This window comes from Maylandia zebra, linkage group LG5, assembly GCF_041146795.1.
Source record: "Maylandia zebra isolate NMK-2024a linkage group LG5, Mzebra_GT3a, whole genome shotgun sequence".
NCBI classification, from domain to species: Eukaryota; Metazoa; Chordata; class Actinopteri; order Cichliformes; family Cichlidae; genus Maylandia; species Maylandia zebra.
Window position 1 is genome coordinate 13,185,536 of NC_135171.1, and position 276,371 is coordinate 13,461,906.

At 41.5% G+C, this 276,371-nt stretch overlaps 15 protein-coding genes, 6 long non-coding RNA genes, 1 other non-coding gene and 1 pseudogene across 31 annotated transcripts in view; 8 read left to right on the forward strand and 15 right to left on the reverse strand.

Annotated features, from left to right (window-relative positions):
* LOC101475440 (RNA-binding protein 38) overlaps nt 1–2,647 on the forward strand; it is a 9,473-nt gene extending 6,826 nt beyond the window's left edge. The window contains exon 4 of the mRNA XM_004574135.5: nt 919–2,647. Within this exon, the coding sequence (XP_004574192.1) occupies nt 919–1,261 (343 nt within the window). The 3' untranslated portion in view covers nt 1,262–2,647. The remainder of the gene's footprint in view (nt 1–918) is intronic.
* A 13,732-nt stretch (nt 2,648–16,379) lies between these two features.
* Nucleotides 16,380–20,149, reverse strand: tada3l (transcriptional adaptor 3 (NGG1 homolog, yeast)-like). Of its 2 annotated transcripts, none has more exons than XM_004574132.6 (9): nt 19,944–20,149; nt 19,390–19,633; nt 19,009–19,256; nt 18,748–18,853; nt 18,508–18,643; nt 18,314–18,417; nt 18,086–18,192; nt 17,528–17,719; nt 16,380–17,421 (listed from the first exon to the last, which is right to left on the reverse strand). In XM_004574132.6, the coding sequence occupies exons 2-9, from the start codon at nt 19,597–19,599 to the stop codon at nt 17,229–17,231; spliced, it is 1,296 nt and encodes a 431-aa protein (XP_004574189.1). In that variant the 5' UTR covers nt 19,600–19,633; nt 19,944–20,149; the 3' UTR covers nt 16,380–17,228. The 2 variants fall into 2 exon arrangements, with proteins under 2 accessions (XP_004574189.1, XP_004574188.1); XM_004574131.5 differs by lacking the exon at nt 19,944–20,149 and adding an exon at nt 19,733–19,931.
* Nucleotides 20,150–20,444: 295 nt separating this feature from the next.
* On the forward strand, nt 20,445–23,054 carry arpc4l (actin related protein 2/3 complex, subunit 4, like). Its single transcript, XM_004574134.5, has 6 exons — nt 20,445–20,603; nt 21,191–21,309; nt 21,632–21,743; nt 21,837–21,932; nt 22,287–22,457; nt 22,537–23,054. The coding sequence occupies exons 1-6, from the start codon at nt 20,601–20,603 to the stop codon at nt 22,540–22,542; spliced, it is 507 nt and encodes a 168-aa protein (XP_004574191.1). The 5' UTR covers nt 20,445–20,600; the 3' UTR covers nt 22,543–23,054.
* Nucleotides 23,055–24,390: 1,336 nt separating this feature from the next.
* pfkfb4a (6-phosphofructo-2-kinase/fructose-2,6-biphosphatase 4a) lies at nt 24,391–42,723 on the reverse strand. 4 transcript variants are annotated; one of them, XM_004574129.5, is made up of 14 exons: nt 42,570–42,722; nt 35,163–35,279; nt 34,933–35,029; nt 34,774–34,840; nt 34,598–34,672; nt 34,465–34,521; nt 34,263–34,384; nt 33,946–34,153; nt 33,684–33,830; nt 33,490–33,594; nt 32,778–32,907; nt 28,725–28,787; nt 28,564–28,628; nt 24,391–25,401 (listed from the first exon to the last, which is right to left on the reverse strand). In XM_004574129.5, exons 1-14 carry the CDS (start codon nt 42,622–42,624, stop codon nt 25,342–25,344), a joined length of 1,368 nt encoding a protein of 455 aa, XP_004574186.1. In that variant the 5' UTR covers nt 42,625–42,722; the 3' UTR covers nt 24,391–25,341. The 4 variants fall into 4 exon arrangements, with proteins under 4 accessions (XP_004574186.1, XP_004574184.1, XP_004574187.1 ...); XM_004574127.4 differs by lacking the exon at nt 42,570–42,722 and adding an exon at nt 36,241–36,508; XM_004574130.5 differs by lacking the exon at nt 24,391–25,401 and adding an exon at nt 26,152–26,955 and having other exon boundaries at nt 42,570–42,723.
* A 3,006-nt stretch (nt 42,724–45,729) lies between these two features.
* On the reverse strand, nt 45,730–66,459 carry mapkapk3 (MAPK activated protein kinase 3). The gene is made up of 10 exons (XM_004574126.4): nt 65,697–66,459; nt 56,964–57,103; nt 54,245–54,309; nt 54,006–54,085; nt 53,769–53,895; nt 53,537–53,612; nt 53,255–53,379; nt 49,808–49,893; nt 49,633–49,713; nt 45,730–46,361 (listed from the first exon to the last, which is right to left on the reverse strand). The coding sequence occupies exons 1-10, from the start codon at nt 65,997–65,999 to the stop codon at nt 46,206–46,208; spliced, it is 1,239 nt and encodes a 412-aa protein (XP_004574183.3). The 5' UTR covers nt 66,000–66,459; the 3' UTR covers nt 45,730–46,205.
* Nucleotides 66,460–66,671: 212 nt separating this feature from the next.
* On the reverse strand, nt 66,672–79,193 carry LOC101473026 (dynein axonemal heavy chain 1-like). Its single transcript, XM_076883793.1, has 24 exons — nt 79,041–79,193; nt 78,750–78,917; nt 78,454–78,645; nt 78,096–78,227; nt 77,778–77,903; nt 77,548–77,667; nt 76,781–76,930; nt 76,522–76,682; nt 76,109–76,334; nt 75,761–75,956; nt 75,498–75,649; nt 75,216–75,412; nt 74,957–75,101; nt 74,676–74,834; nt 74,028–74,159; nt 73,722–73,892; nt 73,397–73,576; nt 72,962–73,138; nt 69,078–69,248; nt 68,764–68,894; nt 68,171–68,315; nt 67,694–67,900; nt 67,275–67,509; nt 66,672–66,875 (listed from the first exon to the last, which is right to left on the reverse strand). The coding sequence occupies exons 1-24, from the start codon at nt 79,170–79,172 to the stop codon at nt 66,754–66,756; spliced, it is 3,927 nt and encodes a 1,308-aa protein (XP_076739908.1). The 5' UTR covers nt 79,173–79,193; the 3' UTR covers nt 66,672–66,753.
* A 14,819-nt stretch (nt 79,194–94,012) lies between these two features.
* LOC143418592 (uncharacterized) lies at nt 94,013–97,295 on the forward strand. The gene is made up of 3 exons (XR_013098597.1): nt 94,013–94,301; nt 95,636–95,751; nt 96,750–97,295. It is a non-coding gene; the product is annotated as an uncharacterized LOC143418592 (long non-coding RNA).
* A 4,229-nt stretch (nt 97,296–101,524) lies between these two features.
* LOC112434866 (uncharacterized) lies at nt 101,525–105,332 on the forward strand. 2 transcript variants are annotated; one of them, XR_003024268.2, is made up of 3 exons: nt 101,525–101,815; nt 103,152–103,267; nt 104,265–105,332. It is a non-coding gene; the product is annotated as an uncharacterized LOC112434866 (long non-coding RNA). The 2 variants fall into 2 exon arrangements; XR_013098598.1 differs by lacking the exon at nt 101,525–101,815 and adding an exon at nt 102,151–102,170.
* Nucleotides 105,333–107,302: 1,970 nt separating this feature from the next.
* Nucleotides 107,303–122,173, reverse strand: LOC143418711 (dynein axonemal heavy chain 1-like; annotated as a pseudogene).
* Nucleotides 122,174–126,076: 3,903 nt separating this feature from the next.
* LOC112436392 (uncharacterized) lies at nt 126,077–129,883 on the forward strand. Its single transcript, XR_003025060.2, has 3 exons — nt 126,077–126,365; nt 127,703–127,818; nt 128,816–129,883. It is a non-coding gene; the product is annotated as an uncharacterized LOC112436392 (long non-coding RNA).
* Nucleotides 129,884–134,904: 5,021 nt separating this feature from the next.
* Nucleotides 134,905–137,366, reverse strand: LOC143418593 (uncharacterized). The gene has a single exon (XM_076883800.1). The coding sequence runs from the start codon at nt 137,203–137,205 to the stop codon at nt 135,811–135,813; it is 1,395 nt and encodes a 464-aa protein (XP_076739915.1). The 5' UTR covers nt 137,206–137,366; the 3' UTR covers nt 134,905–135,810.
* A 3,189-nt stretch (nt 137,367–140,555) lies between these two features.
* LOC143418594 (uncharacterized) lies at nt 140,556–142,895 on the reverse strand. The gene has a single exon (XM_076883801.1). It carries the CDS (start codon nt 142,842–142,844, stop codon nt 141,450–141,452), a length of 1,395 nt encoding a protein of 464 aa, XP_076739916.1. The 5' UTR covers nt 142,845–142,895; the 3' UTR covers nt 140,556–141,449.
* Nucleotides 142,896–143,010: 115 nt separating this feature from the next.
* LOC112434795 (uncharacterized) lies at nt 143,011–146,772 on the forward strand. Its single transcript, XR_003024223.2, has 3 exons — nt 143,011–143,299; nt 144,592–144,707; nt 145,705–146,772. It is a non-coding gene; the product is annotated as an uncharacterized LOC112434795 (long non-coding RNA).
* Nucleotides 146,773–148,743: 1,971 nt separating this feature from the next.
* dnah1 (dynein, axonemal, heavy chain 1) lies at nt 148,744–178,233 on the reverse strand. Its single transcript, XM_076883805.1, has 78 exons — nt 178,126–178,233; nt 177,544–177,711; nt 177,387–177,438; nt 177,067–177,250; nt 176,708–176,846; nt 176,451–176,583; nt 175,895–176,059; nt 175,531–175,786; nt 175,287–175,444; nt 174,965–175,176; nt 174,023–174,321; nt 173,730–173,880; nt 171,205–171,401; nt 170,850–171,072; nt 170,560–170,679; nt 170,387–170,469; nt 170,154–170,295; nt 169,604–169,759; nt 169,309–169,507; nt 168,940–169,193; nt 168,488–168,700; nt 168,236–168,400; nt 168,016–168,137; nt 167,681–167,786; nt 167,407–167,586; nt 167,189–167,329; nt 166,904–167,067; nt 166,683–166,796; nt 166,423–166,611; nt 166,226–166,331; nt 165,964–166,077; nt 165,724–165,873; nt 165,193–165,279; nt 164,899–165,085; nt 164,733–164,824; nt 164,503–164,657; nt 164,243–164,420; nt 163,959–164,153; nt 163,741–163,860; nt 163,503–163,661; nt 163,280–163,378; nt 163,054–163,194; nt 162,781–162,941; nt 162,522–162,679; nt 162,126–162,299; nt 161,550–161,728; nt 161,014–161,244; nt 160,637–160,833; nt 160,323–160,458; nt 159,958–160,166; nt 159,708–159,879; nt 158,886–159,077; nt 158,672–158,782; nt 158,336–158,521; nt 158,034–158,225; nt 157,743–157,910; nt 157,447–157,638; nt 157,089–157,220; nt 156,761–156,886; nt 156,531–156,650; nt 155,765–155,914; nt 155,506–155,666; nt 155,093–155,318; nt 154,745–154,940; nt 154,482–154,633; nt 154,200–154,396; nt 153,941–154,085; nt 153,660–153,818; nt 153,012–153,143; nt 152,706–152,876; nt 152,381–152,560; nt 151,946–152,122; nt 151,150–151,320; nt 150,836–150,966; nt 150,243–150,387; nt 149,766–149,972; nt 149,347–149,581; nt 148,744–148,947 (listed from the first exon to the last, which is right to left on the reverse strand). The coding sequence occupies exons 1-78, from the start codon at nt 178,126–178,128 to the stop codon at nt 148,826–148,828; spliced, it is 12,564 nt and encodes a 4,187-aa protein (XP_076739920.1). The 5' UTR covers nt 178,129–178,233; the 3' UTR covers nt 148,744–148,825.
* A 2,301-nt stretch (nt 178,234–180,534) lies between these two features.
* si:dkey-202e22.2 (netrin-4) lies at nt 180,535–192,405 on the forward strand. 2 transcript variants are annotated; one of them, XM_076883798.1, is made up of 10 exons: nt 180,535–180,612; nt 187,596–188,086; nt 188,163–188,483; nt 188,727–188,853; nt 189,328–189,516; nt 189,681–189,897; nt 189,981–190,108; nt 190,195–190,263; nt 190,377–190,547; nt 191,336–192,405. In XM_076883798.1, the coding sequence occupies exons 2-10, from the start codon at nt 187,769–187,771 to the stop codon at nt 191,470–191,472; spliced, it is 1,677 nt and encodes a 558-aa protein (XP_076739913.1). In that variant the 5' UTR covers nt 180,535–180,612; nt 187,596–187,768; the 3' UTR covers nt 191,473–192,405. The 2 variants fall into 2 exon arrangements, with proteins under 2 accessions (XP_076739913.1, XP_012772870.3); XM_012917416.3 differs by lacking the exon at nt 180,535–180,612 and adding an exon at nt 186,567–187,082.
* A 137-nt stretch (nt 192,406–192,542) lies between these two features.
* chchd4a (coiled-coil-helix-coiled-coil-helix domain containing 4a) lies at nt 192,543–195,428 on the reverse strand. Its single transcript, XM_004545342.3, has 3 exons — nt 195,233–195,428; nt 194,622–194,720; nt 192,543–193,641 (listed from the first exon to the last, which is right to left on the reverse strand). The coding sequence occupies exons 1-3, from the start codon at nt 195,252–195,254 to the stop codon at nt 193,310–193,312; spliced, it is 453 nt and encodes a 150-aa protein (XP_004545399.1). The 5' UTR covers nt 195,255–195,428; the 3' UTR covers nt 192,543–193,309.
* Nucleotides 195,429–202,607: 7,179 nt separating this feature from the next.
* Nucleotides 202,608–207,074, reverse strand: LOC101467346 (protein transport protein Sec61 subunit alpha-like 1). Its single transcript, XM_004545341.5, has 12 exons — nt 206,921–207,074; nt 206,024–206,091; nt 205,825–205,890; nt 205,651–205,729; nt 205,339–205,470; nt 205,069–205,178; nt 204,799–204,952; nt 204,543–204,703; nt 204,264–204,461; nt 203,947–204,138; nt 203,778–203,854; nt 202,608–203,686 (listed from the first exon to the last, which is right to left on the reverse strand). Exons 1-12 carry the CDS (start codon nt 206,925–206,927, stop codon nt 203,500–203,502), a joined length of 1,431 nt encoding a protein of 476 aa, XP_004545398.1. The 5' UTR covers nt 206,928–207,074; the 3' UTR covers nt 202,608–203,499.
* A 10,627-nt stretch (nt 207,075–217,701) lies between these two features.
* On the reverse strand, nt 217,702–223,779 carry LOC101467056 (inositol hexakisphosphate kinase 2). The gene is made up of 5 exons (XM_004545340.5): nt 223,029–223,779; nt 221,179–221,401; nt 220,387–220,571; nt 219,748–219,923; nt 217,702–219,171 (listed from the first exon to the last, which is right to left on the reverse strand). Exons 1-5 carry the CDS (start codon nt 223,285–223,287, stop codon nt 218,533–218,535), a joined length of 1,482 nt encoding a protein of 493 aa, XP_004545397.1. The 5' UTR covers nt 223,288–223,779; the 3' UTR covers nt 217,702–218,532.
* Nucleotides 223,780–233,898: 10,119 nt separating this feature from the next.
* LOC143418595 (uncharacterized) lies at nt 233,899–245,358 on the reverse strand. Of its 2 annotated transcripts, none has more exons than XR_013098600.1 (3): nt 245,116–245,358; nt 244,829–244,916; nt 233,899–234,004 (listed from the first exon to the last, which is right to left on the reverse strand). It is a non-coding gene; the product is annotated as an uncharacterized LOC143418595 (long non-coding RNA). The 2 variants fall into 2 exon arrangements; XR_013098599.1 differs by lacking the exon at nt 233,899–234,004 and adding an exon at nt 244,081–244,134.
* Nucleotides 245,359–250,782: 5,424 nt separating this feature from the next.
* trnaf-gaa (transfer RNA phenylalanine (anticodon GAA)) lies at nt 250,783–250,855 on the reverse strand. The gene has a single exon. It is a non-coding gene; the product is annotated as a tRNA-Phe (tRNA).
* Nucleotides 250,856–253,142: 2,287 nt separating this feature from the next.
* Nucleotides 253,143–267,388, reverse strand: LOC101466588 (G-protein coupled receptor 22). 2 transcript variants are annotated; one of them, XM_004545338.2, is made up of 2 exons: nt 267,159–267,388; nt 253,143–256,142 (listed from the first exon to the last, which is right to left on the reverse strand). In XM_004545338.2, exon 2 carries the CDS (start codon nt 256,029–256,031, stop codon nt 254,499–254,501), a length of 1,533 nt encoding a protein of 510 aa, XP_004545395.1. In that variant the 5' UTR covers nt 256,032–256,142; nt 267,159–267,388; the 3' UTR covers nt 253,143–254,498. The 2 variants fall into 2 exon arrangements, with proteins under 2 accessions (XP_004545395.1, XP_004545396.1); XM_004545339.2 differs by lacking the exon at nt 267,159–267,388 and adding an exon at nt 266,428–266,482.
* Nucleotides 267,389–268,471: 1,083 nt separating this feature from the next.
* On the reverse strand, nt 268,472–273,042 carry cidec (cell death inducing DFFA like effector c). Of its 2 annotated transcripts, none has more exons than XM_004545336.5 (6): nt 272,921–273,042; nt 271,568–271,636; nt 271,308–271,461; nt 270,475–270,624; nt 269,694–269,887; nt 268,472–268,965 (listed from the first exon to the last, which is right to left on the reverse strand). In XM_004545336.5, the coding sequence occupies exons 2-6, from the start codon at nt 271,618–271,620 to the stop codon at nt 268,782–268,784; spliced, it is 735 nt and encodes a 244-aa protein (XP_004545393.2). In that variant the 5' UTR covers nt 271,621–271,636; nt 272,921–273,042; the 3' UTR covers nt 268,472–268,781. The 2 variants fall into 2 exon arrangements, with proteins under 2 accessions (XP_004545393.2, XP_004545394.2); XM_004545337.5 differs by lacking the exon at nt 272,921–273,042 and adding an exon at nt 271,906–272,059.
* Nucleotides 273,043–273,090: 48 nt separating this feature from the next.
* Nucleotides 273,091–274,654, forward strand: LOC101466411 (uncharacterized). The gene is made up of 2 exons (XR_191045.4): nt 273,091–273,227; nt 273,444–274,654. It is a non-coding gene; the product is annotated as an uncharacterized LOC101466411 (long non-coding RNA).
* The last annotated feature ends 1,717 nt before the right edge of the window (nt 274,655–276,371 follow it).

The window sequence follows — 276,371 nt, forward strand, 5'->3', positions numbered from 1 at the left end:
ATGTGGTTGAAGAGTGTAAGTCAATGTGACATTTTGTTGTTGCTATCTTGCCTTTGTCTGCGGATCCCCCCCCCCCGCCCGCCCCACCCTGCCCACCACACGACTGCAGGATCCGGGGTCAAGGCTCTCTCAATAGTCAGTTATATCACCATGTATATGAAAGAGGGGGGCTCTTTTGCTTGCTGCCATCACTAATCCCTTTATACAACAAACTCCAAAGATGTACTTCAAATCCTGAGTAAAAATAGACTAATCTAAAACCCTCTCCACTCCCATTTCTTTTGTGGATAAAGTGGCAAAGCAAAGACTGTACAGTCCCCAGACCCCACAGCTCTAATCAGCTACATCTGAGAGTCTGCCCATGTGGCCTGGCAGAGCCTCGCACCCAACCCTGATGAGCTCCCCTGCCACCATAATCCCCCTCCCCTCCCCAGCTAACATGTTCACCTGTTGTAGTGAGATTTTCAAACTAAGCCAGAACAAGAGCAACTGCAACTTCTGCCGTGTGTGTGTGTGTGTGTGTGTGTGTGTCTAGTAAGTGAAGTGCAGCAGCTGTTAAAACACTCTGCTGATGCCTGAGCTTGAAAACCTGCCAGTAACGGCTGACTCTATCATTCACCCCCTCCCTCCCCCGTCCTTCCAGGAGGGCCTATCCAACAGGTTCTGTAGCTTTTACTAACTGACACTGACGGAGGGTTGAGTCTGCCTCCCTCACCTCTTTTGTGTGATTATCCTTAATAACAGTGGATTTCTGTGGGAGTTCTCAAAGTTCTGGACACTAGAGTGTATATTTCTAACATGCTCGCCCTCTGGTCGCAGTGTAAACAATGGAGCCAGGTGTTGGATTTCTCTTGTAGTAGTTGTTTTAGTCCTCTGGTCTAACCCCCCCCCCCCCCCCCCCCTTGTGTCTGTGTGCAGGTTGGCCCAGCCTTACATCTACCCGCAAGCATATGTGCAGCCCAGCCTGGTGCTGCCCACTCAGGTTTCTACTTCTGTCAGCACCAGCCCGTACCTGGACTACAGCGCAGCCTACACCCAGTACGCCCAGGCTGCCTTTGAGCAGCAGTACCCGTACGCCGCCTCCCCGGCTGGCTTCTTGGGCTACAGCTACACCGCCAGCCCCACAGCCACTGTTGGGCCTTCCACCGCCACCACAGCCCCACCTACCGTACATCCCACTCTCCCTTCTGCCACTGGCACTGGTGCAGCGTTCCTGCATTACGCCCCACAGCAGCACATCCAGCCAGACCGTATGCAATGAGCAGGTTGAGGAGCAGAGGAAGGGGTGCAGGAGGAGGAGATGGAGGTGGAGTGGTTGCAAGCCTTTGGACAGAGGATATTGAAAAATGCCCTACGGGGTGATCCTGCTGTTGCCAGAAGTAGCTTTCAGGAAAAAAGGGTGGGACTATTGCACTATATGATCAGGATGAGCTTTTGGCTCATTGGTTAAAGGGTAAAAGTAGTGGGAGGACTAAGGTTCAGGTTGAGAAGCTGAGCAGTATATGTGGCTGCTTCCGAGAGCTTCCAGAAGCTGACACTTCTTCTTTTTTCTTTTTTCTTTTTTTCTTTCTTTTTTAATTATTATTATTATTATTATTTTTTTTTTTTATCCTTCTTTATTAATGTCCTTGTCCATGTTTTATTTCTATGCTATTATTATCAATGTTCGCATGTTTCTCTGCTCAATCAGTGGAAGTTGTATATGTCCATGGTACATGTTGATGTTTTGAGAGCTGTCGGGGACATGTTAAACCCCTGTTACCTCCAGATTCCCGTGGATCTGGGGTGGATATGAAGGGCAATGCTGCTTTAGGACACTGGGGGAACAGTCAGAGATGAGGGTGTACCCGGTGCTATACACAGTAAGGCAGAGCACTGCCCCATGAACAAACCTCCAGTGTTCAGCACCACACAGGAGGGACAACAAGAGAGTTCACCTCAAGAGGTAACAGAAAGTTTCAGTATAAGACTGTCGGAGCTCCATTGTCCCAAGATGATGTCAGGACTACACACTTATTTTATTTGAAGAGGCCTTAATTTAAAAACAATAACAACTCCCTCTTTGAAATTTAAGTGCCCCTCCCACACCAGAGAACCAAGTGCAGAGAGTTCCTTGAAACTGACCTGACTGTTTCCAGCAGTCACATTTATCTGACTTGGGTCTTGATAATTTCAGATGGATGTAGATAATCACAAGCAGTATGTGGCCGTACGGGGACCAGGAGCTTTGTATATCGATGTTTAAAGGTAGCTGACACTGAGCTCAAACACCAGTGTTGTTTCTTCTTTTGTCACTGAGATTGTCAAACTGTTGCTCTCAAAAAGGACATTCATGTACAGCATTTTAATGTTGTCTGTCATTAAGTACATTTACAATATTTATATGTAGGTATTTATAAGAGGTACTAAGTTAAAATAGCTTTTTTTTTTTTTTGTTTCGTTATGACTACAGTTATGGCACTTAAGTCATTTAACTTGCAGAGACACAGCTGCACCCCGTCAGTGGATTTGACAGCTGGCTCATTGATGCCCATTCATATTTTCTGGAAATGTTCTATTATTTTTTTTATTTTTTTCTCCAATAAGAATGTCTTTTACAGTTCCTTCAAAGAAGCCATACCAAAAAATAAAATAATTTGTACTTAAATATGCCTCCTGTTGTCTTCTGTCTTTATTATTAATGTGAAGTGTCAACGATGAAAACCAAAGAGCAAATTTATGTCATTGCATTTGTAACAAAATACACATCCTGGTGTGTGTGTGTGTGTGTGTGTGTGTGTGTGTTGTCAGGTCTTGCATATGAGTGTTGGGGGTGGGGGAGAGCAGGAGGCCCAGACTTTTATCAAGCAACAACAACACCTTCTCAGCAGAGCTGGGTGTTCCCTTGGACCATGCACTTTGCTTTCGTTCCCTTGCTGAGGCTTTAGTATGAAACTTAAATAAAAGGTGTTTGTCAGAAAGTGCTCTGAGGCCCATTATGCTGAGCTGCAAGTAACTTTTTTTTTTTTTTTTTTTTTCCTGTCTCTGCTAAACAAGGCTGCCTAGCACTGTCTCCCAGCAGCATTTTTTTCCCCCTGTTTGTGCTTACATCAGCTTCTTTAGGGGATATGTCACTTCTAAAACCCCGCTAAGCCCGGGAAAACGAAATGCAGGCAGGGTTGTAAGAAACAAAAACACATCATTTTGTTCTCAACCTCAATTTTATCCATGCAACAATGATTTACAATATCATCCTGAGTTCAAGGGATGTTTTTATTTTTTTTTTTAGGTGCTATTGTTTTTCATTGAAATCCATTCACACCTTATTCATGCTAGAGTTACACTTGGACATGTTTACCTTCAAGTTGTTTTGTATGAGTTTTATTGCATGTAATTATTTGCATACTTCTCTCTCGTGCCTAGGCTTTCTTTTCAAAAGCTACACCAAGTTTCTTTTAAATAATGCAGTGTAGTGTCATTCTTCCACCTTCTAGTAGATTAATGAATACAAAACAACTGTAACTGTATTAGGCTGACTGAGGCTGTAAAGAACTGCTAAAATGACTTAACGATGCTAACTCAGCACTGTTAAAATTTAACCCAAGCAAGAATCACAGAGCCACACAAAGTAGTGCAGTCTCTGTACCAAAACGGCCTTCAAGGCCACTCTAACCTAAAAGGGAATTAATCCCTACAGACATCTGTGTTAAAATACCCAACAGCATTAAAATCCATGTTTAACCTGTTATAAAAAAGTGTTGGTCTTTTCATAACACCTGTATAATGGCTCAATGAAGCATGGCTGCTTTGATTGACAGGTGTGCTGATAATGCTGTAGCCGGTCACTGCTAGGCCTCAGCTTTGGTGGTGCAGCCTGTTCAAGAAGCTTCAGTTTTGATTAGTAGGTGTAGTATTTTATTAGCATCGATTAGCAGGTATGGAGTGGGTTGCATGCATACAGTTCATAGATGCAGTTTGCTGAGCACTTACCCTAGCATGTCACCCTCGCATCTAAATATGGTAAATTATTATAAAGCCAAAACTTGAATGAGGAAGGTTTAAAATGCAGAAATCATGGGTAACATTTAAGTGGTTACATCTATCACTTTTTAAAATATGGTTAAAAAGCAGGATTTTTTTCCTATGGTCCCAGCTTATGAGCCAAGCTTGCTAGCATTAGCTGATAACTTAGCACTCCACTGTAGTGTCCAAACATATGGTCACATATGGCTCTAAAACACAACAAAAAAAATCAAAGATGGTAATGGTCACAAAGCGGTGGTGGTGACATCATAATAACCATTTCCATCTTGCTATTCTACACTTTGTGTTTTAACCGTATTCATCACCTTATCTTTGCAAGTTAGCATAATAGCATTTCAGTTAGCACCAGAGGATGAGCATTTTGTTTTTCACAACACTGGAGCAAGGGTGCTGTCAGGGACTAGAACATATTTCCCCCACACTGGCTCCCTGTTATATCCAGAATCAAATTTAAAATCCTTCTCATGCAAAGTCTTGAATAATCAGGACCTATTTTGCCTTAAATACCTCATATTAGCGCTTAGACTGCTGGGGGCTTCCTTATCACTCACCTCTTTTTACTTTCTATGTGTTTATACACCACTTTGCATTTAATCGTTACTTATGATTATTTTCTGGCTATTTTCCACAGTATGTATTTTGTTCCTCCCGTCATCCTCAACGGCAGATGTCCGCCCCTCCCTGAGCCTGGTTCTGCCGGAGGTTTCTTCCTGATAAAAGACAGTTTTTCCTTCCCACTCTCACCAAATGCTTGCTCATGTGGGGTCATCTGATTGTTGGGGTTTTTCTCCCTATTATCCTCGGGTCTTTACCTTATAATATAAAGCATCTTGAAGCAACTGTTAGTGTAATTTGGTGCTTTATGAAAGAATTAAATTGAACTGATGATAGCAAAATAAGTTTGTGTTCAGGAATTGTGTTAAGGATCAAAATGTACCGACAGAGTAAGAAGCCATGCAATGTGTTTAGGACACACTGCAGACGATTCCAACACACAGAACAAGTTGCAGTTTTTATAGCTGCAACATGTCAGAGATTTTTAAACACTTGTGTTGAGCAGAATTATTATATCTGCTGTTGCTGTGTTTACTGGTTGCGACTGTAGTGAGGCAGCTCTGGTCCCACTCGTTTCTCTTTACTTCACTTTGTCACTATTAATCTTTCACTATCTCACCCCAGTCCTTCTGTGTTTGTGAACTCGCTCACACATTTGTTTACTCAACTTTTCTGCTTGTCATTTGTACTCCCCCCCCCCCCCCCCTTTCCTAACACCTCCCCATCTACCTCACTTCAGTGCTAGCAGTTCTGTTTCTCCTCACGTGCCGTTTTCCCCTTTTTTTGTCGCCCCTGTTTTCTCTCTCTGCCTTTCTCCTCGTCTGTTCTCATCCTTGCTTATCTTTTTCTCCTGGTCACATTCTTCTTTTGAATTACATGGCAGAAACAGAGCCTGGTGTCAGCTTGACGAACGAGGTCACGGAGGTCCAGCAGACCTCGTTATGCTGAGTCACCACGAGGCCTCTCTGTCTGTCTCTCGGCCTGTCTCTCTTTCACATGCACATACAAAATAAAAGGTTCAGTCAAATCTCGCTCTCCACTTGCTTCTCACTCTGCTGTGCCACTCTGACGTCAAGTGATTCCTCAGAAGAGTCATGAAAACAGTCCTATCTTATCATACCCCAGCTCAACTTTAATCACAAACTGCTCGCATCACCATGACTCTCAAATTAGACGCCCATATGAAAAAAAAGAACCTTTCTATAATTCAAGTCCTATGTGTGTATAGAATAAAATATCAATGGAAGGTGTAACAGCATGATTACTTGCACCTTATTAAAGAAAGGTAAGTGTTGTATTTTATTTAGAAACTATATGACAAGTGTGAGAATCAGGCAGCCCTGATTTGAAAGTTAATCTTTCATAGAGAGTCATAAATTACCCATTTTATGAGCGTGTTATTTAATATTTGGTGTATACTGTCTATAGAGCCTCCTGTGCCTGTGATGCTCGTCAGGGCGCAGCCCCGATGGGCCCATCTGGGCCTGGGGAGTGTTGGTGCAGTGGCGTCTGATAGGCTTCAGCTACTATATTTACCCTGCCTCTCATAAGAAAATACCAGACCCAAGAAACCCATCACATGTTCTCTCCTGTGGCCTTTTCCCACATCAACAACACATTGAGATAACATGGACAGGTCTGGAGAGAGTCAGGTTTAAATTAGAAGCAGAGACAGTCAGTAGGTCAGTGAGGGGTGGGGGACGAGTGATCGGTATTAAAGCATTAAAAGGCCAATCAACAGAACAGATGACTTAAACGGGAGAAGTGGAAAAACATCTCTGGACACTAACTTGTTTAAACAGGGTGTACTGACATTGTTTGTGTTGCACCCAAAATGAGAGACAGTCTAACTGTAACCAAGGGGAACAGAAGCTCATGACAACAGAATCCGATTGAGTGGATGAAGAATCTCCAGTTGGGACACCCGTGCTGTGCTTTAGCCGTACTTGAAGGTGACATTGTCAGAGCACAGTGCATAAAGGATCGCTTATCTCAGTAATGTGCTGGAGGTTGTTTTGCTTTTTAACCCAGTTTGCAATAGAAGAAGTGTGAAAGAAAACAACATGTATGATGCATGAAAACAAAAGAAACAGAAACCAGGAAATGAGAACTAAAAGCATTTCAACTGATTGAAAACTTGCCAGTAACCTCAAATTGTTCAAATAATTAAGGAAGCATTCAGCCTGCTGAACCTGTAAGACTGCACAGATAGCAGAGGTTTAAAGCAAAAGACTTCTATCTTCTAGATATAACAACGTTTTCTTCGAACTTTAAAAAGAATATTTGGAACTATAGCTGAACAGCAGTCAGTGTTATACATACATATTGTAACTAAATCCCAAGTTGAGAAGAATCAGCGATCTGAGGTTTACATAAGCTTGGAAATAGCGTTCATACTCTATTTCATTGTGCTTAAGTGATGATACCTGGATAGTGTAAGGTGGTGGGAAGTATGGTAATCTTTGAAAGTCAACAGTGTTTCTGGAAAGTGACTTGGAAAGTGTGCACACGGGGGCCGTGGTGTCTGTGGCTGATAAAGGCTGAGACATTTGTGGCTCAGTGTGAGTTTTCAGGGCTCTGGCAGAAAGTAGTGCTTATCCAACTGCAGGCCTGCGTCCTATCAGCTGCTTTTGGACGGCTGTACACGCCACTCTCACACCTGCTGATTCTTCTGGCACTTCCACAGAGGTCGGTGATAACGAGATGAGCCACACGAGATGGCCTTATGCAGGAGTCAAGCTTGTGCTGAAACTTCTTAAAGTCAAACAGGAGTAAATGATGAGGCAGAAAAAAACATACAGCTGGAAACAGCATGGTCCCCCATTGAAGGGAATTGATTACATTCATGTCATAGTGCTGTGCTGTGCAATCGTGAACATGTGGATTGCAGTTTATTACCCTGCATGCATGTGTGTGTGTGTGTGTGTGTGTGTGTCTCCTCCTAGTAGTTGTTGCCCTCACTCGTGCTGTCTTCCCTCAGTTCTCAGGCCTGTAATGTGATCTGAGTGTGTCTTACTCAAGAAAGGGCCAAGGGGATACCCATCACAGCCGATCTGCAATCACAAGCTCAGGCACCCCCCCACTCTGCTCTCCCCCTCAACAACAACCACCCCCTGCCCACCCTCAACACATCTCACAACGCGAAGCAAGGGGCTGAGGCGCCACAGACGCTTCCAGCCTCACATCCCGTGTCCATTTCACACCACGCCAAACCACCAGTCTATAGAAGCGCTGGCATGCACACTCAGGGAAATGTTTTCACTCCCACTGAATGAGGAGCATGCTTTGCAGAGAGTGCCTGTTTGTTCTGTGCCTTTCTGCATGTGAGCACCTAATGTAGCATGGGTAACACCCTTCACGGGGTGAGAGAGAGAGAGAGAGAGAGAGACAGCAGCGGAGCCGAGCGCCAGAAGACAAGAGAGGAGGTGAACGGGCAAGAAATACTTAAAGTGCTGTGATGGTAATGCGGTAACAAGGTCCGGTCATCACGCCGCAAAATAACTACTTGTTTACTGCATATGTGTGTGCATATATGTATGTGTTTGTAACATGTTTAGCCCCCAGACGGGTAGGGCTGGCAGGGGGAGTGGAGGTGTTGGTTGTGTGCCATATTTCCTTATCTCTGGTCAACATGCTTGTGCTAAGGGAGCAGCGCCTCCACCTCGATCTCAAACCCAGCCTGCCACTGTTGGAGGGCAGAAAAGGGAAGGGAGAGTAAGAAAGAGAAGGGGGTTGAGGTACAGCAGGAGCAGCAAATAAAGAGAGAGACAGACAGAGAGAGAGGCCCAGCACCTGACAGCTACTGACAGCTGAGCTTCCTCTCTCAGTGGGGCTTTCGTGACCACAAACTGACACACTCTCTCCCTCTCTCTCGCACACACACACACACACACAAAACACAATGATCGATCCACTTTAGCTTTAGACTGTCAGACTGTGCTTCTGACTGTGTGGCAGAAGCACACACACTATATGTGTGTGTGTGTGTGTGTAGAGGAGGAGCTCTTATATAACAAGTGTGTGACTGTATGAATGCAATGTTTTTGTGTGCTTGCCTTTCTGCGTATCAGCTCAGACGGTCCCTATGTCTGTAGGTTTAAAGTGTGTCCACCAGTGTCTTCCTGTGTGGTAACAGGCCACAAGAGGCAGGAAGCAACAGGTGTAAAAGAGGAATTAAGAAGAAAAGAAAAAAAAAACACGCCACTCCTTCCACCTCCACCCCTCCATCCTGTTTGCCTTTTGACCCTTTGCTGTCACTCCTGGCTTACTGTACCAGGGCAGCTGTGAAAATGACCTCTGCCTTAGCAGCGCACAGCAAAAACAAAACATCATACGTATCTCTCTCCTCGTGTCAAAAGTGAACTGTAAGTGTTCTGTTTCTGTGTCTCCCGTCCGCACGAACCAGCACATGACCTGCATCTCACTTGGGTTGTTATTTAATCAAAGGTGGGGGGTAGGAAGCAGCTGCTGATGTCACACCCAGGACAGGCCATTCCTGATAAGAGCGCTTCAGACAGACAGCAGCAGATATGGCAGTAAATCACATTAGTCACTTGCATCGGTGACACAGCTGTTGAATTTGTTAATTTGTCACAAGGGGAAAGGTCGCGTTTATGTTTGCTGGCTTCATCGTTTGCAAGCGGCGAGGCTTTTTCAAACAGTGGAGAGCTCCAGTTCTATTTTACATTTTTTTAAAAACATCCTACCTTGTGCAACAGGTGTTTCTTGAAGTTCGGATGGATGGAGTCGTCAGTGAAACCGAGAGTTCAAGAAACATTTTAAAGGAATGTTTCTCATTGCCTTATTTTGAATTCTCTGCATTTGCTTCCATGCAGACTGTTAGCAATAAGGCAGGAAACAGGGAGAGGGCTTGGCTCTGCTTTTTCTTTTCTAAAGCCCACTAATTAATATGATTGTAGATGATGTGTGTTGTTCTCCATGGACAGAGCCCCAAAAGGTCAGGCGAGATCTTAGTATAAACTTTATAAAACGCAATGATTCTTAATGAGATCAAAAAATGGGCATCTTTTGATCGGAGGAAGGGAGATTGTGCTAACATAAGATGAAATATACAACCCGCCCTCTGAGATATTTTTAGCCACGAATTCATCTGTGGTTTCTTTCACAATCTCCTGCACGTGAACCGTCCCCCACCAGTTGCTCATTTCTCCCATCATTTCTTTTTGGTGGTTTCCTTAAACCTCTCCTATTTTAGTATGTTCCACCAAACTTGCCCTCTTGTGTAAAGACAAAAAAAATACCCCTCCAAGTTCCCCGTCCTCTGTCTCATAAAACAACATGGTCCTCTGTGTTTGCGCACACGAGTGTGTGTGTGTGTGTTTTCATGCACCGACGGTTATGTTCCCCATCCTGTAGGGAGTGATCTGAGCTCAGTACAGCGAGGAGGATAGCCTGCCTGGATTCACCAGCAGCTCTTTATAAGGACAAGGGGAAAAAGGCCCCGCTGTCTCTAAATTTAGATGGACTTTATTAGGCCTCTTGTCTTGTTTCCCCTGTCCCATCCCCTCCTCCTTTGCTGCTGTTAGAAATCTCTCACCAAAGCTATGTGGGAGGCCGACCCTCCTCTCCATCACAGTGAGGGGAGAGTTTGCCTGATAATGATCTGGGCTGATAATAATCACAGAGCAGAGGAAGCAAAAGAAACATGGGGAGAGGGTGACAAAGCAGCGGTGGGTGGTGACAGAAGCATTTTTCATTGTGTCTCCTTTGCTCCTCAACAACTATCATCGACACTGCCGGTGATGTCCTCTCGCTTAGAGTCTTAGAGGGAGACCCGTAGCAGGAAAGTGGTATGTTTATTTATCCAAGCCCAATAAGGAAGAGTGTGACAATTTTCCAAATCCCACATCTATAAGAGTGGTTTCCGTATTCCAGAAGCAGTTGCATTAAATCTCTGTGAAAATATGTGCATATTTATCAATACATAGCCCTCTACATACCTCTGCTATCAGGCCTTATCTCCACTGCAAAACATACTTCAAGAGCTTTGAATGCTGTTGTCCACATTTACTGCCAAAGATAAATAGCCTCCTAACAACTTGTGATGGCTGCACTTACAGCCACACAGTGGTAATACCCACCATGTTAGTGTAGAGGCTTATAAGTAATATTGCATTCACATTTCTTTCTTTAAATATAGGAATTTATTTACAGAACAATAAATAACTGGTTTTGGTTTAGAATTCATTCACATATCCACATAACGCTGCATTCTAAAATAAGTGCGCACATTTTAGTTTACACTGTTATGTATGATTAATCTTTTGTTTTCTGAGTTACCTTAGTTGCAGCTGTTCCAGTCCCTTGATTAAGGAGCCAAGAGGTGGAAAAGGGGTGGAGCGAGCTTTAAAGGAAGGCTACAAATTGGTTCACGCCATAACTCGGGACCATGGGGGGGAATTGGAGTTCATTATGTTTGGTTTAGTTAGGTTTTGTGTGTTTTACCCCTTTTCCTGTTTTTGTGGGCTGATCAGCCACTATTTAAGTTTCCCCTTTGTCTCATTAAGTTAGGTCAGTTTGTTTGAGTTATCAGTTGTGTTGTTAACTTTGAGTAGAGTTTTGTTAGTTTGACCTCTTTTATGGGCCCAAGATTTTGATTCTTTTTGCATGAGTTAACCAATTATGTTTTTTTTGGGTTAAATAAAAAATCATTTTTTGGACTTTAACCTGTGCCTAAGTTTCCTTCACTGCTCGGTCCATCACACAACTCCACACTCTGTCGTTCTTATCTCACTCATTGCCTAGGTGATTCAAACAAAGAACAGCCAAACACAAATTGTCACAGTGCTTAGGAAAATTCGCTACCAATGCAGAAGGGAATGAGAGAGATCATGGACCTGTAATGGCTTGAGTCTCTCAGAAGAGAGACTCTGTATGCAGAATTTAGCATCAGCACTTTATCGTGATTTATCTTGTAGGTCTTGGATCTAACAGAAGTTAAACCTCAGCTTATGTCATTTATTCTGATCGAAACCAGATATGCATTTTTTTTTTACATTTCCAAAATACCACAAACACAATCTCTCATATACCCAAACTTAGACTACTCTGATAACAATTCTTCTTGTACACCTAAATAATGAGCAACACCCTCACAGTTTAATGTAAAAGCAGCGAGTCTGTGGTGCTCATATTCTACAAAATACACCAGAGGAATTACAACAGGGCTGGAAGAAGTAGCCCAAGAATATTTATTTCTACTTCACCAATGAGCAGACAGCCCAGGAGCCTGGACAGGTGGGGATGATCAGGGCAGAAGAGAGCGATTTGCATTTGAGCTGCCAAACTCCGGAGTCACAGAAGAAAGGCATCAACTGCCACGCAAATGGGAAGCAAATGAGATTCAAATCAGGGCGGGTTAAAGGAGTGGCCAAAAAGATGAGAGCATATGAGAGTTTTGTGTACTGGTATGCAGAACTATTTGCAGTGTGCACCATCCAGTCGCTTTTGCTTCTGGCCTTGTGCTAAAAAGCCTTTCCAGTTTTACCACAACAGCACCAGCAGCAGCAGCAGCAGCAGCAGCAACCCTCTGGGGAAGGACAAACCATGACATCAGAACAGTGGAAGGAGCACTGGAGACAATAGTTCTCTGTGCAGGAGAAGGGCCGAGGCGTGGCCTGGCTGGACAGAGGGTCTTCTCAGTGGACCAGCCAGCCTCAGCAGCTGTCTCAACCTCTGTCTATATCTCTGTCACACACACAATTTCAATTCAGCATGAAAGCTGACATAGCATTAGGACAAAGAATCAACAGATTTATGTTGAAACCCTCCAGCTCTATGTATCTCTCCTTGTGCTTGTGCGTGCTTGTGTTTGTGTGTGTGTGTGTCAGCCTTTTATGCATGCTCAGTTCCAGCTAAGGAACGCAGGCACGGAGGTGGAGTAGGAGAGCCACAGAGAAAGAAATATGGTTGGTACACAGTGGCAAAACAAAGAGGCAATGGAGAGAACGCCCTCCTCTGATCTGGGGTGATAGTAGCATGGGATAACTGTGCGTGTGTGCACATGTAAACACACGTCGCCCTGCACAATGTCTGCTCACATAACAGAAATATATTTATTATAGTCTGTCTGTTGATGTGCAGCAGATGCATATCTCGTGCCAAACTTATTTACCCACACCCTCCAGTGACGGGTCCTCTTCTTCAAACAGCCGTAAAACTTTACGGGCCATGGCAGAGAGGAGTGAAGAAGCTCACCACGTAGCTGAATTTCACACGGGGAGAGGGGACTGGAGATGGAGCCTCGCTGATCCGGTGAGCATCGGGGACACACGCACCACCTGGGTTGTCAAAAGGAGTCTAACTAGCCCTTTTTTCCTCTTTTCTTTCTTTCTTTCTTTCTTTTTTTTTAAAAAAGAGGCTCAATATGTGATGAGCAAACAGAGGACGAGCATCATTGAGCATGTATGAGCAGTGTATTAACACAAAACCCACCTGCCCTTCAGTTTAGGTCTAATGACAACAAATGCAACAAAAGACCTGTGTGATACGCCCGGCCTCGAGGGGCCACCACAGCAATCTATTCAGCCTCTCATTCACCTGTGAGGAGGACTCAATAGGTTTGCATGTTATTAAAAGCTTTCATACACAAGGGCTGATGGCATTATGGATCTGCATAGAGGACACTCGCCTAAACTGAGGAGTTTTTAAAATAATGACTGTTTGCACCATTGTTAGAAACTCCAGCTTTCTGAGCATGAGGGGATTTTTTAAACAACATGCCAGTTCCTGATTTTATCTTCTGGGTTGTATTAATGTAGATTCAGTAAGTTTCCATTAACGGTCTTGCCATTACACACAAACACGGAAACACACGAGCAAAACACTCACACAATGTAATAAACAGGGCATTATTGCCACCCTCCCCCCGACAGGCTGCTGTTAAATTCGTAATGATTCAGCCGAGTTTTAAGGTGTCGCAAGATGTAAGCTGATTTGTTCCTGACAAACCTGCACTGTGGCGCTCAAGGCTATTTAAAATACAAACAAGCGACCTGACTACATGTAGTTCAAAGCCTGAAATCTGTCATGTCAGCAATGCTTGGGGATCTGACGTCAACCTAAACATGTTGAGAGAAGAGGAGATTTTATCTGTGGGGTTTTCACATGCTTTGTAACAGATTTTCAACAGAGAGAGTTTCACTGCCTTGATCGTGACTTGACCGACTGACCAAGTTATAGCAGTTTCATCAGGAAATAGCTCTGTGTCATAAGATTGTACAGGCCTCACAGATTAAAAGAGGTAGCTTTAAATTAACCAACACTGTCTATTTTTTTTAGTAGTTTCATCTTAATGAAGGGAGACAGAATATAATCCAGAAAAAACACATTACCTAAAAGCTAGATTAAAGTTTCGAGTTGATTTGGATGTCATTGAGTGAAATAAGTACTTGATCCCAAAAACATGACTTAATACTTGGTGGAGAAACTCTTGTTGGCAACCACAGCGGTAAGACATTTTTTGTAGTTGTTCATCAGGTTTGTACACATCTCAGGAGGGATTTTTGCTCCCTCCTCTTTACAGAAACTTTCTAAATCCTTTAGGGATTTTTTTATTACTGCTTGGAAACCCAAACCTTCAGCTTCCTCCACAGACTTTCTATAGAGTTGGGGTCTGGAGACTAGCTAAACCACTCAATGACTTTAATGTGCTTCTTCTTTTGCCATGTCTTTGTTGCCTTGGCAGTATGTTTTGGGTCACTTTAATGCTGGAAGACCAAGCCATGACCCATATTTAGTGTTCTGGGTGAGGGAAGGAGGTTCTAGTCCAAGATTTTATGGTATATGGCCCGGTCTTTTGGCCACTCAGTGCTGTGAAGTCGTCCTGCACCCTTAGCAGAAAAACAGCTCCCATATCATAATGCTTCCACCTCCATGGTGACTGTTGGGATGGTGTTCTTTGGGTCATACACAGCATTTCTCTTCTTCCAAACACGACGGGTTAAGTTGATGCCAAAGAGCTTGAGTTTGGTTTTAAAATGACCACAGCATTTTCACTGGTAAACTTCAGACGAGCCTGTACATGTTTCTTCATGAGCAGGTGGAACTTGCAGACGCTGCTAAATTGCAGCGTCTGCAAGTTCTATTATGTGTGTTATAGTGGTGTTTTTGGTCACTGCTCTTCCCATGTTGTTCTGTGCTGCTTCACCGCCTTTCTCATGATCCTCTTCGTATCATCAGGCAAAATCTTGCATGAAGCTCCAGATTGAGGTGGATTGATGGTCATTTTGTATTTGTTCCATTTCTGAATAATTGCACCAGCAGTTGTCATCTTCTCATTAAGCTGATGGTCAATCTTGTCCCTGATGTCCTTTGACAAATCTTAGGTCTGATTCTGATTTGTCAAAGGACTGAAACTGATTCTGTGCGCAGGCGTGCTTTATATAGGTACGAAGTTGAGATTAGGAGAATCTATAATTGACTGACTGATTGTAATCTTGTGTTACATCTTGTCACACAGGCAATCTGTGGGAACCTGAATTTTGGCTGTGTTGTAGGGGATCAAATACTTATTTAATATTTTGCCTCTCTTCATTAAAATGAAACTACCACAAAAAAATTAGAAACAGCAATGATAGGACTTTGTACACATTTCTAATAAAGCGTCCTGAGTTTGAAAGTCACATGGACGAGTCTTTTCTTATCACACACATCAGGAGAAAGAATCACAGAAAAGCTGTTTGAAACTGCTGAGAATGACAAAGAAACATGAGCATGGCTGCGGTCTTTTCAAAAGATACTTTCTGAATCCGTCTGGGTGAACAGCAGTTTGGTGGTTTTTGCTGTGACCATGTGACAGTTTCTTAAGGAAACTGTTTCTTACTGGTGACATTTCTTTGGGTGACTGTTTCTCTGTAGGATGAACTGTGTGACCCACAGCTGCACACTGAGCAACAGTCTCTTACTTTATCCCCAAATCCAGATCGGTGAGGATCATAAAGTGAAAGATGGACATATACAATCACCAACAAAGAGACACACACAGTATTGCAATTATGTCAACCATGGGCTATGTATAGCAAAAGGCACAGACTGCCATCTAGTGGTGCCTCTGGATCCTGTTACTTCCACCTACCCTGCAGGAAATCTGGATTTGCAATGTGCAATGTGGCTTATTAATGAAGACATGTAGCTTTTATGTACAGCAGTTTAAAAAGATTTTAAGAACATCCTCCTAACCAGCAAAAAAACTGGTGACAAACAGAATAACTTCCAGTCTAAGAGTTGAGACTGGAAGAGACTTAATTACTACTGCCATTGCTGGAACAATGTGACTGTATTTTATTCTACAGCCCAAAAGCCTCATGGAGAAAATATCTTGTTTTCCTTTTAAATGAAGACAGTTTTAAGCATTCCTTAGAGACCTACAAAGAATGGTTCTTCACCGTATTAGAAGTACTTAAGTATGTGATCAGGTAAACCTTTTCCACCCGCTGGATTTCAGCATCAGTGACTGAAAACTGAATATCATGCAGTGAATATATCTTTGAGATACAGAGATGATGGACGTTACCACCTCTTTAATCGTAATGCACTGTGTTATGCTGCTGGGAACAGTTTTCTGTAATCAGAAGCTCACGTTGCTAGATTACAGCATCGGGCTCCCCTCTTCTTCTTGGTGTGCGGCCCATTTGACATGTTGATCACATTGTTTCTCTCACGTTTGTGTTTTTATTTGATTTTATTCTAATGTATTGTTAATTATGTGGTCAGCATTTTTTAAACATGTTGCTAATAAATAAACTGACTAAGAACATAAAGAAAGCAAAAGCACAAATATCAACAGATGTAACAGTTTTATTGTTTTAATAAGTAGCAATGGTCTATGTCTTTTTTTTGCTCCTGGTGGACCCACTGTTAGCACTGAAGGGAAGAGATGTTGCTGCACACACTGCAGCATCTTGTCTGTTTTTTTAACATATACAAAACCTGTTCTTAAATTGTACTGATGTATTCTTTTCACAGCATGACAATGGCAGATGAAATTTAAAAAACGTAAAAAAAAATAAAAATGAACCAACAAAAGAAAAACGTTTCAAACAACAGTATAAAAGTCAGTGATGCATGCTGAATGTTACTGATCCGATGATTGCTCTGCTGTACATCACATGGAACAAAAACAACTACAGAAACTTTCCTACCTAAATCATGCAGAGCTGTAATAAACGGTATGTTACATCACTGGCCTCTTTCACATACCTTCCATTTAACTGCTGGAATCTGAACGTGTGGCTTCATACATCAGTGAGGAGCCTGCATTGCAACAGTAATGCCACTAGATCAGGCTGAGCGACACAAGTGAGACTGTTTGCTGCAGAGTTAACATGACTGCATGTGCACAGTGCATATTTGCGAGTTGCTCAGCCCAACCCACTAGAAAATACCATGCAATAACAAGTTATATTAATTTCTATTTACAGTAAGAATAAAGCCATTTTGACCATTTCCAATTCCCAAAAGTCAGCATGGTCTGTGTTCTATCATGAAGCCGGCGTGTCCAGATGCCGGCAGGTCAACGGAGAGAGAAGCCTGAAAGAGGCCTTTGATGCAACTGACAGCTGTTTGAGCTGTGTGTTAGGTTGAAGAGGTTTCTTCCAATATTTTTTTCACCACAGAAACTGTGGTTTCCTCTATCCATCCAGTAATTTGAGAATGCTTTCCCTCTCCTTCAGTGCTTTCCAGGCCTGATCTTTCTCCTTCTTAGTTGGGGTACGTTTCTTCTGCCTGGCTGCCATGATTCGCCGGAACGCCTCCATCACCTCATTGTCAGACACCCTGACTCTCTGCCTTAACTCCTGTTTGCGCATCTCCTCTTTTGCCAACCTGTGAAAAAACAGCAAATCCAGAGTTTCATGTGATCAAAGATCTCTAACACATGTACAGTTTCACTTAGGTGGCAAACAGAACCACTGCTGCTCTCTGTCCTCACCGTAGCAGCTCCTGCTTTCTGGCTCGGTTGTGAGCGGTCAGGGCTTTGAGTTCTGCTTGTCTCTTCAGCAGCTCTGCAAGGACCTCATCCTCAGAGTCTCCTCCCTGGCCAGGTCGCTCCTCGGAGTCCAGCAACCCCTGGGCTACCAGCTCCTCTTTGATTCGAGCCTCCAGGGAGCGCGTATGAGGAACGCTAAAGATGGCAAAGATCATAAGAAATATGCAGATGCAGAGCGGAAAACACCACTAAAACAACCAATGTTACCACCTTAAATCTAGAACCAATTTTTCCCTTTAAATTTAATGGAGAGGAATTAACATCCACGTTTGTGTGTGCAGGCACAGCTGCATGAAAGTAGACAGCAAATTGAGGTACTTTGAAGAGTTAGCTGCTGACCTGCCAAAACATCCTAAAAAAGATTGAATGCGGTTTTTCTTTTGTTTCATGCTGAGGATACCGAGGTCTGTGTGGATGAGGAGATGTGTTTAAAAATGGCTGCTATTTCAGGAGGTTCTCTCATGTAATACATCAAAAATTTATTTGATGCTGACATTATACCTAAAAGCTTTTCCTTGGCTTCGGGGTGAAGTCCCAGCACCATCGTTAGCATCCTTTCCTGAAATGTCCGGTATAGGAGAATCCTCCATGGGGGATATAATGTTCTCCTGGAAGAAACCATGCTCATGTATTTATATGTATATTATTATTTGTATTTTTTACAATGCAATAATGCATTGTTATAAGCGTTATCAGGGCAAAAGCTGGTCACAAAATGATGAGTCTGACCTCTACAAGGGCCTGCAGCAGACGCTGTGTGAGAGGACCAAAGGGACAACCGTCTTCTGGAGATTCGTGTTGGGATTCTGACTTTTTCAGCAGCGAGTCCACATCTACAGCAAGTGAAGATAAATGTTAGTGTTAAGGTGGAGTTACTAGTTCATGCACAGTCACGTGTAGGCACAAGTGAGCCTTCCCCTCACCTTTTGCGTCCAATTCAGAAAGCGGCCCTCCCATGACGCTTTTCTTTTTGTCGTTGGCTCGTGCTCCTTCCCTCTGCTCCTCCAGCAGATCCTCCTGAGCCCACCGCTGAGAGTAGTGTTTTCCCAATGCTGGAATCTACCATTAACACAGATCAGCCCCAAACCTCAAAACACTCTTATTCACTGCATTGCATACAGTTATTTGTAACATAACATTGCGTGCATGGCTCTATGTCATACCTTGAAGTAGTCTGCTTCATCCTCTGGTGGTTTAAGAAGCTCCTCCAACAATCGTACTTCTTCATTTGTAATATCTGCACAGTATGGCTCCACTGAGGCCCAGAATCTTAAAAACAGAAATATTACAAGGTAATATAAGAATAAAGTTCTTTTCTTGCTAAAACACACATCTAAGAATAACTTGAAAATTAGAAGGAAAAAAAAAAGAAACATCAAAGAGAAAATAAACTAAGCAGATATATTTTGTAAGTTGTTGCGGACCTGTTGGGAGCATCATTTTTAGGGTTGCGGGGAATGTCTTGAGGGTCATCTGTAAATTCATACTCTTGTACTTTTGGCTGCAGGTTTTTGGTTTTGGGTCTGCCGGGACCTTGGCCTGGCCCATGACCCCCTTTACCGTCCAATTTCTGCTTCTTTGGTTTGTGGCGAGATGAGGCAGCGGGGTCTGGGTCTTTTCCCAGCTTCAGAAAGCGTTTATCTCCCTTCTTATCTTGCCAGTCTGTAAGGATCTGAGATAAATAGAGAGGAAAAAATTATGGTAGCCTTTAATATACAAGGCTGCATCTAGATGCTTAGAGATGAAAGCCTTATGGTTAAAAGAAAAGTTACATGAAAGAAGAGCGGTCACCAGCTTGTTCCTACCTGTCTCTGCTCTTCCAGTGCTCGGAGGCGGCGGGTAGCTGACGACAGCAGTGTCTCCAGCTCCAGCTGCAGGGTATCCAGCTCTTCGATGCCGATGCCATCATCCTCTGAGCGGCCCAGCACAGCAGTGTAGCGGGGGCATACCTTGACATGCTCCACGGGCTTAAAGTCGTAGTATTTCAGTGGGGGGCAGTCCTTCAGCTCACTCATGATGTATTGCAGCAAAGACCTGACAGTGATTTTACTGGCATAAGACAAAGTACTCATTAGATTATCAGACTGGCATACAATGTGAGTCCAGCTCTGTGCTGTAGCTCTCACACACAAATTCAGAAACACTTACGTACGGCCGCACGTACAGTCGGGACTGCTTTAAAGAGCGCAGGCTCGCTGGGCCCGAAATGCTGGAGAATACGTTTAAATTCTAACAAGGGTTTCTTTTATATTCATGATTTGCGCACAGACGCTTTAAATATGGGCGTTTTAAACCCACACCACACAAATATAGCGCACAAATTATAATGTGTATAATATTTTAGAGCAGCGATAGTTACCTTCACTGAATGGCGTCCATGATGGGTGAAACCATTGTGGTAAGAGGGGGGTGTGTGTGAAAATTATTCACCTAAAATGATGTCCTATTTTATATATAATGACGATTCTGAGGAGAAAAAATAAGATAGTTAAATTTTTACAAAACCTAACCAGGCATTTTAAGTCGTAAAAGCAATTTAAAAAGTGGCAAGTCTGAGAATACAGAGTCTGGAGACTTGGCGCTTCATAGAGCCTGTTGAGTAGTCTATCACAATGGTATCATCGGATGATACCAAATCTAGGCGTATTAAAAATATTTGCTGCCAAGCTTTTAATTTGGAAGTTAGACAGTATAGTTTGTGTACGTTAATCTTGATAATTGACATCTAACTATGAAAACCATATAAGGTAAAAATAAAAACTCGTGAGACAACAGCCGTTGTCCCCTCTTCATAGTGCAGAATGGGAACACCCTAGGGTGTGCTCGTTTTACTAAAAATACACTCCACCTGGGCGGAGAAATAAACGCGAACATTTACGCTGGGTGGGTAAAAACGATTCATTAGACTAACCCTCGCATCAAAACGAACACACCATAGATTTTCTCGACTATGTAGGATTTACGGAAGAGTCGTCCCAGGCGTGGCTGAGGAACTTCCGTCTTTTACAGCTCAAAAATGGTAAGTCTCCAGCACAACACTCAGCTTTATATTTAATTATTTAGCCAATTACCCCAAGTAACTACTGCCATATTTAACTTAAGATTAGCTAGCTAGCTGTGTGTTCCTTGTAGACGTGGTTTCTGGTTGGCTGCAGCAAAATGAGATTACGGGCATCCTTGATACGGTTTGCAGAAACAGATTGACTGAGCTGTCTTTTCCTCTCGTTTCCTTTTCTGCTCGTTTCTGTGACCTGTAGCTTCACCACATTTTGTCCTTAAACCGTGGAAAAGCGACGTATATAGCTGGCATAAATACAGTAAATAATTTGGATGAGCTGCAGTGTCGATCACCTGAAGGCATCACATCCTCTTCTGCATTCATATCGCAGATAGATCTACACGTAGCTACGTAGCATTAGTAGATACTTGTTCATTCTGCCTGTGATAACAGATAGCTGTCAAGTGAGACTTGCACACGGATTATTGTCATGCGTAGCCTTAAACACAAGTCCCTGCTGGGCGATTTACCTTTATTCAACTGGAAGGATCTCATTGCATGTGGCCGAATCCTCCCAGGTATTGACTTTTTATTACTTTTCTCTTCAGACAGCGACTCTGCGCCCCTACTTAAACGCTGTGAGGGCCACCTTGCAGGCAGCCCTATGTCTGGAGAACTTCTCCTCTCAGGTGGTGGAGCGCCACAACAAGCCAGAGGTGGAGGTCAGGTATGTTTAGCAGCACTCAATTGAGTCTCACTGGTTTGTCCCCTGCTGCTTCCCACCCTATGCTTCCTCATGTTTCTCCTGCCCTAAAGATGTGTGTATTATGATCAGCTGCTGGCAGACGAGTTCAGTCATGTGCAAACTTGCATAAGAAAATCAAGGAGGGAAGAAAAATGGCTACAAGCAAGGGCAAGGCTTTAAAGTTGGACTGAAGGGACTTGCCTCAGCTTGTTCGCAGGTGTCCTCCCCGTTCAGTGTTGCGGGGTCTCGAGTATAACGTTGAGTTTTACTGTGTTTAGAAGGACTGTTTTTGCTGTTGTTACAGGAGCAGTAAGGAGCTGCTGCTTCAGCCGGTGGTGATCAGCCGTAATGACAAGGAGAAGGTTCTCATCGAGGGATCCATCAACTCCGTCAGAGTCAGTATTGCTGTCAAGCAGGTCAGTAGAGCTAGAATGGCTTTAACTTTTATTGTGGTTATGACTTTCCAGAATATTCTAACGCTCTTTAAAAACTACTATGATTGACTGCAGGCCGATGAGATCGAGAAGATCCTTTGCCACAAGTTTATGCGCTTCATGATGATGAGAGCAGAGAACTTCTTCATTCTGCGGAGGAAGCCAGTAGAGGTAAGAGACAGCGAGTGACAAAAGAGAAATCAGTACTTATTAACAGTATCAGAGGAAGAATACCACGTACAAAACGAGGAAGTGTGGGAGCTAAATGAGTCATAAAGGTCTTCATGCATGCATGTTTTAGAAACATCATACAGACAGTAAACACCTCAATAAAGAAGATCTAGAAGACGGTTGGTGCAGCAGGGGAGGATGTTAGGGATGGGGGGGTTGGAGGCAGATGATCCGCTGTTGACCCCTAAAGGGAGCAAGCAAAAGAAGGAAACAACATTAAATATCTCAGTATTTACAATAGCTTTAATGCAGTAACACAAATGGTGTCTTTTATTTTTTCCGCTCTTATTTTAGGGATATGATATTAGCTTCTTGATTACCAACTTCCACACGGAGCAGATGTACAAACACAAGTTGGTGGACTTTGTCATCCACTTCATGGAGGAGATCGACAAGGAGATCAGTGAGATGAAACTTTCGGTTAATGCCAGGGCCCGTATCGTTGCCGAAGAATTCCTCAAGAATGTAAGTAACTTGTTCGCTTCCTGCAGCGGCTCCGCTTTTATTATTGCCTCGTGTTAATTTGATTCTCTTGTCTTTACAGTTCTGATGGAAGTGTTAGTGTTTCCCCCGTGCCACCCTGGGAATGTTCCAACTGCCACTCGGCACAAGAGTGGAGAGTTAAAGGAGTAAGCAGCCGACCCGAGAGGAGAGGAACGTGACCAATCTGGCTTTGATGCCCTTTATTTACCCTTTACACCCGAGTGTCTTCCTGTACTCATGGATATCAATGACTGTACATAATGAAATATTTACAGTTTCATTTTCAGCCACTTAGAACAAATCCCCAAACAAAGGCGGGTCCTTAAAGTATTAATCAAGTTGATAACCATGAGTACAGGAGCACTGAGGCTGTGCTGTTCCAAATGAAACTCAGAAGAATTTTGTATTTTTTTTGTGTTCTGTCGCTGTCGTTTTAAATTGTCTCCAAATTTTCTCTGTTCAGGACATACTTGTTTGTGGAAGTGTTAAGTCAAACGTAGAAAGAGCTCACTGTAAAGAAACTGCCATCAGTCATGCAAGAAGATACGGAAATATAATAATAAAACTCAGTTGTTTATACCCGTTTGTGTTTGAAAGCTGACGTTTTTGCTGCACTGTTGCTGTTCCTATAAATGGATTTGCTCTGTTTCAGAGGAAGTTGTTCTGAGCCTGCCCTTTAACCACATTTTGCCTTATGCGTGTGTAACTGCTGTGCGCCGTTTCAGCCGCCAGGAAGGGGAAGTGCAGGCAGGGTGTGAGTCTGACGGTGTTTGTTCACATTCACAAGTTAATCCGAATCGTTCGATCCAAATCAAGACTTGAGTGTGCTGTGAAGAAAGCGCCATTTTCACAATAACCTTAAGTATTTCTTAAAAAAAAAAAAAAAAATCCACTTTAATTTGAGCAGCTGTACTTACTACACGCACACATGCTTCACAAAAGTTGTGACTCGTGGAGGCTGATACTGCCGTCACACGCAGGGAGGAAGAGATTTGTGTTTCTGTCCTGGCTCGAAGAGGACGCAGCCAAATTAACTTTACAATAATGGCAAGATAGCTTTGCAACTTCCTAAGTTTCCATTGTGATACCATGGTTCATGCATTTGACTGTACAGTACTGTGCATAAGTGTTAAATCACCCCATATTTATATTTTGCTAAGAAAGTAGGAAATGCAGCAATTGATTGGAAGGTATAAACGCACATAGAAATACTTTTTTAAAGGCAGAACAGCTTGTAAGTCAACATTTGATTTGATCACCGTTATTCTTAATCACAGCCTGATGTCTTTTAGGTAAGCTCTCTTGTCATTTTTTAAATGAGTCTTCAGAAATAGTTCTGCAGGCTTCTTGAAGGACATCAAAGATGATCCCACACTGCTCAATGTTGATAATCAGATTATCTTCAGATGGTATTTCCTGGTTGATCAAAATCTGATTAATCTGTTTAAAATCCCATCAATTTTAACAAGATCTCTAAAACCACTGGCTGAAATGCAACCCTACACCATGACAGCCCCTCCACAGTGTTTTACAGATGGCTGTAGGCACTCACTGTTGGACCTCTCTCCTAAACACCTCCGTACATATTGACGATTTGACGTTTTTGATTTGGCTCCCTCACTCCTGGAGACCTGTTGCCACTGATTTTCAGTCCAGTTGAAAATCAGTTTCCTTAAAATTTTTAAGCACACACTGCACAGCATGTTGGCCACACAGAAAGGCCCCGTCCAGATGATGGAGTCAACCTTAGGACCTTCTTGCTGTGAGGCAACAGTGCTAACCACCGCGCCGCCCACAAATAATCCCATTATCAAGAAATAACCACAACACGAACAGTACTGCACAAAACCCTCATAAAGAAACCCATCACAAGGTATGCAGTCACAAAAATCTCAAGTGAGAAGACAGATTGGAGTGGTTGGCTTAAAAAAATAACATCTTTATTATTGTGTAGTTGGGATGTACATTTTTTTTAAAATCTTAACCCACAACACCAACTTCAAGCTAATATTGTGTTCTTTGTTTCTGTTTTGCATGTTTAATGCTCTGATGTGTTCTCCACAGAAATGAGTGAAAGCATGTGAGTGTATTTCACTGAAGGCCCGTCGTGTGTGGAATCATCATTTACATAAAACATCAGTTTCAGCTGACACTGTACAAGCAGATACAGTACACCACATAGCTAAGGAAAGCTATTACACCAGCCAGCCCTACAAAATGAAATGGCTACTTGTTTACCATTAAAAATGAACGACCCAGTCCTTTAATCTATTACTGAATCAGCACTTTAAAAATAGTAAGCTGTTGTCCGAGTAGGTTTGCAGCCTACAAAGTGCACATTATCACTGAATACAGCTTCACATCCGATAATGACTGCACGTTACAGTTGCATATCAAAAACATGGAGCGGAAAAAAAAATATATCACAGGGTTAATACTTCAAGACACAAAACAGTAACTTTCAGTGTTAGTGCTACTGCTGCGCAAAATCAACACAATGAAACCACACAGAGTACAGTAACAGGCAGACAGGAATCTGCTGTGAGAGCCAAGCGTTTAACTCCCTGCTGTGCAAGACAATACTTTGATTCATAAATAATTTGGAACAGCGATGCCGAGGGCCCGCTGAACACTGAGGCCCGGACACTCGCAAGTTCCTCAAAAAAATATGCTTAAACAAGGGGTAACAGAGAAATGTGTGCGTGTGTATGGCGCTGGTGGAGGAGGAAGAAGGAGACACATTAACCTGCTGGTCACCAGTGTGAGGAGGTTGTGCACATTTGGAAAGGTGGAAAAAAAAGGAAGAAAAAGGAGGAAGGGGAAAGGTCCAGCTTTCAGCATCACCGGGTTCCAGCCAGCAGAGGTATCAGAGATGAGGAGGGACGGTCTGCAAGGCGTCTTCAGCCGTACGTTGGACGTTCACGTTCTGGAAGAAGGAATGCAGCAGCGTCAGTGTCCTGAGTGAATATACATCAACACAAGCCCACTTTTATCACAAGTCACCAAAACAAGGACTCTTCTTTTACTGGGGTGAAAAAAAACAAGAAAGCCTTTTTTTCTCTCTGTCAGTGGATGTTAATGCTTTTGTCTGCTGCTGCTGCAACTTCTTCCATCAGTTTTCCATCTACGACTTTTTGCATTTCTTTTGCCCAAGGCACCATCTGGAGAGCCCCATCACCATGACAGTCACTGGCGTGAGCAGACTGCCAAGTAATTGGTGTCTGGAAGTTGGTAACTACATGTTTCTCTAAACCTCACAGCAGCACCTGAGACTAACCTAAAATGCTTGTTACTACTTTTTCTTTACTTTAAATGTGATTTTTTAAAATTTCCTCTTATTTTGTTTAATTTTAATCAGAGAGCCTTGTTAAGTCAGTGCAGACAGAAATCTGTGACTGGCACAGTGAGCGTTTTGTTTAGCTGTTTGCTATTCACCCCAGTGGAGTCTTTGCATATGAATGACCAGGAGAAATCTCAATCTCCTGGTTTGCACTGCACTGAACGTTTCATGTGTACACAGAAGAAGATACGAAGGAAATTCCAGCGTTTGTTTGATCTCCCTCTGATATCAGTAAGAAACACCCAAGTCATTTTAAGTCTTTAACAATTCATTAATATCAAACAGTGAAGCAGATTCATGCCATGCTTTCTAAAATGAAGCACAAAAAGAGTGTGATAAAGATACATGATATGGAAGTGTAGTTTATTTAAAAACAGTCAACAGAAATAGCTTCCTCTTAGTTCTGATCAGTAACGTGAAAAACACTGTGAGAGTCTTCACATTGTTTCACAAGAAAAGTGTAATTTCATATTTCCAGCATTTTCATTAGACAGTGTTAGGACATCTTAACAAATTAAACAGGAGCTTATGTGCAAGAGTTTATGTGCAAATATAGAGAAACTGCACCACTTGGCTACGTCACAAAGCGCTAACCTTAAGAGTTTCCTGACTGCTATCTACAAACATATAAAGTGATGGCACACCGTTAAAAGTTAACGTGGTTAAAAATCAGTTCAACAGACAGAATCAAATAAACAACGTATTCACTGACTGCACTTCAGAAGGTGCTGGAGTGTCACTGTTTCACAGTCGGGAGTACAGCATCAGCTCAAAAACACCTTCATTTGATTGTTTTGCTTTTTTATTCATTCTCCAAAAATAGGAGAATGAGCTTGTCACAAGGTCCGTGACAGGATTAATAAATGAAAAATTACAAACTGGATTCCAGTCGATTACCACCATCATCACATCTTATTATTACAAGAGAAGGAAGAACAGAAGACATGAAGAGTGGAAAGAGACTCAGTCAGGGATTTTTTTTCCCTGAAGGTACACTGTGCATCTGAAGGGTTCTGTGTGGGTAATGAAGGACTAAAGGAGGGGGGAGGGTTGGGGGTGTTGGGAGGGGAGGGTACTGCCTCACTGGTGAGATGGCACTGTTAGCAAAGCTTCCTCTGACATCCGCGACACGTCTACGTTCTGTTTGATAAAAAAAAAAAAAACAGACAAAAAGGAGGAGGGATCAAAACACAAGGGAGACATGAAATCCACTGGGCACACACCATGTCAACGACTTGGAATAATGCATCACGTTTAAGGTTTCAAGGATTTATCTGTTTTTCCACTTGTGTGACAGCATCAAGAAGAAATGAAAACCACTGTATGCACATATTTATGGTTTTGCCAATCTAGTTCAAAAGTTAAAAAATAAAATAATGTAAGTGCTCAACCATAAAACACACGCAGAGCATAAAACATTCACTGTTGTAGTAGTTGTTATGCAGAATTCATCGCTGTTCAGTATCAACTCCTGTTAGAAAAAATAATAATAATAAAACAGTTAAAATGGTCCACTTGGAGGACTATTTATCTAAAGGAAATGAGGGAGAATGTGAAGAGCAGTTAGTCAGTGTTTCATTAATCTGTAACCAGAGGTGGGCAGTAACGCATAATCTGATTACTTTTTTCAAGTAACGAGTAAAGGGATTACTATTGCAAAAACGGTAATTAGATTACCGTTACTTTCCCGCAAGCACGCTGCGTTACTAAAACCGTGATTTTTTTGCGAGAATGTCTCATGACAATGACGTAAGCGAGTATGACGTTCGTGGCAACAGCTGTGTGCAGATCAACAATGGATCATATATCGAGTGCGGGAGAGAGTATGAGCGTGCAGCGTTTAAAGCGTGGAAGTACTGACCATTTACCATTTACTTTGAGTTTGATTCCATAAAAAGTGACAAAAACATTAGTGTCCGTGGTACGTGGGAAGAAAACTTCTTTTTACAGCTAAAAAAAAAAAAAAAAAAAAAAAAAAAAAACCCTAAACAAGCACCGAGTACGATGTAATGGGAAATTCACAGAGAAACTCGCGGATTCTTCAACTGACCGCTGCGGCACACCTGCACCAAGGTAAACCTCCGCCTATGCCACTCCTGCTATACAGGTGAAAATAGAGCAACAGGACTGCTAGTCTTTGATTTTATTTGTTTTCTGCTGTGTTTTACTTGCATCTATTTGAAAGAGTGAGTGTAAACACAAAAAATATTTTATTTTATGTGCTGGAATGTGTAGAAAATAGGTTTAAATGTTAAACTAATTTCTTCAAGTCAGAGAATGGTGCATATAATTTAATTTTTGCTTGATGCATAAAGTTAAAAGATTAAAACTAATAAAACAAGTTTTATAAAGAGACTTTTCCATTTGATTACATTTTGTATGATGGATTATGCAGAAAAAGTAGAATTGGGCTGAAAGATATATCGCTTTATCAGCTATTCAGGTTGTAAGTCGTGTTTTTAAAAAGTAACTAAGTAATTAATTACCGTTGAGAATAAGTAATCATTAAAGTAACGGGATTACTTTTTTGGGGAAGTAATGAGTAATTAGTTACTGATTACTTTTTTCATAACTTGACCAACACTGTCTGTAACCAACACAGGATCTGCCAAACGAGCCAGCTCTGCATCGATTACGAAAGCATGGAAATCAGAAAGGAGCACCACAGTGAGCGACCTTACCTGTGAGAAAGCAGGCTCTGCTGTATGTGTCTGTTTAATGTGTGCGTGTGTGTGTCATGCTACCCACCGCTGGCCTCTCTCTGTGCGTGTTCACTGCATCCACGTTTAGGCTGATGGACTCCACTTTACAGCCTAAGCGTGCAGAAAGAAGGTTTGTTTGATTAGTTTATGTGGCAGCAGATGTATATTCAGTTTGTACATTGCACATTGGCACGACAGCGGACCTACCGTAGGCCACCGGTGTCAGCTTCAGCACCGTGTGTAGTGGGCACTTCAGATATGGAAGCTCCTCTGTATGGAAAGATGAGTTCATTAGAGCACCACCGTATAAGTACACACAGTGCTTTTCACATATTTACATTCTTTTCATAGTGGGAGCAGGTACTCGTGCATGTGCATGCTAAAGGAGTCACATGCGCACTTTTTAAAATGAATTAATAAAAGATATGATTCATCAGGTAGTAAACAAGTATTTTGTGATGAATAAAGAATGGGTCCAAATAGGGATGGGTACCGGTGTCCGGTGCCATGATGGCACCGGTTCTGACATAAACGGTAGTAACCAGACCGAAAAGCAGCGCACATTTCGGTGCTTTTTTTTCCTGAGCTGTGATACACTTTAGATTCTAGCCAATCATTTTACGTTTCCGAGGATAGTAGGTGGGGCCAGGTACGTACGTTCTGTTAGAGCAGAGCTACAGATTAAAAATGTCCAAGGCGAAGCAGTCAAAAGTCTGGCTGTACTTCATAGCAAAATATGCAAACTCAGCAGCCTGCAACAAGTGCTTTAAGCTGATACTGTGATACTGTCAAAGGAGGTAACACCTCAAATCCGATGAAACACCTGGCGACGCGTAGCGTTTTTTTAAAAAGCCCAGAAATGCGCCGTATTTGATAGCTTGCTGCGAGACCTCACACCGAGCGCATCTACTGCGGGTGGGTTGCCTGTTATGCAACATCCCCCAAAAACACGAAGAGGAGAGTCCTGGCCCCTAGCCCTGCCAGTGTAGCAGAAATGATGACGGATGATGGTGGCAGCAGCCGTTCTTCTCTGCGTGAGTAGCTAATTTACGTTTCAATCCAATTCAATTCAATTTTATTTATATAGCGCCAAATCACAACAAAAGTCGCCTCAAGGCGCTTCATAGATACAGAGAAAAACCCAACAATCATATGACCCCCTATGAGCAAGCACTTTGGCGACAGTGGGAAGGAAAAACTCCCTTTTAACAGGAAGAAACCTCCGGCAGAACCAGGCTCAGGGAGGGGCGGCCATCTGCTGCGACCGGTTGGGGTGAGAGAAGGAAGACAGGATAAAAGACATGCTGTGGAAGAGAGACAGAGATTAATAACAGATATGATTCAATGCAGAGAGGTCTATTAATACATAGTGAGTGAGAAAGGTGACTGGAAAGGAAAAACTCAATGCATCATGGGAATCCCCCGGCAGCCTAAGTCTATTGCAGCATAACTAAGGGAGGATTCAGGGTCACCTGGTCCAGCCCTAACTATATGCTTTAGCAAAAAGGAAAGTTTTAAGCCTAATCTTGAAAGTAGAGATAGTGTCTGTCTCCCGAATCCAAACTGGAAGCTGGTTCCACAGAAGAGGGGCCTGAAAACTGAAGGCTCTCCCTCCCATTCTACTTTTAAATACTCTAGAAACAACAAGTAGGCCTGCAGAGCGAGAGCGAAGTGCTCTAATAGGGTGATATGGTACTACAAGATCATTAAGATAAGATGGGGCCTGATTATTTAAGACCTTGTATGTGAGGAGCAGGATTTTGAATTCAATTCTGGATTTAACAGGAAGCCAATGAAGGGAAGCCAAAACAGGAGAAATATGCTCTCTCTTTCTAGTCCCTGTCAGGACTCTTGCTGCAGCATTTTGGATTAGTTGAAGGCTTTTCAGCGAGTTTTTTGGACATCCTGATAATAATGAATTACAGTAGTCCAGCCTGGAAGTAATAAATGCATGAACTAGTTTTTCAGCGTCACTCTGAGACAGGATATTTCTAATTTTAGAGATGTTGCGCAAATGGAAGAACGCAGTCTTACATATTTGTTTAATATGTGCGTTGAAGGACATGTCCTGGTCAAAAATGACTCCAAGGTTCCTCACCGCGTTACTGGAGGCCAAGGTAACGGATCCAGAGTAAGAATCTGGTTAGATACCATATTTCTAAGATTTTCAGGGCCGAGTACAATAACCTCAGTTTTATCTGAATTAAGAAGCAGAAAGTTAGCGGCCATCCAGGTCTTTATGTCTTTAAGACATTCCTGCAGTCTAACTAATTGGTGTGTGCTATCTGGCTTCATGGACAGATAGAGCTGGGTGTCATCTGCATAACAGTGAAAATGTATGCTATGTCTTCTAATGATGCTGCCTAAGGGAAGCATGTATAATGTAAACAGAATTGGTCCTAGCACTGAACCCTGTGGAACTCCATAATTAACCTCAGTGTGTGAAGAGGACTCTCCATTTACATGTACAAATTGGAGTCTATTAGATAGATATGATACAAACCACTGCAGTGCAGTACCTGTAATACCTACAGCATGTTCTAATCGCTCTAATAGGATATTATGGTCAACAGTATCGAACGCTGCACTGAGGTCTAGCAGGACAAGCACAGAGATGAGTCCACTGTCAGAGGCCATAAGAAGATCATTTGTAACCTTCACTAAAGCTGTTTCTGTGCTGTGATGAGCTCTGAAACCTGACTGAAACTCTTCAAATAAACCATTCCTCTGCAGATGATCTGTTAGCTGTTTGACAACTACTCTTTCAAGGATTTTTGATATGAAAGGAAGGTTGGAGATTGGCCTATAATTAGCTAAGACTGCTGGGTCTAGAGATGGCTTTTTGAGTAAAGGTTTAACTACAGCCAGCTTGAAGGCCTGTGGTACATAGCCGATTATTAGAGATAGGTTGATCATATTTAAGATCGAAGAATTAATTAATGGCAGGACTTCTTTGAGCAGTTTTGTAGGTATGGGGTCTAAAAGACACGTTGAGTAGGCTAACCACGTTATTACATTAATGCATGTAAGGTGAACTAGCAAACAATCATCATAGCTACATGCGGCTGTCCTCTTGTTTGATGGCAGATACTCCCTTCACCCTGGCTAAAAAGGCTAAAATGACCAAAGAAAAAGTGGAAAACAGTTAAACATGAGAGGTTTAGGACAAAGTTTGTGTTTTTTCCGTTGTTTAAGCACTGCTTCCAGCCAAGAGTTCTCTCTGCTTTCTTTGGGGCCATCGTGGTTCAAAGAGTTGGCAGTTCGTCCTGTAACCGGAAGGTTGCCGGTTCGAGCCCCGGCTCGGACAGCCCCGGTCGTTGTGTCCTTGGGCAAGACACTTCACCTACCACCTACTGGTGATGGCCAGAGGGGCCGATGGCGCGATATGGCAGCCTCGCTTCTGTCAGTCTGCCCCAGGACAGCTGTGGCTACAACTGTAGCTTGCCTCCACCAGTGTGTGAATGTGAGAATGAATGAATAGTGGAATTGTAAAGCACTTTGAGGGCCCCGAAAAGTGCTATATAAATGCAATCCATTATTATTATTATTATTATTTTCTAGCAGATGGACTCCAACTCCATGTTCTTGGACCTGCAGTTTAGTTTGTGCCGCCTCACAACAAAGACTGCTGTCACAGGCTGCACTCATGAGAGGTTGCTAATGATATCGTGAACTATCTGGCTAACAGCAAGGTAACTTTCAAAATAACAGCGTCTGCTAGTAAACTCATCATGGATCGTTATTTTGGAGGGGTGAAAAAACCCCATTAATCGCTAAATACAATATGGCAGTTTTTAATACCCCTCAAGTACAGTGTGAGTGTGAGACAGTGACACAGTGAAGAATTCTGAAGTGGAGGAATTATTGAAATAAAGGAAAAACAGAAATGAGGTCAGTCAGCCACGTACGTCTCCAACTGCTCACTTGAAAAATGAGCTTTATGCAAAACACGTCAGCGCACAAACCTCTCATCCAGCATCTTAGTTAAAAAGACTCTAACCCAACCAAGAAGGTCTGTGAGGTGCACAAAAGTTAGTCTGGCATGTGAAGCTGCGGAAGCAGCCGGGGACCGGACATGCACAATAATTCATCTATCACTCTGCCTTCAATAGATGTGAAAATGAAACTGAGTAGATAGCTCCAGGATCTACGTGATCTACAATAAAAATGTTGTGTGTGTTTTACACTAAAATGTGTTTCCTAAAATTATTTTTCTCTTACACCTCTCAGGTTTCTTGACATTTCAGTTTGAAAACTGACCTGCTGTTTTGTCCAGAAAGTATGCCAACAGGCAGCGCAGGACAGCTTGATGACAGATGACCAGCACGTTCTCCTGCCGCTCCAGCTCCATGATGACGGGCTCCAACCGCTGCACCAGGTCCTCATAGGACTGAGTGGCACAAAACAACGGAAAAGGCAATCGTGCGAATCCCCAAAACAATATAAAAAACTGAATGTGTAAAATAAGACTTCCACTTGACATTGACACATCCTGCAGAGTAATTAATTCACAGGTGAACAGGATGACATCTGAGCAAATGGAAAATCCATACAGGCTGTGTAGACTAACATAGGCTTTAACGACATTTCCGAAAGCATGATGTCACCGCCCGACTGGGCAACCAGCTAATGCCCATATCCATCTTCCTGTTACAGATTAATGGAGAGGTAATGGAATGAACTAAAGGTGAGAAAGGACCAGCAGGCACCTCAAACCACCTGATCAAATATATCTGGCACACACACACACACACACTGATGCTGAAGCCTTTGTTTACTGTGATCTAGTGTTAAGCCGATACTGTCTGAGAAGCTGAAGCTCATTAGCACAGAGTAGGCTGCCAGAAGCCATTAAGATAAAATTAGATCATGTTTGTGGTTATCAGAAAGAAAAAGAGCACTTCATTATGCCCACAAAGGAAAATCCTGTCTGCATTAGCAATGTTCCACATGTTAAAAAATAACCACTGACCTCTCCTTTTGGATAGCGATAGCGATATTTGTCCTGGTCTCTTAGTGCAAACTCCAGAGGGTAGTTTCTTTGGATCTCCTCATACATCAACTCCTCACACACACCCTAAAATGCACATACGGGTTCAACTTCAACACAGAAGCACAAAGAGGTAGTCAACAGTGATGTGCAGAAGCCAAGAGAGCACCACCTACAGCATCAATCTCATTCAGGACCTTCCACTGTTCATAGGGCACATTGAGGGCTTCGGCTGTCTGGATGGTTCTCTTCATCTGACTAGTCCATACCTTGAGGTCGCTAATGTTTTGCTCCTGGATGAAGTGGCTCAGCTTCTTAGCAAACTGGAGAAAGAAAAACAAAACCTTTATTTATTTTCACAATAGCTCATGCAGTCAGGAGGAAGACAGGTAAGGGTTTAGAAGACATTTTTTCTTTGATTGTAAAGTTTCGTTGTACCTCCTTCCCTCTAATCGTCAGACCCGAGTCTCCTCCGATACGACCCTTGACGTTTAGCTCGCTCTCCCCGTGGCGGCACAGGTAGATGGAGCGGGGTGTGATGTGGATGTTCATGAGGTAGTAGACAATCCGGCTCTGGATGTGGTCTAACACTCTATTGACCAAGTACCGCTGACCAACGTCCATGATTTTAATGTAGGACAGATCTCTGAGGGGAGAACACAGATAAAATACAATAAGAAAATGTATTTTTTAAGCCGGTTACTCCCATAGTTTTGCAATGGGGACACACACACCATCACCAGGTTCCACCTCACCTGTCCAGTACCTCATCCAGTGTCTCGTACGAGTTTTCATAGCACTTAATCCGCTTCATGAAATCTTCCACTGCTTCTTCTGTGTTGCAGTTGGTGTAGTCCGGGCTATCCAGTTTCACTTGCTAAAGTAGAGCAACAGCAGAGGAGTGAGCCCTGCATCTTCTAACGAGTCAAAACAGTGCCAACAAACACAGACACTCACCACTATGTTCTCCTGTATGACATCTGGGTCTTCACACACAGACTCCACAAAGAACACCTGAAGGAAGACAGAAGACAGAATCAGTGTGACCGCCAGCAAAACCCGAACCCTCACTTTGAGCCCGCCAGGTTACCTTAAAGCCATTCTGCTCCGCAAACTCCAGGATGGTCTCCCTTCTTTCTCGGGTAGTGTTTGTTGCATCGAACACCTGTAGTAACACACACATTATATGAGCTTTTTTAGCACTGCACCCCGTATCTGAGCTGAAGAAAATATCTCAGCCTGTGTGATAATTAACACATGACCCACCGCAACCTGGCCTCCGTCTTCTGTGAGGTACTCCCGCACATCGTTCAATGCCGCTGAAGCACACTTTCTGTGAAAATCACAGACAATCGGCCATAAAATGTTACATAATTAGTGATTAAATAACTTGTTAAGGTAGCATGATGCCAAAAGCACCCTTACCTTCTGATCTTTAACCCCTCCTCGTTGTCCGGACGGAAGAACTCAAAGGACTTGTAGATCTTTACAAACTCTCTTCTGTACTGTCCAACATTAAACTCTAAAGAGAAAAAAAATGGAGGCAAAAGCTATTTATTATAATTGCACTCAAAACACTCTCACTGGTGCTTCTGCTCTTGTGCATAATTTTACTAAAATCTGATACACTCTGTTCAACTCTATGGCACATGTACCTCTGGTGGGCACTCCGATCCAGTTGAGATAGCGGGTCAGCTTCTTGGAGATGTAGGTCTTCCCTCTGGCAGGTAGGCCCACGGTAACAATGAGTGTGGGACAGTTGGTCATACATACTGAAATGAAAGAGATCAAGGAAGCTTCAGTCCGCAGCTGATCCCTTACAATACGAAAGTCAAATTTAAAAACACACAGTTACTCAATCAAGACTGTCAACAACCAGGTTTGGGGATAGATTAGGAGACTGGCTCCAAAATGCCATCTTTCATATTACACAATTTATAAAGATATAATTTGAACGTTAGATTGGCATTATCAGAATGTGTGCGCCTGCGTGGTGCTGATATCGTTCATCTTGATAAAGTCTCACCACCCTGACAACGTGGAGTGATAGACAGAAGTATAACAGAGGTCACAGTTGCTGCAAGATGTGTCGGGGGTCTTGTGAAACAGCACTTTTACTGCAACAGACATCTGGAGAAAGCCAGCACACTGAGCCACTGCGTACACAGGTGACTGGGCCAGAGAGCAGCCAACCACTGGCCACATGCTCATTATTTTAAACTCCGCTCATTCCAATAATCCTCTCCGAGTCAGGCCACAGTGAGGAGACCCTGACCGTGCTGCGGCGCGCTGGTAAAACTCAGCAGCACAGCCACACGGCGAATGAGCCGCATGACTGCGGGGATACAATTCATGTTTACAACCGGCGGTCGACACAGAGGGTCATCCCTCGGACCAGTCCTTTCTCCTCGATACGAGCAGCCTTCATGTGCGGCGAGCATCATGTGAGTCCTTACATAAGCGTGCGAACCAGATGGCTGCTGCAGCAGAGAGACGTCTGACCTCTGTGAACTGTACTCCCCGCGGTAACGGCAGCTACTGCCACACAGATATTAATGCATACTGACCCAGCGCTCATTATTCACGGCGGACTGGAAGCCTCTACACACGCGCTCACGCGCACGCGGAAGAGAAAAAAGGGTTCCGGAGAAACTGTGAAGCACAACCATTGATACTCATATGACCACAAACGTTATATATTCAAGCTAACTGTTGTCGCCACGTCATACGCACCCTTCCTTTGACAAATGTGTTTTTCAGGAAGGCCGTTTTTATACGGCATCCAAATCTTCTTCAGGGGGTTTTGCGTGAGCTCCCGCGGATTTGTCGCTGCTTTGTCCTCCATTCCGTCTTGCGGTGAGGTGGAGGTTGCCGCGGCGGCAGCAGGAACACGGGGCTTCTTCCCGTGATGCTGCTCTGAAGTCGACCGGTGCTTCATCCGCGTTGGTGTGGCGGGATGGAGACGGCACGAGCGTTCTTTTCTCTCTTTCTCTGTGCCACTTGTCACGTGACCCGATCTGCCGATACCAACAACCGGCAGTTGGACGTAATGATCACAGCACAGGCGCAAAACAATTTTGTGATTAAACGTAAGTTTTATATGTTTTGCGCAACCACAAAACACAATCGTTGCATAATTACACCGATTACCCCATAACAAATAATTACGGGGCCAGTATTGCTGATATCAATATTGTTAACCTATAAAAGCAGCGTATTTAACAGGGAGCAGGGTGTCATGATTTATGACATGCATCACGATCAGTTTGCAAATTATGAACACGCTTTAATGACAATTAAATCACTGTGACGTTTACTCTCCACAATGACACACCTTTCAGCTTCTCGTGTATTTTGAAACTCCAAAACGCTTTGAGTCAACTTCTGTTGTTTCACTGTGCTATAGGCGAGAAATAAAATGGATGTGACAGTGAACACAAAAAGGTTCAGGGACTTTTATAGTGCAGTATTTGAGGTCTATTTTTTCATTTCCACAAAATAAATAAATAAATAGATAAATAAATCAGTGCGCTACATACTGAACCTAGAGGATAGAAACTAGTGTAAATCCTACTGCCCTAGTTTCAATCCAGCACCAATAGCAGCATTGACATTTGCATTGTCCCACCTCTAAATAACAGTTTTAAGCTCAAAAATATTTCTGGCTGGTCTTGATTCTAATGGTCCTCTTATAATGGTCCTCAGCAGCATCTCATTGGCTTAAAGTGCTCACAGTGACATTGGGTCACTGTTGTACCAACCAACCTCTCCTAAGCTTTACATAACGAAGGGCTGCTTTGACATTCTGCCATAAATCATTTTGATACAGTTTTGAATTCATTGTTTTTTCAGTAATTGCAAGGCACAGAGGCACAGAGACAGCAAAGGAGTTTCAAAACACGATTTCCACCACTGTGCTTCACAGTTGGTACTGAAGTTTGGCATCTGCCTTGCTCCACAACTTCAGCTTTCTTGTCATCATTTTTGTTGTCCACAGCATGTCCCAAAAGCAGTGCGTAACATCAGCGGAGGGAAAACTTAGACTTTGTTTCCATTGGTTTCTTTCATAGCATGCTTTCTCCAATACTCATTAATTAATACATTTATTAATAAGTGATAATTATACTTTCAGTAACAGGCCTTGTATGATGCTATGGTTAGTTTATTTTATTAAATTTCCTATATCGCCATCTGGATGAGACCAAAGCGCATGCTCGGCTCCTATTTATTGACTTTTCTTCAGATTTTAATACTATCCAGCCACATCTCTTAGCTTATAAACTTCTTAACCCGTTTAAACTGGATTTTAATCTTGTTGGTGGGATTTTAGACTTTTGGACCTGTTGTAGATGAGTCTGCTTCTTGGTGTGATCAGTCATTCTTAAAGATCAGCAGCTTGAAAAGTAAGGACATGGTAATTGACTTCAGGAAGCCATCCCCCCATCCTGCACCAACAGTAGTACATGGTGCAGCAACTGAACTGGTGGATAGTTTTAAGTAATTAGGGGTTGTTCTTGATAAGGTTCTGTCCTTTGAGTCACATTTTGATGCTACAGTGAAAAAGGTCCAATAACGACCGTACTTTTTAAGGAGATTCTGAAATGATGACCCTTTTTTATAAAAGTTTTATTGGATGTATTTTAATGTTTTGTATCATTGCTTGGCATGGTAATTTGTCTTTGACCAATAAGACCAGATTTAGTAACCTTAGTAACCAAGAGACATAGAGTGCCTTTTATACCTGCTGCTATTGTGATGATTAATAACACTAAACCATAAGCATTGTTGCCATCACTACTGGACATTGGACTTTGTTGATGATAACATTTGGGCTGTTCTCTCTGGGCTGTTTTGAGTGTGTGTGTGTGTGTGTGTGTTGTTTCATGTGTGGACATACTGCAAATCAATTTCCCACTGGGGACAATAAGGTTACCATTGAACACTGTATACTACCTTTTCTCTAAACTATATACTTTGTTGCCTATTTCAGGAGTACATGCGATGCCCCCAGTGTAAACTTTGCAGGACACTCACTCCTCAAGAGTGGATCACCAGCTATCGATCCTACGTGCTGCACAATAATATTCAATACTTAGTATTTACTGTTATATTCACATAGATCATCGCGATGATGTTGTTTATTATGTTGCTCTCTTTTTTTTGCTTGTTTTCTCTTTTTTCTTTCTCAACAGGTGATCCAGGTGATTGATATATGTATTTTTTTTGTCTTTTTGTTTTGTTGGGGGTTTTTTTTGCCCTTTATCACCGTTCCTCTTCCCCGCTGTTTTTCTTTCCCTACCTCTCTTTCTTTCTCCCTTTTCTTTCCCTCAGTCATGTCTGTCCCGTGTGTAGCAAGTGAAAATAAAATAAAATAAACAATAAAAGCAAAGGTGAATCAAATAGACCAATACGGCAAGGCCGGGATGGTCCATTTGGTAAAGTAAATCTACTGGGCATCTTTCTTTGCCTTTAGACAATAATTCTGATGCAAAAGAACCAAACGGGACAGACGGAAGAAAAAAAAATGAGTGGATCACCAGTCTTGAATTTTCTCTAGTTGTATAGTTTGCCTTATTGTGGACTAATCAATGCCCAGGTCTTTAGAAAAGCTTAATAACAATTTGACAAAGATCCTGTAAAAGCTATCACAACAGAAGCATGCTTTACACAACTAGTATTTCTTGAGAAGAGCAGACCTTGTCAGCACAAATTTTGTTTGCTTGTATTTAAATGGAGAGCAGCCTAACTCACATTTCCAGGTTTACATCCTTAACTGGAATGCTTGAAGGTAGCTTTTGGAAAAGTCATACCCCAGAGGTCCGGGTTACATGGTGAGTGCGTTCATAAAGGTCAAGTGATCACGTGTTGTTTATTTACTCTAGTTGGGTTTATAAATGAGATTTAGATGAAGGTCAGAACCCATTTTATAAGCAATTAATGCTGAAAAGACTAATTACAAATGCTTACTTTTAGCTGGAAGGTCATAAACCAATGTATAATGCTTAAAACAAACATAAGAAAAAACGTATGTATGATGATTAGGAGACTCAACAATATGTGTTATCACATAAAACCATATCATGTTTGTATTTCAAATGCACTCAGCGGAGTACTGATAAACAACACATTTCCTAGACATCAGGTATGTAAAAGTCATGCTGTCTTCCTTTCTTTCTTCTTCTTCTTCTTTTAAGGTTTTGAACTTCTACATAAACTCACTAATGAAAACCTAAAAGTTCTACTTTAAATGGACCTCAATAGCCCTTTGTAGCCAAATAGGTGCTTTCACTTTTATCCATTCCTCTCATCACTGTCCAACCTGGCAACCACATTTTCAGCATAGTTCTTTCCACCTTTAACCTTTGACCTGATTCACAGAAGTCTAGTCAGCAGGAAAAACACTTTGTGTGTGTCTTTAGGAAAGACGTTTTCGTTTTAATTGAGTACAGGGGTTTGGTGTTTCCCGATTCAAATGTATGTGTCTGTAAAATGTAATAAAATAACAGTAAATAGTCCTGAAGCAGCAACTAGCCTGGTCATGGCCAAGAGATAGCCATGACTAGTTGCTGCTCCTGACTCCTCCTGACTCTTGAAAGTGTGGAGCAACAAGATGACACTGTGTATTATGTGGGATTATACACCACAGCACTGCTTTGAGTTTCGACTCATTAGTCATAGTCAGAGTCCACTTATTCTACTTTCATACTCACAAACAGACCTGTCCAAAAAGACCAGAAAAAAAGTGTGTAGATAGTTACAGGCAACATTAATAATGTCTATTTCTGTTTCAGGGTTCTGCTGTTATGTTCACTGTCCCAATCTGAGGCTTACTTAGAAACTTGACTCAACCATAGTTTTTGCACTACATCAAACGTAAAGTGAAAAATATCTGCTTTTCTTTCACATTTTATATGGCAAACAACTTTTTTCCCCACATGCTCACACACTTCACTCCACTCCCTGACAATGTCCATGAGATGGCAGTATTGCACTCCATCTGTCCTCATCTGTAAGTCTGCACTCTATGAGTATATTAAACTTTGCTACTGGAATCAAACTCACCAGCCTGAAAACACATCTCACTGGTGACTCATTTTTGCAAGTCCAATTTTGTCATATATGCACAATAATATGTTAGGTCATGTGCTCTTCATCTCAGGTGAACAGAGTAAAGCAGTTGGGGGAGTGCAAAACCCCTGCAGTGGACACAGAACTTAGCACACCACACAGGCACTAAACATAAAAACTAAACACAGAAAGCTTCACAAAGGCAGAACGTATGCAGACCTGATCAGACCTGTATAAAAAGTTTACATCACTGCACTGGTGTACCTAATATGTTTTTCAAAGCTCTTTACACTCTTATGTGTTATAATCAGAGGTGGGTAGTCACTAATTACATTTACTCTTTTAAATATACCTGAGTACTTTGGGAAAAAATTCTTTTAGGAGTAGCTTTACTGCACTGTGCTTTTTAATTTTACTTGAGTAATATTATTATGAAGCTTTGCTACTCTTACTTGAGAAACATTTCTCGCTACTCTACTCAGTGTAACTTCACTGCATGAATAATAAACACATTTTAATCAAAAATGCATGAGACACTGACACAAACCTACAGTTTATGTCAAGTCGTTGTTGTTTTTTGATTTTCAGTCTTTCAAATACCAACATTTGCACTAAACTTTATATTTGTGTCTGTTTGATTATCTCATTTTTAAACATTAAATCAGATGTTATGATCAGTTACACAGTACTAAAGTAGCATTTCTTTTAAACTAAATTCTTTTTTACTGTTACTCGAGTAATTTCTTGAACGGCTACTTTTACTTTTACTTGAGTAAAACTATGTTGAGGTAGTGCTGCTACTATTACTTGAGTACAATTTTTTTTGGCTACCCTACCCACCTCTCGTTATAGTTATACTATTTTGGAGCACAGAGTCGATCGTGATGGGGTAGCAACAGGGCCCTTGACCTAAATATGCTCTGATGGAGGTTTTCTAATTAAATAGGCCCTACACGCTCAAATTCCCTGTCTGCTAGTAGACTATAATATATGTCAGGTTCATCAGGTCCACGAAGAAATGGCACAGTAACTCGTGGTTTATTTTTATATTTTCATCTGTCAAATAAACATGCTGCAGTGCAAAAAGTTTTGACAGAAACCGCAAAACTGCGTAAAAGTCAGCTAGAGAACATCAGATGAAGGATATTTGCATAAAGTTGTACACGGCCTATGAGAAATCAGCCACTGACAATCCTCCACTGACACTCCTGCTTGGCAGGAGGTTCTCGCACATTTTTCAGTGTCGTCTTAAAAAGCTCCACTGGAGAACATGAACAGGAAACGGAGCTGAGCCGGGCTCCTCCTCCTCCTCCCAGCAGCTGTCAGGCTCTGATTGCAGCTAACCGCCTGTAGCCTGTAACATACTGGACAAGTCATTTCCTAACATAGTAGTGGACATTAACATTACACTTGGTAGTAAAGTCGGCATTGGCCGTACAGGGAGTGTGAGGGAGCCCGAAGCTTATTACGATCGAGGATGAAGCAGACACGAGCGACAGGCTGCGGTTACATCGCAGCGGCATCTGATCAGTCACAACAAACAGCCATAAAACGCAAACCATCAGCCTCTCCAGCAGCACCACAGGAATCAGTGTAGGACCATGACAGCAATCACAGCCCGATGATGGCACACACCAATAACCTGGAAGATGTGTCGCACGCACGCGCCCAAATCTTAACATTGTCGTTTTGTTATTTTTTTTTAATCTATTTTATTCTAGCAGCAGCTCTAAAACACCCGCCCGGCAGTAGCTGTGAAGCTGCTGCTGTTCCAAATAAGTCTGCCAACTATTTAAGAGAAAAACCCAGAGACTGTCGCCAGCTGCCGTTATGTAGGGTAAAGGTGAAAGCGCCAGCACACCAACAGGCATCGACTCTTGTTTACGTCTTTAAGGGCTGCCCCTCGCCGTCCTACGCTGTCTGTCTGTTAAAGGAGAACAATTCAAAGTGCTGAACGAACGGATCCGAGGAGCGTGGAAATCGACGCCTCTTACCCGCTCTGTCCTGGTTCTGCGAGAGCTTGGACCTGCTGGAGCAGCCTCTCATCATGAGCGTCCGTCTGATGGAGCGCAGTGCCTGGCGGTGTGTACGTGCGTCCAACAGCAGCCAGCGCCACTGATGCTCACTGTACACACCCCCGATGTGCGCGCGCGCGCGTACGTATGCGGGAACCTGGAGTCAGGAGGACGGCTTTCGACAAAAATGGGTATAATGAAAGAGCGGCCTACCTGCCTTATGACCCTCCTACACCCCACCCACGTTTAGACTGTCCGGAACGTCTTTACCAGCCCAACCCTTACAGGCAGAGCAAAAGAAGAAGGACTGGATTGGCAGCCAACTTTGACAGGGATGTGGTATTTCATTCAAAAACAAACAACACAAAACAAAACAAAAATACCTGCACAGCATAAACTCAAACCTATATATATCATGAACCGGTTTGGGAAATATCCATAAACGCGCAGTACGTTGGTTTTGTTTGCAGGTCTTCAGTGGGATCATGGTTTAAAGCCAGTCTCGCGACCAGGCGATGACCTTTTTTTTTTATTAAGTTCCACAGTCATATATATGAGGGGAAGCCGACTTTCCCAGGTCTGACTTGTGTTGGACTTGCACAGGCCCATGCACTCAGAAATCACTGTACTCTTGAGTCCGATTCTCTAAGCTACAGTTAACTATAATATTACCATGGGCTTGTTGTTACTATAACGTATGGTTATAACCAAACTGTATGGCTTAATTTCACTTACAGTAAAATTTATTTTCTAATTAAAAAAAAATACTATCAGTAAAACTGATTCTCAATCCAGCTCAGGGGGTACAGCGTCTGCACCTCTGGGACCACAACACTGCAGCTTATTGGGGCTTCACCTCATCTACTTTCACGTGACACTTTTGGCTTATAAAATGCACAGTTCAAGAAAGAATCATTCAATTACACAGGCCTCCACAGTTCATACCATAACAATAAAAACTCAAAACTCATCCAGTGTATGCTGAATGTGCTCTAAAATTTCTTTATCCTACTTAGCCATATAGAATATTCTGCTCAAATAATACTAAAAAAAACTGAACCATGTCACTTATTTACTGCTGAATGTGAAAGCCAAATCCTTTTTTAAAAAAAGTTTAAAAGCTTTCCAGGAGCTGTCATACTTGCAGAACTTGCTCTCTGTAGCGCAGGAAGACTGCTCCTCCTTGCCTTGAGGTAACTCAGCCAATACTGGTGAGGCCTGTTGTTTACAGTTCTGCTGCGTTTAATTGGACAATACACACAGGAAGACTCCTGGTATAAAATAGTTTTCGAAGAGTTATTGCACCTGTGACGGAAAGAATGGAAGAAAGACTACAAAATATGATGTGTGCAGTATGATCAGTGCAAGATGAATCACACCAAACGGTGTCCTGTGATCTTGGAGAGATTCTCGTGGTTCCAATGGTACTAACATTTATTTTTGTGCTTCTTTTCATATTTTTCTGTGACAAAACCCAACTTAATTTATTTAAAGTTCTAAGACAACAATTGTGAAAAAAAAAATGAAGTCAAGGCGCATCTAAGTATCAGTTATAGCTGCAGTAAAGAATTCTCCGATCTTCCATACAATGCTATGAAACGAAGCACACATGCACTGAGCTACCAAGCACTGTGACCCTCTGGAGATAATATAAGCATCATGTGACATGCCTGTGAGGACTTGAGGCTATTTTGGTGGCAATGATGATACCCTTAACTATAATAGTGATGGTGAGACTAATTGTCGAGCAGGAGCCTGCAAATGCAGATCTGTGAATAAAGAATAAAGACAGCCTCGCATACAAACACACAGAAAAGATAAGATAGGACGACACCGGGGAAATGACGAGGCATGGGCAGAAAAACACGTGGAAACGGAAACGACCAGGACTCGGGAGGCTTCACGTACAACACAGACTATTCATGACGGGGTGGAATAGAAACAGTGGAAAGTCACGTAACTCTCCACCGACCTTCAGCACATTCCTCCCTAAAGGCTAAAGAGATCAAACCACTCACCCCACTCACCCTATGCTCCTGCTGTTAGCCTCGCACCCAAAACCTCTCACAGTACACCAGGATAACCACATTTTAAAAAACTGTGTTTGATAACAGCAACCAAATGACTCAATGAAAGACATAATTTGTGATCCCCCACTGAGGAAACAGACTTCTAACTTAAGCAGGCATGCTTTAATTTTTTTTATTGTCATCCTTTTGGTTTGAAACCCTTTGCTTTTGAGGAATTACGCAAAAAAAGGGAAGTGTTCAAGACACTGTTATGTCAACATCATGTTAGTAATTGAGACATAGTGGTACATCAGGACTGGACTTGTCTCTGTATTATGGAGCGATTAGCACAAAACATTCCCTCCCCTAATTCGTCACGAGGAAAAAAACATGCTTTGGAATATGCTGTGATATTTCACTCGGGGAAAGCTGAGACTTTATTGTTTTATTCTCAGAACTTCTAAACTTCTTACGTTCACAGAGGCCCGAAGAAGAGCTGTGCAGTCCTGCTGACAGTACGGCAACATCCCAAAGGCAGAAAAGCCAAGTAGCTTTTTATGATCAGCGTCCCCTTAACACTCTTGGCATCACATGATCAAAGTGGGCTAAAGGTTGCAATCATAAACATGAAAATTTTGACCTTTTGCAGTTGAATGACATGTCAGATGGCTGCGTCCCACAGAACTACTTCGCTGCTCCTATTAATAGCAGCCTGACAAAGCCTGAAATACACGATACCAAAAAAAAAGAAAAATGTTGCCACATCCACAGGAAACGTGTCTGTCACACGAAAACTTCTATTTTAAGTTTAGGAGCGTGTTTAGAACCACCACGTGGAAAATCTTAGCATCTATGTGAAGTGGATTCACCCAAGAGGTTTCCTTTCTCCCTGCTAAGGTTGTATTTTAAAGAGAAACTGTAGTCACAATTTACTGGAAGCATTTTATCACCACAGTGACACATAAGAAATTTCTCAGGAAAACTGACACAACTTGCCAATGCAACACAACCAGCCGTTAGCCCACTGCAGCTACAGGAAGCTGACAGTCTGAGTGCTGCTCTGTTAACAGGACACCAGACTGATCTGCAGCAGTGATTCTGTACAAAAAAAGTTTCTCAGATGGAAGCGATTGTGGAGGCTACATTTTATTAACATTTTAGGATTTTGAATCCTAAAAGGAAGGCACCAAACGAAGGACGATATTAAGACAAAAGACAATAATGAGCCTTTTAGTTTCACAGTCTGTCCACAGTTAGTTTCTTTGAGTGTGATCTGCACACAACTGCATAGTTACACCATAGACAGGTAAATCCAGCATTCAAATACACAACGTATACCACTACAAATATCTCTACACACAGGTACTCTTACAAACAGCCCAGCCCCCTCCCCAAAAAAGAAAAGACATTATTACACAAAATAATTAAAAACAGAGATGCCTGCGGTGACAACAGACAGGTGATATCACGTCTCCACGTCCCCGAAATATCCAGGTTTAACTCTGGCGTTCCTAATGTCTCTTATTTTAGAGCACACTTGCTTGAAGTTGAGTCTCTCAGAAGTCTAAAGCACCTCTTGAACCTTCCACCAAAGCTCATCCTTGCCTCACTGACTCTGGCATACCGTGGACCCACTCTTGCCCCCCGCAGCGGCCTTCTTGCGCCTCTTGTTGAGCAGAGGGTTGCTGGAGGTGTCGAGATCTTTGATCTTCACCTGGTCATAGTCCACACGCATGGTCGCTAAAGCGCTGGTCATCTCTTCCTGCGAGAGAAGAGGCAGATGTTGGAGGATTTAGCTGGTGCTTACGGATGTGGAAACCGTTTGCTTTTTTACCAGTGGCACATGTATGTTTCCAAAGAGCAGCCAGTTAGCTTAGCATAACGTCAAGACATAAAATGGAGAAAACAAGCAAGCACGCTAAAGCTAATGAATTAACGCAATATGTCTGCTTTTTATTTTCCAAACAAAAAGTATAAAAAGGAGAAGCTGCGGTTTTAGTGAGGACTGTTTCTCAGCAGGGAACAGTTGCAGGTGTTGGTCAAGAAACTGTGAGGACATAAAACCCAAAGAGCCTGCAACTTTTTTTTGTTTACACATCAGTATAGGTATGAATTTTAAAAAAAAAAGAGACGATATGTTAACCAGAGAAGCTTTAAAAGTGCTGATAAGTGGAATTTATTGCTGTAGGATGGTGTCAGGTTAGCTGTTTCCAGGCTTTACACCACCCCAAAATAATTAGAGCTGACATCTATCCTCTCATTAGTCATTTTTCACACCATCAACTCTTAGAAAGGAAACAAAGGAGGATGTTTCCTATAATGTCAAAATCTTCGCTGCAAAGGCTTCCACGCAGTTCGCTGCTGTTCAAGATCTGTGCAGCAGGAAAAAACTAAGCAAAGGTAGAAAGAAAAAAGGAAACAGGCTGGAAATATTTTTATGATTTTAAAAAAAGGCCTGAACTCAAAATGAGTCAGAACAGACCTCAGAGAAAACTAAACCTTTTCCATTTACTGTGAATAAAGCTCAATATAAAGACTGTACCCTCCTGACTCTTTGCTTTTTGAGAAGTGGCCTTTTATGCAACGCTGTACCCAGTACCCACTGCAGAAACGAACAGTGGTGTATTGTGAGCGTATCATTTTGCTGAATGGTCTTTTCACACCTTATCATGACAAACCTGTTCATTCAGCTGTTGTGAAGGAATGTGCCATTCCACATGTTACAGTGGGGCAAAAAAGTATTTAGTCAGCCACCGATTGTGCAAGTTCCCCCACCTAAAATGATGACAGAGGTCAGTAATTTGCACCAGAGGTACACTTCAACTGTGAGAGACAGAATGTGGAAAAAAAATCCATGAATCCACATGGTAGGATTTGTAAAGAATTTATTCGTAAATCAGGGTGGAAAATAAGTATTTGGTCAATAACAAAAATACAACTCAATACTTTGTAACATAACCTTTGTTGGCAATAACAGAGGTCAAACGTTTACTATAGGTCTTTACCAGGTTTGCACACACAGCAGCTGGTATTTTGGCCCATTCCTCCATGCAGATCTTCTCGAGAGCAATGATGTTTTGGGGCTGTCGCCGAGCAACACGGACTTTCGACTCCCGCCACAGATTTTCTATGGGGTTGAGGTCTGGAGACTGGCTAGGCCACTCCAGGACTTTCAAATGCTTCTTACGGAGCCACTCCTTTGTTGCCCGGGCGGTGTGTTTTGGATCATTGTCATGTTGGAAGACCCAGCCTGGTTTCATCTTTAAAGTTCTCACTGATGGAAGGAGGTTTTGGCTCAAAATCTCACCATACATGGCCTCATTCATTCTGTCCTTAACACGGATCAGTCGTCCTGTCCCCTTGGCAGAAAAACAGCCCCATAGCATGATGTTTCCACCCCCATGCTTCACAGTAGGTATGGTGTTCTTGGGATGCAACTCAGTATTCTTCTTCCTCCAAACACGACGTGTTGAGTTTATACCGAAAAGTTCTACTTTGGTTTCATCTGACCACATGACATTCTCCCAATCCTCTGCTGTATCATCCATGTGCTCTCTGGCAAACTTCAGACGGGCCTGGACATGCACTGGCTTCAGCAGCGGAACACGTCTGGCACTGCGGGATTTGATTCCCTGCCGTTGTAGTGTGTTACTGATGGTGACCTTTGTTACTTTGGTCCCAGCTCTCTGCAGGTCATTCACCAGGTCCCCCCGTGTGGTTCTGGGATCTTTGCTCACCGTTCTCATGATCATTTTGACCCCACGGGATGAGATCTTGCGTGGAGCCCCAGATCGTGGGAGATTATCAGTGGTCTTGTATGTCTTCCATTTTCTGATGATTGCTCCCACAGTTGATTTTTTCACACCAAGCTGCTTGCCTATTGTAGATTCACTCTTCCCAGTCTGGTGCAGGTCTACAATACTTTTCCTGGTGTCCTTCGAAAGCTCTTTGGTCTTGGCCATGGCGGCGTTTGGAGTCTGACTGTTTGAGGCTGTGGACAGGTGTCTTTTATACAGATGATGAGTTCAAACAGGTGCCATTCATACAGGTAACAAGTGGGGGACAGAAAAGCTTCTTACAGAAGACGTTACAGGTCTGTGAGAGCCAGAGATTTTCCATGTTTGAGGTGACCAAATACTTATTTTCCACCCTGATTTACGAATAAATTCTTTACAAATCCTACCATGTGGATTCATGGATTTTTTTTTCACATTCTGTCTCTCACAGTTGAAGTGTACCTCTGGTGCAAATTACTGACCTCTGTCATCATTTTAAGTGGGGGAACTTGCACAATCGGTGGCTGACTAAATACTTTTTTGCCCCACTGTATTTACAGGGATTGAAAATAAGTGATTGCCTAAGTGAGACATTTTGTACATTTCTGCATGGCTGAATGAACTTGATATGAGGAAGTGGTGTTTTCTTTTGTTTAGTAGTTTAAATCAGGAAAAAATGCAGGAATGGCAAAAGGTAAGCTAAGCTTAGGTGTGTTTGGGTTAAATATTAAACTGTAACTCATACAGTTGTACAGACTGCGAACACTTCTTCACCCTGCTGGTTGTCAGGAGATAATAAGAATGTAAACACATGAGGATGGCAGTTTTCCTCACATTTCCATCATTAGAATATTTAAAGGGCCACTTTGCTGTTTTCACACATGAAAATCTGTTTAGAGGTCGTTAGGGTTTTACTCCAACAGCTGAAATTGTTGTATATGTCCTCTGTGGTTCTGAGCTTTTTAATGATGTGATTGTAAGCGGCCTTGATTACATCATATGTATGCCTTTAGGTGCATTTCAGAGCGTACATGGAGGCTTGAGGTTTCAAGAGAAACCAGAGTAAACTGAGACATTCTCATGCATTCTGGAAAGTTACCAGTTCAATATTTTTGGAGTTTTCCCCCATACTGGTCTATAAACCACTGCAACGTTAACTGAAACCCTACCGCAAGCTGAACATTTCAGCAGCCTATCATTAACAAGCTGTAATGTCAAGATGTGACCAGAGGGGGTCGATGTTGTCGTGCTACTGACCTTCACGTCCTCCCACATCTCTCTGTCTTCTGTCAGGACCCGTGTGGTGTGCAGGGGAGTGGAAGGAACCATCATGGACTGCTGCAGAGTCAAAACACAAACACCGATGAGGACGTAAGCAAACAGATGCACAGACGAGCAGGAAACAGTAGATGAGGCGTGTACGGGTGCTTACATTGATCCAGGGGTGGTTCATAAACTGGGTGATGGTCATTCTCTCGTTAGGGTCTGTCTTCAGTAGTTGGTGGATCAAATCTTTTGCTGGGAGACACAAGGCAATGCAAAGTTTACAACTTTTCACATGATGTTTGCCTTGGAGATAAAATGTCCTATTTATAGTGGATTTTGATGTGTTGAATTCAAATGTCACTATTAAAACAGCTGCTTGTCTCATTGTTTTATATATTGGTAGATAAGTTGAAAATATGTGCTGTGATTTGCTGAAACATGGGCAAATGTACAGGGAAATACAGGATATAAGGCAAAAACAGAGTTTTTACAGTTTTAACAACCATCAAAGTGAATATTTTGCATGGCCACCTTTATTCTTTAACAAAGGCTGAACTCTTAGGCATGCTTTCTTGTAATTTCTTCAATTAGTCTCGAGGTTCAGGCTCTGGGGAGAACAGACTGATAGTGTTTTATGTGTCTTTCTATTATCTATTATCAGTGCATTTGGGATCCCTGTCATGCTTTACAGAGAAGCTGTTGCCAGATAGGTGCTTTCCAGATGGTATTTTTAAATATTCTATTTAAAAATCGGACTTTTCTGACATCAATTTTGAAAATATACCCAGTACCACTGTCTGAAATTAGCTCCATGGAAGCGGAATATAAAGAAATCCCATGTGGCTCAAGACTTTTGCACAGTACTGTATATAAATAAGACTTGATATGAAAAAAAAAAGGTTTTCCCCCCAGTTGTTGATGTTTCCACAACCAAACTTATTGAATTAACAAAATATTTCACTGGTGCATTTTCTGTGAGTCAAAGTACTTTCAACAGCACACTGTGAAGGAAAAGGAAAATATTACTCAGGGATATTATGCAAAAAAAAACAAACCCTTGTAACTTTAATTTGCATCATTACAAATTGGTTAAGGTTGAATCAAAGGTCAGAGCAGAGTTTAAATATAATACCAAGAAGAAGAAGGAGTCACTGGAGCAAACGGAGCCACATATTTAACACTGGATGCAATTTAAAGAGACGGTGACAATGGACAGAATATTCAACATTAGAACAAGATTTATTGGGGAAAGAATCCCAAACTACCTGGCTATATCTGAAAAAGTAATCCCCGCCTAAACCTAATAACTGGTTGTGTTACCCTTGGCAGGAAGAATTGCAATCAAGTGTTTGTGTAGGATTTTGGCCCACTCATCTTTGGAGAATTATTTTAAATCAGTCACATTGGAGGGTTTTCGACTACGAACCGCCTGTTTAAGGTCAAAGCACCTCAATCACATTTCAGTCCACTTTGACTAGACCACTTCAAAACCTTCATTTTGGTTTTTTGAGCCATTCACAGGTAGACTTGCTGTTTTTTTTACGGACCTCTGTCCTGCTGTGCACCTGAGCTTCAGGGCATAAACTGATGGCTACAGTTCAGGATTTTGTGGTAGAACAGAATTCACGGTTCCATCAGGTACAGCAAGTCGCCCAGATCACCTTTTGTCTCGTCAGTCCAGACTTATACCCAAGTCAAAGCCTTGGGTATAATCAAGATGAAGATGTGAGATGAGCCCTTGTGAGGTTTTTTTTTTGGTCAGCAGTGGTTTTCTCCTTGGACCTCCCCCATAGATGCTTCGTGAACTCTGACCTTAACTGAGGCACGTGAGGCCTGAAGACTTTTTTTTGAAAATTTCTAACATTTTGAGTTATTTTCCAGTGTTAGAAAATCAGCACTGCTCAGTGTTGGTCATTGTTAATCTTCAAAACTGACTAGGTTACTTTAAAAAAATATAACACTGTCAAAAGTGTTCATTTAACACTCAACAGTGTTATATTTAACACCCATTTTGGTGGACCCATATAGACACTCTCTAGTGTCAATTTAACACTGGAGATTTTGCTGTGTAACCTTTCTAAGCCTGATAGTTGTCAGTGACTTTTTAAATTAGGTCATGGCATGAAATGTTGCTTTTTGAGATCTTTTAGCTTGTTTCACTTTGTCAGGCAGTTTCTCTTTTAGCGACTTCTTGATTCGACAGGTCTGGCAGCAATCGGGCCTGGGTGTGACGGGTGAAATTAAACTCAGCTTTCTAAAGAAATGTGGTTCATCATTTATCATTCACTGTTAATTCAAGATTTAACAAGGGAGGGAATCATTTTTTCACACACAGCCAGGTTGGTTTGGATAGTATTTTTTCCCTTAATAAAAATAATCATCATTTAAAAACTGCATTTTTATTTACGTGGGTTATCTTTCTCTAATATTACATTTTTTATGATCTGAAACATTTAATTGTGAAAATATACACATATACACAAATATACACAAAACTAAGAAACCAAGAAGGGCCAAATACTTTTTAACCACACTGTAAGTAAAGTTTATATAACAGCGAGATGCAAACTGGGGCAAGATTATATCTTGCTGTATATGATTCTCGAAAATGTTTCTGTATGATAATATCTTAACTTGACATACATTGACATTTAGTAAATCTGCAGAATTGGCCTGAGTGCAGCCCCTGCTGTTTAAGGTTTCCTGTTTCTGACAATAGAGAGCAGACAAGCAGGCCATACATGCATGAATGCAGATAAACACTGCTGTGTTACACATGATTGCAAACATTTGTAAAACCTGCAAATGTTTACAATAAAAAGACAAATATATTAAAATTGTTTTTTTTGTAATTCTCTCACAAAAGCTCAGATGTTTAGCCTACAGGAGTTTCTATTCATATGGATTAAACAGAGGGAAGCTACAGACTTTTTTTTTGCTGCCATACAAAATTAAAAGTTGTAGAAAATTTGTACATTTTTGAAGAATGAAACATGTTTATGAATTTTGCATCTCTTAAACAGCACAGTGGCTTTAATTTGACACGTCTAAGGAATTTACAGTAATTTTAGAAAATTTTAGTTTTGTTTTTTATAAACAACCCTCCGTTTGAGATCGGATATTTTTCAATGGCCAAGTCTCAACCTCAACAAGCAGCAACTGAAGGAGGCTGCAGTAAAGGCCTCGCAGAGCATCTTAAGATAGGAAGCACAACATTTGGTCTGTGGTTTCTAGACTTCAAAAAGTATCTGACTGCAGAGGTTTTTTATCCAAGTATAAAAAAAAAATCCTTTTATTTAAAATTATGCTACTTTGTCCAGTTGAACCTCTGAAAATGGCAGACTAAGCAGAAAAAATGGCTTTAAATCTCTAAATAGTTTATACAAAATTTTATATATTATATAATTTTCATCAAACCCCTTGTCAAAGCTGTAAATCTGCACTTAAATCATCTGTTTGATTTAAAATCCACTGTGCTGGTGTAAAGAGGCAACCCTACAAAAACTGTCCTTGTCTAAAAACAAATAGACCTAACGGTAACTATGTGTGCTCGTTGCCTATATGGCTGCAAGCTAATATGCTGTTTGACAGTGTTTTAGTTTGAGTTCCTCACCTTCCTGTGACACCTCCGACCACTCTGGATTAGGAAATTCATACTGGCCCATCCTGATCCTCCTCTTCATCCCAGGAGAAATGGCTTGGCCTGTATTCGAGTAAAACGGAGGGAAGCCGCACAATCTGCAGAGACAAACAAGCCGTAATGATGACGACCATTTAAAAACGTAATAAAATTAAGCAGCGCTTCTTGTAACAATATCCAAATACAAATACATGCGCCGTACAATAACATCTGTGGTGAAATCAGCACTGGCCTCCACACAAAGACAGTACTCACAGGATGTACATGATGACGCCCAGAGACCACATGTCACATGACTTGTCGTACTTCTCTGGACCCAGAACCTCGGGAGCTTATCAACAGGAATACACACGTACAAACAATATAACAGTGGAGATTAGGGCACAGGCAAAAAGTGACTCAGCAGCTTATTACTGTCATTTTGAAACATCTGGCTCATTTGTTAATATGGCCCAAACCCATCCCGGGACAAAGTAAGACATCTTACCCACATAGTACGGAGTATAACAAGGAGTCTGCAAAGGATTGTGCAGCGTGGTCTCCTTTGCAAAGCCAAAGTCTGTCAGTTTGAGGACCGCATTTTTCTCTTTACTTGTGTACAGCAGGTTCTCTGGCTGGAGGTGGAAGCAGCAGAGGAAAACAAGTGAACCAAGCTTTCACCAAACTACCCAGACATGACATCACATGCTTCACGATTTGGGCACTGAACTTCATCTCTGCGTACCTTGATGTCTCTGTGCGCGATATCAATGTTGTGGAGAAAATCGATGGCCGTGCCGATGTCCCTCATAATCTCTGATGCCTCTGGGAGGAAAAACAGGTAAGCAGACTCTCTCAAACCAGAAGCAATTCCAGTGTTAAAACAACAGGAGGCACAGATGAAAGAGAGCTCGCTTTAACTAGTTAACACGTCACCGTTGCTGTGTATCCATCATGTGGAGTCTGCCCTCCATCAGTCCTCACCTTTTTCAGTGAACGCCTGGTCTCCTCTGGCCTGGATTCTGCTGAACAGCTCTCCTCCCTCCATACTGGACACATAGACAAGCAGGGAGAGAACAGGGATCAGTGTATTATAGAATAGTACCCACATTTCTGTTAGTACACGTGTACCACTTTTACAAAGTGCTTCACAGTTGGGATAAAAAGGCTTTAAAAATAAGTGTACATATTTGTACAGAGTCAAGCACACAGCCTTTCATTCAATCCTGCATACAAAAAGCCACAGATAACAGACAAAAGATTCAAACAAACCACAGAGCCAACCATCAGCCAACCTGATAAGGAAGGCTGTTCCAAAGTTAAGGGTCTAAAGTGTGATCACGCCTGGTTTTAAAATAAGTGTGTGGAACAGATGGGTGACCCTGATCAGACGACAGGAGTCTAGAGCTCTGCTACAGGAGCCTGTCCATGTAAGGTTGTCTGTAAATTACACATTAGAGATCATTAAAGACCTGCTTGCCTTTACACCAAAATTTGGGAGCATTTTTTTCCATCAGTAAAGGAAAGGAAGACCAAAAGAAATGTTGGTCTTCCCCCAAAGCAAAAGCACCAGGATTATTTTAAACTACTAGTGTTATTTTTTAAAGGGGGGATTCTTTTACTTAATTATGAACTATTTACTCACACTGCTAAATCTTTTGGAGTTTCTTCTGTGACGAAACGGTAAGTGAAATAATAAAAATACTGAGTGAAAGTGAAACTGAGACAGTTTAAAAACAGGAAGAAGGGAAAAACACCAAAGTCCTACTAAACAAAACTGTGTTTATACTGAATGAGTGTGCCATTATTAATTCATCTTGCAGTGATATAAACACTATTTGTCACTTCTGTAGTGTCATTAATGACTTAGCAGCACAATAAGAGGTTATTTTGCAATAACATAAACGTTTGGTTTCATTTTATATCTGAGAAACGTTCAGAGACTCACTACCAAAAACATCTTGAGCCAGATGCTTCCCACTCTCCACTTTCATTGTGTGATATAGAGAATCACTGATACCTGAAACTCCACCTTGAGTTCTTTGGAAAAATGTCTCCATAATTGCATTAAGTAAGCGCACTTACTCCAGCACGCTTCTTGTGGATCACAAGAGCTGAAGGAGGAACGGGAGCTGCTAAGCTACCCACAGCGAGCCGAGCAACTTCCTTCATACAGGAAGCAGCAGACATTCTCTCGCTGTGTGTGTACCGTCAAGGTCACTACGCACATATAACAAACACCTGCCATGTCAGTCAATGCGGTGATGACAATCACTCTTTAAAATTCCCACATACTGAGCAAAGGTGTCATGCCTATGGAGTTCCTTTTTTTTTCCTCTGAATTATTCACATTTTCTCCCTTAGAGAAATAAAAAGTCCAGAGTTCAAACATGTGTCAAAGCACACACAGTTATGCGTCCTTCACTCATATTCACCTTAACTGTAGCTACTTTCCAAACCTTTAACCTTCTCCTACCTTACAACATGCATTGACTTGGACAGTCACCATATGTAGACAAGTGTTTTTGTCCTTATAAGGAAAACACTTCCCCACAACATGAGTAATATCTGAACCACACACACGCACACACACACACACGCACGCACACACACACACACACACACACTTACACAAACACACAGACTGTTTAGCAATGGCGTTGAATTCATTACAAACAGTTTGTCATGACACATGAAGCCCAGATGAAATTCTGTCTCTATGTCAGCTTCAGAGCAGCAGCTCTTATAACTGACCTTTAACTTGTATAAAGTTAAAGGTCACTATGGCTCAGTGGGGCAGAGCTTATTATGTAACTAAACATGTGTTCTACATATTTAAAAAAAAATAGACCCTTTTCTCCCAGCGGCCATGTGACATGACGTAGCTGGAAAACGCAGGTGTTACTAATCACATAATTAAGGCTCGTAAACAAATCAGACTCCCTGGTTAATGACACCGGTAACACCTGTGTTACTTCGTGTCAACATGGCTGCCGTGACGTCTGCATAACGTTCGTGGGAATGGCTTCAAGGTGATGTAATCTCTGATTTCAAATAAAATCCACAGATGACGTAAGCGTGTGCCCGGCTCTATCCTAACCTAACCTCAGTAAAGAACTAATGTTATTATTTGACAGAAGGAGACCATATACAGGACGGCCTCTTAATTCTGTTTATATTTAGCCCAACTAACACTTTGAGCTTGAGTTGCTGTTATCTGTGCAGTTACAGTGTCACAACAGCGTTGATAGTATCTTGTTGGAAAAACATGTGGGCATGTTGTAAGACCTTAATCACTGCTGAGCTCATTTTCTTTGTTTGTCATGAAGCAAGGTTAAAAAAAAAAGAGAGAGAGAGAAAAAGCAAAAGTGTAAGCTGTAAAAATGATGCAAGGCAACTTTAGCTTGTTATTTTTAATCTTTCACTTTGTTATGTTGTCATTTATTCAAAGGGCGTCATCTTACTCGGAGCTGTGACTTATGGGACTCTGTACCCACTCCGAGCTCTTTTTCACATTAAAATACTGATTCATCATTACGTCCTACAGAATGAAAACTTCTTTAATGTCATGCTTTCAACAAAAAGAGAGCAGACTTGCTCTAAGTTTCAAGACACTGTTGTTTTTTTAAGAAAAGCTTTAAATATGAAAGTACAGAGAAAGTGTTTGATTCAAGGAAGTGCTAACTGACTGGTGAGATCCTACCACTCCATGATGATGAGCAAGCACTTCTTCCCGTGATACATGTTCTCATAGAGGCTCAGGATGCGAACGATGTACGGCCCTCCTGACACTCGCCAGTGGAGCTCCACCTCTCGCCTCGCTTTGGGACTATCATAGAGAATCTGGGAGAGACGCAGAGAGAAGGACAGATCATGTCACGTTATATAATCATTTATGAGGAGTCATTCAACTTTAACATGGATAGTTTTGGTGTAGTGTAACACAGCAGCAGCATCATTTTATAAAAACATTTTAAAAAACAAAACAAAAAAACAAAAGCAGTTTTTGTTTTTTTCTGCATAATGTGATATACATGAGCCAAGCTGATAAGTAGATGAATCAATACTAAATACGTTGATGGTAAAAATAATCAACATCGTCTTAGGTTTTACATGTCAAGACATATGTGGGTCTAAAAATTTGGCAAATACGCTCTTGTATGAAAAAATTACATGATATATTACACTGTGTTGTTATTTTTTTTAACAAAAGGTCAGTCAAAAACTGTAAAAGCAGTGAGCAGTACATCCCTACTGCTTACAAAGGAGTTAAGAGGGTAAGTATGAGCCAGGTGTTGCTAGGCAGATGCATTCAATGCTATAAAAGCAGATGATTTTTGGCAGTTCTCTGGTCTGCACCATTCAGGTGTGTGTTACACAACGTCAAGACATCACGAGTGATCTTGTTGCTCATCAGTTTTGGTTTTAATCTGATTACTCACAACTAGGGATGGGTATTGATAAGATTTTCACGATTCCGATTCCATTTTCGATTCTGTTTAACGATTCGATTCTTTATCGATTCTCTTATCGATTCTTTTTAAAAAAGGAGAACACTAAGTTCGATTAGCTTAGAACTTTGTTTTATATCTTCTCTTTGAACAAGATAGAAATTTAGGAGTAACATGGCCTTACAAACCCAACAGTGAGATCTTAAGAGATCCAGCCTACGGCTCTTCAATGGGTGTCACAGGGTCCCCAGGAAAAAAAATTGTAAATGTAAAATAATAAAATAAATATTCTTCTGTAGCAATAACAAAGCATAACATAAATTATTCAGTAGCAATTACACAAGAATATCCAGTAATGTCCCTGCCTACAATTAAACACATTCACTTACCTAAAATTGGGGGCATCTGCTGTGGCAAATGGGTTCAAGCCAGTGTTTCCAACTTAGCGACTTTGTCGCTATATTTAGCGAGTTTTCAGACCCCTTAGCGACTTTTTTTTAGAAAAAAGGTCGCTAAAAAAAGGACGTGAAAGCGCGTATCGATTTTACTCTCAACAAGCAGTGGGTGCTGTAACGCAGTCAGTTCTTCTTTTACTCGTATGCTGTTTTGTGGATCACAAGGTTTAAAACTACTTATAAACACACACACAAAGTAACTCCACCAGAGTGCCTATTTCAGGTCACTTTTGCCGGTCCAAGCCCGGGTAAAGGAGCAGGGTTGGAATTGTGACATTAAAAAAAACAATAATTGCTAAAATAAATTTAATTTGTAGTTCTAAATAAACTAAATGCATTTAGGAAGTTTTTTACTCACTTTATGTCTCTTCCACGATGTTATTTCTCTCTCCAACAACATAGGTTACAATTAGATTAGCATGACCAATTATGCAAATCAGGCGATGACATCATTTAGCGACTTCTAGCGACTTTTAGGACAGCCAATAGCGATTTTCCTTACTGAGGAGTTGGCAACACTAGTTCAAGCTAGTGATGTGCGATACCACTGATTTCCTTTCCGATCCGATACCAAGTAATATTCAGGGTGGTATCGACGATACTGATCCGATACCGATACTTTGTACAAAACGGATTTTATTTATTGTATCTCAAATTATAGCGTCATAATGATTACAGGACATCAGAATACCTTCTTCTTATCACTTAATAATGCAGAGTTCATCATATAGAAATAAAAAAACTAAAGTTGTGTGCTATTTGAACACCTTGCCTGCCTGGAGGACTAAAGGACTCCGTGAGAGACTCTCACCCTAGCAGCACCTGTCCCTCTCCTCCTCTTCAGTTCGCCTCAACATACGCTCGTCATATTTTGTGATATGATTTACTCTGAGGTGTTTGACAAGGTTAGTGATGTTGCCACAACCATACATGCCAACCCTCCCGATTTTTCCGGGAGAATCCCACCTTTCTCCAGATTTTCCACCCGGACAACAAAGTTGAAAAACCATATCACAGAATTCATAGCGCGGCCCAGCCAATTCCAGTTTCCAACAATGACGGCAGCGACTTAGTTTTAATATCACTCTTATTTCTCTTTCTGGGTCGCAAAAAAACTTTTAACATATTTTCAGGTGAGAATGTAGCTGTGTAAACTTCAAATATCTGAGCCGACCGACACATCGTCTTCAAACCCCCGCGGTCTTTCACCACTCGGGTTAAACATGATGTACAAGTCACTTTGATAACTTAAAAATGTTCTTGTTTGGCTTTTTCAGTGTTTTATTTGTTCGTGAGTAAATCGGTTTGGCTGAGATTAAAGTTATTAGATTAGATTAAATTAAATTAAACTTTATTATTCCCTCGGGAGGGTTCCTCCGGGGTTTTCACACAGCTGAATAAACGTCAAACATAAAACTGATTAAACAGAAGAGTTTACGTCAGTGTCCGGTTATATTTTAGACAGCAAGGAGCAGACGGCAGAGTTTCACTCCACCGAGGGAGCTCGTGACGTACTACCCGGCTTTCTTTAGACCGCGAAGGCCGGTCCTCAGGTGGAAGCAGCCTCTGAATTTGGACACCCCCGCTGTTTCCGGGCCGGCCAATAATAACGGTGACATTTAACGTATTTTATCCGATAAATAAACCCTGTAAAATATATTTATCCGCCCAAACAGCCCTTTTGAATGTCTCCCTAATTCTGAGGTCTCAAGGTTGGCAAGTATGGCCACAACACCTCACTTTTTTTGCCACATTTATTGCAAACCACGGCTCAGCTGTTTGTGGAGGTAAAATACATCCGCACAATTACGCTCAGCCATTGTTGTGAGTGCGCACGTCAAGGGGCTGCGAGACATTTATACAGCCGTATTTCGCACATGACTATGAAAGGCGGAAGAGGAAGTAGTTCCTTTGAATGTAGGCAATCCGAATGTTATAGTTTCTTTCCACTGTGTTCCTGTTAATGATAAACTACAAATTTACTCTAAATTACTAAAATATCGATATTTTAATGTGAGAATCGATTCTAGAACATAAATGATTGGTATCGGAGGAATCGATATTTCAGGATCGATCCGCACATCACTAGTTCAAGCCTTTTACCACAAACTTAGTCACTGCTCGGTGACATTCGTCTATCCTGGCCTGAAAGGAGACGCTACCGGTAGACTGCAGCGAGAACTGCCAGCATCTGAGCCAGCCAGACTCTGTCTGTCTGTCTCATCATGGTCACCTAAATGCACAGTAATAGCAGGTTTTGTAATAAGGCAGATCGCGCTAACATAATATGCACTGTTAGTTGATTATTTACCTGCCGCATTAACGGGAGAGGACGTGCAAACGTTACCGCTGCTGCTGGGTTGAGATTCACGAGTCCGGAGCGGAATTAAAAACATGACATTCATTTAAGGTTATCACGTGTTTTGTGAGCAAATGCTTTTGCATATTCGTAGTGTTTCCTCCCTTAAATGAAGTATCTACTTTGCAAGTATTGCAAGTTGCCCTGTTGTCATCCGTTCTCGTAAACTTTTGAGCGTTTGAGCCGCCGTGTTTCCTGCCAGGTAAATGACGCTCCGCAACGTGGTGACGTCATTCGGGCGACTGGAATCGATAAGGGAATCGTTTGCAAAAATGGCAAACAATTCCAAGGAATTGAAACAGTGGGAACCGGTTCTCAACAAGAACCGGTTTTCGATACCCATCCCTACTCACAACTGGAAAACATTCAAGACATCAAATTGACCCCAAGGTCAGACAATGCAGTTATACCTCAGACTCCACAGGCCTCAGTTGGTATGTTAAATGTTAAAGTTTGTGACAGCACAAATAGAAAAAGACTGAACAAATATGGCTTTTTTGAGAGGTGACTGGGGAAAAAAAGCCTCTTCAATCTAAAAGGAACATTTGCAGCATTTCTTAGCACTGCAAAGTTTCATATGAACAAACCAATGTGGAGATGTTGCGCCATATTTCACAGTGTTACGTTTGGTGAAAACCAAACACAGCACATCGGCACAAACACCCCGCACCAACTGTCGAGCACGGTGGTGGAGGGGGTGATGATTTTGGTTTGCTTTCCAGCCACAGGACCTGGGTACCTTGCACTCATTGAGTCAACCGTGAACTCCTCTGTATACCAAAGTACTTTAAATTCAAAGGTGAGGGCGTCTGTGCAACAACTACAGCTTGGGCTAAACTGGGTCAATGATACTGTTTTAATCCCAAGCACAGCAGCAAATCCACGACAGAATGACTGAAAAAGAAAAGAAGCAAGGTGTTGACCCAGTCAAAGTCCAGATAAACCTGACGCAAAGGCTGTGGCATGACCCTAAGAGAGCTGTGCATAAACAAATACCCATAACATTGCAAAGAAAGTGGGCCAAAATTCATTCACAAAGATGTGAGAGACTGATACTCATACAGAAAACCATTATTTAAGGTTTCTGCAGCTAACGGTGATTCTACAAGCTACTGAATCGTGAGGTGTGCTTAGTCTCTTACACAACTTCCATATTTTAGCTTAGCTATTGTTTAATAAGTAATGATTTATAATCTCATGCTGCGTGCTGTTCCTCCTTTGAGGTGGCATTTAAATAGTTTTAACAACTGGTGAGAATCAGATGATTTTTTTGTTGTTATGTAAAACCAAAGCACGGAAAGAGGGTACTTTCTTTTCAAAACGACTGTAAGTGGATTGGTAGTTCAAGCTCTAATGTCAGTATAAGAACTGATGCCTATAAATACTGGAATACTGGAATAGCCGGGTACTCACACAGTTTGCAATACAGCAGACACACACACATACACACACACATACACACACACACACACACACACAGACGTACAAAGCAGGTGACAGACTTTGACATAGCACACAGTCAAGGGGTATTTTTGGATGTGACAGTGATGGAGCTATCCCCTGTTGTTCACAAGGCCGGTCTGCTTACAGACTGCGCCTGGAATACACAACACACACAGAGTTTGACTCACTGACGTATGACAGACACACATACATAAATCTGTGGTGTGTTGCAGGTGACTTTCGCAAGGCTCTACCCGAGCAAATTGGATTCAGCTGGTGGGTAAACATGAAATTTCTTGGAAACTCCAAAATGCCGGAAAGAAACAGCTAATCTGTGTAGCGCCTTTTTTTCCTCTATCTTTTTTTGCTTGCTAATGTCAAAGAGGAAGCAAAGGGTTCAGAGGACAGCAGTGTGTTAAAAGAAGAAGTTGAGGGTTTCCGGTGTCTGATCTGCTACTACATGTGTCCTATTTTGCTCACCCTCGCCCACTTGCCTTGACTTTAAGCGGAGCAGTGGGCAGGTTTTGCTTTTGCTATGTAATTTATAGCTTTATGACTCCAATCAAGAGCAGATAGTTTATGAGCTGGTTTCCTTAATTTCCTGCAGCGAAACAGAATCGGCTCTAATAAAAAGGGGCCTGTAGCACTGTAGTAAAACATAAAAAGGGTTGCAGAGGAAGGACTAAGAGAACGAGACAGTTAATCTTCAGGAGGATTTTGTTCTTATTTGAAAGGGCACGTAAACCAGTCAACGATGACTCGACACTCAGACGAATCAGATCTGTGTCAGGAGAAGCTTAAGAAACACTGAGACACACACCTTTAGCTGATAACGCCCACTAAATTTAACCACATGCTGCCTCCCACAGAACCTTGGTTAACACACACACACGCGCACACACACAAACACACTTTAATTGCTCGAACATGTTTACACTCTATTAAATATTAGTGAATTTCAAAGTTCTGGTCTGTATATCTTCATAAAAATGTGGTTTATCTTTACAACATCTGCCAATAAAGATCTGCTCATAAAGGCTACAGCAAAGTGGTCTAGAAAGCAGGAGACTGTGTAAGTGCTAAATACTAATGTCAGCAATCCTAACATGTTCATATTCAGAGAACATCAAAGATTTGTTGGGTTGTTTCTTTTGCTTTTGGACCAAAGTGATACACAGACTGATGATACCAATTCTAGAATCACTTTTTTTTTCTTTATAATGATTTAAAAAGCCTGAAAAACTCACTCAAAATTGTAAATGGCCTTTTTCTTCTATAGTGCTTTTCTACTTGAACCTCAGTCATTCACACACTTTGCTTTCTGTCTGACATTCACACTCTGATGAACACATCAAGGGAACTTCAGTTCAGTATCTTGCCCAAGGATGCAGATGACCTGTGCTCACAGCCACCTCTTAGAAGACTTCTACTGCTCAAGTATAAAAATACTCACAATGCATTTTTGCATATAGAAAGTGGAAGTGAAGCAATGAAAACATAAAGTTCCTCTGTGCTGTAAAGGTACAGAGTGATCAGAGTGATCCCAACAAGACACTTCCAGCTCTGTTGGGTTGATGAGGTTTAAAAGCCTAAATCCTTCAATTCATTCAAGAGGACCCCAGAGACTGATTAACTTGTTGGAGGGAGCTTAACCCTAACCTATGAGATCTTACAGAAACTTTCAAAACAAAAGTCTTTTTTGGAGCTGCCTTTAACCAAAACAGTGGGCATTTCCTTTATGGTTTGGATAATTTACACCCTGAAACACACTCATTTGTGCAACAAGTGTGCCAAAGTGATAACCACAGAACCCAAAGCCATTGATAAGATTTTGACTATGAGTAAAACAGGCCTGCAGGCCATTTAGCTTCACTTGAAAAGGCCCAATGTTCTCTTAAGTGGAACAATCATTTGTACTTCTGTCTAAGCAGTTAATGGTGGAGGTCACGAACGCATCCAAACAGCACAGGGCTCTCTCTCCCATCCCCTGCTGTTAAGTAAGAAAAATCCAAGTTAAAAGAACCAAGATAACTTTAACTGCATTACACTGAAAGGATGGCTTTGTTCAAGCACTGCTGCAAAGTAGATTAAAGCCATAGCCATCTATTACATTCAGCGCTCAGAGCAACACTTAATTTAAAAACCCAATGGGCCGGTCATCCGACTCTACATCAGTCTAGCTTCTGTTTACTTTTACTCACTATTTAACTTGACATAACAAAATTAATCAAATTTACATAAACGGCTGTATGAACAAGCACAGTGCAAAAGAAAAACTGCAGCAGCTACAATAGAGAAGACAGACTGAGCCATCAGAAGTGTTTCTTCTGCCGTCTCTTAACACCTTTTAACAGATCTTCAGAGAGAAGAAGATGGTCAGAGGCTTAATGTGATGCGTTCCCTCTCTACTTGGGTCACAGCGATCTATTGCCGGCTTTCCCCTACGGAACAGTGTGGTTGCAGTGACACACACACAGTCTTTTGGCAGAACATTAAAAGACACAAAACTTTCTTTGTGTGTTTCAGTTCTGTCATTACTTCTGACAAAAGACAAAAACTTGCTGGATTCAGATTAGCATTTTGCCTGAAGATTTTTTCCGCATCGGAAGTCTTTTTCATTTTAAGTAATTCTTTCTGCTCATATTTCTAAGCAGAATTGTTTTCTTTACCGGTCCCACCCATGATGCTATCAAGTAAAGTATCCCCTTTCTGATTTTGGCATTCTATCTTTTTTTTGTAATATTCAATTTCCTGCTGCAGTTTATCTCATTTTTAAATCTTTAGCTTTAGTTTCTATCCCAAAGTTTTGGGTATGCTCTCCTTTTGACACTGCTGCCTGGCTGGCAGCTCAGATCCAGATGGATTACTGTAAGCCAGTAAATCTCTCCGGGTCTGTGGACCAGTGGTGACAGGTGAAAACCTGACGACCTGTGCATGTGTGCAGATGAGTGTGAAGGTTTCTACCGCTCCCAGAATAAAGTGTCACCATCACAGTCCGTGTGTCTTTGAAGCAGTGTATCACGTGATATTTTATGGCTAGGTGACCACACACCCATTAACTTGGAACTGATTGCAAAGGGCTGACCTTCCAGGAAACACCACCAGATAAGTGAATGTGAGCTCGGGGAGAAGCATGTACAGTGCATGTCAAACCCAGTATGATCAGTAGGTATATATACATGCAAAACCAGCAGTCTATTCATCTATCTGTCTATGTCAAACACTGGTTTTGTTAGTAACCTTTAACCTTTCATGTTCCTGGAAAAAGAAAATCCTACTTCCATAAAGGTCATAGTTCTTGATTCTTGTCTACACAAGTTTCCACTCTTATATTTTAAACCCACAGTGCAAACAAACACTTTAGGATAGCTTATGGACCCTTATGTGTGTTTCCACACAGTTAGGTATTTAAACCATACTTGCATTAGATTAGGATCAAATTTAGAGGAGCAGTAAGTGATATAAATAAATACCTAGACACACCACCATAATCCAACATAATGGACTGACGCCTGTTTTTCCAAATGGATTGACCAGTCTGGACAGTCGACATCTATGTTATTACATCCAAACAAAGTGAGAGATAAACTTGTATCAGAAACAGGTGTTCTTTCAGCTGGGATGATCTAGAGTTATCGCTTAAAAGCTATAAAGTCTGCAGTTATACTGTGAGAGTGTCAACAGGAGGGCCGGGGACAATTTATGATATACTCATGAGACTTCGATACCTTTAGCGCGCACTTCTCTCCAGTTTTCTTGTTAAAGCACTCGAGGACTTTGCCGTTGATCCCCAAGCCCAGAACCTGATTGGAGACTTTATAATCGTCCGTCACCGCGTTTCGCTTTATCTCCAGTTTAGGGTAAGTGGGCATGGGGAAGTGTGTGGACTCTGCGTCCTTCTTGTCGGCGGCTGGGAGAACTGCCGGCTGCTCTTGCTGCAGTTTCGGGTTGCCATCCGTGGAGTCTGACTCTGTCCCACCAGTATTTGGCGGTTGCGGAGCTTTTTGCTTTCCGTTTCCATTTTGCAGCATGTTTTACACCGGCTTGCTGTCAACAGCGGTGCACAGAGGGACAAACTGTGAGCAACTCTCCGGATTAACGCGATGAGTCCAGCCCTCCTCCGGTAAATGCGTAAAGCTGAGACCTCTAACGCATCCGCCTGTCCCGTGCGGACTCTACCACAGTGACTCCACTCTATCTTCACACAGGCTTACAAGTCAGAGTCCATTTGGGGAAACTACACTATAATTCTATTCTTTAAATGTAGCTCTCTGAACTTTAGCGATCCGGGGTGGCCCGTGAGAGAAAATCTAAAAAAGAATTTGAGCGCAAATGAACCATTTAAGAAAATTCCAGTCAGACGTGTTTGGGGGTAAAAAAAAAAAAAAAAAAAAGAGGCAGTGGTGACGATTATCTGTTGATCTCGGTTTCCCGCTGATAACTCCTTCAGCTGCATTCACATGGCCAGTCGCTGTCACAGTAGTTTAAGCGCCACCCTCCTTCAGTCAAGTCATATTTCTCAACTGACCTACGCGGCCGCCTTAAAGGAGCAGGACGGATATTCAAGCATCAAATGAGCGCTGCGGGGAGGTGAAACTAGTCAGTGGTAATAACGGTTGTATATTTGGCTGTGCAGAAAATACACACAAAAAAGGATCCAATTACCAAGTGATTTTAGTGATGGTAAATAAACACAGAGGATATTGCTTGTGAACAGTTTATTAGATAGATTAAAGTAGATAACCAATAACTAACAGCAATAACTAATAATAACTAATTTCTCGTTCAATAGTCCAGTGCACAGATGAGTGCAACACCCCGTTTGACCCAGTGCCTCTGGGTGTGATGTGTTGGCAACTCCAATGACACCACATAGTTCGTAGAGTGGCCGGTGGTGGACAGAGTCCCTGCAAAAGCACACAGAGCACTTCAGTGACTTAAAGACAAAAGTGTTTTAAACCATTTCTGTTTTTTCATTGCTACACTGAAGGAAGGATTTGTGAGCAGCCTAAGGTGCCAAGACGTTGGCATTGCGAGTGGAAAAAACTGAGCTGCACTTTCAGATGCTTCATGAAATTAGACCCTCACTGGAGTCTATTTTGGGTGAGTAATAAAACCAGCAAACAGGGATACGCACAAACCTATGACGGCACACCTACTGACTACAGATCATAACCTGAGCCAGAGTTTCACAAACATGGACTTTTCTTTTGTTTTTTCCTCACAAATTTACAAAAAACTCAAATTAATCTATATTATTTCTTATAATCTCTATACTAATCTATATCACTCCTCTATATACTGACCAGCTCGTGTGAGTGTCTTGTAGATAGGGCATACATAGATCCCTGAGGCTGGAGGCTTTCGGTTGGGTTTGGGGATCAGCCAGATGACGGCCATTTGGGTGTAGAGCTCCTTGGGTCTGGACTCTGCGAGCTGACCTGCCTTGTTATCCCAGCGAGCCCCCTCCAGGAATAGACCATGAATGTAGCAGCCTGTGTCTGGTGTTTCTGTTATCTCTGACACTGACTTCACTAATACCTGAAGGATAAATCATCACAAAAAAGTAGGTCAAGACCAGTGAAAACCTGGGTTAGGGTTGGGGTGGGGGTTAAAGTCATTATGAATGTAGCACTTTATATACATACAGATATGAAGCAATGTTCTACATCTGTAAGACTGTTCTTTAAAACATTGCTGCTAGTGAGGCAGCCTACAGTCTGACCTCAAAGTCAAATCCAATCGTGTCAATTGAGGTGCCGAAGCGACGGGCATAATTCTGGAGGGTTCCGGTGAGAAAAGCCTGCGGGAAAAAGAAGCCGCTAATCCAGAACGCAGGTGGAATGCCGTTAGAGATCCATCTCTGTAGGAAATTGATCCTCTGAAGCAGGTCTGACACCCAGGAGGCCAGAGGCTTCAGAGACGGGTAGGCCTGAAGAACGAGAACAGCGGAGTCAAACTGTGCATTCTCAGAAAGCACATTATTACATTTTAGGAGGAGAACAGAAATATCTTTATTTGATTTTCTGCCCAGTTAAATGGCACTTCAAATATTCAAGTCACAAGTGTGCACAATCTAGTGATACAAAAATTTGAAGAAAAAAAAGGATAACAACAGAGAGAAAAAAAGAGAATACATTCACATGTGCAGCCCCTGCTACAAAGTGAGTCACATGTAAAGTAACAGCTGTGTGTGCCTTGCCTTGGCTTTCCACATATCAGGCACCGCATTGTTGAATAAGCTGCGGGCCATAAGCTCGAGCGCGGATGACATCACCACTGAACCTTTCAAAGCCTTCACAATATCTCTGAGACTCAGAGAGATGACCTCCAGCAGCTTGTTATATCTGAAAGATAAAAAACAAACAAACACAATTACAAGTTACTAAAGCACTAATAACCACATGCCCACAGTTTGAGTAAAACGCAATTTTCAGGGCATGACTTACCAGAAATCTACTAATATGTGTGAGGTAATGAGACACTCCCAGATCAGGTTGATTAATGTGCAAAAATTTCTTTTTGTGCATAGTTCCACAAAAACAGATAAGCATTCACCTTGCAGAGGAATGATGAAATGACCCCGTATGTTTCATTCCTCCTCAAATTTCTTCGTGATAACAAAAAACCTTCACTTAATGGACAAAATATTTCTACTCTCTATATATACAAAAAAAAAAAAAAGTTTGCTGATCAATACGAATGACTCGGGAGATGCTAAGTCGGATTCTGGGACCTTCAGCCTCCAGACTCACTCTGGACAAATTTCTGACTAATAGTACAGCCTAATGTTACCTGATGACCTCCTGGATGAGCACAGTGTTCATGGACTCCTTGTAGAGCACCGGGTATTTTCCCATCACTTCTTCAATGTCAAAAGGAGGAGGGATCTTTTCAACGATGCCTGCCACTATCTCCTCCACTATCTGTAGCGAAGAAAGAAAAACAGATCATAGACAACACATCACATGCCCCGCACCTCTCAAACTCTATTTAATTACAAAGCAATCAATAACAATTAGTGCTAAATTGAATTATTAAGCAATCAATAACATGATGCTAGTAGTAATAATAAAGACATCTAAAGACAAATGAATCTGTATCGGTACCTCCTCAAGAGTTTTGCCCTCAGCAGATGTAGCTCGGGGCTGGAGACGAACCACAGCTTCTAACAAGCCAAAGGCCTCATTTTGAGCAAAGCTGATGTTAGCGTTGTCATGGAGACCAAAGATCTCAGGTGTGTCATTGATGGGCAAACCACGAATGTATGCCAAATAACCCTAGGGTCACAATTGCCATGACAGCGAGTTAGTCAAGCAGTCAGTGTTTGACATGATCAGAGTTAACATTTTACAGCATTTTTAACAAAATGTCTTGATTGGACTGCATTTCTAGTCTAAGCTTAAATCACAAGCTTTCAGGCTTTTCTGCAATCTGTGTTACTGCAGGCAAATACTCACCGCCTCTCTTGTTATATTTCCTTGTTTGAGAATGGCAGCAAGAAGAGAGAAAACAGTTTCTATTGTTGTGAACTTGTTAAAGAACAAACTCACACAAAGGGAAACACACTGTGGCATTGCAGCACAGTAACTCATGTGATAGTTTAACTTCTCTGAGCTGTGGAAACTTTTGTTCTCTATGACTGATTTGTATTTGATGGCTGTGTGACTCATGGTGTTTTACATAGGGATGGGTATTGATAAGATTTTCACGATTCCGATTCCATTTTCGATTCTGTTTAACGATTCGATTCTTTATCAATTCTCTTATCGATTCTTTTTAAAAAAGGAGAACACTAAGTTCGATTAGCTTAGAACTTTGTTTTATATCTTCTCTTTGAACAAGATAGAAATTTAGGAGTAACATGGCCTTACAAACCCAACAGTGAGATCTTAAGAGATCCAGCCTACGGCTCTTCAATGGGTGTCACAGGGTCCCCAGGAAAAAAAATTGTAAATGTAAAATAATAAAATAAATATTCTTCTGTAGCAATAACAAAGCATAACATAAATTATTCAGTAGCAATTACACAAGAATATCCAGTAATGTCCCTGCCTACAATTAAACACATTCACTTACCTAAAATTGGGGGCATCTGCTGTGGCAAATGGGTTCAAGCTAGTGTTTCCAACTTAGCGACTTTGTCGCTATATTTAGCGAGTTTTCAGACCCCTTAGCGACTTTTTTTTTTAGAAAAAAGGTCGCTAAAAAAAGGACGTGAAAGCGCGTATCGATTTTACTCTCAACAAACAGTGGGTGCTGTAACGCAGTCAGTTCTTCTTTTACTCGTATGCTGTTTTGTGGATCACAAGGTTTAAAACTACTTATAAACACACACACAAAGTAACTCCACCAGAGTGCCTATTTCAGGTCACTTTTGCCGGTCCAAGCCCGGGTAAAGGAGCAGGGTTGGAATTGTGACATTAAAAAAAACAATAATTGCTAAAATAAATTTAATTTGTAGTTCTAAATAAACTAAATGCATTTAGGAAGTTTTTTACTCACTTTATGTCTCTTCCACGATGTTATTTCTCTCTCCAACAACATAGGTTACAATTAGATTAGCATGACCAATTATGCAAATCAGGCGATGACATCATTTAGCGACTTCTAGCGACTTTTAGGACAGCCAATAGCGATTTTCCTTACTGAGGAGTTGGCAACACTAGTTCAAGCCTTTTACCACAAACTTAGTCACTGCTGGGTGCGTATCGGCCCAATCGCTCAACCGATGATGCCATCTCCACTGCACTCCACTCAGCACTCACACACCTGGACAAAAAAGATTCATATGTTCGAATGCTGTTCATAGACTTCAGTTCAGCATTCAACACTATAATCCCCCAACAGCTCACTCAAAAACTGGTCCAGCTGGGGCTCAACACCTCACTGTGCAACTGGCTGTTGGATTTCCTCACCGGAAGACCTCAAGCAGTACGGGTCGGCAGTAATACATCCAGCACCATCATTTTAAACACGGGGGCCCCGCAGGGATGTGTGCTGAGCCCCCTCCTCTTCACTCTGCTGACCCATGACTGCACTCCATCACACAGCTCCAACCTCTTCATCAAGTTTGCGGACGACACAACGGTGGTGGGTCTCATTAGCAACAGGGATGAGACCGACTACAGAAGTGAGGTGAGACGCCTGGCCACGTGGTGTGCTGACAACAATCTCTCTCTGAATGTGGAGAAGACGAAGGAGATTGTTGTGGACTTCAGGAGAATGCACACCCAACATGCTCCTCTGACCATTGACGGAGCGTCTGTGGAGAGAGTGAGCAGCACCAAGTTCTTGGGTGTGCACATCACAGAGGATCTCTCCTGGACGTACAACACCACAGCACTGGCCAAGAAATCACAGCAGCGTCTCTCCTTTCTCCGCAAACTAAGAAGAGCAGGAGCACCAGCCCCCATCATGTACACTTTCTACAGAGGCACCATCGAGAGCATCCTGTCGAGCTGCATCACTGTGTGGTTTGGAGCCTGCAATGCGTCCTGCCATAGAACCCTCCAACGCATAGTGAGAGCTGCAGAGAGGATCATTGGTGTCTCTCTCCCCTCCCTCCAGGACATTTACAGCACCCGTCTCACTAAAAAAGCCCTTTGCATAGCGGCTGATCCCACGCACCCAATGCAAAGCTTCTTCAAGCTGCTGCCGTCAGGGAGGAGACTGCGGAGTCTCCAGGCCAGGACCAGCAGACTGAAGGACAGCTTCATCCATCAGGCTGTCAGGAAGCTAAACTCCCTCCCGATTCTGCCCCCCTCTCCCCTCTTCTCCACCACGGTCTCACTGAACTCTGTCACACACACACACACACTCACTCTCTGACGCTCTCACTGGCCTGCTCCAGTCACTTTGTGGAGCATTGGACTGCTTAAGCATTGGACCTCATAAGCCTTTGTTGTTACACTATCTCTTACCGTACACTACTAAATCCCCATTTGCACTATTTGCCTATTTTGCACCACTATGCCTTCTTACTTGAATATTGTATATTGTATATTGCATAGCTTTTTTTTGTTATACGTAAAATTGTATTGTATTTATTTAAATTTATTTAAATTTTTACTTTTTAATTATTTTATTTGCATTTTTCTAATCACTAGGGTTTGAGAGTAACGCAATTTCTATTCTGTGTATGTCCTGTACATGTGGCAGAATTGACAAATAAAGTTGACTTGACTTGACTTCGTCTATCCTGGCCTGAAAGGAGACGCTACCGGTAGACTGCAGCGAGAACTGCCAGCATCTGAGCCAGCCAGACTCTGTCTGTCTGTCTCATCATGGTCACCTAAATGCACAGTAATAGCAGGTTTTGTAATAAGGCAGATCGCGCTAACATAATATGCACTGTTAGTTGATTATTTACCTGCCGCATTAACGGGAGAGGACGTGCAAACGTTACCGCTGCTGCTGGGTTGAGATTCACGAGTCCGGAGCGGAATTAAAAACATGACATTCATTTAAGGTTATCACGTGTTTTGTGAGCAAATGCTTTTGCATATTCGTAGTGTTTCCTCCCTTAAATGAAGTATCTACTTTGCAAGTATTGCAAGTTGCCCTGTTGTCATCCGTTCTCGTAAACTTTTGAGCGTTTGAGCCGCTTACGCGCCGTGTTTCCTGCCAGGTAAATGACGCTCCGCAACGTGGTGACGTCATTCGGGGCGACTGGAATCGATAAGGGAATCGTTTGCAAAAATGGCAAACAATTCCAAGGAATTGAAACAGTGGGAACCGGTTCTCAACAAGAACCGGTTTTCGATACCCATCCCTAGTTTTACATGACTGATGTTTCCCCCCAGGCTTGGCTAACTTAGCCTTACTTCCAAAAAATGCATATAGCATGACTCTTTTCTGTTTTTTAAAACAAACATATTTAAGTTTGATAAGGCACACACTTGCCTTTTATACTTTGCTTTTCTCACAATCAATAGCCTGTTATAAACTCAAAATTATGTATAGTAAACAGAGAGTTCTGAGTTTATCTAACCTTGATATCCAGTTTTGTGTCTATTTGCCGGTAGACTCCAGATGCACAGTAGACGTGATCACTACTGAGGACAGCAGGACAATAGAAGTCCTCCACCACACTGAGCAGACATCGTCTGTCCCAGTCATCTGTCACACGGCCACCATAATTAATCTCTCCTGCAGTGTATTTTAGAACCTGGACAGGTGGAGGACAGCAATGGGAGACAGACAAATGAACATGCTCAGCACAGGCAGATGCACACACATAATTTCTACCAAAAACCAGAACACAGGCGTCTTTCCTAGATGGCCTGTGTTTCTGCTTATAGCTTATACATCAACTATCTGTAAGAAACATTCTTATAACTGTAAGAAACAGTATGTATAAGTAGGAGCAATTTGAAACATCATCTTCAAATAGGTAATGAAACAGAGACAGAAGTGTTGCCTCCACCTTGTATGGGATGTCCTGGTACTCATCCAGGAACATTTTGAGCTGGCTGATACAAATGTTCAGGTCGCCATCAGTGAACTCATAGGGAATGTTGAAGCCCAAAGGGCCAAACTTTCGTCTCTCCAAAGCAATTCCATGGAACAGGCAGAGAGACAGCAGCAAAGACTTAAAGTCTGCTGTCTAGACAAGAAAGAAGAGTAGAGGAACCATTCATAGCAAATCTACACACTGGTTTGAGAAGACTTTACTATATGTTGTCAAACCAAAGCAGCAGGAGCTAAATATGGGAAACCAATCAGAGACACTAGAAGTACTTGAGACAGACCTTGGTGGAAGAGGAGAGAAAATCATTAGTGAGCCTCATGTAGGTTTTCTGTAGGTTGGCCTTGATGCCTCTTGGAGGTTCAATGGTCATTTTGGAACCATTCTGCAGAACAGACACCGGGAACTTATTGCTGGGAAGACTTGTGAGCCACAGGCGGAAGTTCTCGTGCACCTGTACAGGAAAAGAGACAGATTTTTCCCTTGGAATATAAAGGATGAAAAAGCTCTGTGTCCTTGGCTAGTCTAGCATATACACACTGAGGATCTGTTTTGCTTCTGGTTTATATTTGTGTCCTCTTGTTGTCACCTTTAGTGGGTTGATGTTTTCAATAAGTCTCTCCAGGGTAGGCATCCAGCTGGGTGCCAGATGACAGTTCTGGAAAAAAACCCAGTGACCTCTTTCCATGGCATCGTGCATCATACTCTCAGCCCAGGGGCCCTGAATCACACAAATGACAGCATTTCTGATAGGTTTAATCATTATTGGAGAAGCTGGTCTCATAAATAATATTTTGACTGTGGGCCTCAGTGCATCTGCCTACAGCTGAAAGGTTTTGGACACTCAGTTGAAAGACAGAAATTGAGAAGGGGGATACAAAAAGCCTGACACGAGCCAAGATCACGTAATTGCAAGTAATGTGATGCTAATGTCTATTGAACGTCTAAAGTGTGCTGCTAGAAGAATGTTGCCAGCACGGTTTAAGGTTTTTGGACACTGAGTCTGTATTTATCATTCAAGCTTCTTAAGCTCATTTATGGCCCCTAGAGTACATTGTCCTGGAATGGTCATAAATAGTGAAAACAATTAGCACAGCGGTGCTCTCATTCTCATTCTCACCAAGACAAATGACACTGGCCTGGTTCAGTGAAAATGTGATTTACAGCAGATTCCTGTGAGTCAGAGTGTGTGTGTGAGAGAGAGTGAGAATTCCCAGGCCCCCCTTCTAAAACTGACCTGGCCTTGGCCAAGAGAGATGGCGCTCATTTTCTTGGAGAATTGCATGACATCAGCAAATTTGTAGAGGTCAGCAGCAGGGTCGGTGCCAGGGGACAGAACAAAGATCAGGGGAGTGGAGGAAGATGACTCTGCGAAGACGACAGACAGGTCTGATGTCTGCAGAAAGATGGAAAGAGAAATAAGCCATAATTGATGTTATCACATACTGTGTCATAGTGTCATGTTACTGCACACAACTGAGATTTACTATGCATTTTAAGACGGGAGAAGTACTTTACCTGAGGCTCTATGAAGCGCTGTCCTAACTCAGCAGCAACAAAGTCCTGCAGGCCTTGAATGAGGCAGTCAGCCCTCAGACAGCGCAGGACCAACAGCTTCTGGAAAGAGTCCAGGATGACATCCCACGCTCCTGGGAGGGGCTCCCTTTAGGCAAATATACAGACATAAGCACAGCTTGTTAGACACTCACAGCTTCTGCAACGTACAAATGAAGGTGCAAAGTGTGAATGTGTTAGCACGGTGTTTGGCTTTACATGCCTGTGAGGCTGGCTACTGTCAAAAATTTTCTTGAAGCCCTCCAGATGTTCAGGGAAGCTTTGCGCCAGGTTAGAAAAAATTTTCAGAGTGCTGAGGCCTAAAATGTTCTGCCAGGCACGTTCTGACAGCCAGCTTACTGCTGGGTTGGCCAGCTGTTGGACAGGCATTGCTCCAGACAACAGGTAGCGCCACTCGACCTGTCAAAAGGAGGCGATGCAGCTTCATCACGTGTATTTAGGCTGCTTAAAGAAGATGACAGATCCCCTTCTTGCCGTTACTCACCATGTCAATCTTTTTGTCGTTCATCATGATGCGAGCGCACAGGAGAAAGGCAAACATCAGTTTGTGTTTCTCAAACAAGCTGCGACATATATTACCATAGAGGCTGAAGGTGAAATATTCATTGATGTTCCAGATTCTCTCCTCCACTGTGTCTGTGTGAAACATGTCAAGAAAAAAGGTGCTACCATAACATTGTTCACATCTGGTTCTTGTGATTTTGTTATCTTCACACATGTAGTTCAGTGTATAATCTTGCTGACTACCTGCACTTCTAGAGTTGGCAATACCAGACAAAAAGATTCCCAGGAACCACTCCAGAGAGTACTGGTACATTGGGTCAACATTGGACAGATCTGACACGCAGAAGAAGAGGATCTGTGCACGCACAGCCACAGGGACATACTCCAGACGGGCAGCATCAATGTTCTGCTCTGTCTTTTCTGCTGCCTTCACTTTAGCCTGCCAGAAACCCCAACATCGAAAACAGAGCAAATGTGGCTTAAAAGTTTAATGATGCATCACCAACATTTTATGAACAAGGGTGTAAAGAAAATTATTTAAACACTTCCCCGATATACAATATTGGACACAAAACCTTTCCACTGCCTGACCTTGATCTCTCCAGCTTTGATCTTCGAAGCCTCCAACACTCGGATGAGCTCCTCATTGTCCACAGGATTGCCTTCTGTGGAGCTGAGTCGGAACAGTATCTCATCCTCAATTTCTTTCAGTTCCTGCTTCATCTTGGCATTGCTGGTGATTAGCTGGTTCTTTGCAACCTCCAAGTCTTGCTGCTCTTTAGCCACCACCATCCCCAACAACTGGTCTTGTAGACCACTGAATATAAATAGAATGCACAGTCCCACAAATTCAGACCGTATGAGTAAGTATCACTAACAGAAACAGGTTTGCAGGATTCAGGACAATGTCCAAGCAATTACATTTTAACATCCTGCCAATCTTTTCAGTTATGGACTAAATAAATTATAATCACAGCAAATACTAAAATTAAAATGTGTGTTACCTGGGTGACAGGGTGAAGTTTATGAGTGTGACTTTGGCAGAAAACTCTGGAGAGTAGTGTGGGTTGGGCAGCTTGGTTGTGAGGTACATCTTGAAAGACTCGTGGTAGTCGATGAGTGAATCGCCCAGTTTCAGTAAAGTATGGCCTTGCTGCTTAAAAGTCTTAATAGGTGTGAGATAAACATAGTGGTGTGTTAGAAAGGTGAATAACACTGAAATAAAAAGAACCATTTGTTTGCAGCAGGTGTGTGAGTAATTACCTGTTGTAACAGGACAGGTTCTAGAGCAGGATCTAGTTCTTCCCCCACATTCTCTAAGAGGCAGGGTTTACCGAAGCGGATTGCATTCTCAAGCCTGCGCAGGAAGTCCCGGTCACTGAGTTTCACAACCTCCAACCCACTGTCCTTTTCCTGGGTGACCACAGGAAACATTTATGAGTAAGCAGTAAATCAAAAATCTATTTAAGCATGTATGTGTTAATAATATGTCCAGAGTTTGTTACACATCACTGCAGGTACCTGTGATGTTGTTGTTAACATATTAATTATGTGCACTAGAAACTTTATGATACTGACACTTGATCATATAATTACATATCACATTAAAAAAAATAAATTAAAGGAACACTTTTTAATCAGACTATAGCATCAAGATAGTTAAACTTATGGGATATTGATGTGGTCAGTTAAGTAGCGGTTGGGGTCAGTTTCAGTTTCAGCTGCTTTGGTGTTAATGACACTAACAACAGGTACACTGGAGGGTCAATGAGGCAAAAACAGCAATAATTTTACAGGTAGAGGCCACTGACATCTTCCCCTTCTCATCTTTTCAGCCTTCTGTAGGTCAATCATTTTCATTTCCATCAAACAATGTGGCATCCTGTAATTCCTAACACAATCCCAAGCAAATATCTGTATAGTTAAATGTATGTTAAAGTGTTCCTTTATCTTTTTTGGGCAGTGTATATCCAAATACTGCTCTTTTTCTTCTCTCAAGTTTTGACATAATCAGCACAGTTTGACCTCACCATGTTTTTAATCCATGTGTTTGCTTGTCCCTGAGGATCAATGAAGAGGGCCCAGCGCAGAGAGTACTGAGAAATCACACCATTTTCCACAGAAAGGTTGTCCTTGGGCAAACCTGCTATCTACAGGCACATAGAAATAAAAAATAACATTAACACAATAAAAAGTCAAATTAACCCAGAAAGGGTGAAAAAACAAAATAAGGCACTCCTATGAATAAATTGCCTCCAACCTGCCAGGTGCGGATGTTCACTGGATCTCCCAGAGTGCTGACCAGGTTGGGTACATCAGTGTGTGGAACACCCAGCTCTTTGAAACCTTTCAGCAATTCTTTAGCCATGGCTGCTCGGTACTCTCCCTGCCCCCCCCCCCCCCCCAAAAAAAAACAAACAAACAAAAGAACAAAAACAAAAATAATCAACACACAAATTATGCTTCATTGATAACTGCATATACAGTATATTGTATTGTGGGAGAGGACCAGATGGAGACATGCTAAAATGAGGAATATAGACAGATACAGTGCAACATTTTATTATGATAAACTTACAGTGAAGGGTCCCAAGTATGCAATATATCCTGCAGACAGAAGCATGTCACCGGCTACGTTACTGATCATGTAATCCAAATGTTGTACTGTCTCCTTCCAACGCACTTTTTCATCTGCCAATCCACCAATAAGCTGGGAAATATAAAAACAGACTAACATTTAAGGACACATAGTAACTGGTATCGTAAACCTTTCTGCTTTCTGTTGTTTTATTTTTTCATATTTATGTATATGTTCCAAACAGTTTTAGTATATAGACTGAAACAATTGCATTACTATATAAGTTAATGTGTTGTTTCTAACTGCTTGATTTGGCCATGTGGGTTGTAACTGTAATTTTTACTCCCAGTTGTCTGACCTTGTCTGCTCGGACGAGGCGAGCCTCACATAGTTGATACTTATTGTCCAGCTCGTCCTTCTTAGCTAGGCAGTCCTGGTACTTGGCCTGCAAAGTGGCAATCCCAGCTTCAACTCCTGCCAGTTTCTCTTTGGCTTTATCCAGATTTCGCTGGGTTTCTGCTAAGTCCTCTTGGGCTGCCTGGAGAGCTATCTGCACGCAAATTTACACATTTACTGTTTTGATGACTCTGTTATCTGAAAGACATATTACTATATCAATTGTATGTCACACATAAATAATTAACACAGTTTTACCCTTTTAGGTTCCACAGCCTTCGCCACAAAGTTATATGCATGCATGGCTCGCACCCACTGGCAAATGGAAGTGCAAGCTTTGGAAATCTTGGCAATGGAAGCTGGCTGAAATTCCTCATTATCTATATATGGCTGGATTAAGCTGATCACATTCTCTGGGATGTTATCCTGCAGTATAGGAGGCAGAAAAAGCTGCTTTTAATACACTGCAAACATCAAACACTGAAACTTGAAGCATAAACTCAAATCTGAGAAAGTCAACAATAACGTTCTCGTCAATACATACTACACCTTATCATATTTGAAGAGACTTTCCAGAAACTTTCCAGGGTCCTGGAGCAGACCCTTCCCAGGCTCCCAGTAGTCATCAACCTTGGTGCCAGGTTTCTCCCCGGGTACCTTTTTGGGTTTGATGCCTTTCATAATGCACACTGAAGTAGTGACCCAGCATAGATCAAATGTAAGCACAAAAGTAGCCAAGGTAGTGTTTTTCCTGGAAATTTTAAGTGAAAGGATAAAGTAACTGCTTACCACTTTAGTTTAACAATGATTAATGAAATGTAACCGTGTAACTCATCAGCAGTCTGCACAGTATGGTCACATATTAAAACTGAAGAATATGTTGTACTTGTTGTAGTGTTTCATCATGGGTCCAGTTTTTACCCAGGTGCTTAAAGCCCTTCTTTACCCTCATGTAACACCAACAGTAATTTCCAACCACTATTTCCTGTTCCTGTCAGTCAAACAAACAGACGACAAACATCTTCTATAAACAGGAATAATGTCATTTTATCGGATTAGAAAACATCTAATCTAGCGTTGATATTACACTGCTGTTTAGTGTCTGGCTGATCTCAGTGTCACCAAAATATCTGCCCTACATGTCAAACAATGAGAGAACTTGAAACAGTAACATCACCTAGCAGCTTATTTTAATTAGTGCTAACGTTTTGTTTGCTGGCTAACATTGCTATTATTATAGTCACAGTTAATTGACTTTGAATAGCTTTATTTCAAAAGTAATTTTACAATTTCACAGCCATTTAGCTGTGTTAACTGTACATGCTGTAGGTCATAAGGCGTGCATGGATCATTTTTATAATCAGCCTCTTATCTTTTGTCCACCACAGACTTTGCCATGATAAATTGGTCAGTTGACAACCAGGAGCCGTACACCTTAACCTCAGAGGCCAGGACATCCAGGGGCAGTGTGAACACGCACTTGCTTAAATGGGACGCAAGACGGACTATAGAGGGCCACCCCCTTGCCAGACAACCAAGTGCTGTCCCTGTCCACGGCCAGTGTGAGAAGAACTCTCACTAAAGTCAACCCACACAAAGCTGCTGGACCAGACAATATACCTGGACGCGTGCTCGGAGCCCGTGCTGACCAGCTGACTGATGTCCTAGCGGGCATCTTTAACATCTCCCTGAGTCAAGCTGTTGTGCCACAGTGCTTTAAAACCACCACCATCATACCTGTCCCCAGACCTTCCCAAAGCCTAATTCCACAATGATTGCCTGAGCCTATTCTTGTTAAATGATGAAAAACTCAAAGGCACGTTTGGGCAGTGGATCTGTGTGAAATCAGCAGCTTGCAAAACGAAATCAAAATGTGTGCAATTGATTCTAAAAATAGAAATCACAATAAAGTTCAACATTTACTAAAACCGCCATTCAGTCATCTGAGAGTCTTTACTCATGAAATTATAACGGTTAGATGAATGTATATGCAGTGATTTACTGATCAATGATAAAAGGGGAGATTTATGCAATAACGAAGACTGTCATGAAAAGTATTTGGCATCTGATCTCCTGTAACCTGCGGAGCTAAGCTGTTTTACCAGCTCTGCTCTCTGATTTTTCTTTTTTCTTTTATGAAAAAACACAAGTTGTCAAAGTTATTTGTTTGCAAATGTATTTCAGAAATATCGACATACTTTTTTTAATCAGCAGAAACTTTATGTCAGTAGTGCAAAAACCTGCACTGATCTGACCTCATTTCTTCCTCATCCTGATTCCTGACCTGGGAAGGGAGAGAAATATTTGTTTTTGTTTGTCTTCTTGTTTTATTTAATTCCTTGTGGGATTTGGATCCAACACGTAAAGTATGCATATTATGCACACACACAAACACACATGCAGCTATTACCCATTTCTTGTATTCTTGAATAAAGACATTGATTTGACACATTTAATTAGCGGCCAATTGTTTTTATTGTTCAATTATTAAGAAAAAAGAAAAGGTGGGGGTGGGTGGGATGGAAAGTAAAGGGAGAGAGGAGAGAAAACCCCAACAATCCCCTCTGAGCAAGCACTAGGCGACAGTGGATAGGAAAAACTCCCTTTAAAGGAAGAAACCTATGACAGAACCAGGCTCTAGAGGGGGCAGTCAACTGTCGGGACTGGTTGGGGGGTGATTGTGAAAAGAGGGGAGGGAGATGGGAGAGGTGTTAGTAGTTAAGGGGGGGATTAAGCTGGAACAGAGGTGGGAGAGGAAGAGGCGACATTGGCAGTACTGAAAGAAGGAGTGTTCCTCCTCCAGAAGAAGCAGAAGCGTTTTTTCTTTTTCTTCAGCTGCTCTTCCACGAGCACCTTTTTCTCGAGGATGAGGATTTTCAGCTCCTCGATTGTTTCGGTGTTTTGCTTCTGCAGCTTGTTGCATTTTTTCTCCACTTCTTCTATTACGGCTTGTTTTTCTTCCAACCTTTCTTTCAGCACTTTAGATGTTGCCTCCTGTTTCTCAAACTCCTGGAGAAGAAGTTTTTCTTCTCTCTGCTTACTGACCAGCTGTTCTCTCTCTTGAAGCAGGTCTTGATATTTGTGCAGTGTCTCTTCGAACTTTACCTGCAGCATCCTGTTGTTTCCCTCCATGAGCTGGAGTTGGCACTCCATGTCTCCCTGCTTTCTGTCCAGCTGCTCTTTCTCTTGCAGGATTTCTTTATTTTGTAGCAGAGCTTCATCAAGCTTTCCTTGCAAGCTTTCATTTTGTTGCTTGATGCTCTGCAGATTGGAATCCATTTCTTTTTGTTTGATTTCTTGTTCCCTTTTCTCTTGGAGAAGCTTCTCATTTGCTTGCTCTGTGCGATCAAGCCTTTTTTTGTCAACATTGTACATTAGCTCCATGTCTCGGAGATTGGAGTGCAGCCCTCTCTTCTTCGTGCTGTCTTTCATCTTCTCCTGGAGGAGTTTTCTATTTTGCCGCAGAGCTTGATCAAGCTTTCCTTGCAAGCTTTCGTTGTGTTGCTTGATGCTCTGAAGCTTGGAATGCATTTCTTTTTCTTTTAACTCCTGTTGCCTTTTCTCTTGGAGGAGCTTCTCATTTGCTTGCTCTGTGCGATCAAGCCTTTTTTTGTCTACACTGTACATTAGCTCCATGTCTCTGAGATTGCTGTGCAGCCCTCTCTTCTTCATGCCGTCTTGTTTCTTCTCTTGGACAAGTTTTTTATTTTGTTGCAGGGCTTCATCAAGTTTTCCTTGGAGCTCCTGGTTCTTTTTGTCCATGTCATGGAGATCCTGCTGTTTCCCCTCAATAATAGCTTCCTTTTCTTGAAGCTGGAATGACAACTTTTTTAGTTGAGCGCTCTTTCGCTCATTTTCCTCCATCAAGAACTTAATCTTCTCTGCGTTTCTGAGCGCTTCATCCTCCAGTTCTTCCAAACGCTTTTCCTCTAGTTCCACTTGGTCACACCAGGGAAGAGAGGAAAGGGAAGAGTCTAGTGGCTCATCCCAAGGAAGAGCATAGGGGTCAACTTCTTGTCCCTTTGGATTTTTTTGAGACATGTTTGGTCTGGATACAGTTACAACTGCAAAGGATCCAAATATTTCAAAAGGCTTTTCTGGCGAACGGTTCAATGCTGCACACATCAAGGCTGCGAGAAACGGACTAAAAGTCGTTGCTCTTCACCCCTATTTATAGGTTTTTGGATCAAAGGAAAGAATGGTGGTAAGATTCTACGTGTGTGACGTCATAATTCTGTAAGGCAATGAGGTTGTCACGTGATATTTTTGGAGGAGGGCATTTTTCAACTTGGACAAATTATCAGTAAAGTTTCAATCTCTGTTATTTTCCCCAAAAAACGTGTTGTCGCAATCATGTTTTCTACTGTAATTGGTGCCAACAGATGGCGCAGTTTAAAGTTGGCTGTTACTCTGCCCAGGCTGCTACCATAGAAGAAGAATGTAGACCAATAGTACTTTAACGATGTCCGCTGATCGTTTCCGTGTAAATCTTAGCATTGCTTTAGCCGTCAAGCTAAAGGTTTAGCTTCATACTGCCATATTTTCAGAGTAACAAAATATTTAAACGGTCTCAGATCATGGTGAGTATTTGAAAAAATGTTTATTTAATGTGAAGCCTGTGATGTGGAAAGGTTAGCAAGCGTAATTTTGCCTATTGTGTTATACACGGGTGCTTACATCCGAGTAGTGTTGATCTTTTCTAAGGTCCATGGGTTTATCCAACGAGCAGCTAAGTCACCGTTATATCTGTAATTTTGTGTGCAACGTCTTAATGCAAAAAAAAAAAAAAAATCCCAAATCAACGCAACGAAGCAAAGACTAAACAAAAAACAAAAAAAACCCCACAATGCGTTTTTAAGCTCTCTCTGCGTTCACTGCCTCTGCAAGTGTCAAACTTCCTCGCTTTAGCTGATGCTAACCAACATTAGCGCTTACGGTTCGTATATAAACACAACTGTCAGCCCTTCACTTTTGGTGCCGACAACATTTTGAGCATTTTCTACAGTTTGTGAAATGGTCGCCATTGGCATTACATGCCAGTAGTGTTCGCTAATTGACTTTACCGGGGATTATATTTATTACAACGTTACTGCGTGGGAGTGATCATAGTGTATGCTTATGAACGTGAGTGGTAGGTGTTATTAGTGCGACTTTACCCTTAATTAGTTTTCCCACCGGAAGTAGAGTTGTTTATGCGACGTGATGGCTAGAGCAGTCCCAAACAATCGATTGCGTTTCTTAACAGACCAATTCTCTCCAAACTTTTAGGGTAAGCTAGACTCGAGATATGGTTGCAATAATACGAACAAGAGCGCAACAGCATATTGACAATGGCGAGAACTTTAATATTTACATTGTGTTAGTGCACCCATCGCTCCGCATCCTTAACGCTACATTGATGTCGAGAGTCTCTGACACAGCTGTGCTCTGCAGCACAGACACCCTGCTTATCTGTGATTCGGCCAGACTGGTGTTGAACTCCAAAGACATGCGCGGGGTTAGGTTAGTTGGCTGTTGGTGTGAGTGGTTGTCTGAGTCTCTCTAATAACCCTCCAACAGACTGGCGACCTGTCCAGGGTGTACTTTTGCCCTATGACAGCTGAAATACAACCTGAATAAAATAAGTAGGAGAAAATGAATGATGTTTATGAACTGTAGTTAATGTAGTCAGACAATAAGTTACCGAGCAACAGGCCACAAGTCTTGGTGCAGAATCATACTAAGATTTAAAAAATAAAATGTTGGCACTGGTGTTTGAAACAGTATACTGTCAGTAAGACTGGAGCAACTGCACACATCTGGAAACTAATAACTAGAGTAGTTAGTAACATTTTGTTACTGCATCCATTTAGCCAGGTATAATTAGCATGTCTACATACATGTCATTTCTAATGTGGTCCTATGTGGTATGTTGTAGGACAGTGAAGTGTCTGACACTGACCATGTACCAGTGCCTGAGAACACTGGTATGGAGGGGGAGAACGCACCTCTTTACTGTATTTGTCGGAAACCAGACATCAACTGCTCCATGATGTAAGTATATATCAGTTTTATATTTGCAGTATGCGCAGTAGGGGTGGGCGCTAGCTTCAGCAATGTTATCAGAGGTTTTTTTTTTAAAATGAAGAGCTTCTATTTCGAGAAAACTACCAATAAGGATATATGCACAGATATAGAAAACAATACTGTAACATTTTATTGATGCTTGCAGTTTGGAGGCAGCAGTATTTGCAAGTGTAACTAAATTCCAGGCATTTTCCATCCTTCTTTTCCTATCAGCTTTTTTCTAGTTGTCAGTGTGAACCAAGGTGTCAGCAGCAGCATTATAGTGCAAAAGTAGTGACCCAGCATAGATCAAATGTAAGCACAAAAGTAGCCAAGGTAGTGTTTTTCCTGGAAATTTTAAGTGAAAGGATAAAGTAACTGCTTACCACTTTAGTTTAACAATGATTAATGAAATGTAACCGTGTAACTCATCAGCAGTCTGCACAGTATGGTCACATATTAAAACTGAAGAATATGTTGTACTTGTTGTAGTGTTTCATCATGGGTCCAGTTTTTACCCAGGTGCTTAAAGCCCTTCTTTACCCTCATGTAACACCAACAGTAATTTCCAACCACTATTTCCTGTTCCTGTCAGTCAAACAAACAGACGACAAACATCTTCTATAAACAGGAATAATGTCATTTTATCGGATTAGAAAACATCTAATCTAGCGTTGATATTACACTGCTGTTTAGTGTCTGGCTGATCTCAGTGTCACCAAAATATCTGCCCTACATGTCAAACAATGAGAGAACTTGAAACAGTAACATCACCTAGCAGCTTATTTTAATTAGTGCTAACGTTTTGTTTGCTGGCTAACATTGCTATTATTATAGTCACAGTTAATTGACTTTGAATAGCTTTATTTCAAAAGTAATTTTACAATTTCACAGCCATTTAGCTGTGTTAACTGTACATGCTGTAGGTCATAAGGCGTGCATGGATCATTTTTATAATCAGCCTCTTATCTTTTGTCCACCACAGGCTTTGCCATGATAAATTGGTCAGTTGACAACCAGGAGCCGTACACCTTAACCTCAGAGGCCAGGACATCCAGGGGCAGTGTGAACACGCACTTGCTTAAATGGGACGCAAGACGGACTATAGAGGGCCACCCGCTTGCCAGACAACCAAGTGCTGTCCCTGTCCACGGCCAGTGTGAGAAGGACTCTCACTAAAGTCAACCCACACAAAGCTGCTGGACCAGACAATATACCTGGACGCGTGCTCGGAGCCCGTGCTGACCAGCTGACTGATGTCCTAGCGGGCATCTTTAACATCTCCCTGAGTCAAGCTGTTGTGCCACAGTGCTTTAAAACCACCACCATCATACCTGTCCCCAGACCTTCCCAAAGCCTAATTCCACAATGATTGCCTGAGCCTATTCTTGTTAAATGATGAAAAACTCAAAGGCACGTTTGGGCAGTGGATCTGTGTGAAATCAGCAGCTTGCAAAACGAAATCAAAATGTGTGCTATTGATTCTAAAAATAGAAATCACAATAAAGTTCAACATTTACTAAAACCGCCATTCAGTCATCTGAGAGTCTTTACTCATGAAATTATAACGGTTAGATGAATGTATATGCAGTGATTTACTGATCAATGATAAAAGGGGAGATTTATGCAATAACGAAGACTGTCATGAAAAGTATTTGGCATCTGATCTGTAACCTGCGGAGCTAAGCTGTTTTACCAGCTCTGCTCTCTGATTTTTCTTTTATGAAAAAACACAAGTTGTCAAAGTTATTTGTTTGCAAATGTATTTCAGAAATATCGACATACTTTTTTTAATCAGCAGAAACTTTATGTCAGTAGTGCAAAAACCTGCACTGATCTGACCTCATTTCTTCCTCATCCTGATTCCTGACCTGGGAAGGGAGAGAAATATTTGTTTTTGTTTGTCTTCTTGTTTTATTTAATTCCTTGTGGGATTTGGATCCAACACGTAAAGTATGCATATTATGCACACACACAAACACACATGCAGCTATTACCCATTTCTTGTATTCTTGAATAAAGACATTGATTTGACACATTTAATTAGCGGCCAATTGTTTTTATTGTTCAATTATTAAGAAAAAAGAAAAGGTGGGGGTGGGTGGGATGGAAAGTAAAGGGAGAGAGGAGAGAAAACCCCAACAATCCCCTCTGAGCAAGCACTAGGCGACAGTGGATAGGAAAAACTCCCTTTAAAGGAAGAAACCTATGACAGAACCAGGCTCTAGAGGGGGCAGTCAACTGTCGGGACTGGTTGGGGGGTGATTGTGAAAAGAGGGGAGGGAGATGGGAGAGGTGTTAGTAGTTAAGGGGGGGATTAAGCTGGAACAGAGGTGGGAGAGGAAGAGGCGACATTGGCAGTACTGAAAGAAGGAGTGTTCCTCCTCCAGAAGAAGCAGAAGCGTTTTTTCTTTTTCTTCAGCTGCTCTTCCACGAGCACCTTTTTCTCGAGGATGAGGATTTTCAGCTCCTCGATTGTTTCGGTGTTTTGCTTCTGCAGCTTGTTGCATTTTTTCTCCACTTCTTCTATTACGGCTTGTTTTTCTTCCAACCTTTCTTTCAGCACTTTAGATGTTGCCTCCTGTTTCTCAAACTCCTGGAGAAGAAGTTTTTCTTCTCTCTGCTTACTGACCAGCTGTTCTCTCTCTTGAAGCAGGTCTTGATATTTGTGCAGTGTCTCTTCGAACTTTACCTGCAGCATCCTGTTGTTTCCCTCCATGAGCTGGAGTTGGCACTCCATGTCTCCCTGCTTTCTGTCCAGCTGCTCTTTCTCTTGCAGGATTTCTTTATTTTGTAGCAGAGCTTCATCAAGCTTTCCTTGCAAGCTTTCATTTTGTTGCTTGATGCTCTGCAGATTGGAATCCATTTCTTTTTGTTTGATTTCTTGTTCCCTTTTCTCTTGGAGAAGCTTCTCATTTGCTTGCTCTGTGCGATCAAGCCTTTTTTTGTCAACATTGTACATTAGCTCCATGTCTCGGAGATTGGAGTGCAGCCCTCTCTTCTTCGTGCTGTCTTTCATCTTCTCCTGGAGGAGTTTTCTATTTTGCCGCAGAGCTTGATCAAGCTTTCCTTGCAAGCTTTCGTTGTGTTGCTTGATGCTCTGAAGCTTGGAATGCATTTCTTTTTCTTTTAACTCCTGTTGCCTTTTCTCTTGGAGGAGCTTCTCATTTGCTTGCTCTGTGCGATCAAGCCTTTTTTTGTCTACACTGTACATTAGCTCCATGTCTCTGAGATTGCTGTGCAGCCCTCTCTTCTTCATGCCGTCTTGTTTCTTCTCTTGGACAAGTTTTTTATTTTGTTGCAGGGCTTCATCAAGTTTTCCTTGGAGCTCCTGGTTCTTTTTGTCCATGTCATGGAGATCCTGTTGTTTCCCCTCAATAATAGCTTCCTTTTCTTGAAGCTGGAATGACAACTTTTTTAGTTGAGCGCTCTTTCGCTCATTTTCCTCCATCAAGAACTTAATCTTCTCTGCGTTTCTGAGCGCTTCATCCTCCAGTTCTTCCAAACGCTTTTCCTCTAGTTCCACTTGGTCACACCAGGGAAGAGAGGAAAGGGAAGAGTCTAGTGGCTCATCCCAAGGAAGAGCGTATGGGTCAACTTCTTGTCCCTTTGGATTTTTTTGAGACATGTTTGGTCTGGATACAGTTACAACTGCAAAGGATCCAAATATTTCAAAAGGCTTTTCTGGCGAACGGTTCAATGCTGCACACATCAAGGCTGCGAGAAACGGACTAAAAGTCGTTGCTCTTCACCCCTATTTATAGGTTTTTGGATCAAAGGAAAGAATGGTGGTAAGATTCTACGTGTGTGACGTCATAATTCTGTAAGGCAATGAGGTTGTCACGTGATATTTTTGGAGGAGGGCATTTTTCAACTTGGACAAATTATCAGTAAAGTTTCAATCTCTGTTATTTTCCCCAAAAAACGTGTTGTCGCAATCATGTTTTCTACTGTAATTGGTGCCAACAGATGGCGCAGTTTAAAGTTGGCTGTTACTCTGCCCAGGCTGCTACCATAGAAGAAGAATGTAGACCAATAGTACTTTAACGATGTCCGCTGATCGTTTCCGTGTAAATCTTAGCATTGCTTTAGCCGTCAAGCTAAAGGTTTAGCTTCATACTGCCATATTTTCAGAGTAACAAAATATTTAAACGGTCTCAGATCATGGTGAGTATTTGAAAAAATGTTTATTTAATGTGAAGCCTGTGATGTGGAAAGGTTAGCAAGCGTAATTTTGCCTATTGTGTTATACACGGGTGCTTACATCCGAGTAGTGTTGATCTTTTCTAAGGTCCATGGGTTTATCCAACGAGCAGCTAAGTCACCGTTATATCTGTAATTTTGTGTGCAACGTCTTAATGCAAAAAAACAACAAAAAAAACAACAACCCACAATGCGTTTTTAAGCTCTCTCTGCGTTCACTGTCTCTGCAAGTGTCAAACTTCCTCGCTTTAGCTGATGCTAACCAACATTAGCGCTTACGGTTCGTATATAAACACAACTGTCAGCCCTTCACTTTTGGTGCCGACAACATTTTGAGCATTTTCTACAGTTTGTGAAATGGTCGCCATTGGCATTACATGCCAGTAGTGTTCGCTAATTGACTTTACCGGGGATTATATTTATTACAACGTTACTGCGTGGAAGTGATCATAGTGTATGCTTATGAACGTGAGTGGTAGGTGTTATTAGTGCGACTTTACCCTTAATTAGTTTTCCCACCGGAAGTAGAGTTGTTTATGCGACGTGATGGCTAGAGCAGTCCCAAACAATCGATTGCGTTTCTTAACAGACCAATTCTCTCCAAACTTTTAGGGTAAGCTAGACTCGAGATATGGTTGCAATAATACGAACAAGAGCGCAACAGCATATTGACAATGGCGAGAACTTTAATATTTACATTGTGTTAGTGCACCCATCGCTCCGCATCCTTAACGCTACATTGATGTCGAGAGTCTCTGACACAGCTGTGCTCTGCAGCACAGACACCCTGCTTATCTGTGATTCGGCCAGACTGGTGTTGAACTCCAAAGACATGCGCGGGGTTAGGTTAGTTGGCTGTTGGTGTGAGTGGTTGTCTGAGTCTCTCTAATAACCCTCCAACAGACTGGCGACCTGTCCAGGGTGTACTTTTGCCCTATGACAGCTGAAATACAACCTGAATAAAATAAGTAGGAGAAAATGAATGATGTTTATGAACTGTAGTTAATGTAGTCAGACAATAAGTTACCGAGCAACAGGCCACAAGTCTTGGTGCAGAATCATACTAAGATTTAAAAAATAAAATGTTGGCACTGGTGTTTGAAACAGTATACTGTCAGTAAGACTGGAGCAACTGCACACATCTGGAAACTAATAACTAGAGTAGTTAGTAACATTTTGTTACTGCATCCATTTAGCCAGGTATAATTAGCATGTCTACATACATGTCATTTCTAATGTGGTCCTATGTGGTATGTTGTAGGACAGTGAAGTGTCTGACACTGACCATGTACCAGTGCCTGAGAACACTGGTATGGAGGGGGAGAACGCACCTCTTTACTGTATTTGTCGGAAACCAGACATCAACTGCTCCATGATGTAAGTATATATCAGTTTTATATTTGCAGTATGCGCAGTAGGGGTGGGCGCTAGCTTCAGCAATGTTATCAGAGGTTTTTTTTTTAAAATGAAGAGCTTCTATTTCGAGAAAACTACCAATAAGGATATATGCACAGATATAGAAAACAATACTGTAACATTTTATTGATGCTTGCAGTTTGGAGGCAGCAGTATTTGCAAGTGTAACTAAATTCCAGGCATTTTCCATCCTTCTTTTCCTATCAGCTTTTTTCTAGTTGTCAGTGTGAACCAAGGTGTCAGCAGCAGCATTATAGTGCAAAAGTAGTGACCCAGCATAGATCAAATGTAAGCACAAAAGTAGCCAAGGTAGTGTTTTTCCTGGAAATTTTAAGTGAAAGGATAAAGTAACTGCTTACCACTTTAGTTTAACAATGATTAATGAAATGTAACCGTGTAACTCATCAGCAGTCTGCACAGTATGGTCACATATTAAAACTGAAGAATATGTTGTACTTGTTGTAGTGTTTCATCATGGGTCCAGTTTTTACCCAGGTGCTTAAAGCCCTTCTTTACCCTCATGTAACACCAACAGTAATTTCCAACCACTATTTCCTGTTCCTGTCAGTCAAACAAACAGACGACAAACATCTTCTATAAACAGGAATAATGTCATTTTATCGGATTAGAAAACATCTAATCTAGCGTTGATATTACACTGCTGTTTAGTGTCTGGCTGATCTCAGTGTCACCAAAATATCTGCCCTACATGTCAAACAATGAGAGAACTTGAAACAGTAACATCACCTAGCAGCTTATTTTAATTAGTGCTAACGTTTTGTTTGCTGGCTAACATTGCTATTATTATAGTCACAGTTAATTGACTTTGAATAGCTTTATTTCAAAAGTAATTTTACAATTTCACAGCCATTTAGCTGTGTTAACTGTACATGCTGTAGGTCATAAGGCGTGCATGGATCATTTTTATAATCAGCCTCTTATCTTTTGTCCACCACAGGCTTTGCCATGATAAATTGGTCAGTTGACAACCAGGAGCCGTACACCTTAATCTCAGAGGCCAGGACATCCAGGGGCAGTGTGAACACGCACTTGCTTAAATGGGATGCAAGACGGACTATAGAGGGCCACCCGCTTGCCAGACAACCAAGTGCTGTCCCTGTCCACGGCCAGTGTGAGAAGGACTCTCACTAAAGTCAACCCACACAAAGCTGCTGGACCAGACAATATACCTGGACGCGTGCTCGGAGCCCGTGCTGACCAGCTGACTGATGTCCTAGCGGGCATCTTTAACATCTCCCTGAGTCAAGCTGTTGTGCCACAGTGCTTTAAAACCACCACCATCATACCTGTCCCCAGACCTTCCCAAAGCCTAATTCCACAATGATTGCCTGAGCCTATTCTTGTTAAATGATGAAAAACTCAAAGGCACGTTTGGGCAGTGGATCTGTGTGAAATCAGCAGCTTGCAAAACGAAATCAAAATGTGTGCAATTGATTCTAAAAATAGAAATCACAATAAAGTTCAACATTTACTAAAACCGCCATTCAGTCATCTGAGAGTCTTTACTCATGAAATTATAACGGTTAGATGAATGTATATGCAGTGATTTACTGATCAATGATAAAAGGGGAGATTTATGCAATAACGAAGACTGTCATGAAAAGTATTTGGCATCTGATCTGTAACCTGCGGAGCTAAGCTGTTTTACCAGCTCTGCTCTCTGATTTTTCTTTTTTCTTTTATGAAAAAACACAAGTTGTCAAAGTTATTTGTTTGCAAATGTATTTCAGAAATATCGACATACTTTTTTTAATCAGCAGAAACTTTATGTCAGTAGTGCAAAAACCTGCACTGATCTGACCTCATTTCTTCCTCATCCTGATTCCTGACCTGGGAAGGGAGAGAAATATTTGTTTTTGTTTGTCTTCTTGTTTTATTTAATTCCTTGTGGGATTTGGATCCAACACGTAAAGTATGCATATTATGCACACACACAAACACACATGCAGCTATTACCCATTTCTTGTATTCTTGAATAAAGACATTGATTTGACACATTTAATTAGCGGCCAATTGTTTTTATTGTTCAATTATTAAGAAAAAAGAAAAGGTGGGGGTGGGTGGGATGGAAAGTAAAGGGAGAGAGGAGAGAAAACCCCAACAATGCCCTCTGAGCAAGCACTAGGCGACAGTGGATAGGAAAAACTCCCTTTAAAGGAAGAAACCTATGACAGAACCAGGCTCTAGAGGGGGCAGTCAACTGTCGGGACTGGTTGGGGGGTGATTGTGAAAAGAGGGGAGGGAGATGGGAGAGGTGTTAGTAGTTAAGGGGGGATTAAGCTGGAACAGAGGTGGGAGAGGAAGAGGCGACATTGGCAGTACTGAAAGAAGGAGTGTTCCTCCTCCAGAAGAAGCAGAAGCGTTTTTTCTTTTTCTTCAGCTGCTCTTCCACGAGCACCTTTTTCTCGAGGATGAGGATTTTCAGCTCCTCGATTGTTTCGGTGTTTTGCTTCTGCAGCTTGTTGCATTTTTTCTCCACTTCTTCTATTACGGCTTGTTTTTCTTCCAACCTTTCTTTCAGCACTTTAGATGTTGCCTCCTGTTTCTCAAACTCCTGGAGAAGAAGTTTTTCTTCTCTCTGCTTACTGACCAGCTGTTCTCTCTCTTGAAGCAGGTCTTGATATTTGTGCAGTGTCTCTTCGAACTTTACCTGCAGCATCCTGTTGTTTCCCTCCATGAGCTGGAGTTGGCACTCCATGTCGCCCTGCTTTCTGTCCAGCTGCTCTTTCTCTTGAAGGATTTCTTTATTTTGTCGCAGAGCTTCATCAAGCTTTCCTTGCAAGCTTTCATTTTGTTGCTTGATGCTCTGCAGATTGGAATCCATTTCTTTTTGTTTGATTTCTTGTTCCCTTTTCTCTTGGAGAAGCTTCTCATTTGCTTGCTCTGTGCGATCAAGCCTTTTTTTGTCAACATTGTACATTAGCTCCATGTCTCGGAGATTGGAGTGCAGCCCTCTCTTCTTCGTGCTGTCTTTCATCTTCTCCTGGAGGAGTTTTCTATTTTGCCGCAGAGCTTGATCAAGCTTTCCTTGCAAGCTTTCGTTGTGTTGCTTGATGCTCTGAAGCTTGGAATGCATTTCTTTCTCTTTTAACTCCTGTTGCCTTTTCTCTTGGAGGAGCTTCTCATTTGCTTGCTCTGTGCGATCAAGCCTTTTTTTGTCTACACTGTACATTAGCTCCATGTCTCTGAGATTGCTGTGCAGCCCTCTCTTCTTCATGCCGTCTTGTTTCTTCTCTTGGACAAGTTTTTCATTTTGTTGCAGGGCTTCATCAAGTTTTCCTTGGAGCTCCTGGTTCTTTTTGTCCATGTCATGGAGATCCTGTTGTTTCCCCTCAATAATAGCTTCCTTTTCTTGAAGCTGGAATGACAACTTTTTTAGTTGAGCGCTCTTTCGCTCATTTTCCTCCATCAAGAACTTAATCTTCTCTGCGTTTCTGAGCGCTTCATCCTCCATTTCTTCCAAACGCTTTTCCTCTAGTTCCACTTGGTCACACCAGGGAAGAGAGGAAAGGGAAGAGTCTAGTGGCTCATCCCAAGGAAGAGCATAGGGGTCAACTTCTTGTCCCTTTGGATTTTTTTGAGACATGTTTGGTCTGGATACAGTTACAACTGCAAAGGATCCAAATATTTCAAAAGGCTTTTCTGGCGAACGGTTCAATGCTGCACACATCAAGGCTGCGAGAAACGGACTAAAAGTCGTTGCTCTTCACCCCTATTTATAGGTTTTTGGATCAAAGGAAAGAATGGTGGTAAGATTCTACGTGTGTGACGTCATAATTCTGTAAGGCAATGAGGTTGTCACGTGATATTTTTGGAGGAGGGCATTTTTCAACTTGGACAAATTATCAGTAAAGTTTCAATCTCTGTTATTTTCCCCAAAAAACGTGTTGTCGCAATCATGTTTTCTACTGTAATTGGTGCCAACAGATGGCGCAGTTTAAAGTTGGCTGTTACTCTGCCCAGGCTGCTACCATAGAAGAAGAATGTAGACCAATAGTACTTTAACGATGTCCGCTGATCGTTTCCGTGTAAATCTTAGCATTGCTTTAGCCGTCAAGCTAAAGGTTTAGCTTCATACTGCCATATTTTCAGAGTAACAAAATATTTAAACGGTCTCAGATCATGGTGAGTATTTGAAAAAATGTTTATTTAATGTGAAGCCTGTGATGTGGAAAGGTTAGCAAGCGTAATTTTGCCTATTGTGTTATACACGGGTGCTTACATCCGAGTAGTGTTGATCTTTTCTAAGGTCCATGGGTTTATCCAACGAGCAGCTAAGTCACCGTTATATCTGTAATTTTGTGTGCAACGTCTTAATGCAAAAAAAAAAAAATCCCAAATCAACGCAACGAAGCAAAGACTAAACAAAAAACAAAAAAAACCCCACAATGCGTTTTTAAGCTCTCTCTGCGTTCACTGCCTCTGCAAGTGTCAAACTTCCTCGCTTTAGCTGATGCTAACCAACATTAGCGCTTACGGTTCGTATATAAACACAACTGTCAGCCCTTCACTTTTGGTGCCGACAACATTTTGAGCATTTTCTACAGTTTGTGAAATGGTCGCCATTGGCATTACATGCCAGTAGTGTTCGCTAATTGACTTTACCGGGGATTATATTTATTACAACGTTACTGCGTGGAAGTGATCATAGTGTATGCTTATGAACGTGAGTGGTAGGTGTTATTAGTGCGACTTTACCCTTAATTAGTTTTCCCACCGGAAGTAGAGTTGTTTATGCGACGTGATGGCTAGAGCAGTCCCAAACAATCGATTGCGTTTCTTAACAGACCAATTCTCTCCAAACTTTTAGGGTAAGCTAGACTCGAGATATGGTTGCAATAATACGAACAAGAGCGCAACAGCATATTGACAATGGCGAGAACTTTAATATTTACATTGTGTTAGTGCACCCATCGCTCCGCATCCTTAACGCTACATTGATGTCGAGAGTCTCTGACACAGCTGTGCTCTGCAGCACAGACACCCTGCTTATCTGTGATTCGGCCAGACTGGTGTTGAACTCCAAAGACATGCGCGGGGTTAGGTTAGTTGGCTGTTGGTGTGAGTGGTTGTCTGAGTCTCTCTAATAACCCTCCAACAGACTGGCGACCTGTCCAGGGTGTACTTTTGCCCTATGACAGCTGAAATACAACCTGAATAAAATAAGTAGGAGAAAATGAATGATGTTTATGAACTGTAGTTAATGTAGTCAGACAATAAGTTACCGAGCAACAGGCCACAAGTCTTGGTGCAGAATCATACTAAGATTTAAAAAATAAAATGTTGGCACTGGTGTTTGAAACAGTATACTGTCAGTAAGACTGGAGCAACTGCACACATCTGGAAACTAATAACTAGAGTAGTTAGTAACATTTTGTTACTGCATCCATTTAGCCAGGTATAATTAGCATGTCTACATACATGTCATTTCTAATGTGGTCCTATGTGGTATGTTGTAGGACAGTGAAGTGTCTGACACTGACCATGTACCAGTGCCTGAGAACACTGGTATGGAGGGGGAGAACGCACCTCTTTACTGTATTTGTCGGAAACCAGACATCAACTGCTCCATGATGTAAGTATATATCAGTTTTATATTTGCAGTATGCGCAGTAGGGGTGGGCGCTAGCTTCAGCAATGTTATCAGAGGTTTTTTTTTTTTAAATGAAGAGCTTCTATTTCGAGAAAACTACCAATAAGGATATATGCACAGATATAGAAAACAATACTGTAACATTTTATTGATGCTTGCAGTTTGGAGGCAGCAGTATTTGCAAGTGTAACTAAATTCCAGGCATTTTCCATCCTTCTTTTCCTATCAGCTTTTTTCTAGTTGTCAGTGTGAACCAAGGTGTCAGCAGCAGCATTATAGTGCAAAAGTAGTGACCCAGCATAGATCAAATGTAAGCACAAAAGTAGCCAAGGTAGTGTTTTTCCTGGAAATTTTAAGTGAAAGGATAAAGTAACTGCTTACCACTTTAGTTTAACAATGATTAATGAAATGTAACCGTGTAACTCATCAGCAGTCTGCACAGTATGGTCACATATTAAAACTGAAGAATATGTTGTACTTGTTGTAGTGTTTCATCATGGGTCCAGTTTTTACCCAGGTGCTTAAAGCCCTTCTTTACCCTCATGTAACACCAACAGTAATTTCCAACCACTATTTCCTGTTCCTGTCAGTCAAACAAACAGACGACAAACATCTTCTATAAACAGGAATAATGTCATTTTATCGGATTAGAAAACATCTAATCTAGCGTTGATATTACACTGCTGTTTAGTGTCTGGCTGATCTCAGTGTCACCAAAATATCTGCCCTACATGTCAAACAATGAGAGAACTTGAAACAGTAACATCACCTAGCAGCTTATTTTAATTAGTGCTAACGTTTTGTTTGCTGGCTAACATTGCTATTATTATAGTCACAGTTAATTGACTTTGAATAGCTTTATTTCAAAAGTAATTTTACAATTTCACAGCCATTTAGCTGTGTTAACTGTACATGCTGTAGGTCATAAGGCGTGCATGGATCATTTTTATAATCAGCCTCTTATCTTTTGTCCACCACAGGCTTTGCCATGATAAATTGGTCAGTTGACAACCAGGAGCCGTACACCTTAACCTCAGAGGCCAGGACATCCAGGGGCAGTGTGAACACGCACTTGCTTAAATGGGATGCAAGACGGACTATAGAGGGCCACCCGCTTGCCAGACAACCAAGTGCTGTCCCTGTCCACGGCCAGTGTGAGAAGGACTCTCACTAAAGTCAACCCACACAAAGCTGCTGGACCAGACAATATACCTGGACGCGTGCTCGGAGCCCGTGCTGACCAGCTGACTGATGTCCTAGCGGGCATCTTTAACATCTCCCTGAGTCAAGCTGTTGTGCCACAGTGCTTTAAAACCACCACCATCATACCTGTCCCCAGACCTTCCCAAAGCCTAATTCCACAATGATTGCCTGAGCCTATTCTTGTTAAATGATGAAAAACTCAAAGGCACGTTTGGGCAGTGGATCTGTGTGAAATCAGCAGCTTGCAAAACGAAATCAAAATGTGTGCTATTGATTCTAAAAATAGAAATCACAATAAAGTTCAACATTTACTAAAACCGCCATTCAGTCATCTGAGAGTCTTTACTCATGAAATTATAATGGTTAGATGAATGTATATGCAGTGATTTACTGATCAATGATAAAAGGGGAGATTTATGCAATAACGAAGACTGTCATGAAAAGTATTTGGCATCTGATCTCCTGTAACCTGCGGAGCTAAGCTGTTTTACCAGCTCTTAGTGATGGCCCGCTTGAAGCTGACGCTCCGGAGCGTGTGTCGAAAAAAACAACACACTGGTTCAGAAGCACTGTGTCGAGGCTTGCTTCGTTTGGCAAAAGTCACGTGACCAGTGACGTCCGAAGCTTCATTACGCACGTAACTGCTTCGGTACCTGATTCAAACGGATATAAGGAAGTGAATCATCCACGGGATTCGTGGAGTGTGTTGATGGTGACAGAGAGCGAAGAGGTGATCATTCCACTGACAGATATGGAGCCAGCGAGGAAGAGAGGACGTTATGGCGTGTGGAAATATTTTGAGTTGATTTTGCTCAATTCATTTTATCTGCGGAAGTGAAAAACTTGAAATGTCCAAAATCACGTTTTCATAATGTAAATATCATTACAGCATATGACTTTAGGAACACTTCCATGTGAATTAAAGCTGATGAAGACTACAAAAATGTATTTGGCACTATACGTACATTACATTGCTACAGTTTAGAAAATCATTTTGTTTATTGTTTTTAGGTGATAGTCTGCAGGACCCAGGAATACCTGCATATCTACCAACTTGCAGTGTGGTTCCTGCACTCCACAGCCTCTTCTGTTCCATGCAAGTGGATTTTCTCCAAGGCAGGAGAAACTATTTCTAAGAAAAGAAACAGACTCAGCCAGCGCACAGTAACACTAATCCTCTTTTTAAATGTAAATAACAAAAGGGCTACCTTACATAGATCATGTTTTTACTTTGCAAGTTCTTGATTAGGGGTGGGTTTTGATTATCGCTTTTCTGATTACAATCCATGCTAAATTGAATAAAGTGATATTGATTCATTAAAATCCCGTGTCGATTTGTAAATTAACGTTATTATGCCTGAAACGCCAGCATCTCAGGTTAAACCTCACAACATGTCGTCAAACACCATACAGCTAAAACAGTAACTGGGAGCAGGTTTACGGATTCTGCATACAAACGTGAACACAGAGCGCGGACCCGATGCGTCAGAATCAGATTTTGGTGTGTCGTCGGGTCCGCGCTGTGTTTGCCTCTTTTTTTTTTCCGCTGGCTTCTGCAGCTGCAGGTTTCATAACTCTCTGTTTACATCTCTAATTAAGTCTCACATGTGTCAGCTTTCTTTTAATAGATACGAAATTATGGATATATACTGATACATGACCAGAATTGTAATATTTCTGACTGAGGCAAAACTTTCCAGATTCCAATCAAATTGAATCGGATCCTGTATCGAATCAAAAGGATTCTACAAATCAGTGACGATGCAGCCGTACTCAGCCCCCTAAGCATTTTCCCTTTCCAGTTCACAATCAATCCCACCCCTAGGTCAAAAATATGTATAGGACAATTGGCCTCATCTAATATTTTGTATGAACCTGTCCAGCTGTCCAGTGATTAAACGACAAGTAGATGGAGGCAGGACTTCACAGCAGGGGCATACTCCATAATGTGCTGTGCATTCTCATATGTATATTATATATATTGCTCACTTATTGTATTTACCAACATCAAGGAGTTATGAGCAAAGAAAGGCCACACCATAGTGCATGTTTAAATAGGGAAAGTTTATTGATCAAAATGTATTACGCAGATACGCATTACATTTTTTTCAGCCCCCCAATCGAGAAAACAAAACCAATTACATGTTCAAAGCAACGGAACGGTGGCCCAATATCAGAGAGAACTCCACTCTTGAGTGAGCAGTGATAATTGAGCAGTCCGTTTTATTTTGCAGATTCAAGCTGCTCTTCAAAATTTTCACCACCAGATGTCACCGGAGAGGACTGTGTTGAAAAGCTTCGAGTAATGAACCGTTTTTCAATACAAGCTTCAGTGCTTCGGAAAGCTTCATTTGGCCATCACTACCAGCTCTGCTCTCTGATTTTTCTTTTTTCTTTTATGAAAAAAGACAAGTTGTCAAAGTTATTTGTTTGCAAATGTATTTCAGAAATATCGACATACTTTTTTTAATCAGCAGAAACTTTATGTCAGTAGTGCAAAAACCTGCACTGATCTGACCTCATTTCTTCCTCATCCTGATTCCTGACCTGGGAAGGGAGAGAAATATTTGTTTTTGTTTGTCTTCTTGTTTTATTTAATTCCTTGTGGGATTTGGATCCAACACGTAAAGTATGCATATTATGCACACACACAAACACACATGCAGCTATTACCCATTTCTTGTATTCTTGAATAAAGACATTGATTTGACACATTTAATTAGCGGCCAATTGTTTTTATTGTTCAATTATTAAGAAAAAAGAAAAGGTGGGGGTGGGTGGGATGGAAAGTAAAGGGAGAGAGGAGAGAAAACCCCAACAATCCCCTCTGAGCAAGCACTAGGCGACAGTGGATAGGAAAAACTCCCTTTAAAGGAAGAAACCTATGACAGAACCAGGCTCTAGAGGGGGCAGTCAACTGTCGGGACTGGTTGGGGGGTGATTGTGAAAAGAGGGGAGGGAGATGGGAGAGGTGTTAGTAGTTAAGGGGGGGATTAAGCTGGAACAGAGGTGGGAGAGGAAGAGGCGACATTGGCAGTACTGAAAGAAGGAGTGTTCCTCCTCCAGAAGAAGCAGAAGCGTTTTTTCTTTTTCTTCAGCTGCTCTTCCACGAGCACCTTTTTCTCGAGGATGAGGATTTTCAGCTCCTCGATTGTTTCGGTGTTTTGCTTCTGCAGCTTGTTGCATTTTTTCTCCACTTCTTCTATTACGGCTTGTTTTTCTTCCAACCTTTCTTTCAGCACTTTAGATGTTGCCTCCTGTTTCTCAAACTCCTGGAGAAGAAGTTTTTCTTCTCTCTGCTTACTGACCAGCTGTTCTCTCTCTTGAAGCAGGTCTTGATATTTGTGCAGTGTCTCTTCGAACTTTACCTGCAGCATCCTGTTGTTTCCCTCCATGAGCTGGAGTTGGCACTCCATGTCGCCCTGCTTTCTGTCCAGCTGCTCTTTCTCTTGAAGGATTTCTTTATTTTGTCGCAGAGCTTCATCAAGCTTTCCTTGCAAGCTTTCATTTTGTTGCTTGATGCTCTGCAGATTGGAATCCATTTCTTTTTGTTTGATTTCTTGTTCCCTTTTCTCTTGGAGAAGCTTCTCATTTGCTTGCTCTGTGCGATCAAGCCTTTTTTTGTCAACATTGTACATTAGCTCCATGTCTCGGAGATTGGAGTGCAGCCCTCTCTTCTTCGTGCTGTCTTTCATCTTCTCCTGGAGGAGTTTTCTATTTTGCCGCAGAGCTTGATCAAGCTTTCCTTGCAAGCTTTCGTTGTGTTGCTTGATGCTCTGAAGCTTGGAATGCATTTCTTTTTCTTTTAACTCCTGTTGCCTTTTCTCTTGGAGGAGCTTCTCATTTGCTTGCTCTGTGCGATCAAGCCTTTTTTTGTCTACACTGTACATTAGCTCCATGTCTCTGAGATTGCTGTGCAGCCCTCTCTTCTTCATGCCGTCTTGTTTCTTCTCTTGGACAAGTTTTTCATTTTGTTGCAGGGCTTCATCAAGTTTTCCTTGGAGCTCCTGGTTCTTTTTGTCCATGTCATGGAGATCCTGTTGTTTCCCCTCAATAATAGCTTCCTTTTCTTGAAGCTGGAATGACAACTTTTTTAGTTGAGCGCTCTTTCGCTCATTTTCCTCCATCAAGAACTTAATCTTCTCTGCGTTTCTGAGCGCTTCATCCTCCAGTTCTTCCAAACGCTTTTCCTCTAGTTCCACTTGGTCACACCAGGGAAGAGAGGAAAGGGAAGAGTCTAGTGGCTCATCCCAAGGAAGAGCATAGGGGTCAACTTCTTGTCCCTTTGGATTTTTTTGAGACATGTTTGGTCTGGATACAGTTACAACTGCAAAGGATCCAAATATTTCAAAAGGCTTTTCTGGCGAACGGTTCAATGCTGCACACATCAAGGCTGCGAGAAACGGACTAAAAGTCGTTGCGCTTCACCCCTATTTATAGGTTTTTGGATCAAAGGAAAGAATGGTGGTAAGATTCTACGTGTGTGACGTCATAATTCTGTAAGGCAATGAGGTTGTCACGTGATATTTTTGGAGGAGGGCATTTTTCAACTTGGACAAATTATCAGTAAAGTTTCAATCTCTGTTATTTTCCCCAAAAAACGTGTTGTCGCAATCATGTTTTCTACTGTAATTGGTGCCAACAGATGGCGCAGTTTAAAGTTGGCTGTTACTCTGCCCAGGCTGCTACCATAGAAGAAGAATGTAGACCAATAGTACTTTAACGATGTCCGCTGATCGTTTCCGTGTAAATCTTAGCATTGCTTTAGCCGTCAAGCTAAAGGTTTAGCTTCATACTGCCATATTTTCAGAGTAACAAAATATTTAAACGGTCTCAGATCATAGTGAGTATTTGAAAAAATGTTTATTTAATGTGAAGCCTGTGATGTGGAAAGGTTAGCAAGCGTAATTTTGCCTATTGTGTTATACACGGGTGCTTACATCCGAGTAGTGTTGATCTTTTCTAAGGTCCATGGGTTTATCCAACGAGCAGCTAAGTCACCGTTATATCTGTAATTTTGTGTGCAACGTCTTAATGCAAAAAAAAAAAAAAACCCCAAATCAACGCAACGAAGCAAAGACTAAACAAAAAACAAAAAAAAACCCACAATGCGTTTTTAAGCTCTCTCTGCGTTCACTGCCTCTGCAAGTGTCAAACTTCCTCGCTTTAGCTGATGCTAACCAACATTAGCGCTTACGGTTCGTATATAAACACAACTGTCAGCCCTTCACTTTTGGTGCCGACCACATTTTGAGCATTTTCTACAGTTTGTTAAATGGTCGCCATTGGCATTACATGCCAGTAGTGTTCGCTAATTGACTTTACCGGGGATTATATTTATTACAACGTTACTGCGTGGGAGTGATCATAGTGTATGCTTATGAACGTGAGTGGTAGGTGTTATTAGTGCGACTTTACCCTTAATTAGTTTTCCCACCGGAAGTAGAGTTGTTTATGCGACGTGATGGCTAGAGCAGTCCCAAACAATCGATTGCGTTTCTTAACAGACCAATTCTCTCCAAACTTTTAGGGTAAGCTAGACTCGAGATATGGTTGCAATAATACGAACAAGAGCGCAACAGCATATTGACAATGGCGAGAACTTTAATATTTACATTGTGTTAGTGCACCCATCGCTCCGCATCCTTAACGCTACATTGATGTCGAGAGTCTCTGACACAGCTGTGCTCTGCAGCACAGACACCCTGCTTATCTGTGATTCGGCCAGACTGGTGTTGAACTCCAAAGACATGCGCGGGGTTAGGTTAGTTGGCTGTTGGTGTGAGTGGTTGTCTGAGTCTCTCTAATAACCCTCCAACAGACTGGCGACCTGTCCAGGGTGTACTTTTGCCCTATGACAGCTGGAATACAACCTGAATAAAATAAGTAGGAGAAAATGAATGATGTTTATGAACTGTAGTTAATGTAGTCAGACAATAAGTTACCGAGCAACAGGCCACAAGTCTTGGTGCAGAATCATACTAAGATTTAAAAAATAAAATGTTGGCACTGGTGTTTGAAACAGTATACTGTCAGTAAGACTGGAGCAACTGCACACATCTGGAAACTAATAACTAGAGTAGTTAGTAACATTTTGTTACTGCATCCATTTAGCCAGGTATAATTAGCATGTCTACATACATGTCATTTCTAATGTGGTCCTATGTGGTATGTTGTAGGACAGTGAAGTGTCTGACACTGACCATGTAGCAGTGCCTGAGAACACTGGTATGGAGGGGGAGAACGCACCTCTTTACTGTATTTGTCGGAAACCAGACATCAACTGCTCCATGATGTAAGTATATATCAGTTTTATATTTGCAGTATGCGCAGTAGGGGTGGGCGCTAGCTTCAGCAATGTTATCAGAGGTTTTTTTTTTAAAATGAAGAGCTTCTATTTCGAGAAAACTACCAATAAGGATATATGCACAGATATAGAAAACAATACTGTAACATTTTATTGATGCTTGCAGTTTGGAGGAAGCAGTATTTGCAAGTGTAACTAAATTCCAGGCATTTTCCATCCTTCTTTTCCTATCAGCTTTTTTCTAGTTGTCAGTGTGAACCAAGGTGTCAGCAGCAGCATTATAGTGCAAAAGTAGTGACCCAGCATAGATCAAATGTAAGCACAAAAGTAGCCAAGGTAGTGTTTTTCCTGGAAATTTTAAGTGAAAGGATAAAGTAACTGCTTACCACTTTAGTTTAACAATGATTAATGAAATGTAACCGTGTAACTCATCAGCAGTCTGCACAGTATGGTCACATATTAAAACTGAAGAATATGTTGTACTTGTTGTAGTGTTTCATCATGGGTCCAGTTTTTACCCAGGTGCTTAAAGCCCTTCTTTACCCTCATGTAACACCAACAGTAATTTCCAACCACTATTTCCTGTTCCTGTCAGTCAAACAAACAGACGACAAACATCTTCTATAAACAGGAATAATGTCATTTTATCGGATTAGAAAACATCTAATCTAGCGTTGATATTACACTGCTGTTTAGTGTCTGGCTGATCTCAGTGTCACCAAAATATCTGCCCTACATGTCAAACAATGAGAGAACTTGAAACAGTAACATCACCTAGCAGCTTATTTTAATTAGTGCTAACGTTTTGTTTGCTGGCTAACATTGCTATTATTATAGTCACAGTTAATTGACTTTGAATAGCTTTATTTCAAAAGTAATTTTACAATTTCACAGCCATTTAGCTGTGTTAACTGTACATGCTGTAGGTCATAAGGCGTGCATGGATCATTTTTATAATCAGCCTCTTATCTTTTGTCCACCACAGGCTTTGCCATGATAAATTGGTCAGTTGACAACCAGGAGCCGTACACCTTAACCTCAGAGGCCAGGACATCCAGGGGCAGTGTGAACACGCACTTGCTTAAATGGGATGCAAGACGGACTATAGAGGGCCACCCGCTTGCCAGACAACCAAGTGCTGTCCCTGTCCACGGCCAGTGTGAGAAGGACTCTCACTAAAGTCAACCCACACAAAGCTGCTGGACCAGACAATATACCTGGACGCGTGCTCGGAGCCCGTGCTGACCAGCTGACTGATGTCCTAGCGGGCATCTTTAACATCTCCCTGAGTCAAGCTGTTGTGCCACAGTGCTTTAAAACCACCACCATCATACCTGTCCCCAGACCTTCCCAAAGCCTAATTCCACAATGATTGCCTGAGCCTATTCTTGTTAAATGATGAAAAACTCAAAGGCACGTTTGGGCAGTGGATCTGTGTGAAATCAGCAGCTTGCAAAACGAAATCAAAATGTGTGCAATTGATTCTAAAAATAGAAATCACAATAAAGTTCAACATTTACTAAAACCGCCATTCAGTCATCTGAGAGTCTTTACTCATGAAATTATAACGGTTATATGAATGTATATGCAGTGATTTACTGATCAATGATAAAAGGGGAGATTTATGCAATAACGAAGACTGTCATGAAAAGTATTTGGCATCTGATCTCCTGTAACCTGCGGAGCTAAGCTGTTTTACCAGCTCTGCTCTCTGATTTTTCTTTTTTCTTTTATGAAAAAACACAAGTTGTCAAAGTTATTTGTTTGCAAATGTATTTCAGAAATATCGACATACTTTTTTTAATCAGCAGAAACTTTATGTCAGTAGTGCAAAAACCTGCACTGATCTGACCTCATTTCTTCCTCATCCTGATTCCTGACCTGGGAAGGGAGAGAAATATTTGTTTTTGTTTGTCTTCTTGTTTTATTTAATTCCTTGTGGGATTTGGATCCAACACGTAAAGTATGCATATTATGCACACACACAAACACACATGCAGCTATTACCCATTTCTTGTATTCTTGAATAAAGACATTGATTTGACACATTTAATTAGCGGCCAATTGTTTTTATTGTTCAATTATTAAGAAAAAAGAAAAGGTGGGGGTGGGTGGGATGGAAAGTAAAGGGAGAGAGGAGAGAAAACCCCAACAATCCCCTCTGAGCAAGCACTAGGCGACAGTGGATAGGAAAAACTCCCTTTAAAGGAAGAAACCTATGACAGAACCAGGCTCTAGAGGGGGCAGTCAACTGTCGGGACTGGTTGGGGGGTGATTGTGAAAAGAGGGGAGGGAGATGGGAGAGGTGTTAGTAGTTAAGGGGGGAATTAAGCTGGAACAGAGGTGGGAGAGGAAGAGGCGACATTGGCAGTACTGAAAGAAGGAGTGTTCCTCCTCCAGAAGAAGCAGAAGCGTTTTTTCTTTTTCTTCAGCTGCTCTTCCACGAGCACCTTTTTCTCGAGGATGAGGATTTTCAGCTCCTCGATTGTTTCGGTGTTTTGCTTCTGCAGCTTGTTGCATTTTTTCTCCACTTCTTCTATTACAGCTTGTTTTTCTTCCAACCTTTCTTTCAGCACTTTAGATGTTGCCTCCTGTTTCTCAAACTCCTGGAGAAGAAGTTTTTCTTGATTCTTGTCTACACAAGTTTCCACTCTTATATTTTAAACCCACAGTGCAAACAAACACTTTAGGATAGCTTATGGACCCTTATGTGTGTTTCCACACAGTTAGGTATTTAAACCATACTTGCATTAGATTAGGATCAAATTTAGAGGAGCAGTAAGTGATATAAATAAATACCTAGACACACCACCATAATCCAACATAATGGACTGACGCCTGTTTTTCCAAATGGATTGACCAGTCTGGACAGTCGACATCTATGTTATTACATCCAAACAAAGTGAGAGATAAACTTGTATCAGAAACAGGTGTTCTTTCAGCTGGGATGATCTAGAGTTATCGCTTAAAAGCTATAAAGTCTGCAGTTATACTGTGAGAGTGTCAACAGGAGGGCCGGGGACAATTTATGATATACTCATGAGACTTCGATACCTTTAGCGCGCACTTCTCTCCAGTTTTCTTGTTAAAGCACTCGAGGACTTTGCCGTTGATCCCCAAGCCCAGAACCTGATTGGAGACTTTATAATCGTCCGTCACCGCGTTTCGCTTTATCTCCAGTTTAGGGTAAGTGGGCATGGGGAAGTGTGTGGACTCTGCGTCCTTCTTGTCGGCGGCTGGGAGAACTGCCGGCTGCTCTTGCTGCAGTTTCGGGTTGCCATCCGTGGAGTCTGACTCTGTCCCACCAGTATTTGGCGGTTGCGGAGCTTTTTGCTTTCCGTTTCCATTTTGCAGCATGTTTTACACCGGCTTGCTGTCAATAGCGGTGCACAGAGGGACAAACTGTGAGCAACTCTCCGGATTAACGCGATGAGTCCAGCCCTCCTCCGGTAAATGCGTAAAGCTGAGACCTCTAACGCATCCGCCTGTCCCGTGCGGACTCTACCACAGTGACTCCACTCTATCTTCACACAGGCTTACAAGTCAGAGTCCATTTGGGGAAACTACACTATAATTCTATTCTTTAAATGTAGCTCTCTGAACTTTAGCGATCCGGGGTGGCCCGTGAGAGAAAATCTAAAAAAGAATTTGAGCGCAAATGAACCATTTAAGAAAATTCCAGTCAGACGTGTTTGGGGGTAAAAAAAAAAAAAAGAGGCAGTGGTGACGATTATCTGTTGATCTCGGTTTCCCGCTGATAACTCCTTCAGCTGCATTCACATGGCCAGTCGCTGTCACAGTAGTTTAAGCGCCACCCTCCTTCAGTCAAGTCATATTTCTCAACTGACCTACGCGGCCGCCTTAAAGGAGCAGGACGGATATTCAAGCATCAAATGAGCGCTGCGGGGAGGTGAAACTAGTCAGTGGTAATAACGGTTGTATATTTGGCTGTGCAGAAAATACACACAAAAAAGGATCCAATTACCAAGTGATTTTAGTGATGGTAAATAAACACAGAGGATATTGCTTGTGAACAGTTTATTAGATAGATTAAAGTAGATAACCAATAACTAACAGCAATAACTAATAATAACTAATTTCTCGTTCAATAGTCCAGTGCACAGATGAGTGCAACACCCCGTTTGACCCAGTGCCTCTGGGTGTGATGTGTTGGCAACTCCAATGACACCACATAGTTCGTAGAGTGGCCGGTGGTGGACAGAGTCCCTGCAAAAGCACACAGAGCACTTCAGTGACTTAAAGACAAAAGTGTTTTAAACCATTTCTGTTTTTTCATTGCTACACTGAAGGAAGGATTTGTGAGCAGCCTAAGGTGCCAAGACGTTGGCATTGCGAGTGGAAAAAACTGAGCTGCACTTTCAGATGCTTCATGAAATTAGACCCTCACTGGAGTCTATTTTGGGTGAGTAATAAAACCAGCAAACAGGGATACGCACAAACCTATGACGGCACACCTACTGACTACAGATCATAACCTGAGCCAGAGTTTCACAAACATGGACTTTTCTTTTGTTTTTTCCTCACAAATTTACAAAAAACTCAAATTAATCTATATTATTTCTTATAATCTCTATACTAATCTATATCACTCCTCTATATACTGACCAGCTCGTGTGAGTGTCTTGTAGATAGGGCATACATAGATCCCTGAGGCTGGAGGCTTTCGGTTGGGTTTGGGGATCAGCCAGATGACGGCCATTTGGGTGTAGAGCTCCTTGGGTCTGGACTCTGCGAGCTGACCTGCCTTGTTATCCCAGCGAGCCCCCTCCAGGAATAGACCATGAATGTAGCAGCCTGTGTCTGGTGTTTCTGTTATCTCTGACACTGACTTCACTAATACCTGAAGGATAAATCATCACAAAAAAGTAGGTCAAGACCAGTGAAAACCTGGGTTAGGGTTGGGGTGGGGGTTAAAGTCATTATGAATGTAGCACTTTATATACATACAGATATGAAGCAATGTTCTACATCTGTAAGACTGTTCTTTAAAACATTGCTGCTAGTGAGGCAGCCTACAGTCTGACCTCAAAGTCAAATCCAATCGTGTCAATTGAGGTGCCGAAGCGACGGGCATAATTCTGGAGGGTTCCGGTGAGAAAAGCCTGCGGGAAAAAGAAGCCGCTAATCCAGAACGCAGGTGGAATGCCGTTAGAGATCCATCTCTGTAGGAAATTGATCCTCTGAAGCAGGTCTGACACCCAGGAGGCCAGAGGCTTCAGAGACGGGTAGGCCTGAAGAACGAGAACAGCGGAGTCAAACTGTGCATTCTCAGAAAGCACATTATTACATTTTAGGAGGAGAACAGAAATATCTTTATTTGATTTTCTGCCCAGTTAAATGGCACTTCAAATATTCAAGTCACAAGTGTGCACAATCTAGTGATACAAAAATTTGAAGAAAAAAAAGGATAACAACAGAGAGAAAAAAAGAGAATACATTCACATGTGCAGCCCCTGCTACAAAGTGAGTCACATGTAAAGTAACAGCTGTGTGTGCCTTGCCTTGGCTTTCCACATATCAGGCACCGCATTGTTGAATAAGCTGCGGGCCATAAGCTCGAGCGCGGATGACATCACCACTGAACCTTTCAAAGCCTTCACAATATCTCTGAGACTCAGAGAGATGACCTCCAGCAGCTTGTTCTGAAAGATAAAAACAAACAAACACAATTACAAGTTACTAAAGCACTAATAACCACATGCCCACAGTTTGAGTAAAACGCAATTTTCAGGGCATGACTTACCAGAAATCTACTAATATGTGTGAGGTAATGAGACACTCCCAGATCAGGTTGATTAATGTGCAAAAATTTCTTTTTGTGCATAGTTCCACAAAAACAGATAAGCATTCACCTTGCAGAGGAATGATGAAATGACCCCGTATGTTTCATTCCTCCTCAAATTTCTTCGTGATAACAAAAAACCTTCACTTAATGGACAAAATATTTCTACTCTCTATATATACAAAAAAAAAAAAAGTTTGCTGATCAATACGAATGACTCGGGAGATGCTAAGTCGGATTCTGGGACCTTCAGCCTCCAGACTCACTCTGGACAAATTTCTGACTAATAGTACAGCCTAATGTTACCTGATGACCTCCTGGATGAGCACAGTGTTCATGGACTCCTCGTAGAGCACCGGGTATTTTCCCATCACTTCTTCAATGTCAAAAGGAGGAGGGATCTTTTCAACGATGCCTGCCACTATCTCCTCCACTATCTGTAGCGAAGAAAGAAAAACAGATCATAGACAACACATCACATGCCCCGCACCTCTCAAACTCTATTTAATTACAAAGCAATCAATAACAATTAGTGCTAAATTGAATTATTAAGCAATCAATAACATGATGCTAGTAGTAATAATAAAGACATCTAAAGACAAATGAATCTGTATCGGTACCTCCTCAAGAGTTTTGCCCTCAGCAGATGTAGCTCGGGGCTGGAGACGAACCACAGCTTCTAACAAGCCAAAGGCCTCATTTTGAGCAAAGCTGATGTTAGCGTTGTCATGGAGACCAAAGATCTCAGGTGTGTCATTGATGGGCAAACCACGAATGTATGCCAAATAACCCTAGGGTCACAATTGCCATGACAGCGAGTTAGTCAAGCAGTCAGTGTTTGACATGATCAGAGTTAACATTTTACAGCATTTTTAACAAAATGTCTTGATTGGACTGCATTTCTAGTCTAAGCTTAAATCACAAGCTTTCAGGCTTTTCTGCAATCTGTGTTACTGCAGGCAAATACTCACCGCCTCTCTTGTTATATTTCCTTGTTTGAGAATGGCAGCAAGAAGAGAGAAAACAGTTTCTATTGTTGTGAACTTGTTAAAGAACAAACTCACACAAAGGGAAACACACTGTGGCATTGCAGCACAGTAACTCATGTGATAGTTTAACTTCTCTGAGCTGTGGAAACTTTTGTTCTCTATGACTGATTTGTATTTGATGGCTGTGTGACTCATGGTGTTTTACATAGGGATGGGTATTGATAAGATTTTCACGATTCCGATTCCATTTTCGATTCTGTTTAACGATTCGATTCTTTATCGATTCTCTTATCGATTCTTTTTAAAAAAGGAGAACACTAAGTTCGATTAGCTTAGAACTTTGTTTTATATCTTCTCTTTGAACAAGATAGAAATTTAGGAGTAACATGGCCTTACAAACCCAACAGTGAGATCTTAAGAGATCCAGCCTACGGCTCTTCAATGGGTGTCACAGGGTCCCCAGGAAAAAAAATTGTAAATGTAAAATAATAAAATAAATATTCTTCTGTAGCAATAACAAAGCATAACATAAATTATTCAGTAGCAATTACACAAGAATATCCAGTAATGTCCCTGCCTACAATTAAACACATTCACTTACCTAAAATTGGGGGCATCTGCTGTGGCAAATGGGTTCAAGCCAGTGTTTCCAACTTAGCGACTTTGTCGCTATATTTAGCGAGTTTTCAGACCCCTTAGCGACTTTTTTTTTTAGAAAAAAGGTCGCTAAAAAAAGGACGTGAAAGCGCGTATCGATTTTACTCTCAACAAACAGTGGGTGCTGTAACGCAGTCAGTTCTTCTTTTACTCGTATGCTGTTTTGTGGATCACAAGGTTTAAAACTACTTATAAACACACACACAAAGTAACTCCACCAGAGTGCCTATTTCAGGTCACTTTTGCCGGTCCAAGCCCGGGTAAAGGAGCAGGGTTGGAATTGTGACATTAAAAAAAACAATAATTGCTAAAATAAATTTAATTTGTAGTTCTAAATAAACTAAATGCATTTAGGAAGTTTTTTACTCACTTTATGTCTCTTCCACGATGTTATTTCTCTCTCCAACAACATAGGTTACAATTAGATTAGCATGACCAATTATGCAAATCAGGCGATGACATCATTTAGCGACTTCTAGCGACTTTTAGGACAGCCAATAGCGATTTTCCTTACTGAGGAGTTGGCAACACTAGTTCAAGCCTTTTACCACAAACTTAGTCACTGCTGGGTGCGTATCGGCCCAATCGCTCAACCGATGATGCCATCTCCACTGCACTCCACTCAGCACTCACACACCTGGACAAAAAAGATTCATATGTTCGAATGCTGTTCATAGACTTCAGTTCAGCATTCAACACTATAATCCCCCAACAGCTCACTCAAAAACTGGTCCAGCTGGGGCTCAACACCTCACTGTGCAACTGGCTGTTGGATTTCCTCACCGGAAGACCTCAAGCAGTACGGGTCGGCAGTAATACATCCAGCACCATCATTTTAAACACGGGGGCCCCGCAGGGATGTGTGCTGAGCCCCCTCCTCTTCACTCTGCTGACCCATGACTGCACTCCATCACACAGCTCCAACCTCTTCATCAAGTTTGCGGACGACACAACGGTGGTGGGTCTCATTAGCAACAGGGATGAGACCGACTACAGAAGTGAGGTGAGACGCCTGGCCACGTGGTGTGCTGACAACAATCTCTCTCTGAATGTGGAGAAGACGAAGGAGATTGTTGTGGACTTCAGGAGAATGCACACCCAACATGCTCCTCTGACCATTGACGGAGCGTCTGTGGAGAGAGTGAGCAGCACCAAGTTCTTGGGTGTGCACATCACAGAGGATCTCTCCTGGACGTACAACACCACAGCACTGGCCAAGAAATCACAGCAGCGTCTCTCCTTTCTCCGCAAACTAAGAAGAGCAGGAGCACCAGCCCCCATCATGTACACTTTCTACAGAGGCACCATCGAGAGCATCCTGTCGAGCTGCATCACTGTGTGGTTTGGAGCCTGCAATGCGTCCTGCCATAGAACCCTCCAACGCATAGTGAGAGCTGCAGAGAGGATCATTGGTGTCTCTCTCCCCTCCCTCCAGGACATTTACAGCACCCGTCTCACTAAAAAAGCCCTTTGCATAGCGGCTGATCCCACGCACCCAATGCAAAGCTTCTTCAAGCTGCTGCCGTCAGGGAGGAGACTGCGGAGTCTCCAGGCCAGGACCAGCAGACTGAAGGACAGCTTCATCCATCAGGCTGTCAGGAAGCTAAACTCCCTCCCGATTCTGCCCCCCTCTCCCCTCTTCTCCACCACGGTCTCACTGAACTCTGTCACACACACACACACACTCACTCTCTGACGCTCTCACTGGCCTGCTCCAGTCACTTTGTGGAGCATTGGACTGCTTAAGCATTGGACCTCATAAGCCTTTGTTGTTACACTATCTCTTACCGTACACTACTAAATCCCCATTTGCACTATTTGCCTATTTTGCACCACTATGCCTTCTTACTTGAATATTGTATATTGTATATTGCATAGCTTTTTTTTGTTATACGTAAAATTGTATTGTATTTATTTAAATTTATTTAAATTTTTACTTTTTAATTATTTTATTTGCATTTTTCTAATCACTAGGGTTTGAGAGTAACGCAATTTCTATTCTGTGTATGTCCTGTACATGTGGCAGAATTGACAAATAAAGTTGACTTGACTTGACTTCGTCTATCCTGGCCTGAAAGGAGACGCTACCGGTAGACTGCAGCGAGAACTGCCAGCATCTGAGCCAGCCAGACTCTGTCTGTCTGTCTCATCATGGTCACCTAAATGCACAGTAATAGCAGGTTTTGTAATAAGGCAGATCGCGCTAACATAATATGCACTGTTAGTTGATTATTTACCTGCCGCATTAACGGGAGAGGACGTGCAAACGTTACCGCTGCTGCTGGGTTGAGATTCACGAGTCCGGAGCGGAATTAAAAACATGACATTCATTTAAGGTTATCACGTGTTTTGTGAGCAAATGCTTTTGCATATTCGTAGTGTTTCCTCCCTTAAATGAAGTATCTACTTTGCAAGTATTGCAAGTTGCCCTGTTGTCATCCGTTCTCGTAAACTTTTGAGCGTTTGAGCCGCTTACGCGCCGTGTTTCCTGCCAGGTAAATGACGCTCCGCAACGTGGTGACGTCATTCGGGGCGACTGGAATCGATAAGGGAATCGTTTGCAAAAATGGCAAACAATTCCAAGGAATTGAAACAGTGGGAACCGGTTCTCAACAAGAACCGGTTTTCGATACCCATCCCTAGTTTTACATGACTGATGTTTCCCCCCAGGCTTGGCTAACTTAGCCTTACTTCCAAAAAATGCATATAGCATGACTCTTTTCTGTTTTTTAAAACAAACATATTTAAGTTTGATAAGGCACACACTTGCCTTTTATACTTTGCTTTTCTCACAATCAATAGCCTGTTATAAACTCAAAATTATGTATAGTAAACAGAGAGTTCTGAGTTTATCTAACCTTGATATCCAGTTTTGTGTCTATTTGCCGGTAGACTCCAGATGCACAGTAGACGTGATCACTACTGAGGACAGCAGGACAATAGAAGTCCTCCACCACACTGAGCAGACATCGTCTGTCCCAGTCATCTGTCACACGGCCACCATAATTAATCTCTCCTGCAGTGTATTTTAGAACCTGGACAGGTGGAGGACAGCAATGGGAGACAGACAAATGAACATGCTCAGCACAGGCAGATGCACACACATAATTTCTACCAAAAACCAGAACACAGGCGTCTTTCCTAGATGGCCTGTGTTTCTGCTTATAGCTTATACATCAACTATCTGTAAGAAACATTCTTATAACTGTAAGAAACAGTATGTATAAGTAGGAGCAATTTGAAACATCATCTTCAAATAGGTAATGAAACAGAGACAGAAGTGTTGCCTCCACCTTGTATGGGATGTCCTGGTACTCATCCAGGAACATTTTGAGCTGGCTGATACAAATGTTCAGGTCGCCATCAGTGAACTCATAGGGAATGTTGAAGCCCAAAGGGCCAAACTTTCGTCTCTCCAAAGCAATTCCATGGAACAGGCAGAGAGACAGCAGCAAAGACTTAAAGTCTGCTGTCTAGACAAGAAAGAAGAGTAGAGGAACCATTCATAGCAAATCTACACACTGGTTTGAGAAGACTTTACTATATGTTGTCAAACCAAAGCAGCAGGAGCTAAATATGGGAAACCAATCAGAGACACTAGAAGTACTTGAGACAGACCTTGGTGGAAGAGGAGAGAAAATCATTAGTGAGCCTCATGTAGGTTTTCTGTAGGTTGGCCTTGATGCCTCTTGGAGGTTCAATGGTCATCTTGGAACCATTCTGCAGAACAGACACCGGGAACTTATTGCTGGGAAGACTTGTGAGCCACAGGCGGAAGTTCTCGTGCACCTGTACAGGAAAAGAGACAGATTTTTCCCTTGGAATATAAAGGATGAAAAAGCTCTGTGTCCTTGGCTAGTCTAGCATATACACACTGAGGATCTGTTTTGCTTCTGGTTTATATTTGTGTCCTCTTGTTGTCACCTTTAGTGGGTTGATGTTTTCAATAAGTCTCTCCAGGGTAGGCATCCAGCTGGGTGCCAGATGACAGTTCTGGAAAAAAACCCAGTGACCTCTTTCCATGGCATCGTGCATCATACTCTCAGCCCAGGGGCCCTGAATCACACAAATGACAGCATTTCTGATAGGTTTAATCATTATTGGAGAAGCTGGTCTCATAAATAATATTTTGACTGTGGGCCTCAGTGCATCTGCCTACAGCTGAAAGGTTTTGGACACTCAGTTGAAAGACAGAAATTGAGAAGGGGGATACAAAAAGCCTGACACGAGCCAAGATCACGTAATTGCAAGTAATGTGATGCTAATGTCTATTGAACGTCTAAAGTGTGCTGCTAGAAGAATGTTGCCAGCACGGTTTAAGGTTTTTGGACACTGAGTCTGCATTTATCATTCAAGCTTCTTAAGCTCATTTATGGCCCCTAGAGTACATTGTCCTGGAATGGTCATAAATAGTGAAAACAATTAGCACAGCGGTGCTCTCATTCTCATTCTCACCAAGACAAATGACACTGGCCTGGTTCAGTGAAAATGTGATTTACAGCAGATTCCTGTGAGTCAGAGTGTGTGTGTGAGAGAGAGTGAGAATTCCCAGGCCCCCCTTCTAAAACTGACCTGGCCTTGGCCAAGAGAGATGGCGCTCATTTTCTTGGAGAATTGCATGACATCAGCAAATTTGTAGAGGTCAGCAGCAGGGTCGGTGCCAGGGGACAGAACAAAGATCAGGGGAGTGGAGGAAGATGACTCTGCGAAGACGACAGACAGGTCTGATGTCTGCAGAAAGATGGAAAGAGAAATAAGCCATAATTGATGTTATCACATACTGTGTCATAGTGTCATGTTACTGCACACAACTGAGATTTACTATGCATTTTAAGACGGGAGAAGTACTTTACCTGAGGCTCTATGAAGCGCTGTCCTAACTCAGCAGCAACAAAGTCCTGCAGGCCTTGAATGAGGCAGTCAGCCCTCAGACAGCGCAGGACCAACAGCTTCTGGAAAGAGTCCAGGATGACATCCCACGCTCCTGGGAGGGGCTCCCTTTAGGCAAATATACAGACATAAGCACAGCTTGTTAGACACTCACAGCTTCTGCAACGTACAAATGAAGGTGCAAAGTGTGAATGTGTTAGCATGGTGTTTGGCTTTACATGCCTGTGAGGCTGGCTACTGTCAAAAATTTTCTTGAAGCCCTCCAGATGTTCAGGGAAGCTTTGCGCCAGGTTAGAAAAATTTTTCAGAGTGCTGAGGCCTAAAATGTCCTGCCAGGCACGTTCTGACAGCCAGCTTACTGCTGGGTTGGCCAGCTGTTGGACAGGCATTGCTCCAGACAACAGGTAGCGCCACTCGACCTGTCAAAAGGAGGCGATGCAGCTTCATCACGTGTATTTAGGCTGCTTAAAGAAGATGACAGATCCCCTTCTTGCCGTTACTCACCATGTCAATCTTTTTGTCGTTCATCATGATGCGAGCGCACAGGAGAAAGGCAAACATCAGTTTGTGTTTCTCAAACAAGCTGCGACATATATTACCATAGAGGCTGAAGGTGAAATATTCATTGATGTTCCAGATTCTCTCCTCCACTGTGTCTGTGTGAAACATGTCAAGAAAAAAGGTGCTACCATAACATTGTTCACATCTGGTTCTTGTGATTTTGTTATCTTCACACATGTAGTTCAGTGTATAATCTTGCTGACTACCTGCACTTCTAGAGTTGGCAATACCAGACAAAAAGATTCCCAGGAACCACTCCAGAGAGTACTGGTACATTGGGTCAACATTGGACAGATCTGACACGCAGAAGAAGAGGATCTGTGCACGCACAGCCACAGGGACATACTCCAGACGGGCAGCATCAATGTTCTGCTCTGTCTTTTCTGCTGCCTTCACTTTAGCCTGCCAGAAACCCCAACATCGAAAACAGAGCAAATGTGGCTTAAAAGTTTAATGATGCATCACCAACATTTTATGAACAAGGGTGTAAAGAAAATTATTTAAACACTTCCCCGATATACAATATTGGACACAAAACCTTTCCACTGCCTGACCTTGATCTCTCCAGCTTTGATCTTCGAAGCCTCCAACACTCGGATGAGCTCCTCATTGTCCACAGGATTGCCTTCTGTGGAGCTGAGTCGGAACAGTATCTCATCCTCAATTTCTTTCAGTTCCTGCTTCATCTTGGCATTGCTGGTGATTAGCTGGTTCTTTGCAACCTCCAAGTCTTGCTGCTCTTTAGCCACCACCATCCCCAACAACTGGTCTTGTAGACCACTGAATATAAATAGAATGCACAGTCCCACAAATTCAGACCGTATGAGTAAGTATCACTAACAGAAACAGGTTTGCAGGATTCAGGACAATGTCCAAGCAATTACATTTTAACATCCTGCCAATCTTTTCAGTTATGGACTAAATAAATTATAATCACAGCAAATACTAAAATTAAAATGTGTGTTACCTGGGTGACAGGGTGAAGTTTATGAGTGTGACTTTGGCAGAAAACTCTGGAGAGTAGTGTGGGTTGGGCAGCTTGGTTGTGAGGTACATCTTGAAAGACTCGTGGTAGTCGATGAGTGAATCGCCCAGTTTCAGTAAAGTATGGCCTTGCTGCTTAAAAGTCTTAATAGGTGTGAGATAAACATAGTGGTGTGTTAGAAAGGTGAATAACACTGAAATAAAAAGAACCATTTGTTTGCAGCAGGTGTGTGAGTAATTACCTGTTGTAACAGGACAGGTTCTAGAGCAGGATCTAGTTCTTCCCCCACATTCTCTAAGAGGCAGGGTTTACCGAAGCGGATTGCATTCTCAAGCCTGCGCAGGAAGTCCCGGTCACTGAGTTTCACAACCTCCAACCCACTGTCCTTTTCCTGGGTGACCACAGGAAACATTTATGAGTAAGCAGTAAATCAAAAATCTATTTAAGCATGTATGTGTTAATAATATGTCCAGAGTTTGTTACACATCACTGCAGGTACCTGTGATGTTGTTGTTAACATATTAATTATGTGCACTAGAAACTTTATGATACTGACACTTGATCATATAATTACATATCACATTAAAAAAAATAAATTAAAGGAACACTTTTTAATCAGACTATAGCATCAAGATAGTTAAACTTATGGGATATTGATGTGGTCAGTTAAGTAGCGGTTGGGGTCAGTTTCAGTTTCAGCTGCTTTGGTGTTAATGACACTAACAACAGGTACACTGGAGGGTCAATGAGGCAAAAACAGCAATAATTTTACAGGTAGAGGCCACTGACATCTTCCCCTTCTCATCTTTTCAGCCTTCTGTAGGTCAATCATTTTCATTTCCATCAAACAATGTGGCATCCTGTAATTCCTAACACAATCCCAAGCAAATATCTGTATAGTTAAATGTATGTTAAAGTGTTCCTTTATCTTTTTTGGGCAGTGTATATCCAAATACTGCTCTTTTTCTTCTCTCAAGTTTTGACATAATCAGCACAGTTTGACCTCACCATGTTTTTAATCCATGTGTTTGCTTGTCCCTGAGGATCAATGAAGAGGGCCCAGCGCAGAGAGTACTGAGAAATCACACCATTTTCCACAGAAAGGTTGTCCTTGGGCAAACCTGCTATCTACAGGCACATAGAAATAAAAAAATAACATTAACACAATAAAAAGTCAAATTAACCCAGAAAGGGTGAAAAAACAAAATAAGGCACTCCTATGAATAAATTGCCTCCAACCTGCCAGGTGCGGATGTTCACTGGATCTCCCAGAGTGCTGACCAGGTTGGGTACATCAGTGTGTGGAACACCCAGCTCTTTGAAACCTTTCAGCAATTCTTTAGCCATGGCTGCTCGGTACTCTCCCTGCCCCCCCCCCCCCCCCCCCCCCCAAAAAAAACAAACAAACAAAAAAACAAAAACAAAAATAATCAACACACAAATTATGCTTCATTGATAACTGCATATACAGTATATTGTATTGTGGGAGAGGACCAGATGGAGACATGGTAAAATGAGGAATATAGACAGATACAGTTAGGGATGGGTATCGAAAACCGGTTCTTGTTGAGAACCGGTTCCCACTGTTTCAATTCCTTGGAATTGTTTGCCATTTTTGCAAACGATTCCCTTATCGATTCCAGTCGCCCCGAATGACGTCACCACGTTGCGGAGCGTCATTTACCTGGCAGGAAACACGGCGCGTAAGCGGCTCAAACGCTCAAAAGTTTACGAGAACGGATGACAACAGGGCAACTTGCAATACTTGCAAAGTAGATACTTCATTTAAGGGAGGAAACACTACGAATATGCAAAAGCATTTGCTCACAAAACACGTGATAACCTTAAATGAATGTCATGTTTTTAATTCCGCTCCGGACTCGTGAATCTCAACCCAGCAGCAGCGGTAACGTTTGCACGTCCTCTCCTGTTAATGCGGCAGGTAAATAATCAACTAACAGTGCATATTATGTTAGCGCGATCTGCCTTATTACAAAACCTGCTATTACTGTGCATTTAGGTGACCATGATGAGACAGACAGAGTCTGGCTCAGATGCTGGCAGTTCTCGCTGCAGTCTACCGGTAGCGTCTCCTTTCAGGCCAGGATAGACGAATGTCACCGAGCAGTGACTAAGTTTGTGGTAAAAGGCTTGAACCAGTGTTGCCAACTCCTCAGTAAGGAAAATCGCTATTGGCTGTCCTAAAAGTCGCTAGAAGTCGCTAAATGATGTCATCGCCTGATTTGCATAATTGGTCATTGTTGTGATATTTTGATACCATAGTAGCATTTACAGGATATTGTTTTATTGTGATATTATACAGAAAAGAGTTACTCAATAAGGCCCATCTACTAGTTGTTTTTCTCTTTCTCTGTGACCCAAGAATTAATGTGTAAGACTCACAGGCTGGTACCCCAAGGTCGAAAATACCACAGAGACGAGACCACTTCCTTACTCCCATCCTCCCTTTTTCTTTATCTCCTGGAAAAGGCTCGTTAAAGGCTAGGTGGTTTGTTTCAGAATTCACTAATGAAAGAACTCTGTATTTTATGTCTAGGAGTGTATTTTGCTGGGATGATCATAAATTATAGCTGAACTGATAAACTACACACAGGATACTTCTTTGCTCACAAGGCAGGAAGACGTTTCCTTATTTGGTCTGTACCGGTTTGAACTGAGAACTTGCTGACACACGAACCTTTTTTTCCTCTATATAAACTGCTGTGTATCAAATAAACCTTTGAGTCGATTTGGGAAGACAACCTGAAGCAGTCTGTGTTTCCTTGTTCTCCCAAGCTGCTCCCGACGTCGTAACTAACCCAGCTGAATGGCATACCTGAGTGTTACTTTAAATAATTAGGAATCTTAGAAGGAAAGGACAGAACTCTGCTTATCGCTCACGCCACGGAGGAAACCCGGGACGGCAATTTCCTTCAGTCATGCTAATCTAATTGTAACCTATGTTGTTGGAGAGAGAAATAACATCGTGGAAGAGACATTAAGTGAGTAAAAAACTTCCTAAATGCATTTAGAGTTTATTTAGAACTACAAATTAAATTTATTTTAGCAATTATTGTTTTTTTTAATGTCACAATTCCAACCCTGCTCCTTTACCCGGGCTTGGACCGGCAAAAGTGACCTGAAATAGGCGCTCTGGTGGAGTTACTTTGTGTGTGTGTTTATAAGTAGTTTTAAACCTTGTGATCCACAAAACAGCATACGAGTAAAAGAAGAACTGACTGCGTTACAGCACCCACTGCTTGTTGAGAGTAAAATCGATACGCGCTTTCACGTCCTTTTTTTAGCGACCTTTTTTCTAAAAAAAAGTCGCTAAGGGGTCTGAAAACTCGCTAAATATAGCGACAAAGTCGCTAAGTTGGAAACACTGGCTTGAACCCATTTGCCACAGCAGATGCCCCCAATTTTAGGTAAGTGAATGTGTTTAATTGTAGGCAGGGACATTACTGGATATTCTTGTGTAATTGCTACTGAATAATTTATGTTATGCTTTGTTATTGCTACAGAAGAATATTTATTTTATTATTTTACATTTACAATTTTTTTTCCTGGGGACCCTGTGACACCCATTGAAGAGCCGTAGGCTGGATCTCTTAAGATCTCACTGTTGGGTTTGTAAGGCCATGTTACTCCTAAATTTCTATCTTGTTCAAAGAGAAGATATAAAACAAAGTTCTAAGCTAATCGAACTTAGTGTTCTCCTTTTTTAAAAAGAATCGATAAGAGAATCGATAAAGAATCGAATCGTTAAACAGAATCGAAAATGGAATCGGAATCGTGAAAATCTTATCAATACCCATCCCTAGATACAGTGCAACATTTTATTATGATAAACTTACAGTGAAGGGTCCCAAGTATGCAATATATCCTGCAGACAGAAGCATGTCACCGGCTACGTTACTGATCATGTAATCCAAATGTTGTACTGTCTCCTTCCAACGCACTTTTTCATCTGCCAATCCACCAATAAGCTGGGAAATATAAAAACAGACTAACATTTAAGGACACATAGTAACTGGTATCGTAAACCTTTCTGCTTTCTGTTGTTTTATTTTTTCATATTTATGTATATGTTCCAAACAGTTTTAGTATATAGACTGAAACAATTGCATTACTATATAAGTTAATGTGTTGTTTCTAACTGCTTGATTTGGCCATGTGGGTTGTAACTGTAATTTTTACTCCCAGTTGTCTGACCTTGTCTGCTCGGACGAGGCGAGCCTCACATAGTTGATACTTATTGTCCAGCTCGTCCTTCTTAGCTAGGCAGTCCTGGTACTTGGCCTGCAAAGTGGCAATCCCAGCTTCAACTCCTGCCAGTTTCTCTTTGGCTTTATCCAGATTTCGCTGGGTTTCTGCTAAGTCCTCTTGGGCTGCCTGGAGAGCTATCTGCACGCAAATTTACACATTTACTGTTTTGATGACTCTGTTATCTGAAAGACATATTACTATATCAATTGTATGTCACACATAAATAATTAACACAGTTTTACCCTTTTAGGTTCCACAGCCTTCGCCACAAAGTTATATGCATGCATGGCTCGCACCCACTGGCAAATGGAAGTGCAAGCTTTGGAAATCTTGGCAATGGAAGCTGGCTGAAATTCCTCATTATCTATATATGGCTGGATTAAGCTGATCACATTCTCTGGGATGTTATCCTGCAGTATAGGAGGCAGAAAAAGCTGCTTTTAATACACTGCAAACATCAAACACTGAAACTTGAAGCATAAACTCAAATCTGAGAAAGTCAACAATAACGTTCTCGTCAATACATACTACACCTTATCATATTTGAAGAGACTTTCCAGAAACTTTCCAGGGTCCTGGAGCAGACCCTTCCCAGGCTCCCAGTAGTCATCAACCTTGGTGCCAGGTTTCTCCCCGGGTACCTTTTTGGGTTTGATGCCTTTCATAATGCACACTGAAGTAGTGACCCAGCATAGATCAAATGTAAGTATTTGTCGGAAACCAGACATCAACTGCTCCATGATGTAAGTATATATCAGTTTTATATTTGCAGTATGCGCAGTAGGGGTGGGCGCTAGCTTCAGCAATGTTATCAGAGGTTTTTTTTTTAAAATGAAGAGCTTCTATTTCGAGAAAACTACCAATAAGGATATATGCACAGATATAGAAAACAATACTGTAACATTTTATTGATGCTTGCAGTTTGGAGGCAGCAGTATTTGCAAGTGTAACTAAATTCCAGGCATTTTCCATCCTTCTTTTCCTATCAGTTTTTTTCTAGTTGTCAGTGTGAACCAAGGTGTCAGCAGCAGCATTATAGTGCAAAAGTAGTGACCCAGCATAGATCAAATGTAAGCACAAAAGTAGCCAAGGTAGTGTTTTTCCTGGAAATTTTAAGTGAAAGGATAAAGTAACTGCTTACCACTTTAGTTTAACAATGATTAATGAAATGTAACCGTGTAACTCATCAGCAGTCTGCACAGTATGGTCACATATTAAAACTGAAGAATATGTTGTACTTGTTGTAGTGTTTCATCATGGGTCCAGTTTTTACCCAGGTGCTTAAAGCCCTTCTTTACCCTCATGTAACACCAACAGTAATTTCCAACCACTATTTCCTGTTCCTGTCAGTCAAACAAACAGACGACAAACATCGTCTATAAACAGGAATAATGTCATTTTATCGGATTAGAAAACATCTAATCTAGCGTTGATATTACACTGCTGTTTAGTGTCTGGCTGATCTCAGTGTCACCAAAATATCTGCCCTACATGTCAAACAATGAGAGAACTTGAAACAGTAACATCACCTAGCAGCTTATTTTAATTAGTGCTAACGTTTTGTTTGCTGGCTAACATTGCTATTATTATAGTCACAGTTAATTGACTTTGAATAGCTTTATTTCAAAAGTAATTTTACAATTTCACAGCCATTTAGCTGTGTTAACTGTACATGCTGTAGGTCATAAGGCGTGCATGGATCATTTTTATAATCAGCCTCTTATCTTTTGTCCACCACAGACTTTGCCATGATAAATTGGTCAGTTGACAACCAGGAGCCGTACACCTTAACCTCAGAGGCCAGGACATCCAGGGGCAGTGTGAACACGCACTTGCTTAAATGGGACGCAAGACGGACTATAGAGGGCCACCCCCTTGCCAGACAACCAAGTGCTGTCCCTGTCCACGGCCAGTGTGAGAAGGACTCTCACTAAAGTCAACCCACACAAAGCTGCTGGACCAGACAATATACCTGGACGCGTGCTCGGAGCCCGTGCTGACCAGCTGACTGATGTCCTAGCGGGCATCTTTAACATCTCCCTGAGTCAAGCTGTTGTGCCACAGTGCTTTAAAACCACCACCATCATACCTGTCCCCAGACCTTCCCAAAGCCTAATTCCACAATGATTGCCTGAGCCTATTCTTGTTAAATGATGAAAAACTCAAAGGCACGTTTGGGCAGTGGATCTGTGTGAAATCAGCAGCTTGCAAAACGAAATCAAAATGTGTGCAATTGATTCTAAAAATAGAAATCACAATAAAGTTCAACATTTACTAAAACCGCCATTCAGTCATCTGAGAATCTTTACTCATGAAATTATAACGGTTAGATGAATGTATATGCAGTGATTTACTGATCAATGATAAAAGGGGAGATTTATGCAATAACGAAGACTGTCATGAAAAGTATTTGGCATCTGATCTCCTGTAACCTGCGGAGCTAAGCTGTTTTACCAGCTCTGCTCTCTGATTTTTCTTTTTTCTTTTATGAAAAAACACAAGTTGTCAAAGTTATTTGTTTGCAAATGTATTTCAGAAATATCGACATACTTTTTTTAATCAGCAGAAACTTTATGTCAGTAGTGCAAAAACCTGCACTGATCTGACCTCATTTCTTCCTCATCCTGATTCCTGACCTGGGAAGGGAGAGAAATATTTGTTTTTGTTTGTCTTCTTGTTTTATTTAATTCCTTGTGGGATTTGGATCCAACACGTAAAGTATGCATATTATGCACACACACAAACACACATGCAGCTATTACCCATTTCTTGTATTCTTGAATAAAGACATTGATTTGACACATTTAATTAGCGGCCAATTGTTTTTATTGTTCAATTATTAAGAAAAAAGAAAAGGTGGGGGTGGGTGGGATGGAAAGTAAAGGGAGAGAGGAGAGAAAACCCCAACAATCCCCTCTGAGCAAGCACTAGGCGACAGTGGATAGGAAAAACTCCCTTTAAAGGAAGAAACCTATGACAGAACCAGGCTCTAGAGGGGGCAGTCAACTGTCGGGACTGGTTGGGGGGTGATTGTGAAAAGAGGGGAGGGAGATGGGAGAGGTGTTAGTAGTTAAGGGGGGGATTAAGCTGGAACAGAGGTGGGAGAGGAAGAGGCGACATTGGCAGTACTGAAAGAAGGAGTGTTCCTCCTCCAGAAGAAGCAGAAGCGTTTTTTCTTTTTCTTCAGCTGCTCTTCCACGAGCACCTTTTTCTCGAGGATGAGGATTTTCAGCTCCTCGATTGTTTCGGTGTTTTGCTTCTGCAGCTTGTTGCATTTTTTCTCCACTTCTTCTATTACGGCTTGTTTTTCTTCCAACCTTTCTTTCAGCACTTTAGATGTTGCCTCCTGTTTCTCAAACTCCTGGAGAAGAAGTTTTTCTTCTCTCTGCTTACTGACCAGCTGTTCTCTCTCTTGAAGCAGGTCTTGATATTTGTGCAGTGTCTCTTCGAACTTTACCTGCAGCATCCTGTTGTTTCCCTCCATGAGCTGGAGTTGGCACTCCATGTCTCCCTGCTTTCTGTCCAGCTGCTCTTTCTCTTGCAGGATTTCTTTATTTTGTAGCAGAGCTTCATCAAGCTTTCCTTGCAAGCTTTCATTTTGTTGCTTGATGCTCTGCAGATTGGAATCCATTTCTTTTTGTTTGATTTCTTGTTCCCTTTTCTCTTGGAGAAGCTTCTCATTTGCTTGCTCTGTGCGATCAAGCCTTTTTTTGTCAACATTGTACATTAGCTCCATGTCTCGGAGATTGGAGTGCAGCCCTCTCTTCTTCGTGCTGTCTTTCATCTTCTCCTGGAGGAGTTTTCTATTTTGCCGCAGAGCTTGATCAAGCTTTCCTTGCAAGCTTTCGTTGTGTTGCTTGATGCTCTGAAGCTTGGAATGCATTTCTTTTTCTTTTAACTCCTGTTGCCTTTTCTCTTGGAGGAGCTTCTCATTTGCTTGCTCTGTGCGATCAAGCCTTTTTTTGTCTACACTGTACATTAGCTCCATGTCTCTGAGATTGCTGTGCAGCCCTCTCTTCTTCATGCCGTCTTGTTTCTTCTCTTGGACAAGTTTTTTATTTTGTTGCAGGGCTTCATCAAGTTTTCCTTGGAGCTCCTGGTTCTTTTTGTCCATGTCATGGAGATCCTGTTGTTTCCCCTCAATAATAGCTTCCTTTTCTTGAAGCTGGAATGACAACTTTTTTAGTTGAGCGCTCTTTCGCTCATTTTCCTCCATCAAGAACTTAATCTTCTCTGCGTTTCTGAGCGCTTCATCCTCCAGTTCTTCCAAACGCTTTTCCTCTAGTTCCACTTGGTCACACCAGGGAAGAGAGGAAAGGGAAGAGTCTAGTGGCTCATCCCAAGGAAGAGCATAGGGGTCAACTTCTTGTCCCTTTGGATTTTTTTGAGACATGTTTGGTCTGGATACAGTTACAACTGCAAAGGATCCAAATATTTCAAAAGGCTTTTCTGGCGAACGGTTCAATGCTGCACACATCAAGGCTGCGAGAAACGGACTAAAAGTCGTTGCTCTTCACCCCTATTTATAGGTTTTTGGATCAAAGGAAAGAATGGTGGTAAGATTCTACGTGTGTGACGTCATAATTCTGTAAGGCAATGAGGTTGTCACGTGATATTTTTGGAGGAGGGCATTTTTCAACTTGGACAAATTATCAGTAAAGTTTCAATCTCTGTTATTTTCCCCAAAAAACGTGTTGTCGCAATCATGTTTTCTACTGTAATTGGTGCCAACAGATGGCGCAGTTTAAAGTTGGCTGTTACTCTGCCCAGGCTGCTACCATAGAAGAAGAATGTAGACCAATAGTACTTTAACGATGTCCGCTGATCGTTTCCGTGTAAATCTTAGCATTGCTTTAGCCGTCAAGCTAAAGGTTTAGCTTCATACTGCCATATTTTCAGAGTAACAAAATATTTAAACGGTCTCAGATCATGGTGAGTATTTGAAAAAATGTTTATTTAATGTGAAGCCTGTGATGTGGAAAGGTTAGCAAGCGTAATTTTGCCTATTGTGTTATACACGGGTGCTTACATCCGAGTAGTGTTGATCTTTTCTAAGGTCCATGGGTTTATCCAACGAGCAGCTAAGTCACCGTTATATCTGTAATTTTGTGTGCAACGTCTTAATGCAAAAAAAAAAAAAAATCCCAAATCAACGCAACGAAGCAAAGACTAAACAAAAAACAAAAAAACCCCCACAATGCGTTTTTAAGCTCTCTCTGCGTTCACTGCCTCTGCAAGTGTCAAACTTCCTCGCTTTAGCTGATGCTAACCAACATTAGCGCTTACGGTTCGTATATAAACACAACTGTCAGCCCTTCACTTTTGGTGCCGACAACATTTTGAGCATTTTCTACAGTTTGTGAAATGGTCGCCATTGGCATTACATGCCAGTAGTGTTCGCTAATTGACTTTACCGGGGATTATATTTATTACAACGTTACTGCGTGGGAGTGATCATAGTGTATGCTTATGAACGTGAGTGGTAGGTGTTATTAGTGCGACTTTACCCTTAATTAGTTTTCCCACCGGAAGTAGAGTTGTTTATGCGACGTGATGGCTAGAGCAGTCCCAAACAATCGATTGCGTTTCTTAACAGACCAATTCTCTCCAAACTTTTAGGGTAAGCTAGACTCGAGATATGGTTGCAATAATACGAACAAGAGCGCAACAGCATATTGACAATGGCGAGAACTTTAATATTTACATTGTGTTAGTGCACCCATCGCTCCGCATCCTTAACGCTACATTGATGTCGAGAGTCTCTGACACAGCTGTGCTCTGCAGCACAGACACCCTGCTTATCTGTGATTCGGCCAGACTGGTGTTGAACTCCAAAGACATGCGCGGGGTTAGGTTAGTTGGCTGTTGGTGTGAGTGGTTGTCTGAGTCTCTCTAATAACCCTCCAACAGACTGGCGACCTGTCCAGGGTGTACTTTTGCCCTATGACAGCTGAAATACAACCTGAATAAAATAAGTAGGAGAAAATGAATGATGTTTATGAACTGTAGTTAATGTAGTCAGACAATAAGTTACCGAGCAACAGGCCACAAGTCTTGGTGCAGAATCATACTAAGATTTAAAAAATAAAATGTTGGCACTGGTGTTTGAAACAGTATACTGTCAGTAAGACTGGAGCAACTGCACACATCTGGAAACTAATAACTAGAGTAGTTAAGTAACATTTTGTTACTGCATCCATTTAGCCAGGTATAATTAGCATGTCTACATACATGTCATTTCTAATGTGGTCCTATGTGGTATGTTGTAGGACAGTGAAGTGTCTGACACTGACCATGTACCAGTGCCTGAGAACACTGGTATGGAGGGGGAGAACGCACCTCTTTACTGTATTTGTCGGAAACCAGACATCAACTGCTCCATGATGTAAGTATATATCAGTTTTATATTTGCAGTATGCGCAGTAGGGGTGGGCGCTAGCTTCAGCAATGTTATCAGAGGTTTTTTTTTTAAAATGAAGAGCTTCTATTTCGAGAAAACTACCAATAAGGATATATGCACAGATATAGAAAACAATACTGTAACATTTTATTGATGCTTGCAGTTTGGAGGCAGCAGTATTTGCAAGTGTAACTAAATTCCAGGCATTTTCCATCCTTCTTTTCCTATCAGCTTTTTTCTAGTTGTCAGTGTGAACCAAGGTGTCAGCAGCAGCATTATAGTGCAAAAGTAGTGACCCAGCATAGATCAAATGTAAGCACAAAAGTAGCCAAGGTAGTGTTTTTCCTGGAAATTTTAAGTGAAAGGATAAAGTAACTGCTTACCACTTTAGTTTAACAATGATTAATGAAATGTAACCGTGTAACTCATCAGCAGTCTGCACAGTATGGTCACATATTAAAACTGAAGAATATGTTGTACTTGTTGTAGTGTTTCATCATGGGTCCAGTTTTTACCCAGGTGCTTAAAGCCCTTCTTTACCCTCATGTAACACCAACAGTAATTTCCAACCACTATTTCCTGTTCCTGTCAGTCAAACAAACAGACGACAAACATCTTCTATAAACAGGAATAATGTCATTTTATCGGATTAGAAAACATCTAATCTAGCGTTGATATTACACTGCTGTTTAGTGTCTGGCTGATCTCAGTGTCACCAAAATATCTGCCCTACATGTCAAACAATGAGAGAACTTGAAACAGTAACATCACCTAGCAGCTTATTTTAATTAGTGCTAACGTTTTGTTTGCTGGCTAACATTGCTATTATTATAGTCACAGTTAATTGACTTTGAATAGCTTTATTTCAAAAGTAATTTTACAATTTCACAGCCATTTAGCTGTGTTAACTGTACATGCTGTAGGTCATAAGGCGTGCATGGATCATTTTTATAATCAGCCTCTTATCTTTTGTCCACCACAGGCTTTGCCATGATAAATTGGTCAGTTGACAACCAGGAGCCGTACACCTTAACCTCAGAGGCCAGGACATCCAGGGGCAGTGTGAACACGCACTTGCTTAAATGGGATGCAAGACGGACTATAGAGGGCCACCCGCTTGCCAGACAACCAAGTGCTGTCCCTGTCCACGGCCAGTGTGAGAAGGACTCTCACTAAAGTCAACCCACACAAAGCTGCTGGACCAGACAATATACCTGGACGCGTGCTCGGAGCCCGTGCTGACCAGCTGACTGATGTCCTAGCGGGCATCTTTAACATCTCCCTGAGTCAAGCTGTTGTGCCACAGTGCTTTAAAACCACCACCATCATACCTGTCCCCAGACCTTCCCAAAGCCTAATTCCACAATGATTGCCTGAGCCTATTCTTGTTAAATGATGAAAAACTCAAAGGCACGTTTGGGCAGTGGATCTGTGTGAAATCAGCAGCTTGCAAAACGAAATCAAAATGTGTGCTATTGATTCTAAAAATAGAAATCACAATAAAGTTCAACATTTACTAAAACCGCCATTCAGTCATCTGAGAGTCTTTACTCATGAAATTATAACGGTTATATGAATGTATATGCAGTGATTTACTGATCAATGATAAAAGGGGAGATTTATGCAATAACGAAGACTGTCATGAAAAGTATTTGGCATCTGATCTCCTGTAACCTGCGGAGCTAAGCTGTTTTACCAGCTCTGCTCTCTGATTTTTCTTTTTTCTTTTATGAAAAAACACAAGTTGTCAAAGTTATTTGTTTGCAAATGTATTTCAGAAATATCGACATACTTTTTTTAATCAGCAGAAACTTTATGTCAGTAGTGCAAAAACCTGCACTGATCTGACCTCATTTCTTCCTCATCCTGATTCCTGACCTGGGAAGGGAGAGAAATATTTGTTTTTGTTTGTCTTCTTGTTTTATTTAATTCCTTGTGGGATTTGGATCCAACACGTAAAGTATGCATATTATGCACACACACAAACACACATGCAGCTATTACCCATTTCTTGTATTCTTGAATAAAGACATTGATTTGACACATTTAATTAGCGGCCAATTGTTTTTATTGTTCAATTATTAAGAAAAAAGAAAAGGTGGGGGTGGGTGGGATGGAAAGTAAAGGGAGAGAGGAGAGAAAACCCCAACAATCCCCTCTGAGCAAGCACTAGGCGACAGTGGATAGGAAAAACTCCCTTTAAAGGAAGAAACCTATGACAGAACCAGGCTCTAGAGGGGGGGCAGTCAACTGTCGGGACTGGTTGGGGGGTGATTGTGAAAAGAGGGGAGGGAGATGGGAGAGGTGTTAGTAGTTAAGGGGGGGATTAAGCTGGAACAGAGGTGGGAGAGGAAGAGGCGACATTGGCAGTACTGAAAGAAGGAGTGTTCCTCCTCCAGAAGAAGCAGAAGCGTTTTTTCTTTTTCTTCAGCTGCTCTTCCACGAGCACCTTTTTCTCGAGGATGAGGATTTTCAGCTCCTCGATTGTTTCGGTGTTTTGCTTCTGCAGCTTGTTGCATTTTTTCTCCACTTCTTCTATTACGGCTTGTTTTTCTTCCAACCTTTCTTTCAGCACTTTAGATGTTGCCTCCTGTTTCTCAAACTCCTGGAGAAGAAGTTTTTCTTCTCTCTGCTTACTGACCAGCTGTTCTCTCTCTTGAAGCAGGTCTTGATATTTGTGCAGTGTCTCTTCGAACTTTACCTGCAGCATCCTGTTGTTTCCCTCCATGAGCTGGAGTTGGCACTCCATGTCTCCCTGCTTTCTGTCCAGCTGCTCTTTCTCTTGAAGGATTTCTTTATTTTGTCGCAGAGCTTCATCAAGCTTTCCTTGCAAGCTTTCATTTTGTTGCTTGATGCTCTGCAGATTGGAATCCATTTCTTTTTGTTTGATTTCTTGTTCCCTTTTCTCTTGGAGAAGCTTCTCATTTGCTTGCTCTGTGCGATCAAGCCTTTTTTTGTCAACATTGTACATTAGCTCCATGTCTCGGAGATTGGAGTGCAGCCCTCTCTTCTTCGTGCTGTCTTTCATCTTCTCCTGGAGGAGTTTTCTATTTTGCCGCAGAGCTTGATCAAGCTTTCCTTGCAAGCTTTCGTTGTGTTGCTTGATGCTCTGAAGCTTGGAATGCATTTCTTTTTCTTTTAACTCCTGTTGCCTTTTCTCTTGGAGGAGCTTCTCATTTGCTTGCTCTGTGCGATCAAGCCTTTTTTTGTCTACACTGTACATTAGCTCCATGTCTCTGAGATTGCTGTGCAGCCCTCTCTTCTTCATGCCGTCTTGTTTCTTCTCTTGGACAAGTTTTTTATTTTGTTGCAGGGCTTCATCAAGTTTTCCTTGGAGCTCCTGGTTCTTTTTGTCCATGTCATGGAGATCCTGTTGTTTCCCCTCAATAATAGCTTCCTTTTCTTGAAGCTGGAATGACAACTTTTTTAGTTGAGCGCTCTTTCGCTCATTTTCCTCCATCAAGAACTTAATCTTCTCTGCGTTTCTGAGCGCTTCATCCTCCAGTTCTTCCAAACGCTTTTCCTCTAGTTCCACTTGGTCACACCAGGGAAGAGAGGAAAGGGAAGAGTCTAGTGGCTCATCCCAAGGAAGAGCATAGGGGTCAACTTCTTGTCCCTTTGGATTTTTTTGAGACATGTTTGGTCTGGATACAGTTACAACTGCAAAGGATCCAAATATTTCAAAAGGCTTTTCTGGCGAACGGTTCAATGCTGCACACATCAAGGCTGCGAGAAACGGACTAAAAGTCGTTGCTCTTCACCCCTATTTATAGGTTTTTGGATCAAAGGAAAGAATGGTGGTAAGATTCTACGTGTGTGACGTCATAATTCTGTAAGGCAATGAGGTTGTCACGTGATATTTTTGGAGGAGGGCATTTTTCAACTTGGACAAATTATCAGTAAAGTTTCAATCTCTGTTATTTTCCCCAAAAAACGTGTTGTCGCAATCATGTTTTCTACTGTAATTGGTGCCAACAGATGGCGCAGTTTAAAGTTGGCTGTTACTCTGCCCAGGCTGCTACCATAGAAGAAGAATGTAGACCAATAGTACTTTAACGATGTCCGCTGATCGTTTCCGTGTAAATCTTAGCATTGCTTTAGCCGTCAAGCTAAAGGTTTAGCTTCATACTGCCATATTTTCAGAGTAACAAAATATTTAAACGGTCTCAGATCATGGTGAGTATTTGAAAAAATGTTTATTTAATGTGAAGCCTGTGATGTGGAAAGGTTAGCAAGCGTAATTTTGCCTATTGTGTTATACACGGGTGCTTACATCCGAGTAGTGTTGATCTTTTCTAAGGTCCATGGGTTTATCCAACGAGCAGCTAAGTCACCGTTATATCTGTAATTTTGTGTGCAACGTCTTAATGCAAAAAAAAAAAAAAATCCCAAATCAACGCAACGAAGCAAAGACTAAACAAAAAACAAAAAAACCCCACAATGCGTTTTTAAGCTCTCTCTGCGTTCACTGCCTCTGCAAGTGTCAAACTTCCTCGCTTTAGCTGATGCTAACCAACATTAGCGCTTACGGTTCGTATATAAACACAACTGTCAGCCCTTCACTTTTGGTGCCGACAACATTTTGAGCATTTTCTACAGTTTGTGAAATGGTCGCCATTGGCATTACATGCCAGTAGTGTTCGCTAATTGACTTTACCGGGGATTATATTTATTACAACGTTACTGCGTGGGAGTGATCATAGTGTATGCTTATGAACGTGAGTGGTAGGTGTTATTAGTGCGACTTTACCCTTAATTAGTTTTCCCACCGGAAGTAGAGTTGTTTATGCGACGTGATGGCTAGAGCAGTCCCAAACAATCGATTGCGTTTCTTAACAGACCAATTCTCTCCAAACTTTTAGGGTAAGCTAGACTCGAGATATGGTTGCAATAATACGAACAAGAGCGCAACAGCATATTGACAATGGCGAGAACTTTAATATTTACATTGTGTTAGTGCACCCATCGCTCCGCATCCTTAACGCTACATTGATGTCGAGAGTCTCTGACACAGCTGTGCTCTGCAGCACAGACACCCTGCTTATCTGTGATTCGGCCAGACTGGTGTTGAACTCCAAAGACATGCGCGGGGTTAGGTTAGTTGGCTGTTGGTGTGAGTGGTTGTCTGAGTCTCTCTAATAACCCTCCAACAGACTGGCGACCTGTCCAGGGTGTACTTTTGCCCTATGACAGCTGAAATACAACCTGAATAAAATAAGTAGGAGAAAATGAATGATGTTTATGAACTGTAGTTAATGTAGTCAGACAATAAGTTACCGAGCAACAGGCCACAAGTCTTGGTGCAGAATCATACTAAGATTTAAAAAATAAAATGTTGGCACTGGTGTTTGAAACAGTATACTGTCAGTAAGACTGGAGCAACTGCACACATCTGGAAACTAATAACTAGAGTAGTTAGTAACATTTTGTTACTGCATCCATTTAGCCAGGTATAATTAGCATGTCTACATACATGTCATTTCTAATGTGGTCCTATGTGGTATGTTGTAGGACAGTGAAGTGTCTGACACTGACCATGTACCAGTGCCTGAGAACACTGGTATGGAGGGGGAGAACGCACCTCTTTACTGTATTTGTCGGAAACCAGACATCAACTGCTCCATGATGTAAGTATATATCAGTTTTATATTTGCAGTATGCGCAGTAGGGGTGGGCGCTAGCTTCAGCAATGTTATCAGAGGTTTTTTTTTTAAAATGAAGAGCTTCTATTTCGAGAAAACTACCAATAAGGATATATGCACAGATATAGAAAACAATACTGTAACATTTTATTGATGCTTGCAGTTTGGAGGCAGCAGTATTTGCAAGTGTAACTAAATTCCAGGCATTTTCCATCCTTCTTTTCCTATCAGCTTTTTTCTAGTTGTCAGTGTGAACCAAGGTGTCAGCAGCAGCATTATAGTGCAAAAGTAGTGACCCAGCATAGATCAAATGTAAGCACAAAAGTAGCCAAGGTAGTGTTTTTCCTGGAAATTTTAAGTGAAAGGATAAAGTAACTGCTTACCACTTTAGTTTAACAATGATTAATGAAATGTAACCGTGTAACTCATCAGCAGTCTGCACAGTATGGTCACATATTAAAACTGAAGAATATGTTGTACTTGTTGTAGTGTTTCATCATGGGTCCAGTTTTTACCCAGGTGCTTAAAGCCCTTCTTTACCCTCATGTAACACCAACAGTAATTTCCAACCACTATTTCCTGTTCCTGTCAGTCAAACAAACAGACGACAAACATCTTCTATAAACAGGAATAATGTCATTTTATCGGATTAGAAAACATCTAATCTAGCGTTGATATTACACTGCTGTTTAGTGTCTGGCTGATCTCAGTGTCACCAAAATATCTGCCCTACATGTCAAACAATGAGAGAACTTGAAACAGTAACATCACCTAGCAGCTTATTTTAATTAGTGCTAACGTTTTGTTTGCTGGCTAACATTGCTATTATTATAGTCACAGTTAATTGACTTTGAATAGCTTTATTTCAAAAGTAATTTTACAATTTCACAGCCATTTAGCTGTGTTAACTGTACATGCTGTAGGTCATAAGGCGTGCATGGATCATTTTTATAATCAGCCTCTTATCTTTTGTCCACCACAGGCTTTGCCATGATAAATTGGTCAGTTGACAACCAGGAGCCGTACACCTTAACCTCAGAGGCCAGGACATCCAGGGGCAGTGTGAACACGCACTTGCTTAAATGGGATGCAAGACGGACTATAGAGGGCCACCCGCTTGCCAGACAACCAAGTGCTGTCCCTGTCCACGGCCAGTGTGAGAAGGACTCTCACTAAAGTCAACCCACACAAAGCTGCTGGACCAGACAATATACCTGGACGCGTGCTCGGAGCCCGTGCTGACCAGCTGACTGATGTCCTAGCGGGCATCTTTAACATCTCCCTGAGTCAAGCTGTTGTGCCACAGTGCTTTAAAACCACCACCATCATACCTGTCCCCAGACCTTCCCAAAGCCTAATTCCACAATGATTGCCTGAGCCTATTCTTGTTAAATGATGAAAAAGTCAAAGGCACGTTTGGGCAGTGGATCTGTGTGAAATCAGCAGCTTGCAAAACGAAATCAAAATGTGTGCTATTGATTCTAAAAATAGAAATCACAATAAAGTTCAACATTTACTAAAACCGCCATTCAGTCATCTGAGAGTCTTTACTCATGAAATTATAACGGTTAGATGAATGTATATGCAGTGATTTACTGATCAATGATAAAAGGGGAGATTTATGCAATAACGAAGACTGTCATGAAAAGTATTTGGCATCTGATCTCCTGTAACCTGCGGAGCTAAGCTGTTTTACCAGCTCTGCTCTCTGATTTTTCTTTTTTCTTTTATGAAAAAACACAAGTTGTCAAAGTTATTTGTTTGCAAATGTATTTCAGAAATATCGACATACTTTTTTTAATCAGCAGAAACTTTATGTCAGTAGTGCAAAAACCTGCACTGATCTGACCTCATTTCTTCCTCATCCTGATTCCTGACCTGGGAAGGGAGAGAAATATTTGTTTTTGTTTGTCTTCTTGTTTTATTTAATTCCTTGTGGGATTTGGATCCAACACGTAAAGTATGCATATTATGCACACACACAAACACACATGCAGCTATTACCCATTTCTTGTATTCTTGAATAAAGACATTGATTTGACACATTTAATTAGCGGCCAATTGTTTTTATTGTTCAATTATTAAGAAAAAAGAAAAGGTGGGGGTGGGTGGGATGGAAAGTAAAGGGAGAGAGGAGAGAAAACCCCAACAATCCCCTCTGAGCAAGCACTAGGCGACAGTGGATAGGAAAAACTCCCTTTAAAGGAAGAAACCTATGACAGAACCAGGCTCTAGAGGGGGCAGTCAACTGTCGGGACTGGTTGGGGGGTGATTGTGAAAAGAGGGGAGGGAGATGGGAGAGGTGTTAGTAGTTAAGGGGGGGGGGGGGGGGGGATTAAGCTGGAACAGAGGTGGGAGAGGAAGAGGCGACATTGGCAGTACTGAAAGAAGGAGTGTTCCTCCTCCAGAAGAAGCAGAAGCGTTTTTTCTGTTTCTTCAGCTGCTCTTCCACAAGCACCTTTTTCTCGAGGATGAGGATTTTCAGCTCCTCGATTGTTTCGGTGTTTTGCTTCTGCAGCTTGTTGCATTTTTTCTCCACTTCTTCTATTTCAGCTTGTTTTTCTTCCAACATTTCTTTCAGCACTTTAGATGTTGCCTCCTGTTTCTCAAACTCCTGGAGAAGAAGTTTTTCTTCTCTCTGCTTACTGACCAGCTGTTCTCTCTCTTGAAGCAGGTCTTGATATTTGTGCAGTGTCTCTTCGAACTTTACCTGCAGCATCCTGTTGTTTCCCTCCATGAGCTGGAGTTGGCACTCCATGTCTCCCTGCTTTCTGTCCAGCTGCTCTTTCTCTTGAAGGATTTCTTTATTTTGTCGCAGAGCTTCATCAAGCTTTCCTTGCAAGCTTTCATTTTGTTGCTTGATGCTCTGCAGATTGGAATCCATTTCTTTTTGTTTGATTTCTTGTTCCCTTTTCTCTTGGAGAAGCTTCTCATTTGCTTGCTCTGTGCGATCAAGCCTTTTTTTGTCAACATTGTACATTAGCTCCATGTCTCGGAGATTGGAGTGCAGCCCTCTCTTCTTCGTGCTGTCTTTCATCTTCTCCTGGAGGAGTTTTCTATTTTGCCGCAGAGCTTGATCAAGCTTTCCTTGCAAGCTTTCGTTGTGTTGCTTGATGCTCTGAAGCTTGGAATGCATTTCTTTTTCTTTTAACTCCTGTTGCCTTTTCTCTTGGAGGAGCTTCTCATTTGCTTGCTCTGTGCGATCAAGCCTTTTTTTGTCTACACTGTACATTAGCTCCATGTCTCTGAGATTGCTGTGCAGCCCTCTCTTCTTCATGCCGTCTTGTTTCTTCTCTTGGACAAGTTTTTTATTTTGTTGCAGGGCTTCATCAAGTTTTCCTTGGAGCTCCTGGTTCTTTTTGTCCATGTCATGGAGATCCTGCTGTTTCCCCTCAATAATAGCTTCCTTTTCTTGAAGCTGGAATGACAACTTTTTTAGTTGAGCGCTCTTTCGCTCATTTTCCTCCATCAAGAACTTAATCTTCTCTGCGTTTCTGAGCGCTTCATCCTCCAGTTCTTCCAAACGCTTTTCCTCTAGTTCCACTTGGTCACACCAGGGAAGAGAGGAAAGGGAAGAGTCTAGTGGCTCATCCCAAGGAAGAGCGTATGGGTCAACTTCTTGTCCCTTTGGATTTTTTTGAGACATGTTTGGTCTGGATACAGTTACAACTGCAAAGGATCCAAATATTTCAAAAGGCTTTTCTGGCGAACGGTTCAATGCTGCACACATCAAGGCTGCGAGAAACGGACTAAAAGTCGTTGCTCTTCACCCCTATTTATAGGTTTTTGGATCAAAGGAAAGAATGGTGGTAAGATTCTACGTGTGTGACGTCATAATTCTGTAAGGCAATGAGGTTGTCACGTGATATTTTTGGAGGAGGGCATTTTTCAACTTGGACAAATTATCAGTAAAGTTTCAATCTCTGTTATTTTCCCCAAAAAACGTGTTGTCGCAATCATGTTTTCTACTGTAATTGGTGCCAACAGATGGCGCAGTTTAAAGTTGGCTGTTACTCTGCCCAGGCTGCTACCATAGAAGAAGAATGTAGACCAATAGTACTTTAACGATGTCCGCTGATCGTTTCCGTGTAAATCTTAGCATTGCTTTAGCCGTCAAGCTAAAGGTTTAGCTTCATACTGCCATATTTTCAGAGTAACAAAATATTTAAACGGTCTCAGATCATAGTGAGTATTTGAAAAAATGTTTATTTAATGTGAAGCCTGTGATGTGGAAAGGTTAGCAAGCGTAATTTTGCCTATTGTGTTATACACGGGTGCTTACATCCGAGTAGTGTTGATCTTTTCTAAGGTCCATGGGTTTATCCAACGAGCAGCTAAGTCACCGTTATATCTGTAATTTTGTGTGCAACGTCTTAATGCAAAAAAAAAAAAAATCCCAAATCAACGCAACGAAGCAAAGACTAAACAAAAAACAAAAAAAACCCCACAATGCGTTTTTAAGCTCTCTCTGCGTTCACTGCCTCTGCAAGTGTCAAACTTCCTCGCTTTAGCTGATGCTAACCAACATTAGCGCTTACGGTTCGTATATAAACACAACTGTCAGCCCTTCACTTTTGGTGCCGACAACATTTTGAGCATTTTCTACAGTTTGTGAAATGGTCGCCATTGGCATTACATGCCAGTAGTGTTCGCTAATTGACTTTACCGGGGATTATATTTATTACAACGTTACTGCGTGGGAGTGATCATAGTGTATGCTTATGAACGTGAGTGGTAGGTGTTATTAGTGCGACTTTACCCTTAATTAGTTTTCCCACCGGAAGTAGAGTTGTTTATGCGACGTGATGGCTAGAGCAGTCCCAAACAATCGATTGCGTTTCTTAACAGACCAATTCTCTCCAAACTTTTAGGGTAAGCTAGACTCGAGATATGGTTGCAATAATACGAACAAGAGCGCAACAGCATATTGACAATGGCGAGAACTTTAATATTTACATTGTGTTAGTGCACCCATCGCTCCGCATCCTTAACGCTACATTGATGTCGAGAGTCTCTGACACAGCTGTGCTCTGCAGCACAGACACCCTGCTTATCTGTGATTCGGCCAGACTGGTGTTGAACTCCAAAGACATGCGCGGGGTTAGGTTAGTTGGCTGTTGGTGTGAGTGGTTGTCTGAGTCTCTCTAATAACCCTCCAACAGACTGGCGACCTGTCCAGGGTGTACTTTTGCCCTATGACAGCTGAAATACAACCTGAATAAAATAAGTAGGAGAAAATGAATGATGTTTATGAACTGTAGTTAATGTAGTCAGACAATAAGTTACCGAGCAACAGGCCACAAGTCTTGGTGCAGAATCATACTAAGATTTAAAAAATAAAATGTTGGCACTGGTGTTTGAAACAGTATACTGTCAGTAAGACTGGAGCAACTGCACACATCTGGAAACTAATAACTAGAGTAGTTAGTAACATTTTGTTACTGCATCCATTTAGCCAGGTATAATTAGCATGTCTACATACATGTCATTTCTAATGTGGTCCTATGTGGTATGTTGTAGGACAGTGAAGTGTCTGACACTGACCATGTACCAGTGCCTGAGAACACTGGTATGGAGGGGGAGAACGCACCTCTTTACTGTATTTGTCGGAAACCAGACATCAACTGCTCCATGATGTAAGTATATATCAGTTTTATATTTGCAGTATGCGCAGTAGGGGTGGGCGCTAGCTTCAGCAATGTTATCAGAGGTTTTTTTTTTAAAATGAAGAGCTTCTATTTCGAGAAAACTACCAATAAGGATATATGCACAGATATAGAAAACAATACTGTAACATTTTATTGATGCTTGCAGTTTGGAGGCAGCAGTATTTGCAAGTGTAACTAAATTCCAGGCATTTTCCATCCTTCTTTTCCTATCAGCTTTTTTCTAGTTGTCAGTGTGAACCAAGGTGTCAGCAGCAGCATTATAGTGCAAAAGTAGTGACCCAGCATAGATCAAATGTAAGCACAAAAGTAGCCAAGGTAGTGTTTTTCCTGGAAATTTTAAGTGAAAGGATAAAGTAACTGCTTACCACTTTAGTTTAACAATGATTAATGAAATGTAACCGTGTAACTCATCAGCAGTCTGCACAGTATGGTCACATATTAAAACTGAAGAATATGTTGTACTTGTTGTAGTGTTTCATCATGGGTCCAGTTTTTACCCAGGTGCTTAAAGCCCTTCTTTACCCTCATGTAACACCAACAGTAATTTCCAACCACTATTTCCTGTTCCTGTCAGTCAAACAAACAGACGACAAACATCTTCTATAAACAGGAATAATGTCATTTTATCGGATTAGAAAACATCTAATCTAGCGTTGATATTACACTGCTGTTTAGTGTCTGGCTGATCTCAGTGTCACCAAAATATCTGCCCTACATGTCAAACAATGAGAGAACTTGAAACAGTAACATCACCTAGCAGCTTATTTTAATTAGTGCTAACGTTTTGTTTGCTGGCTAACATTGCTATTATTATAGTCACAGTTAATTGACTTTGAATAGCTTTATTTCAAAAGTAATTTTACAATTTCACAGCCATTTAGCTGTGTTAACTGTACATGCTGTAGGTCATAAGGCGTGCATGGATCATTTTTATAATCAGCCTCTTATCTTTTGTCCACCACAGGCTTTGCCATGATAAATTGGTCAGTTGACAACCAGGAGCCGTACACCTTAACCTCAGAGGCCAGGACATCCAGGGGCAGTGTGAACACGCACTTGCTTAAATGGGATGCAAGACGGACTATAGAGGGCCACCCGCTTGCCAGACAACCAAGTGCTGTCCCTGTCCACGGCCAGTGTGAGAAGGACTCTCACTAAAGTCAACCCACACAAAGCTGCTGGACCAGACAATATACCTGGACGCGTGCTCGGAGCCCGTGCTGACCAGCTGACTGATGTCCTAGCGGGCATCTTTAACATCTCCCTGAGTCAAGCTGTTGTGCCACAGTGCTTTAAAACCACCACCATCATACCTGTCCCCAGACCTTCCCAAAGCCTAATTCCACAATGATTGCCTGAGCCTATTCTTGTTAAATGATGAAAAAGTCAAAGGCACGTTTGGGCAGTGGATCTGTGTGAAATCAGCAGCTTGCAAAACGAAATCAAAATGTGTGCTATTGATTCTAAAAATAGAAATCACAATAAAGTTCAACATTTACTAAAACCGCCATTCAGTCATCTGAGAGTCTTTACTCATGAAATTATAACGGTTAGATGAATGTATATGCAGTGATTTACTGATCAATGATAAAAGGGGAGATTTATGCAATAACGAAGACTGTCATGAAAAGTATTTGGCATCTGATCTCCTGTAACCTGCGGAGCTAAGCTGTTTTACCAGCTCTGCTCTCTGATTTTTCTTTTTTCTTTTATGAAAAAACACAAGTTGTCAAAGTTATTTGTTTGCAAATGTATTTCAGAAATATCGACATACTTTTTTTAATCAGCAGAAACTTTATGTCAGTAGTGCAAAAACCTGCACTGATCTGACCTCATTTCTTCCTCATCCTGATTCCTGACCTGGGAAGGGAGAGAAATATTTGTTTTTGTTTGTCTTCTTGTTTTATTTAATTCCTTGTGGGATTTGGATCCAACACGTAAAGTATGCATATTATGCACACACACAAACACACATGCAGCTATTACCCATTTCTTGTATTCTTGAATAAAGACATTGATTTGACACATTTAATTAGCGGCCAATTGTTTTTATTGTTCAATTATTAAGAAAAAAGAAAAGGTGGGGGTGGGTGGGATGGAAAGTAAAGGGAGAGAGGAGAGAAAACCCCAACAATCCCCTCTGAGCAAGCACTAGGCGACAGTGGATAGGAAAAACTCCCTTTAAAGGAAGAAACCTATGACAGAACCAGGCTCTAGAGGGGGCAGTCAACTGTCGGGACTGGTTGGGGGGTGATTGTGAAAAGAGGGGAGGGAGATGGGAGAGGTGTTAGTAGTTAAGGGGGGATTAAGCTGGAACAGAGGTGGGAGAGGAAGAGGCGACATTGGCAGTACTGAAAGAAGGAGTGTTCCTCCTCCAGAAGAAGCAGAAGCGTTTTTTCTGTTTCTTCAGCTGCTCTTCCACAAGCACCTTTTTCTCGAGGATGAGGATTTTCAGCTCCTCGATTGTTTCGGTGTTTTGCTTCTGCAGCTTGTTGCATTTTTTCTCCACTTCTTCTATTTCAGCTTGTTTTTCTTCCAACATTTCTTTCAGCACTTTAGATGTTGCCTCCTGTTTCTCAAACTCCTGGAGAAGAAGTTTTTCTTCTCTCTGCTTACTGACCAGCTGTTCTCTCTCTTGAAGCAGGTCTTGATATTTGTGCAGTGTCTCTTCGAACTTTACCTGCAGCATCCTGTTGTTTCCCTCCATGAGCTGGAGTTGGCACTCCATGTCTCCCTGCTTTCTGTCCAGCTGCTCTTTCTCTTGAAGGATTTCTTTATTTTGTCGCAGAGCTTCATCAAGCTTTCCTTGCAAGCTTTCATTTTGTTGCTTGATGCTCTGCAGATTGGAATCCATTTCTTTTTGTTTGATTTCTTGTTCCCTTTTCTCTTGGAGAAGCTTCTCATTTGCTTGCTCTGTGCGATCAAGCCTTTTTTTGTCAACATTGTACATTAGCTCCATGTCTCGGAGATTGGAGTGCAGCCCTCTCTTCTTCGTGCTGTCTTTCATCTTCTCCTGGAGGAGTTTTCTATTTTGCCGCAGAGCTTGATCAAGCTTTCCTTGCAAGCTTTCGTTGTGTTGCTTGATGCTCTGAAGCTTGGAATGCATTTCTTTCTCTTTTAACTCCTGTTGCCTTTTCTCTTGGAGGAGCTTCTCATTTGCTTGCTCTGTGCGATCAAGCCTTTTTTTGTCTACACTGTACATTAGCTCCATTTCTTGGAGATTGCTGTGCAGCCCTCTCTTCTTCATGCCGTCTTGTTTCTTCTCTTGGACAAGTTTTTTATTTTGTTGCAGGGCTTCATCAAGTTTTCCTTGGAGCTCCTGGTTCTTTTTGTCCATGTCATGGAGATCTTGTTGTTTCCCCTCAATAATAGCTTCCTTTTCTTGAAGCTGGAATGACAACTTTTTTAGTTGAGCGCTCTTTTGCTCATTTTCCTCCATCAAGAACTTAATCTTCTCTGCGTTTCTGAGCGCTTCATCCTCCAGTTCTTCCAAACGCTTTTCCTCTAGTTCCACTTGGTCACACCAGGGAAGAGAGGAAAGGGAAGAGTCTAGTGGCTCATCCCAAGGAAGAGCGTATGGGTCAACTTCTTGTCCCTTTGGATTTTTTTGAGACATGTTTGGTCTGGATACAGTTACAATTGCAAAGGATCCAAATATTTCAAAAGGCTTTTCTGGCGAACGGTTCAATGCTGCACACATCAAGGCTGCGAGAAACGGACTAAAAGTCGTTGCTCTTCACCCCTATTTATAGGTTTTTGGATCAAAGGAAAGAATGGTGGTAAGATTCTACGTGTGTGACGTCATAATTCTGTAAGGCAATGAGGTTGTCACGTGATATTTTTGGAGGAGGGCATTTTTCAACTTGGACAAATTATCAGTAAAGTTTCAATCTCTGTTATTTTCCCCAAAAAACGTGTTGTCGCAATCATGTTTTCTACTGTAATTGGTGCCAACAGATGGCGCAGTTTAAAGTTGGCTGTTACTCTGCCCAGGCTGCTACCATAGAAGAAGAATGTAGACCAATAGTACTTTAACGATGTCCGCTGATCGTTTCCGTGTAAATCTTAGCATTGCTTTAGCCGTCAAGCTAAAGGTTTAGCTTCATACTGCCATATTTTCAGAGTAACAAAATATTTAAACGGTCTCAGATCATGGTGAGTATTTGAAAAAATGTTTATTTAATGTGAAGCCTGTGATGTGGAAAGGTTAGCAAGCGTAATTTTGCCTATTGTGTTATACACGGGTGCTTACATCCGAGTAGTGTTGATCTTTTCTAAGGTCCATGGGTTTATCCAACGAGCAGCTAAGTCACCGTTATATCTGTAATTTTGTGTGCAACGTCTTAATGCAAAAAAACAACAAAAAAAACCCCACAATGCGTTTTTAAGCTCTCTCTGCGTTCACTGCCTCTGCAAGTGTCAAACTTCCTCGCTTTAGCTGATGCTAACCAACATTAGCGCTTACGGTTCGTATATAAACACAACTGTCAGCCCTTCACTTTTGGTGCCGACAACATTTTGAGCATTTTCTACAGTTTGTGAAATGGTCGCCATTGGCATTACATGCCAGTAGTGTTCGCTAATTGACTTTACCGGGGATTATATTTATTACAACGTTACTGCGTGGGAGTGATCATAGTGTATGTTTATGAACGTGAGTGGTAGATGTTATTAGTGCGACTTTACCCTTAATTAGTTTTCCCACCGGAAGTAGAGTTGTTTATGCGACGTGATGGCTAGAGCAGTCCCAAACAATCGATTGCGTTTATTAACAGACCAATTCTCTCCAAACTTTTAGGGTAAGCTAGACTCGAGATATGGTTGCAATAATACGAACAAGAGCGCAACAGCATATTGACAATGGCGAGAACTTTAATATTTACATTGTGTTAGTGCACCCATCGCTCCGCATCCTTAACGCTACATTGATGTCGAGAGTCTCTGACACAGCTGTGCTCTGCAGCACAGACACCCTGCTTATCTGTGATTCGGCCAGACTGGTGTTGAACTCCAAAGACATGCGCGGGGTTAGGTTAGTTGGCTGTTGGTGTGAGTGGTTGTCTGAGTCTCTCTAATAACCCTCCAACAGACTGGCGACCTGTCCAGGGTGTACTTTTGCCCTATGACAGCTGAAATACAACCTGAATAAAATAAGTAGGAGAAAATGAATGATGTTTATGAACTGTAGTTAATGTAGTCAGACAATAAGTTACCGAGCAACAGGCCACAAGTCTTGGTGCAGAATCATACTAAGATTTAAAAAATAAAATGTTGGCACTGGTGTTTGAAACAGTATACTGTCAGTAAGACTGGAGCAACTGCACACATCTGGAAACTAATAACTAGAGTAGTTAGTAACATTTTGTTACTGCATCCATTTAGCCAGGTATAATTAGCATGTCTACATACATGTCATTTCTAATGTGGTCCTATGTGGTATGTTGTAGGACAGTGAAGTGTCTGACACTGACCATGTACCAGTGCCTGAGAACACTGGTATGGAGGGGGAGAACGCACCTCTTTACTGTATTTGTCGGAAACCAGACATCAACTGCTCCATGATGTAAGTATATATCAGTTTTATATTTGCAGTATGCGCAGTAGGGGTGGGCGCTAGCTTCAGCAATGTTATCAGAGGTTTTTTTTTTAAAATGAAGATCTTCTATTTCGAGAAAACTACCAATAAGGATATATGCACAGATATAGAAAACAATACTGTAACATTTTATTGATGCTTGCAGTTTGGAGGCAGCAGTATTTGCAAGTGTAACTAAATTCCAGGCATTTTCCATCCTTCTTTTCCTATCAGCTTTTTTCTAATTGTCAGTGTGAACCAAGGTGTCAGCAGCAGCATTATAGTGCAAAAGTAGTGACCCAGCATAGATCAAATGTAAGCACAAAAGTAGCCAAGGTAGTGTTTTTCCTGGAAATTTTAAGTGAAAGGATAAAGTAACTGCTTACCACTTTAGTTTAACAATGATTAATGAAATGTAACCGTGTAACTCATCAGCAGTCTGCACAGTATGGTCACATATTAAAACTGAAGAATATGTTGTACTTGTTGTAGTGTTTCATCATGGGTCCAGTTTTTACCCAGGTGCTTAAAGCCCTTCTTTACCCTCATGTAACACCAACAGTAATTTCCAACCACTATTTCCTGTTCCTGTCAGTCAAACAAACAGACGACAAACATCTTCTATAAACAGGAATAATGTCATTTTATCGGATTAGAAAACATCTAATCTAGTGTTGATATTACACTGCTGTTTAGTGTCTGGCTGATCTCAGTGTCACCAAAATATCTGCCCTACATGTCAAACAATGAGAGAACTTGAAACAGTAACATCACCTAGCAGCTTATTTTAATTAGTGCTAACGTTTTGTTTGCTGGCTAACATTGCTATTATTATAGTCACAGTTAATTGACTTTGAATAGCTTTATTTCAAAAGTAATTTTACAATTTCACAGCCATTTAGCTGTGTTAACTGTACATGCTGTAGGTCATAAGGCGTGCATGGATCATTTTTATAATCAGCCTCTTATCTTTTGTCCACCACAGGCTTTGCCATGATAAATTGGTCAGTTGACAACCAGGAGCCGTACACCTTAACCTCAGAGGCCAGGACATCCAGGGGCAGTGTGAACACGCACTTGCTTAAATGGGATGCAAGACGGACTATAGAGGGCCACCCGCTTGCCAGACAACCAAGTGCTGTCCCTGTCCACGGCCAGTGTGAGAAGGACTCTCACTAAAGTCAACCCACACAAAGCTGCTGGACCAGACAATATACCTGGACGCGTGCTCGGAGCCCGTGCTGACCAGCTGACTGATGTCCTAGCGGGCATCTTTAACATCTCCCTGAGTCAAGCTGTTGTGCCACAGTGCTTTAAAACCACCACCATCATACCTGTCCCCAGACCTTCCCAAAGCCTAATTCCACAATGATTGCCTGAGCCTATTCTTGTTAAATGATGAAAAACTCAAAGGCACGTTTGGGCAGTGGATCTGTGTGAAATCAGCAGCTTGCAAAACGAAATCAAAATGTGTGCTATTGATTCTAAAAATAGAAATCACAATAAAGTTCAACATTTACTAAAACCGCCATTCAGTCATCTGAGAGTCTTTACTCATGAAATTATAACGGTTAGATGAATGTATATGCAGTGATTTACTGATCAATGATAAAAGGGGAGATTTATGCAATAACGAAGACTGTCATGAAAAGTATTTGGCATCTGATCTCCTGTAACCTGCGGAGCTAAGCTGTTTTACCAGCTCTGCTCTCTGATTTTTCTTTTTTCTTTTATGAAAAAACACAAGTTGTCAAAGTTATTTGTTTGCAAATGTATTTCAGAAATATCGACATACTTTTTTTAATCAGCAGAAACTTTATGTCAGTAGTGCAAAAACCTGCACTGATCTGACCTCATTTCTTCCTCATCCTGATTCCTGACCTGGGAAGGGAGAGAAATATTTGTTTTTGTTTGTCTTCTTGTTTTATTTAATTCCTTGTGGGATTTGGATCCAACACGTAAAGTATGCATATTATGCACACACACAAACACACATGCAGCTATTACCCATTTCTTGTATTCTTGAATAAAGACATTGATTTGACACATTTAATTAGCGGCCAATTGTTTTTATTGTTCAATTATTAAGAAAAAAGAAAAGGTGGGGGTGGGTGGGATGGAAAGTAAAGGGAGAGAGGAGAGAAAACCCCAACAATCCCCTCTGAGCAAGCACTAGGCGACAGTGGATAGGAAAAACTCCCTTTAAAGGAAGAAACCTATGACAGAACCAGGCTCTAGAGGGGGGGCAGTCAACTGTCGGGACTGGTTGGGGGGTGATTGTGAAAAGAGGGGAGGGAGATGGGAGAGGTGTTAGTAGTTAAGGGGGGGATTAAGCTGGAACAGAGGTGGGAGAGGAAGAGGCGACATTGGCAGTACTGAAAGAAGGAGTGTTCCTCCTCCAGAAGAAGCAGAAGCGTTTTTTCTTTTTCTTCAGCTGCTCTTCCACGAGCACCTTTTTCTTGAGGATGAGGATTTTCAGCTCCTCGATTGTTTCGGTGTTTTGCTTCTGCAGCTTGTTGCATTTTTTCTCCACTTCTTCTATTACGGCTTGTTTTTCCTCCAACCTTTCTTTCAGCACTTTAGATGTTGCCTCCTGTTTCTCAAACTCCTGGAGAAGAAGTTTTTCTTGATTCTTGTCTACACAAGTTTCCACTCTTATATTTTAAACCCACAGTGCAAACAAACACTTTAGGATAGCTTATGGACCCTTATGTGTGTTTCCACACAGTTAGGTATTTAAACCATACTTGCATTAGATTAGGATCAAATTTAGAGGAGCAGTAAGTGATATAAATAAATACCTAGACACACCACCATAATCCAACATAATGGACTGACGCCTGTTTTTCCAAATGGATTGACCAGTCTGGACAGTCGACATCTATGTTATTACATCCAAACAAAGTGAGAGATAAACTTGTATCAGAAACAGGTGTTCTTTCAGCTGGGATGATCTAGAGTTATCGCTTAAAAGCTATAAAGTCTGCAGTTATACTGTGAGAGTGTCAACAGGAGGGCCGGGGACAATTTATGATATACTCATGAGACTTCGATACCTTTAGCGCGCACTTCTCTCCAGTTTTCTTGTTAAAGCACTCGAGGACTTTGCCGTTGATCCCCAAGCCCAGAACCTGATTGGAGACTTTATAATCGTCCGTCACCGCGTTTCGCTTTATCTCCAGTTTAGGGTAAGTGGGCATGGGGAAGTGTGTGGACTCTGCGTCCTTCTTGTCGGCGGCTGGGAGAACTGCCGGCTGCTCTTGCTGCAGTTTCGGGTTGCCATCCGTGGAGTCTGACTCTGTCCCACCAGTATTTGGCGGTTGCGGAGCTTTTTGCTTTCCGTTTCCATTTTGCAGCATGTTTTACACCGGCTTGCTGTCAACAGCGGTGCACAGAGGGACAAACTGTGAGCAACTCTCCGGATTAACGCGATGAGTCCAGCCCTCCTCCGGTAAATGCGTAAAGCTGAGACCTCTAACGCATCCGCCTGTCCCGTGCGGACTCTACCACAGTGACTCCACTCTATCTTCACACAGGCTTACAAGTCAGAGTCCATTTGGGGAAACTACACTATAATTCTATTCTTTAAATGTAGCTCTCTGAACTTTAGCGATCCGGGGTGGCCCGTGAGAGAAAATCTAAAAAAGAATTTGAGCGCAAATGAACCATTTAAGAAAATTCCAGTCAGACGTGTTTGGGGGTAAAAAAAAAAAAAGAGGCAGTGGTGACGATTATCTGTTGATCTCGGTTTCCCGCTGATAACTCCTTCAGCTGCATTCACATGGCCAGTCGCTGTCACAGTAGTTTAAGCGCCACCCTCCTTCAGTCAAGTCATATTTCTCAACTGACCTACGCGGCCGCCTTAAAGGAGCAGGACGGATATTCAAGCATCAAATGAGCGCTGCGGGGAGGTGAAACTAGTCAGTGGTAATAACGGTTGTATATTTGGCTGTGCAGAAAATACACACAAAAAAGGATCCAATTACCAAGTGATTTTAGTGATGGTAAATAAACACAGAGGATATTGCTTGTGAACAGTTTATTAGATAGATTAAAGTAGATAACCAATAACTAACAGCAATAACTAATAATAACTAATTTCTCGTTCAATAGTCCAGTGCACAGATGAGTGCAACACCCCGTTTGACCCAGTGCCTCTGGGTGTGATGTGTTGGCAACTCCAATGACACCACATAGTTCGTAGAGTGGCCGGTGGTGGACAGAGTCCCTGCAAAAGCACACAGAGCACTTCAGTGACTTAAAGACAAAAGTGTTTTAAACCATTTCTGTTTTTTCATTGCTACACTGAAGGAAGGATTTGTGAGCAGCCTAAGGTGCCAAGACGTTGGCATTGCGAGTGGAAAAAACTGAGCTGCACTTTCAGATGCTTCATGAAATTAGACCCTCACTGGAGTCTATTTTGGGTGAGTAATAAAACCAGCAAACAGGGATACGCACAAACCTATGACGGCACACCTACTGACTACAGATCATAACCTGAGCCAGAGTTTCACAAACATGGACTTTTCTTTTGTTTTTTCCTCACAAATTTACAAAAAACTCAAATTAATCTATATTATTTCTTATAATCTCTATACTAATCTATATCACTCCTCTATATACTGACCAGCTCGTGTGAGTGTCTTGTAGATAGGGCATACATAGATCCCTGAGGCTGGAGGCTTTCGGTTGGGTTTGGGGATCAGCCAGATGACGGCCATTTGGGTGTAGAGCTCCTTGGGTCTGGACTCTGCGAGCTGACCTGCCTTGTTATCCCAGCGAGCCCCCTCCAGGAATAGACCATGAATGTAGCAGCCTGTGTCTGGTGTTTCTGTTATCTCTGACACTGACTTCACTAATACCTGAAGGATAAATCATCACAAAAAAGTAGGTCAAGACCAGTGAAAACCTGGGTTAGGGTTGGGGTGGGGGTTAAAGTCATTATGAATGTAGCACTTTATATACATACAGATATGAAGCAATGTTCTACATCTGTAAGACTGTTCTTTAAAACATTGCTGCTAGTGAGGCAGCCTACAGTCTGACCTCAAAGTCAAATCCAATCGTGTCAATTGAGGTGCCGAAGCGACGGGCATAATTCTGGAGGGTTCCGGTGAGAAAAGCCTGCGGGAAAAAGAAGCCGCTAATCCAGAACGCAGGTGGAATGCCGTTAGAGATCCATCTCTGTAGGAAATTGATCCTCTGAAGCAGGTCTGACACCCAGGAGGCCAGAGGCTTCAGAGACGGGTAGGCCTGAAGAACGAGAACAGCGGAGTCAAACTGTGCATTCTCAGAAAGCACATTATTACATTTTAGGAGGAGAACAGAAATATCTTTATTTGATTTTCTGCCCAGTGAAATGGCACTTCAAATATTCAAGTCACAAGTGTGCACAATCTAGTGATACAAAAATTTGAAGAAAAAAAAGGATAACAACAGAGAGAAAAAAAGAGAATACATTCACATGTGCAGCCCCTGCTACAAAGTGAGTCACATGTAAAGTAACAGCTGTGTGTGCCTTGCCTTGGCTTTCCACATATCAGGCACCGCATTGTTGAATAAGCTGCGGGCCATAAGCTCGAGCGCGGATGACATCACCACTGAACCTTTCAAAGCCTTCACAATATCTCTGAGACTCAGAGAGATGACCTCCAGCAGCTTGTTATATCTGAAAGATAAAAAACAAACAAACACAATTACAAGTTACTAAAGCACTAATAACCACATGCCCACAGTTTGAGTAAAACGCAATTTTCAGGGCATGACTTACCAGAAATCTACTAATATGTGTGAGGTAATGAGACACTCCCAGATCAGGTTGATTAATGTGCAAAAATTTCTTTTTGTGCATAGTTCCACAAAAACAGATAAGCATTCACCTTGCAGAGGAATGATGAAATGACCCCGTATGTTTCATTCCTCCTCAAATTTCTTCGTGATAACAAAAAACCTTCACTTAATGGACAAAATATTTCTACTCTCTATATATACAAAAAAAAAAAAAAGTTTGCTGATCAATACGAATGACTCGGGAGATGCTAAGTCGGATTCTGGGACCTTCAGCCTCCAGACTCACTCTGGACAAATTTCTGACTAATAGTACAGCCTAATGTTACCTGATGACCTCCTGGATGAGCACAGTGTTCATGGACTCCTCGTAGAGCACCGGGTATTTTCCCATCACTTCTTCAATGTTAAAAGGAGGAGGGATCTTTTCAACGATGCCTGCCACTATCTCCTCCACTATCTGTAGCGAAGAAAGAAAAACAGATCATAGACAACACATCACATGCCCCGCACCTCTCAAACTCTATTTAATTACAAAGCAATCAATAACAATTAGTGCTAAATTGAATTATTAAGCAATCAATAACATGATGCTAGTAGTAATAATAAAGACATCTAAAGACAAATGAATCTGTATCGGTACCTCCTCAAGAGTTTTGCCCTCAGCAGATGTAGCTCGGGGCTGGAGACGAACCACAGCTTCTAACAAGCCAAAGGCCTCATTTTGAGCAAAGCTGATGTTAGCGTTGTCATGGAGACCAAAGATCTCAGGTGTGTCATTGATGGGCAAACCACGAATGTATGCCAAATAACCCTAGGGTCACAATTGCCATGACAGCGAGTCAGTCAAGCAGTCAGTGTTTGACATGATCAGAGTTAACATTTTACAGCATTTTTAACAAAATGTCTTGATTGGACTGCATTTCTAGTCTAAGCTTAAATCACAAGCTTTCAGGCTTTTCTGCAATCTGTGTTACTGCAGGCAAATACTCACCGCCTCTCTTGTTATATTTCCTTGTTTGAGAATGGCAGCAAGAAGAGAGAAAACAGTTTCTATTGTTGTGAACTTGTTAAAGAACAAACTCACACAAAGGGAAACACACTGTGGCATTGCAGCACAGTAACTCATGTGATAGTTTAACTTCTCTGAGCTGTGGAAACTTTTGTTCTCTATGACTGATTTGTATTTGATGGCTGTGTGACTCATGGTGTTTTACATGACTGATGTTTCCCCCCAGGCTTGGCTAACTTAGCCTTACTTCCAAAAAATGCATATAGCATGACTCTTTTCTGTTTTTTAAAACAAACATACTGTATGCCCCTATTTAAGTTTGATAAGGCACACACTTGCCTTTTATACTTTGCTTGTCTCACAATCAATAGCCTGTTATAAACTCAAAATTATGTATAGTAAACAGAGAGTTCTGAGTTTATCTAACCTTGATATCCAGTTTTGTGTCTATTTGCCGGTAGACTCCAGATGCACAGTAGACGTGATCACTACTGAGGACAGCAGGACAATAGAAGTCCTCCACCACACTGAGCAGACATCGTCTGTCCCAGTCATCTGTCACACGGCCACCATAATTAATCTCTCCTGCAGTGTATTTTAGAACCTGGACAGGTGGAGGACAGCAATGGGAGACAGACAAATGAACATGCTCAGCACAGGCAGATGCACACACATAATTTCTACCAAAAACCAGAACACAGGCGTCTTTCCTAGATGGCCTGTGTTTCTGCTTATAGCTTATACATCAACTATCTGTAAGAAACATTCTTATAACTGTAAGAAACAGTATGTATAAGTAGGAGCAATTTGAAACATCATCTTCAAATAGGTAATGAAACAGAGACAGAAGTGTTGCCTCCACCTTGTATGGGATGTCCTGGTACTCATCCAGGAACATTTTGAGCTGGCTGATACAAATGTTCAGGTCGCCATCAGTGAACTCATAGGGAATGTTGAAGCCCAAAGGGCCAAACTTTCGTCTCTCCAAAGCAATTCCATGGAACAGGCAGAGAGACAGCAGCAAAGACTTAAAGTCTGCTGTCTAGACAAGAAAGAAGAGTAGAGGAACCATTCATAGCAAATCTACACACTGGTTTGAGAAGACTTTACTATATGTTGTCAAACCAAAGCAGCAGGAGCTAAATATGGGAAACCAATCAGAGACACTAGAAGTACTTGAGACAGACCTTGGTGGAAGAGGAGAGAAAATCATTAGTGAGCCTCATGTAGGTTTTCTGTAGGTTGGCCTTGATGCCTCTTGGAGGTTCAATGGTCATCTTGGAACCATTCTGCAGAACAGACACCGGGAACTTATTGCTGGGAAGACTTGTGAGCCACAGGCGGAAGTTCTCGTGCACCTGTACAGGAAAAGAGACAGATTTTTCCCTTGGAATATAAAGGATGAAAAAGCTCTGTGTCCTTGGCTAGTCTAGCATATACACACTGAGGATCTGTTTTGCTTCTGGTTTATATTTGTGTCCTCTTGTTGTCACCTTTAGTGGGTTGATGTTTTCAATAAGTCTCTCCAGGGTAGGCATCCAGCTGGGTGCCAGATGACAGTTCTGGAAAAAAACCCAGTGACCTCTTTCCATGGCATCGTGCATCATACTCTCAGCCCAGGGGCCCTGAATCACACAAATGACAGCATTTCTGATAGGTTTAATCATTATTGGAGAAGCTGGTCTCATAAATAATATTTTGACTGTGGGCCTCAGTGCATCTGCCTACAGCTGAAAGGTTTTGGACACTCAGTTGAAAGACAGAAATTGAGAAGGGGGATACAAAAAGCCTGACACGAGCCAAGATCACGTAATTGCAAGTAATGTGATGCTAATGTCTATTGAACGTCTAAAGTGTGCTGCTAGAAGAATGTTGCCAGCACGGTTTAAGGTTTTTGGACACTGAGTCTGCATTTATCATTCAAGCTTCTTAAGCTCATTTATGGCCCCTAGAGTACATTGTCCTGGAATGGTCATAAATAGTGAAAACAATTAGCACAGCGGTGCTCTCATTCTCATTCTCACCAAGACAAATGACACTGGCCTGGTTCAGTGAAAATGTGATTTACAGCAGATTCCTGTGAGTCAGAGTGTGTGTGTGAGAGAGAGTGAGAATTCCCAGGCTCCCCTTCTAAAACTGACCTGGCCTTGGCCAAGAGAGATGGCGCTCATTTTCTTGGAGAATTGCATGACATCAGCAAATTTGTAGAGGTCAGCAGCAGGGTCGGTGCCAGGGGACAGAACAAAGATCAGGGGAGTGGAGGAAGATGACTCTGCGAAGACGACAGACAGGTCTGATGTCTGCAGAAAGATGGAAAGAGAAATAAGCCATAATTGATGTTATCACATACTGTGTCATAGTGTCATGTTACTGCACACAACTGAGATTTACTATGCATTTTAAGACGGGAGAAGTACTTTACCTGAGGCTCTATGAAGCGCTGTCCTAACTCAGCAGCAACAAAGTCCTGCAGGCCTTGAATGAGGCAGTCAGCCCTCAGACAGCGCAGGACCAACAGCTTCTGGAAAGAGTCCAGGATGACATCCCACGCTCCTGGGAGGGGCTCCCTTTAGGCAAATATACAGACATAAGCACAGCTTGTTAGACACTCACAGCTTCTGCAACGTACAAATGAAGGTGCAAAGTGTGAATGTGTTAGCACGGTGTTTGGCTTTACATGCCTGTGAGGCTGGCTACTGTCAAAAATTTTCTTGAAGCCCTCCAGATGTTCAGGGAAGCTTTGCGCCAGGTTAGAAAAATTTTTCAGAGTGCTGAGGCCTAAAATGTCCTGCCAGGCACGTTCTGACAGCCAGCTTACTGCTGGGTTGGCCAGCTGTTGGACAGGCATTGCTCCAGACAACAGGTAGCGCCACTCGACCTGTCAAAAGGAGGCGATGCAGCTTCATCACGTGTATTTAGGCTGCTTAAAGAAGATGACAGATCCCCTTCTTGCCGTTACTCACCATGTCAATCTTTTTGTCGTTCATCATGATGCGAGCGCACAGGAGAAAGGCAAACATCAGTTTGTGTTTCTCAAACAAGCTGCGACATATATTACCATAGAGGCTGAAGGTGAAATATTCATTGATGTTCCAGATTCTCTCCTCCACTGTGTCTGTGTGAAACATGTCAAGAAAAAAGGTGCTACCATAACATTGTTCACATCTGGTTCTTGTGATTTTGTTATCTTCACACATGTAGTTCAGTGTATAATCTTGCTGACTACCTGCACTTCTAGAGTTGGCAATACCAGACAAAAAGATTCCCAGGAACCACTCCAGAGAGTACTGGTACATTGGGTCAACATTGGACAGATCTGACACGCAGAAGAAGAGGATCTGTGCACGCACAGCCACAGGGACATACTCCAGACGGGCAGCATCAATGTTCTGCTCTGTCTTTTCTGCTGCCTTCACTTTAGCCTGCCAGAAACCCCAACATCGAAAACAGAGCAAATGTGGCTTAAAAGTTTAATGATGCATCACCAACATTTTATGAACAAGGGTGTAAAGAAAATTATTTAAACACTTCCCCGATATACAATATTGGACACAAAACTTTTCCACTGCCTGACCTTGATCTCTCCAGCTTTGATCTTCGAAGCCTCCAACACTCGGATGAGCTCCTCATTGTCCACAGGATTGCCTTCTGTGGAGCTGAGTCGGAACAGTATCTCATCCTCAATTTCTTTCAGTTCCTGCTTCATCTTGGCATTGCTGGTGATTAGCTGGTTCTTTGCAACCTCCAAGTCTTGCTGCTCTTTAGCCACCACCATCCCCAACAACTGGTCTTGTAGACCACTGAATATAAATAGAATGCACAGTCCCACAAATTCAGACCGTATGAGTAAGTATCACTAACAGAAACAGGTTTGCAGGATTCAGGACAATGTCCAAGCAATTACATTTTAACATCCTGCCAATCTTTTCAGTTATGGACTAAATAAATTATAATCACAGCAGATACTAAAATTAAAATGTGTGTTACCTGGGTGACAGGGTGAAGTTTATGAGTGTGACTTTGGCAGAAAACTCTGGAGAGTAGTGTGGGTTGGGCAGCTTGGTTGTGAGGTACATCTTGAAAGACTCGTGGTAGTCGATGAGTGAATCGCCCAGTTTCAGTAAAGTATGGCCTTGCTGCTTAAAAGTCTTAATAGGTGTGAGATAAACATAGTGGTGTGTTAGAAAGGTGAATAACACTGAAATAAAAAGAACCATTTGTTTGCAGCAGGTGTGTGAGTAATTACCTGTTGTAACAGGACAGGTTCTAGAGCAGGATCTAGTTCTTCCCCCACATTCTCTAAGAGGCAGGGTTTACCGAAGCGGATTGCATTCTCAAGCCTGCGCAGGAAGTCCCGGTCACTGAGTTTCACAACCTCCAACCCACTGTCCTTTTCCTGGGTGACCACAGGAAACATTTATGAGTAAGCAGTAAATCAAAAATCTATTTAAGCATGTATGTGTTAATAATATGTCCAGAGTTTGTTACACATCACTGCAGGTACCTGTGATGTTGTTGTTAACATATTAATTATGTGCACTAGAAACTTTATGATACTGACACTTGATCATATAATTACATATCACATTAAAAAAATAAATTAAAGGAACACTTTTTAATCAGACTATAGCATCAAGATAGTTAAACTTATGGGATATTGATGTGGTCAGTTAAGTAGCGGTTGGGGTCAGTTTCAGTTTCAGCTGCTTTGGTGTTAATGACACTAACAACAGGTACACTGGAGGGTCAATGAGGCAAAAACAGCAATAATTTTACAGGTAGAGGCCACTGACATCTTCCCCTTCTCATCTTTTCAGCCTTCTGTAGGTCAATCATTTTCATTTCCATCAAACAATGTGGCATCCTGTAATTCCTAACACAATCCCAAGCAAATATCTGTATAGTTAAATGTATGTTAAAGTGTTCCTTTATCTTTTTTGGGCAGTGTATATCCAAATACTGCTCTTTTTCTTCTCTCAAGTTTTGACATAATCAGCACAGTTTGACCTCACCATGTTTTTAATCCATGTGTTTGCTTGTCCCTGAGGATCAATGAAGAGGGCCCAGCGCAGAGAGTACTGAGAAATCACACCATTTTCCACAGAAAGGTTGTCCTTGGGCAAACCTGCTATCTACAGGCACATAGAAATAAAAAATAACATTAACACAATAAAAAGTCAAATTAACCCAGAAAGGGTGAAAAAACAAAATAAGGCACTCCTATGAATAAATTGCCTCCAACCTGCCAGGTGCGGATGTTCACTGGATCTCCCAGAGTGCTGACCAGGTTGGGTACATCAGTGTGTGGAACACCCAGCTCTTTGAAACCTTTCAGCAATTCTTTAGCCATGGCTGCTCGGTACTCTCCCTGCCCCCCCCCCCCCCCCCCCCCCCCCCCAAAAAAAACAAACAAACAAAAAAACAAAAACAAAAATAATCAACACACAAATTATGCTTCATTGATAACTGCATATACAGTATATTGTATTGTGGGAGAGGACCAGATGGAGACATGCTAAAATGAGGAATATAGACAGATACAGTGCAACATTTTATTATGATAAACTTACAGTGAAGGGTCCCAAGTATGCAATATATCCTGCAGACAGAAGCATGTCACCGGCTACGTTACTGATCATGTAATCCAAATGTTGTACTGTCTCCTTCCAACGCACTTTTTCATCTGCCAATCCAACAATAAGCTGGGAAATATAAAAACAGACTAACATTTAAGGACACATAGTAACTGGTATCGTAAACCTTTCTGCTTTCTGTTGTTTTATTTTTTCATATTTATGTATATGTTCCAAACAGTTTTAGTATATAGACTGAAACAATTGCATTACTATATAAGTTAATGTGTTGTTTCTAACTGCTTGATTTGGCCATGTGGGTTGTAACTGTAATTTTTACTCCCAGTTGTCTGACCTTGTCTGCTCGGACGAGGCGAGCCTCACATAGTTGATACTTATTGTCCAGCTCGTCCTTCTTAGCTAGGCAGTCCTGGTACTTGGCCTGCAAAGTGGCAATCCCAGCTTCAACTCCTGCCAGTTTCTCTTTGGCTTTATCCAGATTTCGCTGGGTTTCTGCTAAGTCCTCTTGGGCTGCCTGGAGAGCTATCTGCACGCAAATTTACACATTTACTGTTTTGATGACTCTGTTATCTGAAAGACATATTACTATATCAATTGTATGTCACACATAAATAATTAACACAGTTTTACCCTTTTAGGTTCCACAGCCTTCGCCACAAAGTTATATGCATGCATGGCTCGCACCCACTGGCAAATGGAAGTGCAAGCTTTGGAAATCTTGGCAATGGAAGCTGGCTGAAATTCCTCATTATCTATATATGGCTGGATTAAGCTGATCACATTCTCTGGGATGTTATCCTGCAGTATAGGAGGCAGAAAAAGCTGCTTTTAATACACTGCAAACATCAAACACTGAAACTTGAAGCATAAACTCAAATCTGAGAAAGTCAACAATAACGTTCTCGTCAATACATACTACACCTTATCATATTTGAAGAGACTTTCCAGAAACTTTCCAGGGTCCTGGAGCAGACCCTTCCCAGGCTCCCAGTAGTCATCAACCTTGGTGCCAGGTTTCTCCCCGGGTACCTTTTTGGGTTTGATGCCTTTCATAATGCACACTGCTTCAATAACCAGCTTTACACCTTGAGGAGGTCGCTGCATGGCTCGCACCTATATAAACCCCCCAAACAAAAAACAACTAAAAAGTTACTGATACTGTACATCTGCACATATCTGATATGTGAGAAATATCTTAGCCAGTCATTATCAAAATCCCTGACCTCAGTGACATCATTCTTGTTGAGTGACTTGAGGCTGGCCAGGGCGGCATCCAAGGCTGGCAGAGCTTCGTCTAAGTCTCTCTGAGCATCTGCTGCAATGGCTCCTGCAACACGGGCCTTCTCTGAAGCTTTTGCCTCCTCTTCTTGCACTGACCTACGGGTCTCCTCTGCAACCACTGTGTCTTTCTAGTAATGTAGAGTAAGAATTACACTCAACATACACATACAAAGCATACACACCTCATACAATGCTGAACAAAAGAAACTGGTCCCAGATTTGGTTGCTCTAACTCTGACTGTATTGTGGTCAAGAAAACTACATTAATGTTTTCTTACTTTAATGGTCTCCATGGTAACTTTAGTGTCCTTAGCAGCCTCCTCCAAAAGAGGTCTCATGGTCTCCAGCTCCTCTTGCATTTTACTCACACCTTCAGCAGTGCTAAGAAGCTACAGGACCATCATATAACAGACATTCAACTAAGACTTCTCATTAAATGCATGAATTTAAACCGTGAACCATGAATTTTCTTGTTATTATACAATGCCTTGCCTTCTCCAGACCAGTATTCATGCGTTGTCGAGAACCAGACAGCTCTTGTTTTTTGCGTCTAATGAGATCTGAGAAGATTTTGAACAGTTCCAGGTAGCTTTTAGGTGTGACATAATTGTGTCGAGAGAGTTCAGCCATGTACTGTTCACTCTTCCTGGCCACCATCTGGTGAATCCTCACACACATTGTTGTCTACAAAAAAAAAATCAGTTAGGAAAAAAAAAATATAGTCACTAGTGTAGCTATTTGTGTCACCTTACAAAATCAAAGGATAAAACTGTGTTGTAGAGACCTGGAAGCTGCTTTTTGTGTATATTAATGCATCAGAAACGTTTACATTTGCTCTAAATCCAAACAGCAGAAGCAGAAATGCAGATTCTTGGCACAGCAAAACACAAACCCGTAACAGTTTAAGAGTCATTTTTCAGATTACTGTACATTTTCCCTAAAATTTCCAAACGATTCATTTTTATCTCTTAGGTCTGAACAATTTTGTGCATAGTTGCAAATAATGAAGGATTTTAGAACAGAGCAGGATGGGTTTTTTTTTTTTAAACTTATTTGGCCCTTAATGTGAAAAAAGAAAGCATAAAGACAGATGCTGACTATATAGGGAATAAAAATGATCAATTAACCCATGAAAAAGGAAAGTATACAATGCTAACTCTCAAACTTAACACCGGTGGCAAATTGGCTTCATCTTTAAATGTGTGAAAGCTATCACCATGGTTGCTACAATGTCTTATTTTTATTACATATACTTTGAACATAGTGCTTTCTGGCTTTGTCTACATGCATAGACACAAAATCCAGGATTCTCACCAGTCCCCTCATGGCAGTTGGGTTTGCTTCCACTTGAGGTATCTCACTAAGAAATGATGTGGCCACAGCCAGGAGAGCCTCCTCTGGCCAAGTGCTGAACCAGTCTATGGTACAACACGTCACCAGTGAAGGAAACTGCCTCATTCGTGCACGAAACACCTCACCGATGGGACTGTAGTGGAAAAAAAGAAGAATGCAAATATAAGCAGCAGGAAAGGGAGATTACACATTAAAACTCAGCGTTACTAACCTCATGCAGAGAACAGTGTGAATATTGCTGCGAACTCTCCTGATGTAGGCAGCCATAAGATTGGCTTTAGTTGGCTGGTGGCCCAGGTCTAGCACCACTGGCTTCATTCCCATCAGGATACGCTCCTGCTCATCTGATGCATACAGGTTGGGCACATCACCGCTATTCAAAATGCTGTTGATATCCTCCAGGAACAACTCACTCTTAATCTGGTGATTGGACATTTAACAGTTAACTTTTAACAGTGAGTTTAAAAATTGACTCAGGTTTTGCGTAGTAAGTAAAAGTACATATCCACACATGTAGTTTCTTCAGCTTATTATACAGTCAAGAATATCAGATGGTAAGAATGTGCGGCAGTATACCTGTGTGTCTACAAAGAGGAAGGTGATCTGCTGGTTCTGGAGGCCTGCCTTGAACATGATGTTTTTAATATCTTCTCTCCACTCAGTGTGGCCATAGTTCTTAGAGAGCTCAATCTGGAAACACTCATATTCTGATCTGAGTATGAACAAATGCTTTGTGAAAGCTGAGCCACAACATGATTGGAGCACATTCTCCATGTTTCTATAACAATTAAACTTTAACGTAAAATAAAAGCAACCAAAGGCTGATAGTTGTATGTTACTGAATCTACATCTCAAATACATCTCAGCTATAAGAATGATAGGAATCTTACATATAAGAGGCCAGCTTAGTGAGTGACTGGCGTCCACTGCCACCCACTCCAAGGAGCAGGGCATTGCCTAGGGGCTGCCGCAAGATCCGCCTGATACGACACACGTGCTCAATGGCATCCATAAAGAGCACCAGTTTCATCTTGGTCATGCTGATGTGATTGTAGTCTTCCATGTACTCCTCCATTACTTTTACCAACTAGACAATTTCATATAAAGAAAAACAAGATTAAAATTAGTTCTGCTGAAAGGACAAAAACACATTCATGAGGCCAACAGAAAAAGATCCATGATTATAAATCAGCTGTTTGAAAAAGTGAAAAGAAAAAAAAAAATCACCCACCGAAACAATTTTTAAGGCTGGAGTAACAGCGCTCACCTTCTCTTTGTCATCTATGAGTTTATAGCCTTTGTGGTCAGCTCTGGGATCCATGAAATCTCCGTACAAAACAGGATGGCAGGGGACAACCTCTTCAAAGCAGCAGTCAAATTCCTCAATGCAGTCTTTCAGGACCCCTTTGAACCACTCTCTATCCTCATCACACACCAGGCGGTCCTGGAAAATCCGGCAGCTTTCGTGGTACCACAGGTGGAGCAGCTGTACTTTATCCTAAAATAAACAAGCAAAAAAACCCAAACAAAAAAGCTAACTTTGGACTTGGGATTTTAAAATAATCTCAGCAGTTGCCACTGAATTATTAATGCTCTGCTCATATCTGTAAGTCCTGTCGTCTGAGTTTTGCAGGTCGATCTTAAAGTGCTATAATGTAATGACATTACTTATTTCATTGGTTACAGTAAAGAATAAAGTCATGTGACATTAGGAAACGAAAGGATAGACCTACAATGTATTCAACATTATAAATATGACTATTTAATCATAACTACCAACATAACTAATCATGTCAGACTCACCTCTATCATTCTAGCTTCAGCCATGAGGATGCCCTGAAAGACTTTGGATAGATCTCTGAGATTGAAAGTGTAATGGGATTTGGCTGGAGTTGGGAGCAACTGGGAGGTAATGGTAGAGTAGACTCGGATAGTGGCATCTACAAGAGACTCATTCAGTGGCTGGATTGTTGGTACGGGTGCTGATAGGAAAAAAAGAGAGAGATAGAGAGACACACAGAGAAATAAAGAAATGCATTAGATTGGAAGACTTTCACAAAGCACTGGTCCAAGTTTGTTTTTTCCAAAATCCTCCATTTAACAATTGAGCTGTTTTACCTGACCATAATTCAAAAACACTTTAGTTCTTTTTGTATTAAAGAAACACGTATAAAACTGACTGAGTATTAGGAACATTTCCATTTTCTCTATCCCTAAACTCACTGCCTGGTTCCTTTTTATTCATATTTCCATGTGAAAGAGAACAAATAATGAGCCAGAATGGTTTTTAGGCTAATATCTATCCTGCATTCACTAACATAACGTTAACATGTGGTCTTAAATTCAAACCCAGTGGTAGGACTCGGTAGTTCTGCTTACCCATCCAACTTCCTAGAATGGTAGAAAAAATGTTTTTCTTGCTGGCATCATCCAGTTCAGTAAACGACAAGAAGTTGAAGTGACGTGTGAGGCGCTGAGTTATCGGGTTTCGCCCTCCACCTGGGGGTCCCATGGCACAGGCAAAATTGATATCCACTAGTTGCCTGAAAGTCCCTGTGTACCAACAAAAAGAGAACGCTTCATTTCTGATCCAAAATATTGAAATAAAACACAAATTTTAGTGTTGGAACATGAACGATCAATGTTGTAAGAATGTCCTCAGATGGTACAACTAGGCAATTAATACAAAATGAAGCTAAAAGGTTCAAATGTTTACACAGAAATATTCCTGGGAACAGTAAAAGTGAGAACATGAAATAGGCTGAAAGCTCTCACCTATCTGAGTCCTGTCGTACCAGCCTCCGTGGTCCATCCACTGCCTCAGCAGTTCAATGGGAGGCTGAGCCCCATAGGTCTCCAACATGGGCATGTTTAGGTCATCGATGAAAAATACAAAGTACTTCCCTATTGGAGGTCCAAACATACCTTTCCACCTGACACACAAGCACATGCACCAATCAAAGGGCGAGGCTCAGCGATATTGTTGCCTTGCTGAAAATATCTAGTTGGTTTAATTTGGAACACATCTCGGTACCTTTTGTCTACTTTGCTGTCAATGAAATCTTGAGTCTGATTGGCTGAAGTGCGGGCAGAGAACATGAGGAAGTGTGTGATATACTCAGCAGACATGCTATTTAGCAACTTATTTGACATGGTCAGGGTCTTTCCTGTGCCAGTTGGCCCAATACAGAGCACCTGGAAACACACACACACATTAAACAGATTAAACTGTTTTAATCTTTTCAACATTTTCAACTTTCCATTGAAAACCTTAAAAATTACTTTAATCACAGGAAGCTGCACTCACAGGTTTCTTGTTGGTTAAAAGCATATCCAACAGGAAAGACATTCTCACTGTGTCTGCAGTTGGAACAATAATGTCTGAAAAATTTGTTTCTGGGGTGATTACTACACTCTCTGCATACTTCATCCAGCTGACCCACTGGACCTATAGTACAGAAAAAAGGCTGACTCAGCAAAAAATGAAGCAATAGTTTCATCTAACATCTATGCAAAAATTTCTGTTCGTTTACTTTTCCTCCCTCATCTTCATCGTCACCATCCTGATTCCTTATTCCATCATCAAGTCTGTAGTCATACACTGAGCCTTCTTCTGGAAAACACAAGTTGATCTGAAGGAGAAATACATTTACAATGTTGAAATAAACTGCTGTCAAAAATTATCCAGTGAACATATATTATACTTAATATATATTCAATGTGTCTGGGATGCCAAAGCAAAGATGATAAGCTGACCCTCTCTTCTCCCATTTTGCTTCTGAGCCACGCACTGAAGCGCTGGCAACTAGCTGCATCTCCTGTGGCTCCTACACTCCACACCAGACAGAAAAAGAACCAGGGCTCAATCAGCTCCTTTAGATGGTCCAATTTCGCTTGAGGTGGTGGCCTCTCACCCTAAACAATGATGAAAGACTTGTGAGGGAAGGATGAGTATTATAAGAGACATTCTGACACAGCCAAGATTGACACAAACCTCTTTAATATTGAAGGGAGTGAAGAAGCAATCCATCATTTTAAGCAGACTACAGGTAAGGTTGCTGTCCAGAGATGCGATGACCTCCTTTACTGAAGTGCGGACAAATGTAATGGAGTCCTGAATAAAATACAGAGAATTAAACTGTTTTTATAAACACTGTAACAGCCAGAAGCTTTAATATTATACTGTCTCAGTTATGTTGACTACTCTTTTACCTGCAGAAACCTGTCAAACAGAGAGCTGAGCATCTCTTTGTATGGTTTCAGGGCTTTAGGAATCTGCCTCAGCCAGCACTCTGTGAAAGGGGTGAGTCCCAGAATACTTGGCTCCAAGTAAACCATACCACAGCGAGACACTGTAGCTGGAGACGCAACTGCCAGGTCCTGCACCTCAAACATCATGGTCATTACCTACTCGAGAAAGATGCAAAACAAAATTGGTGAAGAGATAACAGACTGACTGAAAACCCAAGGTTGGGAAAACGAAACCTTCATCTTACGTCGGTGAGCTTAATGATTTCGCCAGAGCTGAGACAAAGCTTTTTGTTGTCATCCAGGACAGTGTTCAAGTTCTCAATCCACACAGCATCCACTGGCCCGTCAAACATGTACCACTTTTTCTTCTGGTCCATAGATGCTACGCCTTGGCGAATAAGACACGAGAGGATACCGTCTGTCCTACACGGGTGGAAAAAAAGCCAAAATGTTGGTGCCTTTTTTTAAACTCCTCTATAAATCGTGTCAGAAGGGGCATTCTTACCACTCATGTGTGAGCAGGTCATACTCTCCATAAAGTTGTCCCATGGTAATTGACTTTGGGTTGAGGACATATGTTTGAACAGCCTCGTAAACACCACCGCTCACAGAGGGCTGGCCCTCCAGAGCTGTTATTGCTGCACCTAGAATCTCATAACACTAAAATGCACAGTGTTTATTAAGATAAAGTAACACAAAAACATTAAACACAAGAACAACATGAAAATGACTCACTTTGGTTTTCCCTGATCCAGAAGGTCCCACCAACATCAGGCCATGTCTCACCACAGTGGTTTCATACAGCTGAATACACTTATTAATATACCCTGGAATGCCCACCAGTTCTGTTATTAACTCATTCAAAAATAAAGACAAAAGAAACACTTTTAGAAACACTGACCATCGACATCTTTGAGGTTCTTCGCAGTGCAGACATTACGAATGGACTCTTCCAGTGTGCCATAATTGATCGGCTCCTGTTTTATCTTGGGAAAAAGATCAGACACGATGCCATTGAAGAGCTTCAGGTCGTCCTGTAAAAACTTTGGTACATTGACATCTTGAATGGCCCGAAGACAAATCAGCTCCTACAGGACAGATTGAAAAATAATATCATTTTAAAATTTGTAATCAAAAGATTTTTCACAGCTCACAAATCTACTTCTAGATACACACAAGAGAAAAATAATGGCACCTCGTTCATGTTCGGATTTTCCCTTTTTAGGTTTCCAGCAGCTGAGATCACAGTCTTAACAGCTCTCATACCAAAATCATAATGATCCTTCACAGGACAAAACACAAAGGTCATCACAGAGTTCAACACTTTGTAACATTATGACTGTACATACAGTTTAATGTCCTATTTGCCAATTTTACAAAGTCAAAAACTAATAAAAACAAAAATGAATTTCTGTTCAAACTGACCAGATTTACTGCAGTTTAGTTAGCTGTTCTCATCATTTAGTAAACAACAAACACAACATGAACATCAATATTAAAGCAAAACTACACAAACCACAAAAAAATTACCAGAAAAAAGCAGAAAATTTGAAGACTCTCTACCAATGAGTGATAAAAATGCTCACTGGTAGAGAGTAGTGTATCACTCCCAACTGTGGCAGATTGTGTATAAAATACAATCGTTTCAGTTTTCTGCTGTAAATGACACTGGTGGTGCCATTTATAGCATCTATGAGGAGGTATGAAGACTCCTCTGAGTTCATACCTGAGAGCTCAGCTGTTCAGAGGAGAGTTTGAAAGTTGTTGTGATCTTGTTGGAGAGAACTTTGGCATCACTGAAGCCAAATGAGTATAGGGAGATCTCAGCTATCATCGCATAGTTAGGGACCATCATGGCCACGGGACGAAACAGGGCCTGTGGAAGATGTGATCTCATTTTTTGAACCTCATCAGCTTATCCTCAGTGTTACAATGACACAATTAAGTTCGAGTTATCATGTCAAACCTTGAGATTGTCAGGCAGTTCTGTGCGGCCAGCATAACCAGGATTCATAGTGATGAATACCGCGCAAGAGGGGACAAGAGGGATCTCTACCCCCTCGAACACAAACCTCTCTGCCTAAAAAAATAACATACATAACATGCATAATTATCTTTTATAAAAAGAATTAGGTAATATATATGTATACATATTTAAGTGATACTTAAATCTGTAGCTGGTAGGTAGGGGGGTGTGAAAGTGTAAAAAAGTGCAATCAGCTTCTCACCCGTTGCTGCTGGGCCTTTTGTATAGTGGTGATCTGCTGCGCCACCACGGACAACACTTCAACATCAATACGATTAAACTCATCAAAGCAGGCCCAGGCACCAGAGCTACAAAGTGTGAGCCAGATAAGGAATCACAAATGTACGGTGCTACATTTTGTAACAGCTGAATCATTGTGTCATACCAACAAGCTGTTACCTGGCCAGTCCTTTGAGAAATTTGCCCATTGCAATAAAGTCCAGCTGATCAGAACAGTTGAAAACTACCGTCTGGATCGCCAGAGCCTTTCCAAGGTCTTTAGTTGTTTCTGTCTTTCCTGTGCCTGCTGGACCTGCGGGTGCCCCTCCAAACTTCAGGTGCAGAGCTCCTGTCAGGGTCAAGTAGCATCTAAAAAAGCCAGATTAGTGTTCAAACTGGTGAATGATATTCAGTTAAAAGCAGGGTAGAGTAACCTTTACCTGTCAGTGAGTGGAGTGATGACCAGCCGCCCAGAGTTACCAAGGTACTCGTAGCCATACAGGAATTCTGCATTCACTGCGCGGATGTACAAATCACCTTTTGCCCAGTAGTATCTACAAACAGCATCGCATAAATGTAACACTCCTTCTGCACCTACAATGTTTCACATTTACCCCATGAAGGAACTGAAGTAAAAACAACAGCAAAATAAGAAGGAAACCTTAGCTGGCTGATCCACTCAAAGTCATTGATGCTTGAGACCTCCTGCTCCACCATTTTGGCTGCTACATCTTTAGCATGGACTTCTATGACAATAAGGGCAGACAGCACAGCTCGCTGCATCTTGGAGAGCTGTCCTCGCACAAGCTTCACCAAGTCCCCCAACTTCACAAAAAAAGGTAGAATGTTAACAAGGTTGTTAGACTCTCGTGTGAACAGTGTTCAGTGCAATGAGAGCCATAAAATGGCAATATTTTTGACTGGCTAGTCTAAATCACATCCACACCTGTGTCTGTAGTTGGGGATAAAGACGAGTGGCTAAGTTTCTCTGCTCCAAAGCGTCTGACAACTCAGCGGTCCAGAAAACCTGACAGCCTGCTATCACCACTTGACCAGGCCATGATAACACCCACTCTACACGTGGTTGCTGAGAAAATAGATCACATAGCATCTTATTGAAATGCCTATTACGTGTGAAAAACAATAAAATTCAGGTTCATGTACCTCATGGTAGTCTTTGAGTGACCGGTCAATGTTATCTCTTAAAGTAGCTTTCATAGACTTCTCCACATCCCTCAGCCAGTCCTCCACATTACCAGTAGGACAAACTGGAAAGAACAGTTTTACCTGTTCCCCTTCTCCAGAGTACATGTGTGTGATCTGCAGGTCTGACTGAAACTGAAGCTAAGAAACGATAGAAATCCAACTTCATTACTTAACTACTTTAGCCATGTTTTGCACATGTTGTCTTAATATGTAATAGTGAGCCAAAGCAAACCTGTGCAATATTCTCGAAGCATTTACGCAGGTGTGGCTGAACTGCAGTGGGATCTTTGGTTTGGGACAGAATCTCCAGGAGCTCATCATCTGACAGGAAGTAAAACCTACAAGCAAATATTTAGGGTGCATCAAACACAGTTACTTTGTTACCTACACTCAAAATCTTTATAACAGGTAACAGGAAAAGGCAGTTTTGAGGGGTTTCCTCACTGTTTGGGACGGCACGTAGAAAAAGTTGATTTACAAAAGCTCTTCACGTAAAATTAAAAAAATAAATAATTAATTTTAAAAAATATATATTTTTAACGCTGATCTATTTTGTCTGTGTCTTACCTGGGGAATAAACTTCGTTTTGTTTCCAAGTACTCACTGAGACCCTTCTGCACCTGTTCCAAAAGTCCGTTACAATTCTTAAGTTGCGTTAGTAGATGAGCATCTGGAAACAGATTGATCACCTAGAAACATTCACAAAAACAATCATATATAGTCCACAACAACTTGTGAACCACCAGTATTCTCTAGTTCCACACAGAACTCTAAGCCTCTCTCTGACCTTTCGATTATTAAAGGCACTTTTCATAATACTCCTCCAATTTTGCTCCATTTGCTGGTATCTTTTTCCTTCTGTAGGCAGCTGCTGATTGATGTCATCAGAACTGAATATGGGTTCTAGGTACAGCCACGAACGCTGGCACATCAGCCACTCCTCCAGTACATCCTGTATACACCAAAAGAGGGCAGCAGCACAACATGAGAAACACAAATCACAAGACTTCCACAGCTGATAGGTATCTATGTTGTGCACCTGAGTCATTCTGAGCTTGCTTTCCCAGGAGTTGATTCGTGCCTCAAATGTTTTTTTGAAGGGGGACAAGGACATGCTCTGTGTCATGACAATGTGGTCATCGAGCAACTGAGACACTTCATCTGGGCTCGTTAAAATGTAAGTTCCTGTGTTCTTGTAGGGCAAAACATCAATGACTACTGTGGACCACTCTTTTTCCATCTTTTCCAGGGCCTGGGTGAAAAGGTATGGGAGAAAAGAGGAAGCAGCATCAGTTTTAGCTAAAAAAAAAAAAATCACACACTGACAGTGTACATAGCCAAAATGAGTAGAGTCCCTAGTGCTTTAAAACAGCAGAAGCATCCCTATCTGAACTACATTTTGCAGATGATAAAAAAAAGACACAACATTAAAAAAATTTTTTACAAACACTATATGAAACAGTTTAAACAAGGATTCTTGTTCAGCAGCACCTGTTCAATAGAGTATTCTTTCCCAGCCACCTCGGCCACTTGAGCTATGTCATCCACGTAGTTCTGTAGGCCAAGCTCCAGGCAGTGAGACAGGGTCAAGTTGGCTTTAGGCATGACTTTAATTTGAGTGCGTTCTGAAAGCATCTCCCAGTGGCGGCTCTTCATCCCTGGGTTCCTTAGTCCCTGAATTAGAGGGACGTAAGGACGGAAGTCCTCAATCTTGCTGAGAATTAGATTTGCCACCATTTGGCAGTCTAGAGTTGTGTAAGACACCAAGAAAAGCCCATTAAAAAACAACAATGTCAGTCATATTTTGAAATGGAAGGCACAGCTTTGTGAAGTTTAAATGGTAATACACGTATCACCTACCAGGAATGTCGTTGAACTGTTTAATACATTTGTGGATGGTCTTGTAGGCTTCAGTGACAATGTGCTCAACCTGCTCAGGATCAATGGAAGACAGTGGGTCACAGAACCAGCTTTCACTCCAGCGCAGCCAATCAGAGGTGGTGGTCCATAAATCTCTATAAGGCTGGAAGTCTTTTACAAGCTTCTGCACACGGTCATACTGTAATAAACATTAATGCCCATAATAAATAGATACTCTTTAGTTTTTGAATTAATCACACAAAAATCCTTTAACCCGAGCCACTGTTTTACTTACATTTGTGACTGTCATGCCGAACAAGCGTTCCCTGTTGTTGTAAATTTGGGCCATAGTTTGGCACTCCTTAAGTTGCTTGCTTGTCTGCCTGACCTTGTTGGCCATCTCATGGGCATGATCAATGTCTCCATGGCTCGCAAACCTAGCAACAATCATCTAGAAACATACAGTGACTACTTTAGAACCATGCAACATCAGTATAATTAGAAGCTCTGTCATATAGTGGACACGCTGCTCTAAGTGTCTGCTTAATAAAGCAAAAAACAATTCAAATCAGTTTTATCTACGTAGCACCAATTCACAACAAGAGTTGCTCCAGGGCACTTTATTTTGTAAGGTAAAGACCCTACAAAAATACAGACAAAACTCCAGCAAACAGATGACCCCCTTTGATGACGGTCTTGGCGACATTTGGTATAAAAAACTCAGTTTTAACAGGAAGAAACCTCCAGCTAAAAGTCTGTGAAGGTTCTCAGTCATCCAGGTCATCGTAGTCTAAGAAGCTTGGAAAGAAAAGCTAAAAGTAAAAAATATAGTCGATTGAGTTGACCTGTAGATTAGCTAAATGCTCCTCAAAGTTGCTCTGCTCAGTTAGATGGATCTTGCGGAAGCACTCCTCATCCTCCAAGTGCTGGGTGGCTACTGGTTCCATTTGGTTGATTATCTTTTGTGGCCATTCAATGGCTTTCCACCTGCACAGATAAGTCACTATAAATCTCACAAAGTCTCCTACAAGGTATCTAAAACAAATTCCCTTTTAACTAACGCTAATCATACACTTACTTTTTGTTGACATCATTGTTGGGAAGAGAGTGGAAAAATTCTTCTATGAGCTCGTAGTCTGACAAGGTCTTGGCAAGATGTTCCTGTTTGCAGATGAGAAAAAGAAGGATGGATTCATAAAGTAATTCTTAATTTAATATGTACTACAGAAACACCCACTTCACCCATTCGACCTTGTAACTCTTAAGCTGTTCTGGGATTTGTTTCATCCACTGCCTCTTTTCACTCAGTTCCTCGATGCCAAAGGGTTTCTCACGTAGCTTTCTGTTAATAATTTCACATTCTTCACATGCCTACACATAAAAAAAATAACCAAAGTTTAAGAGAAAAACAAGAAAAATGTCATTTCAAGCTGAATTTAAGGATGTCTTTAAAAATAAATAAAAATAAATAAATGAATAAATAAATAGCAATTAAAGTTATTATTATTCATGTTCTCTTAGAAGAAAATATTTAGCCTTACCTGGTCAACCTGAATACGTAGCTTCAGAGCAAGGTGGTCTAGTAGTGCTGTGGCTAACTCCTTTCTCTTTTCTGAGAGAGACTTGCGTACCCCGTTAACACAAACATGAAATGGACCAATCACTAGGGAGGATGGCAAGGACTGTTCAATTATTCTCTTTTCTTTGAGATGCTGCTGCACCTCTTTTTTCAGTTCTTGGGATGTCATTTCTGCACCACAAGATCTGGTAGCCAAATGATGGGGACATGAGAGAAACAAGAAAAGCACGAGTTCATTCAGTAATAGGCCACATATCCAACAGACCCACATCTCACACTTGTGAAAAGTGGGCACGTCACTTCAAACACAGACTTACGTGAGAATGTAAGCTTGTATGTCCAAATTGTGCAGCTCTAAGTACTTCTCATACTCAGCAGCATAAGCCCTGAGAGGTATGGTTGCTTGTATTAGAACATTACGGATGTTCTCCCTCAGCTCGGTTATTTGTGGTTCCTCCAAATGCACTGACTCAAGTAAAGGCTCCCCAACCATAAATAACTTCTGCAACACAAACTGGTACAGGCACATGCAAAACTATTCAAATATCAGTGTCACTTTCAAAATTCATCATTATAAGAGTACCCCCCATTTCTTTGCATTTTACTTCCAAGGAGCTAGAGCTTCTTCTGATTTTCCAAAGTAGTCTTGAGCAATACAGGGAGTGCAGAATTATTAGGCAAGTTGTATTTTTGAGGAATAATTTTATTATTGAACAACAACCATGTTCTCAATGAACCCAAAAAACTCATTAATATCAAAGCTGAATGTTTTTGGAAGTAGTTTTTAGTTTGTTTTTAGTTGTAGCTATTTTAGGGGGATATCTGTGTGTGCAGGTGACTATTACTGTGCATAATTATTAGGCAACTTAACAAAAAACAAATATATACCCATTTCAATTATTTATTTTTACCAGTGAAACCAATATAACATCTCCACATTCACAAATATACATTTCTGACATTCAAAAACAAAACAAAAACAAATCAGCGACCAATATAGCCACCTTTCTTTGCAAGGACACTCAAAAGCCTGCCATCCATGGATTCTGTCAGTGTTTTGATCTGTTCACCATCAACATTGCGTGCAGCAGCAACCACAGCCTCCCAGACACTGTTCAGAGAGGTGTACTGTTTTCCCTCCTTGTAAATCTCACATTTGATGATGGACCACAGGTTCTCAATGGGGTTCAGATCAGGTGAACAAGGAGGCCATGTCATTAGTTTTTCTTCTTTTATACCCTTTCTTGCCAGCCACGCTGTGGAGTACTTGGACGCGTGTGATGGAGCATTGTCCTGCATGAAAATCATGTTTTTCTTGAAGGATGCAGACTTCTTCCTGTACCACTGCTTGAAGAAGGTGTCTTCCAGAAACTGGCAGTAGGACTGGGAGTTGAGCTTGACTCCATCCTCAACCCGAAAAGTCCCCACAAGCTCATCTTTGATGATACCAGCCCAAACCAGTACTCCACCTCCACCTTGCTGGCGTCTGAGTGGGACTGGAGCTCTCTGCCTTTACCAATCCAGCCACGGGCCCATCCATCTGGCCCATCAAGACTCACTCTCATTTCATCAGTCCATAAAACCTTAGAAAAACCAGTCTTGAGATATTTCTTGGCCCAGTCTTGACGTTTCAGCTTGTGTGTCTTGTTCAGTGGTGGTCGTCTTTCAGCCTTTCTTACCTTGGCCATGTCTCTGAGTATTGCACACCTTGTGCTTTTGGGCACTCCAGTGATGTTGGAGCTCTGAAATATGGCCAAACTGGTGGCAAGTGGCATCTTGGCAGCTGCACGCTTGACTTTTCTCAGTTCATGGGCAGTTATTTTGCGCCTTGGTTTTTCCACACGCTTCTTGCGACCCTGTTGACTATTTTGAATGAAACACTTGATTGTTCGATGATCACGCTTCAGAAGCTTTGCAATTTTGAGACTGCTGCATCCCTCTGCAAGATATCTCACTATTTTTGACTTTTCTGAGCCTGTCAAGTCCTTCTTTTGACCCGTTTTGCCAAAGGAAAGGACGTTGCCTAATAATTATGCACACCTGATATAGGGTGTTGATGTCATTAGACCACACCCCTTCTCATTACAGAGATGCACATCCCCTAATATGCTTAATTGGTAGTAGGCTTTCGAGCCTATACAGCTTGGAGTAAGACAACATGCATGAAGAGGATGATGTGGACAAAATACTCATTTGCCTAATAATTCTGCACTCCCTGTAGTTATCCAGGCTTTCTGAAGGTCTTTCAAAGTTCTTTGGACATTGGCTGCTTTTTATTTATTTATTTATTTATTTATTTTACAAATTTTAGGGTTAGTACTTATTTTCAGAGAACAATTCAAACATAAAAACGGTGCCTAACTCAAAGGCTGCAAAGGTCCACTTTTAAATTGTATCTTTAGGCATTTATTGTCACAAGTCAAATCAATGAAAAGTTGGACAAAAGAGTGTCCATCTGTAAGACACAGTGGAGACTCTGTCATGAAACGAAAGACAACTCACATCCAAGGAGCTTTGAATGTCCTTAAAGAAGCCTGGAAAACTAATCCTGAACACTACACTCTCTTAGAACGCTTTTTCAAGAGAGTGCAGACTGTGCAGGAGAATCAAGGTGGTCATAGTAAATACTAATCTTCGAGCTCCTTAGAACTACACAAATTCTCTGTTTTTGTCTTATATACTTTAATTCCATCTATGCTTGAATGTTTCCATCCCATTTTTCCTAGTAAAATTTGACAAAAAGAGAGACTACTTGAACCTTTTTTTCAAAGTACTATATTTTGAAGCCTCATTGCATTCTCATTTGTAAAGTATGCTGTATTACTCAGGAGATTTGATTTACCCTATTAAGCAGAGGCACACTACGTGTGCACATAATGCTGTTATCAAACAGGTTCACTGTAGATGCTGAAAAATTCTCCAAGGGGGTGCTGTAATGAACCCCACTCTCATCCAGAACCAGGTCCACCAGGAAAATAGGATTCTTCTTTGGCCTAGACATGGATAATTGTTATATTACAGACATAAATAATTATTATTTTAAGTATTGTAATCAGTTATATTTCATTCATTATTACAAAGTCCAAAAAATGGGAAAAGGAAAAGAGAAAGTTGTGCAAATGCATTTTATCGTACTTGTAGTGGCTAGTGATTAGGTCATTCCCCCAGACAAAGTCCTGAGGACACATCAGGACATTGTGGCAGGCATCCATCACGACCTTGGTCAGGCTGACCAGTGAGTTCTTCACAAGGACACGGAGGGAGTCCTGCATGTTGTAATGCACCAGATTGAGGAGTTTAGACAGCTTAGAAACCTTGTAAGTCTCCCAGCAAGTCTCGTTTATGTTGTATGTTCCCTTGCCCATATTCGCAAGGTTGTACCGGATGCTGTTGCACAGTGTGCTGGTCCAGTTATCTCTAAGAAACAGGGTTATCTGGATAAGGAAAGAGAGGTTAGATTAAGATATTTATATTGGTAAACTTGTAGAAACAAAATGAATAATCTCCTATGAGCTTATTAAATAACTACAGACGCTATCTTGTTTATATGGCTAAGATGTATGTTTTTGTTTGACTGTTCTTCAAGTCAGAACAAAAAAGGGATATGAAGACATTTAGCCAGATTTGCCAGAGCAAACTCATTTCTGGTGTAAAAACAAAGTACTGTTGAAATTTGAAAAGATCACGCAGTGGCAAAATTGCATGTTAGAGGTGAAAAGTCTGAGATTATTGCGACTAACTCTGTTGCATATGGATGTCTGGGAGTTTTTTTCTTAAGGCCCAAAACACAGAGAATATCTAAATCAAGTATGCAAACAGATTTACTAACACTTGCAACTCACTATTTATTGCTATTTGTGCCAATATTTAACATTGAATCTGAAACTTTTTTGCACTTGATAGTGAAATGAAATGTCTGTGCTTTGCAAACAGCACAACTTTTGTAAATTACCCATAAAAATGACCAAAACTATCAGCACTATTTGGGGATTGCACTCACAGGCTAATTTGCCCTATTTAGCAACCCCGGCCGGTAAACACAGGTTTTTACTTGATACTCTCTCGGTGCAACAGTACCTGAGTATGCGTCTGAGACTGGTCAAGTTCAAATTGATCCAATGGAAGTGGTTTACCCAACATCAAGTTGAACAGCCTCATGTTTTCTACTTTTTTGCACTCATGCCACATTTCAGAAAGCACACAGATCAGCTCTGGCCTAGTTTGCATGGACTTGAAAATAAATGCAGCTCGATTCGCCTCATAGGCAGAGTAAGGAACCGGAACACACCCTGCATAGATAAAACACAACAGTGTTTTGATTCCGAAGGTGTTAGCAGATGCTACATTTCCTTAATTATGACCTGAGTGACCAGTAAGTGCATAATGCAAAATATCTTACCTTGTGAGGGCACATATTCAGGGTCCTTCTGTGGCAGGGTGATATGTGAAAGGTCTTCAGGGCAGCTCATCACTACTTTGTCAAAAATCAAGCGGTTCATTGTACGGTCATAATCCAGTCTGACCTCATTCTCCAAGCCTGCAACACACGTCTCTAAACTGCACACACAATATTGCATTTATCCATCCTGTTAGTTAGTAAAAAAGCAGATCATATAGAATTAATAAGACAGGATATCACTCACTTTTTCAGCTTAAGGCCAGGAGCTGAGAGGGCACGTCGTTTGATACTCTGGAGACTATCAGTATTGAGAGACGGTGTTTTCCTAGAGATGGGCATGCAGTCCACTGAAAAGTGGTAGAAAATAAGTGCCTCTGTTTCCTCTCTGTAGCGCAGGGCAAACCCGACCCGCTCAACAAAGACACGTGGGTCTTCAGCACAGAATAACAGTCTGATCCTGGGTATCCAGTACTTACTGCCTGCTATGAAAGAGTCTGTTTCTATGCAGAAAGAGGGCGACAGATCAATGACATGGTCAGTAACAGCAGAGAGAGAGATGAAGAGACAACACTCTAGAGTTACAACAGTTTAAAAACATTGAAACCAACCAGGGGATTTACTCTCCTTATGCTCTTCACTTATATCAGGACTTCCTTTTTTGTCTGTCTGGTGGACCTTCTCTACCAGATACTGACATTTCTCCGTACAGTAATCAAGAATTCCAACTAAATGCCAGCTGTACTTCGGAGGTGGGCTCGCGCTTGCAGACTCATCTGCAAAAGAACAGAAAAGAGGGATTTAATAACACATTACTACATTTAATTCTAAATTCACTGGTGTCTGTGTTGTATTGTTGTATGGCCACTTATAAATTGCTTCTCATTACCTTTTAATGAATATCTTAAATTAATCCCAAAAAAGGATTAAAAGGAAGAAAAAGTGCCAAAAAACATGAGCACCACACATTGTTGAAATGCAGTTTACAGATAAACTATATCCTAAGTATCATTTGTAACAAACTAAACACCATTTAAAAAAACGGCTGAAGATTCATTGATTCACTGATTTTAAATTGACCTTTGCCTACATAGATCTACAGACATTAGGAGGCCAAGCTCCAACTCCAAGCGCAGCACCCAATACAGCAGCTACATGATACTTTACCATTTGCAATTTCATCATCTGTAGGTAGCAGGGCTTTTCCAGGAATAGGTTTTCGATCAGGTGATCCTTCAGCATTGCCCAAAGCAAGCCAGTCTTCTGGAGTCCGGCAGTCATATTCTTCATTGTCAAACAGCTTAATAAAAAACATGGGAAAGTTTGGTGTATATAACATTATATATAAATATGGAAAGTATTGCAATGAGAAAAAAAAAGTCTAAAAAGAGGGACTTGATTGGACAGTTGTGTAACAGGCTCACCTCCAGTGGGAGGAACAGCGAAATAGGACCGTCTGGTATGGTGTTATTTTTCAATGGTCTTGGCAATAAGAGATCAGAATCTATGCCCTTTTCTGCCAGGAGCTCTTCAACATGTAAATGTAAGTATTCCCTTCGACATCTGTTAGCAACACAGTATATAAAGACGCAGTTATTTCACAGCAGGACTTTGAGATAAAACAACTTAATGACTCTACTAAAAGCTGCTGTACAATAAAGGAAAAATGAGCATGTATTGCACACTATATGAGACGTGACCACTGAATCTGGTCTTACAGTATTCAAAATAACCATGACTACAGCAGCAGATGCCATGTGTAGTACACAAAAATAGTACACACCTCTCTATCGCTAATTTGCGGGGGATGGAGCCAGGACGGGTTTTGTAGGGTATTTGGACTTTGGGTTTATCTCCACCCGGGCAAAAGTATGGATTCTCCGAGAAGAATGAATTATGTTGTACATGTGGTACAAGGCAATCCTCAGCAGCCCATCTGGGCCGATGAGGTGGAGTCTTGGCGACTGCTTTTGAAGTAAACAGAAGTCAGATTTTACAGATAGCACAAAATGTTTTGGGATTTTTTTTTCTAGATTTAAAATAAAAAAAATCGATGCAACAATAAAATATCAGATGTCTAAAATGTCATACAGCACAACTCACCCTCCCGTGAGTTATGACCAAATGTCAGCATGGACTGAGGCTCTGACACCTGCTGGGCATTAGGTGTACAAACCGCATACACATAAGCAATTAGTCAAGAGTTTCTCATTAGAGCAACAACAATCAGTCATTTTAGAGGAATCAGAGAAGCCTTTACCTGGAATTTTAATGTAGAGATTGTCTCAGAGAATATTCCCCTCTGATCTCTCATAGAGCCTTTCCCCACTTTGAAGACATTGTATTTCTGACGAGTTGAAGGCTTGGGCTCTGGAGGATCTCTGGGTGGATGAGGTACCCCGGAACCAGGAAATCCTGTGTTCTCACTCTTTCGAGCAGGATTTTTTTAAAAATGTACGTGTGAGCAATGACAGCTGGGTTTAGTCACCTACTTCTTCAATGATATGATTTAACGAATATTAAATGTGTATGAAAAGTTGAAGCTTTATATGTTGCACATATAAGTTTATACACGCGTTACTAAAGTGGATAATAGTACAAAATGTAAAAGGGAAACTAGACATTACTTAACGCTGAATACACGACGTACGTTAAACGTATGTTAAACGTTTTGCCCGACTTCAGCTGGAGGTAGTCTTTTAACCGACAGGGTGTTAAACATACGCCGGGTGCTTAGCCTTAGCATTCAGCCTTTGTGATTGGCTTTGCTGAACACAATTAACGAGTAGCATTTGGTAATTTAACTCTGTAAGCAAAAGGGGAAAAAATAAATACGACATACCATATTTTTCAATTCTGTTGCAAGCTGTTACAGGTCTTTTGTGTGTCCACCACATAGCTGAAACTGAACTGTAGAGAATCTTAGTTTCTAAGTGGAAGTACTGTTAGACGCAGCAACAGTTGTCATGGGGACGAAGATGATAGTACAAGTTGGCAAATCTTTTTGAGCCATATTTGACAACTTAAGCAGTGTTTAGCCTATTATGTCAAACATACTGTGCCACTTTACGCTATTTTTTTAGCACTATATTCTCTCCTGTGACACACTGCAAAAAATATTTCTCAGTATGTACTGCTGCTTCATTTTCTTTGAGGTAGTTTTCATCATATTCAGCAAAATCTGCAAAGCTTTATGTAACTTTAGACTGGTTATCCTTTATTTCCCTATAATAAAAAGCCTTCCCTTCACATGTGTTGGGTAAAATCCAGATTTTAGAAAAGTGCATGACCCGTCGAGCCAGTCAGAATGTGGGACAATGTCTCAAGATGTGGGCCAGGGGGACAAGGAATAAAAATACTGAGTAGTTGCGATGTGAAGTTGAATTGTGACAATAATAGTGCAGAATTTAAAAAATGAGTCCACTTCGCAAAAATATGCATCTTTAACCAGTGTGTTATGGATACACCAACACACTGACATCTTTCATCTAAATGAACAAGAGTAGAAAAGCAAGAGAGATGAAGAAATTAGAGTACTGACAGGTGAGGTTTATGACAAAGAAAGACGTGGCAAAGGTAAGGCCTTACTGTGAGTTGTGTGTGAGGTTGGACACCGAGGAAGGAGAAGAGGATTAGACTTGGTTTTTCTTGGCTAGACTGAGGGATCGAGCTGGAAAGGCTCTGCTTTTCTGGCTGCTCTTAAAGAAAAAAGACCAAAAAAAGAAGCTGCTGCTTCTAGTAATAACATTGAATGTAATGTCTGTGATGATAACATAATGGAATGCAACTGGAGCACACACTCCCCTGACCCTAAATGTTCACTCTTCTCTCACGGTGTAGGAGGTCAGTGTCTCGTTGTAGCTAGGTTTGTGAGGTGATCTAAGTTACTGTACCCAGCTCCTATGAGGTACTGGTCGAGTAAAGACTTAGGCTACGTTCACACTGCAGGCGAAAGCGCATCAAATCCGATTTTTATGACCCTATGCGACCCATATCCGATCATGGTGTGACAGTGTGAACGGCACAAATCCGATATTTTCAAATCCGATCTGGGTCACTTTCGTATGTGGTACTGAATCTGATACATATCCGATGTTTTAGAAAGCGACTGCTGTTTGATGGTAATGTCGCATTAAATCCGTCTTTTACGTCACTGACACAAGACAGACGCCAATTATCAACTCAGGAGAAGCGCCCGAGAAGACATCGCGAAGGCTTCCTGGCCATCCAGCGTAGATGTCAGTGACACTGTTGGGAAGACAACGTTGGAGAAACGTGAGCATGTTATTTGTACTGTATAATCTGCAGATTCTGACAGAAATCTGCAACTTTCCTTTGAAGCACCTCTCCTCTAAAACAGCAATGAGGATAATTATTAGGTTATCTACATTATTATGTAAATAACAAAATAACTTAAAGCAAAAATTGGGAAACGTAAAGTCCGAAGTCTTTATATTAAGGGCCATCAGTCAAACAATACTGTTTGCTCTGGGTCTAGTGCGTTGTGTGTGACGTCTTCTTTTGCGCATGCGGGCCACTTTGAGCGTTCACACTAGAGAGCGTTTGCTGGCGCATTTTATTTGTAGTGTGAACAAGCAGACAAAAAAATCGGACTCGATCAAAAAATCGGAATTGAGCATTAACACCTGCAGTGTGAACGTAGCCTTACTGAATTGATATGGGTCCTATCGATGTTGTAATTCTGTGCCACACATATCTATCATTTAGGATGGGCTTGCTTAAATGTTTAGCTAGGAGTCTTTTTCTTCATTGTCCCAGACTGAAAAGAGCTCCAAAACGATGATCTCACACAAAAAGGACATGAAAATAAAAAACTTCCCTAAGGAGCTAAACAACCCACATCTAATGACATTATCATATCAGAGTGCTCTCAGCGCTTAAATCATCCTGACCACAGCAGTTTATTAATGATTAACACATGCCAGAGCTATTGATTACATCAGCGAGGAGATCCGGCCGATAGAGGTTCCAAAGAAACCCACACAAGAACCACAAGTCTCTGATGAGGTGGTGGTCCTCGAAACAGAGTTGCCTATCAAAGTCTGGCTGACAGTACTGTAGCCATCTTTGGAGCCAGGAGCCCGCCATGGAAATGGGACTTGATTGGACAGATGGGGCCAGCAACTCTCGATGAGTGGAACTGATTAAACTCTAAAAAGCTTTGTTACAGCCTTGATCCACCCTGTATTTCTCATTCTCTCCCAGGAGGCCTCCCTGCTAACTCCAGCAGCCTAGGAGCTGAAGACTGACAAAAGAGATCAGCTGTTAAAAGGACATGAAGATGAGTCAGTTACATAATCACCAGCAGGTATAATCTGTCCTCATCTCTGCCACCTCCCTACTACACTAACAGTGCTGTCATGTTGGGAACACTGTGCCTTTGCCAGTATACTTGCTATTTTACCCTAATGACATCAGCATGGGCTGCTAACTTTAGCTCCTCCTGTAGGCCAGATGTTGGTTGATAGGATCAAACACCACTTATTCCTCCTTCGCTGCCTCATTGTTGGGCAGTCCAGGAAGGCCTTAATGGTTGCACAGATTCCCACATACCTCTTTTCTTATGGAGAAACCACAAATCCAACCACAAAAGTGGGCCCACACCCCTGTTAGAGTGTGATTTATTTATTTATTTATTTATTTTACACTCCCAGGGAGCATCGTTAAATGTTCTGAGAGTATGGATAACAAATGCTCGTAAGGGATTATATATATTTGCACATTTAGACTCTGGAGCTCAAACCCCTGGAAACACAGTGAGAATAATATACACCTAGAACAAACACCACGTTTCGAAGCCCTTTTTCTTATTTAAAGGGCATCTGATCTGGAAGATAACACCACAGTGGTCAATGAATGTCACGAGTGTCAGTTGATAAATGAAAAAGACGCACCACGAGGGCAGCAAATGTCACATTAACATGGCCGCGCTTTGTTCCTCTGCATTTTACCCGTGCAGATTTCATTTTTGACATTGCCTGCTCCTATGAGTTACTGTTGTTTAACGGTGACCTTTGCACTTGGCTATGCATTGAAGTTGCCATCATGAGTTGGATGACTCACAGGTGGACTTGGTATGCCAATAAAAACACTTTTAATGAGTTGAAAAGGGCCTCAAAGCAACAAAGCGGCCCAGAGCCTGCAACTTATGTCCTGGGACCTGAAGCAGCTGCATTTGATTTTTCATTTCCCTCATTTCTAAGCATGACTTCTGAAGGGGGACAAAGTAAAAATACTCAAAGCTAAAAACCCATTTGGGTTTATTTAAGCACAAGCATTAATTTTGTAACTTATCCCAAACTCCTAGAATTAGTGTTAATCACGTAACCCTGCTTCATTATGCTGCTTTCTTCATTTCGCTGTTTGCTATTTATGTCACAGTTTCATGCCAAAGTATTTTTCTTTGAATTTACTGAAGCTGTTTGAAACATGTGTTTCATCTAACTGGGAGTTTAAATCTGAGCTGGAAGAACGAGAAGGCAGTGAATTGAATCCACAGCACATGTAGTGTGTTATTGTTGTAGAAAACCAGTGTGTGTGTGAGTGGGTGGGTGGGCAAAGTAAAAGGTTATCAAGTGACTGTGTCAGTGCTTGCATGCATGTGTTCGTGCATATGTTCATGTGTCGGAGTGACAGTAAGGAAATAGTGAGTTTCTTAGTTGATTATCATAAACAGATATATCAAAAAAAAAAAAAAAATCAGAGACAAAAGATTAAGTGGACAGTATTTAATGTGTACTTTCATGTGTGTATGTGTACAGTATACAGTTTCATCTATTAATAAGTCATCAACTTTCAACTGGTGCATTCCCAGCATGCTTGTTTAGAATCAGTAACGAATAGGAGGAAAGCAGAATTATTCTTAAATTTCCTTTTTTTTTTTTTTTTAAGTATTTGCCAAATGCTGTCAAACAGAGCACAGATTTTTTTTTAGCACAGCTTTTCCAAATATCCTGGTTTTATTTTGGATGATTAAATTATTTCACTTTTCACACAGAAACAAAAGGTGCCAGGGTTAAAATCATCAGCACACCCAGTGCTGATCATCAGTTCTGTGTCCCTTTTGCTGGATTACAGCCTGCAGCGGTTTGCTGTAGTTTTCAGCGAGTCTCACACACGCCTCCTGAGCTCTCCTTTCTTTCTCTAAATTAAAGGCAGCATCTTTGTGGTCAAAAAAACTCTTGTTTATTTAATTTGATCAAATGATGTGCTTCCAATATGCTTTCCTAAGGTTGTCCTTAGCATACTTTAGTCTGGTTTGAAGGTGTAACTTCTGCAGAATTGGAGGTCACCCATTACTGAGTTCTCTCTACGGTTCTCTGACTTGGCTAAGTCATTCATTAGTGTTTGGCAGTTGTTTTGGGATCTTAAGACACATTTCAAAACTGGCTAGAGATGAAATCTTTTGAAATCCTTTGCTTCCTACCTTTATCAGTCTTGTTCTGCACTGTGTGGCACTTTTTGAATTTCTTGATGATACTTGGAAACGCTGTGATAACTTTGTATATCCGCCTCCTGCTTTGTAGGCATCAGCAAATCTTTCTTCCCCTCAAATCTAAAGGGATTTATTTTGTTTTTGGCATGATTATTTCTTAAATGACAGCTTAAACCTTTGCTGATGTTTTTATACTGTGTGTAAATTCAAGAAAACCCTCAGTTTAAACTTGATTTGAGCATCAAAAAGTTAAAGCACATCACTGCACAGCAGCACTTTATGCTGTGGCTCAATAAAAAGGTCAGTTTTTCAGGAAGCTAATACCACTGGCTTTGGTAATATTTGTTTGTTCTTTCTGAAATAATTCTGTTATTGTGTCAAGCAGAAATGATTTCTGCTTCTAAGGAAAATAAGTATGTTTAGAAATGCTATGCTGAAAAATTCCTTACACTGATGAAAAAGTATTTGGAAAATTTTAAACAAAAACATAAAATTTCACAGGGAGGCTAATTTTCCCATTTTCTCTGTATACGGGAACAGTTCTGGATTGTTTCAATTAAGGTTACACATATGTAAGATTATCGCCATAACTCTTCTGTGAGCAAACACTCACAAATCCACCCATGAGTTCACAGATGCACACATTATTGTTTTGGCAGTGTGCCCCTGGGCTTCCCAGAGGACATTATTTGTCATTCTGCCTCATCTGGCGTCTATCATTTTCTGGCCTGACAACTTAATCTGTGTCATTCATTCTCTCACATCAAAGAGGCACAGTGTAATCTAAACCTATGATGCTGGAACGTAAGCATGCACATCGTCTCACACACACGCAAAGTAGATGTGCAAATGAACAACAAGTTAGCAGTCTGCCTGTAAGCTGTCTGCGCTTGATTAATGTCAATGTGCGACATGAGGACTGTTACAATAAACACTAGTAAGGATGTCTCTTTGAAAGCTTTCCACACTGGTTATCATTCTCACAGTGATAACAAATTAAAGCAATGGACCGACTTGGTCCTGCAATCCTGGGGAAATACACCTCTAATCTTGCCATTATATTTGAACCATAGATCTTTCTACCACATTTCAACTGGTGTTTTCAGGCTAAAGTATTTAAAATTTAAATTCTAACCCGAGTGCTTAACTCAAGCACACCATGTCTTTTACTGGTTGCCCCTGTGGCCAGTGGATAATGTCATGAAATCCTACCGTGTGTTGCCATAGCAAAATGTCCACAACAAAATGGAGATGTTTTAAATTAAGCTGGAGAAAAGAAAGTCAAATGAAAGTGCGATCATGTCGGCCTCTGGGCCCATGTGGAGTAAAGTCATGTAAGGAAGGAGCTTAATCCTCTTCATCCCTGGAGATACAAATGAGCTGACATGTAGATCACAAATAAAGCATGAAGGGAGAAGTAGATGCGGAAGTGTGGACTACATGTGCTTGACACACACATGTATGAACAGCCTGGACAAACACTAAGGGTGAGAGGTAGGGGGTCCCTGTTCCTCTGACCCTGGCTCTCTAACCCCACCGGCCCCCATTAAGCCCTGTAAATGAGAGAAAGAGGAGCAATTAGAGGAGCAGTCATGGGGCAGGTAGGAGATCCCCCTGACCCTTTCAGGCTGGTATTTGACCTCTCACAGCTGGAAGCTTTGATGAAGATACATCTTGAACATTGAGAGAATGTATTTGCTTGGAAAAAGGAGTGCAGCACATGTTGGAAACAGTGGATTGGATTAATTTCTCCTTTTCTAAATTATTTTTTAAATATGTTCACACTTTACTATTCATCCTACCAACAAACAAACAAAAAACGAACAGCAGAATGATCATTTTTATTGTCAAAACATTATTTGCAAAAAATGCTGTAAAAAAAATCTCAGATGGATGTCACTTCATCTATATCTGTTGTAAATTTCTTCCTTCACTCTTTCATCTCTCTTTCCTCTTGCTTTCCACTCTGAGAGCAGCTCGTGCCTGGCGGGCCTGTACACAATAAAGCCTGAGAGGCTGGCCTACATCACACATCTCACGGTTTCTCCTTTCGTTTTACTCCAGCAGTGCACTACATGCTAAGAATAGTTTTATGAGAGATTAGGGCAATGCCATTTATGAGGGATTTGCTGTTATCTGGTAATGCTGGAGACACACAGACATGCTGTAGTCTATGACTGCTTTAGCACAATTTAGAGTCGGTTCTGCATTAACAGCACACATGCAGTTGATTTCACATCTTTTCACAGGTGTCCGTGTGGATTTGTGCGTTTGAGGAGAACGGGTAATGGATATAGCATAGAGTCAAATCATTGCTGTGGTATAGTTGGCTCTAGCACAAGTTCTTATTGCGTCTGAGTGTTATCATTTTGAAAAAGGCTTGAAAATTGTAGGTTTGAGGTAAAAGTTTGCAGCAGAGCTATAAAACATTTTAAAGAGCAACAAGCAATCACCACTGCAAGTAAATTGCCTTTAACTGCTCATTTTGGCTTCAAGGTTCAAAACACATTGGTGGGGGTCTGCACTGTTTTAATGGCTAGAAGTATTTATTGCAACGCAATGGCTCCCAGTTTAAAATATCACACACAGTCAGGTGGGCTAGGAAAACTGTCAGTCATTTTGAGGGAGACAGATGACACAGATTTCTTCATGGATAATAACTTCCTATGAAATTTGGTGACATAGTTGACTTTGCATTAACAAATGTAAATAGATTTTTTTGTCCATATTGAGTAAGCTCTCTATATTTGTATTAAAAGAGAAATATATTCTTAAATGTAAATAAATGATCATAAATAATGTCATCTCGAATATTCTAAATCCAGACATAAAGGACAGGAAATGCACTTTCAAGGATTGTCAAATCAAATCAAATCACTTTTATTGTCACATCACATGTGCAGGTACATTGGTACAGCACATGTGAGTGAAATTCTTGTGTGCGAGCTTCACAAGCAACAGAGTTGTGCATTGTAGAGGTAAAATGAAAATTAACTGTCATTTTCCTGAAGGTAACAAAAATAATACATCATGGCTGGTCCATGCTAATCTTTCTAATTCCATTTTTTTTTTGACTTCACACAACCAGGCAGGCAGTCCTACAAACACTTTCTATGTCACTGGGGACGTTTATGGAAACCAATCCAATTCTGTGCGTCTCTTCCGATTTTCCGAGCGCCCCTTTATTTGAAGTTAAGCCATAAAACTGAGGAGACATTGTGTTTATTGTCCCAATTTGTTGTGTGTGTGCGCGCCAGGAAGAGAAAATGCATCAAGCTCAGCGAAGAACTGTACGGTATGTTTTTTAAGTACCAGAACATGTGTTTATATTCCAGTGTTAAAAAGAAAAACGTCACTGTAATCTATTCAGGCAGCCGGTTTTTAAAGAAGAATTGCTCTTTTCTTGTCCTTCTCATTTGCATGAACGTTCCTTTTGTTGCCATAATGTCCATCAAGCTGCAAATAACTGCACGAAGGAGTATTCTTGGCTCCCCACTCCCCATTTCTTCCCGCTACAGACTTCAAAGAGCATTATGACTTGGAATTAATGCTACTGAAAAACAAAGGGGCAGAAGCAGATAAAGTAATTAAATAGCCCTATTAAGGTTAGTGAGGGGACCTGGTTTAGCTCGTGTGTGAGACTGACTGACATTGAAATCGCACGTCCCTTCCCTAGAGCGCACGACACACCACAATGTGGATAAAAGATTGGCAGATTGAAGTAAAATAGGGGTGTTTTATTTGTGTGTGCGTGTGGGTGGGTGGGTGGAGGAGATCCATAAATAGAGCCAACACTCCTCTGTGCATAAATGCATGGAGCTTTGGACTTGGGCGGTGCACACAGATGTCGCATTGGATGGATATTCGTGGAAATGTTTACTTGAGTTTATTTGCATTTTAGTTGGAGCAGTAAGGAGGACATGAAAGGTCTATCACATGCAAATTAGCAATATTTCGCTTTAAATTCGCTGCCGAAAGACTGACTTCTCATTTGGTGCACCTGAAACGCACAGTCCGCATCTGTTCGAGAAAGCCGTCCCTGACGATGAACTGAGCCTCAGACGTCTGGAAGGACATCGAGGGAGAAAAAAATTACTTACTCTTGGATTTATCTGGACACTTTGCGCATTGCGTAATTAGCCAAAGAAATGAGTTGGACTGTTAATTAGGGCACACATTATGTTGGAACCCACCTCTGCGGGGAAGCGTGTGACGCACCATGCATGTTGTAAACACAGCAGGAACGAGGACAACGCTGTCTAATATGCTCGGGACATCTCGACATCTGATGCTGGTGGCTCTCGGTTGGCTATTTTTGGTTGTGATGCGCGGCAGCGAAGCAGGTGAGGCGCATCATCCGTTTGCAGTGATGCTCTTATTTCTAAAAAAAAAAATAAAATAAAAAAAATCAGCAGCGACCTTGTGCCCTCTATTTCGGGTTATGTTTTAGGTTACCGAGTTATTGTAAAGAACGTAAATTTCTATGACACTGAAGAACTCGCTGTGTTTTTAGATCTTGTCCCAAACGTAAAGCAAAAGTTACGCTCGCTCCTGATGCATTTGATAGTCTGACAGCTTTGTGTCCTTCCATTACATGTAACCCGAGTCTTAGCGCTGTCCAGTCGGGAGGGCAGGACAGGATTCTGTGACAGCACAGCGGTCAGGCAAATTAAATATTCATGGAAAACGTAATGAGCAGCACTTTGGCTTTGTCCGCAATGCCATGTGTTGGAAAATGCACTGGCAGCACGGACATCGGCAGATCAAAAGAACGATCTGTATTGCTCAGTCATGGAATAAACATTTTCCACTACTGTCTCACACTCTCACTGACTCTCATTCACCCTCTGCCTCAGTTTCTAGTTGCCTGGACCGTGCCTGTAGTCCACCCATAGGAAACCTGGCAAGTGGCAGGACCCTGTTCACCCTCTCAAACTGCTGTGGGAACAGCACATCCCAGCATCCTCTGTGTCCCCAACCTTCTGTCAGTCCTCAGGCCTGCTCTCAGGATCCTCACCCAGCTCTTCACATGACTGATGACCCTTTCTTGCATCCAGATACCTGGTGGGCATCAGGTGGACGTAGAACCATGCGGGGGCAGCAGGATGAGATACGTTTAGACCTGGAAACGAAATTCTGTCTTACTCACTTGGTTTTGGTGTTCAAGTCACCGCGGCCTGCTGCCATGGCCATTGAACGCTCAGTGGACTTTGGAAAGACGTGGGAAGCTTTAAAGGTTTTTGCGTATAATTGCAGCTTAGAATTCGGTTTGCCTGATGACTTCAATCAGCCAGGGTCACTGTGTACATCCCGCTATACTGATGCTGCACCCTGCACAGGTGGAGAGGTAGAGGATATTTGGATATAATGCATTGTGCAAATGTTTCATTCAGTGCAGTTTAAAGCTATGTTTCTCCTTCTAGGTCATATTACGTACTCTAAACCCCAGCAGTGCTATGACACTCGACCCCTACAGTCCAGAGGCCCTCTCTCACCTGACCATCACAAATCTCCGTGTCAGACTGCTAAAATTCCAGACCTGTAGCCCAGCTCTGACCCCCCCAGGACGCTGGACAAGCATCACATCCTCAGTCCACAGCCCCCCGTCCAGTTCAGAAAATTCTGCTTCAGCACCTTATGCTATTTATACTTTACTGGCAAGAGGCACCTGCCTGTGCCATGGACATGCTGAGTATTGTGTACCACACAACAATGGAAACAAGGAAACAGAGGACAGTAACATGGTGAGCATTTTATCCTGCATGTATGTATGCTTGTATCAAAAGGAAAAGATAAAACCCTGAAGTGAAAAAGGTACAAAAATAATTAATTACACATTCAGAATATTGGTTTAAAGAGATTAGATTAGGTCACAGTTAAAGGTCCTTTAAATTGACACTTTACATTAAGCCTTGACATATTTTATGGTTCTTTGTACAGCAGGCATCTGCAACAAAATCAAATGTAGATGAAGATGTGTCTTCCAGGTGTTTGGTAGGTGTCTGTGTACTCACCACACAGCTGGAGATCACTGTGACAAGTGCGCCCCGCTCTACAATGATCAACCTTGGAGGCCTGCCAATGGAAGCAGTGGGGAGGCCAACTCATGCCAGAGTAAGTAACCAACAGCAGCTTTGTACAGCTGTTACGTATGTGAGATGCTGTTTTGCTGACAAAGGAAAATAACAGAGAGGAGAGAAGATTTTGAAGCATGGGGGGGGGGGGGGGGGGGAGATGTGAATAGTTAGAGGAGGATGTGATGGATTGCAGGTTGTCTACTAGTTGCAGAGTTGGTGGTGCAAACCCCAACTCCTCCTGGCCAAGATACTGGACCAAGCATTGCTCCAGATGGGAGGGTAGTAACATGCATGGTTATTTGTGTGTGAGTGTGAATGACTAAGACAAGAAGCAATCGTGTTCACTTGCCTAAAAAAATTAATGCAGTCCAAACCTTTTAAATTAAATACACAGTTGAATGTCTTGGTTACTTTAATTTTAAATTGGACCATGCTAAGCGTGTTACCTGTTCACTTTCTCTCATCTCTCTCATCCTGATCGCTGTGACATCACACATCCTCACAACCAAAGAGTGTGAGTGCCATGGTCACGCAGCTACCTGCCACTTCTCTCAGCGGGCATGGCTTTCCTCTGGCAGACTCAGTGGGGGTGTGTGTGAGGACTGCCAGCACAACACAGCGGGGCGTAGATGCCATCGCTGTCGCTATGGCTACCACCGCCGCCCATCCCTGCCCCTCAGCTCCCCCCACACGTGCACACGTAAGAGTCAAAAGGCAGAGGGGTGTTTTACTGTGGCATTGGGTTGGCTGACATGTCTATAGCTGTTATTAGTAAAAGAGATTCAACATTGGGGAAGCTTACAAATGCTATAGCTCCATCTGCTGGTACTTTTCTAACTGTTTTAATTAACTTTTGTCACTCAGGCTGCTGGTGTGATCCTCAGGGTTCTTTCCCTTCTCCACCTGGAAAGGAGGAACCCTGGTGCCACGCTAGGAGTGGCCAGTGCCACTGTAAATCTGGTGTAGGGGGCACAAGCTGCAGCCACTGTCTACCTGGCTACTGGGGCTTTGGAGGGGAGGGATGCAAACCTTGCACATGCCCCCACCAATGTGATCCATTCACTGGCCAGTGTCTCCACAGGTAGATATTTTTCACTTATCAGACTAAATTTAATGAATGATGAGTAATTGGCAACCATCACATGCTTTATTCCACTTTTACAGCTACACAAATAAGCAAATGTTAAATGTGCCCATTGGTGGGAAAATACCTGATTTGGATCATTTTTTGCCAACTGAAGAAGAAGCACACTTGTCTCAGGAGCTCACAGTCTCTGCTCTGCATTACACAGGTGATGTTAATCTGCATTATGATGAATAACACTGGTTCAACCATTTTTCTCCTATATACAGAGCATAACTCTGTTTCTATACACAGGGAAGTGTAGCTGTAAAGAGAAAAAGCTGAGAAGTGCGTCTGAGCTCTGTAAGACCAAACATGATTATGGTAAGCAACAAAAGGTCCAGCCTTCACTTGATTAAAAAACATTACATACATCTACAGTTTGGTTTAAGGTTCAGAATGATCTCTCTGTTTTCTTTCTTTGTGGCCTGTTACAGTCATCAAGGCCAATGTGTTGTCTGCTCATGACAAAGGCAGCCATGCCGAAGTACACGTCAAAGTTCGCAAGGTCCTTCGATCAGGTCAGGTGGCGCTGCGCTTAGGAACCGCCAGCATCTATCCTCTGTCCTGGACCAGCCGTGGCTGCACATGCCCCATATTAAACCCAGGTAAGAAATGTTTCAAGCAAATCTTAAAAGGCATCTGCAAAACCAACTATTATCCCCCATCAATAACAATAAAGCAGGGAGGTTAAACCTAGAAGACTCCAATACTTATATCAATACTAAGAATATGACTTATTGATATATAGAATCCAATTATGCTATTTGGTGATTAGACTCTGATGCCCCAATAACAGCAGAATGAAATCCCAGTAGTGATAGCCATTAGGGCAGGACGCCCAGAAGTCTAGACACTGATAGTGGTGGTGACGAAATGATGGAGGCTTGGATGAAGGGACTTGTGTGAGGCAGAGATGGCGAGGAGGTGGGTTGCACGAAGGAGTCCAGAAGGGAAAATGAAAGATTTAAAGTACACAGAGGGGAGGCTGACTGGTTTGAAGGAAGATGACTGGACTAGAGCAACGATGTCAGCATTGAGTTTCACAGCGGTAGGAAGTGGAAATGGTGTAATGAATATACAGATGTTCCTTATTATGCATAAGCTTCATAAACAATTACATGACAGATAATCTACCATTCATCACAATCTAATATAAACATTTTATAAAAATGGTTTTGTTTTGGGGTTTTTTACATTTTTAAACAACTAAATAAAATTAATTAACAAAAACATTCTGCTTTATAATTAACATCTGGGCAATTCAAGCCCAAACTGTCATGCTGACAGATTTCTTTCATATGTGGCCCACTGAGTTTGAGATCCCTGCAATAAAAATACTCACGTTTTAGATTGAATCCATATACAGTATGTTTATATTTTTTTTCTCTCGCAGGTATGGAGTACCTGCTTGCAGGCAAAGAGGAGCGTGCAACGGGCCGTTTGCTCGTCACTATGCAGAGCGTCGTGGTTCCATGGACACCTCGTGTAGGTCTGATTGTATCAAACAGCCTGAGAAATGGATGCCGCTGATCCATATGATCTAAATATGAGGAGGAATGCAATCCAGAAGGATTCTACAAGATACTCATGAGTGAGTGACCAATTCAGATAGTGGACTGAAAATCCAGGAGTCAAACGTGTCCAGCTCGTTGAGGCTTCATAACTGAAGAGAAGCATCCAACATGTGCATAAGAGAATGAATGGATGTTAAAGTGGTCTGACTTAAGGTGCTGTACTTGATGTTAAAGACCTAATTTGTATAAATAGTTGATTTTATTTTTGCTTGTTTTTTCCCCTTATAGTCAGATTCATTTTGGATCTGGATAGCTACTGCAAAAATACTTTGATTTGTTAAGCTAACAAATCTTCCTGTAATACTACATCTCCTTTTATTTAATTAGCAGAAAACCAAGTGTGAAATACTGCAATTAACATAGAAACATCAGGCACGTCATCAGCTATACCTGCTCATATAGAAAATATTTCATCAGCCAATCATGTGGCTTGGACTCTGTGAATTTAGATATGCAGATAGATATGCAGGAAGACCTGCTGCAGTTTAAGCATAGCAGTGGTTTTAGTGACTCTGAACATGAGCCAGGTGATCTGACGTGAACCCATGGATCTATAATTCAGGGGTGTACTGTGTGGGGGGGTGATTATTGATATCTTTTAGTTCCATTTGAGCAAAATTTCAAATGCCACAGCCTACTCCAGTAATGTTGTAAAGTAATGACCACCTGCACCCCCTTATCATTTCAGTTTACTCATCTTTTAATAGCTACGTTAAGCAGGACAACAAAGTCCATATAATTTTAGCCTGCTTTCATGGCAATGAGCTGAAGTAAGTGCGTCAGTGGCCTGCAGAGCCACCAGAGTGCAGCCAAATGTGAATGTTGCGCTTATCAACCTGCAACAATTGCGTAAAATTATGATGTCAATAAAAAACGCAAAACTCTGGGACACTGCCAGCACCTTGTTAAATCTGAGCATTGAAGAATGAGCACAGCCGACTGTCTAATAAATATAAATGTTTATCCTACAAGAAACTGGGACACTGCCCTCTCTCTTTAGAATGAAAGTAAAACGGAGATTGAAAATGTCAGGCAATCATTTTAATCTGGAAAAACCACGAGTGGTGACCACAGCATTCAACTGAAGACTCGTGATTGCATTAACATGACAAAAACATTAATGCATTCACAGGTAAATATGACAGGCCAGATAGAAAACTAACGGAAGAGATGACCAAACTAACAGTTATAGATGGAGACTCAGTAGGTTTATACATGATGCCAACAAGTCAGAAACAGAACATCTAAAACAGCACAGATGCTTCAACAGCTTTCCTGTCGATTATTTCTGCTTTGGTCTCGAGTGGTGGAAAACAAGTTGAAGTGCTGAAAAACCTGTCTGAGGTAAAATAAAGCTGAGCGTCACTCAAATCAAAAGATCTACCTCTGATTTCTTAGATGGACTAATATAAATGCTTAGTTATACTCCTACACAACTGACCTCGGGATACAGTTACAAATGCTGAAATTCTGACTGGCGTGAGAACAAGCAACAAGTCATGTTTGCACTGCATAAAAATGAGCATTTCGGCTGATGTCCCTGAAGCAAATCACTTGGCCCACTGTCAATAATCAGATAACTTAATTAGGTTTTTTTCTTAAGTGTTCAGCCAATAAAGCAGCTCGTATTTGTGTACACGCTCTACGTCTCTCTGAAATTCTTCTCCTGATGGCCCGTCGATTTCCTGTGAGTGTCAGAACTGTATCAATAGTCCCTCTCTGAAGGCTTGAGGAGGAGAAGAGACCAATTGGAGCTCCTTTTGGACAAGTCTCTAACACTGACCTAATCAACTCTAGCTGGCGGCCTGGTCGTCTGTAGGTGAGGTGCTGTCAGACGAAACAGCTGAGGTGACCGCAGTAGAGTCGCTCTCGGATGTTAAGGCAGCACTGTCAGACGGGGTGGCGGACTCGTCTTTGTCGGCCTCCTGGGGATAGAGCTCGGGGTACCTCTGCATGCACTCCTGCATGTTACGGAAATGGTCGATGCACTCGGAACCCTTCACTTCTTCCTTACTGTAGTGGAAGCACGAGAAGGCCTCTTTAAACTGAGAGCCGCACGGTCCGCTGGCCATCCCGCCCAGACACGGGCAGTTCCAGTTGATGTCTCCATTTGGCAGGATGAGGCCTAAAGACATCAGAGCGTGGCAGGTTAGCAGAAAACCTTAAATGTTTAATGAAACTAAAGTAGTGCATCCTGCACTACCAAGATCACCAAGAGAGATCTGGATCTGTAGCTGTTAGCGGACAGTATCACAAAAAACTGAGCCACACAGTGTCCAAGCCTAAATGGTATTTTACTAATGAGTCACATACACACACTCTTGTTCATTAACTATTCATTACAAAATAATCTAAAGTAGATCTGACTGTTGCTTAATTAGTCACAGATATTTAGTGCTCAGGGAGGGTCTAATGTTGTTTATATGGGGTGGTCTTTAGAGAAAGAAACATTCCTGTGTTTACGGCATAAAGGTTTTCACAAAAGTTATCTGAGAAATTTAAAAAAAGAAAAGGGGGGGGGGGGGGGGGTACTGATAATTAATCCGTCTTTTCTGTCCAGCTTCCTTTCATTTTTTTAAAGAACATATTGGTTCTTTTTTTTTTTTTTTTAACTCAAATGAGTTATAAGTTACCGTTAAGTAGCATACAAAATAAAAGAATACAAAACCCTCTGAAATGGTCAGGTACAAGGTCTAGACTGAAGATGAGTGTCAAAAGCTGTCAATTTCCAAAGAAAAACATTGAAACTGTGAGAACTATTGATCAAGACCACTTGAAATTTTGTCTCCTTGGAAGGAAAATATAAAGATATGAGGGGTGGCTTAGAACTTGCAGTATTATAATCATTAAATAAGAAGAAGCTACTATCAGCTGCACCCTTATTCACAAGAACCTGCCACAGTGGGTAGATCCTTTCACATCATAAACCCTTCCTGATGTATCGCCACAGGGATTTGTGTCTCTTCTCAGGAGATGAACCAGGGATCTTTCATTTGTCAGGCAAATGTGTAAACCACTACACTATGGAGAGCAAACAACTGCACATCAGCAAATAAATCGAATTATTCTTTTGGAAAGCACATCTATACAGTCTGAAAGACTGACCCTGTTCCTCGTATGGATCGTTGGGGTCATCCGCTACCAGCTCAGCGTTGCTGGGTGTCTCATGGTCTTCCTTCGTCACAAAGATGATGCGATCTTTACCTTAAATGAAAACAAGGCAAAACACAAAAACGCGAGGAAATGGGTTACTGGGCCTATGACTTTCATTTATAATCTTACATTGCTGCAACAAGTAAAGGCTTGCTGACTGAAACAACTGGCTCCACTTTGAAAATTAACTGAGAAGATTATGTGCTGACTGAAGAACAAGGACAGGTGAAAAGCTATAATAAGTATGACAGTGACTGGCTTTTCACCTACTGCTTGAAACTCATGGCAGCACCAAGAGCAACACTGCTAGTTGTTTAACAGCACCGCAGTCACTGTTTTACATGCACTTTGCTGCAGTAATCACAACATTAAGTCAAAAAGTACTGCAATCTGTTTGAAAGCTGTGTTGGCTATAGCAGGAGGCTGGCCGGTTTCCTGACATACTGTAACAAACAGTAAGGTCTCACTGGGTGTAGACGTTAGCCTAGCATGGTGGTGGTGGGTCGCTCGGTGACATTGCTCAGCCATGGAAGCAAAAATGAATGAAAGAAGATAAAAATTACCTTCCTGCCTGCAGTAAGACATGTCTGCTGATGCTACGGCTCGTCGGGCCTCGTCCTCCGGGAGCAAAGTTGACTAGTGCGAGAAAGACTATTTAGCAAATTAAACGATTTCATTTGACAAGCTACCCGGCGTCCAGACGCCTGACCCGACCACACGCGGGCGCGCAGTAATGACGTCACTCAAGTGTTCTGTAAATGCGTTACAAAACAAGATTTAAAAAAAAGACTAGACAACGTATAAAGGAGGGGCATCTGTGGTGTCTCGGAAACGATGGCTAGAGGACGGCAGAATTCCTCTTTCTTAGGTTAGAAAAATATAATGCAAAACTGAAAACAGTTACTCGTTTAAGAATAGAAGAAGTTGAACTGATAACCCGAAAATTATATCTAATTTCTGTTCATTTTATTATATAAAAAAAAACTTTATACATCAAAATAGTGTGAGAGTGATGCTCTGGCTTTTCTAAACTCTTTACAAAACACTCCCAAACTTGAGCGGGAAGATAAGGAATTATGTGGCGCTCCGTTATCACTTAAAGAAATCATAGACTGTGTAAGACGGCTGAAAATAATACATCACCGGGGACAGGTGGCCTTTCATCTCATTCTATAAATTATTTGCTCCCCAGTGAGCTCCCTTTTTTATTGCAACGGTTTAATGAACGCATATCAGTTGGTGCATAACCCTGGAGTATGACTCAAGGAGTGTTTACTCTAATTCCCAAACCTAAAAAAAGATTTGCGTTTAATTGACAGCTGGTGTCCGATGCGCTTATCAAATAATGATTACAAAATTTTGGCTCTTGACTTTGGACAGAAAATCTCATTGGTATTATAACCAATAACTGATGAAGAGCAACCTGGCTTTTTACCTAACAAACATATTTCCAGTAATATCAGACTGCCTTGGATCTATTGGATTACTCATACTTCCAGATAATGGCTATATTCTGTTTTTAAATTTTTAGATAGGCCTTTGACACAGGTATACACCAGTTTTTACACCATTTATTTAAAAAGCATGGTTTTGGAGACTTTTTTTTGCAACGCGGTTAGAGTGTTATGTAACAATGCCAACTGCTGTATTACAGTTAATATGATGTGTAATTTGGCACCAGACATCATAATTTCATTCAATTTGATTTCATCATAACTTTTTCTTCTTGTTGCTCAGCTACTGTGGTCTCATATAAAATCTAGCAACTTACAGGGCATTTATATCACTAAAATGACAATTTTCATTAGTCAGCTTGCTAATAACACAACATTGTTTTTGTTTTTTTGTTTTTTTAAATATAACTCACAGATTTCTTTTGTTAAAATCATTGTCTAAAGCTTCTGGTCTTTTTCTTAAGCTTAAGAAAATGTGACTTAGGACGAAGGATTGTAATACTGACTCTATCTCACATATCCCTGTGAAAAACTTAATATTGAACTTAATGAATCACAGCAATGTTTCAATAACTTCAATCCCATAATAGAAAAAGTTTAAAAAAGAAGAAGAAGAAGATTAAACTCATGGTTTCTACAAGATTTGTCATTAAAAGGACGAATTCTGCTTTCAAAGTCTGAATCTCAAGACTAACATTCATCGCAAAATCTCTGCATGTTGACCCTTGTATATGTAAAACTACAGATAGAGCTCTGTTAGATTTTGGATGGAAGAACCAAATTCATTTTCTGAAAAAGGCTGATAACTTAAAGATTCCAACTTCCTTATGGAATTATAGTCCACATTATGCATTTTCATTGGTAAGTGGGGCCTTAATTTTTTGGGTCTGCAATTACAAAATTTTAACTTAAATATCTCTTAAATATATGCTATTTTACTGAGAAATATTTATGATTGAGGGTATAAAGGGGACACTTACAAGTAAGAGTCAGCTTGATCCCTCTGGGCTCTATCCTGGCCATTTGTGGCCACTTCACTTTTGAAAGTTTTTTCAACCATTTTCGTTCTGTTAATGCCAGTGGAATGAAACTTTCCAAAGGTGTGTATTTTTTTCAGATTTTTTACTTTTCAACATCAGCTCCTTAACAATATCAACAATATTCACTATACACCAAATTGTTCCTCTTGACTCTATCGTGGCCATTTTTGGCCAATTGAAACCCATTATAACCACCTTTTTTGATTCCTTGTTATTGACAGTACTATATCATGCGATTTAGGTAAAATTGCTTTCATTCTAAACTCAACACATGAAAATTATAGTTTTTAATGTTTTTTTTTACCAAATTACATCATTTACCCATTTTTGGCCAAGCAAGCAATTTCATGTAATATTCTGAGTTTCTAGTAGCAGCCTTTGATGGCTTACCACACTCCAATGGACCAAAATAATGAAACAATTTTGACATAGGTTTGATCTTAAGGATCTAATAGTTTGTGTTTGTGCATGACATTGCAGCACAAACATGTATTTGCAAGATAGACTGGAATAAATAATGACACATCAAACATTACATAGGCTGCAGTGAATTTCTGTGGATGCAGGCTATTGAGCTTTGAGGTTCCCAGTCAAATTTAGCTTTGAAGCACCTGTTAAAAGCACTTTTACTCTTGTATTTTTCATAAAAAGATACCATACCCAAAATATTAACTCTAGAAACAAAAACAAAAACAAAAAAAACCCCAATCACAGGACATTTTGCAGAGTTCAAACCTGCAGCTGCAGCGCAAACAACAACAAACACTGTTTGTAAACGTGTCCTGGAGTTTATGCAGGTGCAGACAGTGCTACTGCTGTAAGTAAGCCTAACAGCTTCCAGATCATTTATTCTGGCAATATGGCAAGAAGGTCATCACTACTTCTGTATGATCTGGTCAGAGAGCAAGGACAGCAAGCTGCCCTTGAAGAAAAGACATCAGCCCAAGATGAAGTAAGTTCCTCTCCAGAAGATGAGGGGACAATCTCCAAAGAGGCTGACAGCATCACCACTGATGTTGAGTACTAGCCATTGCCTGGATCCTCTTCTTTGGGGGAGGATTGGGGTTGGGGGCATGGAGGTGGAGGCCGAGCAGCTGATGGAAAAGAACATAGGAGCATTTTCTGAGACCGAGGAGCCGGTGACTGAGTGGATCCCTCATGAAAGGAAAACGATGTGGGTCCCACTACTGAAGAGAGACTGCTCTACAATCCAGTACCCACTGGTATCAAACCAGGGCTCACCCTGTATGCAGTTTCCTGCATTAGCAGCCTGAGATCTACTTTTGACTTTTTTTATAACAAAGGAGATCTTTTAGCTCCTTTGCACCCTTACAAACCTGCACGGGAGGCCAAGGTGTGAGGATTGGATGATTATAGGTGAAGTAGAGATAAAGCCTACACCAGAATAAAGCAATACATAGCATGTTGGATGACAACGCTGGAAGTTCTCAGGAAGTAAAAAAAAAGACATAGGGTTCAGACTCCAACTGACGGAGGAGCTCCGAGGACAACGTCTTTCCTTTGGTCACCTTGGCAGAGGAACCCCTCAGATGAAAACTGGCACAGGGGAAACAACCCAGAGCTTCCTCCCCAGCTCCTCCAGTTGCAACAGAGGAAGATTTTGTTGTCTGTCTTTGGCTTCACCAAAACTACCACGGCGATATCCCACATGCCAAAGCAACGGAGGAATGTGCTTCTTTTGACAGCAACACACAAGGAACCAGCAGTCAGTGATGGGGAATAAAGGATGCGTGAAAGCAAGAAGCAATCCTGGACTACAATAGGCATAAATATTGCTTGGATAACTTAGAGAGGATGTTGGCACCTCGAGTTGTAGAAAGAAAACTAACTGATGGCTGATGGCTTTTTCTCCAATCTCCTGGATGTCTTGGGATACGATGCCTTTGTCCCGCCGGAAACAACTTTACTGAAGTGGGGGAGTCCTCTACAACCTACAAATGAAGAGTGATCCTGGGAGAGCTGGGACACATGCTGGTGACCTCAACAATTGCAGGACACCCTTCTCCTTAATTCTCAGCCACTTCTGCCATTGATCTCAAGATACAGTAGTCTGAACCAGAGTGTGACCCACACCCCACCAACGAAATGAGAAGAAGGTGCAAAAGGCGCACCTCCAGGATTGGAACAGCATCCCTTTGCACCAGGTGTAGAAAGTGTGCCCACAAAAACCACTCTAATGTGGTTAGCACATCTTGCTGCTAATGAGGATGCACACAGAAGCACACACTGGAATATAAATTTTGATCATTTTATTGGTCATTTCAGTGGTTATTTGGTCATTAAACTGCCTTTCTGGCCACTAACACACCATTTGTGATTTTCTTTTTGGCCATTCATTCAACCCCCACCCCCCCACCCCCTAAAAAAAAGTAAAAATAAATCATTGTTACTGTTACTGACCTGCAATGATGATAAAAAGAAATATTGGGTTTCACCATTCATATGCTAAAAATGTGAACTTTATTACTATTACTATACTTTATTACTATTTTTACTATAATAATACATAATCTGACTGGTATTCAAAGGGTATAATATCTGAATTTGAATTATATTTTGGTTTTCATGACTAGGACTGGTGCTAATTTAAAAAATCAAGTCAACGAAAGTAGAAAAATGTTTTAATATATATTAATTTTATAGTATTTTGTAAACATAAACAGGGGGTGGCCATATTTGGCCACGAACAAGCTGAGAGGGAGTTTTTTTGGTTTTCTGTTACTGCACAAAAAAACAAAGATGCATAAAACTCATTGATACTTTTAATTATTGCTATACATCTAACCTCCACCATGGTTAGAAAATAAATCAGATGGCATGTTTTATTTGGAAAAGAATTGTGGTTTTATGATTTTTTCCATTTATGAGTTCCTAGGATTATGTGATCTAACTGGTATTTAAAGGGTTAAAATTCTGAATTTGAATGAAATTTTGATTTTCATGAACAGCACTGATGCTAATCTAAAAAAAATCAAGTCAAAAAAAGTGGAAATTTTTCTTATTAAATAGGAATTTTATAGCATTTTGTAAATGTAAACAAGGGGTGGCCATTTTTGGCCACGAACAAGCTGAGAGGGAGTTTTTATGTTTTTGCTCTCCCTGCACAAAAATAACAATGCATTATAATCAATGTTGATGTGAATCAATTACATGCCCCAGACTCTACTATTAATAATACAAGAAATCTCAGTAGCAATGCAATTACAATGGGGCAAAAAAGTATTTAGTCAGCCACCGATTGTGCAAGTTCCCCCACCTAAAATGATGACAGAGGTCAGTAATTTGCACCAGAGCTACACTTCAACTGTGAGAGACAGAATGTGAAAAAAAAATCCATGAATCCACATGGTAGGATTTGTAAAGAATTTATTCGTAAATCAGGGTGGAAAATAAGTATTTGGTCAATAACAAAAATACAACTCAATACTTTGTAACATAACCTTTGTTGGCAATAACAGAGGTCAAACGTTTACTATAGGTCTTTACCAGGTTTGCACACACAGTAGCTGGTATTTTGGCCCATTCCTCCATGCAGATCTTCTCGAGAGCAGTGATGTTTTGGGGCTGTCGCCGAGCAACACAGACTTTCAACTCCCGCCACAGATTTTCTATGGGGTTGAGGTCTGGAGACTGGCTAGGCCACTCCAGGACTTTCAAATGCTTCTTACGGAGCCACTCCTTTGTTGCCCGGGCGGTGTGTTTTGGATCATTGTCATGTTGGAAGACCCAGCCTCGTTTCATCTTCAAAGTTCTCACTGATGGAAGGAGGTTTTGGCTCAAAATCTCACGATACATGGCCCCATTCATTCTGTCCTTAACACGGATCAGTCGTCCTGTCCCCTTGGCAGAAAAACAGCCCCATAGCATGATGTTTCCACCCCCATGCTTCACAGTAGGTATGGTGTTCTTGGGATGCAACTCAGTATTCTTCTTCCTCCAAACACGACGAGTTGATTTTATACCAAAAAGTTCTACTTTGGTTTCATCTGACCACATGACATTCTCCCAATCCTCTGCTGTATCATCCATGTGCTCTCTGGCAAACTTCAGACGGGCCTGGACATGCACTGGCTTCAGCAGCGGAACACGTCTGGCACTGCGGGATTTGATTCCCTGCCGTTGTAGTGTGTTACTGATGGTGACCTTTGTTACTTTGGTCCCAGCTCTCTGCAGGTCATTCACCAGGTCCCCCCGTGTGGTTCTGGGATCTTTGCTCACCGTTCTCATGATCATTTTGACCCCACGGGATGAGATCTTGCGTGGAGCCCCAGATCGAGGGAGATTATCAGTGGTCTTGTATGTCTTCCATTTTCTGATGATTGCTCCCACAGTTGATTTTTTCACACCAAGCTGCTTGCCTATTGTAGATTCACTCTTCCCAGTCTGGTGCAGGTCTACAATACTTTTCCTGGTGTCCTTCGAAAGCTCTTTGGTCTTGGCCATGGCGGAGTTTGGAGTCTGACTGTTTGAGGCTGTGGACAGGTGTCTTTTATACAGATGATGAGTTCAAACAGGTGCCATTCATACAGGTAACGAGTGGGGGACAGAAAAGCTTCTTACAGAAGACGTTACAGGTCTGTGAGAGCCAGAGATTTTCCTTGTTTGAGGTGACCAAATACTTATTTTCCACCCTGATTTACGAATAAATTCTTTACAAATCCTACCATGTGGATTCATGGATTTTTTTTCCACATTCTGTCTCTCACAGTTGAAGTGTACCTCTGGTGCAAATTACTGACCTCTGTCATCATTTTAGGTGGGGGAACTTGCACAATCGGTGGCTGACTAAATACTTTTTTGTCCCACTGTATATAAAATTGTGAGATTTGAGGTTGTCTTCCAGCTAGTGCAGTGGACAAACTGGTGTTTAAAGGGTTATTTAAATTTAAAAATTAAAAATTCTTTTATATTTATGAAAAGAACTGAAGTTAGTTAAAAGCTTTATGCAGAAAAAATGGCAAAAAAACCCATAAAATAATAAAAATTACAGACCTAATCTTTTGGTGGCCACTTTTGGCCACGAACAAGCTGAAAGGGTGATTTTGAACAAGCCCAGAGGGTTTAAAGTATGTGTTCAGCTGAGGACTCCCCGCACCTCTGTGGGTTTTACTTTCCTCCCACAGTCCACAAACACGCTTGTTAGGGTAACTGTTAACTCGAGATTGGCTGTGGGTGTGCATACAACAGTGTGTGGCTCTCTCTCTAAGTTAGCCACATTGCCAGTTTAACTCAAATGTGGAGCAGGTATCTCAAACGACAGTGACCTCTACAGGAAGTCACAGTTACAGCACCCAATAATGCCCTACTCTAGATATAAACTTTTAACTAAATAGTAACTCATTATCTACGTGTTGGTTGCTGTATCAATAACATGTGGCAAGAATAGTTGCTACTGTAAATAAAAACAACAACAACAACAAAAATCAAAACAATTTCCAAGTGTATTGGAAAACAAATCCTGTTTTTTTTAATAACACAATTATGTCTGTTACATAAAGTAAAAACAAAAATGAGACCCCTTTTTCCATCCCTATCAAACCCACCCTCATCCCGACCATCTCGGCAGTTTTGTGCAGCGATTCAGTCTGGGAATAAAAAGAGCATGACAACACAGACAAACACTTTCCTTTGAGGACCCAGAGACAAGAGGACAACCACTGCGCCTTACATCAGACCAGAGTGAATATAAACATAGTCCATGAGATTTAAAATCAAAGCAAAGGTAAACTGTATGAGATTACCAGAAACCTTATCAGGAGTACAAACATATCTTATCTGTACTTTCCATATCCTACTATAGGCTCCTAGAAACCTCAAAATGATTGCTAGGTGATGAACAAGGTGGCTTTCTTTCAGTTCCCCCTGATATATCCAGGCACAGTGCTTTCAGCTTGAAATAAGCATCAACATGCTGTGTTAGTGTTCCTTGAACATGCTGCAATGATCAATGCCTGAGGTCATTCAAAGACAGCACCTCAAACTTTTTTTTTAAGGTCTTCTTTAGCTGATAAGACAGTCAGTGGGGATTCAGGCAGCCTGCAGAGAGATGGGTAACTGCTACTGGGACAAAAAAAAAAAAAAAAAAAAGGAAATAAAGACACACAAAACCATGCTCAACCCTGGACGTAGCCAAAGGTTTTCTCAGCATTGAAATGCAGGAGCAGTGTGGTGGAGCGCAAAGACGATGGCATAAAATTGACGCCTTCCAGCTGCAAAACAGACTGATTGTACATATTGCAACATAAAAAATAAAAAAAAACATTGATAGGGGTGGATTCTTTTGTGTCTGTCGCAAAAAAAAAAAATTAGTGTTTTCTAGAAGAGCAGCGCTGACATGCTGCCAACTTCACTCTGCTCCTTCACGAAGATCTCGAAGTACTGGTAGATGATGGTCACAGCCAGCAGGATTCCTGTACCTGAGCCGATGGCACCCAGGAAGTCTGCCATGACTGAGAGCCCTCCTATACAGAGCCCACCAAATGCAGCAGCTGTGGGGATGTACCTGCAGATAGAAATTGGACAGAAATAAAGACTTAAATATTCTGCAAACATTAAACCTAAGAGCACATTTCCAAGTCTTTTTTTGTGTGTACCTGTTAAGTTCGTGCACCATGGAGGTCTCTCTGTGTCCTCTCATTACCATCTGCTGCTCCTTGAGCTGCTTCGCCACCTGAGATGCACAAAATAAAAATTGGTGGACATATTTAATACATGACTCTGACATAATGAAAACCCTACATGTTTGCACGAAGACACACTTACATCTTTGGCAGAGGATCCTGAGACCTCGATCCAGGTCTTGGAGAAGAAGGCACAGGAGCCGAGCATGAACACAATGTAGATGACGGCGTGAACGGGGTCGTCTAGAACCGAACCAAATGATTCAGGTGGAGAAAGGTAGTAGCACAGACCGCCCACTGGGTAGGCACGAGCTGGTCCTCCACTCGAAGTGTCCTAAACACAAATATTGTATTTGTACTGAATAGGGTGGAGATGAGCCATGGCTCCTCTTAATAAAGCAACATTTAAGTCGCCTGCTTCATATCTATGCTGCCATGACTTGGACTAAATGTACTTACAGACCAGGTTCCCAGGAGGTTGACCAGGAAGTTGCCACTGAAACGTGTTGAGAGCATCTGAGAAATCACATACAGATTGGAGACCAGGGCAGACTGGAGGATGATGGGGATGTTGGAGGTGTAGAACAATTTAATGGGGTAGGTGTTGTATTGGCCACGGTAGCGTGCTGACTTGATGGGCAGGTCAACCCTGAAGCCCTGATGAAGAAACATTTGATTTAATACAATGCATATTCCTCAGAGTCGAATAAAAATCAGGTGAGATAAACAGTAAGTCACCTGGAAGTATATGACCACTGCAAACACAAAGACAGTGGCGATGAGGTTCATGAGGTTGGGCAGGTTCTGCCTGTAGAAGGCTTCTCTTAGAGCACGCACTTTGTCTGTACGGGTGGCCAGCAGATGGAAAAGAGCGATGATGGCTCCCTCAAACTCAGTACCTGGGAAAGACCCACAGATTAAGTGAGTGTAATATAGATACACCTCGCTCTGCAATCACTCAGCTTTAAAGCCTTTTGTTTCTTAGTGCCAATACCTCTGCCAGTGTTGACAGTCGTGGGGCTGAAGGCCTTCCAGACGATGGTCTCACAGATATTGGTTGCAATGAAGAGAGAAATACCAGATCCCAGGCCATAACCCTTCTGCAGCAGCTCGTCCAGTAGTAAGACAATCAGACCTGCAACAAAGAGCTGGAGACAAAGGCAGGAGTTTAACGCTCTTCTTGACAAATGCTCATTTTGTAGGTAGGTTAAAAAGTTTAAATCATTTTTTTCATATGGTGTTAGCAGTTGTAATTTATATTAACCTGGATGATGATGAGCAAGCATATCCCAGCACCCATCTCTGAAGGATCTCCATACATGCCAGTCATGACATACACAATAGCCTGTCCAATGGTGATGATCATTCCAAACACTGCAAAAGTACATCAAAAAATGTGAAACAGGCACAACTGAAATGAGAGCTGTTATGAAAGTGCAAGCATCAGAGTATCAAAGACATCTTTAAAGCTTCAAAAAGGTACGTGACAGCTTCTGAAAATAGCAACTGTCTGATGAGTAATAATAACACCTACATTTCTGAGCTCCGTTGAAGAGGGCTCTGTCCTTAGGAGTGTCTCCCACCTCAATGATCTTGGCACCAGCCAGCAGCTGCATAATGAGGCCTGAGGTGACAATGGGTGAGATACCCAGCTCCATCAGAGTACCTGAAGAACACAGTCAGCGTCACAAACACAAAACAACTTTTGACCTTTGACTTACGACACGTGATAAAAGATTACGTCCTGCATGACAAGACAGTGGGATTAGATTATTTCTCCTTGGCAAAGTCACAAAGAACGCAAAATGCAAAGTTCTTTTGAAACCAATTAAATATAAGTAAACACCTCGGTTGGAGGCCAGGATTACTCTCATCCAGTAGAAGGGATCTGCTGAATCTGATGACATGATGCCAAAGAGTGGGATCTACAAGAACAAAAAAAAAGAGAAAAAAATTATGCAACAAAGCACTATGACCAAAAGCACAACCAGTAGGAAGACTGTCACTGACAGATACCAACCTGGCAGCACACCAAAAAGATGAATAATGTGATGGCGGTCCATAGTACTTTTTCTCTAAACTGAATCTGCAAGGTTTAAAAAAAAAAAATTAAAAAAAGAGGAAAAACAGAGGAGATGATAAGCTGTTGTTCGCATTCATTCATGGTGTAAATCATCACCACTGTGTACTAATGTACTAAACTAAAGCTCAAAGCTTACCTTTCTTTCTGGTTTCTGGATTTCTGGCAGGACTGCACAGAACGGCTTGATGACCTCCAAAAATTTGACTAAAAAGAGAATGACGAGTTAAGAAATGTATATGCATTTACACCAAACAACACATCAAGCAGCTCTACAATGAGTATCGACAACATCTGAGCTTTTGTTCCTCTTTAGCCAGATCTACTTTGATGCTACGTCATCACTAACCAGCAGCTAAACAGCTGGCAGCAAAACCAAACAAGCCAGTCTCGTCATCACGCTAAAATGCAACAACGAGGATGTAGAAAGGTAAGCACAGCTGGGAGTTACTAATATTAGGTGTGTGCTCACTTTTAGACCGCTTACGGTGGAGCTGCCTAATGTTTTGTCACCTTGATCCGATCTATTAATCAATGAAACTGACTATGACAGAAAGTGATTTCACACACGCTTCGGTTCTTTCTTTCTTTTTTTTGCTCCCCAGCCGCACAGAAAGTCAAACTGGACTTAAAAGCCAGTTACATTATAAAAGTGAAGGGAAAGTAAAGACCTCTGTGCTGTACATGGTTAGTTCATTTAGCGTGATGCTAACTGGCGTTCAATCACAGAACAAGTTATCCATCATTTTCTAAGATGAAGAGTTGACACACAGCTCAAAGAGACACACAAGAGGCATCCCAGCGTGATATAAATCCCTACAATGGTACTTAATCCAATCGAAAAATAACTAGGCTGTGAACCTTCTCCCGTTATGAGCTAGCTCCAAGTGCCACATAACCTGGCCAAGGTTAGCCAATTAGCTTCTCCGACGAGCGCCGAGTGCCCTTTAATGTTCGAGATTTTAAAAAGGAAAAATATAGCAGGTATTTTAGGGCACCAAAAACAAGCATATACACAAGAAAACATAACACGTACTTCCCATGGTGTCCTTAGTCCGACTCCTGCCGTGTTACTGGTATCCGTTTGAGTGCTGTGCAATTTCAGTGTGGCTCCATCAGCCGCTCCGTGAGAAAAGAGCGAGCCGTAGAGACACGTCACCAGACAAGCCGCTACCCCACGTCACTGCTCCGAGCCCAGCAGAGCCGACACGAAGCCCGCTGCAGGCCGTCCACAGCTCGGTCTGTGAAGACACGTTGCCAGAGCTGATAAACCAACAATATTAACTCGGAAAATGCGTGATTTTAATTTTTTAACATTTATATTCTAGCAGCTATATCACAAAGTCCTCCTACCCTACAGGGGGCGCCCCAACCTCCATCGAGCGTCATTTCCTTCTTCGGTTGAGAAGACGACAAGCTGAAAGGTGCTTTGCTGCCCTCATTGGTTTCCACCAATAAATGTAGTTTCCAAATAAGTTTTACTATCAGTAGTGCTCGACGTGTGTTTCAGTGCTGACGGCATTAAAAACATATTTGTATTTACCTCTTATATCGATGCCTCATAATTACAGAAATAAATCCTCCTGGTTACCCTGAACTTCTAGAAGCACACAGACCCCCAAATAGCCCCACCCCAGTGTTGCCCAGCTTAGGTATTTGAGAAGATATTTAAGAAGATGTTCTCCTGGTAGATTTGGTATGGCCCCACTTTCCCTATTCTTCAGTATAATTAGATTTCAAAAAAGCACACATTGCTTCAGTTTTAAGCTTTTATGCATAATAATTGACACAGTAAAATCATCACCTGGTTGGTCCTTGGCAGGCGTTAAATAAACTCAGTCTCAGACAAACAACAAAACATTGCATCTTATGCCATTTCATTAGTCATTTTGTAAAAATGAATCTAAAGTTCAGAAACAGTGTGTGACAAACTAACTGCACTCTTACTGCTTAGTGCTAGGAATAGAAGGTAAGTAGCAGCCAGCGATTAACAATCAAATCAGCTGACTAATCTGATTATCATTTAATAATTATTTGAACAACAAATGTGAGAACATCTATAAATGTAGGGGTTTGGCAGTATCCTGCACTGGATCATTCAGGTGTGTGTTAACACAATGGCAAGGAGGAAAGATATCAGCAGTGAACTGAGAGCTAATTAATTTCTACATCATACAGACCAGTTTGTTCTTAAGTGGACGACAAGGGAAACTCCGCTTTCTGTCAGTGTAAAGATCTGCAACTACACATTAAGTCCCAGATGTATCTCAATGTAAGAAAAAGAATGGCATTTTCAGCAGTCTCTGTTTTTTCCACATGATGTGTATAATTATAGAAAAAGTTCTGGTTGTATATTGCCTGAACCTAAATTTCCATCGATCACGAGAATCATGAACATTTCCGTCATTTCCTAGGGGCTTGTGTTTGACATCCCTGCTTTAAAATATCAGTTCTCACCACTAGAGCTCAGTGTTGCTATAGCCTTGATGTAAAGTGTGTGTGTGTGTGTGTGTGTGTGTGTGTGTGTGTGTGTGTGTGTGTGTGTGTGTGTGTGGTTCATGATTTTTTTAAAATTCACTGTTGATTGAATAATTAAACAACCTCCACACATAAATCCATTGATTTAGGGCTGATTTTCTGTGCGAATGTCATCACTTTGTTATACTTTGTGAAGTCTTCATTGGTATTTAATGGTGACGAGCACTGACCTGTAGATTCAAATAACAGCACAATGTCAACTGAATCTTTCAGCCGGCTGTCCGTCTGATCAGTCAGACTCTGTGGACCTGCTATAAACAATAACTTGATTTGTTTTTCAGCAGGAAATATACACACACACACACACACACACACACACACACACACACACACACACACACACACAGTGGAGGGTGGCTGGGAGCCTGCTCATCTGCCCTAAGATAAAGAGATATTTGTTCATGTGGTTACATAATGACCGCAGAGCTGTGAGCTAACAGTGAGGTGAGGACAAGCAAATTCCACACAGCCTCCCACCAGTCTCTGGTTTTCCCACTACTTTGAATTCTATTAAAATCCAAATTAAATTTTTTCCTGCCAGTCATGTGGAAACTAAATACAAGTTATTACAAGTATGTGTGCATATATTTTTTGTATTACATGGGGTTTTTTCCTATAGAAAACAACTGAATCAAAAATTCATGGAAAACAGCAGTCTAAAGACGCAATAGGAAAATTTCAAGCAAATGAAACTATAATGTCAGTCAGTAAATGTGCACTTCCATGGAGGATACGGTGGCTGTCTGCAGCCTTCAATTATGTATTACATGAAACCTCAAGCCACAGCAGAGAGACTCTTCCCACTGTTTTGCATTTTAAATTTGCATCTTGCCAGAGGCTCAGGTGCTCAAAGTCAAACCTATCCTCTGGGCTGGACCCAGGAGTTGGTGAATGTAAATCTGACGAGATTTCCTCTTTGGCTAAAAGCAAAAAGCTCCCAGAAGGGCAAACAGTGCCTTGTTGAACTATGTTTTAATGCTTACAAATGAGACCTCACAAATTTCACATTAACTGACTTTTTAAATTCTGTAACAGAAATAACTATAAAGTAAATATTAAAGCCTGTCAGTGTAGTCAAACAAATTACAAGTGATTAAACTTTATAAAACAGATAAATATGAGTTCAAGCTGAGATGTATGATAATTATTTCTAATGAAACCAAAAAAGACTTTGCTGCACTTTTTTGTGGCAAAAAGAAAAATTTGGAATCAAGACTGTTCTTTGGTAACAAAATTATTTTGGTGGCCTAAAATGCAATACACCTCATGATGCACAGGACTTTTATCATATAGACAGGCCTATTAAAAGTATAGGGATATTAGATCATTTTAGGAAAACCTAAGATAACGCAATGGATAAACTACCACTGCTTTCCTAATTTTGTTTCATTTAAAAACATTTTAAATGAAACTTGGAAGTGAAACTTGCTTTTGCTGTAAGGCATAAAAATGTAATCAATTTCTTTCAATGAAAAGAATAAAAATACAAAAATAAACATTTTCTGGCATTTCTTTTGCTAACAATAATTAAAATGGTGCTTACAGTATTGTGCAAAAGTCTTGAGTCACTCCTCGTGTCTTCATATTTTGCTAGAGGAATGTGAGGTGCAGTGAAATGTGAATTTGTACAGTCCAATGTTTGGAACGACCACATTTATTCTTCAACACAGCTTGAACTCTCTTGGTCATTTCTCTAAGTAGTAATAGTTCTCCACGGTCCTTGGAAAACACTCAAAGCTCTTCTTTAGATGTTGGCTGATTTTTGCTCTGTTCTCTATTAAGATGACCTCACACTGTTTCAGTAATGTTAAGGCCCAGGCTCTGGGTGTCATGGTCTGTGGTGGGTGGCAGGAATTTCCATAAGGCTCCTGAACTTACCTGGGATCCGCCCCTGGGCAGGGCCAACTCCTCCAGCTCCTGCACACCTGGAGCCTATTGCAGGCAATCAAGCCAGAGGGATTTAAGCCACACGTTGATGTTCATTCACTGCCAGTTCGTCATCAACCCATGTTGTTAACAGGCCTTATGCTTCAAGTTCTTGCTGCGTTTTAGCTTGCTAGCAAGACTTTCTTGTGCTGCAGTTGCTGGATTCACCTTGGCTCACGCTCTACCTCAGAATACCAAGCAAACATTTTGACTCAGGTCAACCTTGCCACGCCACTCTATGTGCCCTACTGCAAGTAAGAATTGCTACTCTTACAACTTACCACTTCAGAGCTACCTCCATTACCTCCCTGACTCCACTGTCTTCTCTCTTCAGTGTGACTGTTCCCTGCTCAGCTCCACTCTGCATCTCAGGCCCCATTCCCTCGCCACGTTTCCCAGGCCACGCCACATTAAACTCCACGTCTTATTGGTTTTTTGTCCTTGCTACGTTTCTTGCACTTAAGCCTAATAAATCATTGTTACATCATCTGCTGTCTCTGCTCTGGGTTTCTGCACCTGAGTCCTGTTCAGTACAGACCACTTGGTCCCGTGACACTGGGGAGGTCAATACATGGGATACATGGCTCCTTTGAAGCAAAATATAAAGAAATGAAGGGTGGCTCAATACTTTTGCGCAATACTGTAAGGAGAATTTTAATTGTCTGCACATTATGTCTTACCTATGTTTAAAATAGCAGTTTTGCAAATATCAAAATCTTCATGACATAAAATAACTGAAGTCTTTCAGCTCTTCTTCAGGCTGACTTTGAACACTTCATCTGGTACAGAAAAACATCATCCATCACCATGTTTAATCAGCCAGTATGGATATTTGACCAATATGAGAAACCCACTTACTGCCAAGTAAGGCCTTAGAAGTCCTACCTGATTTGTCAGCTAATAACTGTCCAACGACGTTACTGGCTTTCTACAGCTGGTAAACATGCTGTAATTAAATTCATTCATTTGGATGTCAGTTAATTGTTTCTTGATGAAAAGCAGCAACACTCCCTCTTCAGTCGCAGGGCGAAAAAGAGACTTAACAAAAAAAAAAGCCATTAATTAGTTTAACTTTCCCTTCACATACTGCTGCGGTTGTAAAGTACATCACGTATCATCATATCCATGATTTCTGACCTCAGTTTCAGAATAAATTACACCCTGGTGTATTCACCTACACATAAGCAGACACATATGCCTCCACATAGTGATGTCGTCTAGGGTGACACAGACGTGCAGCCCGACTGAGCAGTGGGAGGCCAGTCGGGTAGTTTGCGTCTGTTCCAGATGACTCACAGATTTTTATCCTTATTTTTAGAGATGTGTGAATGTAAACAGTGAATTGTGCCCAAGGGCGTGGAGGCATGTGTGAGCCTTTACTCAGTCAGTGGGCAGCTGTCCTCAGCAAATCAGGGAGGTTTGGGTAATAAAATTGCATTAAAGAAGCTGGGAGTGGACTGAAACCAGTAGAATAAAAGGCAGTGATGTCCAGTCAACCCAGTTTTATGCTTCCTTCACACACAGGTACAATAGTTTGTGCTCCTCAGTCTTGTTTAATCATGACTTTATAGATACTCCCGAAATAACACCTCAGTGCCCAGTGCTATTTAGGTTATTATATATATTGGTGTTATATAAACCCGCCACTGAGGATAGAGCACATCGAAGCATAGTTAGAAAGAGAAAGAAATGGGATGTAGCCTTGGCTGCCGTACCTGAATTCTCACTTTATAACACCATGTCTGGTGTCTATCTGTAAAACAACAGGAGGCCATGAACTCGCTTTGGCAGTCACCTATGACCGTAAAGCCTTCCAAACAATGGTTTTATGTATTCACAGTATTTATCTAATTTCCAACTAAAGCCTAAACTGATGTAATCCATGACTAATCCTATAGAGGCCTAGCGGAGTAGTACAAATCCAGTGACACCCAAAGTCTGGTTTAAGAGGTCAGAAAGTCTTTCTATTGATTCGACCTTCATGGGTTAGCTTGCACAAATAGTTTGTTTATTGTTAATCTGTTTTTGTGATGCTTCATTAGAGTAATTAAGAGGTCAGTGTAAATGAGGATGATAGGTTGACAGGGATGTGCACAACAAGCGCCTCAGGCCAGCTCAGTGCCTGGTAGACAGCGTCACCGCCAACGTTATGTAACACACTAATTACATCTTGGCTCGATTTCGCCTGTCCTCTGTTGCGTGTGTGAACCATTTTTCTGGCTCTTTCTGTGACTGGACAGTCCATTTGATTCCATTCAGTGGTTAAAACCCGCTAGACATGGGCTCTCCTAGTGTTAATGCTGCTCTGTGTGTAAGAGCTGGATGAAGTACAAGAGCTGGGATTTGATGAACTGAATGAAACAGACAGGAATGAGGTTATGACATGATTTTATCATGCTGTGATAAACAATCACTCCCATTATGTCATCAATTTTCAGTATTTACTCTGATTATTTCATGTCATTTCCAGACAAAGAACATTTTTTCTTTTTGTTTGTTTGTTGTCTAGTATTAATCTCAAGTTTTACATAGTATATTCCTAATTTTTGAAGCATTTTCATATATACAGTACACACATACACCATTTCACATTTGCACTGCTTGTGTGGAAAAGGAAAGAAATTGACCTCCTGTGACAAGGAGTCTAGATCTTAGGGAGCATGTTTTGGTAAAATGAAATTACACAATCCCATATTTTGACATTAAAAGTCCCTTTTTAATCATTGCAATAAAAAGATCTTCATGGCTGAATACTGTCATACAATAAAGTACCACACTAACTTCTAACTATCATTTGTCGTGGGTTAATTCATTTCACAGCACATCTACGTCACATGCATATCTAAAATGCACATCACAGAAAAACTTTCCATTTGGATTTATATGTTGCAATAAAAAATCCTGATGTTGCTCTGAGTAAAGGGCAGCTTTCTCCAGCACTGACCTGAAACCAAACTGTGTGACTGCATAAGCAGGTTCTGCATCCACACACAAACAAGCACTCACACAGGTGTGTTGTCATATCCTGGTGGTGACATCTAATTGACATAATGCTTTCCCTAGCTGTTTACCTTGACCCTAACCATAACCTAATTCTAACCCTGACACTAAAACCACATTTTGAGTCTCGATAGTGACTTCGAACTCGTGGGGGCTGGGATTTTGTCCCCATAAGGGCTGTTGGTCCCCACAAGTATAGTAAACTTCCAATTTTTGGTCCCCACAAAGATATGCAAACATGGTGCACACACACACACACACACACACACACACACACACACACACACACACACACACACACACACACACACACACACACACACCTCACTGCTGCCTGAGCTCTTATCAAATTTATGTATATTTTTTAAAGCAGGTCAGGGGATTAATCCTCACAATCATCATCATATTACACAATGGGTTTTTTTTCTGTATAATCCCAATGTGTGAGAAATAGTAGAAAGGTAACGACTCCATTCAGTTGTCCTGCCTTGCTTTCATCTCCCTCTTATAACATTATTGACCCGTTTATGTAACTGCCTGTGCAGGGCTCGTCACTGTCGAGTAAGCTCAATTTAACACCTGTCAAAATAGGCCTGGCCCTGCTTCTGACTGATGCATCTCCAAGTTTCTGTCTATATCTGAGCATGAATATGGCAAAATTTCACAGTTTGCCTACTCACAGCTAAATATTTTGCTTCTATGTCCTCATTCAGCTGCTCATTTTGTGCTACTTTACTGAGTGTAAATGAACTGCACGCATTAAATTCAATTCCAGCCGTATAATCTGAATCTATGCGTGGTATCTTTTGGTCTGATGAGGCTAGAAGTTTGCAAAACAAACCTTACAAACAGGATATGAAGCTAAATCTTGTCAAGTAAAGTGTCTAGGTCAATCTGCTGAAATAAATAGCACAAAAACATGTAATGGTATTAACAATATAACATCAATAAACTGGTTTTGGCACGATAGATCAGTGCAGTGTCCTATAGGAGACATAAATAGCACAGTGTACTTTCGCCTCAGGCTGAGGCAGCAGCTCTAAATTCTGTGGAAAACAATGGAGCAATTCTCAGATGGCAGTGAGACATATGATGCAGCAGATCACATGTTAGTCACTGGGCAGTTAGTCTTCATACACCTAACATTTTTCATTATTGATTATAATCTTGAATTGACGAGTCCTTAAATCTATTTTATATTTCAAACCATAAGCTGTAATGCGCTTGCATGTGGGTGAGTTTATGTAGGGTTAGCAGAGGGACTGATCTTAAATTTCGTAGAACCTATCAGGATTTCACGCTGTTCTCAGGTGGAGGAAATTAAAAATAGATTTAATGGATGTTTACCAACAACTGAAACTGCAAACACTTGAAATTAAAAGCAGAAAGCTGTGTTATTTTTCCCCTCTCATGTTTGCATGTTGAGGCATATCTCTGTTTGAGCACGAGTCAAGGATGAGTCCTTTAAACATAAAAGAAGAACCAAGAATAAAGTGGAGCAGGCCTAATCTGGGCTTTCCTCCATAAGAACTGAAGACTCGTGGAAGGGGTAGTTGTATAATAATAGTTATTAGATAACTGAAACACTGAGGTACCGAGATAAAGAAATGAGCTGACAGAAGTGAAAAAACAAGAATGGCCTCAAACTTTAGTATGAATTTCAAAGCACTCCTTGCAGCAGGTCTTTGTCTTTGTTTCACATGCAGCTGCCTTGAATGTGCAAGAACAAGCGAGAGCGAACGGTGTGCAAGGAAAGGCTCGGCGCTCGTAAGATGTTAGAGCAGATTTAATGAATGAAGCCTACGGGGACAGAAAGTGTATTCATATAGTGATGAGGAGGGGGATTGTTACTCTGGCGTCCCAAAAAGCTTTGACACTATTTCATTCCCGGCAAAGGCTGCTGTTGCCATGGTGATTTTAACCAATGTTATGCAAGTGCTCCACTTCCAGCAGCAACCTTCACAAAGCAAAGGGGCACAATGATGCACATGCTCACACACACACACAATGTCTCATAAATAAATAAGCAAGAATTGTAGCGTAGCGCAACAGTGAATCTGTGTAATATACGTGCTCACACGCATGCTCACAACACAGTGACAGAATGGGATCTCATTAATGGTTGAAAGCAGCCCACTGACCCTGAGGCTGTTATGTAACACTGGTTAATACCCCCCCCCCCCCAACTCTTCGCAGCACAGTGGAGACGGAGAGCTTATCTTCTCCATCCTCTCATCTATCAGTCTCCCCATCCCTTTGCATGCACACAACTCCAAGACATCACAAAACTGACAGCAGCTCCGCAGCGGATCCCTGGCACTCCATTTAACATGGCAAACACTGGGGTCTGATGGACTCTTGCTAATACAAATACAGTAAGTGCTCATAAATCTTTCCCCTCTTACCAAGACTAAAGCAAGGGTGTCAAGCATAAGGCCCAGGGGCCAGGACTGGTCCACCAAAGACTCCAATCCAACTCACTGGATGGCTTTGGAAAATGTGAAGGGCGGCTTACGTTTTGGGCTTTTAACTGTATCGGCAAAAGTTTTACAACTTTTCCTACTAATGAAGACCTGTCCCATGGCTATTCATACTACACCACAGTTATTAAGTAACATATAAACAATTAACAACTCCATTAATAATAATTCCATCATCTACCATAGAAATTTCAGGTTTTTGTTTGTTCGTTTTGGGGTTTTTTTTACAATGAGTCCACATTTTGAAAACACATTTTCTATGAATTAACAAAACCATTTTGTTTTACAATTACAAGACACTCCGAGGAATGAGCTACCACAACTGTCTGCTCAAACTGTAGGGGTTTGAATTTATATTGTAGTCTCAAAGTGATACCGCAGTTACAATCAGCAAGGTTCTAGACTGTGATTGCCAACCCAGTGGACACGCGCTTTCCCTAAATTTCACTCTGCTAATTTTGTGCTTTTGTGATGTATTGAAGTTTATTCCATTTGTTTAATAAATTTCTTTGGTGAACTGTCAAAAACTGTGTGCGTCCTCCCCTTTTGTCATTGCCAAGCAACGCTGTAACACAGTATTAAGAGCAAGCATAGGTCAACCAGTGGGATCAGTGCTGTAAGCAGATTATCACACTATACTGCAGAATTCCAATAACACACAAATATAAAATATTTTACCTGAGTTATTCTCAATATTTAGCCAAACAAAGACTTAAATGTGCATTAATATTATCACACACGCACATACAGAGGCTAACAAAATCTTCAAAACAATGATTATTAGCCATTTTGTATTTCCCCATTTAAATACAATGACTGGTTTAGGGAAGTATGTCTATGTCAGACCTTATGAGACAAACCACTCACATTCAAAATCACGCCAGCATGTAACAGATGGTGATTCGCGGGCAGTAATTCAGCACACGCTGTGCTTTATTTTTATGCTACTATAACCAACACCATATCTGAAAAATGTCTTATAATACTTAGGTTCTCATTTTACAGGAGAACAGCGTGTGCGGTTGTGGATGATTACAGCGTGCGTTAACTGAAATATCAAAATGTTTCTTTAGAAATAAAAGACTTCGGTTACATAATCGTGCCTTATACTTCTGACTGATTTCATATCGGGTGCCAGATGGATATCTGTACTAGCAGGACAGCACATTCCACAGACAGGACAGCGGAGCAGTAATGGCCCATGCACTCTGTTGACACAAGCTTGTCTGCGTAACGGCTCCTCTCCACTCACACTGCTGATGCTGTCCTCACATCACACGAAGCTTGTGACTCCAAGAGCAGATGACTCTGCCACAGACCAGCTGTAGACGACCGGGACTGGCTGAGGCAGGACACGATGCCGTCATCCTCTCGCCCCGCAACAGAAACTCTTCTAGACCGAAGAGTAAGGCTGTAAATATGTTTTGGGGCAAGGAGGAGGTGAGGGTGGTGGTGTATTGGCTGTACAATATTACAAGAAGTATCCACAGTAGCCTGGGCATGTGCCTTAGTAATTCTTCACAGCAGGTGGTGGTGTTGGGGAACAAGCCCCGGCACCTGCTTGCACTGAATTGTCTGCAGTCCTCTCATACTTTCAGTGTTGATGGTAGATCTATTAATCAGTTGGTCATCACGGACTTACTGAGCGGCACGCCAAAAAGAGGTCATCTGCCTCCATACATTCACGCACAGAGGCAACGAGCACACATTTGCATAAAATTTGTCTGCCAACATTTCCCTTTGGTTTGAGCAGGAAATGTGGTTTCTCTGTAAACGTGTAAAAAAAAAAAAAACAAACCCCCCCCCCCCCAAAAAAAAAAACCCAAACAAACAAAAAAATAACCAACATCAAATATTAAAGAGGACACTGATGTTACCACAAACCAAGGTTTTTAATTTTTCTGTGAACAAACTGTGGACAGCACAGATATACAAGATAGAGGTATCCAAACATGTCAAATAACAATATTTATTAATATCATTATTGTAACATTAATAACATGGAATGTACTACCTTCCATTCACATTTTTGAACTTTTAGATTATTTTATGAAAGATGTCATATAAATAAATAGCTCTCTCACCTCTTTCTGACACCTATATGAATATAGTCTCTTTGAATATAGATGAACAGGGGAGAAGGATGGCAGAATGACCAGGTAAAAGAGGAGAATGGAGGGCGTGCGCTCACCGCCTCTCTTCCCGTGGACTCGCTTCTCATACTACTCCTGCTCTCTATGATAGCCCTCAGCCTAAACACGCACTCAGCAGAAGTGCATGTTTGCGTGTGCAAAATGACAACACTTTTCTTTGGAAATCAGACACAAGGAAACACTTCTACTGTCTCAAACTGCCTTTAATTTTTGCTGCCTACCCTTTTTTCTAATGGTTACTTAATGGGTTAAAACAGAACGGTGACAACGGGTAAATCACTGCATCATTCACACAGATGGCTTTTATGTTACTTGCAGGTCTGTTTCACATCCTGAGGATGGACGTACTCAACGGCCACATCGAAAAGCACCAGTGGCAGAAACAGGAAGGGGGTCCGATCAAAGACCAGCTACAATGAAGTCCAACTTTGACGATAAGAGAAGGAATTTCTCTCCCCTTTAATGCAGTCTGCTCTTCCTCCATTTGTTCAAGGTTCAGACAGTGTGTTATTGTGCCTCTGTGTTTGAACGGATGAATGTTATGTCAGTATTCAGTCTGTACTTTGGTTCTCCAGCTCAGAAATGATGGTGATCAGGTTCTGGAGACCAAAGATGTAGCCGCTGTCCTGGCCCTCGTGGACCACGCTGTCTTCCCGGTAATGTCTGCAGGTGGTGTGGGCAAAGTCTATCATTCTCACATCCACCACGGAGCTGTGCGTGTCTGAGCGGGACAGGTGAGCCTGGCTGATACCTGAGCTCCCGCTGCTGCTGCTACTATCACTAGATGTGGAGGGACTGTGTGGAAAACCAAGCGCACCTGCAACTTCACCCACCTCCTCCTCCTCCTCTTCGTCCATTTCTGGCTCGGCTTGCACCTCCTCGTCCTCATCATCCTCATCTTCTTCCTCTTCAGAGAGCCCGTCCTCAGTGTGTCGGCGTGTGTGTTTTCTGTGTGGAGCTCCATCATAGATGATGAGCAGAGAGCTGGAGTAAAAGCGGTAGGATTCGCAGGCCTCCAGTGCAGCCTGCATTTCTCTGAGCCTGCTGAGCACCGGGGAAAGGAGTTCGTGTCGCAGACGCCGACCGCTGTGGAAGAATTGGAACAGAGCCTCCTTGAAGCCCGCAAGGGTCAGTTTACGGCCATGGTACTTGTTCATAAACATCAGCTGATCTGTGTCACTCTGGTACACCTGTAGTGATGAGAAAACATGGAGAGGTTGAAAAAGCTGGAAAAGTTCACAGACTCTCAAACATCCGCATTAAAATGGCTATAGAGTGTATCTGCAGTCAATCTTTCCACCTCACCTAGATATTTTGGGCCTTATTCAAAGTTTTCAAACAGACAGACGTGTTCTCGTATAATTAAAAGGCCAGCGTGTTTCAGGCTAGATGGCTATAAAACAAGTTAATCAGATTACAATAGGAACTGTTGCAGATTTTGTAGCAGTGTAGGGTAAAAGCATTAACTTTTAACAGTCGCAGTCTTGGGCACTAAAGCTGGATTACCCACATAAACCACCAAGACATTGTTTCAAATTGTGTTTTCAGACAATTGACAAACAGCTGTAATGTTTTAAATGGGTGAGCCTTCTGTCTGTTTCCGGTTTTTACGCTAAGCTACAAGTCAGCTTATACAGCATTCAATAGACAGACATGACTCTTATTTCATGTAGCTATATTTCCCCCAAATATCATCTTCTATTTCTTTTCTATTTCTTTAAGAGTAAGAAATGAGTATAGACAATAGCGTTTGCCTGAAAGCTCACCTGCATGCCACACAGACGGACTCCTATTAAGGCTGATGTGCTCTGCTGGCACTTGCGTATCTGCATGGCCTTCTTCTCCTCTGAAGCGTCGTCTCCATGCTGTCGCGTGCCCATCTTTAGGTCCAACACGCACGGCACTGTGTGCCGCCAGGTCAGGTTTTCAAGCAGAATGAATTCTGAGAAAATGAGTCAAGGAAGACAAGACAGACAAAACACTACCTTCTTCTGGACTAACCAGTTTTAAGTTCAACCTGCTGGACGAGGCTGAATGAGAAAACAACAGAACTGAGCGTTGTCTCGAAAGATTCAGCTCCCGTTAACATTTGCAATATGTAAAATCAAATCAGAGCAACATCAGGTAACCGATAAGAGTGCTTTTGAAATTCAATGCCATAGAACAGAGAACAGAATAGCTGCACAAGTATTAGATAACGGGCAGCAGGAACCTAATCCACTGATAACCGTAATCTGGTGGCTTACTTGGCCAGGACTCATGCCATGTACACTGGCCTGGAACCTACAATGCATTTCATTGCAATCCCCCCCCCCCAAAAAAATAAATAAATAACATTACGTAGCTTTTCTCTGCAGTCACATATGAGCCAGTTTCAAAAGAAAACTCAGTCAGCGAAAGGATACTGTACTGGTTGCGGTGTTTAGCATTCTCCTTCATCCTCTGCAGGTGCTGCTGGTGACACTTGAGGCTCCAAGGGTTGTGTTTGAGCTGTGGGACAGCGTTACTGTGGCTGTCCTCTAGTCGGTAGTAGAGCACCTCGGCCTGCTTCAGCCACTCCAACTCCATGTCCTCCTGCAGCTTTTGAACACTGAATGAAAGACAGGGAAAGACAGCAACGACTGTAGTTACACATGGCTAAAGAGCAGGAAATGGGGAGTAAAGTATGGAGAAAGAAAAAATTCCTGGAAAGAGGTACAAAGTGGAATCTTTCGCTCGCCACCATCCATGCATTCAAACATCAGTTTTCCTTGTTTAACCCCAATAATCCCTCCCCAGCGCAGGGCTAACTAAGTCAAAGTTTTCCTTTTGTATAAAGGCATTAGAATGAATCTATTGCAATTATGCAACAATGACTCTTTGACCCTCTCTCCAAGGATCAGCCTCCAGCTGTATTTAAAGACAGTTAGGCTTACGATTACGAGGCTAACTTTACGATCAGTCAGTGTGTGCATCATAAGTCGTGGTATGTCTCTACAGCTACATTCACGGAAAATTTAAAGTTGGTTATAACGTAATACGGGTGCATAACGGCTCCTAAACCATCTTTAATTTCTTTTACATGAGCAGTGAGATCAGCATGAAAATGACTCACTTTGCTCCCACCTGCTGAGGCATCAAACACGTCTTGTCTTATCATGACTAACAGGTTCCTGAGTCAACTACTGTCTGTGATAGGGTATTTCCTTGCACCTCACCTCTTCTCCTTGTCTTTACGAGAGTTGCGGCTTCGGCCATCTTTGCTGTCCGCTAGCAGCGAGGAGGCCATCATTTTCCCCCACGTCATCATCTTACTCTTGGGGTCACAGTCCACCGAGTGCTCATTGTTCACCAGATCTGTGGCTGGGTCACTATCAAGGGGGTAGGCGATTAGGCAAAGATTCCCCTCCTCGTCCTCCTCGAAGCTCACGGACACCACACCTGAGACAGAGACAGAAAGGTACGTTTTAGACACAGACTCACTGAACAGTGATGGGAATTTGTTTCACAGGAATCTATCAAAGAGGATGACAAACTTAAAGGAAATCTCTTCACTGCTTTAAGCAGCACGATACAAAAGTATGACTGAAGTGGATGGTTGACGCACACTGAGCTCTAATCAACACATTCAAATAACAGCCCAAACACAAAAGACACCAGGCTATAAAAACTTAGGTCAGAATTCAGTTTATTGATTACCACCAATTGTCTGAAGCAAACTAATCAATAGTATACATACACTGTAAACGTGTAGGAACCAGAAAGCCATGTACAGGAGAAAGCATCAGAAAATATATGCTTCTAACAAAAATAACAGGAGCTTCAGTGAGTCAGAAAAGTTTGGAAGATTCAAGTTCGGTTAACTTCAACAGAAAAGATATATTTCCATAATTTTCCCATTTGCTTTTGTCCAAAACAGCTGCACCCGTTCCTCTTCATGCACGTCCCATGTATGGCTGAAGCACAAGCTGAGAGAAGGTGAAGCATGTAGCAAGCAAGTATGCCTCATTGTGAAGACAAATACAAATGGGGGAAACTGTTGACATGGAAAACAGTGCACAGGTGTCACGAAACAGTCAATTTACAGAGTGAATTTAACTTCATCACTTCTGGGGTTTGTTGGAACTATTATATGGGACAGCAAACTGAAGGCAGCACAGTGCTTTTTAGGATGACCAGAGACACGCGTTTGCTCTATATCATCTTACAATTCTCTGCTGGTGACACAAAAGAACCGGCTCCGCTGCTCTTTGAGGGAGGGTCTTAGATAGCATTTAAAGAGGATCTGCTGTAGTGTAACGTGAAGGGAAATAAGGACACAGTAGCAAAGGGCTTTGCTGTAAAGAACAGGCCTTTCTGCTGTAACTCATAGTTTAATCCCTTTAATCCATCACACTCTCTGAATGAAAGAATGAGATGAATGCAGGAACAATGTTGGCTATGTAAATAAGAGATGGTATGTTTAACCGGTCCAACAGTTTCTGCTTGCTATCGTCACTCACTATGCCTCATATTTGACAACCTTTAAAACAAAAAGAAAAAAAACGTGGGAGTGACTCAAACGTCAGTGAAATAATACAAAGCCATTCAGTGGTTTTGTGAGGCACCACCTACGTTGACCTTTGCAGGTGATGACCTCCAGCAACTGCCTGAATTTCTGGATCCAAAGGAGGAAGAACCTCACATAGTTCCCTTTTCATCTCATTGGTGTGTTGCCCGGTAAAAAGAAAGAAGTAAAACAACACAAAAACAGTGGCTCGCAATTGCTACCCTGACTTACCTTCAGTTCATCACTCAGCTAGCCAAGCAGCACAATTGAAAGGCCCGTTTGTCCCAATTACAACCTCAGCTACAGCACCCTCCTGTGGCACAATGCGGTATAAACCTGGCAAGCGCCTGCTTGTGCAGACATGGGCATCTCTAGTTCCTAATAATCTAAAATTGCACACTTGACACATGCAAGCAGGCTCTGCACACATCTATCCCTATCTGATGTATGTATGCACAAAAAAGAAGTATGCACGTAAAGAAAGAGACATGCATGAAAAAACACAGTAGTTGTCATTACCTCTGTACTGGGGGGTAAACCTCCTCATTGCTGCAGGCAGACTTTTGTAGAACTGATGCTCGCGGGGAATGAGAGGCTTGCAGATGGTCTGCTCTCCAAAGCGTAGGACGCAGGAATGTCCCCCGACCTGGTGCACGAAGGGCTCAAGCATCACTCCCTTCTCCATGTAGCACTGCTGGTGCTGCAGCTTGTTCTGTTGCTTTTGTTTTTGCTCCGCATCCATGACCTCCTGGGCCTGAGCCTCCACAGCCGGACTCATCCTCCTCTGGCCCTGACCACACTGCCGCGGGCATTAGACTCCTGACGCACGCACCAACAATATGGTGGGGGCCCTTTCCGGCAGGGACTCGCACACACTCACGGGCTACAGATCCCCAGAGGACTAGTCCTAACACGCTGCATTAAAGATCGCAGTTTGTTTTTATGAGTTATTCCCGCGGTGCTTTCCGAAGCATTTGCTGTGATGGTGATCTGCTGCGCCGATGCTCTCACTGATACTGCTGCTCGAAAACAAAGGACAGGAAGGAGGAAGAGAAACAGAAAACACGACTCAGGTTTACTGAATATTCAATTCCTTTCGGCTCCTTGCCTTACAGTCCTTGTAGCCGGGTAGAAAAAAACAAAACAAAGCCGTCTTATGTCCTTTATATATTAAGGTTTGGAGTTGTGCTGCTACGGCAGATAAGGCGACCAGACACAGCTCCTGCTTGTGCCTTCTCCGCAGCCTCGACGCCTTATGACAGACGAGAGCTGGCTCGCTACTGGTAAAGCTCTCAGGAGCCTGACACTCGGCCCGCCCTATCACAGGCAGCCCACCAATCACGTGCATCTAAAGCAGGTTGTTGGGTGGCAGCCCAGAGAAGCAAGCAAACAAAGACAGGGGTGGGAGGGGGCAGTCTGGGTGAAGGGAGAGAGGAAGAGGAGAATAAAAACAAGGAGGGAGGGCAGAGCTGAACTCAGCTGTTTCTCTGCGCGACAGCGGGGGTTTTAACAAACTGGCAGAATAAGCACCAGCATTTCCTTAAAAGACGTACGGTGTGGGGGAGAGAAGCACAGAACTAGGACAGGAGTTAAACACACAAACTGACATCCAATGCAAAACGGCAGTCAAATATAAGTAAAAAAGTCAAACTAGACTCCTGGATGAACAAGTAGCTTTGCTCTTCCAGGAAAACATGCAAAAAGGAAGACGCCTCGAATTTAATGTCACTCTTAGGAGATTTTTTACATACTTGTAATTGTTCCTCATACAATTTACTGCATAGCATAAATTTAGGTTTTCTGTAATTACTGCTAAAAAAAATAGTTAACTTTAATTTCTTTAAAAATATTGCAATTTAACAAACCACCTTTCACATTTTAGCAATAACAGGGTAGCAAACAGCATGATTAAAAATGGGGGACCCCTCTCTTCAGTTTACAATCTATATTGAAGCGTTGTTGATAGTAAAGCCGGTGTTGTGCCAAAAAGTGATTGTCTGCCAAAAACTGATTTCCGGTATTTGCCAAAAACTGATTGCTCGTATTTAAACTGCTATAAGTAACTTGTTGGCCTATAATATGTGAAACATATGTCAAATGCATCCCTCATGGATGACACAAAGTCATATTGAGCCACAAACAACATTCGTGTAACAAGGTAGAAGCCGCAATCAGTTTTTGGCAGCGACTTTTATAGAACCTTTATTTATGCAGTTAAAAAAAAACTCATTAACATTAAAAATGTCTTTTGTAAGAGTAAGACAGCAGAAATGGCAGCAAATATTACAATAGTTCTGTAAAAATATTGTAAGTGGGGAAAAAGGACCGGATTGGTTATAATGTGAGTACAATAACACAGAGTTATAAAGATACTTGAAAAAACAGATAATCTTTTAATTCTATATATAACCCCTTTGTAAACGCTGTTCACCGAAGTCTATTTACCAACATACGTAAAGATATTACACATAAAAAATACACGGAAACATTGGAAATCACTTTTTGGCAGGCAATCACTTTTTGGCACAACACCGGCTCCATTCGCATAATCTTCTACTGTTTTCAGTGATTTCTTCAGTCGCTGTTGGCTTCAGAGCTGTGTTGTTATGAAGTAAAGGCGTTGGTAGGAGTGACGTGTAAGGTTTCTAAGAGCTTGTGCTCTGACTTAAGTGGAAACTATAATCCTCATCTTGCACTCTCCCAGACCTCCTTGACATAGATTATCGTAGCAGGCAAAACAACATCTGATTAAACCAGTCGCTCACTGCTAACTGCAGTGAGGCTAACTTTAAACTGCTGACGAGGAACGCGTGTAAGTGCACAGTGTACTATTCCCAAAACATATAAATGCATGTTTGCCGCCTCCAACATATCATAACATGTTTTGTGTGCACATACCAGTGTGTGCTTTAAGTTAGAGATGGTGACTGGCTGGGGTTGTAGGAAAAGAGTCAGCACTAATCTCTCTAATCCTGTCTCCTGGAACAAAAGGGGAAATGGGCCATGATAAACAAGCAGGGAATATTCCCAGTTAAATAAACGAGTATGTTCAGTGCAATTACCTTTTTTTGTGGACAAAAGATAGGGTGGGGCAGCCACCGACTTTTGCACATCTCCCTTTTATCTGTGAGCAGTGAGGCTGAGGCTGCTAAACTAAAACACAAATGAAGGTCAATGGCGTGTTTCTTTGTAATTTTAGAGAAAGGTTGCCGTCTTAAATCCCGATTTGATTGTAAAATCATACAATGCTATATGTCAACTGAAGCCTAAAGCAACATTTGAGCAGTGGCACTGAGATCTTTGATTAAACAACAATTTTATGATCCTGTACTGGTCTTGCTGTTCAAATACGAAACAACATCAGTGCCAAGACTTGCATTGTCCACTATATTTAACATGAAACGGGAGATGAAAACGACAGTTGACAATGTCATAAAATCATGAAACAGCGTGCTGGCATTCGTTTACATTTAAAGCTACAGGAGGCATGCTGTTTGAAGCTATAAGAGTTCAGGCATGCTTTTTATTTCCGACAGCTCAAATGAGCACAAACAGAAACAAACATGATCTAATTCACACAACAAATTACTTTTTAAGTTACGCAGAGGAATTTAAAATGTATGATAGGATGCACTAGAACAAATCTAAAAAGACAAACATGAGAGACAAGTGTCTGTGAAGGTTCTCAGTCATCCAGGTCATTGTAGTCAACATCAGAGACAAGTGTAAGGGACTGCTATGACCTTGAAAGTAATGAGCCATGCACAGCATGGGGTAGTTAACAGGGGCTTTTCACAGTGATGCCGACGCACGTGTCAGTCACAAACAGAGAAATGAGATATGAAATATGCAGGTGACGCAAAGTCCCAAATCCAACCCCTCACCTGTACGGACAATTTAACAACTGCACAGTCAAAATAACATCTCTTGATGAGGTGATAAGGTCTTGTGCTGCTGAAAAAAGAGGCCAGATTTTAATCTGTGTACCACAGAACATGAAGAAAACAGCTTTGCAAATCAAAAACGTGAATCTTAATCCCCAGTAAACTCAAAACACAGAGACAGGGGCCCTTATGGAATGGAAAGAAGAACAAAGTGAATATCAGCAGTCGATCATCAGGCAGACAGGCCATCAAACTTCACTCAAAGCTATTTGTGAAGCTCAAGTTCAAACTCTTTATATGTACTATTGGAGCTGTTGCCATGGAAATTACACAAATACTGAGCCTACACCATGTCCGCTACACTTACCTTGTGTATTTTATACTAATTGACTCGCTTACATTTATATAGATATTTATTAGCAAAAATATGAATTTATATTTGGACAACATTTGCTTTTCTCTTCATTCCAAAAACACATCTTCTCAAATATAAATATGCCTTTGCCCGACTGAACACATATTAAGCAAATACTTAGGCAAGAAGATCTTGCAAAAAGTACACAAGAAAGACCAGACGAACCTTTTCTTCTTTTTGTGCTGGAAAAGTAACCGTCTATGTTTACACCTTTACCTTAAATCCCTTTCAACTTCACCTTCTGTGTCATTTTCAAAGTCATACAGACACCTGTCTAAGCATCCTTAACTATATGATTAACAAGTACAGCATGATCAAAGGGCTCACTTAGCAATCTTAATTGGTGAGCTTTTATCTATCAACAAAATACGGCAGCCCAGAAGATACAGTGAGCGCTGGTATGTCACTGAGGACATTGGGTGATTGATGGGTCGATTCAAGGCTGCAGTAGATTTACAAGGCTTTATATAACGTGACTGTTCTAAAATTATAATCAGAAGACATGTTTGGATAGTTTCACTATTTAAAAATGTGATAGGCTGTGGAGTGCCAACTGACAACTGAATGAGCAATTTGTGAGTTCTTTAAATACCTTTTTGTTCACACCTTGTATTTCTCATTGCAGGCTTTAGGTCAAGTATGGAGGTGTGAGTGAGCAGGAGAGTATGTAGAGAAAATCTGGATTTACAAGTTATTTGACTTTGTGTACTTCTGTGACTGTCATAGACAGTTTTGTTCTTATGTGTTTTATGTGAGATTCCCAACTTAATAGCAATCAAAGACACATATAATCTTTTTGTTTTCCAATTTCAGCATAATTTATGCTGAATTTACCATTAAAAATTATTGGTTGATTCTCAAATGTTATGAATTTTATTTTATTTAAATTCAATGACAACATATTCTTTGCAAATAATTTATTGAATAATTTTTTTTTACCGCATTTTGATTTTCCTTGCTTTCCTTTCCAATACTATAATTAGCAAACAAAATCCATTTTAAATTTATAAATACCTACATAAATAATTTATATACAACATAAAAAGTAAAGGACCACGTACAGAACCATGTGGAACACCACATGTGACACTTACTGGTTGTGACCTTGTATTATTTACATAGACATATTAATACTGATCTTCTAAACAACTGCTTAACAAACTATCTGCTGTCCCTTATTCCATACATTTCTAACCTTTTCAATAATAATCTGTGGTCAGGGATGTCAAATGCCTTGTGTAAGTCCAGAAATACCACAACTGCATGTAAGACTATTTGTTCCCAAACTAAACTTATGTACTTATAAACAGTCTGGACTAGATGTCTCTATTAGGATGAAAATTATAGAGAAGGCTCTTGAATGAGCTCAGGCGGGATGGGTCGCTAGGATCTTTTTCCTTGTAGTCATACAGACGAAAAATATAGAGGCATCAGTGGAGAACATGAAGTACAAAGTAACAAGAAGCATGGTTTTACTTAGAGAGAACACCCCCTAAAAATCTTAAAAACTTTTTTGTACAACCAAGGACATTTTATCATTAAATATTGTTTATACACAGTATTTTTTTTCAGGTTCTACATTACAAGTCTGATGTGTTGACCTTATGTCCTGCAAGTGCTTAACAAGATTTAGGATGAGACATAGTGCATAATCTTAATCAGGTGGCACGCGTCTGAATTTTTACTGGATCAATTTGCACAATGAACACATGCAAGGTACAACGACTCACATTCAGGTGTGCAGAACCCAGGCATCATGCATGCTGACAGGAACAAACACAGAAATGCATACATGGATAAAGCAATCGAAACAAACAATCAAAACATCTCACTACACAAGCTTGTACATATTCTGATATACCTGATCTGGCACACGGCATGGCCACAGTGGAAAAAGGATAATCTTACCTGTGTGGAGATTTACGGGGTCAATTTTCAGACTGATCACCTCGCTTTGAGCCCGATAAACCTGGTAATCAAATCCTCATGGGCCACCAAACACCTAATCCAGCACTAAAAATACCACATGCTGTTAGCAATTCAGAACAGAAAGTAGCTATTTATAAAACGAAGTCTGCACCATGCCAAAAGCAACAGACAATTATACACAGGAATCACACTGAGAGGAAACAATTCAGTGGCTGCCACTATGGCCAATGAGGGCAGACATAGAAGACTTATCGTTGTACCTACTGGTCAAATTTCAACCATGGCTGTACAGTCTATTTTTGGTCTTGTCCTTTTTGTCATGCATGCAAACAAACATGAAGCTGTCAAAATGATTACACATAAAGGAAGAAACTCTCAGCCACTCTCTGAGCAGGATTCTGCCAGAGGCAGCTGTCTGCCATAACTGGTTGGTAGACGAGCAGAAGCAACAATAAACACAAATAATAAACAGAGCAAAACACAAACCACACAAGACAGAAGACAGACTTCAATAATGTGCAAAAGCAGCATGTAAAGACATGGGAATGGAGAAGTGCTCAGCACCTCATGGGAAGCATTCAGCAGTCTAAAGGCTTTTACACGCCAGGCGCACAAACATGTGTGAATGTTTTGTGTGCTAAAAATATTTTTCAGACTCTTCCACTCTTAATGCAGCTGTTCAAATCAACCGTGTAATTTTGCTGGACGAATCAGACACACAGCTATACGTTGCTCTGGATCAATCGTCTCTCTGAAATGATTTCTCTGCCTCCTCAGATGTCCTAACCCTGCCAACAAAAGATCAAACTTCCCCATTGAAATGCTAAAATATGTACAAAAGTGGTCATGATACAGCTTTAACTCCTAGATCAAACCATGAAATTCTCCCTGCTCCTGCCTTCTCTTGAAAATTGTATGAACCCAGAATATCAGGTTCTTCCTTTTCTTGTTTAGAAACATCAGGACCGGCTCATCACTGCTTGATGTCGACGCAATATCTTTTTTTTTTTTCCACAGTGCATATTTTGAGGACAAATTTTTCACAAAAACACAAGCCTTTGGTGTGGATTTACAAGTTTGCATCCAAAAAACTGGGAATTTCTCGTCATCTTTTTTTGTAACGTGCTCTGTAATGGCCTTAAGGCCTCTGGCTCCGTCTTTCCTTTTGTAATTATTAAGGCGCTAATAAAATAAAGCAAATATGGGAAAATTGCAGGAGCTCTCTTTCTATTCCCTGTTAGTGCTCATTTCTTTTTTGTGCATATGGATATCAATAAAAGAAGATTTTTAAACTTTTACAGCTAAAGGATGAGCACGGTTCTTTCTATCTGTTTAACAAGTGTGTACATAAATGGATGTGGGTGTGAGCAATAAGGGCATTGCACTCATACACACACACAGGCTGGACCGGTTTCTCTGACCAAACCATGTTGAGTGTAAAGATGAGGCATCAATATTTCCATTACCAAATTAAATGGCTTATAAATAATTTTTAAACAATTACACAGTATGTTACCAGATGTTTTGACTTGTAAAAAACTAAGAAATTCAAAAGGACAATTTTTGTAGACCTAATTTATTTATTTATTTATTTTTTATGTGTATTTGGTTCAGGGCAAGAAGATGTGCAATAAATATGATTTGCTGGAGCATGAAAATAACAAAGAACTCTGGAGTGCAAAAAGTAGGGCAGCTAGAACTTGTTCTAGAAGACACCAATCCTTTGCAAGTGGCAAATGATCCAGCATTAATTAGCTAATTATTTAGTCTCAGTATAGTGCCAAGAGGATGGCATGTCATCCTAAATCAAGCCTTTAAAGTCTGTCTAACGAGATAGATGCAAAACTCTTTTCTGACTTGTCTTTGGTCGTCTAATTAATTAAAACAGGATAGAGGACTGACAATGCTTCTTAGTATAATACGGTCTTCCCAGTAACTGTTAATCCAGGAGTACTGCCAAAGTTTGTGACTGGATGGCGAGTCACTGACTTAGGGGAGTGCTTGTGAAGCCGTAAAGCTCAGCAATGTACAGGAAATGAGAACGTAGACGTCACGTACTTCCTGGATTAAGCTTTGCCACATGCTTAAAGTGTCTCTCTTTCACACACACACAGACACTGTGACACAGAAGCATTCGAGAGAGACTGAGCTGGCTCCAGTCCATTGACACAATGCAGGTTACCAGCTCCTGTCTGACACAGAACTGCTAATGGACTCCTGGGTGCTGCTTAACGTCTCATGAACACAGCAGTTTCATTGAAGGAAACAACTCATCACTAATTTGACAGCACAATAAGTCAAAAGGTGCAGATTTTGTCATTAAGCTATGATACCCAGAAATACTTTTAAGAAAAGGTCACTATATTATTCAAATAATGTTTTCATAGATATTATTTTCACAACTGGTAATGTTAGCATATCAGTGACATTGAACCCATAGTCCATACGGATTTATCCGGGTCTGGGATTGTGCTCATACAGGCCTTGCATGAACTTTTCCCATGGCTAACTGGCTGAGTTCCTCCACTGCAGCTGAGAAAGGTCAAAAGGCATTGGCACGCCCACACTCTCTGATTTAGTTTTCAAAAACTAAAGAATGAAGATTATAACAGAGATAGAACAGCAGTTCTATGGCATGGCTGTTAAAAAAATTACTAGCTTTTGTTAGTTTTTCATAAACATTTTAATAGATCCATTATTGGCTCTCTGTCTTTGCCAGGAAGCTTGGAGTCGGGCAAGATGCTGAAAGAAATAATGCCTGTCATACAGGACTTAAGGCATCTCGTCAACTTGTTCTTTGCACGGTGGCTGGAAGCCCTCATTCTGCTAATCCTATAGATAGGGCTCTTGACATAGTAGCATGTCAACAACACTCATCACTCCTCCTTTGCCTTAAGGGACCATGACAGTGTCGGTATTTGAACTGTTTCCAAGACAGACAACAACAACATTTTGCAGATGCTGCAGTTGTAAATGCACAGCCCAGTGATTAATGGGGGTTTTTGTATTTTTTTTTCTTTTTACTTTTGAATGCAGTATCAATAGTTTTCCAGCAGTAATTTATTTGTAATAACAATGTAATTACAATGTCATTATACAAGCTAAGAAGCATCAAAATCTGCTCTGATGTTCCTTCATACACAGGCACAGTCAAGTGTTTCCATTTCTGTTACACGTTCTATAAAAATAACTAGCACACAACTAACCCGCATGGGTTTGCACGTGTGCTTGAATACCGTATGTGAATTACTGACATTATCCCACCTCCGAAGTGTGTCAACTCCAGCTATCTACCGCTTTGCACAAGGTGACGGAACAGAGCGAACGCTAAACATCATTTAGTACAACAGCGCATTTCTCAGACCTAATAAAAACATACACACACGTCTTTCACCTACAGGAATAGCACACATATCCCTCATCGTAAACCTTTAAAAGCTGTGATCTGACATAAACACCATGGAATGTCCTCAGTGTAATCTTTATAACAAGGCTCCATGCAGACACTTACACACTAATGTGCACAGCCAAATGCAGCCATTTGGATACAGCTACTTTCTACCCAACAAGGACATGCGCCATAACAAGAGGTGACAGCACACTGTCCAACCACGTGCATCTCTGTTTATGTCTTTATAAGGAAGGGCCAGAGCCATACTTAAAAGAGGCAGTAATTTTAGTAAACAAAGAAAAAAGAAACAGTGGAGTGAGTAATATTTAGATGAAAAAGAAGAAAAGAGAGATGTGGAGAGAGGACTGAAGGATAATCGTATGAGTAAAGTCAGACATACTAATGGCTGAGACCTGCTATCATATTATTAAAAGAAATGTGACCACAGCCCTGAAGGCAAGAGTACCCTTCCAGGACACTTTACACTGTAAACTAACTCGGCATGAAGAAGGCCCACACAGCCTCAGCTCTTGCTGACTGCTGCCCAGATGAATATTAATCCTTGGAAAAAACCCACACACGTGCATAAACGTAATACGGTAAGATCAGACTCTAATACGGTGTCTACTTACAGCAACTTAGAAGCTTGGTGCTGACTGACCTCAAGTACATGCACATACTATTAGATGCACATTATTGTGATGGGAAACAAAAGCTTGCTGTGGTTCAGTGATAGTCTGCCTAATATTTTGACTGCTGCTCACACGGCTTGCAGCACAGGCTGCATGTGAACTCTGTGTCTCACACTGATGAAAGCACTGACATCACTGATGTCAGCTGTAAAATACTTGTAGTTGTTAGTTTATGTTTATTTATTTACCCTTTACTGGACCTGCTTAAGTGATGACAACCAAACAGCTTTTTTATTGGTATTAAACTGTATAATTTAACTGGAGAACACAAATAGGACAACCAGTTCTAAATCTGTAAGTAGGTCAAGAAGCAGTCAATTAGAAGTGATTCACATAATTGCAAAGACCAGAAACTGCTTTCAAAATGTACCAACAAGCATCCCCGTGGCCTTAATGTGCAGATTTTTGTGGCAGGGCAGAAAAAGGTCAGCGTGAAGATGCACTCCAACGCTCCACTGTAGCACAGGTACAACAGCACAGAAATGTCTAGCGAGGCACTGAAATGCACAGTGGGTTCAAGTGTGTGTGGGTGGGGACGTTGGCTGCTACAAAGCAGCGTGGGCTGCACTGGCAGCAGTGCAGCATGTTTCTGTGCCATAGATTGCTCTGCACTGCAGTGGTTGTGTGTGCACGTGAGAAACAGCGCACATGTCAGAGGATTACAGATGAGCCCATCCACATCCCCCTCCAAAGGATCCTCCTCCCATACAGAAACTACACCCCTTCCCGTACTAATGCAGCCATCATTTCAATCTCTTTGTCAAGTGAACATCCAGTCCTCAATCTTCCCCCAAAACAGCAGCATTTATCCAACATAATAAGCACTTCATCCTCTCAAAGCAAAAGACTAGCCAGCAAGATGACACAGTACAGATTACACTCAGTCCACAAAACTGATGCCTAAAGGAGAAGGAAACTTCCATTTTGGGACAAAATGGGATGAAACTTCAATACCCGCTGTTAACCTCTCATCCTCCACTTCATTTAAAACTGAAATGACCTTTCTGACTCTCCACCCATTAGTGTGGCTGCTTTTATCCTAATATAAAGCTCTGTACCTGGATAATGAGCAGTGGAGGTGACAGATATGCAGGGTTGTGGGGAGGCTGATGAATCAGAAGATGGTCTCTAAGTGGGTGCTGATTGTAAGCCTGGCGCTGGTCCAAAGGGGGTCTACAGAATACCTGGGGCCCATGGAGGTAGAAAAAAGGAGATCTAAGTGATGTACAACAGAAAGCTTATTATACCCTCCCAATCTTTAACAGTTAGCCAGATAACATCTGTAACAATCAATGAATATAAAGAAATAAAAATATATGTAGGGGGGTTAACAGGTTAATATATAGGGATGTAAACAGGAAACAGATCCTCTCTAGAATGACCACAAACTGAACAGGAAGCTATGTATAGCAATCCTGTGGCTCTTTTACACTCGTAACTTCATCTTTCCTGCAAATATTTTGTTAGAATATGAACTAGCGTCACTTTTGCAAGTACACTTTGCTGAATTTAACCATGGAGCTACATGCTGTTTACTGCATTTTGCTATTAAAAATAAATGCTTCATAAATAAGGTTAAAGACAGTTTGTTAGGTTAACCAGACTGACGTCTGGCAACTGTTAATGTCAGATATAAGGAGGAATCAAAAAGTTGTGACTCCAAAAAATAGTAAGAAATGTACCTGATTTAAATTTGGTCGACATCTCCTTTGAGGTCTTACAGAAATGGTGCCATTTTCAGATACACCATTCAAAGTTGAGTCTTGACTATTTGCATGTCTGTGATTTCACCACAAACCTCAAAATATGGTGGAGCTGGCTCCCAATCTACACCCCATCTTTGTGTCTGCTTTGTCCAGGCCTGAAGGCTAAGCCTATCTGCCCTAATTTCTTCATAAGGCTTAATTGTCTTTACCCAAAATAGAAATAAGTTTTCTATTTTGATACAGCAGAAGTGATCCAGTGCACATTACAGATGCATAAGCCCAAGTAATACGAATGAGCCTTCCTCTATCTTAAAACAGCAGCATCAAACTGAATGTACATTCCCAAACAGGTTGGGGATGCACATGAACATAACTGTAATTTTGCATCTTAATCAAAGATAATGATGTGCTTTACTATTTGATTCATTTTTTTGAGCTTTTCTAAAAATGTTAATTCAAAAATGCATGGATTCAAACATTAATTATATTTTAGCATTAAAAATGTCATTTTGATTAAAGAGCCTGTGCATACCTGTGGATTAACCATTATAGAAACATGCAATTTCTTTGGTAATTATCTGTATTGTTAATTAATTTATAAGTTTAGTTTATTAATTTACCTCCTGCAGGACCTGACATCCACATATGTGGACATCACATGGGTTTGTCTAGCCCAAAATACTAAATTCTGCTCAACAAGGGCCTGATATCCCTTACGAGCAATGTTCCCTCTAATTTTTCATGTGTCGGAGCGAACACACAAACTCCCTGAGCGGTCCCTTGGACCACTGTGAGCAACATTAGACGTGTGCACTGTGGTCACGCCAGCATCAGATCCATCCAAGTTACATGGTTTATTAAAATAATCAAATTACAGCATTTATGTTAGACTATTTTTTAATTAACTGCTTTAGCCCACTTACAATGAAATTTTTAAAAAGTCTTGTTCATGACTTGTGTCGTATGTTAACACTATTGCAAGTAAAAAATAACTTGAACTCCTTTTTTTTAAATAAAGCTCTGACTTGTATTACGAGTATGAGTCTGTGGTCTGTGAGAGAGTCTGTAACTGCAAAATACAGAATATAATGACCAATGTTGGGCAATTAATTATATAGTTACTTCTTCAAAAAAGTAACTGAGTTTTGCAAACAACAAAGTTTTTTGCAGCTGTTTACCTACAAATGCAGCCAAGGCAGTTTTTAAATAAACATTTCAAACTATTTACAGAACAATCAGCTGTTCTGCATCAAATCTGATGCCACACAAATTATTTGTGCCACTCCAAAAATTTCTTTCTGTCCACTATGAGATAAAGGAGAACAACAGCCTGATACCTGCAGGCCTGACAACAGGAGATGTATCACTCCTGTAACACCTGTAACATTCAGCAGTCACCTCATTGTTCTGACACACACAACAAAACTATTGACTACACTACACACTAACTACACAAGACAACACACTAACTTTAGACTCCAAACATGCTAAATGTCGCAAATCTCACACATCTCAAAACACCGCCGTAACTTCCCTCTTCCTAAACAACTAAATGCCATGTTGCCATATCATTTTTTTGATTGGTCGACATGGTGCATTTTTCCACCAATAGGAAAGGCTGCGGGTTTTTGGTTTTGTTTTTGCTCACAGGCGGAGTGCTTTCCAGTGCTCTCCTTATAAAACTTCGTTTTACCGTTTCTCCACACAGTAAATACAAACAATGATAGTATTCAGGAAAAAAAAACAAACATTGCAAACGTGGCTTCACTCCACATCAGCCGCTTTCCTAGTTAAAACACCCGTGTCGACACATAAGGACGCTGTCATAGCCTGTCAACGACGCTGATTAGCTGCATATATACGAATGTGAATCGCATCATTGGCTGGAGCAGCCAGTCACCAGTCACTTACTGACTCACACTTCAAAACAGAATGAATTGTTAACGTATTTATTTTAATTTCAATACAGGTTAGATTTTTTTGTGCGCATGCAGGACATTCTGCCACTGCTCTATCGAAAATTAAAACAAATGCCCTCATATGTGGATATCCGGCCCTTGTAGAGCAAAATCAGGTAAAAGATAATTCTTTGTTTTTACATTCATCAGGTCCCAATCAGCCCAAATAGCAAAGAGAAATTAAAAATACATGCCACGAAAGACTTTGGGTCTTTTGAGGGTAAATTAATACATTAATACATTTATTTTTATGATAAATGTATTCATTTATGAATTTTTCTAAGACACATTTAATCACTCTATTATACGGGCTCATTAATATTTGACTCATTTTATAAACCAAAGTACTATTGGACAACATTTCATTTTATTTTCTTGATAATGAAAGGGCATCCTCCTCGTACAACCTTAACACAAACAGATAATGAGTAACTTCACAAATTGTATTTTATGTAGATCCTATGACTTAGTACCAAATAGTTTTTGACAGCATCCTGTGCTTTCATGAGGAAGTATAGATGGATGAAAGAAGAAAATGGTATAAAAGTTTCTCAGATATATATATTCACAGTATAGGTTTGAGTCATCTGCAAATAAGTCCAAACTATTCATTACTATCACAAAAGACAGATCATCGCTAAAACAGGGACAAATCAATGAACGAAAAACCAACAAACAACACACTGCACTACAGTGAGGCTGCATGGCTATGTTATACTGTGAGGTGCATTTTGGATCCACTTGTCCCAAATATTTCTATCCTGACATAAGCAATCTCTGCCAGGATAACAATGACAACAACTGAATGGCTTGATGAGTATAAAAATAATGTCAATTAGATGTTACTGTCTATGCAGTGACCAAGCCATAACCCACCTCAATGAGAGATTTTGGATCAGTGTATTAGACTAGGCTCTTTATCACCACAATCATCATTAGAAGTACCAAATGAGGTACTTTTGGAAGAAAGGTGTTCCATTACTCCATTGATTTTTCTAAATGTGAAGTGCACTGAAGGTGGTTTGAAGGGTTTAAAGGTTCTGAAGGGTTTATTTGAAAATGGCACCATTTCTGTAGGTTCACACAAAAAAGACCTCAAGAAGGGGTTTCTTTCCATTTGTCACCCATCTATAGTCCGAGGTACGAAGTAGCCTCCGGATATTTGCTCAGCATGTAGCCTTTGAAAGAGACCTGTAAGAGCTCAGCCAAATTATGCACATCTATTTTCAATTGTGGCTGCGCGGTGGGCGCCAGGGTGGAGCCTAGATACATAGCGATTCCTATCACTTGGCAAGAACATTTAGATCCATACCTATGTACTGAACACAGGAGGCAAAATGCCTGATCTGTATCTGCCAGTCCAAAACATACATCCAAAACTCTATCATGCCTTGACTAGTTAATACAAAACCTAAGATTTAGTCAGACAGAGAGAGATAGAAACTTAGCCTGAGGAAGCAGAAGAGGAAACACGAGGCAGAAAGTCCAGAGAGAGAGAGTCTAGTGTTTGTTGCACACCAATGAGAGTCGTTGCTCAGCTGAAGCAAAAACACCTTTTTCCTGCTTTAGTGTGCTTCAAGAACAGTGCCTGCTGGTCTACGTGCAATAGCAAAAAACGACACGAGCACCACTTCAGAATTATCACACACTCTGCATATGCTACTAAAAAAGTCACCTGGGTCAAAATAAAACTCAGCCACAAAGAGACGCAAAACAAATCCCCAAAAATAGAATCTGCTGCTTCCATGTCTTAAACCTCATCTACTATTACAATGTTTCTGCTATTAAGGACTTGTTAAAGCCATAAAACTGCATTCTGTATGAGTCAGTGACAAATTAGAAGTCAAACGAGTCATTCTGCTCAGCATGATGAGCACACTATGTCCCTGAAGCCACAGTGCACACTCATAGAGGCAGACAAGGAAAAGTGCATTGCGTGAATGCATGTTTGTGTACACGTACATTCAATTCAATTTATTTATATAGCACCAAATCACAACAACAGTTGCCTCAAGGCACTTTATATGTACATGCACACAAATGCACTCAGTGCAGTTGGGAAGATTTCAGAAAACGTGGGATGCCTAACTAATCAGGTGCAAGACAATGGCTTAAAAACAGAGGCAGTTTTCATGGTGCTCAGGTCTTGCGTGTGCCAAGTTGGACCCTCACGCGAAGAAACTTGAACCTGTATTGGCAAATATAGATAAAACAATAACTGGAATAGATGGGGAGCTCTGATTTGTTGAGAGGGAGAAAAGTCCCGGGAACAGAGAGATGAGAGGCAGAGGGGCTGACAATGTGTGGAGATACTTGTGGGAGTGAGACACCAGATGACCACGGCTGGCATTGCCAGCCACTGCTTCGGCAGTCCACTGACAGTGAGAACACAGGTTAAATATAAACTCTGTAATCCCCCCAACAAAAGGGCACTTAATGAGTCTGCCTGAATGGCAGGGTGGGAGCTACAGAGAGTGAGGTGGAAACAGGAATGCAGCTGGCATTTGTTCAACATTATACCACAACTACTCGGAGCGGGTCGGTCGCGCACTGAACAGAACCGCTTTCGTCCTCTCAATGACAAATATCTCGCTCTATTTCTCTGTCCAACTGGTTTCCCTGGCATGGGCCAGGGATCTGTCCTCACGCTGAACCTCCCAGGAACACGCTTGCCATTTTCAAACTGGGCTCACAGCAACTAAGCAGAAAAAAATTAAGATGGTGGGGAGATTATCGCCAATCTCGGGATTAAAACTCGTCACACCTTCCATGACTGAGAGATGATGACCGACTGCTAAGTGGCAGCCATAAACAGGAACGATAGCCCAGCTTGAAACGAGTAAGCGCCTAAATTATTCAAGAAGGTCAAAGAAGCACTGGTGGTTCTAGGACTCAGCCATTCTTAGATATGTGGGCCTAGCAGCAGCGCAGTGTCGCTTTCTCTCTATAACGACACCATTTAGTGTCAAGCGTCTATTTCACCCTGTGCTGGTGAAAAGCTGTGGACTACGCTATGCTTTACACCTTGAGGCAATAGGGCAGCGTTTCAAAGGTTTTCTGACACAGTGTAATACTAATACTCTGTGACTCTCATTAAAACAATCCTACAAATGCTTGCTGGGCAGGTAGCCTCACTGTGGTGACAACAGCCTAATAGAAGTAAGGTATGTGGGATGTCTCCATAACAACTCAAAGTGTAAAGCCTTATGCATGTAAAGCTAATTTTGGCTGCTCCTTTATTCACTGCCACAGCAGGTAGTGCCACATACCTTATTTGGCAATTTTTTAATGCCGGATGCCCTTCCTGATGCAACCCCAAAAGAGATTAGTGTCTCCTCCAAAGACTGAACCAGTAAGCTTTTGATTATTAGGCAAATGTGTAAATTTCTACAGTGTGCATACAAATGATGAAAACTGCCCAAACAAGTTAAATCAGGTCATAAATATAGATCCCATTTTTTAAAGCTCACAGCTAGCTCTACCGCAGGAAACACTCCATCGGATATGTGTGTAACAAGATCCTCCAGATCAGAGGTTTGCCAAATTAACAGGAGCTGAGTGACAGTGAGATTAACTTCGAAAAACCGCATGCGTTTAAGGAATCTCTGTATGAGACGTCAGGCAAACCGAATGAGCATCACAAGGGTAAGGCTTGTGAGAAATGCCTCTGATGTAATCAAAAACTGGAATAGAAAGGTTACGCACTGTGGTTTTTATGCAAAAGCTATAAATGACTTTTAAAGGGTTACTAAAGCTGTTTGAATATAGTTCCAAACAAATAATAGTTCAAGCAAAGCTAGTTCCAAAAAAGTAGCATGTCACAAGTTGTCTGGCAGGATATACCAGAATCATTCAACTTACCATTTTAAAAAAATATATTTTTACTTGACCTGTTACTTTGCATAAACAGCCTCTGCACATGATCTCACTCAGGTCCTAGTCATTTTGCAGAGACTTTTCACATTTTCGGCTTTCTGTGGACAGAAAGTAGAACACAGCAGCCAAGTGTAATGTGCATTTCAAGCACATAATACAAGCAATGGTCCTGAAACACATAGTACAGACTACAAACCCATAGCAGTGGAACCCTGAAGACATGGGACAAAGATGTAAGAGTAGAAACTAAATACAGATTAAATGATTAATTATTGTGCAGTAAATCTGACTGGGGGGAAAGAAAAAAGAAAGTTTAAACATGTCTGGGTCAAGCGTGCACGCAAGCACTGTGGGAGATGAAAACGAGAAGTCTCTGTGAAATGTATGGCTCCGAAATTTATTTTCAGTCCGATGACAGCTTGTCATCATCCATCCAACCACCTGACTGCAGTTTCCAGAGGCACTATCCAGCTCAGGGGAGGCCAGCCATCCCAGCCAATGTCCCCACTCAGGCAGGGGAATCCCTGTATCATGTTTTAGATGCGGCTTACAACGATACCTAAGCTTTTAGTGAGTCCTCAGAGGTTTCCAGAGGTAATGTAAGGTGATGTAAAGAAGTCCATGCTCATAGGCATAACGTGAATGGGAGGATACCAAAAACAGAAGAAGAAGAAAATATATAGTCTAAGCAGACCTGAAGAATTAGTTGTTAAAAGCAAACAAAAGGCAAGCATAATAGAAATACTCGTTAGAAAGTAGCAGTGTTGGGGAGTAACGGAATACATGTACCGCCGTTACGTATTTAAAATACAAAATATGAGTAACTGTATTCCGTTACAGTTACCGTTTAAAAAAGTGGTATTCAGAATACAGTTACTTTGTTGAAATAAATGGATTACACTGCGGTACTTTCCTGTTTGATATTGTCGCGGGTCAGGACTGTTTGGGTTTTGTTTGACAGCTACGTTCTGTTGTTCCAGGCGGCAGCGTTACGGTTGCCATGGTTACAGGGCGACGCTCTCTCTCTCTCTGCGACTGTGTGTTTCCTGGGTGAGAGAGCGCCTTTTTGTTGTTGTTGTTGTTGTTGTGCTAAGCTAACAGGCAGAATGCTACAAGCATAGCTCTAAAGAATGTAGCCTCATGGGCAGTGTAGTCCGTGTTGCAGGGAGAATGGACTGCCATACACGTTATGGGTCTGTGAGGGCGAGGAGGGAGAAAAAGGGGAGTGGAAAGGTACGAGTTGTCATCGAGGAAAAACGGCAGCTGGAAGCATGTAAATATAATAATAACCACTTCAGCCAAGAAGAGAGCCTGACGAGCCCAGTTGTAAGTAAGCTATTAAGACTCGACTGTACACCGTGTTCGTGTTTTCCTCCGAAACAATAAGTTCCGTTGGAGCAGCCTTTCAACGCCTCTCTCTGTCTCTCGCAAGAAAAGTTGACCCACACAACAAAGTAAAGCTATTTTTCGGCTACCAGCCGACAGGGACCCCGCCGTTTTAGTCAGAGGTCCCTTTACTACAGTTCGAAGTCGCTGACCTTCAGTAACAGTAATAAATCACACAGCAATAGTACATTCACGTTGTTGTAAAAAGCATGATAATATATTAAGTAATCCAAAGTATTCAGAATACGTTACTGTCATTGAGTAACGTAACGGAATACGTTACAGAATACATTTTGGGGCATGTAATCTGTATTCTGTAATGGAATACATTTTAAAAGTAACCTTCCCAACACTGGAAAGTAGTGAAACTTTCAATGTGTGACTGATTTATTGGACTATAACAGAGAAACAGTAAATGTATCTAAAGTGTAAAACTGCACAATTTTTTTTAATTAATCATTATTTGCAGCCCTATTTTATATGGAAGAGGATTAGGGCCACCGAAAGAAAAAAAAGTGGGCACAAATTTTTTTTTCTTCTTTTCCATTCTGAGAAAAAAGTCAGAATTGTGACTTTACCCACTCCATGACATGCTGGTCAGTCACAGGAGCACGTTCAGCAAGAGACTGAGATTACCAAAAAGCACCACTGAACGACACAGGAAATCATTCCTGCCTGTGGCCATCTCTCTGTACAACTCATCCACTTAACACGCTGTATACTGCAATAGCTACACCCTTTTTGCACATGCTCTTCTTTCTTATTCAGCTATTTATCAATAAGTGACTTATATGTGTATAGATAGATATGCATGTATATATTGTATATATTGTGTCTATTTCTTACTTGGTGTATTGTCTGTCTTTGTTACTGTTTATACTGGAGCACTGTAACCAAAATAATTTCCCCTAGGGATCAATAAAGTATTCTGATTCTGATTTAATCTCAGAATTCTGACTTTTTTCTCAGAATTCTGGTAAAGAAGGAAAAAAAAGACGTGCCCACTTTTTTATTCCAGTGGCCCTAATCCTCTTCTGTAATTTTATACAGCTGGCACATGAGGAATGCTAGGTTGCTATTTTACTTGCTATATTTCCTGTTTTATATGTTTAAGATATATTCAGATTTAAGATAGGATAACACACTTAAGGCCAGAAGAAACCGAATGCAATACCTGACTCTAAGTCAAAATATTTTGCAAACTTAATATTAAAATGTAATTTTTAAATAACAGTCAATAGACATTTTGTTTACCAGCCAAAAACACACTTTAAATCTTAGCTGAAAAAACAACAATAAAGTGCTTTTTCACTGCTTTGGCTATGTCACTGTGGTGTTTGTACTTGTGTGGGCTGTTTTATTCACTACAAAACAATTCACAGTGCTGCAAAAAAGTATTTCACCCCTTCCTGATTTCTTACCGTTTGTGTACATTTGTCCTACTTAAATGTTTCAGATCATCAAACAAAAATATAGTCAGAAATTTGCTGCTGCCCGATGACTCATCCAGGATGAGTAACTGATGGAACCATGAATTCTGCTCTCTGCCAGAAAATCCTGAAGGAGAATGTGCGGCCATCTGTTCATAACCAGAAGCTTGAGTGAACAGCAGGACAGTGATCTGAAACACACCAGCAAGTCCACCTCGGAAATATAACAAATGTAAGTTTTTGAAGTGGTCTAGTTAAAGTCTGGACTGAAATCAGATTGAGATGCTTTGACTGCAGAGGCGGAGCCAGACATTTGAAACACCCGGGGCTTAGCCCAAAGAGTAGTATGCATGTGGGATTTTTTTTTTTTTTTTTTGGGGGGGGGGGGGTAGAAATGACTGAAAGATTAATAGGCTCTGTTCAAAAAAGAATGACTTCATATAGGGAAAAATATATATCACATGTGCAGGACACCTTAAACTAGTTTTTTAATTAAGCAGCAAGGCAGAACAAGGTCAGGGCTGTATCAAGACACGAGGACTAAACCCCAATTCAACCAGACCCAGAACTGATCCAGAATTAAAACAGGACTACAACAGTTCAAAATCAGGACTACTGAGGACTTAACCAAGACAGAACCAGAATCAGAACTAGATGATAGCACTAAAAATCATCATAGACCTGCACTACACTTATTTTTTAATTCTACCAAAGTCCACTATTTAGATTGAGAAAAGTTTATATAATTATTTAGCCTTGTTGTGCAAACAAGCCTGCAGAACTTAATAAATACAGAATTTGAAAAATAACAAACCTAAAAAGAAACACTAGGTACGAGATACATGAGGACCTATGATACGGTGATACTTTTGGCAAACGACCATTTGACTAACATGTGTGTCTCACCTGCTCTTGTTCATCTGTTCTGTCCTCATTCTCCTCTCTCTCCCTCTTTGTGCTGACAATCATCAAATATACAGTTGAAACCAGATATTTACTCTTCAGATAAAAACACTTTTTTAATTGTAACATCAAATCAGACTAAATGTTTATTGTTTTAGATTGATAAATATAAAAACATATTTGTTAACTTTAAGAGTAAAGAGAGAAACTATCTGTATTTCTTAATTGCAAATGGCACCAAATTGTATTCAAACTTGAGCCACATTTATGGAGCTCCACAGTTCTTTTCCTGGTGTTTTGGTTGACATCTCTTGATGTTCCCATGTCAAAGAAACAGGCTCTGTGTTTTGCCTTATATGCATCCACAGCTGTGCCACCAATTTACTCACATGGACTCTACTAACCTATCAGAAGCTTCTTCAGCTCAGAATGGAATCGTCTGGAGTTTTCTTATTAATTAACAATAAATTTAGTGTACATGTACTCCTAAATTTGATGAAAGTGATAAAAATAGCTCTGTCTCACTTTATTCTGAAATTTAACTAATTCAAAATATATTTCAATATTTATCTAAAACAAAAGTTTACTCTAAATTGATGTTGTACAGTAAAAATGTTTTATGTTTTCTCCCTAAAGTGTAAATATCTGGTTACAAATGTGAATATCCTGCTGTGTACTGAAATCCCTCTTGTTTTGCATAGAAATATACTGAACAACATACAAAGCATAATATATAAAATAACATTTACCTGAGTTTTTTCTTTGAAAGAACCCTCGAATGTCCATTCTTATGTTTCAGTACATAACTGAAACCGATTTAGTCAGGGAGGGTAAGAACTGAAAATATGAAATAAACACACGTAAGCTAAGACTCTAAAAAAAATAGCATTTGTTCGGCTTTTCATTTTGCCATTTGTTGATTCACTTGAAGAGCAAGTAACGTAATATTGGTCAAGTGATCAGTTTCATATCAATCTTTTGTGATGCACCGTCATATTTACATTATTTGTACGGTACGAATGATTTGCTTTGGTACCTGGTCAAACTTAAGCTCTCCTTAGTATGGCTGGCTCCGTCTCTCCAACAGCGCACTCACGGGCAGCAGCTGCCCCGCCCCCTCGCTCAGTCGCTTAGTGCCTGAGCTTGGATCATACCAATATCAGGGGGGGATTCACGCACAGTCGTAAATTCCCACAGTGTGCACTATGTGCTTCGAATATTGTGTGTACTTTTTGTTTTATACAGTTGTCAGCCAGGCATCTAACTATGAAAAAATTACACTCCAAAATACCCTGGGCTTCTGACAAAACTACCCGGGCTTAAGCCCCGTAAGCCACCCCCACGCTCCGCCCCTGTTTGACTGTAAACTGTGGAGAACCAGAAGACTCACACACATCCCCCCAATAATAATAATAATAATAATAATAATAATAATAATAATAATAATAATAATAATAATAATAATGTGCTGGTCCTCCATACCAGTGTGGCTGAATTAAAGTAATTCTACAAAGAATAGTGCGACAAAATTCCTCTACAGTAATGTGAAAGACTCGTTGCCAGTTATCACACATGCTTGATTGCAGGTCGTGGCACATCCAGTTATTAAGTTTAGGTGGCAGTTAGTTTTCTGCATAGCGCCAGGTAGGTTTTGAAGCTTTTATCTCTTAATCAATGAAATCATCACTTAAAAATTGTATTTTGTATTTAGTCATATTATCTTTGTCTAAAATTCAAATTAACTTGATATGAATCACTTAAATGTGACAAATATGTAAAAAAAAAAATTATGCATTAACAAAATTGTTAATGCATTTCACAGCACTGTATATATTTACAATACTGGAGCATAAGTATTATTGCATGGTGTCAAATGAGTGATTTCTTACTTACTTACTTTTAAGTGACGAATGGAAACTACATCTGTTTTAGATGCAGATGTGTTTTAAATCTGTTACAATGGCCAATGAGCAGAGTTGCATAACAGGTCATGAACTTGAGTTTGCAGTGTGGGGGTGAGGGGTGGCAGGCAGCCAGGCCCCAGACAGATATCAATAGACAAATCCTTTCCAGAGACACATCCACCCATGTTCTCTCTCCTTGTGTGTGTGTGTGTGTGTGTGTGTGTGTGAGAGAGAGAGAGAGAGAGCGAGATCACTTATGAACAGTGACAAAGAGAGAGAATGGGCACACCTTTTTAAAGTGTTTGCTTTCTGGAGCCCACTCTGTCTCTTGTAATCTCAGGGCCTCTCCTAAATGCATTACTCAGTTTCTATTTTAAATTTGGCCATTTATTAAGCCTTTGGCAGATGGTAGAAAAACCTCAGAGGCACCACCCCATGTGAAACACACGTGCTAAAACATACACACATTTACATCAGAGAAGAAGGAAGGGATAGATTGGCTAAGACGACAATACTTTTTTGGAGAGCACATGGTGACACAGCGCATTGGGTAACAGCCGCGACTGTGGTCATTAACCTGACCTGTGTGAGTCAAAGGGAAAGGATGTGAAATGTAGAAGCACGGGGACGACTGAATGTGATGTGTTCGAAATTTTTCGAACATGGAGGTTCACAGACAGAGCACCGTGACCGGGGCACCTGGTGGTGTCAGTCTCCGGTGGATGATGTCAATGATCTTCATCTGCCTTATGAAAACCTGCTAATAAACTACACAAACCTTCAAACCTTCCCTGTGGTCCAGCCACATATACACTGAGGAAAGCAAAGGTCTAGTCAGACAAGATAAATGTAGATTATTTTCCATAAGTTAACAAAAAACAAATTTCTTAGAGATTTTTTTCCAGTAATGCATAACTACCTCAGATACCTTCATTTGAAGCATCTTTTTTATTTTATTACAAAAGTCCAGCTGCCGGTCCAGCTGCATTGTTCAGCAGAGAACAAAAGAGCAAGGACAGCAGACTTTACTCAATTGCGGCTTTGATATAATGACGTAGATCAGCGCCCAAGCAATTACAAAGGTCAGGGCAGTGCTGTGAAAGAACAACACAACTCTATGAGATGACATCTGCACAGATTAACACAGAGAATCAAGCTTTCCTAATGTCCTTGGAGCTCGTTCAAGGAACATTGAGTGGGTTTGTTACTTTGAACTCAGTCAGTCTGAGGAGACAATGCCTACTTATTGTCTCAAAGGACAAAAGCGGGGGTCAGTCACTGTTCCCTCAGATAACAAGCCCTTGTCACACCATGACTGTATGGATCATGGTGGGTTATGTCACAAGAGCTTTACAACAAGACCTCCTTAGAAAAATACTTGTCTTGCATCTGACAGTTTGGATGATGCTGACTGTGGTTTAAGGTATCTGACTGTTCATACCATCAAACACGAAAGACAACTTTTGGGGAAACTGTAAACAAAGGCTGAGAAGTTGATCAGGTCCTCGTCACGTAATATGTTTTACTTGTCAAAAAAGGAAGTTTGTAATGATAATAAAGGCCGACCGTGTACGTTTATGCATGTGTACGTTTGTGTAATCCAAGTGATCACATTTGGATAGCACTAAAAATAACTGCCAAGATCCAGTGTGATCAATCACTCAGATCACTTGCTAAAGTGGTCATGTATTCATTTTGACCAACTATCGTTTTTTGTGTATTCTTAACAAGGACATAGCAGGAAAGTGTGCAGTCAGGTTAAAATGCACCTGCAGTCAGGGTAAAAGAAAGTAAATTTTAGGGTTTTATATATGTATAATGATCTGGTCCTTGCCAGGTTGTAAAATGATTTAAATACAACCTGAGGTGAACAACAACATTTGACATATTACATCATGTCATTATTTGTTTAATAAAAACTAAACCAAAATGCAGAAGCTGTGTGAACTCCATGAGTCAGTAGCTTTTAAGAACCACCTACCTAAACTTACCTAAACATCTGCAGATGTAGCTTTTGGGTTTTTGTAGTTCCTCTGTAGGTTTTCCTAACTTTAAGACTTGGTAAGGACCAGATTATTTAAATGTTTTAATATTATTTCCTGACACATAAAGCCTTTAGGAATAAAAGAGGTTATTCTTTAATTTTACAGTGACTGTGTCGTTAACTTTTTCGCTCTGTCATGTCCTCTTTTGCTGTCTCTTGTCTTATCAGCATTAACAACAGAAGCCAATGTCAATCTTTCTTTTTTTTTAACAAGACCTGGCTTCCAGTTTTCTTTCTTGATGAATAGAGACAGACAAGCAAATGTGCACAGAGTGGTACTGGATAGTAATAAAATTAAAATCTGAACACAAGCTGAACATGTGGGTACACATGATAGTCGTAGGTCGTACCCATGGTGCGTTTTAAAATCCGGCTCACATACAGGGATGACAGCTGTTGACTCTCTTTTTTCCCCCTTTAATCACTGTTTATAGTCGGTGACATAGAAGAACATTCAGCAGCTGAAGAGACAGATTTTTCCAATTATCCATTGAAGTTATAAACAAAGGCAGAGAGAGTGTAAACACAGGATTTAATTTAATCCGGTGACCAAAAACATGACTCCCAGAGAACAGTAATGATGCTCTGTAAATGCTAAATGTGTAAATAGACATTTGATAACGCCATCAGCATATAAACTTTAGCAGGTCATGTTTCGTGTCATGTTTGGTGTTTACAGCTTGTTCTACTACACCTGAGTAGGACACTGAATAGTACAGGAATATAAAACCTGGAAAAGTTACTGCTGCTTTATATATAGCTAGAAAAATAATCAAAGAAATCTGCGAGATTTAGACAGACACATCTTGATGCACGCTCAATCATCCAGGGAAGTAAATCTCCAAAAGTTGATTCTGTTCATCTGGACGCAGCGTTTTGTGGGAGAAATGTTTCGTCACTCATCCAAGTGACTTCTTCAGTCTCAGCTGACTGCAGGTCAGCTGCAGGACCAAAACGTTTCTCCCACAAAACGCTACGTCCAGATGAACAGAATCAACTTTTGGAGATAGACAGACACAGTTAAACCAGTACCAGTCTTTTAAAAAAAAAAGCATAATAGTAACAGTCTCTCAGCACTGTTAAACATTTCTGTAAATTGTACAGATACCAATTCAATTTTGCAGTTTTGCAGTTGCAGCTTCTTCTGTATTTTTCCCATAAATAATAAATGCAATAATAGATTGCAGTGCATCATAGGAATTTAGCGTGATGTCACACTCTCAACCTAATAACAATGATCGTTTATTCTTTTTACTTTATGAAAGCATATTTCTAAAACCTGCCGAGTCGTATGTCATGAACCACTCTGCTTCTAGTTCAACCTGTTCAATCTGTTTGGCAAATGGCACAGAAAGTTTGCCGGTTAGAAGTCACTTTGCTCCAGTTATGCAAGCCTTGAAGCCATTCCAAATTAGTCGAGACGTCTGTGGGAGCTGCTTGAAAATGGAACACTACTGAATAGATTTTTTTTTTGATTAATTAGAGCAAAAACATCCTTTCCTTGTGCCTGTCCATCCGCCCGGCTGGCTGGACCGCTCTCCACCTGTGAGGTTTTTATTCAACCACCAAACTGAATTGGTGAACTGGGCTTGATTGGCTTCTCCAGGCATTCTTTGTTGCTCTCCAAGACCACTGGGAAAACAGCCAGCAGGAAACCAGATGACAGCAGTGGAAAGTGTGAACAACAATGAAGAGGAAGAGAGAGGGAACCTTGCATAACCAACAGCACAGGATATTATGTGGTGACAAATTACATGGCAACAAATGAGGGAGGAGAGACAATGAAAATGCATACAATTAATTTGAATGATCTGCCAAAGTTTGGGTTTTAAATAAGTGTGGTTAAGCTGAAAAGGTGTACATTGTTTTCTCGGCATTGTCACTGTTAAATATAACAATCCATATTAAAAATGCAGAGTAACATTGGTCGCCCAGTGTCTTAAAAACTGTCTTATTTACAGGATAATTTAAGTGTTCAGTATTCTGATATCATATTTGGTAACTGCAGTACATTCAGCTGAGCACTGTCACATTTCTTCAGAGAAAGTTCGAATATTACTGCAGCTTCTAAGTCCTAAATGCTGCAGACCTGTTCTACTTCAACTGCCTTCCTGTTACCAGTCCTCTTCAGTGTCTTTCTGAGTCTGCAGACATTATGTATGCAAACACAAACCATCTGAACACTTTGCACCTTGTTAGATCCCTGAACCGCTTTCTGTCTTTTCATTATCATTGCGCTGCTGATTAACACATCACCACAGAGAGCCAGTTGGCTGTTCATTCCAGTTTCAAAAGGAATGACGCAAATTCGTGACCCATTTGGTGCCCTGTGGTCCCAGGCCTGCTCTCTTGGACTGAGGCCTTCTTGCTTGTACACACCCCGGCTGGCACTCAGATCAGAACAGCTGAGACCCAGTCAAAGAATCCAAATGTACCATAGGGGGTCCCATATACCTACCGCAGTCCCATTGAGGCTCCTCTGGTGCGTTCTGCTGTCTGCTGCGACTGGTATTTAACACAAGCACATTACATTGCATAGTTACATAATTTTTCAAGTGTTTTAGCCAGACATTTCAGAAACCTATTGAACCAAATGCTACTCCTTTGTGGCCTAGTAGTTGGCAGTACATTAGACATACTTCTTTATCAATTCCTTAAATGCAGATGCAGTTTAAAATCACAATTAAAGTAGTAGCACTTAAAAATGATGCATAAAGAGAGTTGGAACACTTAAAAAATTTGCCCATTGCCCGCTTGCCGAAACCCGGGATCGAACCAGGGACCTTTAGATCTTCAGTCTAACGCTCTCCCAACTGAGCTATTTCGGCTGGCGTGAATATACGCCGCCATCTACCGGTTATAACAAAATGGACATGTTTCGCTATATTTCGGTTGTAGTGATGACTACAAGCTGCAAACTGTAATGTATACATATAGAGCGCGTTTCATTTAATAGTAGTTTGCACATGTCCGTTTAAAACCACATAAATGAATTAACTGAGTAATATGAGCATTTCAGTTTATGTCGATTAAAAAACAATAATAAATCTAATTTCATTAGAGGACTGCATATTCCACTTTCATATCTCACGTAGCCTGTGCTTTCAAATGTATAGTTTGAGGCTCCACAAACTCGGTCATGAAATATCTACGTCTGCAATTTTCAACTTCCCCACCAGAGGGCGCTCTATCACAGGACATTAAGTGCCACAAGCCCTCTGGACAAGATTTGAACGCTATTCTTTCCTTTTCCTGCATCCATTAGCTATTACCAATAACATCTTATTTACGATACACTGAAAGATCAGCCTAAATTAGCGTATAATGGCATGCAGTCACATACAGTGTGTCATTCAGTGGATGGCTAGTAGTATATAGGCCAATACACAATACAATATAATATAAGCTTAAATTGATCCCAGTTTTACAATATCATGCGTCTTCCTCTTTACACAAACCTACTACATTTTTCAGTTTTTTTAGGTTACACACCGCCTGAACCATTTTCCTGTATTCCCATATGTTTGTTATTCTCTAATGAGAACTAGCTTTAGACATAAAAGCTGCAAACACTGAGCTGAAACATGCCTCTGCTGAAGTGAGACATGGACTTTAGATGCTTAGAGCCATCAGCTCCAAAAATTCCACATAAAACCAGTTTCTACTGGTTCACATTACATGCACTCCTTCACTGTAGCTTGTGATCACCTCACTGTGTGCCAGAAAGAATGCTGGCTTTTTCCATAAAAGTGTATCTGCACAGATATCCTTACAATTCAACACTCCGTCCTCTACATTTCTTAGTCCTCACATGATTTATAGAAATTGGTTGCCATGCTGTGGGCCAAGAGAAATGGATGGTTAATTTAAAAAGTAAAAAAACAAGGTACCTTTTAGGGTAGCCACTCCTGACCATTTATTCCTGATGTCTGTCCAACTAAATTAGCTTTAACCTTTAACCCCAAAACAGCACCTAGGATAGAAAAGGGCACTTTATCATATCCATACTCCGCTGTGCAATGTTAGATAATAACCCTTGAGTTTCAGTGTAAATGTTACACTGCCCATTAGTGTAAAAAGGTTTTTTCCATTTACAAAAAAATAAATTAAAAATGATTTATTTATATGTCATTTAATTTTAACCAAAATTATGTCACTGGTATTTGCAGTGGCCTAATTGTTCTTTCGAGGTTTAAGTGCTGCTGAATTAGCCTACTTTACCTTGCAGGCTTCATCCCACATGGATGACCTTCTTTTTTTCCCCTATATTGCCGAGGTCTGTAGCGCCTCCCTCCCACGCAACACGAAGCCCACGCCACGTTTTCAAACATGCAGGCAGCTTTTGAGCCGCTACGCCGCCATGAGCCACAGGAGAGCTCAGTGGGAGGGGCATGTGATGATTACTGCCAGGTATAGGTGCCTGCATTCCTACAGAGGGCACTTTTACTGAACATGAATGCACAGACTGAAATAGCACATCTTCACATAAAAAAGCCTACAGCGCCGAGGTTTGAGTTTAGCACGCCAACCAGTGGAAAGACAATACTAAAATTATCACATGTAAATGGCACTACCCACTCATTATTGGCTGCATCTGATGGTGATAAATGAACACATCCACAAACACAATGTACCGTTTGTTCAACACAGAGACCACACAAAGCAAATGTTAAAGCGACTATTGGTCTCACCAACAAATGGAGGAGTCTCTGTGCGCATCACATCTTTGTGTTGATCATACTTGCTGATGAAGTTCATTTGAGGAGTTCGAGAGCGGTTGGATGCAGTTATGTTCTGTTCAGACGTCGCTGTATGCTCTTATGTGCGATTTCACCAGATGGACATACAGAGATTCCTTGATGTGTGAGCGAGAGTCTGTGGGGACATTATGTTCTTTTGCAGCATAGCCCTGAGTGATTATATAGGCTATATGTACGGAGCTGCACGTTGTCCTCGTGTTATTCCTCTTGTAGGAGGCTTAAAAAAACCTAGTGAAGAAATGTAAAACCTGTTGTTTTTTTTTGTTTTTTTATCTTGGACGAAGTCTGAGTAGCTCTGACCCCCAGCTGGAAATTTAAACAAACTTGCAACACAGCACACACGCGAAAGAAAAACTCAATTCATTCTTTTAATTCACTGTTTTGTGACACATTCACATCAAAACACTGTGGAGAAAACTTCTAAAGATATTCTTGGTGTACATATATTATATATTTTCACTTGTTAACATTCACTAATGCATTATTAGTGTGATAAATCACACGGCCGCTGCAATGAACAATAGCGTGAGTACAATGTTAGAGCAGTGAACACAAGCAGGTAAAGTCAACACTACTCTTTATAACGCCAGGAAGCTGTCAGGGCCCAGCTGTGGTGACCGTTACACTCCTCTGGGAGGAGCTGACCTGTGGGACCGCATGTCTGGGTGCAACGACACAGGGACGAGGCAGCTGGATCACTGCTCTGCTCTAGGAAAGTCGTTTTATAACCACACACTTCCGTTTCATCATGTGGGCAGTATTTACATCATTTACATGAATTTTCTTCTAAGCAGCTTTACATCTAAAATGTAGTCTAAGACTATAGACCTGGAATAAACACAGTATCTGTGAATGATGATTGTGTCTTTTCTTTCCCATCACGAGTCACATGAGAAGATTTCTCATGCTAACAGTGAACGCGAATCTACAGCCAGCGGCCAGTTAACTTAGTTTAGCATAACAAGTGGAAACAGGGGGAGACAGCTAGACTGCAATACCAAATAATATATTACACCATTTGCTATAAACTGGGGGCAAAAGAAGTGTTGCGAAATCTTATGCAAGCGCTTTAATATCTTAGCACACGATAAACTCACACTAAAGCAAAACTTGATTTACTAATTTACACTTTTAACTGTCCTCTGACTTGTTCTTTATCGTCTCTCCCCAGGCAGACCCTGAAAAGTTAAAAGTTTATCAGCTGTCACTGAGCCTTTCATTTAAATATCTGACATGCTCCCTTTTTTTGTTCCGAATGCACAGTATACCATTTAGCGGAACGTTTAAGGCAGAGATAATATTAAATACATTCAAAGAATTTATGTGTTTGAAGTGCCTTGGAGGCTTTAAGTGGGAGAAGGCAGATCATATCTTCTGCTGGCTAAACACATTCTTTGGAGTGGTTATGTAAGCACCACTATGAGGATGCTCTATTATTCAGCTCCATATGTAAATAGACTTCAGGATTCACAGAGTGCAAACTATGTACAGTGTGTGTTGAATGATTCTCTGCAGAGGCTGTGAGTGCCACAGTGATTGTGACACCCTGCTTCCACTGCAGCCTGCGCTGAGGGGAGAGTGTAGCAGGAGCTTGCTGCTGGTGGTTACATTTAAAGGTCTCCCCAAGGTGTAAATGTGATTTGCACATTTCTCACACCGGCTTCTCGCACCGACGAGCTTCATTATGGAGCCTGACCTGCATGTTTCAGTCTCACAGGGCTTCTCCCAGGCAGCGTTCGGTACCTTCGCTCGCTTCTAGACGCACCTGCCTGCTGGTCTTTCGGTTGTCCACCCAGGAGTTGTGTATGACAGTCCCACCTGGTGAAGGGTCTACCTGGAGCAGGGACACCACCCTCTTTTTAACCTTGGCGCGAAGGGCACGGCGCAGTTTCTGTCGGGTGAAAGCGTACAGCAGCGGGTGGGAGACGGTGGTTCCGTAAGCCAGAGCGAGGAACCAGAGGCGTAGGCTGACGAGGACGTCGCTGGGGCCGATGCCCAGGATTAGGACGTTGGTCACTGAGAGGGGAGCCCAGCAGCCCAGAAAGGTCGAAATGATGATGAGGGACATCTTAAAGACACGTCTCTGACGCTCTCGGCGATCTCGATGTCGTCTCACTGCCCGCCGCAGGGCGATGATGGCCGACACGGAAGCCTGAACGCCCACTGTGGCTGGCATGGGGGTGGCAGCGCCCATGTCAGAGCTGACGAGCGGAGCAGAGGATGACACGGCATGGGGAGAGGTAGCTGTTGGGGTTGGGGATGGGATGAGGGGAGGGTGGCTGAGCTGTTTGGTATTATCTGTCGTGCATTGTTCTCCTCCTAACTCCCCACCATCAGTCGTTAGCCCCGGCTTCTCCTTTTTTTGCCTCTTGTGGCGCCCTCTGCAGGAGGGGCCCCTGAACCGCTGGCCCTTTTTCATGTGGGAACCAATGCGGATGTTTAAAGCCCTCAATATTCTGGAGTAGGTAAACAACATGACTGCCACCGTGGTGAAGAAGATGGGCACTTGGAGGATAAGATGGTAATACCTACCGGGGCCGGTGTGAAAGCCCTGACCACCAACACATAGGACGGTCCGGTTACGCCATGCTGGCGCCACAGTGGAACTAATGTCATACGAGGACAAAGGCAAGGATTTCTCCGTCTCCCCTGCTTCTTCTTCAGTGGACCACTGCAACTCCAAGAATGGGATAAAAAACACAGCGACCGAGGTGATCCAGACGGCGATCAGCAGCAACGCCGCCCTGTGTGTCGTCAGCAGCCTGTTGGCCGGTCGTACCGAGATGTCGTATCGGTCCAAGCTGATAACCAGGATGTTGATGGCTGTGGCGATGCTGGCAAAGGTGACACAGGCCTCGTGGAAGCAGCACACCAAGGCCAGGTTGGGTCCCGGAGGCAGAAGAACAACAACCAGAGTGAGGGGCACACACAGCACGCACACCGCCACATCCAGCACGTGGAGGTTGACGGTCACCATGTTGCTCACAGAGTCCACTAAATTGGATTGGGAGCAATAGAGCACCAGCACAGTCAGGTTGCTGCTGAATCCCAACACCAGCTCCAGCATGAGGAAGGCGGTGAGTGACACCTGGAAGCCCAGCGAGTACGGAGGGTACCAGGACGCAGGGGTGCTGAAAGAGCCGCCTCCTCCTCGCTCCTGAAGGACTCCGAGTCCCTCCAGCCCAGCGGCTGTCCGAACCCCATCAGTAGTGGCCGGGCCTGACGTGTAGCTGCCGGTCTCCATGACGACCTCTCAGTCTTCATATATTGTATCTGTCACACTGCTGATGAGCTCCCATGATGCACCTGGCCGATCCTCCATGATGCAGGGATGAATAACAGCTCTGTGACAGCGCTGCGGAGAAGGGAACACAACGCAGACAGATGAGAGATGAACTGTGCAGGAGAAAATCAAAACACATTATTCTCTCTCACAGCATGACAGAGATCCCAACATAACTTTGGATAAAAACAGAGATCATAACTTATCCATGTTTGCCAAAAGAATTCTGTCTGTCTGTCTAACACATTTGCACGCATTAACTCCAGCATCTGCAGATTGAGCAGGTGCTGCATTATGCATCAATCCATCCTTCATTCTGTCTCCTATCAGTATTACCATTCCGACTCAGCCACAGCTTGAGACGTGAACACAAGCTGCCAGAACAGCAGGCCGTCGCAATAGGCCATCACTAATGTGTACTGGAGCTCTGGGGAATGACCCAAATTGAATGGAGCTAAATAATTAGACCTGCAAGAAATCAACTACTCTCAGTGGATCAGTAAATACAACACACTCAGCAGGTTACACAAAATTGGTTATGATCTTTTCTCTGCCAGCTGTAACAGACCGCATAATGCATTTAAAATAGCTCCGGCACCGAAGGGGCATATTTATTGGAAAGTGTTGGTAAGCCTTTGCCAGCTGACAAGCATACATACAGACATGCACATAGCATCGATGCCAACATCAGAGTGTAATTTGAAGAGTTACACTACTTCCCTTAAAGTACTGTAAAAAAAAAAACAAAAACAAAGGAATGACTGTAAAATACTCCAGACATAACCAATCATAAGTCAGACCTTTAATGTGATCACTTTTTAAAACAGATACTGCTCATTTTAGGGCCAGGGCAAAGGCGGGTAGAGCTGCCTTTCCTAAATACCCTAAATTTATTATGTGCCTAATGTTCATGACTGTAGTGATAGAACAACGTGAGTCCGAACGATGACAAGGAAATCGACTTATATAACGCTTTTAAAACCTTGTTCTTGGGACTTTTTAAGCCTGTTATATGAGATTTGACAGGTGATCCTATCGATGTGGATAAACGCTAAAATGACAGCTCAAATAATTGCCCTGATGCATTGCAAAAATGTTAGACAAGGAGTAAGAATTTCTTCTGGAATGATTTTGATCATACTGATAAGGACTAAAACTAAAGAAACTATTTGTGTTTCCCTTTTTTCTAAAGAACAGTTTTTACTTCACCTAACTAAAAATGAGTTTTCCAGCGCACCATATTAAAGAGTTAACTAACCTCAGCCCACAGACACAGCCTATCCTTACTTATAAACACCAGCAGTATGTCATTGTTACATCGACAGCTACAAGATTAAAGTCAGTGTGTAAAACACAGCCGCTCATCATTGATTGTGGAGGGGGGGCGGAAACTAATTGCACCTGCGGGAAATCAACCGAACAAGTGAAATCACGGCTTCATATGTCTCTAAATTGCTATCTGAATGAATATCTTGGCATCAGGTGCTCAAAACATTTCGTGACTGGCCTCCGAGTCGAGAGCACAGGAAACTGACTCCAGCACAACAAGTCGAGCCTGAAATATCAACCTCCGCTCTGGTAACAAGGCATTCAGCTGAGTGATAGACTCATTTTCTCCTCACCTCCGTTACCACGGAAACCTCGCTACAAGGAACTACATTAATGAGGGCACAGGTACGCTGAAGTGCGGGACACTGAGCAGTAGAGTAGTAGTAGTTAGAACAGCTCTCAGCTACAAATCGGAGAGCTTGAAACGCGCCGCATTCCTGCGGAACAGACAGAGGAGACCGAATAAGTGTCGTGATGGGGCTTCCTGCTCAGCTTTGAGCCAACAGTGCCAGCAGCGGTAAAAGCCTTGTGCTACAGATGTTTTGAATAACATGTCTTATAATCCATGTCACAATGACTCTGCTGACTTTCGTGCGTCCCCTTTTTTCCCTTGGCAATACAAACAACTCAGTGTGGAAGGAAATCAAAGTCCCACGAGATTTCGAGATTGTGATTAAACTATTTTAATTCATATAAGCAAATTCTACGAAATCTAAGTTATGGCAGCACTGACTAAGCCAGAAAGGATGCAGATTCCTGCATCAACTTTCAACTGTAAAAGTTTCCCTCGAGGACGCAGCGACAGATAAAAAGGATGAAACTGTTGGGGTCAAGGGTTCGGGTTTTTCCTTTGATTTGTCTCTTGTCTGTTCTTCGTGGGGATTTAAGGAGAAATTAAAGAGGGGCCACTGGGGAAAAAAAACAAAACATGGGTTTGGTGGGGAAAAAAATAAACAACAAAAACTGAGTGAAGAGCTGATGGTGTGCAAGAGCGCAGACTCTCGCAGCAACTTTGCTGGACTCGGATTGGAGGTTTCCAGCTGGCCTGATCGTCCACAGACTGTCTGATTGTAGCAAGGGATTGGATGGAGAAGGTATGAATCCATTTAAATGAATTCATACCTTTAAAATGTGCGTGCACTGAGAGACAGATTACAGCAATCGCCTGAGTGAGGGAAGGAAGTAGAAAAGAAGGGTGAACCAGACGCAGCGGTAAACAAGATGTCCCAGGGAGCAGAGGTGGCAGTCTTACATCAGCCTTCCTCTAACTGCGGCTGGTTTCCTGGTTGCATCCAGTCCCCAAAAGACTGCTTCAGTCCCCAAAGACTCCACTCATGATTGCCTGAGTAAAAAGCTGCGTGATGACTGCACGGGTTAGACGCTCAGCACAGGAAAGGTGTAGATATTACAGAGCGTAAAATTACAGCAGAAAATCAACCTGCTTGAAAGGCTTTTCTGTGGGGACTGTTATCACAGGCTTCATAGTGTTCTGCTTTAAGAGAACTGTGGCTCTGTTGTTTTTTTCTTTTCAAACTTTGCTCTTTTTTCTTTTTGTAAAGGTATGTTTTATAGTTAAATATGATTCATCATCTATATGTTAAAAGGCTCAGTTTCAAAGGGCATTTGTGTGATGCAGACAGGTGAAAAATCAGTGTGCCCCTCCTGCTTGAACCAAAGTGACTCATGTCTGACCCTGGAGAACAACGCGCGGTTTCACACTGGTCTGCATTCACAAGCTGCTTATTAATAATTTGCTTCCTCTTTGAAAAATGCCAATCAGAATGAGAATGAGCGAGTCAAATTTGGCGTTCGTTGCTTGAATTCAGAAACCAGCACTGCCGCTTTGTCACTGTCCCGTTGTTAGAGGAAAGCAAGTGTGAAACCAGGTGCATTTCTTAAGATGCTTTGCTAATTAACTTGCACACCAGGGAGTTCTCCAGGTAACTGTGAATGTGTGTGTGTGTCCATTTTCTGGCTCTGCAACAATATAATAATAAGGCAGTATTCTCACTCAGGCCCCGGCGCGCTGAGAGCCAGGAAAAGCCCACATCGAGGTGCTAGATTTGATAAGTGGCTGGGCTACCTCGGCAACACCTTTTCCCTTCAAACCTGGGACAGGGTAATGAGGTTCAGCTTGATCGCAGTGACACATTTTCAGCTGAGCTCTACAGGTAGTGCTTAGAACTGTGACATTGTGCTCTGTGTGTTCTCTGAAGTTGTAAATTGAGCCAAGGCTATTCCAGTGAAAAGATGACTGGTATTTCAATCTGTTGTAGTTTATATTTTTAAAATGATGTCATGTTATGGGACATTTCCATCACCCCATGTGCAGGCACGGAAAACCCAAGGCAAGGACGGCAGTTTCAGAGTTAGCAATTTTTTGGCCAGAAGAGGCACAGTAACTTCCCATTCTTCCTCAGGGAATGTTGAAAGTTTGTTAAGTAAGCTACTATGTCCTGACACTTTGTTTCTGTACAGGTAAAATAAAAAAGACTATAATGTGGTGAGCTGAATTTTACTTCCTGCAGTTAGAGCCTGGAAAGCAGTTTCTTCCTGGGTACTGATTGGTTACCTGGGCGCGGTTATCTTCCTGTCAAACTCTTGGCAAAAATTCAAATGAAGGCTACTTAAATATTCCTAAGTATTTGTAAAAAATGATGCCCTAAAATACATGGTGTTAGATTCAGTTTCCAAAATCCTGGACGCCAGAACTGCTTTCATAGGACTTAAAAGGGTAACTAATCAGATGTACTCAATTAACTGATCATCAGTAAGTGTGAGCACCTTTATAAAAGCAGATGTTTGGGCAATTTGCTGGTCTGGAGGATCCAGGTGTCCCAGCAAGGTCAGATACAGTTTCTCTAAACGGTGCCAAATTACGAAAGAAATTAAAATGTTACAAACCTCAGAATCTGCAGACTTACAGTAAAATTAACATTCTGTACATATTACAGCAGCTCTGCTCCACAATAAAAGCATCTCATCAGGCCAACCCGCACCCCAGACTTCTCACCCAATGAAAACATTTACTACATGAAATCAAAAATCTAACTGCTAAATAGCTGACCAGGTAGATATCAGATAAGAATGAGTGGTTTGGCTCCCAAGGAGAAAGTGATGCAACACAGCCAACTTTTTTGTTTTGTTGTTTTTTTTTAAACTCAAAATAAACATATTTTTCAAAACTTTCACAATAAAAGCCTTAGTCCAACTGAATATTGTAGTCCTTATTTCAGGTCATGACCACATACAATATAAATATTTTCATTTGACTCTTCACGATACTTTATATCACATTTGGATCTTGAAGCATAAAATATTATATTTATATAATTATTTATTTAATTTGAAGGAGCATCTCTTGTGTTTGATGTCATTTATATTAAAATAGTTTTTTTTTTGTTTTTTGTTTTTTATGTGACTGGTTTGTGGTGCTGATTGTGTCCTTTGTGATGTTGTTTATGGCCCAGCTTTGGAATTCACAACTTTTGTGCTTATTTAGAAACTAAATAGCTGATTTATTAGGTTTGTTAGAGATATTAACTTTGTTTAATATTTTCTTTATGTTATTTTAACAGAAGCCTTCAACATAACCATACAAACAATAGACAAAAGCTCCAAACACAGGGGGGATAGCAATCTGACTGATATATCTTTTTTCTGATTTTGTCATTATTGTTTTATTTTGAAAATAAATAGTTTTTCCAAAATGCAATTTAAAAAAAAAAAAAAAAGAGATTGCTGTGTTTTTTCTGTTTGTGTGAAGTCATTTTGAGAAATGTAGGAAATGGACAGATTTTAAGCACAAATCCTCTAATCATCAGACAATAATCTGTCAGTATAATGAATATATTTCTAACAGTGCATCAAAGCCTCAGCGGGCAGGTGAATCTGCAAAGCCATGCAGCACGTTCAGAGCTAATGCTTTCCACACAGATCTAAGCGATGCCTTGCAACCTCTTCCCCTCTGGTGTGGGGAAACCAGACAGTGTGTGAAAGACACTATATGGCATGTATAATTAAACAGCTAGGCACATCAGCAATTCCCAGAAGCAGCAGGACAAAGATTAAAAAGATGAAAGTTAATCTTGCTTTTCCTCTGAGACAAGCTGATGTAACAGGTTTTCAAAGTGACACGGCTAGTGAGAACGGAGGAAGAAACATACATGAATGGGAAATGCACTGGAACTTTATTCTTTAAAAAAAAAAAAAAAAAAAAAAAAAAAAAAAAAGGGGGGAATGCTGTGGAAAATGATGTTTTTATGAATACATAAGAAGGTTAGTGGCACTGAATACACTACTCTTATGCCCCAGTGGCAGCCTAAGCAGACGTAAACACCACTGGATGATAAGCATGGATGTACTGAAAGAGAAAAACTCAAAGGGAAAAATCTAAAAATAGCAGCAGAACTGAAAGCAGCCTAGAGACACACAGAAAGATGGCCTTGAAGGGGAGGTTAGAAGAAATTAAAATTAGATCTTGGATTTTTCTTCATTCCTTTCACACGTATGTAGAGCCACAGGAAGTCAGCTCTTATTGTGACAGCATGATGAGCCCTGCCATGAAGGGTTAGAGAATTTACATGTGCTATTTTATGCAATTGCAACCATGATCGTTTCCTATAAACAGTCCATCAAGTCCACACGAGAGTTAAACCCGAGGACACTGGTTGACATTGCTTGGTTTGATTTGTGCTACCCTGAGGTTCATGCAACGTCCCCTCTGAGGGATTTATGCATGCACCACAGCCGGGCTCAGAGATGACATTTCACAATGTAATGTGTTTCTAAGAGCTCACGTGTTTCACATGTTTCTGCGAGATTGGGCTCATGCACATGCTCCTTAGGATGAAGACTGTAGCTGCTGTCCTCAGGTGCAAGCTATTTCTTTAGTTTAAACACTAACCAAAGCGCATGCTACCCGATGCATGTGTTCCTAATTGGTGGTTAAAACCACACACTAAAATTAAGGAGAATCTCAACATACACAATGTTGTACACAATCTCCAACATTAGGGGTTGATGTGTTCGCTGCTCTACATCTTAAAAACTTTTACTCAGCTTCTAGCTCAAAAAAAAAGTGTTTTTCCTCCACTAAAATATAAAGTTATGCAAGATACCTGAAAATCTAATCAGATTAGAAATTCCAACAAAGAAAGGCACGAGGAGAGAATAAAGTTTCTGCCTGTGCTGCTGTTGAGTGAGTCAGTGTGGCAGCAGGACAGAAAAAGTCGCATTAAAATAAAAAGATAATGTGATCAGTATGTGCAGCGTGAATGTAATCATGTTACATTTATGTTTTGCAATCACTGCATTGGGAAAAATCATAAAATCTAGTTTCTGGGAATCTGATCATTCAAAATTTTGTACAAAAAAAAAAAAAAAAAAAGATAAAAAGGCAGCTTAATCACGAGAATGCCACCAACAAGCTGAAGGAGCTCTGATTCTCACAAGACATTACAAAGGACAAAGCAGCGCAGAAGAAGAAGAGCAGGGATGACAGCACTGAAGTCTGCAGTGAGGGGGTGAAGAACAACACAAAAAGGCTGAAGCTAGCATGAGAACACAGAACATATACGTTCAGTCGGTGTAATAAACACCCACCAGCACAGTGTGTGTGTGTGTGTGTGTGTGTGTGTGTGTGTGTGTGTGTGTGTGAGTGAGTGAGAGAGAGAGAGTGTACCATGTAGACTCCTGTTGAGACATCAAGCTCTCTCTCTAGTCACCACGCGAAGACAGAGACAAAATGACACATAGGAGCACAACACATTGCCGGAGTAACACACACACACACACACACACACACAAACACACTTTTACAACAGGATGCCTGCTGAGCTGACAGTAAGTGGTCTTGGAGAAAAAGGTGAAAGAATTGAAGATGAAAGTTCAGACTGTCTCACAGTGCTGCAAATGTTTGGCATTATTTGTGTGCCAGCAGATGAAACGATAATAAATCCAGACTGAAGTCTAGATCCTTGAGTGAATCTGTCCTTAAACTTAGATTAAATTACGGTTTCCATGTTCCAACTTCATGCAAAGATCATGCATATTATTATCAAGTGCACAGGAATTTTCTAAAGGTAAACAATAAGCTTCAATGCAAATGCTAGTTTGATATGGTTGTGACGTGAAAAACACAATTAAACACCGCCCTACCACGGCTGATTTTCAAAAGTCTAGTTTTTATTTTATGTTGGTCACTAAAATGTTTTAGTTTTTAGTTAAGTTTGAGTTGTTCTGTACATCTCCATCATCCCTCACGTGTAGATATGACAGCATGGACACTGCACAATACAAATTCTACGAGTTCATTTTACAAAACCATTCCTACTCTAGATCCACTTTTTCTGCATCACATACATCACAACAATGGTTACAGTGGAATGGGAGGAAGCATCAGCAAGAAAAATGCTTTGCGAGGAATCATCAATACACCTTTACTAATATGACCTAAAACATCCTCTGATGTTTTTGTCTTTCCACAACATTTCTTCAGGATTAAGATCAGGACTTTTTCTTAGCCACCACAAAACATCATCTTTATTCTTCTTTGTCCGTTCTTTGCACAGCAACCTGTATGTTTTGCATCGCTGTCTTGCTGCACGCGTACTCTCTCTTAAATATTTCAGTTCATGTCGTTTGTGTATTTTAGAATTCGAGAGCACGGTTCAAAACTCATTGCTCTAATAGTGCCTGTGAGCCTCGTGCAGAGCCATCGAAGTATGACCAAACCATGATACCATCACCACCATGTTTCACAGATTGGATCATGTTCAGCTGGAACGTTGATCCTTTCGGCTTTTCTGCCTGCAACTGTGGAGCAAAGCTCCACAGTTGCAGGCAGTGGTGGACTCATGGTGGACTCATAAACCTGAACGTTAGTCAATGTGAGAGAGACCTTTCATTGATTAGATCTCCGCAACTATTAAATGTCCCGCTCCTGAAGTGATCTCTGTTGGCTGATCACTCCTGTGGAGGGTAACAAGGTCTTCAGTTTCCTTCATTTGTCTGTCGGTGGATTGATGGAGTCCAGAAGCTTCAGAGATGTGTCTCCAGCCCGACGATCATCAGCATCTTGCATTTGTTCGTACCGTTATTCACTTCCTCGTGAGTTGTGGAGATCTGACTTTTGACAGATCCCTATTATTTTGATTAAAAACACAGCTAATCGCCATTCCACTGAATGATATTTGACCATGACTCCGCCTACAAATTAACTGCTAATCTTGGGGGTCACTATCTGAGCATCCGCTTGTGTTCGTTAGAGACCCGTCAGACTTTGATAAATGTGGCATTTCTTTTTCCTGGTGACTTAAAAATGAAATGACATGAAAATTCAAGTTGGTGTCAAAATTAATTTAAACTGTAGGAATCAAAACTAGCTGATTTATACTTGCGTGCACTTGAACAGGATACAAAACAAACAAAAGGGAACCAAACAATTTACACTGTGCATAAAGAAACCCTTTACAACATAATATTGTAAGTACTGTAGTGTCTCACCACAGTTTTCAAGCACCGAGGGGCAAAGTAAATGGTCTGCGTCCGTTTGATTGCTTTATTGATCGATTGTCTGGGCTTTTTACAATCTTTAATTTATGACCGCTGTTTAAGTTGCATCCATTTTTTTTCTATGGTAGATTATAGCTTTCCTGATGTCATAAATATTTCCATTCATTTCATAATGAAGCTGAAAAAAAAAATAGAAAAAAAAAGCAATCAGGAAGGCATGAAATATGTAGACTCCAGAGAATGCTTCAAAAGAGATATGGGGAGTATAATCAAGCAATTCCAGACTTTTTTTTTTCTAAGAGTAATCTTTAATGCATTCATGTCTTTAAATGATGGCTGGGAAGATTGGAGGAGTTAACTTGCACACACACTGTGAGTGCACCTATTGCCATTTCAGTTACAGACCATCAAACAACTTGGTATTGGGGAAACAAATCCATTATTCAGGCAGACTTCCCAGATGGCAGAGGGGTAATTCAGGTTTGAGCAAAGCATCCTACTGAGAGCCTTTATGTTGTCCTGTTACCTGAATAATTCATTGCAGTGCCAAAATATGGACCTGAAATAGCCAGCCATAGAAAACCTAAGCTGAGGGAAGAGGCAGAACAGGTGAGGAGAGAAGATGTGTGTTGTGAATGAGAGATATGAGAGAAATAGCTTCTTGGTGAACGCTCATAAGGTTATTTAACTTGGCAAAAGAGCCAGTTAGAAGACAGTTTATCCGTTTAGTGAGATGGCAACATAGACAGACAGGCACACACGCACACACACACTTTCTGCCTTCATGTGTCCGGCGGGATTTTGCTTTCTCTCCTTCATGTTCACAATCAAAGCCGTTCACAGCAGAACACGGGGACCGTATGGTGGAGACACAGCTCGGACCAAACACTTTCATCAGACTTCTCCCTTTTTCTCTCTTTACTTTCCTCCACCTCCACACTGTTGTCACCAGCCGCCCTCCTTTCTCTGTTACTCCTCATCTCGCCTGCTGCGTCTAGTTTCATTTTCAAAGTCGTCCTTTGTCCTCTGCACATCTTTTTTTTCTTGTTTTTGTTCTTTGACAAACTGTTGCTCACGATTAACCGCTGAGACAGAAGCTGCATGACGCAGCCCGCAGATTGCACGAGTATCAAGTTATTTATTTGACTTTATAATGGCAGACCGCAAGTCTGACTCCGCCCAGAGCAAATTTAAATTGTTTGTCTTCTGTGCCTCTGAAAATAAATACATCTGGACCACTAACTGCAGCTAATAGTTTTTTCCTTTTTCCATCATCAATTTTCAGATTGTTTTCTTGACTGTTCATTCAATCTAAAAGTATTTTTGAAATGCAGACTTGCAATCACATCTTTTTCAGACGTTTAATCACAGGGGAAAAGAAGACATTTCTTTCCCTAAAATGTTTTAAATTGCTGATACTTAACCAAAATAAAGTGCAGGGAGAAGTCTATCTTAACTTTAAGTTTTAAAGTGGTGCATATGAGGCCAAAATATGGATTTTGTGGTAACTTACCCTCATGAATAAAAAAGGTGAAGTAGGTATGGTCAGTAATAACTGTAGGCTGGCGGGCTGTGAGATTACGACTTGTGCATGTCCCCAAGGCCGTTGGAGCACACAGCAAAATACAAACTGTTAAGCATCGCAGGCATACACACAATCCAAACAGACAGCCTCACTTTGATGCGCGCGGTGAAATGTTTCCAGCGGACCGCGTTGATGACTCCCTCAGGAGCGTGGGAGAAAACACAGAGCTTCGGAGACCGTAACTGTGTCAAGCACCCACTCCCACACACAGCCGGAGGTTCTAATAAAACCCAGATTCCTCTGCTAAATCGATATTTCGTGAAGCACTTTGTGCCAAAAAGCGCGCGGAGCGATGCGCAACAACATCTTTAATCACACGAACCCTGCATACAAAGCTGCATATAGCCCAATCAACACATTAAGGTAGATGCAATCGGCGCTACGTGCAGTCATAATAGTTCATAAACATCAGGTTCTAAATTTGCGTTTAACATACGCTGCGTAAAAGTTAAACTTAAGCATTTTCAAAACTTAAGCAGGTGGTTTAATATGTGAAATCCATCCATACTAATCAGACCTTTAATTAGTAACTTTTAATAATGGACAGTGGTGACGTGCATGCCAAATACTTGCCAAGCGCTGCGCATTATATACTGAAATGTCGGGGTTTTTTTCGTTTTTTAATCCATTATTTATTTATTGCCAATTAGCACTCTTACCTTTCAGAACCTTGGGCTCAACGATCCATTCCTTCACCATGAGAGTGCTGATGAGAAGCGTCCCTTCTGTCCAGAGGTGTGTACGAGCCGAGCGCATGCTCAGCGGTAGCAGCTCCAGGAGGGAGTGCTAACAGCAACACAGCCTAGTGGGACAGACAGACGGCTGCAGCTCATCCCCTGCTGGATCCACAGAGGACTCTGCCGTCTGTAGGACTTCAGCTGACTGGGTGAAGGAGGCGGGATCATCACGACCAAACACTGTACACCACTTACAAAGTTAAATGACTAATATTTGAAAATATAGTTGTAGTGGTATTTGAGGAACAGCTTTGAAGCCTGATCTAGATGATTATGAGCCTGTTTTTGTGCAAGAAGCTGCTTTAAAAAAAATAAAAAAAAAAAAAATAAAAAAATAAAAAAAAAAAGTTTGAATCACTTTTTACGTTGGTAGCATGGCGATCCAATTTTTTTCTTGAATCAGATTTTACAATACAGCTATAATTTTACAATCAAACCTGGTCAAGGTCAACTAATATTAAAGCAACACATGGCCAGTTATTTTTACTGTGCATAAAAACCCTAAAATTGCAGACAAGCCCCACAGCCTGAAAGAGCTAACACAAGCCAAAGACATCAACATTGATTGAATCTTTGCTACTTTAAACACACACACACTCTTGAGTGGTGCCTCCTTGTTTCCAGACACAATGATTGTGGAACAGCAGGACACAGAATGTACCTCTTGCCTCATTTCACCGCAAAGAATTTGGAAGAAATGGCCATTGTTCATACTCGCGCAGTATATACACAAATGTGTGCAAGTAGTTCATGAATTTAGAGACATGGACTGAATATCAAGTGACCAACCCAAGTTATTTTCTGTAGATAATGTCAAAGCAAAAAGGAATCTTCTAGATAACGCTGCGCGACAAGACCACAGTCGCACTCAGTTCATCAGGTTATGCAAGACAGCCACTTAGGCTAAAATCGGTCCTGCTTTTGCCACCGCCTTTCCTCAGCAAGATGGCACAAGTGGCACTTCTGCTGCCAGCTGAAAACATCTTTCTCTGTAATGGTTTGCTTCCGTCCCCTCACCCCATGCAGCTGCTAGCTGTTTCCCGTTCCTTCAATCTTTTGCTCTGGTTTTCTGAGACAGAGGCAGGCTGCAGCTGACAGGACACTGCAGCCCAGGGGACAATTAGGGAAGCGTGGGAGAGACAGCTGGACCTGTTGCTAACACACGCACACACACACACACACACTAAAGTGTCTTGTGGGTTTGCTGCATTCACATTTAAATTAACTTTCAGGAATGGCAAAATAAAAACAGTTGCTTTTATTTATTATATCATCATAGGAAAAAGTTGCACAATAGTGAGTAAAAGTGATTTTAGAGGAATAAATTGTGGCATTGGTTTATACATACATAAGAGGTAAACAAATGTAACAGCAAAAAAAAAAAAAAAAAAAGTGACATTGAAAAGAGACTGCCGAATTCATGACGTTGCCAAACTGCACTGGAAACTATGAGATGATGAAACGAACTGCATGCTTCATCTGTGACAACTACACTGATGTACATCTAAGAGTGGGTAAGAGCTCAACCTCACCACTGTCAGTCTATCATAAGTAAGAAATCTTTCCCAGCAGCATGTTCTGCAGCTGTCTGATCCTGCTTTCCTGTGGCAGCGCCAGGCTCTTCTCCACTCGCGCCTCCTCTTCCAGCAGCTGCTCGATGTAGCAGGAGGAGCCCAGCAGGATGTGGCCTGTGGCCTGCATGGAGAAGATGGTCCATCGCAGAGCCTCCCTGGAATCACACGCATGAGAACAAGAGGGAGGATGGTCATAAATAGCCAGTTCCCATTTACAGCGACATGAGTGGAAACCAATAGGCCCACACAAACAGCCTGCATGTAACGAGATACGAGTATCAGTCTGGTATAATTCAGACAAGTCACAACACAAGGAAGCCAGATAGTCTTGATAGTCACGACCTCAGATGCTCAATTTTGACATCAACTGCATTTCATAAAACTGATATCCACGACCTTTTAAACCACACATCCTGCAATAGGAGCATCGCATTTGACAAGTCTGCAAAATGTAATCCTCTCAACTGAAGCTCCGAGCCAAAGCTGAAAACCAGCAGGTCTCGGCAGCGATGACATAACAAAATTAATCTCAGTAAAATCTAGCCTTTGGTCTTCTAGGGTCTGCGCATTTCACCACCCACACAGGTGTACACGCTCAAACCCGAGTGCATCATTTATACACAAGGGTCTGCTTTTAATACTTTTATAAGAGAAGCACGGGAGGGAAAAAAATACTAAAAAGTCTCAAAAGATAATCGTGCTAATTTATGCATTAGAAATTCATTCACACTGATCAGTTTTCAGCTCTAAGTGGATTAAGCTATTACTACAAACAATATGTTTCAGTAAAGATGCCACAGAGATGCTCTGAAAAAACAGTTACATAATAGTTCAACACAAAATACAAAAATATCAGAATATTTTGGCAGCCTCCATCACTCACTTTAGCATCTTTTTGGCAGCGTAACAGCGCAGGTCATAGGACACAGTATAAACACCATACAGCGTTGCCTTCACATTCAGGCAGCCAATGAAATCTTTGGGGTTGTTCTTGTAGAGGTCAAAGGTCAGCTTGGCCACATCTCTCCGCTGCTGTTGCTGCCTGCAGTCAATAAGGCAATCTCTGGAGAGGTTGTACTGGGGGGGGCGACAGGATGAGGGATATGAGTCAGGACAAATGGGCACAAATCAGCGCTCAACTCCACCGCCACACACTTGAACTACACACTGATGGCGCTCCTGCCAGCGATGATGTGAGTAGCAAATGACAATGAGAAAAGGTCAATGAGGGGTCGTTGCAGAAAACATTTGGGAAGGGGTCCAAATTAATGCATGTATCACTTACTGAGAAAGTTAATTGCTTTTGGGTGAATGTTACTGCAATCTCACAAATCCCTCATGTCCAATTAGTATCAGACCCCTGCCTTCCATTTTTCTCAAAAATATTGAGCGGGGAGAAACTAATGTGAGGTTCACTCCGCGTTCTGCCTTTGCACAACAAATGGCATGTTGCCCTTCCATTTAATTTGATGGATAAAATATTTAACTGGATAGCCAATGTATCACAACACAGACTGGTCCATATTCATGGCTTCTGCATTATGCCTTTCTATCAGTCTACATCAAAGAATCACTGGCTATCAATATGTTAATATTTGCACGGCCACAATGAAGTAAAGTTGCTGGCCAAGAGTGCCATCTAGTGGCTAATCAAAACTACATACAGGATGTGGGCTCCACTTCTGTTCCTTCTGCAGAGCCATCAGAACAGCATTTTCTGGGAGCGTTTGAAAGAATTCCTCTGTGTCCACACCAGTGCCATCTTCATCCAACACCAACGCACTGACGCACAGTATACCCAACGAGTCACTGGCCTGAGCGAGAGTAGAGATGAGGAAAAAATAAAATAAATACGTACAGTGACCTCATCACAAGAAAATATGCCGTAAACCATAAAGCAGTTATTACACAGCTGTTCTGAAACATTTATTTTCGGAGTGGTCTCTTCTGTGATGACTCCATTGTTAAGGCAACAGCCAGACGGCTTGATGAGTAATGAAAACGCTATGAATCACATATGATAACCTTCAACACCCATCGGACCCTTTACACCATTCTGTCAGACGGCACTCTCCACAGCCATCATTAAGAAGCTGATTCAGGGAGCCTGTTTTTCATCCCTTTACCAAAAGTTACAAGGAGCACTGAATTAATGCCAAGGCATACTGAAGCCATTCAGATCTTGCTAAGACACTTTAGGCTTGATTAAATTTGGCTTCTTTATAAATTAACATTATTATAGTCTGACACCAGCCCTTTTTCTTGTTACATTTCACTTACATGAGCTCGAAACACACTCAATCACTTCAGATGGTGCAGCAACAAGTGGCAAACCTTTATCTAATTTCAATGGTCAATACACACCACAGAATCCCCCTGATTCCTCCGTTTTTAGTCCAAATGCTTTGTGACCACCTTACCATGATTATTAGCTGCTGACCAAGTCCCCCCCCCCCCGACACACACAGCATTTTTACACCTCACATCTTTCTCTCACCTTATTTGTCAGGTCTTCTAGCGTGTCTGCCATTATACCCTTTTTCACACTGCGGTCAGCATTCGTGACCCTGAAAGGCTTCGGTCGAGGAACTCGACCCGACAGGAGCTGCTGGGTCATGGAGGCACTAGCTGACACGCTCGCTGTTACACACCTGAGAAAAAGGTGTAAGATGTCAGGTCATCAGCTCATATATTTAAAAGAAAAAAAAATTTAAATAGCAAAAGAGCTAAGGGTGACAACCATCACAAAGCACTTACTTGGAGAGGTTAGATGGCGTGAAAAGGCTGAGTGACCTCATCGCATAATCCATATGAGAACAACTCGACCTGCAATTATAAGTATGATCAGTGTGGCAGCTAGGCTTCATGTGAAAAATGAGGAGACAGAAGGAGACAGTGGCAGCTTTGCAGTTTAAAACTGAAAATACCAGTAATAAAATTAGGAAAACGATTTCAGCAAATTCTGGAACTGGAGGCCACTTTTGGCAGTCAGTCTTACTCATTTATAAATATAACTTGTAAGATAAACATTCCTTCAATTTCATGATTATGTCCCAATAAAAAGAAAAGAAACAATCAAGAATAATAACTCTTACAGTTTAGGAAACTCAAGACTTCTCCCAACCCTGTCTGAATATAATCCTTATGTTGATCGTTTTTGTTCCCGAAGCGCTGCTCCCAGCAGTGTGGACCACAAAAGCCTCTGAGATAAAGTACACGCTCCTCTCTTGTTGCTGTTTCTTGCAACACTTGGTCACTGAACTTTGTGCTGATGACTGTTGATCTGGTTGCAACTCGTCAGCTTTATTGAGAAATCCTGCATAAACACTCCCACTGGCCCTGGATTTTAATTTGTTATAATAACCCAGTATCTTAAAGAAAGTTCAGCTAAAATTAAAAATACACAGCTGCATGAAGAATCAGGCAGTGTGTTCAGCAGAGCAGCACTAACCTAATTCTAACTAACTCCACTGCTTAGTGGCTTCAAAACTGAATTGAATCTGTGAGGCTCCAAAGCGGTTGAGGTGATCTGAGGACAGATGTTATTTAGGGGAATGTACGCTTTAATTACAGCATTATTGTATAATGCTGGAGGACATGAGAACATGTACTTTTCACAAATTAGGTCATAGTTCATTGCTAGCACATCACACTGGAGGATTGGCTCACGCTGACGAGGTGTGTGCGCACTGTCAGGTGTTATCACACTGGGCTACACGTCATTGTCTGACATCACCTGTGAGCGCCGAAGGAAAATCCTAAAAGTCAAGAAGTTACTGTAGGAAAAAGCAGCAGATACATTTCTGTATACTCGTTTATCTCTCAATCCAGCTAAAACGGATGTTTAGACAAATGAAAGCCGCTAACAATTTAAAATACATAAATTAAAGGACACTGGAGTTCACCTATTAAACATGGGGGATTTAGCCATTTCTAAACTAGGCTTTCTCGCCCGTGAACAAAGTGTACACCGTCACAAACAAAGACAATGGCTCCACAAAAACAAGAAAAATAAAGAAAATGCTCGTTAAAGTTCACGGTTTATATTAAATCTGTTCGTGGTAATTAAAACAAATCATAGCGAAGCAAAATCCTTAGATGAACCCTTACGTTTGTAGTGTTCCTCCCGTGAAGCGCCTTCCCGCTAGCTTGCTGAACCGCTAATTAATAACACCTGCTAACGGCTGTAATTGAAGCCTGCGCCATTTTGAATGTACCTGTCTTTATTTTAGGGTTAGTGTCGTTCTTTTTTTTTAAACAACATGCTATCCAGTGGGCATACTCATTACTTGTGAAAACACCTATTCATCCAAAATGTTAAAATTGCACCTCAAAGGATAGTGGATGAAGATTTCAATTAATTACGGAAGTAAAAAAGAAAGCAAAGGACATCTTGTGGATGAGCAAGGAACTGCAGGTAGGAACTTTCTGCTGTTACATATGTAACTTTACTGGGCAATTTATACATAATCTATTTTATTACAAAACATTTAAATATACAGAAATCTTTAATCTTCAAATGTGACCACCACATACAGACCACATCATGATAAGATGATGAGAGCATCTGCATGCTGGTGCATCTGTACAGTAATGACTGAACAGTGAAGCTCACTTTCGTTGATTTCTCTAGTGCATTTTGAATGAATCGGCTGCTGCTGTGAGAAAAGCTACAGGAAATGTCAGTAAACTTCGACCATCTCATGGATTGCTGACTATCTCACAAAGAGGGTGCAGTATGCTGAACAGAGCTCTGTGTGATTTGGTTGATGTGCAGTACAGTAGCTCCACAGGAATCTGTGCTCTCTCCATTCCCGTTCTCCTGGTACACCTCAGACTTCCCTTATACCTCCTGGTCATGCTACCTACAGTAATACTCTGATGATTCTGCGGTGGTTGGATGTATTAGTGATGGAGAGGAGGACTAAACTGTTTGTGGGGTGGTCTGTGAGGAATCATCTGTAAAGCAGTGACACCACCTGGATGGTGATGGACTTCAGAAGGAAGAGGTTGGCTGAACAATCCATTCCCCTCTCTGTTTATCGTTTACGGGACAGGATCTGGATATGGTGGAGGAGTACAACTGGAAGACCAGCACAGGCTCTGCTTCCTGCAAAAGCTGAGCTCCTTCAATGTGCAACAGAGTGATGGAGGTTTTCTATCACTCAGCATCCTTTGCTGTGGTCTGCTCAGGGAGCAGCATCAAAGCTGGTGACACCAACAGTCTGAATAAACTGATTAGGAAGGCTGGCCCTCTGACTGGCTGCAAACTGGACACTTTTATAGCTGTGATGAAGACGAGGCATCTGAAAAACCATCATCCATCATGGATAATCCTGAGAAACCTCTGCATGACTTACTGGACAGGCAGCAGAGCTCCTTCTCTAACAGACTGATTCAGCTCTGCTGTCACAAAGAAACACACGGGAAATCTTTCATACCGCACATTATCATCCTCCATAACACAATATATCTGTCTGACAAAGAACCATCTGCCAGATTTTTTTCAACAGGTTATTTGGTAAATTCAAAAGAATTTCCCAAATATGCCTCCTCTCACAAGCCTCCTCTCCATCACAACTATAAAAGTGTCCAATTCAAAAGATATGGGATAAACAAAGCATTTCTCATCTCATCATCAGTGGAATAGTGAAAATTTGGAATACTCAAAAAATGCTCAGACAGGCAAACGCTGTAGGCTTTGTTAGGAGGGAAAATGGTTACTTACTGACTGAAATGTTCAGTCCGAGTGTATTTCCTGTACTCTTAGCAGCTGTCTCGGCCAATGCGTGCAACAACTTGGAAGCCAAACTGAAAGGGACAAATAAAGACTGCGGTGTCACAGATGAGAGCACTCATTACATAAATCAGAGTACACTCCAGTTGCGGTTTATGGTGATAACTGCCTTGTGATGATGATGATGATGTGAGTTGTATTTATTTGAACTTCATAATAAGTTCATATTTTAAGTATGCTTCACCAGACAGATACGTCAGACTATAGAGCTGTGTCATGGGAAACAAAGCTCCAGCTTAAACACAGAGTAAAATTACTGTTTAAAAGCAGAAACACTTGTTTTATTTGTGGTTTACCGCCCGTGGTAACTGCTACAAGAGATGCTTTTAGGCTAAAGGTTTGAAAAAAACAGAGATAATACTGTTATAATATTCTCATGGCAGTGTAAACAACCCCAAGCTAATTAATGCCAGCTAAGGCAACAATCTAATACTATTGTGTAAATAACCGTCAGAGCATTTATCTTAATTCCAGATAGTTTGTCTGCTGCTCAGCAGGGTATTAGTGGCTTCTTTACTTATATTTATTGTATTATAATCACAGTAATTGAAGTGATTTGTTTCATTTAGTTTCTGTTATATCCGCACGTTTTGAGGTCCAAAAGTGTGAAGATGATATTTAAATCAAGCCAAAGTCATGGTCAGCATAAAACAGAGAAGAAGAAAAAAGCCTCACAGTGTAAATCAGATGAGCAGTTTATTTCACTCTGTTGCTTCACATTTCTTGCTCGGTGTAAGAGCACAGATTAATTATGCCATAGATGTTAGTCTACTCCAGAGCAGATAGGGCTTCAGACTAAGAATAGCTGTGACTTGTTTGCCAAATGTATCAGTAGTGAACAAAGGTTTTTAGAAAGGGTCTCTTCTTCTTTTCAGAGGTCAATATCCTGCGCGTGTCTTTGTCCTGTTATCACCCATCGGCGCCTGCTGTGGGTGACGCAGGCTCATTTGGCTGAGACCCATTCATTTGTGCTTTATGGGCTGCTGATGCTTGTAATTATGGCAAGCGTGCCTGATATCAGTGCAGAAATGAATTAGACTTGAGAAAAAATGGATTATGATATTGGATTTAATTGTATGTTTTCTACGGATTGCATGCAAATACAATAAAACACTTCTCCGAGTCACAGTTTGGGAGCCAATGGTGAGTATCTGAGACTAAACACCAGCATCATCTTACATTGTTTGCAGTGTCCTTGTTGTGATTGTTGTTGTTGGTTTTTTGTTTTGTTTTTTCACATCACTGTAGTGATTAATCAGTCCATGGTGTGGTTTGTGTGTGGAATGGATTAAATATAAGTATAAAAGTAAAGCAGATCTAAGCTCTAAAGGACAGATACTGACCGCATTGACTACTTTCACATGAACTAACATTGTTTCTAACCAGGTGTCAGTGCCACAATGTGTTAGCTCTGTTGTGAAGTGAGATTTCCTCCATCAAGCCTTCAAACTTCTCCGGGGGGGCTTTCATTTCCTCTTGCCTATTCGTGCCATCAGCTCTGCATTGGCTGCTGCCTTGGTCCTCATGTCCTGATTCTTGGCCAGGTCTATGAGTACACTGAGGATGCTGGTGGGAACATCAAGGGACAGAGCAAAACGGGACGCCTGCTGGGCTCTCTTTGGCACCTGGGAGGCAGGGCGCGGGGCTCGCCTGAGCACGAGATGATGCTGTGATCGGAGCAGTGAGCTCAACGCACCGTTGCGGTTTAAGATGTCGACAGCCAGCATGTCCCTCTCTGTGTCTTCATTGAGTTTGGCAACAGCC

Coding starts and splice junctions, on each gene's coding strand:
- LOC143418593 (XM_076883800.1), bottom strand. CDS start 137,205: ATGTGTGCAGCATTGAACCGTTCGCCAGAAAAGCCTTTTGAAATATTT.
- LOC101473026 (XM_076883793.1), bottom strand. CDS start 79,172: ATGAAAGGCATCAAACCCAAAAAGGTACCCGGGGAGAAACCTGGCACC. Junction 78,646..78,749: donor AGGCTGTGGAACCTAAAAGG/GTAAAACTGTGT, acceptor ATTTGCGTGCAG/ATAGCTCTCCAGGCAGCCCA. Junction 75,413..75,497: donor ACGACAAAAAGATTGACATG/GTGAGTAACGGC, acceptor TCCTTTTGACAG/GTCGAGTGGCGCTACCTGTT.
- si:dkey-202e22.2 (XM_012917416.3), top strand. CDS start 186,959: ATGCATGTTGTAAACACAGCAGGAACGAGGACAACGCTGTCTAATATG. Junction 187,083..187,595: donor GATGCGCGGCAGCGAAGCAG/GTGAGGCGCATC, acceptor CCTCTGCCTCAG/TTTCTAGTTGCCTGGACCGT. Junction 188,484..188,726: donor AAACAGAGGACAGTAACATG/GTGAGCATTTTA, acceptor TGTGTCTTCCAG/GTGTTTGGTAGGTGTCTGTG.
- dnah1 (XM_076883805.1), bottom strand. Junction 169,760..170,153: donor AGCATTTAGCTAATCTACAG/GTCAACTCAATC, acceptor GTATGTTTCTAG/ATGATTGTTGCTAGGTTTGC. Junction 165,280..165,723: donor CTGAACAGCTGAGCTCTCAG/GTATGAACTCAG, acceptor TGTCCTGTGAAG/GATCATTATGATTTTGGTAT.
- arpc4l (XM_004574134.5), top strand. Junction 21,310..21,631: donor AAGCCAGAGGTGGAGGTCAG/GTATGTTTAGCA, acceptor CTGTTGTTACAG/GAGCAGTAAGGAGCTGCTGC. Junction 21,933..22,286: donor TGCGGAGGAAGCCAGTAGAG/GTAAGAGACAGC, acceptor CTCTTATTTTAG/GGATATGATATTAGCTTCTT.
- chchd4a (XM_004545342.3), bottom strand. CDS start 195,254: ATGTCTTACTGCAGGCAGGAAG. Junction 194,721..195,232: donor GTCTTACTGCAGGCAGGAAG/GTAATTTTTATC, acceptor TTTTCATTTAAG/GTAAAGATCGCATCATCTTT. Junction 193,642..194,621: donor CGATCCATACGAGGAACAGG/GTCAGTCTTTCA, acceptor TGATGTCTTTAG/GCCTCATCCTGCCAAATGGA.
- pfkfb4a (XM_004574127.4), bottom strand. CDS start 36,445: ATGAAGCACCGGTCGACTTCAGAGCAGCATCACGGGAAGAAGCCCCGT. Junction 34,841..34,932: donor GAGGGGTTAAAGATCAGAAG/GTAAGGGTGCTT, acceptor TGATTTTCACAG/AAAGTGTGCTTCAGCGGCAT. Junction 28,788..32,777: donor CTTTCTGGACAAAACAGCAG/GTCAGTTTTCAA, acceptor CTTTCCATACAG/AGGAGCTTCCATATCTGAAG.
- tada3l (XM_004574132.6), bottom strand. CDS start 19,599: ATGAGTGAGCTGAAGGACTGCCCCCCACTGAAATACTACGACTTTAAG. Junction 18,644..18,747: donor ATGAAGCAGACTACTTCAAG/GTATGACATAGA, acceptor TGTTAATGGTAG/ATTCCAGCATTGGGAAAACA. Junction 18,418..18,507: donor TTCTGAATTGGACGCAAAAG/GTGAGGGGAAGG, acceptor CACTTGCTGTAG/ATGTGGACTCGCTGCTGAAA.
- cidec (XM_004545336.5), bottom strand. CDS start 271,620: ATGGATTATGCGATGAGGTCACTCAGCCTTTTCACGCCATCTAACCTC. Junction 270,625..271,307: donor TAGAAGACCTGACAAATAAG/GTGAGAGAAAGA, acceptor ACTCTCGCTCAG/GCCAGTGACTCGTTGGGTAT. Junction 269,888..270,474: donor AGAAGTGGAGCCCACATCCT/GTATGTAGTTTT, acceptor CGCCCCCCCCAG/TACAACCTCTCCAGAGATTG.
- LOC101466588 (XM_004545338.2), bottom strand. CDS start 256,031: ATGGAGACCGGCAGCTACACGTCAGGCCCGGCCACTACTGATGGGGTT.
- mapkapk3 (XM_004574126.4), bottom strand. CDS start 65,999: ATGCTGCAAAATGGAAACGGAAAGCAAAAAGCTCCGCAACCGCCAAAT. Junction 54,310..56,963: donor TTGCTCATCATCATGGAGTG/GTAGGATCTCAC, acceptor CTATGTGTCCAG/TATGGAGGGAGGAGAGCTGT. Junction 53,613..53,768: donor TTATACTCCGTACTATGTGG/GTAAGATGTCTT, acceptor CCTGTTGATAAG/CTCCCGAGGTTCTGGGTCCA.
- LOC143418594 (XM_076883801.1), bottom strand. CDS start 142,844: ATGTGTGCAGCATTGAACCGTTCGCCAGAAAAGCCTTTTGAAATATTT.
- LOC101467346 (XM_004545341.5), bottom strand. Junction 205,891..206,023: donor TCCAGAAACCAGAAAGAAAG/GTAAGCTTTGAG, acceptor TAAACCTTGCAG/ATTCAGTTTAGAGAAAAAGT. Junction 203,687..203,777: donor ATGGTGCACGAACTTAACAG/GTACACACAAAA, acceptor TTCTATCTGCAG/GTACATCCCCACAGCTGCTG.
- LOC101467056 (XM_004545340.5), bottom strand. CDS start 223,287: ATGAGTCCGGCTGTGGAGGCTCAGGCCCAGGAGGTCATGGATGCGGAG. Junction 221,402..223,028: donor GTTTACCCCCCAGTACAGAG/GTAATGACAACT, acceptor TCTCTGTCTCAG/GTGTGGTGTCCGTGAGCTTC. Junction 220,572..221,178: donor CGTAAAGACAAGGAGAAGAG/GTGAGGTGCAAG, acceptor TCTTTCATTCAG/TGTTCAAAAGCTGCAGGAGG.